The 288,358-nt window shown below is 45.6% G+C and overlaps 4 protein-coding genes and 1 long non-coding RNA gene across 18 annotated transcripts in view; 3 read left to right on the top strand and 2 right to left on the bottom strand.

Annotated features, from left to right (window-relative positions):
- skor2 (SKI family transcriptional corepressor 2) overlaps positions 1–64,178 on the top strand; it is a 218,348-nt gene extending 154,170 nt beyond the window's left edge. For 7 of the 10 annotated variants that reach the window (XM_073064047.1, XM_073064046.1, XM_073064053.1 and 4 more), the window contains 2 exons: positions 49,977–50,069; positions 63,307–64,178. In XM_073064047.1, coding sequence (XP_072920148.1) covers positions 49,977–50,039 — 63 coding nt within the window. In that variant the 3' untranslated portion in view covers positions 50,040–50,069; positions 63,307–64,178. Of the gene's footprint in view, positions 1–49,976; positions 50,070–53,637; positions 53,695–57,980; positions 58,021–63,306 lie in introns of all 10 variants that reach the window. The other 3 variants (XR_012101195.1, XR_012101196.1, XM_073064051.1) reach the window with 3 other exon arrangements.
- Positions 64,179–94,808: 30,630 nt separating this feature from the next.
- On the top strand, positions 94,809–102,161 carry ier3ip1 (immediate early response 3 interacting protein 1). The gene is made up of 3 exons (XM_073064044.1): positions 94,809–94,967; positions 99,319–99,420; positions 101,838–102,161. The coding sequence occupies exons 1-3, from the start codon at positions 94,877–94,879 to the stop codon at positions 101,891–101,893; spliced, it is 249 nt and encodes an 82-aa protein (XP_072920145.1). The 5' UTR covers positions 94,809–94,876; the 3' UTR covers positions 101,894–102,161.
- Positions 102,162–117,945: 15,784 nt separating this feature from the next.
- On the top strand, positions 117,946–149,296 carry hdhd2 (haloacid dehalogenase-like hydrolase domain containing 2). 2 transcript variants are annotated; one of them, XM_073064042.1, is made up of 7 exons: positions 117,946–118,160; positions 127,828–127,951; positions 129,501–129,709; positions 133,083–133,167; positions 136,780–136,996; positions 143,969–144,032; positions 148,953–149,296. In XM_073064042.1, exons 2-7 carry the CDS (start codon positions 127,851–127,853, stop codon positions 149,054–149,056), a joined length of 780 nt encoding a protein of 259 aa, XP_072920143.1. In that variant the 5' UTR covers positions 117,946–118,160; positions 127,828–127,850; the 3' UTR covers positions 149,057–149,296. The 2 variants fall into 2 exon arrangements, with proteins under 2 accessions (XP_072920143.1, XP_072920142.1); XM_073064041.1 differs by having other exon boundaries at positions 117,947–118,160; positions 127,831–127,951.
- On the bottom strand, positions 140,985–143,071 carry LOC140737594 (uncharacterized). Its single transcript, XR_012101194.1, has 2 exons — positions 141,906–143,071; positions 140,985–141,752 (listed from the first exon to the last, which is right to left on the bottom strand). It is a non-coding gene; the product is annotated as an uncharacterized lncRNA (long non-coding RNA).
- Positions 149,297–153,449: 4,153 nt separating the features above from the next.
- katnal2 (katanin p60 subunit A-like 2) lies at positions 153,450–269,671 on the bottom strand. Of its 4 annotated transcripts, none has more exons than XM_073064034.1 (16): positions 269,517–269,671; positions 262,975–263,045; positions 241,456–241,622; positions 234,051–234,093; positions 229,159–229,261; positions 216,165–216,251; positions 215,946–216,044; positions 215,031–215,108; positions 212,967–213,065; positions 212,823–212,886; positions 196,847–196,965; positions 196,248–196,339; positions 187,538–187,648; positions 175,256–175,418; positions 164,329–164,431; positions 153,450–154,001 (listed from the first exon to the last, which is right to left on the bottom strand). In XM_073064034.1, the coding sequence occupies exons 1-16, from the start codon at positions 269,571–269,573 to the stop codon at positions 153,862–153,864; spliced, it is 1,596 nt and encodes a 531-aa protein (XP_072920135.1). In that variant the 5' UTR covers positions 269,574–269,671; the 3' UTR covers positions 153,450–153,861. The 4 variants fall into 4 exon arrangements, with proteins under 4 accessions (XP_072920135.1, XP_072920136.1, XP_072920137.1 ...); XM_073064035.1 differs by having other exon boundaries at positions 196,847–196,896; XM_073064036.1 differs by lacking the exons at positions 241,456–241,622; positions 262,975–263,045; positions 269,517–269,671 and adding an exon at positions 236,128–236,330.
- Positions 269,672–288,358: the final 18,687 nt, after the last annotated feature.

Here is a 288,358-nt window from a genome sequence, read left to right as displayed (position 1 = left end):
CCACAACCTACAGACTCACTCACTCACCCTCACTCACTCACTCAACACTGAGCTGATCCCACAACCTACAGACGCATTCAATCACCGTCACTCACTCGACACTGAGCTGATCCCCACAACCTACAGATTCACTCACTCACCCTCACTCACTCAACACTGAGCTGATCCCACAACCTACTGACTCACTCACTCACCCTCACTCACTCAACACTGAGCTGATCCCACAACCTACAGACGCACTCACTCACCCTCACTCACTTGACACTGTGCTGATCTCACAACCTACACAAACACTCACTCCCCCTCACTCACTCAACACTGAGCTGATCCCACAACCTACAGACTCACTCACTCACTCACTCAACAATGAGCTGATCCCGCAACCTACACACTCACTCACTCACTCACCCTCACTCACTCATCACTGAGCTGATCACACAACCTACACACTCACTCACTCACTCACCCTCACTCACTCACCCTCACTCACTCAACACTGAGCTGATCATACAACCTACACACTCACTCACTCACCCTCACTCACTCAACACTGACCTGATCCCACAACCTACAGACTCACTCACTCACCCTCACTCACTGAACAATGAGCTGATCCCACAACCTACACACTCACTCACTCACCCTCACTCACTCAACACTGACCTGATCCCACAACCTGCAGACTCACTCAATCACCCTCACTCACTCGACACTGACCTGATCCCACAACCTACAGACTCACTCACTGACCCTCACTCTCTCAACACTGAGCTGATCCCACAACCTACAGACTCACTCACTCACCCTCACTCACTCAACACTGAGCTGATCCCACAACCTACAGACTCACTCACTCACCCTCACTCACTCAACACTGAGCTGATCCCACAACCTACAGACTCACTCACTCACCCTCACTCACTCAACACTGACCTGATCCCACAACCAACAGACTCACTCAATCACCCTCACTCACTCAACACTGACCTGATCCCACAACCTACAGACTCACTCAATCACCCTCACTCACTCGACACTGACCTGATCCCACAACCTACAGACTCACTCACTCACCCTCACTCACTCAACACTGAGCTGATCCCAGAACCTACAGACGCACTCACTCACCCTCACTCACTTGACACTGTGCTGATCCCACAACCTACACAAACACTCACTCCCCCTCACTCACTCAACACTGAGCTGATCCCACAACCTACTGACTCACTCACTCACCCTCACTCACTCAACACTGACCTGATCCCACAACCTACAGACTGACTCACTCACTCACCCTCACTCACTCAACACTGACCTGATCCCACAACCTACAGACTCAGTCACTCACCCTCACTCACTCGACACTGACCTGATCCCACAACCTACAGACTCACTCACTCACCCTCACTCACTCAACACTGAGCTGATCCCACAACCTACAGCCTCACTCACCCTCACTCAATCAATACTGAGCGGATTCCACAACCTACAGACTCACTCACTGACCCTCACTCACTCAACACTGAGCTGATCCCACAACCTACAGACTCACTCACTCGCTCAACACTGAGCTGATCACACAACCTACACACTCACTCACCCTCACTCACTCAACCCTGAGCTGATCACACAACCTACACACTCACTCACTCACTCACTCACTCACTCACTCACCCTCAATCACTCAACACTGAGCTGATCACACAACCTACACACTCACTCACTCACTCACTCACCCTCAATCACTCAACACTGAGCTGATCACACAACCTACACACTCACTCACTCTCTCACCTTCACTCACTCAACACTGAGCTGATCACACAACCTACACACTCACTCACTCACTCACTCACCCTCACTCACTCAACACTGACCTGATCACACAACCTACACACTCACTCACTCACTCACTGACTCAACACTGACCTGATCCCACAACCTGCAGACTCACTCAATCACCGTCACTCACTCGACACTGACCTGATGCCACAACCTACAGACTCACTCAATCACCCTCACTCACTCGACACTGACCTGATCCCACAACCTACAGACTCACTCACTCACCCTCACTCACTCAACACTGACCTGATCCCACAACCTAAAGACTCACTCACTCACCCTCACTCACTCAACACTGACCTGATCCCACAACCTACACACTCACTCACTCACTCACCCTCACTCACTCAACACTGAGCTGATCCCACAACCTACAGACTCACTCACTCACCCTCACTCACTCACTCAACACTGAGCTGATCCCACAACCTACAGACGCATTCAATCACCGTCACTCACTCGACACTGACCTGACCCCACAACCTACAGATTCACTCACTCACCCTCACTCACTCAACACTGAGCTGATCCCACAACCTACAGATTCACTCACTCACCCTCACTCACTCAACACTGAGCTGATCCCACAACCTACAGACTCACTCACTCACCCTCACTCACTCAACACTGAGCTGATCCCACAACCTACACAAACACTCACTCCCCCTCACTCACTCAACACTGAGCTGATCCCACAACCTACAGACGCACTCACTCACCCTCACTCACTTGACACTGTGCTGATCTCACAACCTACACAAACACTCACTCCCCCTCACTCACTCAACACTGAGCTGATCCCACAACCTACAGACTCACTCACTCACTCACTCAACAATGAGCTGATCCCTCAACCTACACACTCACTCACTCACTCACCCTCACTCACTCATCACTGAGCTGATCACACAACCTACACACTCACTCACTCACTCACCCTCACTCACTCAACACTGAGCTGATCATACAACCTACACACTCACTCACTCACCCTCACTCACTCAACACTGACCTGATCCCACAACCTACAGACTCACTCACTCACCCTCACTCACTGAACAATGAGCTGATCCCACAACCTACACACTCACTCACTCACCCTCACTCACTCAACACTGACCTGATCCCACAACCTGCAGACTCACTCAATCACCCTCACTCACTCGACACTGACCTGATCCCACAACCTACAGACTCACTCACTGACCCTCACTCTCTCAACACTGAGCTGATCCCACAACCTACAGACTCACTTACTCACCCTCACTCACTCAACAATGAGCTGATCCCACAACCTACAGACTCACTCACTCACCCTCACTCACTCAACACTGAGCTGATCCCACAACCTACAGACTCACTCACTCACCCTCACTCACTCAACACTGACCTGATCCCACAACCAACAGACTCACTCAATCACCCTCACTCACTCGACACTGACCTGATCCCACAACCTACAGACTCACTCACTCACCCTCACTCACTCAACACTGACCTGATCCCACAACCTACAGACTCACTCAATCACCCTCACTCACTCGACACTGACCTGATCCCACAACCTACAGACTCACTCACTCACCCTCACTCACTCAACACTGAGCTGATCCCACAACCTACAGACGCACTCACTCACCCTCACTCACTTGACACTGTGCTGATCCCACAACCTACACAAACACTCACTCCCCCTCACTCACTCAACACTGAGCTGATCCCACAACCTACTGACTCACTCACTCACCCTCACTCACTCAACACTGACCTGATCCCACAACCTACTGACTGACTCACTCACTCACCCTCACTCACTCAACACTGACCTGATCCCACAACCTACAGACTCAGTCACTCACCCTCACTCACTCGACACTGACCTGATCCCACAACCTACAGACTCACTCACTCACCCTCACTCACTCAACACTGAGCTGATCCCACAACCTACAGCCTCACTCACCCTCACTCAATCAACACTGAGCCGATTCCACAACCTACAGACTCACTCACTGACCCTCACTCACTCAACACTGAGCTGATCCCACAACCTACAGACTCACTCACTCGCTCAACACTGAGCTGATCACACAACCTACACACTCACTCACCCTCACTCACTCAACCCTGAGCTGATCACACAACCTACACACTCACTCACTCACTCACTCACTCACTCACTCACTCACCCTCAATCACTCAACACTGAGCTGATCACACAACCTACACACTCACTCACTCACTCACTCACCCTCAATCACTCAACACTGAGCTGATCACACAACCTACACACTCACTCACTCTCTCACCTTCACTCACTCAACACTGAGCTGATCACACAACCTACACACTCACTCACTCACTCACTCACCCTCACTCACTCAACACTGACCTGATCACACAACCTACACACTCACTCACTCACTCACTGACTCAACACTGACCTGATCCCACAACCTGCAGACTCACTCAATCACCGTCACTCACTCGACACTGACCTGATCCCACAACCTACAGACTCACTCACTCACCCTCACTCACTCAACACTGACCTGATCCCACAACCTACAGACTCACTCACTCACTCAACACTGAGCTGATCCCACAACCTACAGACTCACTTACTCACTCAACACTGAGCTGATCCCACAACCTACACACTCACTCACTAACCCTCACTCACTCGACACTGACCTGATCCCACAACCTACAGACGCATTCACTCACCCTCACTCACCCGACACTGAGCTGATCCCCACAACCTACAGATTCACTCACTCACCCTCACTCACTCAACACTGAGCTGATCCCACAACCTACACAAACACTCACTCCCCCTCACTCACTCAACACTGAGCTGATAACACAACCTACACACTCACTCACTCACTCACCCTCACTGACTCAACAATGAGCTGGTCCCACAAACTACACACTCACTGACTCACCCTCACTCACTCAACACTGACCTGATCCCACAACCTGCAGACTCACTCACTCACTCAACACTGAGCTGATCCCACAACCTACAGACTCACTCACTCACCCTCACTCACTCAACACTGACCTGATCCCACAACCTGCAGACTCACTCACTCACTCAACACTGAGCTGATCCCACAACCTACAGACTCACTCACTCACTCAACACTGAGCTGATCCCACAACCTACACACCCACTCACTCACTGACCCTCACTCACTCAACACTGAACTGATCACACAACCTACACACCCACTCACTCACTCACCCTCACTCACTCAACACTGAACTGATCACACAACCTACACACCCACTCACTCACTGACCCTCACTCACTCAACACTGAACTGATCACACAACCTACACACCCACTCACTCACTCACCCTCACTCACTCAACACTGACCTGATCCCACAACCTACAGACTCACTCACTCACTCAACACTGAGCTGATCCCACAACCTACAGACTCACTCACTCACCCTCACTCACTCGACACTGACCTGACCCCACAACCTACAGACTCACTCACTCACCCTAACTCACTCAACACTGAGCTGATCCCACAACCTACAGACGCACTCACTCACCCTCACTCACTCAACACTGAGCTGATCCCACAACCTACAGACTCACTCACTCACCCTCACTCACTCAACACTGACCTGATCCCACAATCTGCAGACTCACTCACTCACCCTCACTCACTTGACACTGACCTGATCCCACAACCTACAGACTGACTCACTCACTCACCCTCACTCACTCAACACTGACCTGATCCCACAATCTGCAGACTCACTCAATCACCCTCACTCACTCGACACTGACCAGATCCCACAACCTACAGACTCACTCACTCACCCTCACTCACTCAACACTGAGCTGATCCCACAATCTGCAGACTCACTCACTCACCCTCACTCACTCAACACTGAGCTGATCCCACAACCTACACACTCACTCACTCACCCTCACTCACTCAACACTGAACTGATCCCACAACCTACAGACTCACTCACTCACCCTCACTCACTCAACACTGAGCTGATCCCACAACCAACAGACTCACTCACTCACCATCAATCACTCACTCAACACTGACCTGATCCCACAACCTACACACTCACTCACTCACTCACCCTCACTCACTCAACACTGAGCTGATCCCACAACCTACAGACGCACTCACTCACCATCACTCATTCAACACTGAGCTGAACCCACAACCTATAGACTGACTCACTCACCCTCACTCACTCAACACTGAGCTGATCCCACAACCTACAGACTCACTCACTCACCCTCACTCACTCACTCAACACTGAGCTGATCCCACAACCTACAGACGCATTCAATCACCGTCACTCACTCGACACTGAGCTGATCCCCACAACCTACAGATTCACTCACTCACCCTCACTCACTCAACACTGAGCTGATCCCACAACCTACAGACTCACTCACTCACCCTCACTCACTCAACACTGAGCTGATCCCACAACCTACAGACGCACTCACTCACCCTCACTCACTTGACACTGTGCTGATCTCACAACCTACACAAACACTCACTCCCCCTCACTCACTCAACACTGAGCTGATCCCACAACCTACAGACTCACTCACTCACTCACTCAACAATGAGCTGATCCCGCAACCTACACACTCACTCACTCACTCACCCTCACTCACTCATCACTGAGCTGATCACACAACCTACACACTCACTCACTCACTCACCCTCACTCACTCAACACTGAGCTGATCATACAACCTACACACTCACTCACTCACCCTCACTCACTCAACACTGACCTGATCCCACAACCTACAGACTCACTCACTCACCCTCACTCACTGAACAATGAGCTGATCCCACAACCTACACACTCACTCACTCACCCTCACTCACTCAACACTGACCTGATCCCACAACCTGCAGACTCACTCAATCACCCTCACTCACTCGACACTGACCTGATCCCACAACCTACAGACTCACTCACTGACCCTCACTCTCTCAACACTGAGCTGATCCCACAACCTACAGACTCACTCACTCACCCTCACTCACTCAACACTGAGCTGATCCCACAACCTACAGACTCACTCACTCACCCTCACTCACTCAACACTGAGCTGATCCCACAACCTACAGACTCACTCACTCACCCTCACTCACTCAACACTGACCTGATCCCACAACCAACAGACTCACTCAATCACCCTCACTCACTCAACACTGACCTGATCCCACAACCTACAGACTCACTCAATCACCCTCACTCACTCGACACTGACCTGATCCCACAACCTACAGACTCACTCACTCACCCTCACTCACTCAACACTGAGCTGATCCCAGAACCTACAGACGCACTCACTCACCCTCACTCACTTGACACTGTGCTGATCCCACAACCTACACAAACACTCACTCCCCCTCACTCACTCAACACTGAGCTGATCCCACAACCTACTGACTCACTCACTCACCCTCACTCACTCAACACTGACCTGATCCCACAACCTACAGACTGACTCACTCACTCACCCTCACTCACTCAACACTGACCTGATCCCACAACCTACAGACTCAGTCACTCACCCTCACTCACTCGACACTGACCTGATCCCACAACCTACAGACTCACTCACTCACCCTCACTCACTCAACACTGAGCTGATCCCACAACCTACAGCCTCACTCACCCTCACTCAATCAATACTGAGCGGATTCCACAACCTACAGACTCACTCACTGACCCTCACTCACTCAACACTGAGCTGATCCCACAACCTACAGACTCACTCACTCGCTCAACACTGAGCTGATCACACAACCTACACACTCACTCACCCTCACTCACTCAACCCTGAGCTGATCACACAACCTACACACTCACTCACTCACTCACTCACTCACTCACTCACCCTCAATCACTCAACACTGAGCTGATCACACAACCTACACACTCACTCACTCACTCACTCACCCTCAATCACTCAACACTGAGCTGATCACACAACCTACACACTCACTCACTCTCTCACCTTCACTCACTCAACACTGAGCTGATCACACAACCTACACACTCACTCACTCACTCACTCACCCTCACTCACTCAACACTGACCTGATCACACAACCTACACACTCACTCACTCACTCACTGACTCAACACTGACCTGATCCCACAACCTGCAGACTCACTCAATCACCGTCACTCACTCGACACTGACCTGATGCCACAACCTACAGACTCACTCAATCACCCTCACTCACTCGACACTGACCTGATCCCACAACCTACAGACTCACTCACTCACCCTCACTCACTCAACACTGACCTGATCCCACAACCTAAAGACTCACTCACTCACCCTCACTCACTCAACACTGACCTGATCCCACAACCTACACACTCACTCACTCACTCACCCTCACTCACTCAACACTGAGCTGATCCCACAACCTACAGACTCACTCACTCACCCTCACTCACTCACTCAACACTGAGCTGATCCCACAACCTACAGACGCATTCAATCACCGTCACTCACTCGACACTGACCTGACCCCACAACCTACAGATTCACTCACTCACCCTCACTCACTCAACACTGAGCTGATCCCACAACCTACAGATTCACTCACTCACCCTCACTCACTCAACACTGAGCTGATCCCACAACCTACAGACTCACTCACTCACCCTCACTCACTCAACACTGAGCTGATCCCACAACCTACACAAACACTCACTCCCCCTCACTCACTCAACACTGAGCTGATCCCACAACCTACAGACGCACTCACTCACCCTCACTCACTTGACACTGTGCTGATCTCACAACCTACACAAACACTCACTCCCCCTCACTCACTCAACACTGAGCTGATCCCACAACCTACAGACTCACTCACTCACTCACTCAACAATGAGCTGATCCCTCAACCTACACACTCACTCACTCACTCACCCTCACTCACTCATCACTGAGCTGATCACACAACCTACACACTCACTCACTCACTCACCCTCACTCACTCAACACTGAGCTGATCATACAACCTACACACTCACTCACTCACCCTCACTCACTCAACACTGACCTGATCCCACAACCTACAGACTCACTCACTCACCCTCACTCACTGAACAATGAGCTGATCCCACAACCTACACACTCACTCACTCACCCTCACTCACTCAACACTGACCTGATCCCACAACCTGCAGACTCACTCAATCACCCTCACTCACTCGACACTGACCTGATCCCACAACCTACAGACTCACTCACTGACCCTCACTCTCTCAACACTGAGCTGATCCCACAACCTACAGACTCACTTACTCACCCTCACTCACTCAACAATGAGCTGATCCCACAACCTACAGACTCACTCACTCACCCTCACTCACTCAACACTGAGCTGATCCCACAACCTACAGACTCACTCACTCACCCTCACTCACTCAACACTGACCTGATCCCACAACCAACAGACTCACTCAATCACCCTCACTCACTCGACACTGACCTGATCCCACAACCTACAGACTCACTCACTCACCCTCACTCACTCAACACTGACCTGATCCCACAACCTACAGACTCACTCAATCACCCTCACTCACTCGACACTGACCTGATCCCACAACCTACAGACTCACTCACTCACCCTCACTCACTCAACACTGAGCTGATCCCACAACCTACAGACGCACTCACTCACCCTCACTCACTTGACACTGTGCTGATCCCACAACCTACACAAACACTCACTCCCCCTCACTCACTCAACACTGAGCTGATCCCACAACCTACTGACTCACTCACTCACCCTCACTCACTCAACACTGACCTGATCCCACAACCTACTGACTGACTCACTCACTCACCCTCACTCACTCAACACTGACCTGATCCCACAACCTACAGACTCAGTCACTCACCCTCACTCACTCGACACTGACCTGATCCCACAACCTACAGACTCACTCACTCACCCTCACTCACTCAACACTGAGCTGATCCCACAACCTACAGCCTCACTCACCCTCACTCAATCAACACTGAGCCGATTCCACAACCTACAGACTCACTCACTGACCCTCACTCACTCAACACTGAGCTGATCCCACAACCTACAGACTCACTCACTCGCTCAACACTGAGCTGATCACACAACCTACACACTCACTCACCCTCACTCACTCAACCCTGAGCTGATCACACAACCTACACACTCACTCACTCACTCACTCACTCACTCACTCACTCACCCTCAATCACTCAACACTGAGCTGATCACACAACCTACACACTCACTCACTCACTCACTCACCCTCAATCACTCAACACTGAGCTGATCACACAACCTACACACTCACTCACTCTCTCACCTTCACTCACTCAACACTGAGCTGATCACACAACCTACACACTCACTCACTCACTCACTCACCCTCACTCACTCAACACTGACCTGATCACACAACCTACACACTCACTCACTCACTCACTGACTCAACACTGACCTGATCCCACAACCTGCAGACTCACTCAATCACCGTCACTCACTCGACACTGACCTGATCCCACAACCTACAGACTCACTCACTCACCCTCACTCACTCAACACTGACCTGATCCCACAACCTACAGACTCACTCACTCACTCAACACTGAGCTGATCCCACAACCTACAGACTCACTTACTCACTCAACACTGAGCTGATCCCACAACCTACACACTCACTCACTAACCCTCACTCACTCGACACTGACCTGATCCCACAACCTACAGACGCATTCACTCACCCTCACTCACCCGACACTGAGCTGATCCCCACAACCTACAGATTCACTCACTCACCCTCACTCACTCAACACTGAGCTGATCCCACAACCTACACAAACACTCACTCCCCCTCACTCACTCAACACTGAGCTGATCACACAACCTACACACTCACTCACTCACTCACCCTCACTGACTCAACAATGAGCTGGTCCCACAAACTACACACTCACTGACTCACCCTCACTCACTCAACACTGACCTGATCCCACAACCTGCAGACTCACTCACTCAACACTGAGCTGATCCCACAACCTACAGACTCACTCACTCACCCTCACTCACTCAACACTGACCTGATCCCACAACCTGCAGACTCACTCACTCACTCAACACTGAGCTGATCCCACAACCTACAGACTCACTCACTCACTCAACACTGAGCTGATCCCACAACCTACACACCCACTCACTCACTGACCCTCACTCACTCAACACTGAACTGATCACACAACCTACACACCCACTCACTCACTCACCCTCACTCACTCAACACTGAACTGATCACACAACCTACACACCCACTCACTCACTGACCCTCACTCACTCAACACTGAACTGATCACACAACCTACACACCCACTCACTCACTCACCCTCACTCACTCAACACTGACCTGATCCCACAACCTACAGACTCACTCACTCACTCAACACTGAGCTGATCCCACAACCTACAGACTCACTCACTCACCCTCACTCACTCGACACTGACCTGACCCCACAACCTACAGACTCACTCACTCACCCTAACTCACTCAACACTGAGCTGATCCCACAACCTACAGACGCACTCACTCACCCTCACTCACTCAACACTGAGCTGATCCCACAACCTACAGACTCACTCACTCACCCTCACTCACTCAACACTGACCTGATCCCACAATCTGCAGACTCACTCACTCACCCTCACTCACTTGACACTGACCTGATCCCACAACCTACAGACTGACTCACTCACTCACCCTCACTCACTCAACACTGACCTGATCCCACAATCTGCAGACTCACTCAATCACCCTCACTCACTCGACACTGACCAGATCCCACAACCTACAGACTCACTCACTCACCCTCACTCACTCAACACTGAGCTGATCCCACAATCTGCAGACTCACTCACTCACCCTCACTCACTCAACACTGAGCTGATCCCACAATCTGCAGACTCACTCACTCACCCTCACTCACTCAACACTGAGCTGATCCCACAATCTGCAGACTCACTCACTCACCCTCACTCACTCAACACTGAGCTGATCCCACAATCTGCAGACTCACTCACTCACCCTCACTCACTCAACACTGAGCTGATCCCACAACCTACACACTCACTCACTCACCCTCACTCACTCAACACTGAACTGATCCCACAATCTGCAGACTCACTCACTCACCCTCACTCACTCAACACTGAGCTGATCCCACAATCTGCAGACTCACTCACTCACCCTCACTCACTCAACACTGAGCTGATCCCACAATCTGCAGACTCACTCACTCACCCTCACTCACTCAACACTGAGCTGATCCCACAATCTGCAGACTCACTCACTCACCCTCACTCACTCAACACTGAGCTGATCCCACAACCTACAGACTCACTCACTCACCCTCACTCACTCAACACTGAGCTGATCCCACAATCTGCAGACTCACTCACTCACCCTCACTCACTCAACACTGAGCTGATCCCACAATCTGCAGACTCACTCACTCACCCTCACTCACTCAACACTGAGCTGATCCCACAACCTACACACTCACTCACTCACCCTCACTCACTCAACACTGAACTGATCCCACAACCTACAGACTCACTCACTCACCCTCACTCACTCAACACTGAGCTGATCCCACAACCAACAGACTCACTCACTCACCATCACTCACTCACTCAACACTGAGCTGATCCCACAACCTACAGACTCACTCACTCACCCTCACTCACTCAACACTGAGCTGATCCCACAACCTACAGACGCACTCACTCACCCTCACTCACTTGACACTGTGCTGATCCCACAACCTACACAAACACTCACTCCCCCTCACTCACTCAACACTGATCTGATCCCACAACCTACTGACTCACTCACTCACCCTCACTCACTCAACACTGACCTGATCCCACAACCTACAGACTGACTCACTCACTCACCCTCACTCACTCAACACTGACCTGATCCCACAACCTACAGACTCAGTCACGCACCCTCACTCACTCGACACTGACCTGATCCCACAACCTACAGACTCACTCACTGACCCTCACTCACTCAACACTGAGCTGATCCCACAACCTACAGACTCACTCACTCGCTCAACACTGAGCTGATCACACAACCTACACACTCACTCACCCTCACTCACTCAACCCTGAGCTGATCACACAACCTACACACTCACTCACTCACTCACTCACTCACTCACTCACCCTCAATCACTCAACACTGAGCTGATCACACAACCTGCACACTCACTCACTCACTCACTCACCCTCCATCACTCAACACTGAGCTGATCACACAACCTACACACTCACTCACTCTCTCACCTTCACTCACTCAACACTGAGCTGATCACACAACCTACACACTCACTCACTCACTCACTCACTCAGCCTCACTCACTAAACACTGACCTGATCACACAACCTACACACTCACTCACTCACTCACTCACTGACTCAACACTGACCTGATCCCACAACCTGCAGACTCACTCAATCACCGTCACTCACTCGACACTGACCTGATCCCACAACCTACAGACTCACTCACTCACCCTCACTCACTCAACACTGACCTGATCCCACAACCTACAGACTCACTCACTCACTCAACACTGAGCTGATCCCACAACCTACAGACTCACTTACTCACTCAACACTGAGCTGATCCCACAACCTACACTCTCACTCACTAACCCTCACTCACTCAACACTGAGCTTATCCCACAACCTACAGACGCATTCACTCACCCTCACTCACCCGACACTGAGCTGATCCCCACAACCTACAGATTCACTCACTCACCCTCACTCACTCAACACTGAGCTGATCCCACAACCTACACAAACACTCACTCCCCCTCACTCACTCAACACTGAGCTGATCACACAACCTACACACTCACTCACTCACTCACTCACTCACCCTCACTGACTCAACAATGAGCTGATCCCACAAACTACACACTCACTGACTCACCCTCACTCACTCAACACTGACCTGATCCCACAACCTGCAGACTCACTCAATCACCCTCACTCACTCGACACTGAGCTGATCCCACAACCTACTGACTCACTCAATCACCCTCACTCACTCGACACTGACCTGATCCCACAACCTACAGACTCACTCAATCACCCTCACTCACTCAACACTGAGCTGATCCCACAACCTACAGACTCACTCACTCACCCTCACTCACTCAACACTGAGCTGATCACACAACCTACACACCCACTCACTCACTGACCCTCACTCACTCAACACTGAACTGATCACACAACCTACACACCCACTCACTCACTCACCCTCACTCACTCAACACTGACCTGATTCCACAACCTACAGACTCACTCACTCACTCAACACTGAGCTGATCCCACAACCTACAGACTCACTCACTCACCCTCACTCACTCGACACTGACCTGACACCACAACCTACAGACTCACTCACTCACCCTCACTCACTCAACACTGAGCTGATCCCACAACCTACAGACGCACTCACTCACCCTCACTCACTTGACACTGACCTGATCCCACAACCTACAGACTGACTCACTCACTCACCCTCACTCACTCAACACTGACCTGATCCCACAATCTGCAGACTCACTCAATCACCCTCACTCACTCGACACTGACCAGATCCCACAACCTACAGACTCACTCACTCACCCTCACTCACTCAACACTGAGCTGATCCCACAATCTGCAGACTAACTCAATCACCCTCACTCACTCAACACTGAGCTGATCCCACAACCTACACACTCACTCACTCACCCTCACTCACTCAACACTGAACTGATCCCACAACCTACAGACTCACTCACTCAACACTGAGCTGATCCCACAACCAACACACTCACTCAATCACCCTCACTCACTCAACACTGAGCTGATCCCACAACCTACAGACTCACTCACTCACCCTCACTCACTCAACACTGAGCTGATCCCACAACCAACAGACTCACTCACTCACCCTCACTCACTCAACACTGACCTGACCCCACAACCTACAGACTCACTCACTCACCCTCACTCACTCAACACTGAGCTGATCCCACAACCTACAGACTCACTCACTCACTCAACACTGAGCTGATCCCACAACCTACAGACTCATTCACTCACCCTCACTCACTCAACACTGAGCTGATCCCACAACCTACAGCCTCACTCACCCTCACTCAATCAACACTGAGCGGATTCCACAACATACAGACTCACTCACTGACCCTCACTCACTCAACACTGAGCTGATCCCACAACCTACAGACTCACTCACTCACTCTCACTCACTCAACACTGAGCTGATCACACAACCTACACACTCACTCACTCACCCTCACTCACTCAACAATGAGCTGATCCCACAACCTACACACTCACTCACCCTCACTCACTCAACACTGAGCTGATCACACAACCTACAGACTCACTCACTCACTCACTCACTCACTCAACACTGACCTGATCCCACAACCTACACACTCACTCACTCACTCAACACTGACCTGATCCCACAACCTACAGACTCACTCAATCACCCTCACTCACTCGACACTGACCTTATCCCACAACCTACAGACTCACTCACTCACCCTCACTCACTCAACACTGACCTGATCCCACAACCTACAGACTCACTCACTCACTCAACACTGAGCTGATCCCACAACCTACAGACTCACTCACTCACTCAACACTGAGCTGATCCCACAACCTACACACTCACTCACTCACCCTCACTCACTCAACACTGAGCTTATCCCACAACCTACAGACGCATTCACTCACCCTCACTCACCCGACACTGATCTGATCCCCACAACCTACAGATTCACTCACTCACCCTCACTCACTCAACACTGAGCTGATCCCACAACCTACACAAACACTCACTCCCACTCACTCACTCAACACTGAGCTGATCACACAACCTACACACTCACTCACTCACTCACTCACCCTCACTGACTCAACAATGAGCTGATCCCACAACCTGCAGACTCACTCAATCACCCTCACTCACTCGACACTGACCTGATCCCACAACCTACAGACTCACTCACTCACCCTCACTCACTCAACACTGAGCTGATCCCACAACCTACAGACTCACTCACTCACCCTCACTCACTCAACACTGAGCTGATCCCACAACCTACAGAATCACTCACTCACCCTCACTCACTCAACACTGAGCTGATCACACAACCTACACACACACTCACTCACTCACCCTCACTCACTAAACACTGACCTGATCCCACAACCTACAGACTCACTCACTCACTCAACACTGAGCTGATCCCACAACCTACAGACTCACTCACTCACCCTCACTCACTCGACACTGACCTGACCCCACAACCTACAGACGCACTCACTCACCCTCACTCACTCAACACTGAGCTGATCACACAACCTACACACCCACTCACTCACTCACCCTCACTCACTCAACACTGACCTGATCCCACAACCTACAGACGCACTCACTCACCCTCACTCACTTGACACTGACCTGATCCCACAACCTACAGACTGACTCACTCACTCACCCTCACTCACTCAACACTGACCTGATCCCACAACCTACAGACTCACTCACTCACCCTCACTCACTCAACACTGAGCTGATCACACAACCTACACACCCACTCACTCACTCACCCTCACTCACTCAACACTGAGCTGATCACACAACCTACACACGCACTCACTCACTCACCCTCACTCACTCAACACTGACCTGATCTCACAACCTACAGACTCACTCACTCACTCAACACTGAGCTGATCCCACAACCTACAGTCACACTCACTCACCCTCACTCACTCGACACTGACCTGACCCCACAACCTACAGACTCACTCACTCACCCTCACTCACTCAACACTGAGCTGATCCCACAACCTACAGACGCACTCACTCACCCTCACTCACTTGACACTGACCTGATCCCACAACCTACAGACTCACTCACTCACCCTCACTCACTCAACACTGACCTGATCCCACAACCTACAGACTCACTCACTCACTCAACACTGAGCTGATCCCACAACCTACAGACTCACTTACTCACTCAACACTGAGCTGATCCCACAACCTACAGATTCACTCACTCACCCTCACTCACTCAACACTGAGCTGATCCCACAACCTACACAAACACTCATTCCCCCTCACTCACTCAACACTGAGCTGATCACACAACCTACACACTCACTCACTCACTCACTCACCCTCACTGACTCAACAATGAGCTGATCCCACAAACTACACACTCACTGACTCACCCTCACTCACTCAACACTGACCTGATCCCACAACCTGCAGACTCACTCAATCACCCTCACTCACTCGACACTGACCTGATCCCACAACCTACAGACTCACTCAATCACCCTCACTCACTCGACACTGACCTGATCCCACAACCTACAGACTCACTCACTCACTCACCCTCACTCACTCAACACTGAGCTGATCCCACAACCTGCAGACTCACTCACTCACCCTCACTCACTCAACACTGAGCTGATCCCACAACCTACAGGCTCACTCACTCACCCTCACTCACTCAACACTGAGCTGATCCCACAACCTACAGACTCACTCACTCACCCTCACTCACTCAACACTGAGCTGATCACAGAACCTACACACCCACTCACTCACTCACCATCACTCACTCAACACTGACCTGATCCCACAACCTACAGACTCACTCTCTCACTCAACACTGAGCTGATCCCACAACCTACAGACTCACTCACTCACTCAACACTGAGCTGATCCCACAATCTACACACCCACTCACTCACTGACCCTCACTCACTCAACACTGAACTGATCACACAACCTACACACCCACTCACTCACTCACCATCACTCACTCAACACTGACCTGATCCCACAACCTACAGACTCACTCACTCACTCAACACTGAGCTGATCCCACAACCTACAGACTCACTCACTCACCCTCACTCACTCGACACTGACCTGACCCCACAACCTACAGACTCACTCACTCACCCTCACTCACTCAACACTGACCTGATCCCACAACCTGCAGACTCACTCAATCACCCTCACTCACTCAACACTGACCTGATCCCACAACCTGCAGACTCACTCAATCACCCTCACTCACTCGACACTGACCTGACCCCACAACCTACAGACTCACTCACTCACTCAACACTGAGCTGATCCCACAACCTACAGACTCACTCACTCACCCTCACTCACTCGACACTGACCTGACCCCACAACCTACAGACTCACTCACTCACCCTCACTCACTCAACACTGAGCTGATCCCACAACCTACAGACTCACTCACTCACCCTCACTCACTCGACACTGACCTGACCCCACAACCTACAGACTCACTCACTCACCCTCACTCACTCAACACTGAGCTGATCCCACAACCTACAGACGCACTCACTCACCCTCACTCACTTGACACTGACCTGATCCCACAACCTACAGACTGACTCACTCACTCACCCTCACTCACTCAACACTGACCTGATCCCACAATCTGCAGACTCACTCAATCACCCTCACTCACTCGACACTGACCAGATCCCACAACCTACAGACTCACTCACTCACCCTCACTCACTCAACACTGAGCTGATCCCACAATCTGCAGACTCACTCACTCACCCTCACTCACTCAACACTGAGCTGATCCCACAACCTACACACTCACTCACTCAACACTGAGCTGATCCCACAATCTGCAGACTCACTCACTCACCCTCACTCACTCAACACTGAGCTGATCCCACAACCTACAGACTCACTCACTCACCCTCACTCACTCAACACTGAGCTGATCCCACAACCAACAGACTCACTCACTCACCCTCACTCACTCAACACTGAGCTGATCCCACAACCTACACACTCACTCACTCACTCAACACTGAGATGATCCCACAACCTACAGACTCATTCACTCACCCTCACTCACTCAACACTGAGCTGATCCCACAACCTACAGCCTCACTCACCCTCACTCAATCAACACTGTGCGGATTCCACAACCTACAGACTCACTCACTGACCCTCACTCACTCAACACTGAGCTGATCCCACAACCTACAGACTCACTCACTCACTCTCACTCACTCAACACTGAGCTGATCACACAACCTACACACTCACTCACTCACCCTCACTCACTCAACAATGAGCTGATCCCACAACCTACACACTCACACACCCTCACTCACTCAACACTGAGCTGATCACACAACCTACAGACTCACTCACTCACTCACTCACTCACTCACCCTCAATCACTCAACACTGAGCTGATCACACAACCTACACACTCACTCATTCACTCACCTTCACTCACTCAACACTGAGCTGATCACACAACCTACACACTCACTCACTCACTCACCCTCACTCACTCAACACTGACCTGATCCCACAACCTACACACTCACTCACTCACTCACTCACTCAACACTGACCTGATCCCACAACCTACAGACTCACTCAATCACACTCACTCACTCGACACTGACCTGATCCCACAACCTACAGACTCACTCACTCACCCTCACTCACTCAACACTGACCTGATCCCACAACCTACAGACTCACTCACTCACTCAACACTGAGCTGATCCCACAACCTACACACTCACTCACTCACCCTCACTCACTCAACACTGAGCTTATCCCACAACCTACAGACGCATTCACTCACCCTCACTCACCCGACACTGATCTGATCCCCACAACCTACAGATTCACTCACTCACCCTCACTCACTCAACACTGACCTGATCCCACAACCTACAGACTGACTCACTCACTCACCCTCACTCACTCAACACTGACCTGATCCCACAACCTACAGACTCACTCACTCACCCTCACTCACTCAACACTGAGCTGATCACACAACCTACACACCCACTCACTCACTCACCCTCACTCACTCAACACTGAGCTGATCACACAACCTACACACCCACTCACTCACTCACCCTCACTCACTCAACACTGACCTGATCTCACAACCTACAGACTCACTCACTCACTCAACACTGAGCTGATCCCACAACCTACAGACACACTCACTCACCCTCACTCACTCGACACTGACCTGATCCCACAACCTACAGACTCACTCACTCACCCTCACTCACTCAACACTGAGCTGATCCCACAACCTACAGACGCACTCACTCACCCTCACTCACTTGACACTGACCTGATCCCACAACCTACAGACTCACTCACTCACCCTCACTCACTCAACACTGACCTGATCCCACAACCTACAGACTCACTCACTCACTCAACACTGAGCTGATCCCACAACCTACAGACTCACTTACTCACTCAACACTGAGCTGATCCCACAACCTACACACTCACTCACTAACCCTCACTCACTCAACACTGAGCTTATCCCACAACCTACAGACGCATTCACTCACCCTCACTCACCCGACACTGAGCTGATCCCCACAACCTACAGATTCACTCACTCACCCTCACTCACTCAACACTGAGCTGATCCCACAACCTACACAAACACTCACTCCCCCTCACTCACTCAACACTGAGCTGATCACACAACCTACACACTCACTCACTCACTCACTCACCCTCACTGACTCAACAATGAGCTGATCCCACAAACTACACACTCACTGACTCACCCTCACTCACTCAACACTGACCTGATCCCACAACCTACAGACTCACTCAATCACCCTCACTCACTCGACACTGACCTGATCCCACAACCTACAGACTCACTCACTCACCCTCACTCACTCAACACTGAGTTGATCCCACAACCTACAGACTCACTCACTCACCCTCACTCACTCACTCAACACTGAGCTGATCTCACAACCTACAGACTCACTCACTCACCCTCACTCACTCAACACTGAGCTGATCCCACAACCTACAGACTCACTCACTCACTCAACACTGAGCTGATCCCACAACCTACAGACTCACTCACTCACTCACTCAACACTGAGCTGATCCCACAACCTACAGACTCACTCACTCACCCTCACTCACTCGACACTGACCTGATCCCACAACCTACAGACTCACTCACTCACCCTCACTCACTCAACACTGAGCTGATCCCACAACCTACAGACTCACTCACTCACCCTCACTCACACAACACTGAGCTGATCACACAACCTACACACCCACTCACTCACTGACCCTCACTCACTCAACACTGAACTGATCACACAACCTACACACCCACTCACTCACTCACCCTCACTCACTCAACACTGACCTGATCCCACAACCTACAGACTCACTCACTCACTCAACACTGAGCTGATCCCACAACCTACAGACTCACTCACTCACCCTCACTCACTCGACACTGACCTGACCCCACAACCTACAGACTCACTCACTCACCCTCACTCACTCAACACTGAGCTGATCCCACAACCTACAGACGCACTCACTCACCCTCACTCACTTGACACTGACCTGATCCCACAACCTACAGACTGACTCACTCACTCACCCTCACTCACTCAACACTGACCTGATCCCACAATCTGCAGAATCACTCAATCACCCTCACTCACTCGACACTGACCAGATCCCACAACCTACAGACTCACTCACTCACCCTCACTCACTCAACACTGAGCTGATCCCACAACCAACACACTCACTCACTCACCCTCACTCACTCAACACTGAGCTGATCCCACAACCTACAGACTCACTCACTCACCCTCACTCACTCAACACTGAGCTGATCCCACAACCAACAGACTCACTCACTCACCCTCACTCACTCAACACTGACCTGACCCCACAACCTACAGACTCACTCACTCACCCTCACTCACTCAACACTGAGCTGATCCCACAACCTACAGACTCACTCACTCACTCAACACTGAGATGATCACACAACCTACACACTCACTCACCCTCACTCACTCAACACTGAGCTGATCCCACAACCTACAGCCTCACTCACCCTCACTCAATCAACACTGAGCGGATTCCACAACCTACAGACTCACTCACTCTCACTCACTCAACACTGAGCTGATCACACAACCTACACACTCACTCACTCACCCTCACTCACTCAACAATGAGCTGATCCCACAACCTACACACTCACTCACCCTCACTCACTCAACACTGAGCTGATCACACAAGCTACAGACTCACTCACTCACTCTCTCACTCACTCACCCTCAATCACTCAACACTGAGCTGATCACACAACCTACACACTCACTCATTCACTCACCTTCACTCACTCAACACTGAGCTGATCACACAACCTACACACTCACTCACTCACTCACCCTCACTCACTCAACACTGACCTGATCCCACAACCTACACACTCACTCACTCACTCACTCACTCAACACTGACCTATTCCCACAACCTACAGACTCAATCAATCACCCTCACTCACTCGACACTGACCTGATCCCACAACCTACAGACTCACTCACTCACCCTCACTCACTCAACACTGACCTGATCCCACAACCTACAGACTCACTCACTCACTCAACACTGAGCTGATCCCACAACCTACAGACTCACTCAACACTGAGCTGATCCCACAACCTACACACTCACTCACTCACCCTCACTCACTCAACACTGAGCTTATCCCACAACCTACAGACGCATTCACTCACCCTCACTCACCCGACACTGATCTGATCCCCACAACCTACAGATTCACTCACTCACCCTCACTCACTCAACACTGAGCTGATCCCACAACCTACACAAACACTCACTCCCCCTCACTCACTCAACACTGAGCTGATCACACAACCTACACACTCACTCACTCACTCACTCACCCTCACTGACTCAACAATGAGCTGATCCCACAACCTGAAGACTCACTCAATCACCCTCACTCACTCGACACTGACCTGATCCCACAACCTACAGACTCACTCACTCACCCTCACTCACTCAACACTGAGCTGATCCCACAACCTAGACTCACTCACTCACCCTCACTCACTCAACACTGAGCTGATCCCACAACCTACAGAATCACTCACTCACCCTCACTCACTCAACACTGAGCTGATCACACAACCTACACACCCACTAACTCACTCACCCTCACTCACTCAACACTGACCTGATCCCACAACCTACAGACTCATTCACTCACTCAACACTGAGCTGATCCCACAACCTACAGACTCACTCACTCACCCTCACTCACTCGACACTGACCTGACCCCACAACCTACAGACTCACTCACTCACCCTCACTCACTCAACACTGAGCTGATCACACAACCTACACACCCACTCACTCACTCACCCTCACTCACTCAACACTGACCTGATCCCACAACCTACAGACGCACTCACTCACCCTCACTCACTTGACACTGACCTGATCCCACAACCTACAGACTGACTCACTCACTCACCCTCACTCACTCAACACTGACCTGATCCCACAACCTACAGACTCACTCACTCACCCTCACTCACTCAACACTGAGCTGATCACACAACCTACACACCCACTCACTCACTCACCCTCACTCACTCAACACTGAGCTGATCACACAACCTACACACCCACTCACTCACTCACCCTCACTCACTCAACACTGACCTGATCTCACAACCTACAGACTCACTCACTCACTCAACACTGAGCTGATCCCACAACCTACAGACTCACTCACTCACCCTCACTCACTCGACACTGACCTGACCCCACAAACTACAGTCTCACTCACTCACCCTCACTCAGTCAACACTGAGCTGATCCCACAACCTACAGACGCACTCACTCACCCTCACTCACTTGACACTGACCTGATCCCACAACCTACAGACTGACTCACTCACTCACCCTCACTCACTCAACACTGACCTGATCCCACAATCTGCAGACTCACTCAATCACCCTCACTCACTCGACACTGACCAGATCCCACAACCTACAGACTCACTCACTCACCCTCACTCACTCAACACTGAGCTGATCCCACAATCTGCAGACTCACTCAATCACCCTCACTCACTCAACACTGAGCTGATCCCACAACCTACAGACTCACTCACTCACCCTCACTCACTCAACACTGAGCTGATCCCACAACCTACAGACTCACTCACTCACCCTCACTCACTCAACACTGAGCTGATCCCACAACCTACACACTCACTCACTCACTCACCCTCACTCACTCAACACTGAACTGATCCCACAACTACAGACTCACTCACTCAACACTGAGCTGATCCCACAACCAACACACTCACTCACTCACCCTCACTCACTCAACACTGAGCTGATCCCACAACCTACAGACTCACTCACTCACCCTCACTCACTCAACACTGAGCTGATCCCACAACCAACAGACTCACTCACTCACCCTCACTCACTCAACACTGACCTGACCCCACAACCTACAGACTCACTCACTCACCCTCACTCACTCAAGACTGAGCTGATCCCACAACCTACAGACTCACTCACTCACTCAACACTGAGCTGATCCCACAACCTACAGACTCACTCACTCACCCTCACTCACTCAACACTGAGCTGATCCCACAACCTACAGCCTCACTCACCCTCACTCAATCAACACTGAGCGGATTCCACAACCTACAGACTCACTCACTGACCCTCACTCACTCAACACTGAGCTAATCCCACAACCTACAGACTCACTCACTCACTCTCACTCACTCAACACTGAGCTGATCACACAACCTACACACTCACTCACTCACCCTCACTCACTCAACACTGAGCTGATCCCACAACCTACAGACTCACTCACTCACTCAACACTGAGATGATCACACAACCTACACACTCACTCACCCTCACTCACTCAACACTGAGCTGATCCCACAACCTACAGCCTCACTCACCCTCACTCAATCAACACTGAGCGGATTCCACAACCTACAGACTCACTCACTCTCACTCACTCAACACTGAGCTGATCACACAACCTACACACTCACTCACTCACCCTCACTCACTCAACAATGAGCTGATCCCACAACCTACACACTCACTCACCCTCACTCACTCAACACTGAGCTGATCACACAAGCTACAGACTCACTCACTCACTCTCTCACTCACTCACCCTCAATCACTCAACACTGAGCTGATCACACAACCTACACACTCACTCATTCACTCACCTTCACTCACTCAACACTGAGCTGATCACACAACCTACACACTCACTCACTCACTCACCCTCACTCACTCAACACTGACCTGATCCCACAACCTACACACTCACTCACTCACTCACTCACTCAACACTGACCTGATCCCACAACCTACAGACTCAATCAATCACCCTCACTCACTCGACACTGACCTGATCCCACAACCTACAGACTCACTCACTCACCCTCACTCACTCAACACTGACCTGATCCCACAACCTACAGACTCACTCACTCACTCAACACTGAGCTGATCCCACAACCTACAGACTCACTCAACACTGAGCTGATCCCACAACCTACACACTCACTCACTCACCCTCACTCACTCAACACTGAGCTTATCCCACAACCTACAGACGCATTCACTCACCCTCACTCACCCGACACTGATCTGATCCCCACAACCTACAGATTCACTCACTCACCCTCACTCACTCAACACTGAGCTGATCCCACAACCTACACAAACACTCACTCCCCCTCACTCACTCAACACTGAGCTGATCACACAACCTACACACTCACTCACTCACTCACTCACCCTCACTGACTCAACAATGAGCTGATCCCACAACCTGATGACTCACTCAATCACCCTCACTCACTCGACACTGACCTGATCCCACAACCTACAGACTCACTCACTCACCCTCACTCACTCAACACTGAGCTGATCCCACAACCTAGACTCACTCACTCACCCTCACTCACTCAACACTGAGCTGATCCCACAACCTACAGAATCACTCACTCACCCTCACTCACTCAACACTGAGCTGATCACACAACCTACACACCCACTAACTCACTCACCCTCACTCACTCAACACTGACCTGATCCCACAACCTACAGACTCACTCACTCACTCAACACTGAGCTGATCCCACAACCTACAGACTCACTCACTCACCCTCACTCACTCGACACTGACCTGACCCCACAACCTACAGACTCACTCACTCACCCTCACTCACTCAACACTGAGCTGATCACACAACCTACACACCCACTCACTCACTCACCCTCACTCACTCAACACTGACCTGATCCCACAACCTACAGACGCACTCACTCACCCTCACTCACTTGACACTGACCTGATCCCACAACCTACAGACTGACTCACTCACTCACCCTCACTCACTCAACACTGACCTGATCCCACAACCTACAGACTCACTCACTCACCCTCACTCACTCAACACTGAGCTGATCACACAACCTACACACCCACTCACTCACTCACCCTCACTCACTCAACACTGAGCTGATCACACAACCTACACACCCACTCACTCACTCACCCTCACTCACTCAACACTGACCTGATCTCACAACCTACAGACTCACTCACTCACTCAACACTGAGCTGATCCCACAACCTACAGACTCACTCACTCACCCTCACTCACTCGACACAGACCTGACCCCACAAACTACAGTCTCACTCACTCACCCTCACTCACTCAACACTGAGCTGATCCCACAACCTACAGACGCACTCACTCACCCTCACTCACTTGACACTGACCTGATCCCACAACCTACAGACTGACTCACTCACTCACCCTCACTCACTCAACACTGACCTGATCCCACAATCTGCAGACTCACTCAATCACCCTCACTCACTCGACACTGACCAGATCCCACAACCTACAGACTCACTCACTCACCCTCACTCACTCAACACTGAGCTGATCCCACAATCTGCAGACTCACTCAATCACCCTCACTCACTCAACACTGAGCTGATCCCACAACCTACAGACTCACTCACTCACCCTCACTCACTCAACACTGAGCTGATCCCACAACCTACAGACTCACTCACTCACCCTCACTCACTCAACACTGAGCTGATCCCACAACCTACACACTCACTCACTCACTCACCCTCACTCACTCAACACTGAACTGATCCCACAACTACAGACTCACTCACTCAACACTGAGCTGATCCCACAACCAACACACTCACTCACTCACCCTCACTCACTCAACACTGAGCTGATCCCACAACCTACAGACTCACTCACTCACCCTCACTCACTCAACACTGAGCTGATCCCACAACCAACAGACTCACTCACTCACCCTCACTCACTCAACACTGACCTGACCCCACAACCTACAGACTCACTCACTCACCCTCACTCACTCAAGACTGAGCTGATCCCACAACCTACAGACTCACTCACTCACTCAACACTGAGCTGATCCCACAACCTACAGACTCACTCACTCACCCTCACTCACTCAACACTGAGCTGATCCCACAACCTACAGCCTCACTCACCCTCACTCAATCAACACTGAGCGGATTCCACAACCTACAGACTCACTCACTGACCCTCACTCACTCAACACTGAGCTAATCCCACAACCTACAGACTCACTCACTCACTCTCACTCACTCAACACTGAGCTGATCACACAACCTACACACTCACTCACTCACCCTCACTCACTCAACAATGAGTTGATCCCACAACCTACACACTCACTCACCCTCACTCACTCAACACTGAGCTGATCACACAACCTACACACTCACTCACTCACTCACTCACTCACCCTCAATCACTCAACACTGAGCTGATCACACAACCTACACACTCACTCACTCACCCTCAATCACTCAACACTGAGCTGATCACACAACCTACACACTCACTCACTCACTCACGCTCACTCACTCAACACTGACCTGATCCCACAATCTACACACTCACTCACTCACTCAACACTGACCTGATCCCACAACCTACAGACTCACTCACCCACCCTCACTCACTCAACACTGAGCTGATCCCACAACCTACAGACTCACTCACTCACTCAACACTGAGCTGATCCCACAACCTACAGACTCACTCACTCACTCAACACTGAGCTGATCCCACAACCTACACACTCACTCACTCACCCTCACTCACTCAACACTGAGCTTATCCCACAACCTACAGACGCATTCACTCACCCTCACTCACCCGACACTGATCTGATCCCCACAACCTACAGATTCACTCACTCACCCTCACTCACTCAACACTGAGCTGATCCCACAACCTACACAAACACTCACTCCCCCTCACTCACTCAACACTGAGCTGATCACACAACCTACACACTCACTCACTCACTCACTCACCCTCACTGACTCAACAATGAGCTGATCCCACAACCTGCAGACTCACTCAATCACCCTCACTCACTCGACACTGACCTGATCCCACAACCTACAGACTCACTCACTCACCCTCACTCACTCAACACTGAGCCGATCCCACAACCTACAGACTCACTCACTCACCCTCACTCACTCAACACTGAGCTGATCCCACAACCTACAGAATCACTCACTCACCCTCATTCACTCAACACTGAGCTGATCACACAACCTACACACCCACTCACTCACTCACCCTCACTCACTCAACACTGACCTGATCCCACAACCTACAGACTCACTCACTCACTCAACACTGAGCTGATCCCACAACCTACAGACTCACTCACTCACCCTCACTCACTCGACACTGACCTGACCCCACAACCTATAGACTCACTCACTCACCCTCACTCACTCAACACTGAGCTGATCCCACAACCTACAGACGCACTCACTCACCCTCACTCACTTGACACTGACCTGATCCCACAACCTACAGACTGACTCACTCACTCACCCTCACTCACTCAACACTGACCTGATCCCACAATCTGCAGACTCACTCAATCACCCTCACTCACTCGACACTGACCAGATCCCACAACCTACAGACTCACTCACTCACCCTCACTCACTCAACACTGAGCTGATCCCACAATCTGCAGACTCACTCAATCACCCTCACTCACTCAACACTGAGCTGATCCCACAACCTACAGACTCACTCACTCACCCTCACTCACTCAACACTGAGCTGATCCCACAACCTACACACTCACTCACTCACTCACCCTCACTCACTCAACACTGAACTGATCCCACAACCTACAGACTCACTCACTCAACACTGAGCTGATCCCACAACCAACACACTCACTCACTCACCCTCACTCACTCAACACTGACCTGATCCCAGAACCTACAGACTCACTCACTCACCCTCACTCACTCAACACTGAGCTGATCCCACAACCAACAGACTCACTCACTCACCCTCACTCACTCAACACTGACCTGACCCCACAACCTACAGACTCACTCACTCACCCTCACTCACTCAACACTGAGCTGATCCCACAACCTACAGACTCACTCACTCACTCAACACTGAGCTGATCCCACAACCTACAGACTCACTCACTCACCCTCACTCACTCAACACTGAGCTGATCCCACAACCTACTGCCTCACTCACCCTCACTCAATCAACACTGAGCGGATTCCACAACCTACAGACTCACTCACTGACCCTCACTCACTCAACACTGAGCTGATCCCACAACCTACAGATTCACTCACTCACTCTCACTCACTCAACACTGAGCTGATCACACAACCTACACACTCACTCACTCACCCTCACTCACTCAACAATGAGTTGATCCCACAACCTACACACTCACTCACCCTCACTCACTCAACACTGAGCTGATCACACAACCTACACACTCACTCACTCACTCACTCACTCACTCACTCACTCACCCTCAATTACTCAACACTGAGCTGATCACACAACCTACACACTCACTCACTCACTCACTCACCCTCAATCACTCAACACTGAGCTGATCACACAACCTACACACTCACTCACTCACTCACGCTCACTCACTCAACACTGACCTGATCCCACAATCTACACACTCACTCACTCACTCACTCACTCAACACTGACCTGATCCCACAACCTACAGACTCACTCAATCACCCTCACTCACTCGACACTGACCTGATCCCACAACCTACAGACTCACTCACCCACCCTCACTCACTCAACACTGACCTGATCCCACAACCTACAGACTCACTCACTCACTCAACACTGAGCTGATCCCACAACCTACAGACTCACTCACTCACTCAACACTGAGCTGATCCCACAACCTACACACTCACTCACTCACCCTCACTCACTCAACACTGAGCTTATCCCACAACCTACAGACGCATTCACTCACCCTCACTCACCCGACACTGATCTGTTCCCCACAACCTACAGATTCACTCACTCACCCTCACTCACTCAACACTGAGCTGATCCCACAACCTACACAAACACTCACTCCCCCTCACTCACTCAACACTGAGCTGATCACACAACCTACACACTCACTCACTCACTCACTCACCCTCACTGACTCAACAATGAGCTGATCCCACAACCTACACACTCACTCACTCACCCTCACTCACTCAACACTGACCTGATCCCACAACCTGCAGACTCACTCAATCACCCTCACTCACTCGACACTGACCTGATCCCACAACCTACAGACTCACTCACTCACCCTCACTCACTCAACACTGAGCTGATCCCACAACCTACACACTCACTCACTCACTCACCCTCACTCACTCAACACTGACCTGATCCCACAACCTACAGGCTCACTCACTCACCCTCACTCACTCAACACTGAGCTGATCCCACAACCTACAGACTCACTCACTCACCCTCACTCACTCATCACTGAGCTGATCCCACAACCTACACACTCACTCACTCACCCTCACTCACTCAACACTGAGCTGATCCCACAACCTACACACTCACTCACTCACCCTCACTCACTCAACACTGAGCTGATCCCACAACCTACAGACTCACTCACCCTCACTCACTCAACACTGAGCTGATCCCACAACCTACACACTCATTCACTCACCCTCACTCACTCAACACTGAGCTGATCCCACAACCTACAGCCTCACTCACCCTCACTCAATCAACACTGAGCGGATTCCACAACCTACAGACTCATTCACTGACCCTCACTCACTCAACAATGAGCTGATCCCACAACCTACACACTCACTCACCCTCACTCACTCAACACTGAGCTGATCACACAACCTACACACTCACTCACTCACTCACTCACTCACCCTCAATCACTCAACACTGAGCTGATCACACAACCTACACACTCACTCACTCACTCACTCACCCTCAATCACTCAACACTGAGCTGATCACACAACCTACAGACTCACTCACTCACCCTCACTCACTCAAATATCTGATCCCACAACCTACAGACTCACTCACTCACTCACACTCACTCACTCAACACTGAGCTGATCCCACAACCTACAGACTCACTCACTCACCCTCACTCACTCGACACTGACCTGACCCCACAACCTACAGACTCACTCACTCACCCTCACTCACTCAACACTGAGCTGATCACACAACCTACAGACTCACTCACTCACCCTCACTCACTCAACACTGAGCTGATCCCACAACCTACAGACTCACTCACTCACCCTCACTCACTCAACACTGACCTGATCCCACAACCTACAGACTCACTCACTCACCCTCACTCACTCAACACTGACCTGATCCCACAACCTACAGACGCACTCACTCACCCTCACTCACTTCACACTGACCTGATCCCACAACCTACAGACTGACTCACTCACTCACCCTCACTCACTCAACACTGACCTGATCCCACAATCTGCAGACTCACTCAATCACCCTCACTCACTCGACACTGACCAGATCCCACAACCTACAGACTCACTCACTCACCCTCACTCACTAAACACTGAGCTGATCACACAAACTACACACTCACTCACTCACCCTCACTCACTCAACACTGAGCTGATCCCACAACCTACACACTCACTCACTCACCCTCACTCACTCAACACTGAACTGATCCCACAACCTACAGACTCACTCACTCAACACTGAGCTGATCCCACAACCAACACACTCACTCACTCACCCTCACTCACTCAACACTGAGCTGATCCCACAACCTACAGACTCACTCACTCACCCTCACTCACTCAACACTGACCTGACCCCACAACCTACAGACTCACTCACTCACCCTCACTCACTCAACACTGAGCTGATCCCACAACCAACACACTCACTCAATCTCCCTCACTCACTCAACACTGAGCTGATCCCACAACCTACAGACGCACTCACTCACCCTCACTCACTTGACACTGACCTGATCCCACAACCTACAGACGCACTCACTCACCCTCACTCACTCGACACTGAGCTGATCCCACAACCTACAGACTCACTCACTCACCCTCACTCACTCAACACTGACCTGATCCCACAATCTGCAGACTCACTCAATCACCCTCACTCACTCGACACTGACCAGATCCCACAACCTACAGACTCACTCACTCACCCTCACTCACTCAACACTGAGCTGATCCCACAATCTGCAGACTCACTCAATCACCCTCACTCACTCAACACTGAGCTGATCCCACAACCTACAGACTCACTCACTCACCCTCACTCACTCAACACTGAGCTGATCCCACAACCTACACACTCACTCACTCACTCACCCTCACTCACTCAACACTGAACTGATCCCACAACCTACAGACTCACTCACTCAACACTGAGCTGATCCCACAACCAACACACTCACTCACTCACCCTCACTCACTCAACACTGAGCTGATCCCACAACCTACAGACTCACTCACTCACCCTCACTCACTCAACACTGAGCTGATCCCACAACCTACAGACTCACTCACTCACTCAACACTGAGCTGATCCCACAACCTACAGACTCACTCACTCACCCTCACTCACTCAACACTGAGCTGATCCCACAACCTACAGCCTCACTCACCCTCACTCAATCAACATTGAGCGGATTCCACAACCTACAGACTCACTCACTGACCCTCACTCACTCAACACTGAGCTGATCCCACAACCTACAGACTCACTCACTCACTCTCACTCACTCAACACTGAGCTGATCACACAACCTACACACTCACTCACTCACCCTCACTCACTCAACAATGAGTTGATCCCACAACCTACACACTCACTCACCCTCACTCACTCAACACTGAGCTGATCACACAACCTACACACTCACTCACTCACTCACTCACTCACTCACCCTCAATCACTCAACACTGAGCTGATCACACAACCTACACACTCACTCACTCACCCTCAATCACTCAACACTGAGCTGATCACACAACCTACACACTCACTCACTCACTCACGCTCACTCACTCAACACTGACCTGATCCCACAATCTACACACTCACTCACTCAACACTGACCTGATCCCACAACCTACAGACTCACTCAATCACCCTCACTCACTCGACACTGACCTGATCCCACAACCTACAGACTCACTCACCCACCCTCACTCACTCAACACTGAGCTGATCCCACAACCTACAGACTCACTCACTCACTCAACACTGAGCTGATCCCACAACCTACAGACTCACTCACTCACTCAACACTGAGCTGATCCCACAACCTACACACTCACTCACTCACCCTCACTCACTCAACACTGAGCTTATCCCACAACCTACAGACGCATTCACTCACCCTCACTCACCCGACACTGATCTGATCCCCACAACCTACAGATTCACTCACTCACCCTCACTCACTCAACACTGAGCTGATCCCACAACCTACACAAACACTCACTCCCCCTCACTCACTCAACACTGAGCTGATCACACAACCTACACACTCACTCACTCACTCACTCACCCTCACTGACTCAACAATGAGCTGATCCCATAACCTGCAGACTCACTCAATCACCCTCACTCACTCGACACTGACCTGATCCCACAACCTACAGACTCACTCACTCACCCTCACTCACTCAACACTGAGCTGATCCCACAACCTACAGACTCACTCACTCACCCTCACTCACTCAACACTGAGCTGATCCCACAACCTACAGAATCACTCACTCACCCTCACTCACTCAACACTGAGCTGATCACACAACCTACACACCCACTCACTCACTCACCCTCACTCACTCAACACTGACCTGATCCCACAACCTACAGACTCACTCACTCACTCAACACTGAGCTGATCCCACAACCTACAGACTCACTCACTCACCCTCACTCACTCAACACTGAGCTGATCCCACAACCTACAGACTCACTCACTCACCCTCACTCACTCAACACTGACCTGATCCCACAACCTACACACTCACTCACTCACTCACCCTCACTCACTCAACACTGACCTGATCCCACAACCTACACACTCACTCACTCACTCACCCTCACTCACTCAACACTGACCTGATCCCACAACCTACAGACTCACTCACTCACCCTCACTCACTCGACACTGACCTGACCCCACAACCTACAGACTCACTCACTCACCCTCACTCACTCAACACTGAGCTGATCACACAACCTACACACCCACTCACTCACTCACCCTCACTCACTCAACACTGACCTGATCCCACAACCTACAGACGCACTCACTCACCCTCACTCACTTGACACTGAGCTGATCACACAACCTACACACCCACTCACTCACTCACCCTCACTCACTCAACACTGAGCTGATCACACAACCTACACACCCACTCACTCACTCACCTTCACTCACTCAACACTGACCTGATCTCACAACCTACAGACTCACTCACTCACTCAACACTGAGCTGATCCCACAACCTACAGACTCACTCACTCACCCTCACTCACTCGACACTGACCTGACCCCACAACCTATAGACTCACTCACTCACCCTCACTCACTCAACACTGAGCTGATCCCACAACCTACAGACGCACTCACTCACCCTCACTCACTTGACACTGACCTGATCCCACAACCTACAGACTGACTCACTCACTCACCCTCACTCACTCAACACTGACCTGATCCCACAATCTGCAGACTCACTCAATCACCCTCACTCACTCGACACTGACCAGATCCCACAACCTACAGACTCACTCACTCACCCTCACTCACTCAACACTGAGCTGATCCCACAATCTGCAGACTCACTCAATCACCCTCACTCACTCAACACTGAGCTGATCCCACAACCTACAGACTCACTCACTCACCCTCACTCACTCAACACTGAGCTGATCCCACAACCTACACACTCACTCACACACTCACCCTCACTCACTCGACACTGAACTGATCCCACAACCTACAGACTCACTCACTCAACACTGAGCTGATCCCACAACCAACACACTCACTCACTCACCCTCACTCACTCAACACTGAGCTGATCCCACAACCTACAGACTCACTCACTCACCCTCACTCACTCAACACTGAGCTGATCCCACAACCAACAGACTCACTCACTCAACACTGACCTGACCCCACAACCTACAGACTCACTCACTCACCCTCACTCACTCAACACTGAGCTGATCCCACAACCTACAGACTCACTCACTCACTCAACACTGAGCTGATCCCACAACCTATAGACTCACTCACTCACCCTCACTCACTCAACACTGAGCTGATCCCACAACCTACAGACGCACTCACTCACCCTCACTCACTTGACACTGACCTGATCCCACAACCTACAGACTGACTCACTCACTCACCCTCACTCACTCAACACTGACCTGATCCCACAATCTGCAGACTCACTCAATCACCCTCACTCACTCGACACTGACCAGATCCCACAACCTACAGACTCACTCACTCACCCTCACTCACTCAACACTGAGCTGATCCCACAATCTGCAGACTCACTCAATCACCCTCACTCACTCAACACTGAGCTGATCCCACAACCTACAGACTCACTCACTCACCCTCACTCACTCAACACTGAGCTGATCCCACAACCTACACACTCACTCACACACTCACCCTCACTCACTCGACACTGAACTGATCCCACAACCTACAGACTCACTCACTCAACACTGAGCTGATCCCACAACCTACAGACTCACTCACTCACCCTCACTCACTCAACACTGAGCTGATCCCACAACCTACAGACTCACTCACTCACCCTCACTCACTCAACACTGAGCTGATCCCACAACCAACAGACTCACTCACTCAACACTGACCTGACCCCACAACCTACAGACTCACTCACTCACCCTCACTCACTCAACACTGAGCTGATCCCACAACCTACAGACTCACTCACTCACTCAACACTGAGCTGATCCCACAACCTACAGACTCACTCACTCACCCTCACTCACTCAACACTGAGCTGATCCCACAACCTACTGCCTCACTCACCCTCACTCAATCAACACTGAGCGGATTCCACAACCTACAGACTCACTCACTGACCCTCACTCACTCAACACTGAGCTGATCCCACAACCTACAGACTCACTCACTCACTCTCACTCACTCAACACTGAGCTGATCACACAACCTACACACTCACTCACTCACCCTCACTCACTCAACAATGAGTTGATCCCACAACCTACACACTCACTCACCCTCACTCACTCAACACTGAGCTGATCACACAACCTACACACTCACTCACTCACTCACTCACTCACTCACTCACCCTCAATCACTCAACACTGAGCTGATCACACAACCTACACACTCACTCACTCACTCACTCACCCTCAATCACTCAACACTGAGCTGATCACACAACCTGCACACTCACTCACTCACTCACGCTCACTCACTCAACACTGACCTGATCCCACAATCTACACACTCACTCACTCACTCACTCACTCAACACTGACCTGATCCCACAACCTACAGACTCACTCAATCACCCTCACTCACTCGACACTGACCTGATCCCACAACCTACAGACTCACTCACCCACCCTCACTCACTCAACACTGACCTGATCCCACAACCTACAGACTCACTCACTCACTCAACACTGAGCTGATCCCACAACCTACAGACTCACTCACTCACTCAACACTGAGCTGATCCCACAACCTACACACTCACTCACTCACCCTCACTCACTCAACACTGAGCTTATCCCACAACCTACAGACGCATTCACTCACCCTCACTCACCCGACACTGATCTCATCCCCACAACCTACAGATTCACTCACTCACCCTCACTCACTCAACACTGAGCTGATCACACAACCTACACAAACACTCACTCCCCCTCACTCACTCAACACTGAGCTGATCACACAACCTACACACTCACTCACTCACTCACTCACCCTCACTGACTCAACAATGAGCTGATCCCACAACCTACACACTCACTCACTCACCCTCACTCACTCAACACTGACCTGATCCCACAACCTGCAGACTCACTCAATCACCCTCACTCACTCGACACTGAGCTGATCCCACAACCTACACACTCAACCTCACTCACTCAACACTGAGCTGATCCCACAACCTACAGGCTCACTCACTCACCCTCACTCACTCAACACTGAGCTGATCCCACAACCTACAGACTCACTCACTCACCCTCACTCACTCAACACTGAGCTGATCCCACAACCTACAGACTCACTCACTCACCCTCACTCACTCAACAATGAGCTGATCCCACAACCTACAGACTCACTCACTCACCCTCACTCACTCAACACTGAGCTGATCCCACAACCTACAGACTCACTCACTCACCCTCACTCACTCAACACTGAGCTGATCCCACAACCTACAGACTCACTCACTCACCCTCACTCACTCAACACTGAGCTGATCCCACAACCTACAGACTCACTCACTCACCCTCACTCACTCAACACTGAGCTGATCCCACAACCTACAGACTCACTCACTCACCCTCACTCACTCAACACTGAGCTGATCCCACAACCTACAGACTCACTCACTCACCCTCACTCACTCAACACTGAGCTGACCCCACAACCTACAGACTCACTCACTCACCCTCACTCACTCAACACTGAGCTGATCCCACAACCTACAGACTCACTCACTCACCCTCACTCACTCAACACTGAGCTGATCCCACAACCTACAGACTCACTCACTCACCCTCACTCACTCAACACTGAGCTGATCACACAACCTACACACCCACTCACTCACTCACCCTCACTCACTCAACACTGACCTGATCCCACAACCTACAGACTCACTCACTCACTCAACACTGAGCTGATCCCACAACCTACACACTCACTCACTAACCCTCACTCACTCGACACTGACCTGATCCCACAACCTACAGACTCACTCACTCACCCTCACTCACTCGACACTGACCTGACCCCACAACCTACAGACTCACTCACTCACCCTCACTCACTCAACACTGAGCTGATCACACAACCTACACACCCACTCACTCACTCACCCTCACTCACTCAACACTGAGCTGATCCCACAACCTACAGACTCACTCACTCACCCTCACTCACTCGACACTGACCTGACCCCACAACCTACAGACTCACTCACTCACCCTCACTCACTCAACACTGAGCTGATCACACAACCTACACACCCACTCACTCACTCACCCTCACTCACTCAACACTGAGCTGATCACACAACCTACACACTCACTCACTCACTCACCCTCACTCACTCAACACTGACCTGATCCCACAACCTACAGACGCACTCACTCACCCTCACTCACTCGACACTGACCTGACCCCACAACCTATAGACTCACTCACTCACCCTCACTCACTCAACACTGAGCTGATCCCACAACCTACAGACTCACTCACTCACCCTCACTCACTCAACACTGAGCTGATCCCACAACCTACAGACTCACTCACTCACCCTCACTCACTCAACACTGAGCTGATCCCACAACCTACAGACTCACTCACTCACCCTCACTCACTCAACACTGAGCTGATCCCACAACCTACAGACTCACTCACTCACCCTCACTCACTCAACACTGAGCTGATCACACAACCTACACACCCACTCACTCACTCACCCTCACTCACTCAACACTGACCTGATCCCACAACCTACAGACTCACTCACTCACTCAACACTGAGCTGATCCCACAACCTACAGACTCACTCACTGACCCTCACTCACTCAACACTGAGCTGATCCCACAACCTACAGACTCACTCACTCACCCTCACTCACTCGACACTGACCTGACCCCACAACCTATAGACTCACTCACTCACCCTCACTCACTCAACACTGAGCTGATCCCACAACCTACAGACGCACTCACTCACCCTCACTCACTTGACACTGACCTGATCCCACAACCTACAGACTGACTCACTCACTCACCCTCACTCACTCAACACTGACCTGATCCCACAATCTGCAGACTCACTCAATCACCCTCACTCACTCGACACTGACCAGATCCCACAACCTACAGACTCACTCACTCACCCTCACTCACTCAACACTGAGCTGATCCCACAATCTGCAGACTCACTCAATCACCCTCACTCACTCAACACTGAGCTGATCCCACAACCTACAGACTCACTCACTCACCCTCACTCACTCAACACTGAGCTGATCCCACAACCTACACACTCACTCACACACTCACCCTCACTCACTCGACACTGAACTGATCCCACAACCTACAGACTCACTCACTCAACACTGAGCTGATCCCACAACCTACAGACTCACTCACTCACCCTCACTCACTCAACACTGAGCTGATCCCACAACCTACAGACTCACTCACTCACCCTCACTCACTCAACACTGAGCTGATCCCACAACCAACAGACTCACTCACTCAACACTGACCTGACCCCACAACCTACAGACTCACTCACTCACCCTCACTCACTCAACACTGAGCTGATCCCACAACCTACAGACTCACTCACTCACTCAACACTGAGCTGATCCCACAACCTACAGACTCACTCACTCACCCTCACTCACTCAACACTGAGCTGATCCCACAACCTACTGCCTCACTCACCCTCACTCAATCAACACTGAGCGGATTCCACAACCTACAGACTCACTCACTGACCCTCACTCACTCAACACTGAGCTGATCCCACAACCTACAGACTCACTCACTCACTCTCACTCACTCAACACTGAGCTGATCACACAACCTACACACTCACTCACTCACCCTCACTCACTCAACAATGAGTTGATCCCACAACCTACACACTCACTCACCCTCACTCACTCAACACTGAGCTGATCACACAACCTACACACTCACTCACTCACTCACTCACTCACTCACTCACCCTCAATCACTCAACACTGAGCTGATCACACAACCTACACACTCACTCACTCACTCACTCACCCTCAATCACTCAACACTGAGCTGATCACACAACCTGCACACTCACTCACTCACTCACGCTCACTCACTCAACACTGACCTGATCCCACAATCTACACACTCACTCACTCACTCACTCACTCAACACTGACCTGATCCCACAACCTACAGACTCACTCAATCACCCTCACTCACTCGACACTGACCTGATCCCACAACCTACAGACTCACTCACCCACCCTCACTCACTCAACACTGACCTGATCCCACAACCTACAGACTCACTCACTCACTCAACACTGAGCTGATCCCACAACCTACAGACTCACTCACTCACTCAACACTGAGCTGATCCCACAACCTACACACTCACTCACTCACCCTCACTCACTCAACACTGAGCTTATCCCACAACCTACAGACGCATTCACTCACCCTCACTCACCCGACACTGATCTCATCCCCACAACCTACAGATTCACTCACTCACCCTCACTCACTCAACACTGAGCTGATCACACAACCTACACAAACACTCACTCCCCCTCACTCACTCAACACTGAGCTGATCACACAACCTACACACTCACTCACTCACTCACTCACCCTCACTGACTCAACAATGAGCTGATCCCACAACCTACACACTCACTCACTCACCCTCACTCACTCAACACTGACCTGATCCCACAACCTGCAGACTCACTCAATCACCCTCACTCACTCGACACTGAGCTGATCCCACAACCTACACACTCAACCTCACTCACTCAACACTGAGCTGATCCCACAACCTACAGGCTCACTCACTCACCCTCACTCACTCAACACTGAGCTGATCCCACAACCTACAGACTCACTCACTCACCCTCACTCACTCAACACTGAGCTGATCCCACAACCTACAGACTCACTCACTCACCCTCACTCACTCAACAATGAGCTGATCCCACAACCTACAGACTCACTCACTCACCCTCACTCACTCAACACTGAGCTGATCCCACAACCTACAGACTCACTCACTCACCCTCACTCACTCAACACTGAGCTGATCCCACAACCTACAGACTCACTCACTCACCCTCACTCACTCAACACTGAGCTGATCCCACAACCTACAGACTCACTCACTCACCCTCACTCACTCAACACTGAGCTGATCCCACAACCTACAGACTCACTCACTCACCCTCACTCACTCAACACTGAGCTGATCCCACAACCTACAGACTCACTCACTCACCCTCACTCACTCAACACTGAGCTGATCCCACAACCTACAGACTCACTCACTCACCCTCACTCACTCAACACTGAGCTGATCCCACAACCTACAGACTCACTCACTCACCCTCACTCACTCAACACTGAGCTGATCCCACAACCTACAGACTCACTCACTCACCCTCACTCACTCAACACTGAGCTGATCACACAACCTACACACCCACTCACTCACTCACCCTCACTCACTCAACACTGACCTGATCCCACAACCTACAGACTCACTCACTCACTCAACACTGAGCTGATCCCACAACCTACACACTCACTCACTAACCCTCACTCACTCGACACTGACCTGATCCCACAACCTACAGACTCACTCACTCACCCTCACTCACTCGACACTGACCTGACCCCACAACCTACAGACTCACTCACTCACCCTCACTCACTCAACACTGAGCTGATCACACAACCTACACACCCACTCACTCACTCACCCTCACTCACTCAACACTGAGCTGATCCCACAACCTACAGACTCACTCACTCACCCTCACTCACTCGACACTGACCTGACCCCACAACCTACAGACTCACTCACTCACCCTCACTCACTCAACACTGAGCTGATCACACAACCTACACACCCACTCACTCACTCACCCTCACTCACTCAACACTGAGCTGATCACACAACCTACACACTCACTCACTCACTCACCCTCACTCACTCAACACTGACCTGATCCCACAACCTACAGACGCACTCACTCACCCTCACTCACTTGACACTGACCTGATCCCACAACCTACAGACTGACTCACTCACTCACCCTCACTCACTCGACACTGACCAGATCCCACAACCTACAGACTCACTCACTCACCCTCACTCACTCAACACTGAGCTGATCCCACAATCTGCAGACTCACTCAATCACCCTCACTCACTCAACACTGAGCTGATCCCACAACCTACAGACTCACTCACTCACCCTCACTCACTCACTCAACACTGAGCTGATCCCACAAACTACAGACTCACTCACTCACCCTCACTCACTCAACACTGAGCTGATCCCACAACCTACACACTCACTCACTCACCCTCACTCACTCAACACTGAACTGATCCCACAACCTACAGACTCACTCACTCAACACTGAGCTGATCCCACAACCAACACACTCACTCACTCACCCTCACTCACTCAACACTGACCTGACCCCACATCCTACAGACTCACTCACTCACCCTCACTCACTCAACACTGAGCTGATCCCACAACCAACACACTCACTCAATCACCCTCACTCACTCAACACTGAGCTGATCCCACAACCTACAGACGCACTCACTCACCCTCACTCACTTGACACTGACCTGATCCCACAACCTACAGACGCATTCACTCACCCTCACTCACTCAACACTGAGCTGATCCCACAACCTACAGACTCACTCACTCACCCTCACTCACTTGACACTGACCTGATCCCACAACCTACAGACTCACTCACTCACCCTCACTCACTCAACACTGACCTGATCCCACAATCTGCAGACTCACTCAATCACCCTCACTCACTCGACACTGACCAGATCCCACAACCTACAGACTCACTCACTCACCCTCACTCACTCAACACTGAGCTGATCCCACAATCTGCAGACTCACTCAATCACCCTCACTCACTCAACACTGAGCTGATCCCACAACCTACAGACTCACTCACTCACCCTCACTCACTCAACACTGAGCTGATCCCACAACCTACAGACTCACTCACTCACCCTCACTCACTCAACACTGAGCTGATCCCACAACCTACACACTCACTCACTCACCCTCACTCACTCAACACTGAACTGATCCCACAACCTACAGACTCACTCACTCACCCTCACTCACTCAACACTGAGCTGATCCCACAACCTACAGACTCACTCACTCACCCTCACTCACTCAACACTGAGCTGATCCCACAACCTACAGACTCACTCACTCACCCTCACTCACTCAACACTGAACTGATCCCACAACCTACAGACTCACTCACTCAACACTGAGCTGATCCCACAACCAACACACTCACTCACTCACCCTCACTCACTCAACACTGAGCTGATCCCACAACCTACAGACTCACTCACTCACTCAACACTGAGCTGATCCCACAACCTACAGACTCACTCACTCACTCAACACTGAGCTGATCCCACAACCTACAGACTCACTCACTCACCCTCACTCACTCACTCAACACTGAGCTGATCCCACAACCTACAGACTCACTCTCAAGGACTCGACAGCTGATGCTCTCATTGTTGTTTATTATTTACTCGTTCTCCTTATTTTCCACATTTGTTTGTCACTTTAAATTCAACTTCAAGTTTATTGACGTCTGCCTGTACAAAACCAAACGAGGTACTTACCAGCTGCTGGATAAAATATGAACAGAAACCCCACTTTTTTTAATCTGGCCACCTGCCCACCTGCCAGATTTTATTTGCTGGGGAGAGGTGACAGGATATCATTGTATTAGTTGTGTGTATCCCTTCGACCATCTGACTCTCCACCCAGAGCAACAAACACCAGATGCTGGAGGAACTCAGCAGGTCAGGCATCATCCGTGGAGCGATACAAAGCGTCAGTGTTTCGGGCTGAGACCCTTCATCAGGACTGGAGAGGAAGATGCCAGATTAAGAAGGTCGGGGAAGCGGAAGGAGGACAAGCTGGCAGGTGATAGGTGAAACCAGGTGGGTGGGGGAAAGGTTTGAATCTGGGGGGGGTCATAGGTAGGAAAGCTAAAGGGCTGGCGAGGAAGGAATCTGATTGGAGAGGAGAGTGAACCATGGGAGAAAGGGAAGGAGGAGGGACACCGGGGCAGCTGAGGAAAAAGAAGAGGTAAGTGGCCAGAGTGGGGAGATGTTTCTGATTCCTGAGCCATCCAGCTTAACTCTACTTACTCCCCCACAAATCTGACCACTTTACGCTGCAATGGACGTTCTGATTGTGTTCTTCCTTGTAAAAACGTGGATTTTTATGTGTAATTCATTATTTTTCTATGAACATTGTGTACTTGACATTATTAATTTATTTTTTATTTGTACAATTTATCTTCTGTACATTGGTTGTTTGTTAGTCTTTGTATAAGTGTAGTTTTTCATAAATTCTGTTGTATTTCAGAATCAGAATCAGGTTTAGTATCACTGGCATACTGCATGTCATGAAATTTGTTTTGTGGCAGCAGTACATTGCAATACATAATAGAAAATCTGTGGATTACAATAAGATATAGATATATAAGGTGGTAATGGGGACATATATGTACTTTGACAATAAATATACTTTGAGATGTGCCAGTGACATTGCTGCAAAGAGGGTTTTCATTACACCAGTGCACACATGTATTTCTGCATCTGATAATAAACTTGACCTTGACTTTGGCAATGAGGTATTACCAGCTGCTGGACAATTCATATGAGATTCATCTGTTTTTCACTTCAAAATCACAAACCCTACTGACCCGGTAACCACCTGCAATACAGCAGTGACAATTCCTCAGAATGACTTCATCACTGGGGAACCAAATTAGGCACAACCATCGTAACTTGTTTACATAGAACTCTGCCACACAGCCCAGGTCTAAGATTAATCTAACCCTTCCCTCCCACAGAGCCCTCTATTTTTCTGTCATCCACATGCCAAGTTCAAAGTAAATTTAGTATCAAAGTACATTTATGTTACTACGTGCCCCAAGATTCATTTTCTTGTGGGCATTCACAGTAAATCCAAGAACCATAATAAAGTCAATGAGAGACTGCACCCAGCTGGACAGATTAACAACCAGTGTGCAAAAGACAACAAACTATGCAAATACAAACAAAATAAAAAAGAAACAATAATAATAAATAAAAAAGCAATAAATATTGAGAACATGAAATGATGAGCCCTTGAAAGTGAATCCATAAGTTGTGGGAACAGTTCAGTGCTGGGGCGAGAGATTATCCTTCGTGCTTCATGAGTCTGATGATTGAGGGGTAATAACTGTTCCTGAACAGTTTCTTAAATGTCCCAATCTATCTACTTTTTCCACCCCTGGCGGTGTGTTCCATGCATGCACCACTCTGTATAAAGAAAAGTTACTTCTGACATCCCCCCTACTTTCCTCCGATCATATCGTGTTAGCCTTTCCACCCTGGGGAAAAAGGTCTCTTGCCGTCTGCTCAATATATCCCTCTTATCATCTTGTACACCTCTATCAATTCACCTTTTATTCTCCTTCACTTCAAAGAGAAAAGCCTAGCTCGCTCAACCGATCCTGGTAAGACATGCTCTCTAATCCAGGACCCTGACCACATTCACCACTACCCCAGATAAAGGTTAGCTTTATCTGTCACATGTACATTGAAACACACAGTGATATGCACAGTGACCAGCACAGTCCGAGGATGGCCTGGGGGCAGCTTGCCATGTTTCTGGTGCCAACAGAGCCCTTCCACAACTCACTCAGCCCAACCCATACATCTCTGGAGTGTGGGAGGAAACCGGAGCACCCGGAGGAAACCCACCTGATCACGGAGAGAACATACAAACTCCTCATAGACAGTGGCGGGAATTGAACCCCAATCAGTACTAACTGTTACGCTAACATGCTGTCCACAATACATCCCAAACATAAAACACTTCCCTAGTCACACCTGCACACTTGCCTCCGAATGACACCCAATGCCCCTTTGCAAATATTATGCAACACAAGCCACACTCCATCACAATCTCCCAGCTCTATGGACCCACGTTCCATTCAGCTCTCGAGTGATGTCTGGGTGGAGTTTGCACGTGGCTTTCCCCCAGGTAATCCGGTTTCTTCCTGCATCCCAACAGAAGCCTGCAGGTTGACTGGCTGCTGTCAATGATCAGTTAGTATAGACAAGTGGCAGAATGATGAAAGGGGAATGGATGGACTTGTGAGAAGTTCCAGCATACAGGAACGTAGAAAGAGTAGGAATCGGTCTGATGGGAACAGGTACAGACATGATGGACTGAATGGCCTCTCCCGTTTAGCTGTGCACTGTAGTAGTGAATGATCCTGTCTCATTACAATACATCAGAAACAAAAAAGAAAATCCAGTGAGTGGATTTAACAAGATGTTTTCGCTCACGGAACAGCTACTCGCTGGATGTTTTTTTGATTTTGGCACCATTCTTTGTAAACTCCAGAGTCTGTTGTGCGTAAAAATCCCAGGAGATCAGCAGTTTCTGAGATACTCAAACCACCCTGGGCGGCACCTAATTAATTAGCTTGTTTATTTCAGCTTTTTTCTTAAAGATGTGCCGGGTGCGCTCAGCTAACACTGCACCCCTATCGATAGGATGCAGAAATGGGCTGGGAAGTGGCAGATGGACTTCAACCCAGATAAGTGTGAAGCCGTTCATTTTGGTAGGTCCAATTTGAAGACAGAATATAATATAAATGGCAGTGTGGAGGATCTGAGAGATCTTGGGGTTCATGTCCATAGGACAGTCAAAGCTGCTGCGCAGGTTGACTGTGTTGTTAAGAAGGCGTATGGTGTGTTGGCATTCATCAATCGTGGGATTGAGTTCAAGAGCCATAAAGTAATGTTACAGATATGTAGGACCCTGGTCAGACCCCACTGTGTTCAGTTCTGGTCACCTCACTACAGGAAGGATGTGGATACTATAGAGAGAGTGCAGAGGAGATTTACAAGGATGTTGCCTGGATTGGGGAGCATGCCTTATGAGAATAGGTTGAGTGAACTTGGCCTTTTCTCCTTGGAGTGACTGAGGATGAGAGGTGACCTGATAGAGGTGTATAAGATGATGAGAGGCATTGATGGTGTGGATAGCCAGAGGCTTTTCCCCAGGGCTGAAATGGCTAATATGAGGGGGCATAGTTTTAAGGTGCTTGGAAATAGGTACAAGGGGGATGTCAGAGGTAGGTTTTTCACACAGAGTGGTGGGTGGTGGAAATGGATACAATAGGGTCTTTTAAGAGCCTCTTAGATAGGTACATGGAGCTTAGAAAAATAGAGGGCTATGTGGTAGGGAAATTCTAGGCAGTCTCTAGAGTAGGTCACATGGTCAGCACAACATTGTGGGCCGAAGGGCCTGTGATGTGCTGTAGATTTCTATGTTCTATGTTCTATGTAAACGCTCTTCATATGACAAACTATACAATCCTGGAATCATTTTTGTGAACCTCCTTTGAACCCTCTCCAGTTTCAGCACATCCTTTGTCAGATAAGGAGCACAAACCTGCTCACAATACTCCACGTGAGGCCTCATTAGTGCTTTATAAAGTTTCAACATTACACCCTTGATTTTGTATTCTAGTCCTCTTGAAATGAATGCTAACATCACATTTGCCTTTCTTACCACAGAATCAACCTACAAACTAACCTTCAGGGAATCCTGCACAAGGACTCCCAAGTCCCTTTGTGTCTCAGGTTTTTGTATTTTTTCTCCATTTAGAAAATTGTCAACCCTATGACTTCTTCTACCAAAGTGCATGACCATACACTTACCGACACTGTATTCATCTGCCATTTCTTTGCCCATTCTCCTAATCTGTCTAAGTCCTTCTGTAACCTCTCTACTTCTTCAAAACTACCTGTGCCTCCAGCTACCTTCATATCGTCTGCAAACTTGGCAACAAAGGCATCAATTCTGCCATCCAAATCATTGAATTATAATGTAAAAAGGATTGGTCCCAGTACAGACCCTATGATACACCACTAATCACTAGCAGCCAACCAGAAAAGGCTCCCTTTATTCCCACTCTTTGCCTCCTGCCAATCAGACACTGCTTTATCCATGCTAGAATCTTTCCTGTAATACCATGGGCTAGTAGCTTCTAAAGCAGCCTCATGTGTGACACCTTGTCAAAGGCCTTCTGAAAATCCAAGTGCACAACATCAACTGATTTTCCTTTGTCTATCCTGCTAGTTACTTCTTCAAAGAATTTCAACAGATTTGTCAGGCAAGATTTTCCCTTGAGGAAATCATGCTGATTATGGCTTATTTTACCATGTGCCTCCAAGTACCTGAGACCTCATCCTAACTAATCGACTCTGACATCTTCCCAGCCACTGAGATTTGCAATTTTCCTGTATTCCAGAACCATTCCAGAATCTAGTGGTTCTTGAAAGATCATTACTAATGCCTCCACAATCTCTTCAGCCACCTCTTTCAGAACCCTGGCGTGTACACCATCTGGTCCAGGTGACTTATCTACCTTCAGACCTTTCAGTTTCCCAGGAAACTTCTCTCTAGTTACGGTAACTTCACACCTTTCATGACCCCGATACCTGGAACTTCCACGTACAGCTAATTAATTCCACAGTGATGTCCCCCATTTCTACCTCTCCAGCATTGTTTTCCAGTGGTCCAATATCCACTCTCATCTCTCTTTTACACTTCATATATCTGAAGAAACATTTGGTATCCTTTTTAATATTATTGGCTAGCTCCTGCTGAAGGGTCTTGGTCCAAAATGTCAACTGTACTCTTTTCCATAGATGCTGCCTGGCCTGCTGAGTTCCCAGCATTTTGTGTGTGTTGGTCTGGATTTCCAGCATCTGCAGACTTTCTCTTGTTTGTTTTCTCTGTATGTCCTATCACCCGTTTAGCTACCCGAATGATCTGGTGTTCACCCGTTTCCAGCTCCAGCTCCTTAATGCAGTTTATCAGAAGCTACTTTTGGATCCACTTCTCGCTGCTGTAGTCGTCAGGGACACTAGAGGTCTCTCTGCCTACCCACATCTCACAAGAGGAGCATTGCACTATCCTGCCTGGAAACTTGAGCTTCTCTTTCCTTTATTTTCTTCGAGTGAAGCCTCTCCTCACTGATACCTCAAAGAGCTAAAGCCTTAAGATCACCACTCCATGTCCACTCTGACGATGGCTGTTGCTCCTTCCCCTACCTTGTTCTTACTAATCAGTCCCGGACACCGATTGGCCGCTGGTCAAAGCTCTTTTACGCTGCCACGAACTGCTCCTGCCTTTTATCCTCTGGGATGTGGGGCTGAGGAGGGAGAATAAAGGATCAGCCATGATTAAATGACAGAGCAGACTTGATGGGTCAAATGGCCTAATTCTACTCCTATGTCTGTTGGTCTTATTGACATCGTTCCAGTAGATAGGTGACATGAACTGCACACAATGCTCCAAATTAGCCCACAATTCGTTCTAAGTGTCACCAATGTCCTCATTTTATGTCTAACTCGTCCCCTCTCTTTCCCCATCTTCCAGATTCCCTATGCAGCAACTCTGATGAGGAAGGAAAGGCTCAGCACACAGATGAATAAAAGTTAAACGATCCAATGAGCTGCAGAGAAGTTTCAGGTCAGTATAGAATGAGAGGATGAGGTTTTACTGAGAATTGTTGCCATGCAGTTATCTTTAACTCTCAGGGGGATTGGGGCATTGGCAGCACTCAGCAAACTATCAACTCAATTCCCAAAGTGACAGATCCCTCAGCCACAATGAATACATTCAGATGCCTCAGACCCAATGATTTCTTCAATACGCATTTTTCCCATTTTAAAGAGAATCTTTAAAGCAATTAGAATTATTTGTTACATATACATTGAAACAAACAGTGAAACTTGTTGTTTTGTGTCAACAACCAATACAGTCCAAGGACAGCCTGCAAGCTCACCATTCTTCTGCAATGGCATGTCCACAATTTCTAAACCCTAGTCCATATGTCTTTGGAATGTGGAAGGAAAGTGGAGCACCAGGAGGAAATTCACGCTGACACAGGGAAAATGTACAAACTCTTACAGACAGAATTGAACCCAAGTTGCTGGCACTGTAACGCGTTGGGCAAACTGCTACGCTAGCATGCCAAGGCGATCCGCTTTCTTTGTGAGTAGAGTCAGTTGGCACTGAGGTAGAGATGTTGTCATTGACGTGTAGTGTGGTGGGTCACCAGTGGGAGAGGATCCGGTGTCAGGGATGGGTCAGTATCACCATTGACCAAGAGTGGATCTCAAGGGTGGCAGAACAGAAACTAATCACACCCATACTGATGCTAAAAGGCAGAATCAGAGTCAGCTTTATGATCAATGACATGAAATTCATTGTTTTGCAGTAGTTGTTCCGTGCAAAGACATAAAAATAAGTTCAAGTTTAATTGTCATTCAATCACACATGATATATATAGAGAGAGCCCAAGTCCCTGAGTGTTTTGGTGTGTAGATTAATTATACATGGGATATTGGTCTGATATAGCTGGTCTTCCACTGAGCAAACACTGGAGAGCAGTACCGAGCAAACACTGGAGGGCAGTACCGAGCAAACACTGGAGGGCAGTACTGAGCAAACACTGGAGAGCAGTACCGAGCAAACACTGGAGGGCAGTACCGAGCAAACACTGGAGAGCAGTACTGAGCAAACACCGGAGAGCAGTACCGAGCAAACACCGGAGGGCAGTACCGAGCAAACACTGGAGAGCAGTACCGAGCAAACACTGGAGAGCAGTACCAACAGGAGGGGCCAACTCCCAAACCTGTACGGACGCCCAGCTCTCCTGGGAAGCTACAACAGGTGACACCATAACATGAGAGTCTGGTCCAAGCAAATTATTATAAATTACAAAAATAAATAAATAATGCAAACAAAAAGTTGAATAGTGAGGTTCATCGATTGCATGGACCATTCAGAAATCTGATGGTGGAGAGGAAGAAGCTGTTCCTGAAATACTGAAACACGAGGAAATCTGCAGATGCTGGAAATTCAAGCAACACACACAAACTGCTGGTGGAACACAGCAGGCCAGGCAGCATCTATAGGAAGAAGTATAGTCAACGTTTTGGGCCGAGACCCTTCATCAGGACCCTTCATCCTGACAAAGGGTCTCAGCCTGAAACGTCAACTGTACTTCTTCCTATAGGTGCTGCCTGGCCTGCTGTGTTCCACCTGAAATACTGAGTCAGGGTATTCCCCAATGGTCATAAAGAGAAGGCGTATCCCAGATGGTGAGGGTCCGTAGTGATGAATGCAATCTTTTCAAGCCTCAACCTCTTGAAGATACAATGCAAGAGAAAAAAAAACTCTATAATCTACTTAATTTGCATAATTTGTTTATTTGGAATAATCAGGTTGTATTCATGGGTTCATGAAATCTTTAGAAATCTGATGGCGGAGGGGAAGAAGCTGTTCCTCAATCACTGAGTGTGTGTCCTCAGGCTCCCGTACTCATCCCCGATGGCAGTAATCAGCATAGGCCATATCCCAGACGATGACAGTCCTTAATGAAAGATACTAAAGAGGTCCTTTATAATTTGTTCTTCCATAAACTTAATATCATGCAGATCCCTTCCTGGGTTTCACACCATGGCCCATCACACATCACCTCATTTATTTAAACACTTGAAATTGTTTCCCAGCTGCCGTTGTGTAACTTGAATGCTTAACCAGTGTGTCTGTGCTCCAGTCCAACAGTGCCAGCAAACTCCAGAGTTTCTTCAGCCCTTGCTGCATCATGCTCTGTTTGAATTCTCATCCCCACACCACCAAGAAGCTAATCTTTGCAACACTGTCCATAACCAGAAGGCCATAAGATATAGGAACAGAATTAGGCAATTTGGCCCAAAGAGTCTGCTTCGCACGAGAACTCTCAAGTCTCTTTGTGTCTCCGAGTTTTGAATTTTTGCCCTGTTTAGAAAGTGGTCTACACCTTTATTCCTTCTACAGAAGTGCATGACCATACACTTCCTGACACTGCATTCCATCAGCCACTTCTTTGCCCATTTTTCTAATCCATCTCAGTCCTTCGGCAGATTTATCCCACTCTTTGATCCTGCCAGTCAACTACGGCTTTCTCCATGCTGGAACCTCTCCTGTAACCCCATGGGTTCTTATCTAGTTAAGCAGCCTCATGTAGGGCCTTCTGCATGTATTCCTTAAAAATGCATTAGGGTTAGGGTTAAACCTGACTGTGGTTCTGAAAGTGTTAAAGCCTGTGTTTTGGACTCTGATCACCCAGAAACTAAATTTGCCTCTGTTCCTCTTCCACCTGATTAAGCACTTGCTCAGTAACTTCAAGTTATTTATAGGTTAGCTGCTTCGGTTACATGTACATACATTGAAAGATTGAAACATAGAATGAAATGTGTCATTTGTGTCAATGACCAACAATCCAAAGTTGTGCTGGGACAGCCTGCAAGTGTTGCCAGCATGGTATGCACACAACTTACTAACCCTAACCCATACGTCTTTGGAATGTGGAAGACCATAAGATATAGGTGTAGAATTAGGCCATTTGGCCCATTGAGGCTGCTCCACCATTCCATCATGGCTGATTTATTATCCTTCTCAACCCCATTCTCCTGCCTTCTCCCTGTAACCATTGATACTCTGGTTAATCAAGAACCTATCAAGTTCTACTTTAAATATGTTTAATGATTTGGTCTCCGCAGCCATGTATGGCAATGAATTCCATAGATTCACTACCCTCAGGCTAATGAAATTCCTCTTCATTTCTATTCTAAACGGATGTCCCTCTATTCTGTGATTGTGCCCTCAGGCCCTAGATTCCTCCACTATTGGTAATATCCTATCCATATCCACTCCACCTCGGCCTTTCAATAGGAGTGCACAGAGCACCTGGAAGAAACCCGTGGAGAACGTATGGACTCCTTATAGACAGTGGCAGGAACAGAAGCCTGACTGCTGGCACTGTAAAACATCACTCCAGACACTATGCAACTCTGCCATACATTTAGTGTTCCAGAGGTGCTATATACAGTGGCATGAAAAAGTTTGGGCACCCCTGGTCAAAATTTCTGTTACTGTGAATAGCTAAGCGAGAAAAAGATAACCTGATTTCCAAAAGGCATAAAGTTAAAGATGACACATTTCTTTAACATTTTAAGCAAGATTACTTTTTTATTTCCATCTTTTACAGTTTCAAAATAACAAAAAAGGAAAAGGGCCCGAAGCAAAAGTTTGAACACCCTGCATGGTCAGTACTTAGTCTCAGCTTGTAAACGCTTTCTGTCGCCAGCTAAGAGTCCTTCAATTCTTGTTTGGGGGATTTTCACCCATTCTTCCTTGCAAAAGACTTCTAGTTCTGTGAGATTCTTGGGCCATCTTGCATGCGCTGCTCTTTTGAGGTCTATCCACAGATTTTCGATAATGTTTAGGTCGGGGGACTGTGAGGGCCATGGCAAAACCTTCAGCTTGTGCCTCTTGAGGTAGTCCATTGTGGATTTTGAGGTGTGTTTAGGATCATTATCCTGTTGTAGAAGCCATCCTCTTTTCATCTTCAGCTTTTTTACAGATAGTGTGATGTTTGCTTCCAGAATTTGCTGGTATTTAATTGAATTCATTCTTCCCTCTACCAGTGAAATGTTCCCTGTGCCACTGGCTGCAACACAAGCCCAAAGCATGATCGATCCACTCCCGTGATTAACAGTTGGAGAGGTGTTCCTTTCATGAAATTCTGCACCCTTTTTCCTCCAAACATACCTTTGCTCATTGCAGCCAATAAGTTCTATTTTAACTTCATCAGTCCACAGGAGTAGTTTCCAAAATGCATCAGGCTTGTTTAGATGGTCCTTTGCAAACTTCTGACGCTGAATTTTGTGGTGAGGACGCAGGAAATGTTTTGTTCTGATGACTCTTCCATAAAGGTAATATTTGTGCAGGTGTTGCTGCACAGTGGAACAGTGCACCACCACTGTTAAATCTTCATGAAGGTCTTTTGCAGTCAAAAGGGGGTTTTGATTTGCCTTTCTAGCAATCCTATGAGCAGTTCTCTCAGAAAGTTTTCTTGGTCTTCCTGACCTCAACTTGACTTCCACCATTCTTGTTAACTGCCATTTCTTAATTACATTACCAACTGAGGAAATAGCTACCTGAAAACGCTTTGCTATCTTCTTATAGCCTTCTCCTGCTTTGTGGGCATCATTTATTTTAATTTTCAGAGTGCTAGGCAGCTGTTTAGAGGAGCCCATGGCTGCTGATTGTTGGGACAAGATTTGAAGAGTCAGGGTATTAATAAAGCTTTGAAATTTGCATCACCTGGCCTCTCTTAACTATGAGTGTGAACAAGCCATAGCCCTGACAAGCTAATTGTCTGAGACCTTGGTAGAAGTTATCTGAGAGCTCAAATCTCTTGGGGTCCCCAAACCTTTGCATGGTGCTCCTTTCCTTTTTTTCACTCTAAAGTTGTACAAAACAAAAATAATACACTAATCTTGCTTAAAATGTTGAAAAGAATGTTTCATCTTTAACTTTATGACTTTTGGAGATCAGTTCATCTTCTACTCACTTAACTATTCACAGTAACAGAAATTTTGACCGGGGTGCCCAAACTTCTGCATGCCACTGCATTAATGCAAGTCACTGTCTATGGTAAAAGAGACTACATGAGACACTTGTCCACTTGTTAGGCATTGGAGCCCCCTAGAAATAATCCCTTAAAATGAGAGAATCGAGGGCCAGGTTACAACCCCTTTACTTCCCCACTTACACTTTGTCCTCAGTTAGATACATCTAGTGAGCCAGGTCTGGGCACTATTAACATCATGTCCATGAATTTACCAAATCCTTCCTGGTATTTTGTGATGAGAGAGATTAACATCCAGGTTGAACTGTAGATTACGCATGAAGGGTGCTCACTTTCTGAGTCTACACATTTCAGAAAGCAGAAACCCCATCTCACAGATCAGTTTCTATCCCTCCCTCCATGGGCTGAACTAATACTGATAGCCAACATAAGGAAGATATGAACTAGAATTAGTAGGCAATGTAAAAGAATGTGTATTAGAATTGGTAGACAATGTAAAGGAGTTATGTGCCAGAATAGGTATCCAGTGTAAAGGTGGTGTGTACTAGAATAGGCAGTCAGCTTAAAGAAGACGTGTACCAGAATTGATAATCAACATAAAGGAGATACATACTAGAACTGGCAGAAAACATAAATGAGGTGCATTCCAGAATTGGTTGCCAATGTAAAGAAAATGTGTACTAGAAATGGTGGCTGCCATAAAGATGCATACTTGAATAGACAGCCAATGTAAAGGAGATGTGTACTAGAATTGATAGTGAATGTAACAGAGGTGTGTTCTAGAATTGGTAACCAACGTTATGGCAGTGTTTTCTAGAATTGGTAGCCAACATAGTGGAATATGTATTAGGCAATGTAAGGAGATACAGTCTAGAATTCATATCCAACATAATGGAGATCTGTACTAGAATTGGTGGGCAACATTAAAAATGCATACGAGAATTTGTAGTCAATGTATCAGAGATGCATGCTGGAACTGACAGCCAACATAAAGGCGATATGCACTAGAATTAGAAGCCAGCATAAAGAAAATGTGTACTGGAATTCATAGCCAATGTAATGGAGATGACTGATAGAATTGGTAGCCAATGTAAAGAGATGAATACTTGAATGGCTAACCAACGTAAAAAAGATGTGTGCTAGAATTGGTAGGCTGTAACAGATACGCATACTTGAATTTTTAACGAATGTTACGGAGATGCATAATAGAATTGGTCGCTAATGTAAAGACCATAATATCTAGGAGCAGAATTAGGCCATTTGGCCCATTGAGTCTGCTTCACCATTCCATCATGGCTGATTTATTATCCCTCTCAATCCAATTCTCCTCCATTTACCCTGTAACTTTTGACACCCTGACTAATTAAGAAGCTATCAACCTCTGCTGTAAATATACTCAATAACATGGCCTCCACATCTATCTGTGGCAAAGAATTCCACGGATTCACCACCCACTGGTGAAAGAATATTTTTCTTCATATCTCTTCTAAATGGACATTCCTCAGTTCTGAGGTTTGCTCTCTGGTACTGGACTCCCCCACTATAGGGACCATCCTCTCAACATCCACTCTATCCGGACCTTTCAATATTTGATAGGTTTCAATGAGATCACCCTCATTCTTCTAAACTCCAACAAGTACAGGTCCAGCATCCTCAAATGCTCCTGGTATATTAACCCTTTTATTCCCAGAATCATTCTTAATTAACTTCCTCTGGACTGTCTCCAATGCCAGCACATACTTCTTAGATAAGGGGCCCAAAACTGCTCACAATACAACGGAGGCCTCACCAGTACTTTATAAAGCCTTAATGTTAAATCCTCGTTTTTATATTCTATTCCTCTTGCAATGAACACTAACATTGCATTTACCTTCCCTACCAGTGACTCAGCCTGCAAGTTAACCTTTAGGAAACCTGTACAAGGAACCCCGAGTCCCACTGCTCCTCTGAGTTTTTGAATTTTCTCACCATTTACAAAATAGTCTATGCTTTAACTTCTTCTGCCAAAGTGGCACAACTATACATTCAATACTATATATTATTCCATCTGCCACCTTTTTGCCCACTCGTCCAAACTGTCATACTCCATCTGCAGACTCCCACTTTCCTCAACACTAACTGCCCTTCCACCTATCTTTATATCATCTGCAAACCCGGCCAGAAAACCAACAATTCCTTCATCCAAATCATTGTCATATAACGTAAAAAGAATCAGTACCAACACCGACCCATGCGACACACCACTAGTCAACGGCAGCCAACCAGAAAAGGCCCTCTCTATTCCCACTCTTTGCCTCCTGCCAATCAGCTGATCTTTTATCCATTCTATACCTTTCCTGTAATACCATGGATTCCTGTCTTGTTGAGCAGTCTCGTGTGTTGCACCTTGTCAAAGACCTGCAGAAAGATCAATAAACAGCATCCACTAACTCTCTTTTGTCTATCCTGCCTGTTAATTCCTCAAAGAATTCCAACAGATTTGTCAGGCAAGATTTTTCTGTTAGAAAACCATGCTTACTTTGGTCTATTCTATCAAGTATTCCAAAACCTCATACTTAATAATAGACTCCAATATCTTCCCAACCACTGAATTCAGGCTAACTAGGTGTTAAGGATCCAGCCTGAACACTGGGTCAAAGGGGCTCTGCTGATAGCTCTGGACCACGACAGCCCTTAAATTCTACCTTCTTTCACCTGGCCATGGGGGCTTTAAACCAGCCCCTTCCCTAATTGGACTCTTGCCAATTACCCACTTATCTCCTCAATAGCACCCACCTGTTTCTGTACTCACTCATTACCCGGTCCATTTAAACCCTGCCTCGACTCACACTCTCTGCCTGTTTGTCCCAGTCCTGAATTGAGTCGTTCCAACCTGCTATAGTGACTACTGCCAATGAAAATTGTTGTATTCTGTGTTTCCGGATTCTACCTGTTTGGAACCTGATTCTTGCCTGAAGCACCTGTAATCGTCTACCCTCGCTGGACAGCCTTTCCCGGGTAAGACCTCCGCCTGCCATTCTGGCTTCGTGCCTGCCTCCTGGTGTTGAAAGACTGTTACCCCTGCGGCTGCTAATAAAATCCTGGTAAAAGAACATTCATTGGTCTGCACTTGAGTCCTACCGCAACCAGCCCCTCCTGACACTGGGGTATAATGTCCTGTATTTTACCTCCCTCCCTTCATATAGAATTTCCAATTTCCCAGTCCGTAAGACTATAAGACATAGGAACAGAATTAGGCCATTCAGCCCATTGAGTCTGCTCCACCATTTCATCATGGCTGATCCTAGATTCCACTCAACCCCACACACCAGCCTTCTCACCATAGCCGTTGATGCCCCGACCAATCAGGAAACGATCAACTTCTGCCTTAAGTATACTCACAGACATGGCCTCTACTGCATCCACAGATGTACTACTCTCTGGCTAAGAAAAACCCACACTTTCTAAAGGGTTGGCCCTCAATTTTGATGCTGTGCCCTCTAATTCTGATAACCCCACCATAGGAAACATCCTCTCCACATCCTCCCTATCCAGTCCTTTCAACATTTGGTAAGTTTCAATGAGATCCCCCACATTCTTCTAAATTCCAGAAAGTACAGGCCCAAGGCTGTCAGTCACTCCTCAAGTTAACCTCTTCATTCCCAGAATCATCTTCGTGAACCTCCTCTGGACTCTCTCCAATGACAACACATCCTTTCTGAGATATGGGGCCCAAAACTGTTGACAGTACTCCAAGTGCAGCCTGACTAGTGTCTTATAAAGGCTCAGCATTATCTCCTTGCTTGTATATTCTATTCCCCTTGAAATAAATACCAACATTGCATTCGCCTTTACCACAGACTCAAGCTGTAAATTAACAATCTGGGAGTCTTGCATGAGGATTCCAAAGTCCCTCTGCACTTCTGATGTTTGAACCTTCTCCCTTTTTAGATAATAATCTGCACTATTGTTCCTTTTACCAAAATGCATTTTCATACATTTCCCAACACTGTATTCCATCTGCCACTTTTTTGCCCATTCTTCCAATTTCTCTGAGTCCTGCTGCAATTGCATTGCGTCCTCAGGACTGCCTACCCCTCCACCTATTTTCGTATCATCCACAAACTTTGCCACAAAGCCGTCAATTCCATTATCCAAATCATTAACAAACAATGTGAAAAGTAGCGGTCTCAATATTTACCCCTGAGGAATACCACTTGTTACCGGCAGCCAGCCAGAAAAAGCCCCTTTTATTCCCACTCATTTCCTCCTGCCTGTCAGCCATTCCGCTATCCATGCCAGTATCTTTCCTGTAATGCCATAGGATTTTATCTTGTTAAGCAGCCTCATGTGTGGCACCTTATCAAATGCCTTCTGAAAATCCAAGTAAATGACATTCACTGCCTCTCCTTTGTCCATTCTGTTTGTTACTTCATCAAAGAAATATAACCAATTTGTCAGACAAGATTTCCCTTTACAGAAACCATGCTGACTTTGACATTTTATCATTAGTCTCCAAGTACCTGAAACCTCATCCTTAGTAATAGACTCCAACACTTTCCCAAGCACTGAGGTTAGGCAAATTGGTCTATAATTTCCTTTCTTTTACCATCCTCCCTCAGTGAGACATTTGCAATTTTCCAGTCAAGAATCAAGTGATTCTTGAAAGATCATGACCAATGCATCCGTTATCTCTTCAGCAACCTCTCTCAGGACTCTGGGATGTAGTCCATCTGGTCCAGGTGACTTATCCAACTTCAGACCTTTCAGTTTACCTAGCACTTCTTCCTTTGTAATAGTAATGGCACTCACTCCTGCTCCCTGACATTCACTGACCTCTGGCACACTGCTAGTGTAAAGAAGATGTTTACTAAAAATTGTAACCAATGCATTCTAGAGTTGGTAGCCTGTGTAAAGGAGATTTTTACTGGAATTGGTAGCAGTATAAAGCAAATGTTTACTAGAATTGGTAGCCAGTGTAAAGGAGATGTTTACTAAAAATTGTAACCAATGTAAAGAAGATGCATTCTAGAGTTGGCAACCTGTGTAAAGGAGATGTATACTAGAATTGGTAGCCAACATTGTTGAAGTGTACTAGAGCTGCTAAGGAGGTGCATACAAGAAGCCACGCTTCTGTCCTCCTGCTCCCTCCTACCATATCCTACATTGGTAGGTGACACAGTAGGATTTGCACCGGAGAGTGGCGCTGTCTTTCAGCTCCAGTGACCTTGCTTCAATCCTGATCTTTGCTATTACCTGAGTGGAATTTCCTTGTGTTCAAATAGATTTTTCTGCAGCTGCTCTAGTGCCCCCCCACCCCACATCCCACATTTGAAGGAGGTGTACAAGATGATAAGAAGCATTGATAGAAATAAATCTAATTCTGAGTCATTAGAGGGAGTTTATGGAAGCTTTATAGAGGGTGCAGACAAGAATTACTGGGATCCTGACTGGATTGGAGAGCATGTCTTGTGAGGATAGGTTGAGTGAGCTAAGGCTTTTCTCTTTGTAGCGAAGGAGGATGAGAGGTGATTTGATAGAGAGGTACAAGATGATAAGAGGCAAAGATCGAGTGGACAGATTTTTTTTCCCAGGGTGGACATGGCTAATACAACAGAGGATAATTTTGAGGTGATGGAAGGAAAGTCTAGTGGGTGATGTCAGACATAGGTTTGTTTTACACATGGAGTGGAGGGTACATGGAACGTGCTGCCCAGGGTGGTGGTAGAGGCAGATACATTAGGGGCATTTAAGAGACTCTTGGATAGGTATATGGGTGATTGAAAAATGGAGGGTGCTGTGGAAGGGAAGGGTTAGATTAATCTTAGAGTAGGTTAGAAGTTTGGCGCAACATTATGGGCTGAAGGGCCTGTACTGTGCTGTAGTGATCTGAGTTCTATGTCCTATCCCAAAGATCTGCTGGTTGGTTAATTGGGTCCTGTAAATTGCCCCATTTGTGTAGATGTGTCAAAAGCATCAAAATGGTCTTGATGGGCATGTGAGAGAGAATGAATTGTAGGATTATATGGAAACAAGAAATGAATGGAATTGCTCTGCTATGAGCTAGAATAGATCCATTGGGCCGAATACCCTGGCAGTAAATCTCATCTACCTTCCTGGAGACAGCTGGGAAGTATATTGGTTTGAACTGCCATGGACTTTAGGAATTATTGACAGAGATTTGTGAAAGCTAATGTTAAGCACACAGTTTGTTTATATTTGGGCTCGGCAGTGTGACCTCATCATTCTCATGCTGAATTCAGGCTCTCTGTGACCTTTCACACCTTTCATATCTGTGAACTTTCAACACAATCTCTCACCCTTGAAGAACCTCAACGTTCAAAGTTTGCAGTAAATTTATGATCAAAATACATACATGTCACCATATTCAACCCTGAGATTCATTTGCTGGCAGGCATTGACAGTAAATACAAAGAAACACCATGCAGTATATGAAAGACCACATCAACTTGGGTGTTCAGCCAGAGTGCAAAAAACAACAAACTGTGCAAATACAAAAATGAAAATAGTAACAATAAATAAATAAGCAATGAATATCGAGAACATGAGTCCATTGATTGTGGGAACAGTTCGGTGTTGGGGTGAGTGATGTTAACCACTCTGGTTCAGGGGTAATACCTGTTCCTGAACCTTGTGGTAAGTGAGAGCATAGCCTGGGTGACGGAGGTCCTTGATGATTGATGTTGCTTTCCTGTGACGGCACTCTATGTACCAGAGTGCTATTCAGTGGTGGAAAGGGTTTTAACCATGACCATGATGGACCGGGCTGCATCTACTACAAAATCAAAACAATTCATACCATAAATTTTTCTGAAGTCTAGTAATTACTGTTGTGTAGGAAAATGTCATCATCAGTCTGTAACATCAATGAAACATCTATTAGTTATTCTGTGTAAATAACAGAGCAGAACTCAATAGCTACTGGAAGTTGTCTGATCCATTATAAATCAGTGTTCTCCTATTCGATGCTTACTGTTTGTTTTGCTTTCACAGTAGCATATGACAGAACTATTAATTGAATTGGTATTCAGAACTGCCCTACACATCTCCGGCACCAACCTACTCACCATCACGGATACATATACAGAAAGGTGCTGGAAAAGGGCCAGTAACATGATGAAGGATCCCACTCGCCCTGCTCATGGACTGTTTGTCCCACTCGCATTGGGAGAAAGCTACATAGCATCCACACCAGGACCACTAGAATCAAAAGCAGTAACTTTCTCCAAGCAGTAACCCATCCCTCCACACCTCCAACCACCACTACTGTATCATTTCCTGTCAGAGTCACCTTATGTACAGACACTCCTGGGCCTAGTGTCACTTTATGGACATACAATCAATCTGTGTGTACAAGCTATCTTATCTATTTATATTTATTGTGTTTTTATTAATACAAGAAATTCTGCATATTCTGGAAATCAAGAGCAACACACACAAAATACTGGAGGAAATCAGTAGAACCGGCAGCATTTATAGAAATGAATAAATAGTTGATGTTTTGGGCCAGACTGTTCATCAGGACTGGAAAGGAAGGGGGAAGGCATCAGAATATAAAGGTGTGGGAAGGGGAAGAAGAACAGCTAGAAGCAGGTGGTGGGAAAGGAAGAGGCGGGAGACAAAGAAAGCTGATAGAAGAGAAGAGAGGATCTTGGGAAAAATGGGAGGAGGGCACCCGGGGGAGGTGATAGGCATGTGAGGAGAAGAGGTAAGAGGCTCTTGTTATTTATTATTATTATATAATTAATTAATATTAGATCTAGGAACAGAATTAGGCCATACAACCCATTGAGTATGCTCCTCATTCTGTTATGTCTGATTATCCCTCTCAACCCCCATTCTCTTGTCTTCTCCCTGCAACCTTTAACACCCGGACTAATGAAGAACCCATCACCCTCTCCTTTATGTCTACCCAATGACTTGGCCTCCACAGCCGTCTGTGGCAATGAATTCCACAGGTTCATCACCATCTGGCTAAAGAAATGTTTCCTCATCTCTTCTAAATGGACATCCCTCTATTCTAAGGTTGTGTCCTCTAGTCCTAGACTCCCCCACTACAGGAAGCATTCCCTCCACATCCATTCTATCCAGACCTTTCAATGAGATCCTCCCTTATTCTTCTAAACTCCAGTGAGTACAAGCCCAGAGTCATCAAACCACTCCCCATATGTTAACCCTTTCATATTAACCCACTATCGTGTTCTTTATCTTATTGTGGGTTTTTTTGTGCTGAGTCGGATCTGGAGTAACAATTATTTTATTCTCCTTTACGCTTGTGTACAGGAAATGACATCAAACAACCTTGAATCTTGACTCTTGAATGGTGTAAGCTATAGCCACTGGGCAACGTTGCAGGTGCAAACACTCAACATCAGAACAACAACCTGACAAAGCACTGGAAATGAGACTTAATCTGCATTTTCAAACTCAATGAAAGATACTCAACCAATGATTCCAAATAGTTCAAAGTCTATTAGTAGCAAGGAGAACCGTTGTAACTGGTTTCACGTCAATGGTGCTTACATTTAGATATTTTTCTCATGTAAAGAAAGAAGGTGAGCCCATTTTAAGAAGATTGTCAAGTCTGTTTTAAGGGTACTAGCAGTGGTTACTGACAACAATACACAGAAGACTGTTGGCATCTCTCTAAGGAAGATTGTTAAACTATTGATAAGAGATTATTGACCTACTTGAGGAGATGGTAAACTCATTGAAGAGTCTGTGAACCTAATGGATGAATAATGTACCACTTATACGTGCATGTGTGCACGAATAAGTACCAGGAAGACAGGAGTGCAGCCTGATTCATTGTACAATCCTCCGGGAAAAATCCTGTAAACTGAATTCTTGTTTTGTGTATCAGAACTGAATTGGGCCCAAGAAGGAAGCAAGCAACTGAAAGACTGAAAAGCTGTTTGATACATCATAAATCCATAAAATATAGGAAAAAAATTAGGCCATATGGCCCATCGAGTCAGCTCCACAATTCGAAAAAATAGGAAAATAACATCTCAAATCCAATTCTTTTGCTTTTGCCTGTTTAATTTATTAATGGTTAAATAAGAGTATCCTCTATCACTTGAGATATTTTGGCTCTAAATATTGGGTGTATTTAATATTACTGTTATTATTAAAATGTATTTAAATCCTCACTGTGCAACTGCCTAATTAATTTGGAATGTAAATAAAACCTATGGAAATACCAGTCACTGTAGTGAAGGCAGTGCATTGTCTTGGGATGTAGAAGTGAAATACATCGGTAATTCCGTTTCTGTGAGAACAATGTACCTGCTGTAGGTTGTAAATATAAATGAGAAAAGTCACCATCCTACACACAACCCTTAGAAAATGGGATGATTGTATAGATTCTTCAGTTTGTATCTTTCTAATGGTGTTTGTGTATGAGAAGCAGATTATCTATTTATTATCAATCAGCTTTCATTTATCCATTTATCCATTTTAATTATTCTGATATTGCTTGTGCTCCTGAATCCTTTAGAAACAATTTTAAAGTTTTCTTACATGTTTTTAAAGTTCTTAATGGCCTGGGATCGGAGTATTGTACATCACAGAACCGTTTTTGTCTTTTTAATCCTGCTCGAGCTCTCAGGTCTCCCGCTTGTCTCCTAAACTTAAACAATCTCCCTCCAAATATACAAACAAGCTGGATGAACTCAGCAGGTCAGGCAGCATCCGTTGAAATGAGCAGTTAACGTTTTGGACGAAGGGTCTCGGCCTGAAACGTTGACTGCTCGTTTCAACGGATGCTGCCCGTCCTGCTGAGTTCATCCAGCTTGTTTGTACGTGTTGATTTGACCACAGCATCTGCAGTATACTTTGTGTTTACTCCCTCCAAAGATAACTGATGGAGAGCTCAATACCTAAAACTGTAAGGGATGCAGACTCAGTTGACACTTTTCCGCACCAGCTTCTTGCTTTAAACTAACATCTTGTCTTTTATGTTTATTTTTTAATTTTATTTTCACATTTGTACTTTTATCCCACTTTGAACTACATCACCTGTATGAAAGTGATCAGTAAGTTATTAAAGGAGTATGTACAGTAGTTATTTCTTGCTACAGTATTTGATAGTTTTGATCTACATCTCTGCTTGACCTTTCCAATTGTATTTTGGTTATTCTTTTAAGTTTATTCAGTTCCTTTCCTGTTTAGTGTCATAGAGACATGGAGCACAACAGCACAGAAACAGGCCTTTTGGCCCATCTAATCCATGCCAAACTATTAATCTGCCAAATTCCATGGACCTGCACCAGATCAAAGCCCTCCCGTCTGCATTCAAAATACATTATCGGTTTGGTATACTTTTCCAAATAATGTGTACATCTTTCACCTTGCACATACTTTTAACATTCATTAATCACCATGCCCACCTCATTATTTTTTTGATTCAGATTTATTTATCATGTGTACATCGAAAAATGGTGAAATGCGTCATTTGCTTTAACAGCCAACATATGCTGGGAGCCACACATTCTGACGCCAACAAATTACGCCCAGAATTTTAATGAAGATATACTGTACTTACCATGAACTCTGATCTCTGCTTTAAAAATTAATTTTTAAAATTTTATTTAGAGATACACTGCTGTACCTAGCCTATGAGTTGTGCTGCCAGCAACCCAGCAATTTATTCCTAATCTAACCACAGAACAATTTACAATGGTCAATTAACATACTAATCTGGACAGCCACAGGGAGGACATACGAACTCCTAACAGGTGACGTTAGAATTGAACTCACAACTCTGACAGCACAAGCTGTAATAGTGTCCCTAAACAGCTACCCTCCCATATAGCGCCCAGCGGTTATTATTAATTCAAATGTATTCATCTTTGCTCTAGTTCCATATTTTTCTCACTTTTATCTTCTGAAGTTCAAGCTTTTGTTTCCTTACTTATTTTCACCCTGGTTATTACTTTTCTCATGACAATATTTATATCTTTTTCAATCTCACAATTGATAGTTGTGATTACTGCTTCCTTGTTGTCTGTGGTCAGCTGTCTCGGATCTGCTCTGGTTTGTAACCTACTGGAGTTTCTTGATGACTTAGACTCAGTAAATTATGGAAGATCATAGGCCATGAAATATAGGAGCAGAATGAGGCCATCGGCCCATTAAGTCTGCTCTAGCATTCGATTATGGCTGAACGTGCATAGAGTGCCAGCATGGAACAGCACAGCACAGAAACAGGCCCGTCAGCCCATATTCACTGTGCTGTGCAAATACTCTGCCTAGTCTCATCAGCCCATACCAGGACATTGCCCTCCATAGCCCCCTCAACCATGTACCCATCCTAATTTCTCTTAAATGTTACACTCAAACTCACATCTACCACTTCCTCTGGCAGTTCATTCCACACTCACACCACAGTTTCCCTGATGTTCCCCTTCAATATTTCACCTTTCATCCTTTAATCCATGGCCTCTTAGACCCACCCAATGTCAGTGGGAAAGTCTGCTTGCATTTTACCCTATCTAAACCCCTATTAATCATGTATACCTCTATCAAAACTCTCCTCAACCTTCTACATTCAAGGGAATAAAGTCCTAACCTATTCACCCTTTCCCTGTAACTCAGGTCCTCCAGACCTGGCAACATCCTTGTAAATTTTCTCTGTACTCTTTCAATCTTATTGATATCTTTCCTGTAGGAAAGTGACCACAAATTAGGCTTCACCATTGTCTTACAACATAACATCCCAACTCCTGTCCTCCATACTTTGATTTATGAAGGCCAATGTGCCAGAGATCTTCTTGATGACCCTAATTACACGTGAAGCCATTTTTAAGGAATGATGGATCTGAATTCTCAGATCTTTCTATTCTGCCACATTTCTCAGTGCCCTACTGCTCATTCTGTAAGACCTACCCTGGTTGGTGCTACCAAAGTGCAAAACTTCACACTCTGCATTAAATTCCACATCATTTTTCAGCCCATTTTTCCAGCTGATGCAGATCCTGCTGCAAGCTCTGATACCCTTCCTCACTGTCCACTACACCCCCAATCTTAGTGTTATCCGCAAATTTGCTGATCCAATTAATCACATTATAAGACCATAAGACATCAGAGTAGAATTAGGCTATTTGGCCCATTGAATCTGCTCCGCCATTCAATCACGGCTGATCCATTCTCCCCTCCTCACCCCCACTCCCTAACCTTCTCCCCATAAACTTTGATACCATGGCCAATCAAAAACCCAATGAATTGGGCTCCACAGCTGCCTGTGGTAACAAATTCCACAAATTCCCCACCCTCTGGCTAAAGAAACTTCTCTGCATCTCTGTTTTAAATGGAGGTCCCTCTATACTGAGGCTGTGCCCTCTTGTCCTAGACTCCCACACGATGAGAAACATCCTTTTGACATTTACTCTATCTAGGCCTTTCAACATTCAAAAGATTTCAATGAGATCCTCCCTCATCCTTCTAAATTCCAGCAGGTACTGACCCATAGTCATTAAACATTCCTCGTATGATAACCCTTTCATTCCTGGAATCATCCTTGTGAACCTCCTCTGGACCCTCTTCAAGTCAGCACATCTTTTCCTAGACAAGGAGCCCAAAACTGTTCACGATACTCGAAGTGAGGCCTCACCAGTGCCTTATAAAGCCTCACATCCCTGCCCTCATATTCTAGACCTCATGAGATGAATGCTAAATTACATTTGCCTTCCTCACCACTAACTTGATCTGCAAGTTAACCTTCAGGGTGTTCTGCACAAAGTCTCCCAAGTCCCTCTGCATCTCAGGTTCCTGGATTATCTCCCTTTTTAGAAAATAGTCTGCACATTTATTTCTTCTACCAAAGTGCATGACCATGCATTTTCCAACATTGTATTTTGTTTGCCATTTTCTTGCCCATTCTCCTAATCTGTCTAAGTCCTTCTGCAGCTTCCTGTTTCCTTAACACTACCTGCCCCTCCACCAAAATTTGTATCATCTGCAAATTTGGAAACAAAGCCATCTATTCCATTATCTGAATCATTTATATCCAGCATAAAAAGAAGCAATCCCAACATCGACCCCTGCGGAACACCATTAGTCACTAGCAGCCAATCAGGAAAGGATCCTTTTATTCCCACTCGTTACCTCTACCAATCAGTCAATACTCTAACCAAGCTAGTAACTTTCCTATAATACTATTGGCTCTTAACTTGGTAAGCAGACTCATGTGTGGCACCTTGTCAAAGACCTTCTGAAAATCCAAATATACAACATCCATTGCACTCACTTTGGAAACCTTGCTGACTTTGACCTGTTTTATCACGAACCTCCAAATACTCCAAACCCCCATCCTGAATAGTGGTCTCCAGTACCTTCCAAACTACTGAGGTCAGGCTAACCAGTCTATAATTTTCTTTCTGCTGCCTCCCTCCTTTCCTAAAGAGTGAAATGCCATTTGCAATTTTCGAGTCCTCCGGAACCATGCTAGAGTCTAATGATTTTTGAAGGATCATTACTAATACATCCAACAACCTCTACCGCTACCTCTTATGTAACTTTAGGTCTTTCAGCTTTTTGAGCACTTCCCCCTTTGTAATAGTAACTACACCCACTTCTCTTCTGCACCTCAGACCCATGTTCAGTGCCTGTAAACTGGTCTCTGTGACATTCCCCTGGGAGGTCATCACCCACAACAGTATCAAAATGGTATACCTATTGAGGGGACTGGCCACAGAGGTGCTCTGTACTAACTGCCTAGTCACCATCCCATTGTCATCCAGATCATTGATATAGGTGACAAACAACAGTGGACCCAGCACTGATCCCTACTGCACACCACTAGTCACAGGCCTCCAGTCAGACAGGCACTCCCTGGCTTCTCCCATAAAGCCAATCTCTAATCCAATTTTGTCTCTTGCAATCCTTTTGTTCTTTAATATATCAGACCATAAGATATAGGAGCAGAAGTAGGCCATTCGGCCCATCGAGTCTGCTCTGCCATTCAATCATCAGCTGATCCAATTCTTCCAGTCATCCCCACTCCCCTGCTTTCACCCCATACCCTTTGATGCCCTGGCTAATCAAGGACCTATCTATCTCTGCCTTAAATGCGCCCAATGACTTGGCCTCCACAGCGGCTTATGGCAACAAATTCCACAGATTTACCACCCTCTGACTAAAGTAATTTCTCCACAACTCAGTTCTAAAAGGACGTCCTTCAATCCTGAAGTCATGCCCTCTTGTCCTAGACTCCCCTACCATGGGAAATAACTTTGCCATATCTAATCTGTTCAGGCCTTTTAACATTCAGAATGTTTCTATGAGATCCTCCCTCATTTTCCTGAACTCCAGGGAATACAGTTCAAGAGCTGCCACACGTTCCTCATATGGTAACCCTTTCATTCCTGGAATCATTCATGAATTTTTTCTGAACCCTCCAATATCAGTATATCCTTTCTAAAATAACTGCACACAATACTCCAAGTGTGGTCTCACAAGTGTCTTATAGAGTCTCAGCATCACATCCCTGCTCTTGTATTCTATTCCACTAGAAATGAATGTCAATATTGCATTCGCCTTCTTCATAACTGACACAACCTGGAAGTTAACCTTTAAGGCATCTTGCACAAGAACTTCCAAGTTCCTTTGCATCTCAGAACTTTGAATTCTCTCCCCATCTAAATAATAATCTGCCCGTTTATTTCTTCCACCAAAGTGCATGACCGTACACTTTCCAACATTGTATTTCATTTGCCACTTCTTTGCCCATTCCCCTAAACTATCTAAGTCTCTCTGCAGGCTCTCTGTTTCCTCAACACTACCCGCTCCTCCACCTATCTTTGTATCATCAGCAAATTTAGCAACAAATCCATTAATATCATAGTCAAAATCATTGACATACATTGTGAAAAGCAGCTGTCCCAACACCGACCCATAGAACCATAGAACACTACAGCACAGTACAGGCCCTTCCACCCTCCATGTTGTGCCGACCCATATAATCCTCAAAAAAAAAGTACTAAACCCACACTACCCCATAACCCTCCATTTTCCTATCATCCATGTGCCTGTCCAAGAGGCTCTTAAATACCCCTAATGTTTTAGCCTCCACCACCATCCCTGGCAAGTCATTCCAGGCACTCACAACCCTCTGTGTAAAAAAACTTACCCATGATGTTTCCCCTAAACTTCCCTCCCTTAATTTTGTACATATGCCCTCTGGTGTTTGCTATTGGTGCCCTGGGAAACAGGTACTGACTATCCACCCTATCTATGCCTCTTATAATCTTGTAGAGCTCGATCAAGTCCCCTCTCATTCTTCTACACTCCAAAGAGAAAAGCCCCAGCTCTGCTAACCTTGCTTCATGTGACTTGTTCTCCAATCCAGGCAACATCCTGGTAAATCTCCTCTGCACTCTCTCCATAGCTTCCACATCCTTCCTATAATGAGGTGACCAGAACTGAACACAGTACTCTAAGTGCGGTCTCACCAGAGATTTGTAGAGTTGCAACATGACCTCTCTACTCTTGAACCCAATCCCCCTGTTAATGAAGCCTAGCAACCCATAGGCCTTCTTAACCACCCTATCAACCTGAGCAGCGACCTTGAGGGATGTATGGACTTGAACCCCAAGGTCCCTTTGTTCATCCACACTCTTAAGTAACTGACCATTAATCCTGTACTCAGTCTTCTGGTTTGTCCTTCCAAAATGCATCACCTCACACTTATCCGGATTGAACTCCATCTGCCATTTTTCTGCCCAACTCTGCAGCCTGTCTATATCCTCTTGTAACCTTCGACAACCTACAGCTCCATCCACAACTTCTCCAATCTTCATGTCATCTGCAAACTTACTCACCCATCCTTCCACCTCTACATCCAGGTTATTTATAAAAACACAAATAGCAGGGGTCCCAGGACAGATCCCTGAGGCACTCCACTAGTCACCGATCTCCAGGAAGAATACTTTACTTCCACAACTACCCTCTGCTTTCTTTCTTTAAGCCATTTTTCTATCTAAACAGCCAAGGTTCCAATTATCCCATGCCTCATGACTTTCTGGATGAGTCTCTCGTGAGGGACCTTGTCAAATGCCTTGCTAAAGTCCATGTAGACCACATCCACTGCCCTAACCTCATCAATTTCTTTTGTTACCTCTTCAAAAAACTCAATCAGGCTCGTGAGGCACAATCTTCCCTTCTCAAAGCCATGTTGACTATCCATGAGTAGACTGTACTTCTCCAAATGCTCGTAGACCCTATCCTTAAGAATCCTTTCCAGTAGTTTGCAGACCACCGACATAAGACTCACTGGTCTATAGTTCCCAGGTTTCTCCCTATTACCTTTTTTAAACAAGGGAACTACATTTGCCATTCTCCAGTCCTCCGGCACTTCCCCTGCAGCCAAAGAGGATTCAAAGATCATAGCTAATGCTCCAGTGATCTCTTCTCTCAATTCCCACAACAACCTGGGGTGTATCATATCCGGCCCTGGGGATTTGTCAATCTTGATGTTTTTAAGAAGATCCAGCACTTTTTCTTCTGTAATCTCCACGTTGTCCAGTACACAGGCCCGCTCTACTTCAACCTCACCCTGATCAAGGTCCTTTTCACTTGTGAATACCGACCCCTGTGGAACTCCACTGGTAACCAGCAACCAGCCAGAATAGGATCCCTTTATTCCCACTCTCTGTTTTCTACCAACCAGCCAATGCTCCACCCACGCTAGTAATTCCCTGTGTCATGGTCCAGTCCATGAAGTCTGCATTCCAGTTCACAGTCCAGTCCATCAATCCTTATTCTGGGTTTTTCTGTTTACCCTGGTTCCATTGGGTGCCTTAATTGAGGCACCTAATTCTCGTTTTGGCCTGGCTCCATAAATAGTTGCAGGATTCAGCTTCAGGCTGTGGGACTGTTCCCTTCCTGCCTGCCCAGAAAGTCCTGTGTACTGCCCAAGCCAAGCTCTGTATTTCCAGTCTCCCAAGACCTTGTCATGGCTTCGTGTTCTCATCCTGTCCATGTGTCTTGTCCTCTCCTGTAGCTATGCCATGACCTGTAGCCATGTCTTGTCCTAACCTAGACCTGGGTTCCAGTTCCGAGTCAAGACCCAGGTTCCTAGTTCCAACCAAGACCTAGGTTCTGGGTCCTTGTCCAGGCTCTGTTCCAGACTACTGTTCCCTGTCCAAGTCTGAGCTTCGTGTCCTCACCCAGCCCGGTGCTGGAGATTCCTCGTCCTCTGCTGGATTGTCCCCATCTGACTCCTTGGCAGTTTACCTTGGCAAGTATTCTCAGCAGTTATCCCGACCCTGCGCTCCAAAGAAGAGTCCCAGCCCGGTACCCAAGAGCCTAACTAAGCCGAGTCCAAGAGCCACGCCTGCCCCTGGAGTTCCCTTGTCCTGTCCAAGTGCCACGTCCAAGAACCTTGTCCTGTCCAAGTGCCTCGTCCAAGAACCTTGTCCTGTCCAAGTGCCTCGTCCAAGAACCTTGTCCTGTCCAAGTGCCACGTCCAAGAACCTTGTCCTGTCCAAGTGCCTCGTCCAAGAACCTTGTCCTGTCCAAGTGCCTCGTCCCATGCAGGAGTTCCACATCCAGTCCTGTAGCCACGTCTCGTCCTCTCCTAGATCCGGGGTCCAAGTCCGAGTCAAGACCCAGGTTCTGGGTCCCTGTCCAGTCTCCGGCTTGGAGTCCTAGACCAGGCCCGGTGTCCTTGTCTCGTCTAGGGCCTGTGTCCATGTCCAGCGTCATTTCTTCCTGACTCCCCTTGCTTTCCTGACCCACCTAGTCCTGTTCCTCAGTACTTCGGTGTCTGTGTCTTGCATTTGGGTCTGCTCCCAACACCCCCTATGACACCCTGTAATTCCATCTTATTTTGCTAAGCAGCCTCACGAGTGGCACCTCGTCAAAGGCCTTCTGAAAATCCAAGTACACCACGTCTGCTGCAACTTTGTCTTCATCACCAATCCTTTAGCAGAAACAGAGTTATAGGGTCATAAGACCATAGACCACAAGACCATAAGGTACTGGAGCAGGATTAAGCCATTGCATCTGAAATTCAGAATCAGAATCTGAGCCATTGCATCAGAAATTTCTCCTGATATGCGCTCTAAAAGGTTGCCCCTCTATTCTGAGGCTGTGCCAGCATAGGAAAGATCCTTTCCACACCCACTCTATCAAGGCCTTTCACCATTCAATAGGTTTCAGTGAGGTTCCCCCTCATTCTTCGTGATTGTGTTTTGGAAACTGTTGGAGCCTGTGGTGTACAGTTCAGAATTCAGTCATGGGTTTTGTCTAATGCTGTGCTGTCCGGAGAGCTGCCTCATCGAGAAGGCCAGTTAATGGGTTCTGAAGAGGACTGAGAACATGAGACTGCGCGCCATCGTGAACGGCTCCATTTCGAAGCATCAAAGTGGATGCAGAGAGGTCAGTGAGCACCTTCAACAGAGGCCATGGGGTGACAACAGCCAGTAGCTGGGTCAGCGGCGTTCCAACCCAGCACTGCGGTCAATCCTCACAGAAGGACTGAGTTCGTGCAGCCAGCCTCCTCAATTGTCAAAGGGGGGATGTTTTCGATATTCTGAGTTTGCTGTGATTATTGGACTGTGCTTTATATTGGTCTCCTTCAGTTTTTCAGTGTTTTCTTACTTGTGGCCAATTTGCAGATGTGCAAAATGCTAGTGTTTGTGCGAGGGAGGGGTTGGGGGTTTGGGGTCTGATTTTCTTGTAGCTCTTTTTCTGGGTGAGCGATCTGTAAGTTTTTGTGTGAGGGAGGGGTTTGGGGGTCTTGATGCTATTGTCAATGTTCTTTTCTGCAGGTGAGGAGGTCAGGGATTTGATGTCACTGTTTGTTTTTCTGCAGGGAGGGTGTTGGGGGTTTGATGTGATGGTCGCTTTATTTCTGAGGGGCAGTGGATCGGGAATTTGATGTTATTGCCCCTGCTTCTCTTCTCTCTGCGAGGGTAGGGGAATTTTTGTTTCTTTTTCTTTTTTGTGCTGGGGGTGGAGAGTTGATGTTTTTTTCTACCATATCCATGGTATTTCATGGCTTTCTAGAGAAAATGAATCCCAGCGATGCATACTTTGACAATATGAACACTTGAACCTTTGATTGGCCATGAGAAGGTAGGAGAATCAGGCTGAAGGGATAATACTTGTTTTAGAAACAGAATCAGGTTTATTTTCACCAGCATAGGATGTGAAATTTATTAATCTAGCAGCAGCAGTTCAATGTAATACATAATCTATCAAAGAGAAAATAATAATAATAAATAAACAAGTAAATCAATTACATATATCGAATAGATTTTAAAGTGCAAAAACAAAAATACTGTATATTAAAAAAAAGTGAGACAGTGTCCAAAGCTTCAATGTCAATTTAGGAATCAGATGGCAGAGGAGAAGAAGCTGTTCCTGAATCACTGAGTGTGTGCCTTCAGGCTTCTGTACCTCCTACCTGATGGTAACAGTGAGAAAAGGGCATGCCCCGGGTGCTGGAGGTCCTTAATAATGGACGCTGCCTTTCTGAGACACTGCTCCCTAAAGATGTCCTGGGTACTTTGTAGGTTAGTATGCAAGATGGAACTGACTAGATTTACAACCTACTGTAGCTCTCCACGGTACAACTATAGAAGTTTTTGAGTGTATTTGTTGATATGCCAAATCTCTTCAAGCTCCTAATAAAGTATAACGGGTGTCTTGCCTTCTTTATGACTGCATCAACATGTTGGGACCAGGTTAGATCCTCAGAGATCTTGACACCCAGGAACTTCAAGCTGCTCACTCTCTCCACATCTGATCCCTCTGTGAAGATTGGTATGTGTTCCTTCATCTTACCCTTCTTTTCTGAAGTCCACAATCAGCTCTTTCATCTTACTGATGTTGAGTGCCAGGTTGTTGCTGCGGCACCACTCCACTAGTTGGTGTATCTCACTGTGGTGAACTACATTTACCTGTCTGGACATGCCCCCCCCCCCCCCGCTGACTGCTCCTGTGGCTCCTCCCACGGACCCCTATATAAAGGCAATTGGAGGCACTGCTCCTCCCTCAGTCTCCAGGATGTTGTGTGATGGTCTCTTGCTGCTGACAGTGCTTTCTTCCAGCTAATAAAAGCCTATGTCTCGCCTCACGTCTCTGAGAGTTATTGATGGTGCATCACTCACTCCTGTACACCCTCTCGTCACCACCTGAGATTCTACCAACAATGGTTGTATCATCAGCAAATTTATAGATGGTGTTTGAGCTGTGCCTAGCCACACAGTCATGTGTATATAGAGAGTAGAGCAGTGGGCTAAGAACACACCCCTGAGGTGCGCCAGTGTTGATCATCAGCGAGGAGGATATGTTATCACCAATCCTCAGATTGTGGTCTTCCGGTTGGGAAGTCGAGGATCCAATTGCAGAGGGAGGTACAGAGGCCCAGGTTCTGTAACTTATCAGTCAGGATTGTGGGAATGATGGTATTAGATGTTGAGCTATAGTCGATGAACAGCATCCTGACGTAGGTGTTTGTATTGTCCAGGTGGTCTAAAGGGGTGTGGAGAGCCATTGAGATTATGTCTGCCATTGACCTATTGTGACGATAGGCAAATTGCAGTGGGTCCAGGTCCTTGCTGAGACAGGAGTTCAGTCTAGTCATGACCAACCTCTCAAAGCATTTCATCACTGTCGATGTGAGTGCTACCAGGCGATAGTCATTAAGGCAGCCCACATTATTTTTCTTAAGTACTGATATGATTGTTGCCTTTTTGAAGCAAGTGGAAATTTCTGCCCGTAACAGTGAGAGGTTGAAAATGTCCTTGAATACTCCTACTAGTTGGTTGGCATAGGTTTTCAGAGCCTTACCAGGTACTCCATTGGGACCTTCTGCCTTGTGAGGGTTCACTCTCTTTAAAGACAGCCTAACATCGGCCCCTGAGATGGACATCACAGGGTCATCAGGTGCAGCAGGGATCTTCACAACTGTATAGTGTTGTCCATTTCAAAGTGAGCATAGAAGGCGCTGAGTTCATCTGGTAGTGAAGCATCACTGCCATTCTTGCTATTGGGTTTCGCTTTGTAGGAAGTAATGTCTTGCAAACCCTGCTGAAGTTGCTGTGCATAAAAACACAGATTGCTGGCAGAACTCAGCAGGCCAGACAGCATCTATGGGAGGAGGTAGTGACAACGTTTCGGGCCGAAACCTTTCATCAGGAGCTTTGCATGGGAGGTTGGTCAAGACATTTCAGTACCTTGACGTTCAAGATGAAATAGTAGATTGGATTAAATATTGGCTTTGTGGGAGAAGCCAGAGACTGCTGGTAGACAGTTACCTATCTCACCTGAGGCCTGCGCTAGTATCTTTTCTGTAATATTAAATTCATCCACCATTTCTTCTTTCCCCTCATTACTACCTCTCCAGCGTCACTTTTCAGCAGTCCAATATCCACTCTCATCTTTCTTTTACTCTTTATATATCTGAAAAAACTTTTGTGTCCTCACTTATACTGGCTAACTTTTATATTTTGTCTTTTCCCTCTTTATGGTTTATTAGTTGCCTTCTGTTGGTCTTTAAAAGCTTTTCAATCCTTTAACTTCCAACTAATTTTTGTTATATTATACGCCCTCTCTTTTGCCTTTATGCTTTCTTTGATTTTGCTTGTCGGTCACAGTTGCCCCATTCTTCCTTTAGAATATTTCTTTGTCTTTGCGATGTATCTTTCCTGCACCTTCCAAATTTCCCTCCAAAACATCAGCCGTTGTCTGCCGTCATCCCTGCTAGTGTCCCCTGCCAACCAACTTTCACCAGTACTTTCCTCATTGTCAAGTCGGAGTTCTTGTTCTTTTTTGAACATGTGCAGCTTCTGCAATTGAAAGAGATGAATGCGCCTACCCAAAGGTTTTTAACCGGATTCCACTCAATGACCAAACAACTTTTCCTTTTTTATTTTTTGCAAGTGCAGAAGTTTGATAGTTCCGTTGGTTATTAGTCAATAGTCATAAGTCATAAATAATCAGTCATAAGGTTAAGTCATTAGTCATAAGCCATTAGGTTTAGGTGAAAAACTGGCTGCCTCTCGGACTTTATAGACGAATTCAGACCTGCACCTCCATTTCTCTAATGGACCGTTATGGCCTCCGAACTTTATGGTTTCAAACCGGGCGAACTCTCTCGAAGGTTCTCTTAAGCCTCATGCCATTTTCAAGAAGTGCCTGCACGCAATGATCCCCATGGCGGAGTTAACCCAGCAGTGCTCTTTGCCATGAAACAAGTTATTTAAAGTTTGGCATCTTACCACAGTTTTCCACGCTGCTCCCAGACCACCTCTGTGACGCTGCGGGGTCCGCCTCTGTGACGCTGCTCCCGGTCCGCCTCTGTGACGCCGCTCCCGGACCACCTCTGTGACGCTGCGGGATCTGCCTCTGTGACGCTGCTCCCGGACCGCCTCTGTGACGCTGCGGGATCTGCCTCTGTGACGCTGCTCCCGGACCGCCACTGTGACGCTGCGGGGTCCGCCTCTGTGACGCTGCTCCCGGACCGCCTCTGTGACGCTGCTCCCAGACCGCCTCTGTGACGCTGCTCCCGGACCGCCTCTGTGACGCTGCGGGGTCCGCCCAAAGGTTTCAGGCAGAAGCAGTCCTCAGGCAGTAGGTTCCATCCGGTCTATCAGTGAATTCTTGCTCTTACTTTTAAATTTTATTTTCTTTTGCCTCTAGGTCCCAATACTTTCTAAAACCTCAAGTTTGTCTTGATACTCATACCTCTGTGATTCCCTTTACTCCACTGTAATACAGATACTGCTACATCTGATTTTAGCTTCTCCTTTGGACTGGTACGTGGATGGGAGGGCTATAGAGGGCTGTGGTCCAGGTGCAGGTCGATGGGGCTAGGCAGATTAATAGTTTACCATGGATAAGAGGGGCTGAAAGGCCTGTTTCTGTGTTGTAGTGTTCTATAACTCAATGACTCATCTGTTTGCTGAGTATGCCCACAGGAAAATGAATCTCAGGGTTGAATATGCTGACATCTATGTACTTTGATAATAAAATTTACTTTGAACTTTTTGAACATTCCTCAGACCAGCACTGTGTGATTTTCTGTACTTGATTATTGCATTTCAGTGTGTTTGTATACTGGGAGAAGGAGCAGAGTCGGTGGTCTGCTTTACAAAGGCTGGGTGGAGGGTGGCTTTGTAGGTCAAGTTGAAATCGCCAGCAATGATGAAGAAGGCCTCAGAGTATTATGGCAGACCATCTGGTCTCCTTAGATTCAATCTGGTATCAGGACCCCACCAGCTGGGCCATGTCCTCCTCTCTATGGTGCCATCAGGCAGAAGGTACCTCAACAACGGCTTCTTCCCCATTGCCATTGGGTTCCCAAGCTGACCTGAAGAACTCTAGCACTAACATGTCCCGCTGAAGGGTCTCAGCTAGAAATGTCGACTGTACTCTTTTCCAACGGTGCTGATGGGACCGGAACTCCAGAGTCAGCAGTCATTGGATAAAACATCAGCTCCTAGTGATTAGTGAGAGGGTTGGTAGGGGAATGGAAGCGTCGGTACAGTCTGGGGAAAATATCTTCAGGTGTTACCTCTGTGAGAAGATGTGTTTTGCCTGATTTTCCTTTGAGGCCACACCCTGGTGCTTTTCCCCTCCATCCCCAGCTCCCGTGCTAAGGAATCTGTGAGCACATTCCAGAACACAACTTTTTGACACCCAAAGACAATGCAGAAGGAGGAACAAACAGACCCATCACTCTCCACAAAACCCAAGGGGACAACTGGGTGGGTGGAGAACACTGCACCACCTGAAGAATGAAGAGGAGCTTACAAGGGAACAGCAAGCAAAGGACCAGCTTACAAAGGAGCTGATCTTCACCCTGGGCTTTCTCCACATACTGCCATTGACCAACCAAGTAGCCCAGAGGAGGTGGAGCCTATCTAGGAAGAGGCTTAAAGTGTCCTGGACAGACATGATCAAAGAGAGCGTGCCCCATGAACACCACACAGCTGGGATTCCGGAATCTGATGGGCACTCCATCTTGAAACATCCAGAGCATCAGTCAGAAGCTGGAAAATGGAGGTCCTCGTCCTGACCATTCAGGTCTTGTTGGGGTCTGGCTACGGCATTCCAGAATATCCCTCACTTTGTCGTGGGAGCTGGAATCTGGTCCCTCACGGGGGCTGCCCACTTCACCCTGAGGTCCATTTAGACAGTGTCCATCAGAGTGTTGACTATTTTGGAATGAAGAGGAATGAGTCTAGCATGGATAAAGCAGTGGCTGATTGGCAGGAGGAAAAGAATGGGAACAAAGGGAGCCTTTTCCGAATGGCTGCCGGTGACTAGTGGTGTTCCACAGGGTCTGTGATGGGATCAATTCTGTTTACATTATATGTCAATGATTTGAATAATAGAATCGATGGCTATGTTGCAAAGTTTGCAGATGATATGAAGATAGGTGGAGGGGCAGGTAGTTTTGAGGAAGTAGAGAGGCTACAGAAGGATTTAGACAGATTAGGAGAATGGGCAAAGAAATGGCAGATGGAATACGATGTTGGGAAGAGTTTTGTCATGCACTTTGTAGAAGAAATGAAAGGGTTGACTATTTTCTATGTCGAGAGAAAATACAAAGAACTGAGGTGCAAAGGGACAAATAGCTGATAGATCTAACATGAATGTAAGGGTGGACAAGCCAATGTTTGGGTACAAATGCAGACACAGCAAAGAATTAAATTGTACCACAGAGGCAAAAATCAAAAGGGCAAAGAATGCAGGGCTGAAGGTGCTGCATTTAAATGCGCGAAGCATTCGGAATAATGTGGACGAACTCGTGGCGCAATTAGAGATTGGTCAGTATGATTAGATTAGATTCAACTTTGTTGTCATTGTGCCGAGTACAGATACAAAGCCAGTGAAATGCAATTAGCATCTAACCAGAAGTGCAAAATAGTGTAATTTACAAAATAACTGTGAACAAAAAGCAAGTGCTACAGCATACAAATATAAAATTACTGAGACAGTCCAATACGGGTGCAATACCGCTTAGCGCTGTGATGTGAGGTTCATCAGGGTCACAGCCTCAGGGAAGAAGCTCTTCAAGTGCCTGCTGGTGTGGGAGCAGAGGCTCCTGTAGTGCCTACCGGGTTGGAGGAGAGTAAAAAATCCATGGTTAAGGCGAGATACATCCTTGATTATGCTTTTCGCCCTGCCCAGGCAGCGTTTATGGTAGATGTTCTCAATGATGTTGTGGGCATCACTGAGTCGTGGCTGAATGAGGGCCACAGTTGGGAGCATATCATCAAAGGATATACTTGGTATCAAAAGGACAGGCAGGAAGACATAGGCAGTGGTGTGACTCTGTTGGTAAGGGATGGAATTACATCCTTAGAAAGAGGTGACAAAGGGTCAGAGAATGTTGAATCTTTGTGGGTGGAGTTAAGAAATTGCAAAGGGAAAAAAAACATTGAGAATCATATATAGGCCTCCAAATAGTAGCCAAGATATGGGGTTGAGATTGTAAAGAGAGTTGAAAATAGGAGATATGATGTGGTGGTCATTACAGAGTCTTGGATGGCTCAGGGACAGGATTGGTTACTTCAAGTGCGGGGCTTTAGATGTTTCAGAAAGGACAGGGAGGGAGGCAAAAGAGGTGGGGGTGTGGCACTGTTGGTCAGAGATAGTGCCATGGCTGCAGAAAAGGTGGATGCCATAGAGGGATTGTCTACAGAGTCTCTGTGGGTGGAGATTAGGAACAGGAAGGGGTCAATAACTTTACTGGGTGTTTTTTATAGGCCGCCCAATAGTAACAGGGATATCGGGGAGCAGTTAGGGAAACAGATCCTGGAAAGGTGTAATAATAACAGAGTTTTTGTGATGGGAGATTTTAATTTCCCAAATATTGATTGGCATCTCTGTAGAGCGAAAGGTTTAGATGGGGTGGAGTTTGTTAGGTGTGTTCAGGAAGGTTTCTTGACACAATATGTAGATAAGCCTACAAGGGGAGAGGTTGTACTTGATTTGGTATTAGGAAATGAATCTGGTCAGGTGTCAGATCTCTCAGTGGGGGAGCACGTTGGAGACAGTGATCATAATTCTGTCTCCTTTACAATAGCATTGGAGAGAGATAGAAACAGACAAGTTAGAAAAGCGTTTAATTGGAGTAAGGGGAATTATGAGGCTATCAGGCAGGAACTTGGAAGCTTAAATTGGGAATAGATGTTCTCAGGGAAAAGTATGGAAGAAATGTGCCAAATGTTCAGGGGATATTTGTGTGGAGTTCTGCATAGGTACATTCCAATGAGACAGGGAAGTTATGGTAGGGTACAGGATCCATGGTGTACAAAGGCTATAATAAATCTAGTCAAGAAGAAAAGAAAAGCTTACAAAAGGTTCAGAGAGCTAGGTAATGTTAGAGATCTAGAAGGTTATAAGGCTAACAGGAAGGAGTTTATGAAGGAAATTAGGAGAGCCAGAAAGGGCTACGAGAAGGCATTGGCAGGCAGGATTAAGGAAAACCTCAAGGCATTCTACAAGTATGTGAAGAGCAAGAGGATAAGACATGAAAAAATAGAACCTATCAAGTGTGACAGTGGGAAAGTGTGTATGGAACCGGAGGAAATAGCAGAGGTACTTGATGAATACTTTACTTCAATATTCACTATGGAAAAGGATCTTGGTGATTGTAGTGATGACTTGCAGCAGACTGAACAGCTTGAACATGTAGTTATTAAAAAAGAGGATGTGCTAGAGCTTTTGGAAAGCATCAAGTTGGGTAATTCTCCGGACTGGATGAGATGTACCCCAGGCTACTGTGGGAAGCGAGGGAGGAGATTACTAAGCCTCTAGCAATGGGGATCTTGCATTAGCAATGGGGAAAGGAGAGGTTCCAGAGGATTGGAGGGTTGCAGATGTTGTTCTTTTATTCAAGAAAGGGAGTAGAGAAAGCCCAGGAAATCATAGACCAGTGAGTCTTACTTCAGTGGTTGATAAGTTGATGAAGAAGATCCTGAAAGGCAGGATTTATGAACATTTGGAGAGGTATAATATAATTAGGAATAGTCAGCATGGCTTTGTCAAGGGCAGGTCATACCTTAAGAGCCTGATTGAATTTTTTGAGGATGTGACTAAACACATGATGAAGGAATCTTCTCAGTGGATTGTCACCTTGTCGTGGAGGAGAAGCTTGTGAGGTCCTGAGATCCCGAGAGCGATGCCGTCTGGAGCTATGCTCCTGGTAGGGTCACCCATGGCAGTAATGTCGAGCACGAGGTCCCTGACAAAAAACAATCCAAGCAAGACCTCAAAGGTGGAACAGGTGGACGAAGTTACTTTGATCTCAATGGCTGTGAAGGCGGATGAAGGCTGCAACAAATCCATCAGCTCCAATTGTCGTGGTTTCCATGCAATTGGAATCAGTTGGTTAATTTGTGAAATATCGTGTGCTTCTTGGAGTGCAACATTAAGTACACATTAAACAAATACATGCACAGGCATCTTCACTCTGTGGGCCATATCTTCAAGTCTTTTGACGATTGGGGGAGGGCGACGGGAGCAGGCAATGTGATGGTTGGAAGCTCCAAGTCAAGAAACGGCACGAAAATGGTGAATACTTAATTCAGTCGCTCAACTTTTGGACAGAAGCATGAAAATTGTTCGGCAGCAGTATTTATGTCTGCGCAGCCCTATTTAGGATCCACTCTGCTCACCCTGAAGTGGGAGGGAGCTAGAAAAGGTGCCCCAAAAATAGTCTGCTTCACCCCATCCTGTGTGGAAAGCTGTGTCCAGAGGGATCACCATCATGTTGTCGAAAAACTTCAAGAAGTGAAACTATGAAATTTGGAACCTGGAATATACAAACTCTGATGGATAACCCAAACTCAGACTGACCAGAGAGGAGAACTGCCTTTGTTGCCCAGGAACTCCAAAAATACAACTTTGACATTGTTGCTCTGAATGAGACGCACAGAGCTGAAGAAGGGCAACTAAAGGAAGAGCAAGGTCAACACACCTTTTTCTGGAAAGGACTTGATATTGAACAACCGAGGATCCATGGAGTACGTTTTGCTATCCAAAACAGCCTACTTTGGAAGCTGACAAAGCAACCACTGGGAATCAACGAACGCCTCATGACTCTACAAATCCAGCTTGTCAAGAAACAACCTGCCACCATCATCAGCGCCAATGCTCAAACTCTAGACACTGAAGATGAAGTGAAGATGAATTTCTACACCCAACTTAATGATGTCCTTTCCTCTGTTCCCAACAAAGACAAAATCATTCTCTTGGGAGACTTCAATGCCAGAGTATGGAAAGATCATAGGCTCTGGACTGGAATAATTAGCAAGAAATGAGTTGGCAAGGTCAACGCCAATGGAACACTCCTCCTCACCAAATGTGCTGAACACAACCTGGTGATTACAAACACCCTATTTCGCCAGAAAAACAGGCACAAAGTCTCCTGGCAGCATCCATGCTCCGAACACTGGCACCTCATCGACATCATCATCGTACGATCTTGGGACCAACAAGATGTACTGATAACAAGAACTGTTACTGGTGCCGACGAGTGCTGGACAGACTATCGGCTCATTTCATCCACCATGAGAATGAAGATTTGGCCCAAAAGGAAACACCAAAATCAGAACACTTAAGAAATTCAATGTTGACATCCTTCAAGACATCAACCATGTACAGAAGTTCCAGCAAAATCTTCAAGAACAACTGCCTCAACAAATCCCACCATCTGTAGAAGAACACTGGAATCAATTGAAGAACATTATCATCTCCTCCTGCAAAGAAACAATTGGGTTCAAGACGAGAAAACATCAGGATTGGTTCGATGATAACGACAAACTACTCCAACAACTCATCGACGAAAAGAGAAAAGCTTTCATCACCTTACAAAATGACCAACAATTGGCTACCAAAAGGAAATGCTGTCAGGAATCCAAGGCTGCAGTCCAGAAGTGCACCCGAATCCTGAAAAACCAATGGTGGAGGAAGAAAGCTCAGCAAATCCAACAACTGGCAGATGCCAATAACACTCGAGACTTATTCAACACAACTAAAGCTATTTTTGGCCCATCCACTCATGGTCAAGCCCATCTCAAAAGCAAAGATGGTTCAACCATCTTGAAGAGCAATGCTGACATCAATTCTAGATGGAGGGAGCACTTTGAAGATCTTCTAAATCAGACCGTCTCATTTGACAGGAATGTGATCAACAACATTCCAAAACAGCCCGTTAACAAGTCCCTGAGCAAAATACCAACACTTGAAGTCAAGGACGCCATCAAAACCTTGAAAAACAACAAGGCCACTGGACTCGATGGAATACCAGCCGAGGTCTACAAAATTGGAGGTAACCTGCTTCATTATTAACTGCATCAACTTCTCATCAAGACCTGGATAAATGAAGACATGCCAGCAGACTTTAGAGACTCAGCAATCGTTACCATCTACAAAAGGAAAGGCGATCGATCCGAATGCGGAAACCATCGTGGAATTTCCCTGTTAGCAACAGCAGGAAAGATCCTTACCCGCATCATGAACAACCGGCTCAAGCCTTTAGCCGAGAAGATCCTTCCGGAGACACAAGCCAGTTTTAGACCATCACGTGGAGCAATCAACATGATCATCACAATGCGACAACTACAGGAAAAATGTCGTGAACAACTTCAACCTTTGTACATGGCATTCATCTACCTCACCAAAGCCTTTGACTCGGTATCAAGGGAACTCCTATGGGATATCCTATCCACCTGTGGATGCCCTGAAAAGTACATTCGAGTCCTAAGACTCCTCCACGATGGCATGCTTGCCACAGTCACGGTCAGCAATAGTAACTGTGAGCCTTTTCAAGTTAGATCAGGAGTAAAACAGGGATGCATGATATCACTTACTTGGATTTCTAGAAGGTATTTGATAAGGTGCCACATGAGGCTGCTTAACAAGATAAAATCCTGTGGTGTTACAGGAAAGATACTGGCATGACTAGAGGAATGGCTGACAGGCAGGAGGCAGCTAGTGAGAATTAAAGGTGCCTTTTATTATTGGCTGCCGGTGAAAGTGGTGTTCCTCAGGATCAGTATTGGGACCGCTACTCTTCACATTGTTTGTCAGTGATTTGGATAATGGAATTGATGGCTTTGTGGCAAAGTTTGTGGATGATACAAAGACAGGTGGAGGGGTAGGTAGTGCTGAGGAAGCAATGCGATTGTAGCAGGACTTAGAAAAGTTGGAAGAATGGGCAAAGAAGTGTCAGATGGAATACAGTGTTGGGAAATGTACGATAATGCATTTTGGTAAAAAGACCAATTATTTAAATGGAGAGACTGTTCAAACATCAGAGGGCAGAGAGACTTAGGAGTCCTTGTGCAAAACTCCCAGAAGGTTTAAAAACCTCCTAATTTACAGGTTAAGTCTTTGGTAAAGAAAGCAAATGCAATGTTGGCATTTATTTCTAGGGAAATAGAATATAAAAACAAGGAGATAACGTTGCCGGTTTATAAGACACTGGTCAAAACGCACTTGGAATATTGTCACAGCTTTGGGCCCCATATCTCAGAAAGGATGTGTTGTCACTGGAGAGAGTCCAGAGGAGGTTCATGAAGATGATTTTGTGAGTGAAGAGGTTAACATATGAGGATTGTTTGTCAGCCTTGGTCCTGTACTCACTGGAATTTAGAAGAATGCGGGGGAGGGGATCTCATTGAAACCTACCAAGTATTGAAAGGATTAGATAGGGTAGATGTGGAGAGGATGTTTCCTATGGTGGGGGTATCTAGAACTAGAGGGCACAGCCTCAAAATTGAGGGAGAACCCTTTAGAACAGATGTAAGGAGGAATATTTTTAGCCAGAGAATAGTGAATGTGTAGAAAGCTCTGCCACAGACTGCGGTGGAGGCTGGGGTCTGTGGGTATATTTAAGGTAAAAATTGATAGTTTCCTGATCGGTCAGGGCAGCCAAGGTTATTGCGAGTAGGCGGGTGTATTCCTGGATTCTGATATAGAACCATAGAACATTACAACACAGAAACAGGCCTTTTGGCCCTTGGCTGTGCCAAACCATTTTTCTGCCTAGTCCCACTGATCTGCACCCGGCCCATATCCCTCCAAACCCCTCTCATCCATGTACCTGTCCAAGTTTTTCTTAAATGTTAAAAGTGAGCCCACATTTACCACTTCATCTGGCAGTTCATTCCACACTCCCACCACTCTCTGTGTGAAGAAGCCCCCCCCCAATGTTCCCTTTAAACTTTTTCCCCTTCACCTTTAACCCATGTCCTCTGGTTTTTTCTCCCCTAGCCTCAGTGGATAATATATATCGATTACAATATACTGAAATCACAGATGAAGTATAATTACCCCATATCCATATAGATTAAATTTAAACATAAAATTAAAAAGAAATAATTATTAACTCTACCCTGTAATTAACAGTACCCTGTAATTATTAACATACCCTGTAATCATTAATGGTCTGTCTGTCTGTCTAGGTACCACATCCTATGTAGACGTTGGTGACCATGGTTTTCCATACAGATCTATCTCTTGTTCTTTGGATGACTTCCATTTCCTCGATGTGTAGCCCCCTGGCTTGGCTTTTGATGTACATAAGACGAGGTCTTCCTCTCGGTTTGCTCCCCTCTATCTTTCCAGAGAGTATGAGTTTTTCTAGTTCATCTTTCCGCATGATATGTCCTAGGAATCTGAGTTGTCTGTTCTCTCATTGTTGGTATGAGTGATCAAACTGCTTGGGCTCTTCTGAGAACTTCTTCATTTGATGTGTGTGTGTAGTCCATGATATTTTTAACATTCTCCTGTAGAACCAAAATTCAGCTGCTTCTACTCTCTTTTCCATTGCTGGGGAAATGGTCCAGCATTCACTTCCATAAGTCAGGACAGAATAAATGTAGCACTGCAGTATTCTGTTTTTAGTGTACATGCTCATCTTTCTGTCCGTTAATATGGTCTTCATTTTCTGGAAAGCTTCTTTCGTCATTGCTATTCTGTATTTGATATACCTGCCATCACTTGTTATTTGGCTGCCAAGATACCCAAATTTGTTGACTTGTTTGATATTTGTATTTCCAATCTTGATCACACATTGTTGGATGGTTGTCTTTCTGGAGATAACCATGCTGTCTGTCGTCTTGGTGCTGATTGAAAGGCCTCTGTAATTATTAACAGTATTCTGTAATCATTAATGGTACCCTGTAATCATTAACGGTACCCTGTAATTATGAATAGTACTCTAAGTATTAATGGTACCCTGTAATTATTAATGGTATTCTGTAATCATTAACAGTACCCTGTAATTATTAACAGTACCCTGTAATTATTAATGGTATTTTGTAATCATTAACAGTACCCTGTAATTATTAACAGTACCCTGTAATTATTAATGGTATTCTGTAATCATTAACAGTACCCTGTAATTATTAACAGTACCCTGTAATTATTAATGGTATTCTGTAATCATTAACAGTACCCTGTAATTATTAACAGTACCCTGTAATTATTAATGGTATTTTGTAATCATTAACAGTACCCTGTAATTATTAACAGTACCCTGTAATTATTAATGGTATTCTGTAATCATTAACAGTACCCTGTAATTATTAACAGTATCCTGTAATTATTAATGGTATTCTGTAATCATTAACAGTACCCTGTAATTATTAACAGTGCTCTGTAATCATTAACAGTACCCTGTAATTATTAACAGTACCCTGTAATCATTAACAGTACCCTGTAATTATTAACGGTATTCTGTAATCATTGATGATACCCTGTAATCATTAACAGTACCCTGTAATTATTAACGGTATTCTGTAATCATTGATGATACCCTGTAATCATTAACAGTACCCTGTAATTTCTGGGGCAATAAAGGTATTATACTGGGAGAACTGCAGATTTTTAGAAGAAACCTGCAGAATGTCAGTAAAGGCGACCTATCCAGAGAGGACCAGTAACAGTGCAGCTTGTTACTGCACTGAAATCTTGTCCAGCTAAACTCACATCTGCTATATCTGTGAACAGCAGGATAAAAGATGTGAAGACAAGTGTGAGCAAGAACACCTCTTTCTGAATCTATCTATTGAATAAGTCATTAATAACTTCTGTATGATCATTCAACAATGGTAGCCAACATCGAAACATACAAGGACTGCTGGGAGCATCATCAAGGTCTCTCTTCCACCCATTAGAGATATTTATCGGGAGTGTAGCATATACAGGGCTCTCAGCATTGTCAATGATTTGTCCATCTAGACTCTTCAGAGTGAACAGGAGGTGGGATACGAACGAATCATCAGGAGCTCTCCTCACCCATCAGAGATATTTATCAGGGTCACTGCATACACAGGATCTTCAGAATTGTTAATGATCCCTCCCATCCATCCAACAATCTCCTTGACCCCCTACCATCAGGCAGGATGTACTGTAGCATTAGGACAGGGACTGTTAGGTTAGGAAGCAGCTTCTTCCCCCAGGCTATAAGACTACTGAACTCTCTGCGAACAGCCAGGTCTCAGCATGTATGAAGCTCAGTAGTGTTATACAGTTTACTTTTTAAATCATGTCGTAAATGTGCCTTATTATTTGTTAATTTTATTTGTGGTAACATTACTTTACGTGTTGAGAACCTTGGTCCAGAGGAACATTGTTTGTTTGGCAGTATACATGTGTACGGTTGAATGATAAGTTGAACTTGAAATCCTGATAGTTAACATTGGGCTCAGAAACTGAAGTTCCTCTTGTGATTCATCACCACAAAGAGTGGTGCATCTTAAAACCCTGGCACTCTACTAAATTGCACCTGGAAATACACCAAGCACTCATTAAACCAAGAACTCAAATGTACAGGTCATTAGCTCTCCAATGGAGCATAGCAGTGTTGGATATCATCAACACAAGAGATTCTGTCAACGCTGGAAATCCAGAGCAACACACACAAAATGCAGGAGGAACTCAGCAGGCCAGGCAGCATCTATGCAAATGAATAAATATTCATGTTTTGGGCTGAGTCCCTTTATTGGGACTGGAAAGGAAGGGGAAAGAATTCAAATGCGACCAGGAACCTATTCTTGCTGACTTAACACTTCGCTACAGGTTTTGTATATTGTTAGAGGATGCTACACCAAAGAGGAATTCTTCCCCCTTGCTTATCTTCTTTTTGTTCTACTTATTGAATTTAATTTATATACAATACTTTGTATTGTAATATATAGTTTTTTGATATTATGTATAGCAATGTACTGCTGCTGCAAAGTAACACATTTCACAACAAATATCAGTGATATTAAACCTGATTCTGATTCCAGTCCTGATGAAGAGTCTCCTCCAGCATTTTGCTTGTTGTTAGTGGTATGGAAGCATTTGAGACAGTGAGTCACTCAAGGGTAGCAAGTAGATTGATAGGATCAACGTTATTTACCAAACACATTTACATGTACTAGAAATTTGCAGTTGTGTGTTGCCACAAAAACAACATCCAACAATTAAAAAGAACAAAGAAATTATATAAAACATAAAGCAACACAAAAAATGCTGGTGGAATGCTGGTGACATTGTTCAGACAATCTCTTCAGTTCAGTCAAGTACGCTGAAATGGACTCCCCTTCCTTTTAAGTAATAAATATCGAGAACATGAGATGATGAGTCCTTGAAAGTGAGTCCATAGGTTGTGGGAACAGTTCAGTGTTAGGGTGAATGAAGTTGAGTTAAGTTATTCCCTCTGATTCAGAAGCCTGATGACTAAGGGGTATTAACTGTTCCTGAACCTGATGGTGAGAGTCCTGAGGCTTCTGTATCTCCTTCCTGATGGCAGCAGTGAGAAGAGAGCATGTCCTGGACAGTGGGTTCCCTGATGATGGATGCTGCTTTCCTGCGACAGTGTTCCTTGTAGATGTGTTCAATGTTGGGGGGGGGGGGGTGCTTTACCTGTGATGGATTTGGCTGTACCCACTACTTTTTAGTACATTTATAAACCTAGATCTACTGACTTATCATCTTTTTTAAACTGCTTTTGCAATTGTTTGCCACTCTGCGTCCCCTTTTTGCCTTTTCCTGGTTGACTGATAGTTCATGGCATCTTTAAGAAAAGCAGAGACATAAATTATAAAGATTAACTTTATTTGTCACATGTACATCGAAGCATATAGTGAAATGTGTTATTTTTGACATTGGAAATGACAGCCCGCAAGTGTTGCTATGTTTCCGGTGTCAGCAGAGCATACAAACAACTTACTGACTCTAACCAGTACATCTTTAGAATGTAGGAGAATGTACTAACACCTCACAGACAGCAGCAGGAATTCAAACCCTGATCAGCGTAAAGCAATTGTGCTCACCACTACACTAGCATTGCGTCACGTCCATACTGCCCAAAGGGTAAAGAGTGAGTCAGCAAATGCACTGAGTACTTACACCATTTCTGGCAGGAAAGACAGAACATGAGTGCTCAAGAATAAACAGGTTCACAGCTATCAGTTCGTCACCACCTCAGTCCCTCTTTCACTTTTCAGATTCAGTTTATTGTCATTTATAACCACAAATACAATGCAGTTAAAAATGAGACAATGTTCTCTGGAATGATATCACAAAAAAGCACAAAACAGTCCACACAAGAAAAACCACATTACGTTTGGTAATCCCCAATCCAGAGTCCGGAGAGGCCACTGCGCATCGACACCACGCCACCGTCTCAGCACGTTCCCCGGAAAGCAACTACAAACCCATCAGACAAAACTAAAGCTACAAGACCTACACAAAACCATATAGTTACATATAGTTACAGTTAACATATAGTTTCAACAGTGCAGACAATACCATAATTGCTAAAAGACTAACTGACAAAGACCACATAATTATAACACATAGTTTCAACAGTGCAAAGCAATACCGTAATCTGATAAAGAGCAGTCCATGGCACGGTTTAAAAGAAAGTCCCAAAGTCCCGACAGCCCATCATCTCACGCAGAGGGTAGAAGGAAGAAAAACTCTTCCTGCCATGAACCTCCAACGCCGCAGCTTGCCGATACAGCACTTTGGGAGCTCCAACCACAGCCAACTCTGAGTCCATCCGAAAACTTCGAGCCGCCGACCAGCCCTCTGACACCAAGCACCATCTCTGCCGAGCGCTTCGACCCCGGCACCGGCTGCCAAGCAACAGGCAAAGCCGAGGATTCGGGGCCTTCCTCCCGGAGATTTTTCCGATCGCACAGTAGCAGCGGCAGCAAAACAGGCATGTCAGAAGTTTCACCAGATGTTCCTCCGTGCTTCTCACGTCCGTCTCCATCAAATCAGGATTGTACACTGCTCCCTACATGACAGATTACAGATATTCATTCCAAAGTGGCCGCTGCGCGCTGCGTCGCGCCACCATCTTGAAGTGCTTAGTGTTTCTCTCTGGTGTGAGTCCCGCACATGCTGACACCTCCCAGTCTTCACCCAACTAACAAGAGTCACCTGCCACTCATCTCTATCTCATCACCTGCAGCCCATTTAAACCCAATTCTCATCAAACCACAGATGGACTCAAACAGATGTTTTGAGCTTTCAGTTACCTGTTGTGTTTGGTATCTGTTCTCTCTTGTTTTTTAGCCTCTTGTGGCCTGTTATTTTCCAGCCTATTATTAAAGTTATTGCTCACTGCGTAATTGTCTGCGCTACACTGCTTTGGATCAAGTCTCCCCTACATTTCCTGACATCTGCGGTCTCCTGCATCCTTATAACGTCACAAGCATGTGGAACAATATCTCATTCTCCATCTGGACAGGTTGAACCTCAAGCAGTCAATTTCAAACTCTAAACTTTAGGTAACATACTTTACTTTGTCATACTTTTGGCTGAGTTTTGTTTGGTACAGTCAAGCCTGCAGGTATGTTCCACAGCCTTACTCATAGCTACACAACACAACTAAAGAGATTTAATGTGCTGTCACCTGATGTATTAAACTCATCTTGCCTCACCCTATTCTATTCCCTTTGTTTCATTCAACTCATAGAAGATAGAACATTACAGTGCAGTACAGGCCCTTCAACCAACTCTAAGATCAACTCAACCCTCAACTTTTCTATCATCCATGTCTCATAAATGTCCCTAATGTATCTACCTCTACCACCACCTCTGGCAGGGTGTTCCATGCACCCACCATTCTCTGTGTTAAAAATCTACGTCTGACATCCCCAAACTTTCCTTCGATAAAGTTATGCCCCTTTGTATTATCCATTTCCATGGGGAAATGTCTCTGGCTGTCCACTCGATCTATGCTTATCATCTCAAACAACTCTATCAAGACAAAAAGAGTTGATAAAATCACAAAAAGCAGAAGTCCCAGAACAGATCCCTGTGGAACACCACTGGTCACAGATCTCTAGGCAGAATACACTCCATCTACAGCTAGCCTCAGCTTTCTGTGGGCAAATTAATTCCGAATCCATGCAGCCAAGTTTCCCTGCATCCGATTCCTCCTAACTTTCTGAGTAACCCCACCCTGCTCATGGACTTTTGGTCCCACTCCCATCAGGGAGGAGGCTACGTAGCATCCACACCAGGACCACCAGACTCAAAAACAGTTACATCCCCAAGCGGTAAGGCTGCTCCACCCACTGACCCACCACTACTTTATCATTTCCTGTATCTATGTATATGCTATCTTATATATTTATATTTACTGTGTTTTTAATTATTACTATGTTCTTTATTGTGTATTTTTGTGCTGTATTGGATCCAGAGTAACAATTATTTTGTTCTCCTTTACACTTGTGTACTGGAAATGACATTAAACAATCTTGGAAAATTTTATGAAGATACCTTTCTCACTTTCTCTGCCTTCTAAAGCTAACCTCTTTTCATCTTTTCTCACTTTCCTTAAGTAATCTGAATCTGAAATGTTAACTGTCTACAAATGTTGTTTGACCAGTGAAATGATTGCAGCAACTTTTAATTTCAAATACCCAGCATCTACACTGACTGTACTGTTGATTTTTATGACTTCAATGAGATGTCTAAACAGAGCCCATTGCTGTTTTAAAAGTCCTCCCTGATCCGAACTGGACTATGTTATAATGTAGCACCTTATACAAATTCAGAAGAAGCACATTAGAAAGGAGGGCTCCATGGTACCATAGAGGTTAGCACGATGCTATTACAACTCAAGGTGTTGGAGTTTGAAGTTCAATTCCAATGTCAACTGTGCGTCCTCCTTGTGGAATGCATGGGATTCCTCCGGGTGCTTCGGTTTCCTCCCACAGTCCAAAGACTATTAACTGGTTAATAGGTTAATTGGTCTGTAAATTGCCCCGCGATTAGGCTAGTGATAAATCAGGAATGGTGCAGCTCAAAGGGCTGAACAGCCTGTTCTGGTCTGCATCTCTAAATAAAATAAAATCCATGACATCGAAAGTGAATAGGCAGAGAACAGGAGGTGATTCACTGGCAAAAGTGATAATAACAAGTCAAATAGCATGCTTCTGCCTGAGTTAGTTATTTCTCTCCACACCTGGCAGCAACTTTCCTGTTACTTTAGCATTTTTGTCTGTTTTTTTTAAACAGAGGTCAAGCTAGCTCAATGCTCAAACCAGCACAGATGGAACGTGTGCAAGGAACCAGCCAGATTCGAACTCAGGACCATTTGCCTTGAAGGCCAGTGCTGACGCTTCTGGCAATGCTTCTGTCAGAGGAATTTAAGGAATGGCAGCAGAAGGGCAGATGGTCCCACAGTCAGCTCCACTATTCTAAAAGGTCATGACTAATCAGAGATTAGCCTTATCTGTCACTTGTACATCAAACCATACAGTGTAATGTATCATTTGGTCAAACAGTCCGAGGACAGTCTGTGCTGGAGTGGGGGCAACCTGCAAGCATTGACATGCTTCCGGTGCCAACATAGCATGTCCATGACTTACTAAACCTTAACCGAGATCAACATCTGACAGACTCTTGGACAGGTACATGAAGCTTTGAAAAACAGAGGGCTATGTAGTGGGGAAATTCTAGGCAACTTCTAGTACACAGTCAACACATTGTGGGCCGAAGGGCCTGTAATGTGCTGTAGATTGCTGTTCTATGTTCTACATTCCAACCTGTTCCCCATCACTCTTTAACCTGCAGATTCTTGTGATTCTGACCTTAAATCTGTTCAGTGATTTCACAGGGGCATAGCAGCCAATGTAAAGCTAATACAAGGTCTGAGACGAGGGTTCAGTTCCACTGCTCTCTGTCAGGAGTTCGCACACTTTCCCCTGACTGTGTAGGTTTCCTCCAGGTGCTCTGGTTTCCTCCCACATACCACTGCGTAGACGTACAGGTTAGCAGATGGATGTGGGCCGGTAGGACCTTTTACCGAGCTGTGTCTCTAATTAATAAATTAACTGGACGGAGAGAGAAGCTTCACGACCTTCTGCTGACATTGCTTGACGCCTCTTTCCTAGATAGATGGCTCCTTTTACTCGAACTATGTCCTCCAGTTCAGTGAGGAGAGGCGCCCCAACATCTATTTTCTAAAGCTCCTGCAGAATCTTGTTTCCGCAAATTGATCTCACAGGCCCTTCGGTCCAACTTGTCCATGCTGTTTTCCAGCGAGCTAGTCCCATCTGCCCGTGTTTCCCCGTAACCCTCTAAACCTCTCCCAGCCACGTATTCATTTTTCTAGGTGGCCGATAAACGTTGTAAATGTCCTGCTTAGAGTCATAGAAAAATCCGGCACAGAAGGCACAGCTCTGGGCACCGACTCCCCGGTGTTTTGGGCTCACAGCTCCCGGCTCCGGCTCCCCGGAGGTCTGTGGTCCGGGCTCCCCGGCGACCGGCGACCGGGGCCCAGCGCAGGCTGTCGGTCGCGTTTTGAATTTGGCGTTGCTGGGCCGCCCGTGCTGCGTGGCGGCTGCGCGCTGCCGTCGGCCGGTGCTGGGCGATGGCGTTGACTCTATACTCGCTGGTTCAGGCCGCTCTGCTCTGTGTGAACGCCGTGGCCGTGCTGCATGAGGAGCGATTCCTCAGCAAGGGTGAGGGAGCGAAGGAAGGGAAATAGAGCGGGGAGGTGAGGGGAAAAGGGAAGGAAAGAGAACCAAGCAGCGGGTGTGAGAAGGTGTGAGTTTGGGGATGATTGAGAGGGTGAAGATGAGAGACGGAAAAGGGGGTGTGGGGTTGGGAGAGTGAGTTGTCTGAGGGAGGGGTGAGGAAGGGAATGGGGTGTGGGGTTGGGAGAGTGGGTGGTCTGAGGGAGGGGTGAGGAAGGGAATGGGGTGTGGGGTTGGGAGAGTGAGTTGTCTGAGGGAGGGGTGAGGAAGGGAATGGGGTGTGGGGTTGGGAGAGTGGGTGGTCTGAGGGAGGGGTGAGGAAGGGAATGGGGTGTGGGGTTGGGAGAGTGAGTGGTCTGAGGGAGGAGTGAGGAAGGGAATGGGGTGTGGGGTTGGGAGAGTGGGTGGTCTGAGGGAGGGGTGAGGATGGGGTCGGGGTGTGGGGATGGGAGAGTGGGTGGTCTGAGGGAGGGGTGAGGATGGGGACGAGGTGTGGGGATGGGAGAGTGGGTGGTCTGAGGGAGGTGTGAGGAAGGGAATGGGGTGTGGGGATGGGAGAGTGGGTGGTCTGAGGGAGGGGTGAGGATGGGGACGGGGTGTGGGGTTGGGAGAGTGGGTGGTCTGAGGGAGGGGTGAGGATGGGGACGGGGTGTGGGGTTGGGAGAGTGGGTGGTCTGAGGGAGGGGTGAGGAAGGGAATGGGGTGTGGGGATGGGAGAGTGGGTGGTCTGAGGGAGGGGTGAGGAAGGGAATGGGGTGTGGGGATGGGAGAGTGAGTGGTCTGAGGGAGGGGTGAGGATGGGAGAGTGGGTGGTCTGAGGGAGGGGTGAGGATGGGGACGGGGTGTGGGAATGGGAGAGTGGGTGGTCTGAGGGAGGGGTGAGGATGGGGATGGGGTGTGGGGTTGGGAGAGTGAGTGGTCTGAGGGAGGGGTGAGGATGGGGACGGGGTGTGGGGATGGGAGAGTGAGTGGTCTGAAGGAAGGGGTGAGGATGGGGACGGGGTGTGGGGTTGGGAGAGTGGGTGGTCTGAGGGAGGGGTGAGGAAGGGAATGGGGTGTGGGGATGGGAGAGTGGGTGGTCTGAGGGAGGGGTGAGGATGGGGACGGGGTGTGGGGATGGGAGAGTGGGTGGTCTGAGGAAGGGGTGAGGAAGGGAATGGGGTGTGGGGATGGGAGAGTGGGTGGTCTGAGGGAGGGGTGAGGATGGGGACGGGGTGTGGGGATGGGAGAGTGGGTGGTCTGAAGGAAGGGGTGAGGATGGGGACGGGGTGTGGGGTTGGGAGAGTGGGTGGTCTGAGGGAGGGGTGAGGATGGGGACGGGGTGTGGGGTTGGGAGAGTGGGTGGTCTGAGGGAGGGGTGAGGATGGGGACGGGGTGTGGGGTTGGGAGAGTGGGTGGTCTGAGGGAGGGGTGAGGATGGGGACGGGGTGTGGGGTTGGGAGAGTGGGTGGTCTGAGGGAGGGGTGAGGATGGGGACGGGGTGTGGGGTTGGGAGAGTGGGTGGTCTGAGGGAGGGGTGAGGATGGGGATGGGGTGTGGGGATGAGGGAGGGGATGGGATATGGGGATGAGGTGTGGAGATGAGGGAGGGGGTGGGTATGAGGAAAAGCTAGGATACTGGATGCATCGAGGGATCTGGGAATACTGGTCCATAATTCCTTGAAAGTGGATGGGATTGTGGAGAAAAGCTTTTGGCACATTGGCCTTCATAAATCCATGTATTGAGTACAGGAGATGGGATGTTATGTTGAAGTTGTATAAGATGTTGGTGAGGCCTAATTTGGAGTATTGAGTGCAGTTCTGGTCACCTACCTAAAGGAAAAGTGTCAATAAGATTGAAAGAGTGCAGAGAAAATTTACAAGGATGTTGCCAGGACTTGAGGCCGTGAGTTACAGGGAAAGGCTGAATAGGTTAGAACTTTATTCCCTCGAGTGAAGGAGAATGAGGAGAGATTTGATAGAGGTGTACAAATTATGAGTTCATTCATTATGTGCCATGTTGCATGATGTTGGCAATCAAGGTGTTTCTGTGACCATAGTTTTCTTGACTATGTGCTTATCCAAATCATTAATGTAAATTAAAACCAGCAGTAGCCTCAAAACTGATCCCTGCAGAACCCCACTTTTAACATTTTCTAGGTGTGAAAATAATCCTCTCACCATAACTCATTGTTTTTGAGCCAATTTGCACTCCTTACCCTGAATCCCTACCTCCTGTAATTTGATTGTTAACCTCTCGTGGGGTACCTTGTCAAAACCCTTCTGAAAGTCCAAGTACCGCTCTGTTGTTATCATAAATTTTAGTTGCCTCTTCTTAGAACTCAGCATATTAGTAAAACACAGTTTCCACTTGCTGAACCTCTGCTGGCTTTCTGCTATTATGCCTTCACTGACTTTTGAAAGGTGTTTGTACCTGTCATCACAGCCCTGGATACATGTCTGGCCCAGGAGATTTTTTTAATTTTCAGCTGAAGTAGGACCTCACTTTCTAAGATCTCCAAGTCACTTAAAACAACCTTGTTTAGTTCTATGCTCTCTGGCATATTGCTAACGTCTACACAGGTGAATACTTCAGCAAAATATGAGTTAATAGTATCTGCTATGTCCTGTGTGTAATTTATTACCCCACTGTTATTCCTAATACACTTAACTTCCTCCTTGACTTTTCTTTTACTTCTAAAGTATTGGAAAAACTCTGTTGGGGTCAACCTTAGCATTATCAGCAATATCCTTTTCAACCTGCCTTTTGGCAATCTGAATTTCCCTCTTGACTATAGCTCTCATATTTTCATATGCCTATGGTTAATATTATTATTTTTTCTGTGTTCATTTTATAGTTGTCTTTCCTTAAATAATTGTGAATGTAAATCTTCATTCATCCATGCAATTGATCCATTGTTTTTATTGCTTCTCCCGACTTTGGGTAAGAACATTTCCTGCACTGTGTGTATTGCCCCTTTAAGTCGACCCCATTGTTCCTCAGCAGTCTCAGCGTTTATATCTGCACCAGCTGCTCATACAACCATCTGCTCCTATGGCTTGATGCGACCCTGACTGGGGCTAAGCAGGTGCTACCCCTTCCCCAAGGGTGACCTGCAGGCTAGTGGGGGGAAGAGCACCCTATGTTTATGTCCTTTGGTAGGGACGTATCTCCACCCCATCACCCAATATAGAAGAGTATGCATAGGGTAAATGCAAGCAGGCTTTTTCCACTGAGGTTGTGTTAGGTGAGACTACAACTAGAGGTCAAGGTTTAAGAGTGAAAAGTGAAATGTTCTTCACTCCAAGGGTGGTGAGAGTGTGAAATAAGCTGCCAGTGCAAGTGGTAAATATGGGTTTGATTACAACATTTAGGAGAAGTTTGGATAAGTACATGGTTGGAAGTGTTGTGGAGGGTTATGATTCAGGTGCAGCTAGATGTCTCTAGATAGATTAATAGTTCAGCATGGACTAAATAGGCCGAAGGGCCTTTTTCTATGCTTTAGTGTTCTATCATTCTAAGGGATACCTCCTTAGCATTTCTATATTACGTCAGAGCCTGCAGAAATGTATAAAAAGTTAACCAAATGTAATAAAGATTTTAATAAAGACCCGACGTAGATTGGGAGACCGCGTTGCCAAGCACATACCCTCCACCTGCCAAAACAAGTGGAATCTCCCAGTGGCCACCCATTTTAATTCCACTTCCAATTCCAATATGTCTGTCCATGGCCTCTTCCACTGTCATGATAAGGCCACACTTGGGTTGGAAGAACAACACTTTATATTTCATTTGGGTAACCTCCAACACCCCTCCTTCACCATTTCCCCTCCCCTTTCCCTCTCTCATGTTATCTCCTTTCCTGCCTATTGCCTCCCTCTGGTGCTTCCCTACCCCCCCCCCCTTTCTTTCTTCCATGGCCTTGTGTCTCTTTCACTAATCAACATCCCAGCTCTTTGCCTCATCCTTCCCCCTTCAGGTTTCACCTATTGCCTAGCGTTTCCCTCTCCCCTCCCCCCCCCCCCCCCCCCACCTTTCACATATACTCATCTTTTATTTTCCAATTCTGCCAAAGGGTTTCGCCCCGAAACGTCAACTGTACTCTTTTCCGTAGATGCTGCCTGGCCTGCTGAGTTCGTCCAGCATTTTGTGTGTGTTGTGTGGATTTCCAGCAAATGCAGATTTTCTCTTGTTTGTAATAAAGACTGACTGAAGTAAAGAGAAAACTCCATGTCATGATCTTTGAGAAGATGATTCCCAGTCCTTAATTATGTTTGTGTGATAAACTACTAAGCAAATGATCTGCATATTTAGATACGTGCTGACAACTAAACTTCAGTTGACAATGTCTTTGTAGTTGGCTGGGGAGCCGAGCAGAGTGTGGGTGGTTTTGGAGAAGAACCAGGAATTAAGTCACAGCTGGTAAATCTGATCCGATCTGTACGCATGGTGATGAGATGTAAGTTATACAGCACTCTGCTCACTTTTTATTCCACTAAGAATATTGAAATATATTTTGCTCTTATACTAATCACAGGATGCATTTTATTATCTTGTACAAATCATTTTAAAAACAATAGGGACTTTAGAGAATGGTGTTTTTTCCAATCAGCAGTACTCTTTGCATTGCCTTTTCTCTCTGGTTCTTTCCCACCCCTCTGAAAACACGCACATTCTCACCAAGAACTCGACTGTATTTTGCAACCAACACATTTTTTTGTATTTTAACCCAGTGCAGCTAAATCCAAACCTATTTCTCTGCTTGATGTGTACGGTACTGTGCAAATGTCTTAGGCACCCTAGCTGTTTACACGGTTTCAGATGGTATGGACCCCTCAGAGCCCTGATCCCAACATCATCAGGGCTGTCTGGGATCACCTGGAGAGACAGAAGCAAGCCAGACAGCCAAAGTCTGCAGAAATACTGTGGCAAGTTCTCCAAGATGTTTGTAACAACCAGACGGCCGACTTTCTTATAAAACTGCACAACAGTGTACTTTCAATGTACTTGTAAATGCAGCTGGTAGTCACACCAAATACTAATTTGATTTAGTATTTTTACTGTTTACTGCTTTTTATAGTAAAATTTTTGATACTTAGAAACTTTTCATTTCATTATTTTTGAAAGCAGCTTTGCTTTACAAAATTATTTTATATGTGCCTAAGACTTCGGAATAGTATGTCTAACAGAACTCATAAAAATGGAACAGGAGTTCATTCTGTCACTTTTTTTTGGATAAACCAAGGGTTTCAAGTCCATTTCAGTAGTACCTCCATCCTCTGAAGTCAGCTAATCTATTACCAGCTGTAAAACCTTTCTTGATGCATTTTCATACTCTGCTTTTATCAGCCTATATTACAGCATCACGATAGTGTATGGCTTAGCGCGACACTATTGCAGCTCAGGACACTGGAGTTTAGTTCTGGTGTCCTCTGTAGGGAGTCTCGTAACGTTGTCCCCATGGAATGTGTGTGTTTCCTCCACAGTACAGGGACGTACTAGGCAGGTAATTGGTCATTGAAAATTGTCCTGTGATTAGGGTACATTAAATTGGCATTGCTGAGAGGTGTGCCTCAAACAGGTGGAAGAGCCTATTCTGATGTGTATCTGATGTATATAAACCATCAGGTAATTGAATCATCATAAGACATAGGAGCAGAATTCGGCCCTTCAGCCTATCTGCTCCACAACTCCATCATGGCTGATTTATTTTCCTTCTCAAACCCATTTCCCTGCCTTCTCCCCAAAGCATTTGATCATTTTACTAATATAGAACCTGTCAACCTCTTTTAAATATATAAATCCAATGACTTGGCCTCCACAGCCATCTGGGGAATGAATTCCACAGATTCACCACCCTCTAGCTAATGAAATTCCTCCTCATCTCTGTTCTAAAGGCACGTCCCATTCTAAGACTGTGCGCTCTGGTCCTAGACCATTATTGGAAACAGCCACTCCATGTCTACTCAATCTAGACCTTTCAATATCCAATAGGTTTCAATGAGATCCCCCCCCCCCCCCCCGATTCTTCTAAACCATAACAAAGTCAGTTGCATAGCCATCAAAAACTCCTCATGTTAACCCTTTCATTTCCAGGATCATTCTAGTGAGCTTCCTCTGGACCCTCCAATGCCCGCACATCCTTCACTAGATAAAGGGCTCAAAACCATTCACAATATTCCAGATGCGGTCTGTTGTATGTCGCTAACAAACACCAGTCGGGGTTTGATTCCCTCTGCTGTCTTAGGAGATTGTACATTCTCCCCTTGACCATGTGGGTATCCTCCAGTGCTCCAGTTCTCTCCCACGTTTCTAAGGTGTACGAGCTCGGGTTAGTTGGTTGTGAGTATGCAACATGGGTGCCAGAAACATGGCAACACTTGTGGTCTTCACTGACTTGATTTCATGCAAGTGACATATTTCACTGTACCTTTTGATTACACGTGACAAATAAAGTTATCTAATCATTGCGTTTGCTTCCTTACTACCACCTCAACCTGCAAATTAACCTTAGGGTTAACAAGGACTCCCAGATCCCTTTCCCAGAGGGCACTGCCTCAGAATAGAAAGACATCGCTTTAGAAGGGAAATGAGGATGGCAAATCCATGGTATTCATTGCCTGGAGAGCAAGTCTGGGTGATTTAAGGTGGAGGTTGATGGGTTCTTGGTTAGTCAGAGTTATGAAAGGTTATGGGGAGGAGGCAGGAGAATGGAGTTGAGAAGGATATTTTAATCAGCCATGTTAGAAACTCTAATTTCTGAATTTTCTCCCCTTTAGAAAATAGTATACGGTATAAGCTTTTATTCCTTCTACCAAAGTGCATTCTATTATCAGTCATTCACTGATCTTTCTCTTGCACATTTTTCTTCCCTAGTGCCATTAATAGTGGTGAATTCCATAACAATTGTACTGTTGCTACTATTCGGGTGAAGATTGAAAATGGTGTCAACACTTCAGTGATGAGATGAAGCCAAGTTTTCCACAAGAGTGGAAAATTGCAACATGTTCTGCTTAACTCCATAATCTCAAAGGTCTCATAGAATATATGGAAAGAAACTCATTGCATTACTTCCCATGTTGATTTGTACACATCAGAAACAAAAATAAAGATATCAATGGCCAAAATAACTTGTCAATACCCTGCTATGGACTGTTACAAATTGTCTGTAATTAAAGACGTTGGCAATTTGTCTTTGAATTTCCGTATTGTTGCTTTTTCTGTACTACATAAATTGTTTCATGGTTGGGATCAGCTGGTTGAATATATGAGGAAGTCGAGTTCAAATCTAATTGTCATTCAACTATACACATGAATATATCCAACTGAAACAGCGTTCGTCTGGGGCTAATGTGTAAAATGCAGTCACACACAGCACAGGGAATTTGTACGTTAGCAGTAAAATATATTCACAGAAAAATCTAGTCCTAGTCCCTGAGTGTTATGGCCTACATTGATGGTGCATGTGACGTTGGATACCATGTGAGCTGAAGTCAGGCAAAGCTGGTGCCTGTGTTACAGTGTGTTCAAATGCTGGTTTATTTTCCTTGGTACCAGGTACATATGTTATGTATTGCCTGTATGATACCCACTAAACAGCAGCTAGAATGCTTAAGATGAGGAAAATTCTATCAATATTTTCGTGCAATCAACAGTAAAACTCTGCTATATATATTCTCAAGCCCAGCTGTGAAAGGAGGAGGGTTAGGCATTGGGCTAGCAACCCCGTCCCGTAAAAACCCAGAGCTACAGCAACACCAAAGACCTCTCCCTGGGGGAGGAAGAATCTTCACACAGAAGACGTGTGGTGAAAGTGAAAGCCACAGGGCGGCAAGCTGCTGTTGGCGACCTTTGCTCCAGGAAAGGTGATGGGCTGAAGAAGTAAACAGAAAAGCACCAACAACGATGCACGAAATGTTAGTGCATTGTGCTCAGGAAGGGATAAAATAACAGTGCTAACGTTTTGCAATACTGTAGTTCAACTAAGCTAAAAATGTTTGGATGATGATTTTCATTTGTACTCATTATCTGAGGCTTCTTGCTTAAGTGTTCAACATTACACTACCTCAGCACTACCTACCCCTCCACCTATCTTCGTATCATCTGCAAACTTTGCCACAAAGCCATCAATCCATTATCTCAATCACTGACAAACAGTGTGAAAAGTAGCAGTCTCAATACTGACCCTGAGGAACACCACTAGTCACCGGCAGCTAATCTGAAAAGGTCCCCTTTATTCCCACCTGTCAGCCATTCCTCATTCCACGTCAGTATCTTTCCTGTAACGCCACAGGATTTTATCTTGTTAAGCAGTATCATGTGTCAAATGCCTTCTGAAAATGCAGGTAACTGACATCCACTGCCTCTCACTTGTCCACCCAGCTTGTTACAGCCTCGAAGAATTCTAATAGATTTGTCAGGCAAGATTTCCCTTCACAGAAAGCATGTTGACTTTGACTTATTTTATTATTAGTTGCCAAGTACCTTGAAATCTCATCATTAATAATAGACTCCAACACTTTCCCAAACACTGAGGTTGGGCTCACTGGCCTATAATTTCCTTTCTTTTGCCTTCCTCCCTTCTTAAATAGATGCAGGGTGGATTTCAATGTTTAGGGACTTTGGATAGGTATGGCAGTGGAAGGGATATAGAGGGCTATGTCTAGGCTCATCTCGATGGGGATTAATGGTCTGGCACAGTCTAGATGGGCCAAAAGGCCTGTTTCTGTACTGCAGTGTTCTATGGTTCTAATGGTCTGGCACAGTCTAGATGGGCCAAAAGGCCTGTTTCTGTGCTGCAGTGTTCTATGACTGTAGGCCAGGGGTTCCCAACCTGACCACTTGCTTAAAGGTATTGGTCCATGGCATTAAAAAAAGTTTGGGAAGCCCTGCTCTAGGCTTACATCTGTTTTTGGAAAAAATACAGGAATCCATTATTAAGGAGTGCATCAACTGGATACATACACTCAGTGGCCACTTTATTAGGTACAACTGCTCTTAATGCAAATTTCTAATCATCCAATCACGTGGCTGCAGCTCAATGCATAAAATCATGTTGACGTGGTCAAAAAGTTCAGCTGTTGTTCAGACCAAACATCAGAATGAGGAAGAAATCTAAGTGACCAACTGCATAATGATTGTTGGTGCCAGACAGGGTGGTTTGAGTATCTCAGAAACTGCTGATCTCCTGGGACTTTCATGCACAAGAGTCTCTGGAGCTTAAAGAGGATAGTTTGAAGAACAAGAAAACATCCAATGAGCAGTAGTTCTGTGGGTGAAAACACCTTGTTAATGAGAGATCAGAGGAAAATGTCCAGACTGGTTCCAGCTGACAGGAAGATGACAGTAATTGAAATAAACACATATTACAACAGGAGGACATCTCTGAACACTCAACATGTCAAACCTTGGAGTGGATGGTCTACAGCAGCAGAAGTGGCTTCTTTATTAGGTGCAGGAGATTCTTAATAAAGTCGCCACAGAGTGTATGCTGGAGACTGAGCAGAAAAGGTTGATCCCAGGGATAAAGAGGTTGTCGTAAGAAGAATAGTTGGGTTTACACTCATCTACTTTAGAAGTCTGAAGGATCATTTTATTGAAATAAGATTATGAGAATTACAGCCCCACCACCTGAGTGAGGCCACCTCTGGCTACCATCAGGCAGGAGGGCCCATACCACCAAGTTCAAGAATAGTTACTTCCCTTCAACCATTTGGTTCTTGAACCAATTGGCATATTTTTGCACTACTTAATTAATATTTGTATATATATTGTAATTGGTAGTTTTTTTATCACTGTGTATTGCAATGTACTGCTGTCGCAAAACAACATATTTTTGACATACATTGGTAATATTAAGCCTAACTACTATGACAACTTCACACTGATTTCTTTGTTCTAATTGTGTTCTTTCTTGTAAAAATATTGTGTAACTGCTGTTTTTCTTGTGATGATACGTGCCTGTGGTGCTGCTACAAGTTTTTCATTACACCTGCCACACATAGACATTTGCATATGACCATAAACTTTATGTTTATGATGGCACCAGCCAGCATACAACGCTCCCTCTGTCGACATCTTCCACATAGCTCACAAAAATATCTTTTTACTTCTTTTACACCTGTTCTTCATCTTAAATGTGTTCCTGGGACTGTTGGAACCTGTGATTTACAGTTTGGAGATTGTTTGAGTGATCCAGCGCTTTGCTGTCTCTGAGGAGATTCCAGGAAGAGAGTGCATACTCGGACGGCCTCAGTGCAAAGAAACTTCGAGTTGGGACATGAGCCGATGTTCTGATCATTGCCAGAGAAGGGATTGTGAACTGTGGCTCGCTGTGGCAGGCAGCAAGGCTCCTCTGCCTCATGTGGTGTCCCTCTCTTTCGATGAATGTCGGTGATACCATGGGATGGTATCGTGGTTCTGTGTTTGTGGACTGTGTGGACTTTTTCAGATTTATACTTTTTATATTCTGTGTTGTTTTATCACCCATTCCTTTTCTGTTTTGTTGTGTGAGGGGAAGATGTTTGTGTGTTGATCTTCTGCTAGGTTCTGTTAGATTTTTTATGTGGGAGGGGTTGTTTTTTGGGATTAATGACCCTGTTCTATTTTGTATTGGAGGGGGTTTGGGGGTTGATGATCGTCATGCTGTTCTTTTTTGTACGGGGGGGGGGGTTGTTGGGGATTTGATGTTTCTCTCTGAATGACTTTCATGTTCTTTCTTTGTTTCGTGGCTATCTGGAGAAGACAAACTTAAGAGTTGTATACGGATACAGACTTTGATAATAAATGAACCTTTTGAATATATGTATACAACCAAATGAAACAATATTCTTCCAGGCCATGGTGCACCCACAAAATAAATATCAGACACAGCACATAAAACAAAAATATTATCTAAATAAGTTAATAAAATATCATTCAAAATGCATGTGGTGCACAGCACAAGTAAACAATAAACAGCTCGCTGTCCGAGTGATGAGAGCTCAGTGGAGGCAGGGTATTCATTAGTCTCTCAGCCTAAGGGAAGGAGCTGTTCCCCAGTCTGTCAGTCCTAGTCCCGATGCTCCTGTACCTCCTTCCTGACGGTAGTGGGTCAGAGAGATTGTGGGGTGGGTTGTAGGGATCTTCAACGATGCTTCATGCTCTTTACCATAATCACCTCAGAGACTATAATGTCCAGTTAGGACATATTCTGGTGTTAGAGTATATAGCAAATAGTAACTTCAACAACCAATCTTTAGACCTGAATGTGGATTACAGATTCAATTTTAAATGTCCCTCTGGACAATAACTTCCTGAAGCTGTGGACACTGGTTGATTGCAAAGCAGACAATGCTGTGAAGAAGGTGTGAAAATTAAAATTCAAAGGAAGCATTGTAAATGCATTGTAACTGTAGAATTTTCATTTGATCTTTAGCATATAAAATGTCTTGTAGTATTGGGTTGTACAGGCCTCTTCCTCCGAGAGTCTCATTTTGTTGAATGAAACACTTGTGTATCCACTAGCTTCAGTATCTCTCCAGTGACATTACAACAACCCCAAAAGTCTTTTTGGAAGCAGAGTTACTAAATATATTTAAGTCAGAGAATAACAAACATTTGACTTAAAAGGGAGTTGAAGAGCAGGAGTGTCATGTTGAGGACAAATCTGGTTCAGCTATGATCTTATAAGTTTACAGAGCAGGCTTGAGAGTGATTAACCCATTCCTGATCCCGTTTCTTCTTAGCAAAGTTAATAGATTGGTGTTTGAAAGTAATATTCCAATTTTAAAAGGGAAGTAATATTTCAGTTTCTGAATTGTTGAGAATGCCATTTAAATATAGTAATTTTATTTTGTATAATTATTTTGTCTGCACTGTCCTGCTACCACAAGACAACAAATTTCACCTCATGCAAAAGAGATAATAAACCTGATTTTGATTTGCTGAAATGAGAACTGTATAAGGAACTCATTGTGTCCTGTCAAGATATGCAAACATGAGATGAGACAATGGCATAAAGATCAAATTGATAAAGATACATTACCTGAGGTAGGATTGTGAAATGGGACACTGGGCTATTTTATAATGCAGGAATAAGCCTTGCAAAAATGTTTCAATGTTTACTGTGATACAGATTAGCCAAGAACTGATTTTGGGGAAAAGGCTGCTGAGACTTGTTTAAACTTAGGAATGTATAATTGGGAAAACTTCACACTCAAGGTTCTAAGCTTTCAGTGTCCCCAGCATTGAGCACATCTACACAGAACGCTGTCAGGGGAAAGCAGCATCCATCATCAGGCACCCCAACACCCAGGACATGCTCTCTTCTCGCTGCTGACATCAGGGAGGAGGAACAAGAGCCCCAGGACCCACACCACCAGGTTCAGGGATAGTTATTTCCCCTCAGCCATCAGGCTTTTGAAACGGAGGGGATAACTTCCCTCACCCCAACACAACTGTTCCCACAACCTTTGGGCTCACTTTGAAGGGCTCTACATCTCATGTTCTTGATATACATTGCTTATTTATTTACTATTATGTGTTCCTTTCTTCTTGCACTTGCAGTTTGTTGTCTCTTGCACGCTAGTTGTTTGTCTTATCTTTAATGATTCTATTGTGCTTCTTGTATTTACTGTGAATGCCCGCAAGAAAAAGAGTCTCAGGGTTGTATATGGTAATATCTATGTACTTTGAACTTTAATGAGTCACAAAGCATGCATATCAATCACAGTTTATAAAATATAGTCCAGTGGCTGAGTTACTGGACTCGTAGTCCAGAGGTTCAGTCAATAAGGTCAAAGTCAAATGTAAATTTATTATCAAAGTGCATATTTGTCACCATATAGTACCCTATAATGCAGGAAAGCAGCATCCAGGCACCCCACCATCCCAGCCACAGCCATGCTCCCTTCTCGCAGGGACCACACCAAGACTTTGCCAGGGATGACGTGTTTAGGATAGGTTGGGTTTTCACATGTCCCCATCAAGAAACAGTGGACAATTTTTGCAAATTTATGATCCATCCATTTGGATATTCTCTTTACAAAAGTGCATTAAAGTAGAACAAGAGAAGACAAAAGAGAGCAGAATACAGATACAAAATTCCCTATTGTGGTGTCACAGGTAGATAGGGTCGTAAAGAGAGCTTTTGGTACATTGGCCTTTATAAATCAAAGTATTGAGTGTACGAATTGGAACATTATGGTGAGGTTGTATAAGGCATTGGTGAGGCTGAATTTGGAGTATTGTGTGCAGTTTTGGTCACCGAATTACAGGAAGTATATTAATAAGGTTAAAAGAGTGCAGAGAAGGTTTACAAGGATGTTGCCAGGACTTGAGAAACTGAGTTACAGAGAAAGGTTGAATAGATTAGGACTTTATTCCCTGGAACGTAGAAGGATGAGGGGAGATTTGATAGAGGTGTATAAAATTATAATGGGTATAGATGGAGTGATTGCAAGCAGGCTTTTTCCACTGAGGCCAGGGGAGAAAAAAACCAGAGAACATGGGTTAAGGGTGAGGGGGGATAGTTTAAAGGGAACATTATGGGGGGCTTCTTCACACAGAGAGTAGTGGGAGTGTGGAATGAGCTGCCAGTTGAAGTGGTAAATGTGGGCTCACTTTTAACATTTAAGAAAAACTTGGACAGGTACATGGATGAGAGGGGTATGGAGGGATATGGTCCAGGTGCAGGTCAGTGGGACTAAGCAGAAAAATGGTTCAGCACAGCCAAGAAGGGCCAAAAGGCCTGTTTCTGTGCTGTAATGTTCTATGGTTCTATGTAATAGAGTGTCACAGTTACTGGGAAAGGGCAGCACAGGGAGACAGTAGAGCATTACAGAGCACCAAGCGGACACTTGATGAAATCACGAGTTGGCTTATGATTGAGCACCGAACCTCAATCCTTGGCACCCAAAACATGATTGCCAATTAGCAGGTCTGTCCAGAATATTTAAAGGAGCCATGTCTTTTGTCCATACTCTGGGGGATTAGAACCTCTAAACCTTGGAAGCTGGTGTGGATGGGTACATGTCATAACAGGACCCCCTCCCCTGTGGCTGACTCCTGACGGCCCTGGCTGCTGAGAGAAACGATGATTGTAGCTGTGGATGAGAGCTGGATTCAAGATGTCTTTTTCAGGCACCCAGCACCTCTGCTCCGGTCCGAATCCTTACCATCCATGAGATATTGCCGAACACTTCCAATAGTACTGAGTCCAAAGATCTCCTCACTGTGAAAACCTGCTCCACATCAACAAACCTGGATGGCAATGGGACTAATAGGCTGGTGTTTACAGGTTTTAACTTGGAAACATGGAAAGTGTGATTGATCTTGAGGGTCTTGGGGAGCTGCAAGGTGTAGACCACGGGGTTTACTTTCCTGAGAATCCTGAAGGCTCCAATGAACTTGGGCGCCAATTTCTTGGACTCCACTCAGAGAGGCAAGTCCTGAGTCAGACCTGTCCAGGCTGTAAAACTGGTCCCTGTCTTTCCTTGTGGTTAGGTTTTGTTTCAGCCTTCTAGGTAGAAGCTAACAATATCTTTCTTGCCCTGGTCCATCTCTCCTTGCAGCGTCAGACAAGATCTTCAGCCACAACCTCGTCCTCTTCCTCAGCAAAAGTAGCAGTGAATACCCAAATTGGCATTTGAAAGGGGACACCCCAAGTGCTGAATGGTCGCTCCACTCGTCCAGCCTTTCAGAGGCCAGGCATCACAGGGTACATTCCATATCGTGGTACAGCCGCTCTGTCTGGCCATTGGACTACAGGTGAAACCCAGAGAAGAGACTTGCTGTTGCTCCAATCAGTTTGCAAAGCACCCTCCAGAAACGTGATGCAAGTTGTGGACCGTGATCCGACACAATATCCACCAGAAAACCGTGAGTCCAGAAGACCTGTGGCAGGACAAACTCGGCATCTCCGACCACAGATGGAAGTCTGTCCAAGGCAATAAATTTGCAGGCCAGAAAACGATCCACAATTACCATGATAATGTACCCTTCCTACCCTTTGAAGGAGGAAGACCTGGGATAACGTCTATGGAGACGTGCGCCCATGGTCTGTCCAGAACAGGTAGGGGGTGGAAAAGCCCTTGAGGTCGGGTACGGGGCTCCTTGTTCTGGGCGCATGCCTCACATGCCTGCACATACTGCCAAAATTCTTCCGTCATTCCAGGCCACCAATACCTCCTCTTAATGAACTCGAGGGTCATGGCAATCCCTGTGTGAGCAGCGAGTCTGAATGAATGTCCCCATTGCAGTATCTGAGACCGGGCAGAACCTGAGACAAACAGTTGACTCAGAGGACAGTTCTTGCGTTTGGGCCTGCAAGCAAGAGTGCCGATTCCTGCTTGGGGCAAAACGGTGGTAGGCTGCTCCTCTCATTCTGGTTTGTCAAACTGACGAGACAAGGCATCTGGCTTGTGGTTCTGTGACCCCAGTGATAGATCAGGATGAAATCAAAGCAGTTAAAGGATGAAGAGTACCTAGCCTGCCTGGAATTTGGCCTCTTGAATAAAAGCCAGGTTGTTGTGATCTGTCCATGCAATAAAAGGGTTCTTGGCCCCCAGTGACACCATTTTTCTAAAGCTAACTTAACTGTAAGAAGCTCCTGATTCCCAATGTCATAGTTTGCCTCTGCGGGTGATGGCCATCTGGAAGAGAATGCAGACAGGGGCAGTTTATTGTCTGAAGGTGTCTGTTGGGACAACACTACACCCACTCCAACAACCGAGGCTTCCATTGGGGAGGAAGTACAGGAGTCCGGAGACACACAGATTCAGAAACAGCTTCCTCCCCTCCCTCAGATTTTTCAATGGACCATGAACCTATCAACAAAATATTGCTCTGTTTTTACATTATTTATTTATATTTATATATTTGTTATTGTAACTTCTACTAATTTGTTTATTTATTACACTGTACTGCTGCCACAAAACGACAAATCTAATGAAATTTTCTGTGACAATAAACCTGATTCAGATGATTTCATGCTGGAGGACCATTCAATAGTCCTACAAGAGTGTAATGGGAGCTGTCCTTGGCCTGGCTGCTCCATGCTTTCAACCTTTTGTATATTCTGCCCAATGGGAGAAGGGAGAACATCAAGGCTGGTTTCTGACCCCAATACAATAAAATACAGGAGCAGAATTAGGCCATTTGGCCTATTGAGTCTCTTCCACCATTTTACCATGGCTGATCCAATTTTCTTCTCAGCCCCAATCTCCTGCCTTCTCCCCATATCCCTTCATGCCCTGACCAATCAGGAATCTATCAACCTCTGGCTTAAATATACATAAAGACTTGGCCTCCATGGCTGCCTGTCGTAAAGAATTCCACAGATTCACCACCTCTGTGAAAGAAGTTCCTTCTCATCTCCGTTCTAAAAGGACACCCCTCTATTCTGAGGCTGGGTCCTCTGGTCTTAGACTCTCCCACTGTAGGAAACATACTCTCTACATCCACTCTATCATAAAGATCTTTCACCATTCAATATGTTTCAATGAAGTCACCCCTCATTCTTCTGAATTCCAGAAGAATACAGGCCCAGAGCCATCAGAGATCTTCATATGACAAACCATTCAAACCTGGAATCATTTTCATGAACCTCCTTTGAACCCTCTCCAGTTTCAGCATATCCTTTTAAGATAAGAGGACCAAAGCTGCTCACAATATTCCAATTGGGGCCTCACCAGTGCTTTATAAGGTCTCAACATTACATCCTTGCTTTTATATTCTAGTCCTCTTGAAATGAATAGTAACATTGCATTTGCCTTCCTCACCACAGACTCAACCTGCATATTAGGATTACCTTTAAGGTATCCTGCACAAGGACTCCCAAGTCCCTTTGCTCTCTGTCTTTTTTCTGGACACCAGACCTAACTTGTCCCCTCCACTACCACTTGTCCTGACTATAAATAATTTCTTATTTGGCTCAGCCCACTTCCTTGAAACAAAAGGTGCAGCCATGAGCACTCACATGGATCCCAGCTATGCCTGCCTGTCTGTCGGCTATGTGGAACAATCTATATTCCAAGTCTACATTGGTGACCATCCCGCACTTTTCCTACGCTACATTGACGACTGCATAGGTGCTGCTTCCTGCACCCGTGCTGAACTCGTCGATTTCATCCAATTCGCCTCCAACTTCCACCCTGCCCTCAAATGTACCTACCGGTAATCCACTTCCGACACCTCCCACCCCTTTTTCAATCTCACTGTCTCTGTCTCTGGAGACACCTTATCTACTGATGTCTATTATAAATGCACAGACTCTCACAGCTACCTGGACTATACCTCTTCCAGCCTGTTACTTGTAAATATGCCATCCCCTTCTCTCAATTCCTCCGTCTCCACTGCATCTGCTCTCACGATGAGGCTCTTCATTCAGAACGAAGGAGATGTCTTCCTTTTTCAAAGTGGGTTTCCTTCCTCCACCATCAACACTGCCCTCTCTTCCATTTCATGTACATAAGAGCATAAACATAAGAATATCAGAAATCGGAGCAGGAGTAGGTCTTCTGACCCATCGAGCCTGCTCCGCCATTCAATAACATCATGGCTGATCTGGCCATGGACTCATCTCCACCTACCTGCCTTTTCCCCATAACCCTTTAATTCCCCAACTATGCAAAGATCTATCCAAACTTGTCTTAATTATATTTATTGAGGCAGTGTCCATGGCTTCATTGGACGGAGAATTCCACAGATTCACCACTCTCTGGGAAAAGTAGTTCCTCTTCATCTCCATCCTAAATCTACTCCCCCAAATCTTGAGGCTATGATCCCTCTATGTCTGCTCTTACCCCTTTGTCACGCCACCCTACCAGTGATAGGGTTCCTCTTGTCCTCACCTACCACCCCACCAGCCTCCACGTCCAGCAAATAATTCTCTGAAACTTCCACCATCGCCAATGGATCCCACCACCAAGCACATCTTTCCCTCTGCCCAACTTTCTGCTTTCAACAGGGATTACTCCCTACGCAACTCCCTTGTCCATTTGTCCCTCCCCACTGATCTTGCTCCTGACACTTAACCTTGTAAGTGGAACAAGTGCATCTGCATCTACATCTCCTCCCTCACTACCATTCAGGGCCCCAAAAGTCCTTCCAGGTGAGGCAACACTTCATCTGTGAGTCTGTTGAGGTCATATACTATGTCCGGTGATCCTGGTGCAGCCTCTTGTATATCGGTGAGCCCCAATGTCGTTTTGGAGACCGCTTTGCTGGAGACCTACACTCTGTCCACCAGAGAAAGTGGGATCTCCCAGCGGCCACACATTTGAATTCCACTTCCCATTCCAATATGTCTATCTGTGGCCTCTTCCATTGTCATGATGAGGCCACACTTAGTTTGGAGAACCAACACCTTATATTTTGTTTGGGTAGCCTCCAGTCTGATGGCATGAACACTGATTTCTCAAACTTCCTCTCTCTGCTTCACCATTTCCCATCCCCTTTTTCTTTCTCTCACCTTTTCTCCTTACTCGCCTACCGCCTCCCTCTGGCGCTCCTCCCCATTTTTTCTTTCTTCCAGCGCCTTCGGTCTCTTTCACCAATCATCTTCCTAGCTCTTTACTTCACCCCTTCCCCCTCCAGGTTACACCTGTCACCTGGTGTTTCTCTCTCCCCTCCCCCACCTTTTAAATCTACTCCTTGGCTTTTTCGCTCCAGTCCTGCCGAAAGGTTTCGACCTGAAATGTCAACTGTGCTTTTCTTCCATAGATGCTGCCTGACCTGCTGAGTTCTTCCAGCATTTTGTGTGTGTTGCTCAGATCTCCAGCATCTGCAGATTTTCTTTTGTTTGTATTTCTCACCATTTAGAAAATAGTCAACCCTTTCATTTCTTCTATCAAAGTGCATGACCACACACTTCCTGACACTGTATTCCACCTGCCATTTCTCTTCCCATTCTCCTAATCTAAGTTCTTCTGTAGCCTCTCTACTTCCTCAAAACTATCTCCAGCTATCTTCATATCGTCTGCAAACATTGCAACAAAGCCATCAATGCCATCATCAAAATCATTGACATGTAATGTAAAAAGAATTGGTCCCAACACACACCTCTGCAGAACACCTTTATCACTGGCAGCCAATCAGAAAAGGCTCTCTTTATTCCCACCCTTTGCCGCCTGCCAATCAGCTACTGCTTTATGCATGCTAGAATCTTTTCTGTAATACCATGGGCTCGTAGCTTGTTAAACAGCCTCGTGTGTGGCACCTTTGTCAAAGATCTGAAATTCAATAGGTTTCAATGAGAATCCACTCATTCTTTTAAACTCCAGCAAGCACAGGCCCAGAGCCAAAAATCGTTTCTCATGTATTAACCCTTTCTTCTGGAATCATCCCTGTGAACCTCCTCTGGACCCTCTCAAGAAGACAGATCTGTACAGCCAAGGGATAGATGAAGTTTGGAATTGGGCGTGTGACAGAGACAGGTACTCTCACATATAACACCCACATTACTGGAGCAGGGGGAGACTGCAACGTTGTGCCTTCCATGCACGAGTCACAAAACAGTATTTTTTTCTTCTGTACCTCAAATCTTTAGGTGACTTGTATTCCGAACAGCCATAATGGGGGGGGGGGGGTCAAGGTTCAAAGTAAATTCATTATCAAAATATTTATTTGTTACCATATTCGAACCTGAGATTCATTTTCTTGCAGGGAAAAAATAACAAGAGGATTTTATGAAAAATTATTCATAAATGAAGAGAAAACTAAAGAGAAAACTGGAAAACAAACCAATGTGCAAAAGAAGACAAATTGCAAATAAAAATAACACTGAGAACATGAGTCATAGTCTTTGTAAGAGAGTCTGTCGTTTGTGGAATCAGTTCAGTGTTGAGGTGAGGGAAGTTAATCCATGCTGGTTCAGAAGCCTAATGGTTGGGCGGTCCTGGACCAGATGAACTGCACCCTAGGGTTCTGAAAGAGGTAGCATTAGAGATTGTGATGGCATTAATAATGAACTTTCAAACATCATTGGACTCTGGCATGGTGCCAGAAGACTGGAAAATTGCAAATGTCAATCCACTCTCTAAGAAAGGAGGGTGACAGCAGAAAGGAAATTCTAGACCAGTTAGCCTGACCTCAGTGGTTGGGAAGGTGTTGGAGTCAATTGTTAAGGATGACGTGATGGAGTACTTGGTGAAAGTTGACAAGATAGGACAAAGTCACCATAGCTTCCCTAAGGGAAAATCCTGCCTGATGAACCTGTTGGAATTCTTTGAGGAGATTACAAGTAGGATAGATAAAGGGGATGCAGTGGATGTTGTATATTTAGACTTTCAAAAGCCCTTGACAAAGTGCCACACATGAGGCTGATTACCAAGTTAAGAGCCTATGGTATTACTGGGAAGTTACTAACATGGTTAGAGCATTAGTTGATTGGTAGGAGGCAGAGAGTGGAAATAAAATGATCCTTTTCTGGTTGGCTGCCAGTAACTAGTGGTGTTATGCAATGGTTGGTGTTGGTACCACTTCTTTTTCTGCTGTATATAAATGATTTTGATGATGGAATAGATGGCTTTATTGCCATGTTTGCAGATGATATGAAGATTGGTGGAGGGGCAAGTATTGTTGAGGAAACAGGTAGACTGCAGAAGGACTTAGATAGAAAGTTCTTGCTGAAAGTGGCAAATGAAATACAACGTTGAAAAATGCATGGTCATGTACTTTGGTAGTGGAACTAAATGGCTTGATTCTATTTTCTAAACAGGGAGAAAATGTAAAAATCTAAGAGGCAAAGGGACTTGGGAGTCCTTGTGCAGAACACCCCAAAAGTTAACTTGGAGGTAGATTCTATGGTGAGGAAGGCAAATGCAATGTTAGCATTTATTTTGAGGTCTAGTATACAAGAGCAGGGATGTGATGCTGAGGCTTTATAAAGCATTGGTGAGGCCTCACCTTGTGTATTGTGAACAGTTTTGGGCTCCTCATCTAAGAAAAGATGTGCTGGAATTGGAGAGGATTCAGAGGAGGTTCACAAGGATGATTCCGGAAATGAAAGGGTTATCATTAGAGGACCATTTGATAGCTCTGGGTCTGTACTTGCTGGAATTCAGAAGGATGGGGTGGGTCTCTGTGGTAAACTATGTATACCTGTCTGGACACGCCCCTCTGCTGACCCACAGATCCCTGTATAAAGGCGATTGGGGCACTGCTCCTCCCTCAGTCTCTGAGATGTCGTGCTCCCTTTTTGCTGCTACTGAAAGCCTATTGTTCACTTCCAGTCTCCGAGAGTTATTGATGGTGCATTAGTTTCATTGAAACCTTCTGAATGTTTGAAGGCCTAGATGTGGAAAGGATGTTTCTCATGGAGGGGGAGTCCAGGACAAGAGGGCACAGCCTCATGAATAGAGGGGTGTTCACTTAAAACAGATGCAGAGCAATTTCTTTAGCCAGAGGTGGTGAATAGACCTCAGTATGTGCGGTTGGGAGACTGTAGGTCTGACACGGTGGTCAGCAGCACAGGGGCGCCGCAGGGAACCGTACTCTCTCTGGTCCTGTTCACCCTGTACACATCAGACTTCCAATATAACTTGGAGTCCTGCCATGTGCAGAAGTTTGCTGATGACACGGCCATAGTGGGGTGTGTCAGGAATGGACAGGAGGAGGAGTATAGGAAACTGATACAGGACTTTGTGATATGGTGCAACTCAAACTACCTGCGTCTCAATATCACCAAGACCAAGGAGATGGTGGTGGACTTTAGGAGATCTAGGCCTCATATGGAGCCAGTGATCATTAATGGAGAATGTGTGGAGCAGGTTAAGACCTACAAGTATCTGGGAGTACAGTTAGACGAGAAGCTAGACTGGACTGCCAACACAGATGCCTTGTGCAGGAAGGCACAGAGTCGACTGTACTTCCTAAGAAGGTTGGCGTCATTCAATGTCTGTAGTGAGATGCTGAAGATGTTCTATAGGTCAGTTGTGGAGAGCGCCCTCTTCTTTGTGGTGGCGTGTTGGGGAGGAAGCATTAAGAAGAGGGACGCCTCACGTCTTAATAAGCTGGTAAGGAAGGCGGGCTCTGTCGTGGGCAAAGTACTGGAGGGTTTAACATCGGTAGCTGAGCGAAGGGCGCTGAGTAGGCTACGGTCAATTATGGATAACTCTGAACCTCCTCTACATAGCACCATCCAGAGACAGAGGAGCAGTTTCAGCGACAGGTTACTATCGATGCAATGCTCCTCAGACAGGATGAAGAGGTCAATACTCCCCAATGCCATTAGGCTTTACAATTCTACCGCCAGGACTTAAGAACTTTTTAAAAGCTATTATTAATGCTTTTTGAGATAGTGATTTAGATGCATATCATATTTTTTACTGAGTTAAGTATTGTATGTAATTAGTTTTGCTACAACAAGTGTATGGGACATTGGAAAAAAAGTTGAATTTCCCCATGGGGATGAATAAAGTATCTATCTATCTATCTAATGTGTTACTGCAGGCAGCTGTGGAGGCCAGGTCGTTGGGTGTATTTAAGGCAGAGATTGATAGGTTCTTGATTGGCTACGAGGAGTGGGGCTGAGGTGGGAAAAACGCTCAGCCATGATTAAGTGGTGGAGCGGGCCGAATGGCCGGATTCTGTTCCTATGTGCTGAGTCCAGCACCGATCCCCTGACATGGTAACACTGAAGACTCTAAAGTTGCTGACTCTGTCCAGCTCTGATCCCCGTGTGAGGACTAGCTCTGGATCTGCTGTTCCTTCCTCACTTTTATTTCTACGCGTCCATGTCATGCCGGAGGTGCTTTGCCCGGAAACGCTGGGGCGAACGCGTGGCTGTTAAAATGGTCTACATCTCTAACAAGGGCTATCGGACCGCGAAACTTAATGATATACAATAAATCTATGTAGATAGATCAGGTGACTTTTTTAGCGTTGCATCGCATCCGGAGTAACACCTATTTCGTTCCCCGATCTGCACAGGCGCCCAGCGGCCGGAGGGAGTCCTCCTGCGCCGCCTTGGAGGACCGCTGCCTCAAGCGCCGAGTTCTTGACTTCTCCGCAATACTCCTCGGTTACGACGTCTCCTCGACCGTGGACGGACAGAGGAACTAAGGGACGGGGGGAGCTGTGAGGGACGGCCGTGGCAGAACACCGCCCATCCGAGCTTCAAAAGGAAGCAGCGCCGCTGCAAGAGAGAAGAACGACCGCGTCGACGGGGAAACCAACCCTTCTTTGCTGGTTGCCTGGTAACGGGTGCAGTCACTTGAGGTGAGTGACGTTGGTGGTGACCGAGGAATTGTGGGAAGGACGCGCGGAGGTCACGTGCATACGTTCGGCCCGTCGCTGTGGTGTTGGCCCATGTTTCTATTCACATTTATCCCACCTGCTGGGACGCTCTATCACTTAACGTTTGCCGGACCGCCTTTCGGGATTCCTACCCCGTCTCTGGATCTCAGAATCAGGTTTAATACCACTGCCAAATGTCCTTAAATTTGTTGTTTTGCTTCAGCAGTTCATTTCAATAAATATTATAAATTACAGCAAAAATACTGCGGTAGTGTTTATAACTTCATTGTCAGTTCACAAATCTGATGGTGGAAGGGAAGAAGCTGGATGCCGCGTTTTGAAGCTGTCCTGGATGTTGGGGAGGCGAGTGCCCATGATGGAGCTGGCTGAGTTTACAACTTTCTCACTATCTATTTCTCATTGTCTACCTGCAGTGCACTGTCTCATACTAAAGGTTTCAAAGGTACCACACAGTAGGCTTATTCAGAAAGCCAGAAGGCATGGGATCCAGGGAAGTTTGGCCAGGTGGATTCAGAATTGGTTTGCCTGCAGAAAGCAAAGGGTCATGGTGGAGAGAGTACATTCGGATTGGAGGGTTGTGACTAGTGGTGTCCCACAAGGATCTGTTCTGGGACCTCTACTTTTTGTGATTTTTATTAACAACCTGGATGTGGGGGTAGAAGGGTGGGTCGGCAAGTTTGCAGACAACACAAAAGTTGGTGGTGGTGTGGATAGTGTAGAGGATTGCTGAGGATTGCAGAGAGACATTGATAGGATGCAGAAGTGGGCTGAGAAGTGGCAGATGGAGTTCAACCCGGAGAAGTGTGAGGTGGTACACTTTGGAAGGACAAACTCCAAGGCAGAGTACTAAGTAAATGGCAGGATACTTGATAGTGTGGAGGAGCAGAGGGATCTGGGGGTACATGTCCACAGATCCCTGAAAGTTGCCTCACAGGTAGATAGGGTGGGTAAGAAAGCTTATGGGGTGTTAGCTTTCATAAGTCGAGGGGTAGAGTTTAAGAGTCGCGGGGTAATGATGCAGCTCTAAAAAACTGGTTAGGCCACACTTGGAGTACTGTGTCTAGTTCTGGTCGCCTCACTATAGGAAGGATGCGGAAGCATTGGAAAGGGTACAGAGGAGACTTACCAGGATGCTGCCTGGTTTAGAGAGTATGGATTATGATCAGAGATTAAGGGAGCTAGGGCTTTACTCTTTGGAGAAAAGGAGGATGAGAGGAGACATGATAGAGGTGTACAAGATATTAAGAGGAATAGATAGAGTGGGCAGACAGCGCCTCTTCCCCAGGGCACCACTGCTCAATACAAGAGGACATGGTTTTAAGGTAAGGGGTGGAAAGTTCAAGGGGGATATTAGAGAAAGGTTTTTTTACTCAGAAAGTGGTTGGTGCGTGGAATGCACTGCCTGAGTCAGTGGTGGAGGCAGATACACTAGTGAAATTTAAGAGACTACTAGACAGGTATATGGAGGAACTTAAGGTGGAGGTTTATATGGGAGGCAGGGTTTAAGGGTCGGCACAACATTGTGGGCCGAAGGGCCTTACTGTGCTGTATTGTTCTATGTTCTAAAGGTACATTTAATGGTCAGAGATATGTATACAATATACATCCTGAAATTCTTTTTCTTTGCAACCATCCACGAAAACAGAGGACTGCCCCAAAGAATGAATAACAGTTAAATGTTAGAACCCCAAAGCCCCTCAGCTCCCTTAGCTCCCTTCCCTCCCACATGTAAACAGCAGCAAAGAAATTATCCTCCTCCCCCACCAGAAAAAAATGCATTGGCACCCACCACCAAGCACCCAAGCGTGGTCAAAGCAACAGCAAAGACACAGACTTGCAGTACTGGCAGTCCCCAGGTTACGTACGAGATACATTCCTGAGTCCATCTTTAAGTTGGATTTGTACGTAAGTCAGAACAGGTATATCTGGTATTATTTAGCGTCAGTTAGTCAACCATTCTATGCACATAAAACACTTAAATGTTTGAGTTTCAATAATTAAACCACTGCTTTGCTTAGTAATAATTGTAGCTTTCATTGGGGCAAGACCTTTCACATGCTCCACTATTCTCACTTTATCTGTTATCTTTTTAAATTATTCCGATCGTTGACTGACTATAGCCTAATACTTTTCCAATGACCGATGGCGTTTCACCTCTTTCCAATTGCTTTATTATTTCCACTTTATTTTCAATCGCGATCGTTTTCCATCAACGGAACAGAAAACTGCAGATTTTATGTTCTCTCGCTGAGCAGCAGTGAACCATCTGATTGGCCTATCAGAATTCTCTTTAGTAACTAGTTGACTTGATCAGCATTTCTGATCTGGCTATTGTTCACGATCGCACTTAATAAAAAAAAATACAGCAGCAGCCGCAGGCGGCAGGTCCTCTGCTCCCCTGGATCCTAAAATCCACCCGCACTCAGACAGGTTAAATGGGACAAGTGGGGTTGTGCTGACTGGAATGGGGGGGGGAGGGGAGTCAGGGTGAATCTTGCTAAGAAATATTTAAGCCAAATACAAAGTTACACACTCAACACAGTGTTAACGGCAATGACTTAAAACGGCGGACTCTCTTGACACACTGATCTCCGGCAGGGACACCGGTCTTCAATGTGCCCATCTCCGCAGCCACGAGATCCTGGACCTCCGAAGGTGAGCCAACCTCTTAGGCCGCATCCTTGGCATGTCGAGAGCGGGTCCCATTCCTGCAAAGAACCAAAGTCAGTGTGTAACTCCAGGTCAGGGTCTTCAAAAGAACCCTGAAAAGGAAAGATAGAGATATATAAAGATGGAAATAGAGCTGTTCCCAAAGATACAAGCAAAGGTGTTGCCGTTTAGCGCCATCTTAACTAAGCTCCACCCTCTTCACATTTCCCCCATGATCTTTAACAATTTTTCTGCATTCTGTCTGGATGAATAGTGGCTTGGTACAAGAAAGACTGCCAAGAAACTGCAGAGAGTTGTGGCACATCAGAGAAACCAGCCCCCTCAGCATGGACTCTGTCTACACTTCTCACTGCCTCAGTAAAGAACATCATACATTATCAAAGTAAGCTGCAGCCATGGAATCCATTTGGTACTGAGGTGAGTGAAGCTGGCCTCAGAGCCTGATGGCTGGCAGGCACGGCTGCAGAACATCGAACAGTACAGTACAGGCCCTCATCATCGATCCCACATCTTCCAGCTTACCATTGCCACCATAACTTTGCCAAGATCATTTTACTATCTTAGTGCCAGAACATAGGAAATAGGAGCAGGAGTAGGCCATCTGGCCCATCGAGCCTGCTCCGCCATTCAGTAAGATCATTGGCTCATCTCCACCTACCTGCCTTTTCTCCATAACCCTTAATTCCTCTGCTATGTAAAAATCTTCTCAACCTTGTCTTAAATATATTTACTGAGGTAGCTTCCACTGCTTCATTGGGAAGAGAATTCCACAGATTCACCATCCTCTGGAAAAAGCAGTTCCTGCTCATCTCTGTCCTAAATCTACTCTCCCAAATCCTGAGGCTATGTCCCCTAGTTCTCGTCTAACAGTCCCAGGCGACTCAATTTCTCCTCATAGTCTAACCCCCCTCATCTCTGGAATCAACCTGGTGAACCTCCTCTGCACTGCCTCCAAAGCCAGTATATCCTTCCTCGAGTAAGGAGACCAGAACTGCACACAGTACTCCAGGTGTGGCCTCACTAGTACCCTGTACAGTTACAACATAACCTCCCTGCTCTTAAATTCAATCCCTCTAGCAATGAAGGCCAACATCCCATTTGCCTTCTTCATAGCTTGCTGCACATGCAAACCAATTTTTTGTGATTCATGCAGAAACACTCCCAAGTCCCTCTGCATGGTAGCATTTTGCAATTATTTACCATTTGAATAATAATCTGCTCTTTGGAGAGAAGGAGGATGAGAGGAGACATGATAGAGGTGTACAAGATATTAAGAGGAATAGATGGAGTACATTTCGCATTTCCCCCTCCCCCCACTACTTTCAAATCTCTTAGTATCGCTCCTTTCAGTTAGTCCTGACAAAGGGTCTCGGCCCGAAACATCGACAGTGCTTCTCCTTATAGATGCTGCCTGGCCTGCTGTGTTCCACCAGCATTTTGTGTGTGTTGTAATAATCTGCTCTTCCATTTTTCCTTCCGAAGGATGACTACGCATTTACCAACATTGTACTCCATCCGCCAGACCCTTCCCCACTCACTGTACATTGTGAACAGTTGTAGGCCCAGCACCGACCCCTGCAACACACCACTCACCACTGATTGCCAACCAAAGAAACACCCATGTATCCCAACTCTCTGCTTTCTATTAGTTAACCATTTTTCTATTTATGCTAATACATCACCCCCAACTTATGGACATGTCTTTTATGTGGCACCTTATCAAACACCTTCTGGAAATCCAAGTAAATAATGTCCATCTGTTTCCCTCTATCCACTGTGCTCGTTATATCCTCAAAGAACTCCAGTAAGTTTGTCAAACAGGACCTGCCTTTGCTGAATCCACGCTGTGTCTGCCTGATGGATCCGTTTCTTTCCAGCTGCCTCAATATTTCTTCTTTAGTGATAGCGTCAAGCATTTTCCCAACTACAGATATTAAACTAACTGGCCTATAGTTACCTGCCTTTTGCCTACATCCTTTTTTGACAGTGTGATTTGAACAAGTATGATTGTAGTGTCTCCAAAATAGTGCAAACTATGATTCCCATGAACAGTGCAATTAGAGTCGCAACTTGAGCTTTTTCTGAGCCTGTAGATTATTACCACATGCCTTGGAGATCTTGGGCAAGGATGTAATGCTGAGGCTTTATGAGGCATTGGTTAGATCAGAATAAGAGTATTGTGCCACTTATCTAAGAAAAGATGTGCTGGCAGAGGAGGTTCACAGGAATGAAAGGGTTAACACATGAGGAGTGTTTGATGGCTGTGGACCTGTACTCACTGTAAGAGTGCTTCCAATAGAGGGGCATTTATTTAAAACAGAGATGAGAAGGAAATTCTTTGGACAGAAGGTGGTGAATCTGTGGAAATCATTACCCTCGACAGCTGAGAAGGCCAAGTCATTGGGTATAGTTAAAGCAGAGCTTGATAGTTTCATGGTTAGTCAGGGCATGAAAGGTTACAGGGAGAAGGCAGGAGAATGGGGTTCAGAGGGTTAATAAATCAGACATGATGGAATGGCAGAGCAGACTCGATGGGCCAAATGGCATAATTCTGCTCCTATGTCATGGTCTTCATGAATTGGTGTCTCTGACATATTGCTGAGGTCAGACTGCAGCAATCTTCTTTGTGACCTTCGAATCTACCTCGATTTAATGGCTTAATAACAAGTAGTAGAAGTGCTTAATAAAGTTTTGCCATTTTCATTCTCACACCAGCAACTGTTTTACTCACCGAAGTGATTCGGTGCCACTGATCCCATACTCAATGTTGGATCTCCCAGAGAGCGGCTCCGGGATCTTTCAATGCGGTGTTGAGAAAGAGTGCCTAACTTGCCGCACAAGTTGGTAGGGTTGCTAAGGAGATGTACGGTGTGTTGGCTATCATTTGTCAGAGGGTTGAGTTCAAGAGCTGTGAGGTAATGTTGCAGATCTATAAAACTGGTTAGACCACACTTGGAACATCGTGTCCAGTTCTGGTCACCTCATTATAGGAGGATGTGGAAGCTTTAGAGAGGGTGCGGAGGAGACTTACCAGGTTGCTGCCTGGATTAGAGAGCATATCTCATGAGGAAAGGTTGAATGAGATCGGACTTTTCTCTTTGGAGTGAAGGAGGATGAGAGGTGACTTGATAGAAGTGTATAAGATGATAAATGGCATAGATCGAGTGGACAGCCAGAGACAATTCTGAGGGTAGAAATAGCCAGTACCTGCTCGAAGATCAGTCTAACCCTTCCCTCTCAAATAGCCCTCTATCATCCAGGGCCCGTCTAATAATAGTCCCTAATGTATCTGCCTCTACCCGCCTCCCCAGACAGCACGTTCCACGGACTCACCACTCCCTCCCTGTGTAAAGTTTATCTCTAATAACTTTCCTCCAGTGACCTTCAGATTATGCCTCCTGGTATTAGCCATTTCTGCCCTGGAGAAAAATCTCTGGCTGTCCTCTCGATCTATGCCTCTTATCATCTTGAACACCTCTAGCAAGTCCATAAGACCTTAAGACGCAAGTTTTGTGCAGAAGTCTTAGGCACATATATATAGCTAGGGTGCCTAAAAGTTTGCACAGTACCGTAGTAATTTTATGTATTGCACTGTACTGCTGATTCTGCAAAAAAAAAAATTCATGATATATGTGAGTGATGATAAACCTGATTCTGATGTGGGTCTCTATTGTGGACTGAGAGTGGGAAGAGGGCAGGGAGAGGGGAATCATGGTTGGGAAAAGGGGAAGGAGTGGAAAGCACCAGAGAGACATTCTGTAATGATCAATAAACCAATTGTTTGGAATCAAATGACTTTGCCTGGTGTTTCAGGACTGGGACTCCAGCATTCCTTCTCTTCTACCTATCCCACAACTCTCCTGCAGGTGTTCCACTCTCACCATTCCCAACATCCTTTACTCCAACTTGCTCTCCGCTCCTCATTGACAAATACAGGACTGTGCAGAAGCCGTCAGTACCCTAGCTCATATATAAAACTTTTGCACAGTCCTTAGGAGTAGACTTGGCTTCCACATCCACCTGTGGCAACAAATTCCACAGATTTGCCATCCTCTCGCTAAGAAATTCTTCCTCATCTATGTTCTAAAACGATGCCCCTCCATTTTGAGGCTGTGTCCTCTGGACCTAGACTCTTCCACTATAGGAAATGTCCTTTCCACATTCACTCTGTCTAGGCCTTTCAGCATTCGATAGGTATCAGTGAGATTCTCCCTCATAGAACATAGAATAGTACAGCACAGTACAGGCCCTTCGACCCACAATGTTGGGCCGACCCTCAAACTCTGCCTCCCATATAACCCCCCACCTTAAATTCCTCCATATATCTGTCTAGTAGTCTCTTAAACTTCACTAGTGTATCTGCCTCCACCACTGACTCAGGCAGTGCATTCCACGCACCAAACACTCTCTGAGTGAAAAACCTTCCTCTAATATCCCCCTTGAACTTTCCACCCCTTACCTTAAAACCATGTCCTCTTGTACTGAGCAGTGGTGCCCTGGGGAAGAGGCGCTGGCTGTCCACTCTGTCTATTCCTCTTAATATCTTGTACACCTCTATCATGTCTCCTCTCATCCTCCTTCTCTCCAAAGAGTAAAGCCCTAGCTCCCTTAATCTCTGATCATAATCCATACTCTCTAAACCAGGCAGCATCCTGGTAGATCTCCTCTGTACCCTTTCCAATGCTTCCACATCCTTCCTATAGTGAGGCGACCAGAACTAGACACAGTACTCCAAGTGTGGCCTAACCAGAGTTTTATAGAGCTGTATCATTACATCGCAACTCTTAAACTCTATCCCTCGACTTATGAAAGCTAACACTCCATAAGCTTTCTTAACTACCCTATCTACCTGTGAGGCAACTTTCAGGGATCTGTGGACATGTACCCCCAGATCCCTCTGCTCCTCCACACTATCAAGTGTCCTGCCATTTACTTTGTACTCTGCCTTGGAGTTTGTCCTTCCAAAGTGTACCACCTCACACTTCTCCGGGTTGAACTCCATCTGCCACTTCTCAGCCCACTTCTGCATCCTATCAATGTCTCTGCAATCTTCGACAATCCTCTACACTATCCACAACATCACCAACCTTTGTGTCGTCTGCAAACTTGCCAACCCACCCTTCTACCCCCACATCCAGGTCATTAATAAAGATCACAAAAAGTAGAGGTCCCAGAACAGATCCTTGTGGGACACCACTAGTCACAACCCTCCAATCTGAATGTACTCCCTCCACCATGACCCTCTGCCTTCTGCAGGCAAACCAATTCTGAATCCACCTGGCCAAACTTCCCTGGATCCCATGCCTTCTGACTTTCTGAATAAGCCTACCATGTAGAACCTTGTCAAATGCCTTATTAAAATCCATGTAGATCACATCCACTGCACTACCCTCATCTATATGCCTGGTCACCTCCTCAAAGAACTCTATCAGGTTTGTTAGACACAATCTGCCCTTCACAAAGCCATGCTGACTGTCCCTGATCAGACCATGATTCTCTAAATGCCCATAGATCCTATCTTTAAGAATCTTTTCCAACAGCTTTCCCACCACAGACGTAAGGCTCACTGGTCTATAATTACTCGGACTATCCCTACTACCTTTTTTGAACAAGGGGGCAACATTCGCCTCCCTCCAATCCTCCGGTACCATTCCCGTGGACAACGAGGACATAAAGATCCTAGCCAGATCTTCCCTCGCCTCGTGGAGCAGCCTGGGGAATATTCAGTCAGGCCCCGGGGACTTATCCGTCCTAATGTGTTCTAAGAACTCCAACATTTCCTCTTCCTTAATACTCCAGAACATCAACCTCACTTGTATTGTCCTCACCGTCATCAAGTGCGAAAATCTTATTCTTGCCCTCACTGGTGTGTGGCACAGGCAGCAATCCAGGGATTACCACCCCAGAGGTCCTGCTTTTCAGCTTTCTACCTCGCTCCCTAAATTCTCTCTTCAGGATCTCCTCCCTTTTCCTACCTATATAATTGATGCCAATATGTACCTAGACTTCAGATTGCTCCACAGAGTCTCATCTCTATTGCTCTAACTATGGAATCCCCTATAAGTACTGCATTCCTTTTCTCCCCCTTCCCTTCTGAGCCTCAGCACCTGCGACCTGCTGCTCGCCCCTATTAAGTTGTCTGTCCCCCCACCGTCCCCAACAGTCTCCAAAGCCGTTTCCTTATTATTGAAGCATATGGTGAAGTGGTACTCTGCACTGGCTGCTCATTTCCTTTCTCCTGACAGTCACCCAGGTACCTGCCTCCTGCAACCTCCGTGTAACTCCCATCTATCACCTCCTCAGTTTTCCTTATGAGCTGAAGGTCATCGAGCTGCAGCTCGGAACACCTGGATCAGATGTTATCTGGGAGGCTGGAGCCCCCGGAATTGCCACATCTCACACACGGCTCCCAGAGCTATCCTCATTGAACTGCCAGTGCCCTAACAGACGAACAATAAGAAATTTACCAAACACTTCGCATAAGCTGGTCCATTCCAGCAATGGCCACTCCACTGGACCTTTCCTTAATTTTATTTGCCTTTGCTAATGAATCGTGATTTGATCGGACTGCTGGAAAATGCTGAAGGCCCTTGAATACTAGTTTTTAAATCTCTCTCCCTGACCTCTCTAAAGATCACCCCTCACCCTCCTTAAAGCCCTAGTTCACTCAACCTATCCTCATAAGACATGTTCTCTAAACCAGGTAGTGTCCTGGTAAATCTCCTCAGCACCCTCTCTAAAGCATCCTGCCTTGGCGACCAGAACTGAACACGATATTCCAAGTGTGTTACGAGAGGATCTCCACACAAGATGGTGATCAGACACCCTGTAACATATTAATTGTCTGCGCAGATGGGGCTCGTCAGCTGATTGACGGTGACAATGCAGACGGCAAGTACGCAACATCCATTGGCGACTATAACCTTAGTAATTCTGGTTTTGCTTGTTTTCCTGCCAGTAGGTTCCTGCTGCTGTTGGAGAATGGCAACTCGACGAGTAATAAAGGCTGTTCTAATCGACCTCAGTGGAACCCTGCACGTGGAAGACACAGCTATATCTGGTGCCCAGGAGGCACTGCAGAAGTAAGAAAATCCAAATTTATTGATCCCCATAAACTCTTTATAAATGGTACATGATTTTCCAATACCTCAAAGTAAATGTATTATTAAAGTACTGGTAGGTATGTCACTACATACAATCCTCAGTTTCATTTTCTTGTAGGCATACTCAATAAATACAAGTAAGTAAATAAGCAGGTTTAATATCACTGGCACTAGTACAATGAAGTACATATATGATAATATAATAAAAATACATCAATTACAGTAAGTATATATATGTATTAAATTAAAAATAGTGCACAAAAACAGAAATAATAAAAATGAGGTAGTGTCCAAGGGTTTAATGCCCCTTTAGGAATCGGATGGCGGAGAGGAAGAAGCTGTTCCTGAATCGCTGAGTGTGTGCCTTCAGGCTTCTGTACCGCCTACCTGATGGTAACAGTGAGAAAAGGGCATGTCCTGGGTGCTGGAGGTCCTTAATAATAGACCATGAGATGAAGAGTCATTGAAAGTGAATCCATAGGTTGTGGGAATGGTTAATTGTTGGAGTGAGTGAGGTGAAGTGAAGTTATCCCACCAGATCAAAATCCAGGTGGTTGAGGGATAATATCTGTTCCTAAAGCTGGTGGTATGAATCCTGAGGCTCCTGTACCTTTTTTCCTGATGGCAGCGGTGAGAGGAGAGCAAGGCCTGGCTGTTTCCTTTAAACAATGATCCGTATAGATATGCTCAATGGTGGGGAGAACTTTACCTGTGACCAACTGGGCCGTATCAATTCAAGGCCATTGGTGTTCCCATACCAGGCTGTGATGCAACCAGTCAATATACTCTCCACCACCCATCTGTAGGGGTTTGTCAAAGTTTTAGATAACATACCAAATCTTCGCAAGCATCCATGCTTTCTTCATAACGAGACTATCTAACCTGTTCACAATCCATTTAGGATTCTGAATGCCTCTTCACTCTGCATTCAGGCATTTTTATACCTAAAGCCTCTGAGGACTGACTGTCAGTTATGTTGAATATTAAAAGATTAGTTTAATTTGTCATGTGTACATTGAAACACAGTGAAATGCGTTGGTCATTGACACAAACAACACAGTCCGAGGAATTGCCGGGGGCAGCCCACAAGTGTCACCCTGCTTCCAGCATCAACACGGTATGCCCCAGCTCACTCACCAGAACCGGTACGTCTCTGGACTATGGGAGGGAACCAGAGGAACCCAACCAGTCATGGGGCAAACGTCCAAATTTCCTTGCAGACGGTGGCAGGAATTGAACCCAGCTCACTGGTGCTCTAAGTGTGACATGAACTTTTACCCTACTGTGCACTCATTTTAAAAATCAAAAAACCACATTTCTAATAGTTATAGAAATACCAGGTGTTTGTTCAAATTTCAGTTTGTGTCTGGGTTGAAATAAGGAAACTTCCAATGTTTTACAGTATGCATGGGTGTATGAAGATGATTGGACGCGCACACCTACTAATTCTGTGTTTAATATAGAACTGTTCTGATGCAATTAGCTGGGAAAGGCGCTAATGTGCTTTTTGGAAATTCTGTATGCTTAGGTTGCGCCATGCTCCTGTAGAGGTGAAGTTTGTCACTAACACCACCAAGGAATGTAAACGAGCTCTGTTTGAACGACTGCAGAAACTCTGCTTCCCCATCCAAGAGAATGAGATCTTCACATCTTTGACTGCGGCCAGGAACCTTGTAGAGCAGAAACAGGTCAGACCTTTACTATTGGTGGATGACAGCGCACTTGAAGACTTTGAAGGTAGGCTGATTCTTGAAAGGGCCATATAATGAGACAAACACCATTCATCCTAAGACACAGGAGCAGAATTAGGCTATTCAGCCCATCAAATCTGCTCCACCATTCCATCATGGCTGATTAATTACACTTCTCAACCCATTCTCCTGTTTTCTCCTCGTAACATTTGATGCCCTTGTTACTCAAGAACATATCAACCTCCACTTTAAATATATTCAATGACTTGGCCTCCACTCCCTCTGTTCCATTAAATTCCACAGATTCACCACCCTCTAGGTAAAGAAATTCCTCCTCATCTCTGTTCTAAATGGACATCCTTCTGTTCTGCTGTGGCCTCTGTTCCTAGACTCCCCCACTACAGGAAACATCCCCTCCACATCCACTCTATCTGTGCCCTCTGTTCCTAGACTCCCCCACTACAGGAAACATCCTCTCCACATCCACTCTATCTGTGTCCTCTGGTCTGAGACTCCCCCACTATAGGAAACATCCTCTCCACATCCACTCTATCTGTGTCCTCTGGTCCTAGACTCCCCCACTATAGGAAACATCCCCTCCACATCCACTCTATCTGTGTCCTCTGGTCCTAGACTCTCCACTATATGAAACATCCTCTCCACATCCACTCTATCTGTGTCCTCTGGTCCGAGACTCCTCCACTATAGGAAACATCCTCTCCACATCCACTCTATCTGTGTCCTCTGGTCCTAGGCTCCCCCACTATAGGAAACATCCCCTCCACATCCACTCTATCTGTGTCCTCTGGTCCTAGACTCCCCTACTACAGGAAACATCCTCTCCACATCCACTCTATCTGTGCCCTCTGATCCTAGATTCCCACACTATAGGAAACATCTACTCTATCAAAGCCTTTAAATATTCGATAGCTTTCAATGGGATTTCCCCCCTCATTAGTCTAAACTCCAATGAGTTCAGTCTCCAATGAGATCCAATGCTGTTGAGTGCTAGGTTGTTCCTGTGGCACCACTCCACTAGTTGGCAGATCTCACTCCTGTACACCCTCTCATCATCACCTGAGATTCTACCAACAATGGTTGTATCGTCAGCAAATGGTATTTGAGCTATACCTAGACACACAGTCGTGTACCGTATATTTTGGAGTATAAGCCGAACCCCCATTTTCAAGGTTAAAAAGTGACTTTTTCATGTTACCTTTGTATAAGCCGACCTCTTTTGTAGAGGGTTTTGATTTAACCAGAAAAGATCACAAGATCTCACATGCCGGTACTCAGCTTTGCCAGATCCGGACCCTGGAAATTCTGTGAACCAGTACCTGCTAAGAAAACAGGCCTACACATTGTAGAGTGCTATAGGCGAATTCTTAATAAATAAATCAGGGAGAGAAATTTTGGATTAGGTTTCCAATGGAAAAGAATCCTCTGAAATGTAACCCCGGTGAAACCATTTAATACCCATCGCAATCTCGTTAAAACATAACACGGGGTGGCGGGATCAGTACGTGTACTCAGTATTGAGTTTGCGACCGCCACGTACAAAAGATTAAAACAAATGCAATATGATGCTGGCTTCAAGCTGAAGGTTGTTGATTTTGCTAAAGGAACGAATAATTCTGCAGCTGCTAAGAAGTTTAGTGTAAACGTGAGAGAGTGAGAGAGTGGAGAAAGGCAGAGGACACGCTGAGGGAAATGCCAAAGACGAAATGTGTAAACCACAGGAAAACATGCCAGTGGCCAGAACTGGAAGAAAAAGTTTTAGAGTGGGTGAATCACCAGCGATCGTCAGGATGCTTTGTTACCAGAGAAATGATTCGAGTTCAAGTGTTGAAATGGGATGAAAAACACCGTGAGGTCAGTGAAAATTTCAAAGCTACACGAAGTTGGTGCACCCGATTTATGAATAGACGTGATCTTGTGTTGAGACAAAAAACAAAGATTGCTCAGAAAATTCCCGTGGGGTGTTGTTTACGTTCAAGAACGCTGCTGGATGGACAAAGCGGGTTGCTTGAAGTGGGTTAAAGAGGTGTGGCATCGACATCCTGAAGGTTTCAGGAAGGAAAAGTCGCTACTTGTCTGGGACATGTTCAAAGTGTACTTGTCAGGTGAGACAAAAGCAGCACTGAAAGCTGAAAATACGGACATTGCAGTCATCCCCGGTGGTTTGATGTCCGTGCTCCAGCCACGAGATGTGAATTTAAACAAACCATTCAAAGAATTCATGCGTCGACAGTGGAACCAATTTGACTCAAAAATAGCCAATAAATACGACCTGTCTTCCGTGTATTTGTTTTTCCAAAGTTGGCACCCTCTGTATAAGCCGACCCCCTAATTTTAGGACCAAAATTTAGGGCCAAATTCTTGGCTTATACACTGGAATTTACGGTATACAGAGAGTAGAGCAGTGGGCTAAGCACACACTCCTGAGGTGCGCCAGTGTTGATCATCAGCGAGGAGGAGATGTTATCACCAATCCTCAGATTGTGGTCTTCCGGTTAGGAAGTCGAGGATCCAATTGCAGAGGGAGTTACAGAGGCCCAGGTTCTGTAACTTCTCAATCAGGATTGTGGGAATGATGATATTAAATGCTGAGCTATAGTCGATGAACAGCATCCTGACAGAGGTGTTTGTATTGTCCAGGTGGTTGAAGGCTCTGTGAAGAGCCATTGAGATTGTGTCTGCCGTTGACCTATTGTGACGATAGGCAAATTGCAATGGGTCCAGGTCCTTGCTGAGGCAGGAGTTCAGTCTAATCATGACCAACCTCTCAAAGCATTTCATCACTGTCGATGTGAGTGCTACCTAATGATAGTCATTAAGGCAGCCCACATTATTCTTCTTAGGCACTAGTATATTTGTTGCCTTTTTGAAGTAACTGGGAACTTCTGCCCGTAGCAGTGAGAGGTTGAAAATGTCCCTGAATACTCCCACTAGTTGGTTGGCACAGATTTTCAGAGCCTTACCAGGTATTCCATCAGGACCTTCCGCCATACACATGAAGCAGCGTTCCTCTGGGGACAAAGTACAAAACACAGTACCAACACTCACACATAGCACATATAATTATGATAGCAGAAAGACAGTCAGAGAAAAACATTTTGAAAAGTAATAATATAACCCACGGCCTGTAGATTGAAGGTGTGTGTTTACTGTCCTGGAGCCATGTTTTGTAAGAGTGATTCCTCATGTTGCGCAAGTGCAGCTTTAGAAGAATGCGATCAGGCTTGTCTCCCATGGAGCAAACAGTTAGAGTGTCCAGCCCCAACCCAGCACACGGCCACGTTTAGTCCTTCAGTGTTACATCTGCCGTGTTACAGCGTTTTAGTGATATCCGCCGGCATCTGCAGTTTCTGCTCCAGTCTGTAGACATCGGTAGTTTAATCGGGATTGTTTTCTTGCAGGAGTAGACACAAGTGATCCGAATGGTGTGGTTATTGGATTAGCTCCTCAACACTTTAACTACAACACAATGAACAAGGCCTTCAGGTAAAGGTTTGTTAATGATGAAAGAAAATAGTCCACAAATCAGAATCAGGTTTAGTATCACTGCCACATGTCTGCTTTGCAGCAGCTGTACATTGCAATACATAACCATTTTAAATGTTCCAATAGCAAATGAATAGAAAACGTTAAGTAAGTAATGTGAAAGGACAAGAAAAAAAATTGTTCCTGGGTTCATCGTCCATTCAGAAATCTGACGGTGGAGGGGAAGAAGCTGTTCCTGAAACATTGAGTGTGTGTACCTCCTCCCTGATGGTAGCAATGAGAAGAGGCAAGTCCTTTTTGTGGTATTACATTTTGAAGTTGTCCTCGATGCTGGGGAGACCAGTGCCCGTGACGGAGCTGGCTGAGTTTACAACTTCCTGCAGCTTTTTCCAGTCGTAGCGTTGAGGAACTAGGGAGGCTCAGAAGAACTTAAACAGGTTAGGGGAATGGGTAAGGAGTAGCAATGGAGTACAGTGTCGGGAATGTATGGACATGCACTTTGGCATAGACTGTTTTCTAAATGAGGAGAAAATTCAAAAGTCCAAGGTGCAAATGGATTTGGGAGCTCCCGTGCAGGATTCCCTGAAGGTTAATTTGCAGGTTGAGTCAGTGGTGAGGAATGGAAATTCAATGTCATTTTCAGAGGACTAGACTATAAAAGCAAGGTTGTAATGCTGAGCCTTTATAAGGATTTGGTTAGCCCACACTTGGAATATTGTGAGCAGTTTTGGCCCCTTATCTAAGAAAAGATATGCTGGCATTGGAGAGGGTCCAGCGGAGGTTCATGAGAATGAAGGGGTTAATGTATGAGGAGTGTTTGATGGCTTTGTGTCTATACTCTCTAGAGTTTAGAAGAACGAGAGGGGATCACATTGAAACACCTCACACGTTGAAAGGTCTAGATAGAATGGATGTGGAGAGGATGTTTCCTTTTGTGGGGGAGTTCAGGACCGGGGCACAACCTCAGAATAAAGGGACGTCCATTTGGAACAGAGGTAAGGAAGAATTTCTTAATCCAGAGGTTGGTGAATTTATGGAATTCATTGCCACAGACGGCTGTGGAAACCAAGTCATTGGGTATATTTAAAGTGGAGGTTCTAGGGCATCAAGCTTACAAGGAGAAGTCTGGAGAATGGGACTGAGAGAGATGATAAATCAGCCATAATGGAATGTGGACCAGGCTCGATGGGCTGAATGGTCTAATTCTGCTCCTATATCTTATGGTTTTAGGGAGTAAATAGTGATTCTCTACTGTAAATCCTAATTTAATTTACAGTGAGATGCAAAATGAATTTCAGCCGCTTCACGGACCAACTCAGACCTGGTGGAGTGGAATCTAAAGCTCCAAATCTCCTTAAAGATGCCTTTTCCTTCGAAAGGTTACATTTGAACAGCTCCTGAGTGATGTTACTCATCCTGTGATCATTTGCTGTATCAATGTGAAATCGATTCTGTGTTGTATTTGGGGCAGTTCTGTGGACTAATTGTGTTGGGAATTGTTAAACTCATTTTTTTGTGGTAAGTTTGTGAAAGTCCAACTTTATTCAGATTAGATAAAAGATTGGCTTTATTAATGACCAGAAAGAGCAGAGAATAAGGAATTTGTGGTTGTCTTATACAAACAACTGATCTCTGACTGAAAAAATAACAATATTCCAATCATATACAATGCAACTCAAACAAAATGCTGGAGGAACTCAGCGGGCCGGGCAGTGTCGATGGAAAAGAGCGCAGTCGACGTTTCAAGCTGAGACCCTTCATCGGGACGGAGAGGGAGCGGGGAAGATGCCCGAGTAAAAAGGTAGGGGGAAGAGAGAGAGAGGCTTCCTGGAAGGTGATGGGTGAAGCCAGAGAGGTGGAAAAGGTAAAAGCCTGGAGAAGGAAGAATCGAATAGCAGAGGTGAGTGGACCAGAGGAGAAAGCAAAGGAGGAGGGGACCCCCGCGGGGGAAGTACTAGGCAGCTGAGAAGTGGAAGGTCAGAGTGGGGAGTGGGATGAGGGTGGGTGGAATTTGTTTACCAGAAGGAGAAACCTATATTCATGCCATCAGGTAGGAGGGAACTCAGTCAGAAAATGAGGTGTTGCTCCTCCACCCGGGTGCCCTGTAACACACAACTGATGAATCCAAAAGAACAGCAGAGACTGACACACTTTGGCACCAGCGGCATCGCAGGAGTTGATGATCAGCATTGAACTCAACATCGGACTACTTTAGGGATACCAGTTCCCGATTTTGCCTCAGGCTATTTGAGATCAGAGTTTTCCTTCTGGATGAGCTGCCAACCACAGCTGATGAGTCCCATCTGCCCAAAGCAACTTTTTTTAAGGCACCAGTAACCTACCTTTGCCCCTTCTCCTGTCAGTAGAAATGGTTCCTCTGGGTTCAGTAGTTAAACCACACATGAAGGCCAGGAGATGGACTTGGTTGTCAGAGGCTATTTGAGACCGACGTCACTGGGAGCATTTAATAGGTAGTGGGAGCTTATCCCCACCACCTCCCCTACTGTGACAACTTGAGGAGCCTGCTATACTATAATTACTGGAAAATTCACTGAATAATTACACATATAGAGGTCATTATATGAAAATATAAAGAAGCAGAGGAGAGATAAACTACAAGAAAAGTAACAATTCTACATCCTGATCTAACACTGTCTTCTCAGCTCCAAAGAAAGTAGATATTTAACTTGCCCTTTTTGATAGTTAGCTTTCTGTTCTGTGATCAGTATTGCTTGTTGTATTCTGGCACAGTGTCAGAGACAAGGGTGCAAAGTAGGTAGTATTACCGGTGGGTACGGCCAGTTATGAATTATCTGGAAGAGCTTTTCCCACCAATCATATCAGATATTGTATCTGGTCAATGCATCTGTGATGGCAAGATAATTATTACATTTTTTTCTTCCCATAAGAGGTGATATTTATAGATTTAAAATGTTCAGGATCATTGGGTCACTATTCTCTGCAATAGGTTGGGGTGGAAAATTCACTCTCCACACAAAGCCACTGCAAAAATATTGATCAAAATAAAATATAGTGAACTACTTGACAGTTCCAGTCATCAAGTAGTTCAAAAGTTTTGGAACTTATTTCAGCGCCAGGGTAGTGACGCAGTGGACATCAGGGAGGAGGCTATGTAGCATCCACTCCAGGACCACCAGATTCAAAAACAGTTACTTCCCCCAAGCAGTGAGGCTGATCAACACCTCCACCCACTGATCCACTCCTCCACACCCCCAGCCACCAGTACTTTATCATTTCCTGTCAGAGTCCCCTATGTACAGACACTCCTGTGCCTAGCAGCACTCTATGGAAATAGAATCAATCAATGTTTACAGACTATCTGTTGTATTTATGCAGTATTTATTGTGCTTTTTACCTGATTGTACTTTTTGGTGTTCAGATTGGAATAACCATTTTTTGTCCTCCTTTACACTTGTGTACTGGAAATAACATTAAACAATCTTGAATCTTGAAAAGACAAGACAACAAGAACAGAAAGGACACAATACCAGATCGTTTATCCATATGTGTGGCAGCAGGAGTTGAGGGACAAACAATTTTTCTTTGTTGATCACGTAGTTCTGTTTTGTTCTGACTCCTGCTTTTCTGTAGGTTACTTTTAGATGACGCCCCTCTGATTGCCATACACAAGGCCAGATACTACAAGAAGACAGATGGATTATCACTTGGACCTGGAGCCTTCATCACCGGGCTGGAGTATGCAGCAGACGTCACAGCCACAGTTGTAGGAAAACCAGAGAAACAGTTCTTCCTTGAAGCCCTCCGAAGCATTGGGTGTGAACCAGAGGAGGCTGTAATGATTGGTGATGTATGTTTGATCTTGTCCAACTCCACCCTACCTCAGTTCTGCTACTGAAACAAATCCCCATTCAAGCCATAACACCATAAGAACACTGGGGCAGAATGAAGCCATTCGGCCCATTGTGTCTCCTCCACCATTCCAACATGGCTGATTTATTATACCTCTCAACCCCATTCTCCTGCCTTCTCCCCGTAACCTAATCAAGAATCTATCAACTTCCTATCAAAAGCGGGCTTCGGAGAGGTAAGTGTGTAGCTGGACTTCGGTTTTGGTTTCTCCTTGCATTTTTTTGAGGAATAAAGAACATGTCTGTAGGGTTAGTATTTTCCTCTAGGTGTCGGATGTGGGAATCTTCCAGTCTCCCAGATGGCCACATCTGCGCCAGGTGCACCAAGATGCAGCTTCTGAGAGGCCGTGTTAGGGATCTGGAGCTGAGGCTTGATGACCTACAGCTTATTCGGGACAGTGAGCAGGAGATAGAGAGGAGCTACAGGGAGTTAGTCACCCTGAGGATGCAGGAGTTAGATAAGTGAGTGACTGTCAGGAAAGGGAAAGGAAGAGCTCAGATAGTAGAGAGCACCCCTGTGGCCATCCCATCCCCCTCAGTAATCATTTTGGATGCGGTTGAGGGAGGTGACCTGACAGAGGATGACCATGGTGAGCGGGTCTCTGGAACTGAGCCTGGTTCCATGGTGTAGAAGGGAAAGAGGAAGATGAGGAACTTGGTAGTCATAGGGGATTCCATAGTGAGGGGAACAGACAGGAGGTTCTGTCAGCCTGTTAGAGAGGCCCACATGGTGTGTTGCCTCCCAGGTGCCAGGGTACGGGATGTCTCGGATTGGGTGCAGAGAATTCTGAAGGGAGATGGTGAACAGCAGAAGTCTCGGTACACGTTGGTACCAATGACATAGGTAGAAAAAGGGAGGAGGTCCTGAAGAGAGAATTCAGGGTGTTGGGTAAGAAGATGAAAAGCAGGACATCCAGGGTAGTAATGTCAGGATTGATGCCTGTGCCATGTGCTAACAAGCACAAGAATAGCATGAACAGGCTTGTTAATGTGTGGCTGAGAGAATGATGTAGCGGGCAGGGCTTGGGGTTCCTGGATCATTGGGGCCTTTTCTGGGGGAGGTACAACCTATATAAAAAGGACGGGTTACACCTGAACCCAAAGGGGTCCAATGTCCTAGCAGGCAGGTTTAATAGAGCTGTTCGGGAGGGTTTAAATTAATTTGGCAGGCAAATGGGAACTGGAGTGATAGGGCTGAGGAAGAAGAAAACAGAAATAAATCAAAGATGGCATGCAACAGAGAAAGAAATGACAGGCAGGATATGAGGCATAATCACAGCCAGTGGGATGAGTTACAGGGCAATAGAGGCGTGGTGCAGTTAAAACAGAAAGTAACAAATACTAGACTGAAAGTATTATATTTGAATGCACACAGCATAAGAAATAAAATGGACGATCTTGAAATTCAGCTACAGATTTGCAAGTATGACGTTGTAGCCATCTCTGAAACTTGGCTAAAGGATGGCTGCCATTGGGAGCTGAAAATCCAAGGATATACAGTGTGCAGAAAGATAGGTTAGTAGGCAGAGGGGGTGCTGCGGCTCTGTGTATACGAAATAATATTAAATCATTGGAAAGAGATGACATAGGATTGGAAGGTGGAGAGTCTCTATGGGTTGAGTTACAGACAGACAGACATACTTTATTGATCCCGAGGGAAATTGGGTTTCGTTACAGCTGCACCAACCAAGAATAGTGAAGAAATATAGCAATATAAAACCATAAATAATTAAATTATAAGTTAATCATGCCAAGTGGAAATAAGTCCAGGTCCAGCCTATTGGCTCAGGGTGTCTGACACTCCGAGGGCGGAGTTGTAAAGTTTGATGGCCACAGGTAGGAATGACTTCCTATGACACTCAGTGTTACAGAAATGGTAAGGGTAAAAGGACCCTAACTGCAGTTGTATACAGGCCTCCAAACAGGATGTAGATTACAAATGAAGCAGATAGAAAAGTTGTGTCAGAAAGGCAATGTTATGATAATCGTTGGGGATTTTAACATGGAACTGGATTGGGAAAACCAGACCAGTACTGGACCTCGAGAGAGAATTTTGTAGAATGTCTAAGGGATGGCTTTTTAGAACAGCTTAGAGACATAGAAAACCTACAGCACAATACAGGTCCAATACAGGAATAGACAGAGTGGACAGCCAGCGCCTCTTCCCCAGGGCACCACTGCTCAGTACAAGAGGACACGGCTTTAAGGTAAGGGGAGGGAAGTTCAAGGGGGATATTAGAGGAAGGTTTTTCACTCAGAGAATGGTTGGTGCGTGGAATGCACTGCCTGAGTCAGTGGTGGAGACAGATACACTAGTGAAGTTTAAGAGACTACTAGACAGGTATATGGAGGAATTTAAGGTGGGGGGTTACATGGGAGGCAGGGTTTGAAGGTCGGCACAACATTGTGGGCCGAAGGGCCTGTAATGTGCTGTACTATTCTATGTTCTATATTCTATTAACATTGCATTTGCCTTCCTCACCACTGACTCAGTCTGCAAATTAACCTTCAGGGAATCCTGCACAAGGACTCCCAAGTCCCTTTGTGCCTCAATTTTTTGTATTTTCTCTCCATTTAGAAAACAGTCAGTCCTATGACTTCTTCTACCAAAGTGCATGACCATACACTTCCTGACACTATTCCATCTGCCATTTCTTTGCCCATTCTCCTAATCTGTCGAAGTTCTTCTGTAGCTTCTCTACTTCCTCAAAACTACCTGCCCCTCCACCCATCTTCATATAACCTGCAAACTTTGCAACAAACCCATCAATTCCGTCATCCAAATCATTGACATATAATGTAAAAAGAATCAGTCCCAACACAAACCCCTGTGGAACACCACTAGTCGCTGGCTGCCAACCAGAAAAAGATCCCTTTATTCCCACTCGCTGCCTCCTGCCGATCAGCCACTGCTTTATCCGTGCTAGGATCTTTCCTTTAATGCCATGGCTTGTAGCTTGTGAAGCAGCCTCATGTCTGGCTCAAAGGCAAGTGTACAACATCTACTGATTCTCCTTTGTCTATCCTGCTTATTTCTTCAAAGAATTCTAACACATTTGTCAGGCAAAATTTTCCCTTGAGGAAACCATGCTGACTTCAGCCTATTTTATCTCCAAATGCCTTGAGACCTCATCCTTCATATTGACTCCAACATCTTCCCAACTCCTGAGGTCAGACTAACTGGCCTATAGTTTCCATTCTTCTGCCTCTCTCCCTTCTTGAAAAGTGGAGTGACATTTGCAATGTTCTAGTCTACTGGAACCATTTCAGAATCTAGTGATTCTTGAAAGATCATTACTAATGGCTCCACAATCTCTTCAGCCACTTATTTTCTACCTATCACCTCCCAGCTTCTCACTTATTTCACCTCCTCCCCCACCCACCTGACCACCTCTCACCTTCTCCTTCACCTCCCCCCCAAATTTCCTATTCTGACATCTTCCCCCCCTCCTTTCCAGTCCTGACCAAGGGTCTCTGCCTGAAACAGTGACTATTTATTCATTTCCATAGTTGCCTCCTGACCTGCTGAGTTCTTCCAGCATTTTCTGGATTTCCAGGACCAAACTATAAGCACTAGATATATTTTCCTTTATTCTTCCTGGATGAGTTAGGAGTTTACAGAGGACACAAAGCTTGGTGGAGGTGGAGATGGACAGTGTAGAAGGAGTCTGCGATGGGACATTGGCAGGAATCGGAGCTGGGCTGCGATGTCCCAGAGAAGGGTGAAGGCAGAGTACAGGATTACTGACAGGTTCTTAGCAGCATTGATGTACAGAGGGGTCGTGGGTCCATGTCCACGATCCCACCAAGTTGCAGTGCCTTGATAGGATGGTTCAGAAGGTGTAGGGTGTGTGTTGGTCTTCAGTAGTGTTGGGCTTGAAATTCTGCCCTGTGTTCGTTTAGGAAGAGAGACAACTTACACCGGAATATTACAAAACGTGGCTTTATTGCAGAATTCGTAACTGGCACAGCGAATCCACGGAGTCGCTGGAGAAGGCGTTCTGTTTTCCCCTTACAATCTGCTCTTATTTATACCCCTTTTCCCCCCAGCACAACCCCCGCTACATATTAGGTAATATCGGGCACTTGTGTCCATCTTATTGGCCCGCAGCCACATGCTCACGAGTTACCTGTTTCTTTTGTTTACTGAATCGCGTGACACTAATAGTATCGGTGTAGCGGGGTCCCCAGTTTCGCTCCCCCTCCCTCGCATTCCAGCCTCCTAACATTATGTGTGTTACGTGAGCCACTCCTGACCTGTAATGGCAGTCCCGAATTAACCCCAACACTCCCTCCCTTGGCCTCCCAGAGGCCACATCCCCACATCCCTTACAATCTTTTCCGCGGCTGCCGGGATCAGGCAGAGAGGTGAGCGTCCCCCGGCACTCTTTGGCGTGTCCTCCCTATTTGCTTATCCTGATTTGTCCGACCTAGGGTCACAAAATATGGGTAGGGGTTCCCTAAACATCCGCAATTTTTACAAGTAGCATGCAACATTTCAGAAAACTTATTCAATAACAAATTCACAATCCCCCCCTTGCCATGGTCCATTTCAGTCCGTGTCCTCCCATAGCGCGTCCGCTTTCCGGGAGGGCCGTGTCCTCCCCTTCCACCGGGAACAAGGGTGCCTGGTACGCCGGTGGAGGTCCATTCTTTCCAGTCAAGGCTCGATCTATAGTCCGGATGACTAGGGTCCTAATACAGGGTATGCAACAACCACACGTGATAAAGATAGCAATTTAAATAGACAGTCCTAGAGCCGACTGTCCCAGAAACGCTCCCCACTTGCCAGAGGTCTTATTTAGCCAGTAGAAAATGATGCCAGTTATTGTCCCCCTCCCTTCTTACCTTTTAATGCCCTGTTGGAGACCTCGGTGACAGGGTATGGACCATGCCACCGTTTTCCGTTCCAGGTGAGCTTCCCCGGGCCTCGGAGGAACACTTCCACTCCTACCTTGATGGTGTCCGACCCCTGCGGCTGCTCACTGTTAGTTTATTGAACTCGCACAGTTATCAATTTTACCATATTTCTAAAAACTCTCATATACTGTTACTCAACACACAAATGTCTGAGTTTTCGGTAACTCGAAATTGAAGTGCTCCATGGCTCCCTAGTACACAGAGAGGATCAAATGTGGGACGGTCGCCTTTCAAAACCTGACCTTCGCGTGGGAGATTTCTCCTCTTAACAACCAGTCTAAGGTAGGCGCCGTCAGTATCCCCGTGCACTAAGGTGTACCGCGGAACACTTTCTCTTCTCCTCCTCACTCCTGAGACTTTTATGCCCATCGTGGGCGGCGGGTACCCTCACTCAGAAGACTTTTCCACGGGCGGAGAATTTTCCTAAAAACAGATAAGAGTTAGTACTTACCAGTCACGATTCTGCACCGGGAATGATCTCTCCCAGGGTAATTTGGGGTTGGTGAGGGTCCGTCAGCAGACAAGATCTAACTCAGTGATTTAACTACCTAGTGGAAGTCTTTGATATAACAGGCACTTCCTGACCTTAGTCGAGCTTGCGGCCGCAAGTTGTCTGCTGTCGGACCCGCCAGCCTGTGTTGTCTCTCCCTCCCCACGTCGGGGTCACCAAATGTTGGGCTTGAAATTCTGCCCTGTGTTCGTTTAGGAAGAGAGACAACTTACACCGGAATATTACAAAACGTGGCTTTATTGCAGAATTCGTAACTGGCACAGCGAATCCACGGAGTCGCTGGAGAAGGCGTTCTGTTTTCCCCTTACAATCTGCTCTTATTTATACCCCTTTTCCCCCCAGCACAACCCCCGCTACATATTAGGTAATATCGGGCACTTGTGTCCATCTTATTGGCCCGCAGCCACATGCTCACGAGTTACCTGTTTCTTTTGTTTACTGAATCGCGTGACACTAATAGTATCGGTGTAGCGGGGTCCCCAGTTTCGCTCCCCCTCCCTCGCATTCCAGCCTCCTAACATTATGTGTGTTACGTGAGCCACTCCTGACCTGTAATGGCAGTCCCGAATTAACCCCAACAGTAGTCAGGAGTTTGGTTCAAGGATACAAGTAATGTTCTGGTTAGACCACATGGAGTATTATTTTCAGTTCTGGACACCTCATTAAAGGAAGGAGTGAACTCGAGCTTTTCTCTTTGGAACAGAGGAGAATGAGAGGTGATGATAGAGGTGTGCAAGATGATAAGAGGCATTGGTCAAATGGATGGCCAGAGACTTTTTCCCAGGGCAGAAATGGCTGATACAAGGGGGGTATAACTTTTAAGGTAAGAACTACAAGAAGATGAGTCTCAGGGCTGTATGTGCTCTGATAATAAATTTACTTTGAACTTTGAACCTTAATCTTTAATTGAACGAAAGTATGGGGGGGGATGTCAGAGGTGAGTTTTTTTCACACAGAGAGTGGGGAGTGCGTGGATTACACTGCCCATGGTGGTGGTGGAGGCAGATACATTAGAGACATGTAAGAAACTCTTAGATAGACCCATGGATGATAGAGAAATGGAGAGTTCTGGAGGAGGGGAGGGTTAGAATGATCTTGGAATGGGTTGAAAGGTTGCACAACATTATGTGCTGTTGTGTTCTACAGATATGTTCTATGATGGTACAATGTGCTTGTGTGACAGCCATAGCAAAGTACTTCACACTCAGTCGTGGGGAGAATGGACCAACTCCTTACAGACAGTGCAGAACTGAACCTGGGCCACTGGCACTGTAAAACGTTCCGTTAAATTACACTGCCGTGTCACCAACAGTTGTTCTGTTTTCTGTAGTTTGGAGTTACCCGAGTTTCTTCATGACTTTGTTTTTTGAAACTTTTTATTTTATTTTCTATTGTTTGATATTTCTTCTGTCACATTACCCCAGCTGTGTACTTTATACAAAAGGAAGAAACTCTGCAGGATAATTCTTTATGTTTGCAGGACGTTCGGGATGATGTTGGTGGAGCACAGAATGCTGGGATGTTGGGTATTTTGGTAAAAACTGGTAAGTTTATTTCTGAATATGTGGTTATTTCTCAGTAGATAAAGGTGATCAAGGACTCCTGTTACTCTCTTCCTGTGACTTCTGTGCATTTTACCATGATAGGTATTTAGAGGAGACAGGTTTTCACCGCAGTCTTAGAACTCTACAGAACAGGAACGAGGCTATCACCCCTTCTAATCTAGGCCAAACTATTATTTTGCCTAGTTGCATTGACCAGTGCCCGGACTATCATCTTCCCATCTATGTATCTATCTAAATTTCTTTTAAATGTTGAAATCAATCCCGCATCCACACTCCACCATCCTATGAGTGAAGAAATTCCTCTTAAATATTTCACCTTTCTCCCTTAACCTATGACCTCTAGTTGTGGTCTCACCCATGCTCAGTGGAGACAGCCTGCTTGCATTTCCCCTATCTACGCCCCTCATAATTTTGTATATCTCTATCAAATCTCCCCTCATTTTTCTATGCTCTAGGGAATAAAGTCCTATCCTATTCAATCTTTCCCTGTAACTCAGGTTCTTGTAAATTTTCTCTGCACTCCTTCAATCTTATTTACACCTTTCCTGTAGGTGGGTGACCAAACTGCACACATTACTCCAAATTAGGCCTCAGCAATGTCTTACTCAGTTTCAGCATAACATCCCAACTCCTGTACATAGTATTTTGTTTTATGAAGACCATCAGAATCAGGTTTATTATCACCAGCATGTGTCGTGAAGTTTGCTAACTTAGCAGCAGCAGTACAAAACGTTATATGATAATGTAGAAAAAAGAATAACTAAATCAATTATTATAAGTGTGTATATATAGAGAATAGATTCAAAATAGTGAAAAACAGAAATAATATATATTTAAAAAGGAGTAGTGTCCAAGGGTTCAATGTCCATTTAGGAATCGGATAGCAGAGGGGAAGAAGCTGTTCCTGAATTGCTGAGTGTGTGCCTTCAGGCTTCTGTACCTCCTTCCTGATGGTAACAGTGAGAAGAGGACATGCCCTAGGAGATGGGGGTCCTTTACTTTACTTTATTGTCAGCAAACAATTGATACTAGAGCGTACAATCATCACAGTGATAGTTGTTTCTGCGCTTTGTGCTCCCTGAAGTACAATGACAGGTGCCGCCTTTCTGAGACACTGCTTCTTGAAGATGTCTTGGATGCTATGGAGGCCAGTACCCAAGATGGAGCTCTCTAATTTTACAACTTTCTGTAGCTTCTTTCAGTCCTGTGCAGTAGCCCCTCCATACCAGACAGTGATGCAGCCTGTCAGAATGCTCTCCACGGTACATCTGTAGAAGTTTTCAAGAGTTTTAAGTGACAAACCAAATCACTTCAAACTCCTAATGAAGTATAGCTGCTGTCTTGCCTTCTTTATAGCTGCATCAATACGTTGAGACCAGGTTAGGTCCTCAGAGATCTTGACTGCCAGGAACTTGAAATTTCTCATTCTCTCTACTTCTGATCCCTCTGAGGATTGGTTTGTGTTCCCTCTTCCCACCCTTCCTCTTTGGTCTTACTGGCATTGAGTGCAAGGTTGTTGCTACATCACCACTCAACTAGCTGGTATATCTCGCTCCTGTAGGCTCCCTCATTTCCATCTGAGATTCTGCCAGCAATGGTTGTATCATCAGCAAATTTATAGATGGTATTTGAGCTATGCCTAGCCACACAGTTATGGTATAGGGAGAGTAGAGCAGTGGGTGAAGCACACACCCCTGAGGTGTGCCAGTGTTGATCGTCAGCGAGGAGGAGATATTATCACCAATCCGCACAGACTGTGGTCTTCCAGCGTCCAAGACAGAAATCACAGGATCATCAGATGCAGCAGAGATCTTCACAGCTGTAGTATTATTCTCCCTTCCAAAGTGGGCCTGGAAGGTGTTGAGCTCATCTGGTAGTGAAGCATCACTGTCATACTCATCCAGGTTTGAAGGTGAATCCCTGAATACAGTCCAGTCCACTGATTCAAAGCAGTCCTGTAGGTGCTCCTGTGCTTCCCTTGTCCACACCTTCTTGGTCCTCACTACTGGTGCTGCAGTCTTCAGTCTCTGCCTGTACTCAGGGAGTAGAAGTACAGCCAGGTGATCAGACTTCCTGAAGTGCGGGAGTGGAATAGCACGGTAGGCATTCTTGATGGCGGACGGACTCAAAGGGCTGGAAGGACCAGTTCAGTGCTGTATTGCTAAATAAATAATTTTTACAACTTGGGGTGGTTTAACTCAGCTGTATTGTAGAGTCAGAAGCTTGTGTCTGACTTTAACTCTCTGAGTAGAACATGGGACATCTCAGGCCCTTCAGCCCACAATGTTATACCGACCGTTTAACTACTCTCAGATCAGTCTAACTCTATAACCAGGGTTTTATCAACCTGCAACAACACACATGGCTCTGTACGACAAGTAAAATGTCTGGAGAAGAAATGGAGGAAAAAGCTTTAATTTTAAACTTCTCGTCCTTTTCCTGCTGCGACTCTCAGAGATCACTATCAGACTCTCTCTCCGTGATCACTGTCACTCTCTCCGAGATCACTATCAGACTCTCTCTCCGAGATCACTATCAGACTCTCTCTCCGAGATCACTGTCAGACTCTCTCTCCGAGATCACTGTCAGTCTCTCTTCCCGAGATCGCCGTCACTCTCTCCGAGATCACTATCAGACTCTCTCTCCAAGATCACTGTCACTCTCTCCGAGATCACTATCAGACTCTCTCCGAGATCGCCGTCACTCTCTCCGAGATCACTATCAGTCTCTCTCCGAGATCACTATCAGTCTCTCTCTCCGAGATCACTATCAGTCTCTCTGTCCGAGATCACTATCAGACTCTCTCTTCGAGATCACTGTCACTCTCTCCGAGATCACTATCAGCCTCTCTCCCCAAGATCACTATCAGACTCTCTCTCCGAGATCACTATCAGACTCTCTCTCTGAGATCGCCGTCACTCTCTCCGAGATCACTATCAGTCTCTCTCTCCGAGATCACCGTCATTCTCTCCGAGATCACTATCAGACTCTCTCTCCGAGATCGCCGTCACTCTCTCCGAGATCACTATCAGACTCTCTCCCCGTGATCACCGTCACTCTCTCCGAGATCACTATCAGACTCTCTCTCCGAGATCGCCGTCACATCTCCGAGATCACTATCACACTCTCTCTCTGAGATCGCCGTCACTCTCTCCGAGATCACTATCAGACTCTCTCTCCGAGATCACTATCAGACTCTCTCTCCGTGATCACTATCAGACTCTCTCCCCGTGATCGCCGTCACTCTCTCCGAGATCACTATCAGACTCTCTCTCTGAGATCGCCGTCACATCTCCGAGATCACTATCAGACTCTCTCTCCGAGATCGCCGTCACTCTCTCCGAGATCACTATCAGACTCTCTCTCTGTGATCCCTGTCACTCACTCCGAGATAACTATCAGACTCTCTCCCCGTGATCGCCGTCACTCTCTCCGAGATAACTATCAGACTCTCTCCCCGTGATCGCCGTCACTCTCTCCGAGATCACTATCAGACTCTCTCCCCGTGATCACTGTCACTCTCTTTATGTCGCTCTTCCCCCACCCCCGTGGCCTCTCTCTCTCTCTCTATCTCTCTCTCTCTCCCTCTCTCTCCCTCCCTCCTTCCCTGTTTGCACCTGAATTGCATTGTTCCATCCTGGAAAAAAAGTAGAATTTCTCCATCACCAACCATTTTCATTACAATCCCATTGGTGTTCTGACAGGCCAGCCCACGGCCTCTTCCCCTGCCATGATGAGGTCACTCTCAGACTGGAGGAGCAACACCTCATACTCTGTCTGGGCACCTCCAACCAGATAGCATGAACATCAATTTCTCCAACTTCTGCCGATTTTTTTTTCTCCCCCCCCCCCCCCTTCTATTCCACACTCTTGCCTCTCACCTCTGCTCCTTCCCTTTCTCCCATAGTCAACTCTCCTCTCTTACCAGAATCTTTCCTCTCCAGCCCTTTACCTTTTCCACCTAACATCTCCCAGCTTCTCACTTCATCCCTGTTCCCCACCCAGCGGGCTCGAGCTTTCACCTCCTAGCTTGAACTGCTTCCCACAGCTTGGCGAGGGCTAGGTGAGGGGGAAGATAGGTAGGTGGCAGATGGGGGGGGGGGGAGCGTTGGTGGATTTGGTGAAGAGTTGAAGAGGGAATCTGCGAGAGGAGAGTTGACATGGGAGAAAGGGAAAGAGGAGGCGCACTGGGAGGAGGTGATGAGTAGGTGAGAGGGGAGCCAAAATGGATAATAGGAAAAGACATTGGGGGGGGGGGGGGGGAGAAATTACTGCAAATTACAGAAATTAATGTTCATGTTCTCAGGTTGGAGGCTACCGAGACTGAGAATAAGGTGTTCCAGTTTCGGAACACCTCATATTCTGAATATTTGTATCCGTCAACTAACTCACAAAAGCATGTGATCTGTTTATTACCCGGTTGTTTGAGGTTCTTACTGCAGACAAATTGGCTACTGCCTTCTTTATGTTAGAACAGTAACTAATTAATTAGCTGTCAGATATGTGAGTGTTGTGAGGTTGTAATATGTAATTTATATGTAGAGCTTGTAAATGAATATTTCTCTTTCGATACATTTGCTCTTAAATTTCTGTTTCTGTTATCAGGGTCTCAATGCTGCAGGGTTTCTTGTCATTGCCTCTGTCTCCAGTCTGCAGGTTTTCGAAACCCAAGGGTGGCAATAGCCAAACTCATTGTCCCTCTTCTCTCCTGTGTGCCGTGCTGCCCTGCTGTCTGGACCTACTCTGTTTGTAAAGAGAAGCAGCTTGACATTTCTTAATAATTAATAATTTAAAGCATTGGCAGCTATTAAAAGAAATCTTATTGTTCAGTAGCGTGTCTGTGTTGCAAGACTAGTCTTTGGCAATCGCCTGACACTTCTTGTTTAATTTTTTCTTAAGGCAAATATCGATGCGGGGATGAATGCAAAATAACTCCTGCTCCTTATCTGACGTGTGATGCTTTCCCCCAAGCTGTTGACCACATACTCCACAATATGCTGTAAAAAGATTAGCGGCACATCAGCCTATCGCTGTTATAGCACCAGCGACCCAGGTTCCATTCTGCTGCTGCAGGTTCTCTCTGCGACTGTGCGTTTCCTCCAGGTGCTCTGGTTTCCAAAGACGTACCGGTTAGCGGGCTAATCAGTCAGGTGTAATTGGGTGACGCAGGCTTGTTGGGCCAGAAAACCTGTTACCATGTTGTATCTTGAAATAAAATAAATAAAGATGACTGGTATCTATCAGAGGGCAGAGGAGAAGCTGTGTATGTTTTCTGTCCTTCTGTAGGCTGCTGACAGTGGGATCAGGTTCAAATAACCCTCACAACTATCGGAAGTGGGCCTGGGTCACTCCGAAGTCCAGGCAGTCACGAAAGGAAGGGGACAAAAGGCAGAACACGAGGGGAGTGGGGAAAGCTGGCAGTGATGGGTGAGGGGGAAGTTTGGGTGGGGGAAATGAAGATAGAAGCCGGGAGGGAAAGGTAAAGGGCTGGAGAAGGAATCTGATAGGAGAGAGTGGACCATGGGAGACAGGGAAGGAGGAGGGGATCCAGGGGAGATGATAGGCAGGTGAGGAGGAAATGAGAAAGGGTGAGAGGGGAGCCAGAATAGTGAGTGGGAAAGAAAGAAGGAGGAGGGGGAGAAGGAAGAAATTACCACTAGTTGAAGAAATCAAATGTTCATGCCATGAGGTTGCAGGCTACCCAGACAGAATATGAGGTGTTTCTCTCCAAGCTGGGAGTACCCTCATTGTGCCAGTTGAGGAGGCTATAGACTGCCATGTTGGAATGGGTCTAGGAGGTCAGATTGCATGGGGCACCAGAGTCAGGTCATTATAAATGGTCCTGTGATTAAGATAGGGTTAAATTGGTGGGATACTGGGCAACGTGGGTCAGTGGCTGGAAGAGCCTGTCTTTGCTGTATCTCCGAATAAATGAACAAATGAATGGGTAGGTGGCCTGGATAAACAGTTAAAGTTTTGTTTAAAGATGAAGCTTGGCTTGATTTAGGTCTTAGTAACATCATAAATGATGTACAAATCAAAGGGGATAAAAGTGAAAATGAGTGGATAGAATTCGAGTTATTTTGTTATTGAATACATTTGCTGTTTCATTCAATGTTTCTCACAAAGATAATCCCCAAAGCCTCTGTGTGCATCGGAACTGATGACCAGTCTGGGACCAATTTTACTGGTGTCTCCCTGGTATCACCCAGAACTTGATGACCGGGGACTGCTCCTACTTGAACAAGTTTGGAAGTGAAATCGGATGCACAGCAACTCTGGCAGGGTCTGCAAGACATTACTTCCTACAAAGTGAAACCCAATAGCACGAATGGCAGTGATGCTTCACTACCAGATGAACTCAACGCTTTCTATGCCCGCTTTGGAAAGGAGAACACAACTACAGCTATGAAGATACCTGATGTTAGGCTGTCTTTAAAGAGAGTGAACCCTCGCAAGTTGGAAGGTCCTGATGGAGTACCTGGTAAGGCTCTGAAAACCTTAGACTAGTGGGTCACCTATTCTGGATTGAGTGTTGAGCAATGAACTGGAATTGATCACAGAGCTTCAGCTAAAAAAAAAATGCTTAGGGGCCAAGTGATCATAATATGATCAAATTCACCCTGAAATCTGAGGAGAAGATAAATGGGGGACACCTTCCTCTCCCTTGCCAGGGAGAGAGAGAACCTTTGGTTTGTCGAGTGTCGGATGAAATGCGAGGCATTTGGGGTAACTTTGGTCTGTGTCTTTGCTATTGCTTAGCACACGGTTGGGCTCAGTGACGTTACGATGTGCTCCTTTTTGCTGGTGGGGGGAGGGGGATCGTTGCTTACGCGCGGGAGGGGGGAGCTGGGGGGACTTTGGGGTTCTCACGTTTAACTGTCGTTCATTCTTTGGGGTACTTCCCTGTTTTCATGGATGTTTGTGAAGAAAAAGCATTTCAGGATCTATATTGTATACATTTCTCTGACATTAAATTCAACCTTTGAATCTTTAAAGTCAGATGTATCAGTGTTATAGTGGAGTAAGGGGAATCACAGAGGCCTGAGAGAGGAGTTGGCCAGAGCTGATTGGAAAAGAACACTGGCAGGGATGATGGCAGAGCAGCAACGGCTGGAATTTCTGGAAGTCAATCGGAAGGCACTGGATCTAAACATCTCAAAGAGGGAGAAATTTTCTAAAGGAAAGATGACACAACCATGGCTAACAAGAGAAGTCAAAGCCAACATAAAAGCCAAAGAGAGGACATAAAATAGAGGAAAAATTCGTAGGATGTTAGAGTTTTTAAATATCAACAGAAAGCAACTAAAAAGTCATTAAGAAGGTAAAGGTGGAATACGAAAGTAAGCCAGCTAATAATATTAAAGAGGATACTAAAAGTTTTTTCAGATATATAAAATGTAAAAGAGAGGCGAGTAAATATTGAACCACTATTAAATGATACAAAAGAGGTAATAATGGGGGATGAGGAAATGGTGGACGAACTAAATAAGTACTTTGCCTCGGGCTTCACTGTGGAAGACGCTAGCAGGTATGGTGAAAGTTCCAGGTGGTCAGTGTGTGAAGTTACCATTACTAGGGAGAAAGTTATTGGGAAACTAAACGGTCTGAAGGTAGACATACCACCGGGACCATATCGTGTACAGCCCAGAGTTCTGAAAGGTGGCTGAAGAGAATGTGGAAGGATTAATAATTTTTTTTTGAAGAATTACTAGATTCTGGAATGGTTCCAGAAGCCTGGAAAATTGCAAATGTCATTCCACTCTTCACAAAGGGAGAGAGGCAAAAGAAAGAAAATTATAGACCAGTTAGTCTGACCTCAGTGGTAGGGAAGACGTTGGAGTTGATTGTTAAGGATGTAGTTTTGGGGTACTTGGAAGCACATGATAGAATAGGCCATAGTCAGCTTGGTTTCCTCAAGGGAAAATCTTGTCTGTGAAATCTGTTGGGATTTTTGAAGAAATAATAAGTAGGCTAGACAAAGGAGAATTGGTTGATGTGTACTTGGATTTTCCAAAGGCCTCTGACAAGGTGCCACACATGAGGCTGCTTAATAAGCTACAAGCCCATGGTATTACGAGAAATATTCTAGCATGGATAAAGCAGTGACTGATTGGCAGGAGGCAAAGAGTGGGAATAAAGGGAGTCTTTTCTGGATGGTTCCTGGTGACTACTGGTGTTCCACAGGGGTCTGTGTTGGGAGCGATTCTTTTTATGTTACAATTCAATATTTGGATGATGGAATTGATGGCTTTGTTGCAAAGTTTGCAGGCAATATGAGGATAGGTGGAGGCACAGGTAGTTTTGAGGAAGTAGAGAAGTTACCGAAGGACTTGGACAGATTAGGAGAGTGGACAAAGAAATGGCAGATGGAATACAATATCGAGAAATGTATGGTCGTGCACTTTGGTAAAAAAAATTAAAGCGTTGACTTATTTTCTAAATGGAGAGAAAATACAAAAATCTGAGGCACAAAGGGACTTGCAAGTCTTTGTACAGGATTCCCTGAAGATTAATTTGCAGGTTGAATCTCTGATGAGGAAGGCAAATGCAATGTTAGCATTCATTTCAAGAGGACTAGAATATAAAAGCAAGGATGTAATGTTGAGACTTTATAAAGCTCTGGTGAGGCCTCATTTGGAGCAGTTTTAGGCTCCATTTTAGAAAGGATGTTCTGAAATTGGAGAGGTTTCAAAGAAGGTTCATAAAATGATTCCAGGATTGAATTGAAGTGTGTTTGGTGGCTGTGGGCCTGTATTCACTAGAATTCAGAAAAATGAGGGATGACCTCATTGAAATCTATCGAATGGTGAAAGGAATTGATAGAGTGGATGTGGAGAAGATGTTTCCTATGGTGGGAGAGTCTAAGGCCAGAGGACACAGTCTCAGAATAGAGGCACATTCCTTTAGAATGGAGATGAGGAGTAATTTTTTTAGCCAGCATGGAGAATCTGTGGAATTCATTGTCATGGGCAGCTGTGGGGCGAAGTCTTTATGTATTTAAGGTAGAGGCTGATAGATTCCTGATTGGTCAGGGCATGAAGGGATACAGGGAGAAAGCAAGAGATTGCAGCTGAGGGGGAAAATGGATCAACCATGCAAAAGTGGGAGCAGACTTGAAGGGCCAAATGGCCTAATTCTGCTCTTATAATAGTGGTGTGCAGAAGAGCATCCGTGAACACACAACACTCTAACCTTGAAGTGGATGGGCTACTGCAGCAGATGACCACAAAGCTACACCCAATGGCCACCTTTCTGGGACATGATGTACCTAATAAAGTGGCCTCTGAGTGTATAAGAGTAATTTACAGTGACAGCCATTAAAGCAAATAGCATCTCCAACCTCGTACAACACAACAAAGCAGCAAAGGGCTGTATATGGATCAAAGAATCAAACCACAGATAAATCCACAATTTATTAGTTTTCCTCAAATTTGCTGCTGGTGGTCTGCTAGCTTCTCTCAGTTCACAACTTCCTCAAACAAATATTTCTCTCTGTCTGCTGTATGTATCCTTGCAGTTTGTAATATTCTTCACAGTGGAGATGGTGTCAACTCTCTGAGCTCAACAGGTAGGTATATTGTTCTTGGTGACTCTAATATAACTGCAGATCTCAGTGTTAGTCCTCGTCGATTGAGAACATCCACTGGCTTTCCAGCACGGCAGAAATTACAAACATTTAATGTTTAGATGCCAGGATGCTTTTGAAAGGCAGCAATTTCACACGGAACATGCAAAAGTTGTCCACAGCAAATCCACTGAGAGGGAGAGTGGACAAGCATAGGTAACAGCTCCAGTATCCATCAGTTCACACTGACTCATATTCATGTTGCCAGGCAGTGTACTTCTGACCGAGACTCTTTGCAGACGGTTTTGTGTGAATGATCACATCAAGCACATCATTTGTAGAGATAGTTTCCAGATGAAAAGTGGGCAGACTGCTTTTTCCTTGAAATAAAAGAAATGCCAATTTTTATAATCTGTTGTTGGAATTACAATAGCATAGCACACATAAACTACAACTGTCATTTCCACTCACTGAAGGTAGATCTTAAATACAGTGAAAAGTAGACACAAGAGATTCTGCAGATGCTGGAAATCCAGAGTAACACACAAAATGTACAGCACTTATTGATCGGGGCACGACTGTGCAAGCGCATGGACGTCAGCCAGGTAGAACAGTGAGAAGAGTTTAAAGGGAGATACCTTATAGAGCAGGTGGCAGAGTAGAGGGATACAGAGTAGAAAGCCTTTGGCTCAACGGGGCTTCAGCGATAACGGGTTGAGGCAAGATAGAATACAGACAGGAAGAATTTGTGCAAGGCCGGTGTTCTGTACTGGGTGTCAGATGTGGGAGGTCCTGGAGTCTCCCGGCCTCCCAGACGGCCACATCTGTACCCGGTGTGTCGAGCTGCAGCTCCTTAGGGACCGGGTTAGGAAACTGGAGATGCAGCTCGATGACCTTCGTCTGGTCAGGGAAAGTGAGGAGGTGATAGAAAGGAGTTATAGGCAGGTGGTCGCACCAGGGCCACAGAAGACAGGCAAGTGGGTAACAGTCAGGAGAGGGAAGGGGAAGAGTCAGGTACTAGAGGGTACTCCTATGGCTGTACCCCTTGACAATAAGTACTCCTGTTTGAGTACTGTTGGGGGAGACAGCCTAACTGGGGAAAGCAACAGTGGCTGTGCCTCTGGCACAGAGTCTGGCCCTGTGGCTCAAAAGGGTAAGGAAAGGAAGAGGAAGGCAGTAGTGATAGGGGACTCTATAGTTAGGGGGTCAGACAGGTGATTCAGTGGACACAGGAAAAAAACTCGGATAGCAGTTTGCCTACCAGGTGCCAGGGTCTGGGATGTTTTTGATCGCGTCCACAACATCCTGAGGTGGGAAGGTGAACAGCCAGAGGTCATGGTACATATTGGTACCAATGACATAGGTAGGAAAAGAGAGGAGGTCCTGAAAACAGACTACAGGGAGTTAGGAAGGAAGTTGAGAAGCAGGACCACAAAGGTAGTAATCTCGGGATTACTGCCTGTGCCACACGACAGTGAGAGTAGGAATAGAATGAGGTGGAGGATAAATGTGTGGCTGAGGGATTGGAGCAGGGGGCAGGGATTCAGATTTCTGGATCATTGGGACCTCTTTTGGGGCAGGTGTGACCTGTACAAAAAGAAACAGTTGTACTTGAATCCCAGTGGGATCAATACCCTGGTGGGGAGGTTTGCTAAGGCTATTGGGGAGAGTTTAAACTGGAATTGCTAGGGGGGTGGGAACCGAACTGAAGGGACTGGGGAAGAGGCGGTTGACTCACAAATAGAGAAAGCTTATAGACAGTGCATGAGGGAAGATAGGCAGGTGATAGAGAAGGGACGCACTCAGACTATGGTTTGAAATATGTCTATTTTAATGCAAGGAGTATTGTGAACAAAGCGGATGAGCTTAGAGCATCGATCAGTACTTGGAGATATGCTGTGGTGGCCATTACAGAGACTTGGATGGTGCAGGGGCATGAATGGTTACTTTGAGTGTCAAGCTTTAGAAGTTTCAGAAAGGACAGGGAGGGAGGCAAAAGAGGTGGGGGTGTGGTACTGTTGATCAGAGATAGTGTCACGGCTGCAGAAAAGGTGGATGCCATGGAGGGATTGTCTACGGAGTCTCTGTGGGTGCAAGTTAGGAACAGGAAGGGGTCAATAACTCTACTGGGTGTTTTTTTTTATAGGCCACCCTATAGCAACAGGAACATCGAGGAGCAGATAGGGAGACAGTTTCTGGAAAGGTGTAATAATTACAGTTTGTTGTGGTGGGAGATTTTAATTTACCAAATATCGATGGGTATGTCCCTAGAGCGAGGTGTTTAGATGGGGTGTTGGGTGTGTTCAAGAAGGTTTCTTGACACAATATGTAGATAAGCCTACAAGAGGAGAGACTGTACTTGATCTGGTATTGGGAAATGAACCTGGTCAAGTGTCAGATCTCTCAGTGGGAGAGCATTTTGAAAATAGTGATCACAATTCCATCTCCTTTACCATAGCATTGGAGAGGGATAGGAACAGACAAGTTAGGAAAGCGTTTAATTGGAGTAAGGGGAAATATGAGGCTATCAGGCAAGAATTTGGAAGCATAAATTGGGAACAGATGTTCTCAGGGAAATGTACGGAAGAAATTTAGCAAATGTTCGGGGTAATATTTGCAGGAGTTCTGCATAGGTACATTCCAATGAGACAGGGAAAGGATGGTAGGGTACAGGAACCGTGGTGTACAAAGGCTGTTGTAAATCTAGTCAGGAAGAAAAGAAGAGCTTATGAAAGGTTCAAAAAAACTAGGTAATGATAGGAATCTAGACGATTATAAGGCTAGCAGGAAGGAGCTTAAGAATGAAATAGGGAGAGCCAGAAGGGGCCATGAGAAGGCCTTGGTGGACAGGATTAAGGAAATCTCCAAGGCATTCTACAAGTATGTGAAGAGAAAGAGGATAAGACGTGAGAGAATAGGACCTATCGAGTGTGACAGTGGAAAAGTGGGTATGGAACCGGAGGAGATAGCAGAGGTACTTAATGAATACTTTTCTTCAGTATTCTCTACGGAAAAGGACCCTTGGTGATTGTAGGGATGACTTACAGCGGACTGTAGAGCTTGAGCAGGTAGATATTAAGAAATAGGATGTGCTGGAGCTTTTGGAAAGCATCAAGTTGGATAAGTCACTGGGATCAGACGAGATGTATCCCAGGCTACTGTTGGAGGCGAGGGAGGAGATTGTTGAGCCTCTGGTGATGATCTTTGCATCAATGGGGATGGGAGAGGTTCCTGAGGATTGGAGGGTTGCGGATGTTGTTCCCTTATTCAAGAAAGGGAGTAAAGATAGCTCAGGAAATTATAGACCAGTGAGGCTTACTTCAGTGGTTGGTAAGTTGATGGAGACGATCCTGAGAGCAGCATTTATGAACATTTGGAGAGGCAGAATATGATTAGGAATAGACAGCATGGCTTTGTCAAAGGCAGGTCGTGCCTTACGAGCCTGATTGAATTTTTTGAAGATGTGAGTAAACACATTGATGTAGTGTATATGGATTTCAGCAAGACATTTGATAAGGTACACCCATGCAAGGCTTATTGAGAAAGTAAGGAGGCATGGGATCCAAGGGGACATTGCTTTGTGGATCCAGAACTGGCTTGCCCACAGAAGGCAAAGAGTGGTTGTAGTCGGGTCATATTCTACATGCATGACCAGTGGTGTGCCTCAGGGATCTGTTCTGGAACCCCTTCTCTTCGTGATTTTTATAAATGAGCTGGATGAGGAAGTGGAGGGATGGGTTAGTAAGTTTGCTGATGACACAAAGGTTGGGGATGCTGTGAATGGTGCGGAGGGCTGTTAGAGGGTACAGCGGGACATCGATAGGATGCAAAACTGGGCTGAGAAGTGGCAACCCAGATAAGTGTGAGGTGGTTCATTTTGGTAGGTCAAATGTGATGACAGAATATAGTGTTAATGGTAAGACTCTTGGCAGTGTGGAGGATCAGAGGGATCTTGGGGTCTGAGTCCATAGGACACTCAAAGCTGCTGTGCAGGTTGACTCTGTGGTTAAGAAAGCATATGGTGTATTGGCCTTCATCAATCATGGGATTGAGTATAGGAGCCAAGAGGTAATGTTGCAGCTATATAGGACCCTGGTCAGACCCCACTTGGAGTACTGTGCTCAGTTCATGTCACCTCACTACAGAAAAGATGTGGAAGCCATAGAAAGGGTGCAGAGGAGATTTACAAGGATGTTGCCTGGATTGGGGAGCATGCCTTATGAGAATAGGTTGAGAGAACTCGGCCTTTTTTCCTTGGAGTGACGGAGGATGAGAGGTGACCTGATAGAGGTGTATAAGATGATGAGAGGCATTGATCGTATGGATGGTCAGAGGCTTTTTCCCAAGACTGAAATGGCTAGCATAGGAGGGCAGTTTTAAGGTGCTTGGAAGCAGGTACAGAGGAAATCTCAGGGGTGTTTTTTTTTATGCAGAGAGTGCTGAGTGCGTGGAATGGGCTGCCGGCGAAGGTGGTGGAGGCGGATATCATAGGGTCTTTAAGAGTGATAAGTACATGGAGCTCAGAAAAATAGAGGGCTATGGGTAAACCCTAAGTAATTTCTAAGGTAAGGAAATGTTCGGCATAGCTTTGTGGGCCAAAGGGCCTGTATTGTGCTGTATGTTTTCTGTTTCTAAAATGCTGGAGGCACTCAGCAGACCAGGCAGCATCTATGGAAATGAATAAACAGTTGATATTTCTATATTGAAGAAGGGCCTCAGCCCAAAACATTGAATGTTATATCCTCCAGCATTTTGTGTGTGTTGATATGGTAATAAGTCTTGTATTTACTTACAGCATCAGGATCCAGTGAAAATCAGAGCACATTATGAGCTGCAGGTTCAAAGTTCAAAGTAAATTGATATCACCATATACAACCCTGAGGTTCATTTTCTTGCAGGCATGCTCAATAAATCCAATAACTGTCACAGAATCACTGAAAGTCTGCACTAACTGGGTGGACAACCAATGTGCAAAATACAAATTGGAAATACAAAAGGAAATTTAAAAAAATAATAAAAAAGCAAACAATAAATATTGAGATCATGAAATGAAGAGTCTTTGAAAAATGAGTCCATCAGTTGTGGGAGCAGTTCAGTGATGGGGTGAGTGAAGTTATACCCTCTGGTTCAGGACCCTGATGGTTGAGGGGTAATAACTGTTCCCGAACCTGGTGGTGTGGGTCCGGTACCTCTTTCCTGATGGCAGCAGCGAGAGAAGAGCATGTCCTGGGAGGTGGGGGTCCCTAATGATGGATACTGCTTTCTTGCAACAGTGCTCCATGTAAATACTTAGTGATGGAAAGGGCTTTATCTCTGATAGGCAGGGTCATGGCACTACGTTTTGTAGGATTTTGAAGACCCGCCCATCTTACTGCAATGGCAATCAGCAAATATAGAACAGTACTGCACAGTCAGGCCCTTCAGTCCTTCAGCCAATGATATAACCCACTATAAGATCACTCTCACCTACATAGCCCTCTTATAACCATATAACAATTACAGCACGGAAACAGGCCATCTCGGCCCTTCTAGTCTGTGCCGAACGCTTACTCTCACCAAGTCCTACTGGCCCGCCCTCAGCCCATAAACCTCCATTCCTTTCCTGTCCATATACCTAGCCAATTTTACTTTAAATGACAATACCGAACCTGCCTCTACCACTTCTACTGAAAGCTCGTTCCACACAGCTAAAGAAATTCGCCCTCGTGTTACCCTTAAACTTTTGCCCCCTAACTCTCAACTCATGTCCTCTGGCTTGAATCTCCCCTACTCTCAATGGAAAAAGTCTATCCACGTCAACTCTATCTATCCCCCTCATAATTTTAAATACCTCTATCAAGTCCCCCCTCAATCTTCTACGCTCCAAAGAATAAAGACCTAACTTATTCAACCTTTCCCTGTAACTTAGGTGCTGAAACCCAAGTAACATTCTAGTAAATCTTCTTTGTACTCTCTCTATTATGTTGACATCTTTTCTATAATTTGGTGACCAGAACTGTACAGAATACTCCAAATTCGGCCTTACCAATGCCTTGTGCAATTTTAACATTACATCCCAACTCCTATACCCAATGCTCTGATTTATAAAGGCCAGCATACCAAAAGCTTTCTTCACCACCCTATCCACATGAGATTCCACCTTCAGGGAACTATGCACCATTATTCCTAGATCACTCTGTTCTACTGCATTCTTCAATGTCCTACCATTTACTCTTGTTTCCTATCATTCATATGTCTATCTAAGAGTCTGGTAAATGTCCCTGATGTATCTGCCTTTACCACGACCCCAGGCTGCGCGTTCCATGCACCCACCACTCTTTGTAAAAAAAAATCTTCTCTGACATCCTCCTACACAAAATGCTGGAGCAACTCAGCAGTCAGACAGCATCTATGAAAAAGTGTAAACGGTCGACAACAGTAGTGGAGGCCATCATGGACTGACATATTGGAATGGGAAGTAGGATTAAAATGGGTGGCCACTGGGGGATCCTGCTTTTTCTGGCAGGCAGAGTGTAGGTGCTCGGTGAAGTGGTCTCCCAAACTTCATCGAGTCTCACCGATGTACAGGAGGCCACACCGGGAGCACTAGACACAGTAGATGACCCCAACAGACTCACAGGTTAAGTGTCACCTCACCTGGAAGATACTGTTTGGGGCCCTGAATGGTAGTGCGGGAGGAGGTGTAGGGGCAGATTTGGCACTTGTTCTGATGGCAAGGATAAGTGCCAGGAGGAAGATCAGTGGGGAGGGACGAATGACCCAATACACCTCCACCCCCACCAGGAAGGCCTCGAAGCTCTCCGTTTCTTTCTGGACCCAGACCCAACCAGTTCCCCTCCACCACCACTCTCCTCTGTCTAGCGTCACATCCTCTCTCTAAATAATTCCTCCTTTGGCTCCTCCCACTTCCTTCAAACAAAAGGGGTAGCCATGGACACTTGCATGGGTCCCAGTTATACCTGCCTGTTTGTCGGCTACATGGAATACTGCATGTAACAAGCCTACACTGGTGACCGTCCCGCACTTTCCCCACACTACATTGACGACTGCATTGGTGCTGCTTCCTGCACCCGTGCTGAACTCGTGGACTTCATCCAATTCACCTCCAACCTCCACCCTGCCCTCAAATTTACTTGGTGCATTTCTGACACCTCCCTCCCCTTTCTCGATCTCTCTGTCTCCATCTCTGGAGACAGCTTATCCCCTTCCCACTCTCTTACTTGTATAAATGCCACCCCCTTCTCTCAATTCCTCCGTCTCTGCCGCATCTGCTCTCAGGATGAAGCTTTACATTCTTTAACAAAGGAAATGTCTTCCTTTTTCAAAGAAAGGGGCTTCCCTTCCTCCACCATTAACACTGCCTTCAACCACATTTCTTCCATTTCACACGTTTGCTCTCACCCCATCCTCCTGCCACCCTACCAGGGATAAGGTTCCTCTTGTCCTCACCTACTGCCCCACCAACTTCCATGTCTAACACATAATTCTCCGTAACTTCCGCCATCTCCAACAGGATCCCACCACCAAGCACATCTTACCCTCTCTTCAATTTTCTGCTTTCTGCAGGGATCGTTCCCTACACGACTCCCTTGTCCATTCGTCCCTCCCAGCACTTATCCTTGCAAGCAGAACATGTGCCACACCTGCCCCTACACCTTTTCCTCACTAGCATTCAGGGCCCCAGACAGTCCTTCCAGGAGAGGCAACACTTCACCTGTGAGTCAGTTGAGGTCATATACTGTGTCCGAGGTTTCGTGTGGCCTCCTGTACGTCAGTGAGACCCAGCGTAGATTGGGAGACCACCAGAAGAAGTGGGATCTCCCAGTGGCCACCCATTTTAATTCAACTTCTCATTCTGACATGTCAATCCATGGCCTCCTCTACTGTCACGATGAGACCACACTCAGGTTGGAGGAACAACTTGTATTCTGTCTGGGTACCTCCAACCTGATGGCATGGACATCGATTTGTCAAACTTCCAGAAATGGCCCCACCCTCTCCTTCACCATTCCCCATCCCCTTTTCCTTCTCTCACTTTATCTCCTTGCCTGCCCTCACCTCCCTCTGGTGCTCCTCCCCTTTCCTTTCTTCCATGGCCTTCTGTCCTCTCCTATCAGACTCCCCCTTCTCCAGCCCAGTATCTCTTTCATCAGTCAACTCCCCAACTCTTTACTTCATCCCTCCCCTCCTGGTTTCACCTATCACCTTGTGTTTCTCTCTCCCCTCCCCCATCTTTTAAATCTACTCTTTATCTTTTTTCTCCAGTCTTGACGAATATCATCTATACTTTAATCCCATAGATGCTGCCTGGCCTGCTGAGTTCCTCCAGCAATTTTGTGTATGTTGTTTGAAAATGAAAGGTGATAGAGGTCTAGGCAGTGAAGAGAGGTAGAAACAGATAGTTGGTGCTGCTACAGGCCAGCTCTTTTTACACTACAGAGATTAGAAAAATTCAATTCAAATTTGCAGATAAAAGTCATCCCATCAGAAAACCCCTATTCAAATAACACAGCACTGGAGAAGCTTCGAGAGCTTTCCAGAATCGTACAGATGTAACCACTAGGGGGCACACTAAACAACTGCATATACACACTGACAGACAGACATACTTTATTGATCACGAGGGAAATTGGGTAAAAATAAAATATTGAAGAACAGGTTAAGTTCGTTGGCCCTGTCCACACTGCCTTCAGCTCCTCTGTTGCTGGTTTGCTGGAACCCAGTGATGGTCCTCATCCCACTCCAGACCTCTCTCATGTTGTTCTGCTGGAGTTTCCACTCAAGCTTCCTCCAATACCTGTCTTTAGCCTCCCCGATCTTGGCTTTCAGGTCCCTCTGTATTGTCCTCAGCTCCTCCCTATTTCCATCTCTAAACGCCGTCCTTTTAGCGTTCAGGATGTCCTAAATGTCCTTTGTTACCCATGGCTTCCTGACGAAGGGTCTCGGCCCGAAACGTCGACAGCGCTTCTCCCTATAGATGCTGCCTAGCCTGCTGTGTTCTACCAGCATTTTGTGTGTGTTGTTGTTCGAATTTCCAGCATCTGCAGATTTCCTCATGTTTGCATATACACACTGACCACTAGGGGAGACACTAAACAACTGCATATACACACTGTTGTTAACCATTAGGAAGCATACTAAATGGCTGCATATACACACTGTGACCACAAGGGGACACAATGACGGCTGCATATACTATTCCATTCTCAGCCTCCCTGTTTCAGTTCCTTCCCACCTGCATCTGTGACACGTCTCATGCCCTCAATATCTGCAGTAACCTTAAATTCGCTGGCCCTGACTGCCTCATCTTCACCATGGATATTCAGTCCCTATGCACTTCTATCCTCTATCAAGAAGGCCCCAAAGTTTTCTGCTTCCCTCTTGACAAAAGAACCTAACAACCCCCCCCATCCACCGCCACCCTCTTCCAGCTGGCAGAACTGGCCCTCATCCCGAACAATTTTTCCATTAGCTCTTCCCCTTTTCTTCAAACCTGAGGGTAGTCATGGCCACTCCCATGCCTGCTCTTCGTTGACTGTATAGAACAGTCCATATTTGAAGCCTCCCCCCGGTGATACTCCCCAACTCTTCCTCTGCTACATTGATGACTGCATTGGTGCTGCTTCATGCTAAACTTGTCAATTTTATCAACTTTACCTCTAACTTCCACCCTGCCCTTAAAGTCACTTGGTCCAACTCTGACACCTCTTTACTCTTCCTCCATCTCTGGAGATAACTATCAACTGACATCTTTTATAAACCTACTGATTCCCATGGTTATTTCAACTATACCTCTTCCCACCCGTCTCCTGTAAAAACACAGTTGCTTTTTCTCACCTTTGTCTCGGCCACATGTTCCCAGGATGTGACCTTCTGTTCCAGGACATTGTAGAAAAGCAGGGTTTCCCCCTCCTCCACTGATGCTGCCCTCACCTGCATCTTCTCCTGTACATCTGTGCTCAGCCCACTGCTTTAATAGTGATAGAGTTCCTGTTGTCCTTATCTACCACCCCATCAGCTTCCACATCATCTCCGCAACGTCTGCCATCTCCAAAGTGATCCTATCCCCCTCACTCTCTGCTTTCAGCAGGGATCGCTCCCTCTGCTTTTCCCTTGTCCATTCATTCCCCCCTCCCACAAATCTCTCTCCCTGCAAGTGGCCAAAGTGCTACACCTGCCCATACACCTCGTCCCTCACCTCATTCAGGCACCAGGCAGCCTCCTCCGCCCCATTGGCCAAACATTTTAATTCACATTCTCATTCTGACATGTCAGTTCATGGGGTCCAACATGAGGTCATCCTCAGGGTGGAGGAGCAACCCCAAGTGAATTTAAGGACAGAGTGGAAGTTGGAGGCAAAGTTGATGAAATTGATGAGCCCAGCATAGGTGCGGGAAGCAGCACCAATGCAGTCATCAAAGTAGCAGAGGAAGTGTTGAGGAATTTCCAGGGAAAGCTTAGAACATGGTCTATTCTACATAGCCAACAAATAGGCAATTGAACAGTCAGATTGAACATGGGTTCAATGTCCACTCAGAAATGTGACGGCCGAGGGGCAGAAGAGTTTAACAATACAAGCTAACGATAATGCTTAGATCATCGTAGCTACGTGGAAACCACAGCAATGAACCGCAAGCACATAGCTAGAATACTATCTGAATCACTGTCTTGATTGGTGCATGCAGCTGAATTTTTACTTCAACCTACCTGTTTGATGATTTTCTAATGCGTCAAAGATTTTCCTAACAGGTCGCATCGCTGCCTCTTTGCAAACCAACTTGAGATCAGAACCAGAGTAGCCTTCAGTCTCCTGTTGGAGGAAAGAGTGAGCTGTTATTTATTTGTTTTTTATTAAGATACAGCACAGAACAAGCCTTTTCAGCCCTTCCTGCCACTCAGAAACCGACCAATTGAACCCTAGCCTAATCACAAAACAATGTACAATGACCAATTAACCTACCTGCTTGTTATTGGAATGTGGAAGGAAACCAGAACACCCGGAGAAATCCCACGCATTCCATGGGGAGGACATATGGACTCCTTACAGAGGACACCGGAATTGATCTCCAAGCACCAATCGGCCAAGGTGTAATAACACTAGCCATTATGCCACCACGGCACCCACGTATAATACTTATAGTTTTTCATAAATTCTATTGCATTTCTTTTTTCTCCTGTAAATACCTACAAGAAAGTGAATCTCAGGGTGGATATGGTGACATATATGTACTTTGATAATAATTTTGGAGTTCTGCATAGGTATGTTCCATTGAGGCAGGGAAAGGATGGTAGGGTTAAAGAACCATGTAGAAAATCCAGTTAAGAAAAGAAAAGCTTATGAAAGGTTCAAGAAACTAGGTGCTGTTAGAGCTCCAGAAAATTACAAGGTTGCCAGGAAAGAGCATAAGAATGGAATTAGGAGAGCCAGAAGGGGCCATGAGAAGGCCTTGGTGAGCAAGATTAAGGAAAACCACAAGACATTCTACAAGTATGTGAAGAGCAAGAGGATGAGCCATGTGAGAACAGGACCAATCAGGTGTGATAGTGGAAACATATGCATGTAGTTGGAGGAGGTATTTAATGAACACTTTGCTTCAGTATACACCAGGGAAAAAGACCTTGGCAATTGTGGGGATGACTTTTAGCAGATTAAAACTCTTGAGCATAAAGGGATTAAGAAAGAGGATGTGCTGGAGCTTTTGAAAAGCGTAAAGTTGGATAAGTCGCCGGAACCGGATGAGATATACCCCAGGCTACTGTGGGAAGCGAGGGAGGAGCCTCTGGCGATGATGATTGCATCATCAATAATAACGGGAGAAGTACCAGAGGATTGGAATGTTGCAAATGTTATTCCCTTGTTCAAGAAAGGGAGTAGAGATAACCCAGGAAATTATAGACCAGTGAGTCTGGCTTCAGTGGTAGGCAAGTTGTTGGAGAAGATCCTGAGAGGCAGGATTTATGAGCATTGGGAGATACATAATTTGATTAAGGATAGTCAGCATGGCTTTGTCAAGGGCAGGTCGTGCCTTACGAATCTTATTGAATTCTTTGAGGATGTAACAAAACACATTGATGAAGATAGAGCAGTGGATGTAGTGTATATGGTTTTCAGTAAGGCATTTGATAAGGTTCCCCATGCGAGGCTCTTTCAGAAAGTGAGGAGGCATGAGATCCAAGGAGACCTTGCTTTGTGGGTCATGAACTGGCTTGCCCACAGAAGGCAAGGGGTGGTTGTAGATGGTTTGTATTCTGCATGGAGGTCGGTGACCAGTGGTGTTCCACAGGGATCTGTTCTGGGACCCCTCCTTTTTGTGATTTTCATAAATGATCTGGATGGTAGAAGGGTGGGTTAGTAAATTTGCTGATGACACAAAGGTTGGGGGTGTTGTGGATAGTGTGGAGGACTTTCAGAGGTTACAGCAGGACATTGATAGGATGCAGAACTGGACTAAGTGGCAGATGGACTTCAGCCCAGACAAGTGTGAAATGGTTCATTTTGAAGACAGAATATAATATTAATAGTAAGATCTTGAGGTCCATGTTGATAGGACACTCAAAGCTGCTGCGCAGGTTGACAGTGTTGTTAAGAAGGCATTTGATGTGTTGGCCTTCATCAACTGTAGATGAGTTCAAGAGCCGCAAGGTAATGTTACAGCTATAGAAGACCTTGGACAGACCCCACTTGGAGTACTGTGTTCAGTTCTGGTCACTTCACTACAGAGAAGATGTGTATACTATAGAGAGAGTGCACAGGAAATTTACAAGGATGTTCCCTAGATTGGAGGGTGTACCTTATTAGAATAAGTTGAGTGAACTTGGCCTTTTCCCCTTGGAGCAACGGAGGATGAGAGATGACCTGATAGAGGTGTATAAGATGCTGATAAGTATTGATCATGTGGATAACCAGAGGCTTTATTCCCAGGGCTGAAATGGCTGACACGAGGGAGCATAGTTTTAAGGTGCTTGGAATAGGTACAGAGTGGATGTCAGGGATAAGTTTTTCACGCAGAGATTGGTGGGTGTGTGGAATGCACTACTAGCAAAAGTAGTTGGCCTGCTGTGTTCCACCAGCATTTTGTGTGTGTTGCTTGAATTTCCAGCATCTGCAGATTTCCTTGTGTTTGCGGACTAGCAACAGTGGTAGAGGGGGATACAATAGGGTCTTTTAAGAGACTCTTAGATAGGTACATGGAGCTTAGAAAAATAGAGGGCTATGCAGTAGGGAAATTCTATGCAGTTTCTAGAGTAGGTTACACGGTCGGCACAACATTGTGGGCCGAAGGGCCTGTAATGTGCTGTAGATTTCTATGTTCTATGTCCTGAAGTTAATGTTCAAGGTAAATTTATTATCAAAGCATGTATACTATATACAACCACAAACAAGACAAAATCTGCGGACGCTGAAAATCCAAGCAACACGCACAAAATGCTAGAGGAACTCAGCAGGCCAGGCAGCGTCTATGAAAGAGTCCTGCTGAAGGGTCTCGGCCCGAAATGTCGACTGTACTCTTTTCTCTGTTGCTGCCTGGCCTGCTGCGTTCCTCCAGCACTTTGTGTGTGTTGTTCTCCATGTACAACCGAGATTCATTTTCATGCAGGCAGACACAGGTAAATAAAGAAATACAATGGAATCTATTAAAAACATAAAACTAAGACCAAAACAAACCCAATGTGTAGAAAAGAGGACAAATTGAGGAAATTCTACAAGAAAAAAGTAAGTAAACAGTACTGCAAACAGGAACTGCAGAGACCCCAAAAGTGAGTCCAGAGGCCCTGGAGTGAGTTCGGTGCTCAGCAGAGTCCAGGAGTCCAATGGCAACAGGGAAATATCTGGTCCCAAACGAGGCAGCATGGGACTCGAGGCTCCTGCTCCTCTCACCCGATGGTAGTAACAAAGACAGAGAGAGGTACAGTCAAAAGCAGGCAAATGGCAGGCTTACATGGGGGAGGGATCATGGCAGACATTGGTACAACACCTCTTCATCTTTCAGTCCCAACACACTGTAGTACAGACTCGACCCAACAAGTCCCATCCCATCCCCTTACAGTCTCTATCACCCTCAGTCTCCCCATCCCATCCCGTTACAGTCTCTATCACCCTCAGTCTCCCCATCCCATCCCGTTACAGTCTCTATCACCCTCAGTCTCCCCATCCCATCCCGTTACAATCTCTATCACCCTCAGTCTCCCCATCCCATCCCGTTACAGTCTCTATCACCCTCAGTCTCCCCACCCCATTACAGTCTCTATCACCCTCAGTCTCCCCACCCCATTACAGTATCTATCACCCTCAGTCTCCCCACCCCATTACAGTCTCTATCACCCTCAGTCTCCCCACCCCATTACAGTCTCTATCACCCTCTCTCCCCATCCCATTACAGTCTCTATCACCCTCAGTCTCCCCATCCCATCCCGTTACAGTCTCTATCACCCTCAGTCTCCCCACCCCATTACAGTCTCTATCACCCTCAGTCTCCCCACCCCATTACAGTCTCTATCACCCTCTCTCCCCATCCCATTACAGTCTCTATCACCCTCAGTCTCCCCATCCCATCCCGTTACAGTCTCTATCACCCTCAGTCTCCCCACCCCATTACAGTCTCTATCACCCTCAGTCTCCCCATCCCATTACAGTCTCTATCACCCTCAGTCTCCCCACCCCATTACAGTCTCTATCACCCTCAGTCTCCCCACCCCATTACAGTCTCTATCACCCTCTCTCCCCATCCCATTACAGTCTCTATCACCCCATTACAGTCTCTATCACCCTGTCTCTCCCCATCCCATCCCGTTACAGTAACTATCACCCTCAGTCTCCCCACCCCATTACAGTCTCTATCACCCTGTCTCTCCCCATCCCATCCCGTTACAGTATCTATCACCCTCAGTCTCCCCACCCCATTACAGTCTCTATCACCCTCTCTCCCCATCCCATTACAGTCTCTATCACCCTCTCTCCCCATCCCATTACAGTCTCTATCACCCTGTCTCTCCCCATCCCATCCCATTACAGTATCTATCACCCTCAGTCTCCCCACCCCATTACAGTCTCTATCACCCTGTCTCTCCCCATCCCATCCCGTTACAGTCTCTATCACCCTCAGTCTCCCCATCCCATTACAGTCTCTATCACCCTCTCTCCCCATCCCATTACAGTCTCTATCACCCTGTCTCTCCCCATCCCATCCCGTTACAGTATCTATCACCCTCAGTCTCCCCACCCCATTACAGTCTCTATCACCCACAGTCTCCCCACCCCATTACAGTCTCTATCACCCTGTCTCTCCCCATCCCATCCCATTACAGTATCTATCACCCTGTCTCTCCCCATCCCATCCCATTACAGTCTCTATCACCCTCAGTCTCCCCATCCCATTACAGTCTCTATCACCCTGTCTCTCCCCACCCCATTACAGTCTCTTATCACCCTCAGTCTCCCCATCCCATCCCGTTACAGTCTCTATCACCCTCAGTCTCCCCACCCCATTACAGTCTCTATCACCCTGTCTCTCCCCATCCCATCCCGTTACAGTATCTATCACCCTCAGTCTCCCCACCCCATTACAGTCTCTATCACCCTCTCTCCCCATCCCATTACAGTCTCTATCACCCTCTCTCCCCATCCCATTACAGTCTCTATCACCCTGTCTCTCCCCATCCCATCCCATTACAGTATCTATCACCCTCAGTCTCCCCACCCCATTACAGTCTCTATCACCCTGTCTCTCCCCATCCCATCCCGTTACAGTCTCTATCACCCTCAGTCTCCCCATCCCATTACAGTCTCTATCACCCTCTCTCCCCATCCCATTACAGTCTCTATCACCCTGTCTCTCCCCATCCCATCCCGTTACAGTATCTATCACCCTCAGTCTCCCCACCCCATTACAGTCTCTATCACCCTCAGTCTCCCCACCCCATTACAGTCTCTATCACCCTGTCTCTCCCCATCCCATCCCGTCACAGTCTCTATCACCCTATCTCTCCCCATCCCATCCCATTACAGTATCTATCACCCTGTCTCTCCCCATCCCATCCCATTACAGTCTCTATCACCCTCAGTCTCCCCATCCCATTACAGTCTCTATCACCCTGTCTCTCCCCACCCCATTACAGTCTCTTATCACCCTCAGTCTCCCCATCCCATCCCGTTACAGTCTCTATCACCCTGTCTCTCCCCATCCCATCCCATTACAGTCTCTATCACCCTGTCTCCCCACCCCATTACAGTCTCTATCACCCTGTCTCTCCCCATTCCATCAGTCTCTATCACCCTCAGTCTCCCCACCCCATTACAGTCTCTATCACCCTGTCCCTCTCCATCCCATCCCACTACAGTCTCTATCACCCTCAGTCTCCCCATCCCATCCCATTACAGTCTCTATCACCCTGTCTCTCCCCATCCCATTACAGTCTCTATCACCCTGTCTCCCCATCCCATCCTGTTACAGTCTCTATCACCCTCAGTCTCCGCACCCCATTACAGTCTCTATCACCCTGTCCCTCCCCATCCCATCACAGTCTCTATTACCATGTCTCCCCATCCCATTACAGTCTCTATCACCCTGTCCCTCCCCATCCCATCACAGTCTCTATTACCATGTCTCCCCATCCCATCACAGTCCCTATCACCCTCAGTCTCCCCATCCCATCCCATTACAGTCTCTATCCCCCTCAGTCTCCCCACCCCATCCCGTTAGTCTCTATCACCCTCAGTCTCCCCATCCCATCCTGTTACAGTCTCTATCCCCCTGTCTCCCCATCCCCCTCAGTCTCCCCATCCCATCCCGTTACAATCTGTCACATTCTCTCCCTGTCCTTCCCCATCTCTGCCATCACACTCTTTTACAGTCTCTGTCACCCTCAGCCTCCCCATCCCACCCATTCCACTGTTAAAGTTACCAACCTTCGTCCCCCCATCCCACACCATAAAACCATGAGACATTGGAGCAGAACTAGGCCATCTGGCACATCGAGTCTGCTCTGACATTCAATCACGGCTGATCCTTTTTTTCTGCTCCTCAACCCCAGTTCCTGGCCTTCTCCACATAACCTTTGATGCCATGTCCAATCAAGAACCTATCAATCTCTGCCTGAAATACATTCAATGACCTGGCCTCCACAGCTGCACATGGCAACAAATCCCACAAATTCACCACCCTTTGGCTAAAGAAATTTCTCCATATCTCTTTTGAAAGGGTGCCCCTCTATCTTGGGGCTGTGCCCTCTTGTCCTAGGCTTCCCCACTATGGGAAACATCCTTTTCTCATCTACTCTAGGCCTTTCAACATTTGAAAAGTTTCAATGAAATCAGCCCTCATCCTTCTGAACTCCAGTGAGTACAGATCCAGAGCCATCAAATGTTCCTCATTTGATAACCCTTTCATTCCTGGAATCATCCTTGTGAACCTCCTCTGGACCCTCTCCAATTTCTACGATTTCTACCATATCTGCCTACACCACCATTGCCAGCAGCCCATTCCATGCACTCACCACTCTCTGCGTTAAAAACTTACCCCTGACATCTCTTCTGTACCTACTCCCCAGCACGTGAAACCTGTGTCCTCTTGTGGCAACCATTTCAGCCCCGGGAAAAAGCCTCTGACTATCCACACAATCAATGCCTCTCAACATCTTATACACCTCTGTCAGGTCACCTCTCATCCTCCGTCGTTCCAAGGAAAAAAGGCCGAGTTCTCTCAACCTATTCTCATAAGGCATGCTCCCCAATCCAGGCAACATCCTTGTAGATCCTTGTAAATCTTCTCTGCACTATTTCTATGGTTTCCACATCTTTCCTGTAGTGAGGCGACCAGAACTGAGCACAGTACTCCAAGTGGGGTCTGACCAGGGTCCTATGTAGCTCCAACATTACTTCTCGGCTCCTAAATTCAATTCCACGATTGATGAAAGCCAATACACCGTATGCCTTCTTAACCACAGAGTCAACCTGCACAGCTGCTTTGAGTGTCCTATGGACTCAGACTCCAAGATCCCTCTGATCCTCCACACTGCCCAGAGCCTTACCATTAATACTATATTCTGCCATCATATTTGACCTACCAAAATGAGCCACTTCACACTTATCTAGGTTGAACTCCATCTGCCACTTCTCAGCCCAGTTTTACATCCTATCAATGTCCCGCTGTAACCTCTAACAGCCCTCCACACTATCCACAACACCTCCAACCTTTATGTCATCAGCAAACTTACTAACCCATCCCTCCACTTCCTCATCCAGCTCATTTATAAAAATCACGAAGAGTAGGGGTCCCAGAACAGATCCCTGAGGCACACCACTGGTCACTAATCTCCATGCAAAAAATGACCTGTCTACAACCACTCTTTGCCTTCTGTGGGCAAGCCAGTTCTGGATCCACAAAACAATGTCCCCTTGGATCCCATGCCTGCTTACTTTCTCAATGAACCTTGCATGGGGTACCTCACCAAATGCCTTGCTGAAATCCATATACACTACATCTACTGCTCTTCCTTCATCAATGTGTTTAGTCACATCCTCAAAAAATTCAATTAGGCTCGTAAGGCACAACCTGCCCTTGACAAAGCCATGCAGACTATTCCTAATCATATTATACCTCTCCAAATGTTCATAAATCCTGCCTCTCAGGATCTTCTCCATCAACTTACCAACCACTGAAGTAAGACTCACTGGTCTATAATTTCCTGGGATATCGCTCCCTTTCTTGAATAAAGGAACAACATCCGCAACCCTCCAATCCTCTGGAATCTCTCCCGTCCCCATTGATGATGCAAAGATCATCACCAGAGACTCAGCAATCTCCTCCCACGCCTCCCACAGTAGCCTGGGGCACATCTCATCCAGTCCCGGCGACTTATCCAACTTGATGCTTTTTAAAAGCTCCAGCACATCCTCTTTCTTAATATCTACAAGCTCAAGCTTTTCAGTCTGCTGCAAGTCATCACTACAATCACCAAGATCCTTTTCATAGTGAATACTGAAGTAAAGTATTCATTAAGTACCTCTACTATTTCCTCCTGTTCCATACAAATTTCCCACTGTCACACTTGATAGGTCCTATTCTTTCACGTCTTATCCTCTTGCTCTTCACATACTTGTAGAATGCCTTGGGGTTTTCCTTAATCCTGCCTGCCAAGGCCTTCTCATGGCCCCTTCTGGCTCTCCTAATTTACTTCTTAAGCTCCTTCCTGTTAGCCTTATAATCTTCTAGATCTCTACCATTACCTAGCTCTCTGAACCTTTTGTAAGCTTTTCTTTTCTTCTTGACTAGATTTATTACAGCCTTTGTACACCATGATTCCTGTACCCTACCATAACTTTCCTGTGTCATTGGAACGTACCTATGTAGAATTCCACACAAATATCACCTGAACATTTGCCACATTTCTTCCATATTTTTCCCTGAGAACATCTGTTCCCAATTTAAGCTTCCAAGTTCCTGCCTGATAGCCTCATAATTCCCCTTACCCCAATTAAACACTTTTCTAACTTGTCTGTTTCCATCTCTCTCCAATGCTATTGTAAAGGAGATAGAATTATGATAACTATCTCCAAAATGCTCTCCCACTGAGAGATCTGACACATGACCAGGTTCATTTCCGAATATCAGATCAAGTACAGTCTCTCCTGTTGTAGGCTTATCTACATATTGTGTCAAGAAACCTTCCTGAACACACCTAACAAACTCCACCCTATTTGAAACCCTTGCTCCAGGGAGATGCCAATCGATATTTGGGAAATTAAAATCTCCCACGACAACTCTGTTAATATTACACCTTTCCAAGATCTGTTTCCCTATCTGCTCCTCGATATCCCTGTTACTATTGGGTGGCCTACAAAAAACACCCAGTAGAGTTACTGACCTCTTCCTGTTTCTAACCTCCACCCACAGAGACTCCGTAGACAATCCCTCCATGGCGTCCACCTTTTCTGCAGCCATGACACTATCTCTGATCAACAATGCCACGCCCCCAGCTCTTTTGCCTCCCTCCCTGTCCTTTCTGAAACATCTAAAACCTGGCACTTGAAGTAACCATTCCTGTCCCTGAGCCATCCAAGTCTCTGTAAAGGCCACCACATCATATCTCCAAGTACTGATCCATGCCCTAAGCTCATCTGCTTTGTTCACAATACTCCTTGCGTTAAAATAGACACATCTCAAGCCTTTGGTCTGAGCACATCCCTTCTCTATCACCTGCCTATCCTCCCTCACACACTGTCTCCAAGCTTTCTCTATTTGTGAGCCAACCACCTCTACCCCAGTCTCTTCAGTTCAGTTCCCACCCCTCAACAATTCTCGTTTAAACTCTCCCCGGTAGCCTTAGCAAACCTCCCCACCAGGATATCGGTTTCCCTGGGATTCAAGTGCAACCTGTCCTTTTTGTACAGGTCACACCTGCCCCAAAACAGCTCCCAATGATCCAGAAATCTGAATCCCTGCCCCCTGCTCCAATCCCTCAGCCACCCATTTATCCTCCACCTCATTCCATTCCTATACTCACTGTCATGTAGCACAGGCAGTAATCCCGAGATTACTACCTTTGCGGTCCTGCTTCTCAACTTCCTTCCTAACTCCCTGTAGTCTTCTTTCAGGACCTCTTCCCTTTTCCTACCTATGTCGTTGGTACCAATATGTACCATGACCTCTGGCTGTTCTCCCTCCCACTTCAGGATATCATGCACACGATCTGAAACATCCCAGACCCTAGCACCTGGGAGACAAACTACCATCCGAGTTTCTTTCCTGCATCCACAGAATCACCTGTCTGACCCCCTGACTATAGAGTCCCCTATCTCTACTGCCATCCTCTTCCTTTCCCTACCCTTCTGAGCCACAGGGCCAGACTCTGTGTCAGAGGCACGGCCACTGTTGCTTCCCCCAGGTAGGCTGTCCCCCCAACAGTACTCAAACAGGAGTACAGCCATAGGGGTACTCTCTCATACCTGACTCCTCCCTTTCCCTCTCCTGACTGTTACCCACTTATCTGTCTCCCGTGGCCCCGGTGTGACCACCTGCCTATAACTCCTTTCTATCACCTCCTCGCCTGACCAGACAAAGGTCATCGAGCTGCATCTCCAGTTCCCTAACCCGGTCCCTTAGGAGCTGCAGTTCGACATACCAGGTGCAGATATGTGTCCATCAACTTATTGTTGAGGGGGCTGCCACAGAGGTGCTCTCTACTGTCTGACGTTCTCCCTTCCCTCTCCTGACAGTCACTCGTTTATCTGTTTCCTGTTGTCTTGGGGTGATGACCTCCCTATAGCTCCTGTCTGTCACCACTTCACTTTTCCTAACAAGCCGAAGGTCATCGAGCTGCACCTCCAGTTCTCTAGTGAGCCGGTGCAGATGAGGCCATCAGGGAGGCTGGTAGTCTCCCAGAAATCCCACATCTGACACCCAGAGCAGAACACTGGCTCTGCAGACATATCCCCTATTCTCTCAAAAGTTAATTCAGAAAATAAGAATTCTACGATGACACTCCACTAGCCAGTACCCCTCTTTTATAAAGACTGGGTTTTTAAAGCTATTCACCAAACCTGCGTGGGAACATTCTGTTGCATCTGCGCAGTAATTCAATCGAGTCATGTCATGGTGCTAGTACACACAGTCCATTATGTCGGTGGAATACTCACTTGTCCCAGTAAGCTATAGTCCAGTTGTGTTCGAAGCTCTACACCCCCACTGATACTCAGAGGGGGCAGCCAGTGCAGGATCATTGCCTGTCGTGCCTCTTTGGATGGAAGATCTACCAAAATTCGTTTCTCCAATCGCCGTAACATTGCATGATCCAACTCCCTGCCAACAGCAGCTATGTGTCAGTGGACAGTTTGTAGAAAAGGCATCTATCATGTTCTACCTTGTACTTCTTCCCCTTCCTCCACCTTCCTTTCCAGTCCTAATACAGGGTCTCAGCCTGATATGTCGACTATTTATTCCTCTACGTGGATGCTGCCTGACCTACTAAGTTCCTCCAACATTTTGTGTATGTGTGTTGCTCAGGATTTCCAGTATCTGCAGAATTTCTTGTGTTTTTGATAATCCAGGCTTGTTCAAGAGCGTTATGAAGACTTATAGAGAGGTTGTTACACCCAAGGTGCAGGATACAGGAAGGGGAACACGGTTAAGGAGCCAGTGCAGAGTTCCCCTGTGGCCATCTCATCAACGACAGATACATCACTTTGGATACTGTCAAGTGAAATGACCTAACAGAGGAAAGTCACATCGGTCGGGTCTCTGTGACTCAGATGGGAAGAGGGAAGAAGAGGCATGCTGCGGTAACGGGATTTGTTAGTTTGGGGAACAGAAAGGAGGTTCTATGGCAGAAACAAGATTCCTGGATGGTATGTTGCCTCCCAGATGCCAGAGGCTGGGACATCTCGAATCGAGTACTCCGCATTCTCAAGTGGGAAGGTGAACAGCCAGAGGTCATGGTCCACATAGGTACCAATAACACAGACAGAATGAGTGACGAGGGAGTTCAGGGAGTTAGGTGCCAAGTTAAAGAGCAGGACCTTAAAGACTGTGATCTCAGGATTGCTCCTGTGTCACGTGCTAGTGAGGCCAGAACTATTATACAGATTATACAGTTTAACGTGTTCTAAGGAGTTGGTGTAGGAGGGTTCTTGGATCATAGGGCTCTCTTCCAGGGAAGATGGGACATGTACAAAGGGACGGTTTGCACCTGAATAGGAAGGGGACTAATATCCTAATGGGAAGGTTTGTTAATGTTGCACAGTGGTGTTTAAACAGGAGTTGCAGGGGAATGGGAACCAGAGTGCCAGAACAGTTAGTGGAGAGGTTGTGGAGACAGATGTTGGTAAGACCTCAGACAAAATCAGGAATCAAAAGGTTGAGCATGGAGCTTTGTATATTTCAATGCAAGAAGTATCATAGGGAAGGCAGATGAGCTCAGGGCATGGATCAACACCTGGAATTGTGATGTTGTAGCCATTAGTGAGACTTGTTTGCAGGAGGGGCAGGACTTACAGCTCAGTGTTCTGTTGTTTTAAACATGACAGAGTGAGAGGGATTAGATGGGGAGGGGTGGTGTTACTAGACAGCAACAATGTCACAGCAGTGCTCAGTCAGGACAGACTGGAGAACTAACTTGTCTAGTGAGACGTTATGGGTGGAACTGAAGAATAGGAAATGTATAACAACATCAATGGGGCTACATTACAGACCACCCAACAGTCCGAGGGATTTAGAGGAACAAACTAATAGAGAGATTGTAAACTCTTGCAAGAAACATAAGGTTGTAATTTTAACTTTACACATATTGACTGGATATCCCATACAGTAAAAGGATTAGATGGGATAGAGTTTGTCAAACGTGTTCAGGAAAGCTTCCTTCATCAGTACGTAGAAGTCCCAATGAGAGAGTGTACAATTCTGAATCTGATTTAGGAATGACACAGGGAGGGTGACAGATGCTTGTGTAGGGGAATACTTGAAACTAATGGCATTGTGGTCACTAGACGCAAAGGAAATATGCCAAAAGGTAGGTTTGGTCCACAGGTTGATATTCTAAATTGGAGTAAGACCAATTTTGACAGTTTCAGAATTGATCTGGCAAGTGTGGACTGGGGCAGGCTTTTTATTCCAAGTAAGTGGGAGGCCTTCAAAAGTGAGATTTTGAGAATACAAAGATTGTACGTCAGAATAAAAGGTAAAAATAACAAGTGTAGGAAACTTCAGTTTTCAAGAGATATTGAGGCCCTGGTTAAGAGAACAAAGGAGGTGCACCACGCCTTGATCAATACAACTTTCAGAGGACCTTAGAAGCAGAATTGTAGAGACGCATGAAGCTGGAAAAGGCTACAAAAGCATTGAATGTTCATCAGGCCACAGTAAGAGAAACTGTCTACAAATGGACAAAATTCAGTACTGTTGCTGTTCTCCCTGGGAGAGGGTGCCCTGCAAAGATCACAGCAAGAGCACAACGTGCAATGCTGAAGGAGGTATAAAACAACCCAAGGGTTACAGCAAAAGACTGCAGAAAACTCTTCAACTTGCTGAAGTCTCTGTTTATGTGGCCACTATAAGAAAAATCCTGAACAAGAATGATGTTCATAGAAAAACCAGTCCCTTGGCCCCATCATCTTATTTTTACTATGGATGTCCAGTCCCTATACACCTTCATCCCCCACCAGGAAGGCCTCAAAGCTCTTTGTTTCTTTCTGGACACCAGACCCAACCAGTTCACCTCCTCTGCTTAGCAGGACTTGTACTCACTAAATAATTTACCTTTTGGCTCCTTCCACTTCCTTCAAACAAAAGGGGTAGCCATGGGCACTCGTACGGGTCCCAGTTATGCCTGCCTGTTTGTCAGCTTTGTGGAATGGTCTATGTTCCAAACCTACACTGGTGTCTGTCTCGCACTTTTCCTATGGTACATCGACATCTGTATTGCTGCTGCTTCCTGCACCCATGCTTAACTCGTCGAATTCATCTACTTTGCTTCCAACTTTCACCCTGCCCTCAAATTCACCTGGTCCATTTCCCTCCCCTTTCTCGAACTCTGTCTCCATCTCTGGAGACAGCTTATCTACTAATGTCTATTACAAACCCACTGACTCTCCCAGCTACCTGGACTATACCTCATTCCACCCTGTTATTTGTAAAAACACCATCCCTCTCTTTCAATTCCTCCTTCTTCAAAGAAAGGGGGCTTCCCTTCCTTAACCATCAATGCTGCCCTCAACTTTGTCTTTCATTTCATGCATGGCTGCTCTCACCCCATCCTCCTGCTAACCTACAAGGGATAGGGTTCCTCTTGTCCTCACCCATCACCCCACCAGCCTCCGCGTGCAGCACATAATTCTCTACAACTGCCGTCATCTTTTACTGGATCCCACCACTGAGCACATCTCTCCCTCTCCCCACTTTCTGCTTTCCACAGGGATCGCTCCCTATGTGACTCCCTTGTCCATTTGACCCTTCCCACTGATCTCCCTCCTGGCACTTATCCTTACAAGTGGAACAAGTGCTACACCTGCACCTACACCTCTTAAGTCACTACCATTCAGGGCCCCAAACAGTCCTTCCAGATGAAGCGACTCTTCACCTGTGAGTCTGAAACGGGTTCTAATGTGTCCGGTGCTCCTCCTGTTGTCTCCTGTATATCGGTGAGACCCGATGTAGATTGGGAGACCGCTTCACTGAGCACCTGCGCTCAGGGATCTCCCAGTGGCCACCCATTTTAATTCCACTTCCCATTCCAATTTCTTCCACTGTCGCGATGAAGCCACACTTAGGTTGGAGCACAACACCTTATATTCCATCTGGGTAGCCTCCAACCTGATGGCATGAACATCGATTTCTCAAACTCCTGGTAATGGCCCCACCCTCTCCTTCACCATTCCCTGTCCCCTTTTCCTTCTCTCACATTATCTCCTTGCCCGCCCATCACAACCCTCTGGTGCTCCTCCCTACTTTTCTTTCTTCCATGGCCCTCTGTCCTCTTCTATCAGAGTCAGTGTTCTCCAGCCCTGTATCTCTTTCACCAATCTACTTCCCAGCTCTTTACTTCATCCCTCCCCCTCCAGATTTCACCTATCATCTTGTGTTTCTCTCTCTCATCCCCCACCTTTTAAATCTACCCCTCAGCTTTTTTTTTCTCCAGTCCTACTGAAAGGTCTCAGCCTAAAATGTCAACTGTACTCTTTTCCATAGATGCCTCCTGCCCTGCTGAGTTCCTCCAGCATTGTGTGTGTGTTGCTCATATATCATCTTTTCCCTTCTTATAGCTTTTTTAGTTGTCCTTTGTGGGATTTTAAAAGCTTCCCAATCATCAAATTCCCACTCACTTTTGCAACCTTATACTAAGCTGGGTGGCAGTGTGACATGTGATGAGGATGTTAGGAGAATTCAGGGTGACTTGGATAGGCTGGGTGAGTGGGCAGATACTTGGCAGATGGCGTTTAATGTGAATAAGTGTGAGGTTATCCACTTTGAGAGTAAGAACAGGAAGGCAGATTATTATCTGAACGGTGTAGAGTTAGGTAAGGGAGAAATACAAAGAGATCTAGGAGTCCTTGTTCATCAGTCACTAAAGGTGAATGAGCAAGTGCAGCAGGCAGTGAAGAAGGCTAATGGAATGTTGGCCTTTATTACAAAGGGAATTGAGTACAAGAGCAAGGAAATCCTCTTGCATTTGCACAGAGCCCTGGTGAGACCACACCTGGAGTATTGTGTACAGTTTTGGTCTCCAGGGTTAAGGAAGGACATCCTGGCTGTAGAGGAAATGCAGCGTAGATTCACGAGGTTAATTCCTGGGATATCTGGACTGTCTTACGCAGAGAGGTTAGAGAGACTGGGCTTGTACACGCTGGAATTGAGATTGAGAGGGGATCTGATTGAAACATATAAAATTATTAAGGGATTGGACAAGCTAGAGGCAGGAAATATGTTCCAGATGCTGGGAGAGTCCAGTACCAGAGGGCATGGTTTGAGAATAAGGGGTAGGTCATTTAGGACAGAGTTAAGGAAAAACTTCTTCTCCCAGAGAGTTGTGGGGGTCTGGAATGCACTGCCTCGGAAGGTAGTGGAGGCCAATTCTCTGGATGCTTTCAAGAAGGAGCTAGATAGGTATCTTATGGATAGGGGAATCAAGGGATATGGGGACAAGGTAGGAACGGGGTATTGATAGTAGTTGATCAGCCATGATCTCAAAATGGCGGTGCAGGCTTGAAGGGCCGAATGGTCTACTTCTGCACCTATTGTCTATTGTCTATCCTTTCCTTGGCTTTTATGCGGTCCTTAACTTCCTTTGTCAGCCACGGTTGCCTCCCTCTGCCATTTGAGAACTTCCTCTGTGGAACATATCTATCATGTGCCTTTTGAACTCTTCCCAGAAACTTCAGCCGTCTCTGTTCTGCCGTCATCCCCACCAGTCTCCTCCTCCAATCCACTTGGGCAAACTCTTCTCTCATGCCTCTGTAATTCCCTTTATCCCATTGTGATACTGAGATATGTGACTTACGCCTCTCAATCTCAAATTGCTGTATGATTTCAATCAAATTATGGTCATTGATTCCTTTCCATTAAGCTCCCTAATAAGATCTGGGTTATTACACAACACCCAACCTAAAATAGCCTTTGCCCGAGTAGGCTCAAACACAAGCTGCTCTAAAAAGCCACCTTGTAGGTATTCAACAAATTCCCTCTCTTGTGATCTGACACCAACCTGATTTTCTGAATGCTTCTGCATATTGAAGTCCCCATTACAATTGTGACATTGCCCTTATTACATTCCCTTTCCTGCTCCCTTTGCAATCTCAATCTCACATCCTGGGTGTTTTTTGGAGGCCTGTATATGATTTTTATCCTTGCAGTTTCTTAACTCCACTCACAAAGATTCAACATTGTCTGACCCTATGTCACTTCTTTCTAAAGATGTAATTCCTTCTCTTACCAAGAGAGCCACACCACCACCTATGCCTTCCCACTCGTCTTTTCGATACAAAGATATCCTTTGATGTTAAGCTCCTGACTATGATCTTCTTTCAGCCATGACTCAGTGATGCTCATAATGTCATACCGACCAATCTCTAGTTGCGTCATGAGTTCGTCCACCTTATTCCGAATGCTATGTACATTTAAATACCTTCAGTCCTGCATTCTTCGCCCTTTTGAATTTTGCCTCTGTGGTACAATTTAACTCTTTGCTCTATCAGCATTTATACCCAATCATTGGCTTGTCCACCCTAACATTCATATTATATATTACATCATCTACTTGTAAACCTGCTGGCTCATCCTTAGCTCTGTCATACTGCTTCCCATCCCCCTACCATATTAGTTTAACAGATCTAGTAAATCTGCCTGCAAAAATATTGGTCTCTCTCAGATTTAAGTGCAGCCCATCCCTTTTGTACAGGTCCCATCTGCCCTAGAAGAGGTCTCAATTATCCAGAAATCTGAATCCCTGCCCCGCTCCAATTCTTCAGCCATGCATTTATCTACCACCTCATTCTATTCCTATCCTCACTGTTGTATGGCACAGGCAACCATCCCAAGATTACTATCTTTGAGATCCTGCTTCTCAGCTTCATTCCTAACTCCCTGTATTGTCAGGACCTTCACCCTTTTTCTACCTGTGTCGTTGGTACCAATGTGTACCACAACTTCTGGCTGCTCACCCTCCCTTTTCAGGATATTGTGGATGCATTGCAGACCCTGGCTCCTGAGGGTCTGAGGCAAACTACCATCTATATTGCCTTTCTGCATCCACTGAATTGTCTATCTCATCCCCTGACTATAGGTCACCCCTCATTCTTCTGAATTCCAGTGAATACAGACCCAGAGCAAGCAAGCCTGTATTATTTTTCTTCAGCGGTTTGATCGAGGCACAACTGCGCAAGTGCATGCATTCAGCCAGTTAGAACAGCGAGAAGAGTTTAAAGAGAAGACAGCTTTATAGTGCAGACACCAGAGGAGTGGGTGACGGAGTAGAGGGAGACAGAGTAGGAGGGCTTTGGCGATAATGGATCGAGGTGAGGTAGGTTGCCAATGTAGAATACAGACAGGAAGCATGTGTGTGAGGCCGGTGTTCTGTTTTGGCTGTCAGGTGTGGGAGGTCCTGGAGTCTCCCAGCCTCCCAGACGGCCACATCTGTACCTGGTGTGTCGAGCTGCAGCTCCTTAGGGACCGGGTTAGGAAACTGGAGATGCAGCTCGATGACCTTCATCTGGTCAAGGAAGCTGAGGAAGTGATAGAGAGGAGCTCTAGGTAAGTAGTCACACTGGGGCTTCGGGAGACCGATAAGTGGGTAACAGTCAGGAGAGGGAAGTGCAGGAGTCAGATACTAGAGAGTACCCCTGTGGCTGTCCCCCTTAACAATAAGTACTCCTGTTTGAGTACTGTGGGTAGTTGCCCCCCCGAACTACCTGGGGGAAGCGGCAGTGGCCGTGCCTCTGGCACAGATTCTGGCCATGTGGCTCAGAAGGGTAAGGAAAGGAAGAGGAAGGCAGTAGTGTATAGGGGACTCTATAGTTAGGGGGTCAGACAGGTGATTCTGTGGACGCAGAAAAGAAACTCAGATGGTAGTTTGCATCCCAGGTGCCAGGGTCCAGGATGTTTCAGATCGTGTCCAAAATATCCTGAAGTGGGAAGGAGAACAGCCAGAGGTCATATAACCATATAACAATTACAGCATGGAAACAGGCCATCTCAGCCCTTCTAGTCCGTGCCGAATGCTTACTCTCACCTAGTCCCATTGTCCCGTACTCAGCCCATAACCCTCCATTCCTTTCCTGTCCATATACCTATCCAATTTTACTTTAAATGACAATACCGAACCTGCCTCTACCACTTCTACTGGAAGCTCGTTCCACACAGCTAAAGAAATTCCCCCTCGTGTTACCCTTAAACTTTTGCCCCCAACTCTCAACTCATGTCCTCTTGTTTGAATCTCCCCTACTCTCAATGGAAAAAGCCTATCCACGTCAACTCTATCTAACCCTTCATAATTTTAAATACCTCTATCAAGTCCCCCCTCAACCTTCTACGCTCCAAAGAATAAAGACCTAACTGTTGTGGTATATATTGGCACCAAAGACATAGGTAGAAAAAAGGGAGGTCCTGAAAACAGACTACAGGGATTAGGAAGGAAGTTGAGAAGCAGGACCTCAAAGGCAGTAATCTCGGGATTACTGCCTGTGCCACGTGACAGTGAGTATAGGAATAGAATGAGGTGGAGGATAAATACGTACCTCAGGGATTGGAGCAGGGGGCAGGGATTCAGATTTCTGGATCATTGGGAGCTGTTTTGGGGCAGTGTGACCTGTACAAAAAGGTCGGGTTGCACTTGAATCTGAGGGGGACCAATATCCTGGCAGGGAGGTTTGCTAAGGCTACTAGGGAGAGTTTAAACTAGAATTGCTGGTGGGTGGGAACCGAAAGGAAGAGATGGAGGAAGGGGCGGTTGGCTCATTAATAGAGAAAGCTTGTAGACAGTGTGAGAGGGAGGATAGGCAGATAGAGAAGGGAGGTGCTCAGTCTGATGATCTATTTTAAAACAAGGAGCATCGTGAACAAAGTTGATGAGATTAGAGCATGGATCAGTTCTTGGAGCTGTGATGTTGTGGCCATTACAGAGATTTGGATGGTTCAGGGACAAGACTGGCTACTTAGAGTGCCAGGCTTTAAATGTTTCAGGAAGGACAGGGAGGGAGGCAAAAGAGGTGGGGGCATGGCACTGCTGATCAGAGATAGTGTCACGACTGCAGAAAAGGAGGAATTCATGGAGGGATTGTTTACTGAGTCTCCCTGAGTGGAAGTCAGGAAAAGGAAGGGATCAATAACTCTACTGGGTGTTTATTATAGACCACACAATAGTAACAGGGACTTTGAGGAGCAGATAGGGAGACAGATTCTGGAAAGGTGTAATAATAACAGGGTTGTCGAGGTGGGAGATTTTAATTTCCCAAATATTGATTAGCATTTCCCTAGAACAAGGGGTTTAGATGGGGTGGAGTTTGTTAGGTGTGTTCAGGAAGGTTTCTTGACACAATATGTAGATAAGCCTACAAGAGGAGAGGCTGTACTTGATCTGGTATTGGGAAATGAACCTGGTCAAATGTCAGATCTCTTAGTGGGAGAGCATTTTGGAGATAGTGATCACAATTCTATCTCCATTGGAGAAGGACAGGAACAGACAAGTTAGGAAAGCGTTGAATTGGAGTAAGGGGAAATATGAGGCTATCAGGCAGGAACTTGGAAGCATAAACTGGGAACAAATGTTCACAGGGAAATGTGCAGCAGAAATGTGGCAAATGTTCAGGGGATATTTGTGTGAAGTTCTGCATAGGTACATTCCAATGAGACAGGGAAAGGATGGTAGGGTACAGGAACCGTGGTGTACAAAGGTTGTGGTAAATCTAGTCAAGAAGAAAAGCTTATGAAAGGTTCAAAAAACTAGGTAATGATAGAGATCTAGAAGACTAGCAGGAAGGAGCTTAAAAATGAAATTAGGAGAGCCAGAAGGAGCCATGAGAAGGCCTTGGCGGCCAAGGCAGTCTACAAGTATGTGAAGAGCAAGAGGATAAGACGTAAGAGAATAGGACCAATCAAGTGTGTATGGAACTGGAGTAGATAGCAGAGGTACTTAATAAATACTTTACTTCAGTGATCTCTACAGAAAAGGACTTTGGCGACTGTAGGGATGACTTACAGTGGACTGAAAAGCTTGAGCATATAGGTATTAAGAAAGAGGATGTGCTGGAGCTTTTGGAAAGCATCAAGTTGGATAAGTTACCTGGACTGGATGAGATGTACCCCAGGCTACTATGGGAAGTGAGGGAGGAGCTGGTTGAGGGTCTGACGATGATCTTTGCATCATCAATAGGGATGGGAAAGGTTCCGGAGGATTGGAGAGTTGCGGATGTTGTTCTCTTATTCAAGAAAGGGAGTAGAGATAGCCCAGGAAATTACAGACCAGTGAGTCTTAATTCAGTGGTTGGCAAGTTGATGGAGAAGATCCTGAGAGGCAGGATTTATGAACATCTGGAGAGGCATAATATGATTAGGAATTGTTAGCATGGCTTTGTCAAAGGCAGGTCATGCCTTACGAGCCTGACTGAATTTTTTGAGGATGTGACTGAACATATTGATTAAGGTAGAGCAGTAGATGTAGTGTATATGGATTTCTGCAAGGCATTTAATAAGGTACCCCATGCAAGGCTTATTGAGAAAGTAAGGAGGCATGGGATCCAAGGGGACATTGCTTCGTGGATTCAGATTTGGCTTGCCCACAGAAGGCAAAGAATGGTTGTAGTCGGGTCATATTCTACATGCATGACCAGTGGTGTGCCTCAGGGATCTGTTCTGGAACCCCTTCTCTTTGTGATTTTTATAAATGATCTGGATGAGGAAGTGGAGGGGTGGGTTAATAAGTTTGCTGATGACACAAAGGTTGGGGATGCTGTGGATAGTGTGGAGGGCTGTCAGAGGTTACAGCGGGACATCGATAGGATGCAAAGCTGGTCTGAGAAGTGGCAGATGGAGTTCAATCCAGATAAGTGTGAGGTGGTCCATTTTGGTAGGTCAAATATGTTGGCAGAATATAGTATTAATGGTAAGACTCTTGGCAGTGTGGAGGATCAGAGGGATCTTGGGGTCCGAGTCCATAGGACACTCCAAGCTGTTGCGCAGGTTGACTCTGTGGTTAAGAAGGCATCTAGTATATTGGCCTTCACCAACCGTGGGATTGGGTTTAGGAGCCGAGAGGTAATGTTACAGCTATTATAGGACCCTGGTCAGACCCCACTTGGAGTACGGTGCTCAGTTCTGGTCGCCTCACTACAGGAAGGATGCGGAAACCATAGAAAGGGTGCAGAAGAGATTTACAAGGATGTTGCCTGAATTCCCTAATCCTTATATATTAAGGAATTCCCTAAATCTATGCCTTATGGGAATAGGTTGAATAAACTCGGCCTTTTCTCCTTGGAGCGGCAGAGGACGAGAGGTGACCAGATAGAGGTTTATAAGATGATGAGAGGCATTGATGGTGTGGATAGTCAGAGGCTTTTTCTCAGGGCTGAAATGGCTAGCAAGAGAGGGCACAATATTCAGGTGCTTGGAAGAAGGTAGAGAGGAGATGTCAGGAGTAATATTTTTTATGCAGAGAGTGGTGAGTGCGTGGAATGGGCTGCCGTCAACAGTGGTGGAAGTGGATACAATAGGGTCTTTTAACAGACTTCTGGACAGGTACATGGAGCTTAGAAAAATAGAGGGCTATGAGTAACCCTAGGTAATTTCTAAAGTAAGTACATGTTCAGCACAGCATTGTGGGCTGAAGGGCCTGTATTGTGCTGTAGGTTTTCTATGTTTCTGTGTTTCTACGTCTAAGCCATTCAACCTTGGAATCAATTTCATGAGTCATCGTGTAAGTTATAAATGCAGAAAACCAGGTAATTGCAAAGGGTTCACAAACTTTTATTTTGCAACTGTATGGTAAGAGTAAAAGAACTACAACTAGAGGTCATGGATTAAGGCTGAAAGGTGAAAAGTTTAAGGGGAACATGAGGGTCATGCAAGTGTGGAATTCGCTGCCAGCATGAATGGTGAATGTGAGCTCAATTTCAATGTTTAAGAGAAACATTAGGTACATGGATAGCAGGGGTATGGAGGGCTATGGTCCCAGTACAGGTCGATGGGAAAAAGCAGTTTAAATGGTTTTGGCACGCACAAGATGGGATGAATAGCCTGTTTATGTGCTGTACCTGTCTATGACTATACAATAAAATGTTCTCTTGACCTCACAATCTACCTCAATATGATCTTGCACCTTATTGTCTACCTGCACTGCACTTTCTCTTGAGCTGTTACACTTCATTCTGCATTCTGTTATTATTTTCCCCAGTACTACCTCAATGAACTGATGCTAAGAAATGATCTGCATGGATAGCATCACTGTACCTCAGTACCTGTGACAGTAATAAATTAATTTACCTGTAAAACACAGACTTTCATACAACAGATCAAGGATGATTATAAATACTACAAACTTGCCTTCACTGACTACATTTCCCATGGGCCCATGGTAGCATAGCAGTTAGTGCAATGCTATTACAGTTCAGAGATGAATTCCAATATCATCTATAAGGAGTCTGTATCTCTTTGCGAGGGTTTACTCTGGGTCCTAGGATTTCCTCACAAAGTCCAATGACCTACCAGTTGGTAGGTTAATTGTCCATTGTAAATTGTCCTTTGATTTGGCTAGGGTTAAATCGGAGGTTGCTGGGAAGCACGGCTCCAAGGACCAGAAGGGCCTATTCTGCACTGCATCTTGATCAATCAATAAATAGATTACTGAGTAATAGCTCGTAAATAAAAGAATAGAAATAAACCTAGAATGGTTCAAACCCAGAGAACCAGTCAGTGCAGGGATAAACTGTAAGTGTATTTCTCACCAAGGCATGTTAGAAGCTGCCAAAACAAAGACAAGATCATCGGAACGAGCCAAGCCGTCCATCTGCACCAGGAGTTCTGTCTTCATCCGTCGGCTTCCTTCATGTTCTCCTCTGTAAAAGAAATAGACAGAAATGGTTTCCCCAGTGACCCTTATTGTTTCCTGGTTAATGTATTTTATACATTTTTCTCCTCCCAATTTCTTCTGAATAATACTGGCTAAAGACACAATTGCGTTCAGTTCTGGTTGTCTCATTATAGGAAAGATGTGGAAGCTCTAGAGAGCTGCAGAGGAGATTTAGCAGAATGCTTCCTGGATTAGACAGCATGTCTTATGAGGCTGAGTAAGGTAGGGTTTTTCTTTTTGGAGCAAAGGAAGATGACAGGTAACTTAATAAAGGTGTACAAAATGCCACAAGGCATAGATCAGGTGGATAACCAGAGACTTTTTTCCAGGATGGACATGGCCATTACAAGGGGTCATAACTTTAAAGTGTTTGGAATGAAGTACAGGGGAGCGTCAGAGGTAAGTGGTGAATGCGTAGAACGCCTTCCCATGGGTGTTGGTAGAGGCAGATACATTTCAGACATTTTAGAAACTCTTAAATAAGCACATAGATGATAGAAAAATGGAGGGCTCTGAGGGGAGGAAGGGTAGGATTAATCTTAGAGTAGGTACATCATCATGGGCCTGTACTGTACTATCCTATGTTCTTCTGACGTATTAAAACTCCAACCTTCTTTCATCCCAAGGCCACAGGAATGGCACAAAGCCTTATAAACCACAGTACGTAGCATACTGATGGACAGAGGAAACATACCAGAAGTACTGCCGGGAGCAGGAGGGGAGAGGTTTAAACTGGTGCACTAGAGTTCCAGGAGGATGGGATCCAAGAGTGCCAGAGAAATTAGTGGAGAGGTTGTGGAGATGGATGTTGTTAAACCTCAAAGTCAGGATTCAAAGGATTGAGCATGGCGGAACTTATGCCCTGAGCTGCGTATATTTCAATGTAAGAAGTATTATAGGAAAGGCAGCCGAGTTCAGGGCATGGACCAGCACTTGAAATTATGATATTGTAGCCATTAACGAGCCTTGGTTACAGGATGGACAGGACTGACAGCTCAGTATTTGGGGGTTCTGTTGGTTTAGACGAGGCACAGCAGAAGGGATTAAAGGGAGAGGGTTGACATTACTAGTCAGGGAAAATATCACAGCAGCGTTCAGTCAGGACAGACTGAAGATCTCATCTAGTAAGCTCAGTGAGGAACTGAGTAATAAGAAAGGTATGACCACATTAATGGGGCTATTTTACAGACCACCCAGAAGTCCTAGGGATTTAGAGAAACAAATTTGTAGAGAGATTGCAGACTGTTTCAAGAAACATATTTCAGTATGTCAGTATATCAGTGGAATAAAGAAAATAGATAGATAGATAGATACTTTATTCATCCCCATGGGGAAATTCAACTTTTTTTCCAATGTCACATACACTTGTTGTAGCAAAACTAATTACATACAATACTTAACTCAGTAAAAAATATGATATGCATCTAAATCACTATCTCAAAAAGCATTAATAATAGCTTTTAAAAAGTTCTTAAGTCCTGGCGGTAGAATTGTAAAGCCTAATGGCATTGGGGAGTATTGACCTCTTCATCCTGTCTGAGGAGCATTGCATCGATAGTAACCTGTCGCTGAAACTGCTTCTCTGTCTCTGGATGGTGCTATGTAGAGGATGTTCAGAGTTATCCATAATTGACCGTAGCCTACTCAGCGCCCTTCGCTCAGCTACCGATGTTAAACTCTCCAGTACTTTGCCCACGACAGAGCCCACCTTCCTTACCAGCTTATTAAGACGTGAGGCGTCCCTCTTCTTAATGCTTCCTCCCCAACACGCCACCACAAAGAAGAGGGCGCTCTCCACAACTGACCTATAGAACATCTTCAGCATCTCACTACAGACATTGAATGACGCCAACCTTCTTAGGAAGTACAGTCGACTCTGTGCCTTCCTGCACAAGGCATCTGTGTTGGCAGTCCAGTCTAGCTTCTCGTCTAACTGTACTCCCAGATACTTGTAGGTCTTAATCTGCTCCACACATTCTCCATTAATGATCACTGGCTCCATATGAGGCCTAGATCTCCTAAAGTCCACCACCATCTCCTTGGTCTTGGTGATATTGAGACGCAGGTAGTTTGAGTTGCACCATATCACAAAGTCCTATATCAGTTTCCTATACTCCTCCTCCTGTCCATTCCTGACACACCCCACTATGGCCGTGTCATCAGCGAACTTCTGCACATGGCAGGACTCCGAGTTATATTGGAAGTCTGATGTGTACAGGGTGAACAGGACCGGAGAAAGTACGGTTCCCTGCAGCGCCCCTGTGCTGCTGACCACCGTGTCAGACCTACAGTCTCCCAACTGCACATACTGAGGTCTATCTGTCAAAATTACAATGGCATGAGAGGGGAACTGGCTGGAGTTGACTGGAAAGGGACATTTGCAGGAAAGACAGCAGAGCAGCAACAGCTGGAGTTCCTGTGAAAAATAAGAGAAGAGCAAGACAGATATATTCCAAATAAGAAGAAATTTTCGAATGGAATAAGGACACTACCGTGGCTGACAAGTGAAGTCAGAGCCAAAGTAAAAGCAAATGAGAGGGCATACAAGGAAGCCAAGCTAGTGGGAAGATAGAGGATTGGGAAGCTTTTAAAAACTTGCAGAAGGAAACTAAGAAGGTCATGAGGAAGGAAAAGATGAATTATGAAAGGAAGCTGGTGACTAATATTAAAGAAGATACTAAAAGATATTTTAAGTATATAAAGGTTAAAAGAGAGTCAAAATGACACGGGAGATATTGTAATGAGAGATGCAGAGATGGTAGAGGAACTGAATGCGTATTTTGCATCAGTCTTCAAAGTGGAAGACGTCTGCAGTATACTGGACGTTCAGGAGTGTCAGGGAAGTGAAGTTTGTGCAGTGAAAATTACGTCTGAGTGGGTGCTCAGGAAGCTTAATGGTCTGAGGGTGGATAAATCTCCCGGACCTGATGGAATGCACCCTCGGGTTCTGAAGGAAGTAGCTGGAGAGATTGTGGAGGCATTGACGATGATCTTTCAAGAATCAATAGATTCTGGCATTGAACCGGATGACTGGTAAACTGCAAATGTTACTCCGCTATTTAAGAAGGGTGGGAGGCAGCAGAAAGGAAACTATAGACCTGTTAAGGATGAGATTACAGAGTACCTAGAGGCACATGACAAGATAGGCCAAAGCCAGCATGGTTTCCTGAAAGGTAAATCCTGCCTGACAAACCTACTGCAATTCTTTGAGGAAATTACAAGCAGGGTAAACAAAGGAGATGCAGTAGACGTGGAGTTTCAGTAGGCCTTTGACAAGGTGCCGCACATGAGGCTGCTTAGCAAGTTAAGAGCCCATGGAATTACAGGGAAGTTACTAGCATGGGTGGAGCATTGGCTGGTCAGCAGAAAACAGAGAGTGGGAATAAAGGGATCCTATTCTGGCTGGCTGCCAGTTACCAGTGGAGTTTCACAGGGGTCGGTGTTGGGACTGCTGCTTTTTACGATATATGTCAATGATTTGGACTATGGGATTAATGGATTTGTGGCTAAATTTGCCGATGATACAAAGATAGGTGGAGGAGCGAGTAGTGTTGAGGAAACAGAGCCTGCAGAGAGACTTAGATAGTTTAGGGGAATGGGCAAAGAAGTGGCAAATGAAAAACAATATTGGAAAGTATACGGTCATGCACTTTGGTGTAAGAAATAAATGGGCAGACTATTATTTAGATGGGGAGAGAATTCAAAATGAAGTGATGCAAACAGATTTGGGAGTCCTTGTGCAGGATACCCTTAAGGTTAACCTCCAGGTTGAGTCGGTTGTGAAGAAGGTGAATATAATGTTAGCATTCATTTCTAGAGGCATAGAATATAAGAGCAGGGATGTGATATTGAGGCTCTGTAAGGCACTCGCTAGACCACACTTGGAGTATTGTGTGCAGTCTTGGGCTCCTTATTTTAGAAAGGATATACTGACATTGGAGAGGGTTCAGAAAAGATTCACAAGAATGATTTCAAGTTACCATATGAGGAACATCCAGCAGCTCTTGGGCTGTATTCCCTGGAGTTCAGGAGAATGAGGGGGGATCTCACAGAAACATTCCGAATGTTAAAAGGCCTGAAGGGACAGTTTACACCTGAACTGGAGCGGTACTAACATTCTTGCAGGGAAGTTTGCTAGTGCTTCTTGGGGGGGGTTTAAACTAAATTTGCAGGGGGCGGGGATCCAGAATGTGAGAGAGGATAGCGAGAGGAAGAATAAAGGACAGGTGGGGACTACACGGTTCCGGAATATTAAGTGTGTAGTAGAGGAAGGTGGGGCGGAACAAGTGATAAGGAGGACTCGTGTACAGAGGGATGGTCTGACGGAACATGGAGTTAAATGTGTTGAAAGAATAAGTAAATTTAGGAAGGACAACAAAATTCTAGGGGCATATAGCCCGATGGGAGTTCGGGGAGCTGGGTTAAGCACAATAGGCAGCGATTCAAACAGAGAGAGGAGAAATGGGCTAAAAATTCTATATTTGAATGCACTAAGTGTCAGGAATAAGGCGGATGAGCTTGAAGCCCAGGTGCGAATGGGTAACTATGATGTTGTTGGGATAACGGAGACATGGCTGCAGGGAGATCAGACCTGGGAAATGAATGTACAAGGGTATACGTGCTATCGTAGGGACAGAAATGTGGGCAGAGGGGGTGGGGTGGCCCTGTTGGTGAGGAATGAGATTCAGTCCTTTGCAAGGGGGGACATAGGGTCAGGAGAAGTAGAGTCTGTGTGGATAGAACTGAGGAACAGTAAGGGCAAAAGGACCCAAATGGGTGTTGTCTACAGGCCACCAAACAGTAGCATGGATATTGGGTGCATGTTGAATAGGGAGTTAACATTGGCATGTGGCAAAGGTAATGTCGCAGTAGTTATGGGGGATTTCAACATGCAGGTGAACTGGGAGAATCAGGTTGGTGCTGGACCACAGGATAGGGAGTTTGTAGAGTGCCTACTGGATGCATTCTTGGAACAGCTTGTACGAGAGCCGACCAGGGACAAGACTATTCTGGATTTAGTGTTATGTAATGAACAGGATTTGATAAGCGATCTCGCAGTAAAGGAGCCATTAGGAGGTAGTGATCACAATATGATAAGCTTTTATCTGCAATTTGAGAAGGATAAGGGCAGCTCGGAGGTGTCAGTGTTGCAGATGAACAGGGGAAACTATGGAGCCATGAGGGAGGAGCTGGCCAAAGTTGACTGGACGGATAGCCTAGCAGAAAGGATAGTGGAACAGCAATGGCAGGTATTCTTGGGAATAATGCACAAGGTGCAAAATCAGTTCATCCCCCAGAGAAGGAAGGATTCAAAGGGGGGAAAGGGGCCACAGTGGTTGACAAAGGAAGTCAGAGATTGCATAGCATTAAAAAAAAGGAAGTATGACAGAGCTAAGGTGAGTGGGAGGACAGATGATTGGGAAGTGTTTAAGGAACAACAGAACTTAACTAAAAAGACAATACGGGGAGAAAAAATGAGGTACGAACGCAAGCTAGCCAGGAATATAAAGGAAGATAGCAAGAGCTTTTTTAGGTATGTGAAGAGAAAGAAGATAGTTAAGAACAACGTTGGGCCCTTGAAGAATGAATTGGGTGAAATTGTTATGGGAAACAGAGAAGTGGCAGAAGAATTTAATGAGTACTTTAGATCTGTTTTCACTAAGGAAGACACAAGCAATCTCCCAGATATATGGATGGGCCAAGGTCATAGGGTAACAGAGGAAATTAAACAGATTGACATTCGGAAGGAAACGGTGATGAGAAGACTGATGGGACTGAAGGCACCTATTGTCTATTGTCTATTGAACAGATTAGATATGGCAAAGTTATTTCCCATGGTAGGGGATACTAGGACAAGAGGGCATGACTTCAGGATTGAACGGCGTCTTTTTAGAACAGAGATGCAGAGAAATTACTTTAGTCAGAGGGTGGTAAATCTGGAATTTGTTGCCATGAACAGCTGTGGAGGCCAAGTCATTGGGTGTACTTAAGGCAGAGATAGATAGATTCTTGATTAGCCAGGACATCAAAGGGTATGGGGAGAAGGCAGGGGAGTGGGGATAACTGGAAGAATTTAATCAGCCCATGATTGAATGGAGCAGACTTGAAGGGGCTGAATGGCCTACTTCTGCTCCTATATGTTTAGTCTTATATGTAACACACACAAAATGCTGGAGGAACTCAGCAGGCCAGGCAGCATCTATGGAAAAAAGTAGCCAACGTTTTGGGCTGAAACCCTTCGGTAGGACTGAAGGGTTTTGTATTTTTTCCCTGGCCTGCTGAGTTCCTCCAGCATTTTGTGTGTGTTGCTCGGATTTCCAGCATCTGCAGATTTTCTTTTGTTTGTGGCAAGAAATATAAGGTTGTTATAGGAGGTGATTTTAACTTTCCCCAAATTGACCGGAAATCTCATTATGTAAATAGACTAGATGGGATAGAGTTTGTCAAATGTGTTCAGGGAAAGTTTCCTTAATTAGTATGTAAAATTCTAATGAGACAGTGTGCGATACTAGATTTGTTGTCGGGGAATGAGACAAGGCAGGTGGCAGAGGTTTGTGTCAGTAAACACTTTGCATCTAGTGGTCACAATGCCATTAGTTTCAAAGTAAATATGAAAAAAATAGGTCTGGTTCATGGGTTGAAATTCTAAATTGGAGAAAGGACAATTTTGGTGCTATCAGAAAGGATCTAGCAAGTGTGGATTGGGGCAGGCTGTTTTCTGGCAAAGGTATAATTGGTAAGTGGGAGGCCTTCAAAAGTGAAATTTTGAAGTTTCAGAGCTTGTATTATGCCTTGAAACATAAAGATAACAGAAGTAGGGAACTTTGGTTTTCAAGAGATATTGGGGTCCTAGTAAAGAAAAGAAAGGAGGTGCATTGCAGTTATAGGCAGGTAGGAACAAATGAGGTGTTAATGGAGTGTAAGAAATGCAAGAGAATACTTAAGAAAGAAGTCAGGAGGGCTAAAAGAAAACATGAGGTTGCCATAACAGGCAATGTGAAGGAGAATCTCAAGGGATTCTACAGATATGTTAAGAGCAAAAGGATTACCAGTGACAAAATTGGTCCTCTGGAGGATCAGAATGGTAATCCACGCAAGGAGCAAAAAGAGATGGGGAAGATCTTAAATGCATTTGTTGTATCTGTATTTAGTCAGGAAACAGACAGACATTGGCTTTGTGGTAGAAACCTGAGTGTGGTAGCAGATGGTTTCCTCTCTGACTGGAGTGCCGCAGAGATCAATGCTGGGTCCATTGTTGTTTGTCATTTACTGTATATCAGTGATCTAGATAATAATGCGGTTAACTGGATCTGCAAATTTGTGGATGACATCAAGATTGGAGGTGTAGTGGAAAGTGAGGATGGATATCATGGCTTACAGAGGAATCTGGACCAGCTGGAAAAATGGACTGAAAAATAGCAGATGGAATTTAATGCAGGCAAGTGCAAAGTGTTACAGTTCAGTAGGACCAACCAGGGTAGATCTCACACAGTGAATTGGGAAGGCGCTGAGGAGTGCAGTAAAACAAAGGTACCTGGGAATTTCGGCCCATATAATTCATTGAAAGTGGTGTCACAGGGTTGTAAAGAAAGTTTCTGGCACACTAGTCTTCACAAATCAAAGTACCGAGGAGAGGACATGGGATGTTATTTTGAAGTTGTATAACATATTGATGAGGCCTAATTTGCTGTATTGTGTGCAAATTTGAACACCGACCTGGAGTACAGAGAAATTTTATGAGGATGTTGCTGGGTCTGGAGGACCTGAGTTATAAGGAAGGATTGAATAGATTAGGACTTTATTCCTTGCAACATTAAAGATTGAGAGATTTGATGGAGGTATACAAAGTTATGAGGGTATAGGTAGGGTAAATACAATCAGACTTCTTCCACTGAGGTTGGGTGAGACGACAACTGGAGGTCATGGGTTCGGGGTGATAGGTGAAAATTTTAAGGGGAATATGAGGGGAAACTTCTTCACTCAGAGAGTCATGAGAGTGTGGAATGAGCTGCCAGTGCAAGTGGTGCAAGTTAGCTCTATTTCAAAGTTTAAGAGAAGTTCATATAGGTGTATGGATAGTAGGGATACAGAGGGCTATAGGCCTGGTGCAGATCGATGGGAGTAGGCAGGTTAAATTATTTTGGCATGGACTAGATAGGCTGAAGGTCCGTTTCAGTGCTGTGTTTTTCTATGACTCTATAAGGAAAGTTTCCGAGACCCTCCAGTACCAGTCTGCAGTTGTTTTAGTAAAGCATTGGTGAAACATGCAAAAGTGGAGGTTGATAGGTTCTTGATTAGTCAGGAAATCATTGGTTACAGGGAGAAGTCAGGAGAATAGTGTTGAGAGGGATAATAAATCAGCCATGATGGAATGGTGGAGCAGATTTGATGGGCCAAATAGAAAATTCTGATCCTGCAACTTATGGTCTTGAATGTGAGGTGATCCAATGTGGGAGAACTAATCAAGGTATGAATGATAGGAGCCCAGGGAATTCTGAGGATCAGGGTAGACATCAGTGTACTATACAAGTTTCTCCGATAAGTATCCTGGGAAGTAAAACAGGGAAGTGATGCACAGCACTGACCCTGGAACACTGCCACGTTGACTCATCACTGACTCCAGCTCATCCAGGAAGATGGTGGAAGGAGCATGAAATCGAGCAAGTTCAAACAGCACCTGGCAAACACAAGAAGGATAACACCTATAAACAACTATTCTCAAACAAGAAAAGTGCTATCCAAAGTAAGATCACATCCACTGAGGAAAATTGGGAGCGGGGGGGAGGGGGGTAGAGAGGCAGAGAGGCAAACATTATTTAAACAGTTTGCAAATGGGTGGCGCAGTTTCTATACATTTGATGAAGTATCCAAACATTCTAACTGGTTGCATCACAATCGGACAGAGAGGGGCCACTGCACAGGATGGGGAAAAGCTACTGAGTTCCTCCAACCTTCTGCGTATGCTGCTCTCAATGGACCCTTTGGAGTGGAAGAGACTCACTGTTTACCAATATTTCCTTTTCCCATTGACAAAAGTAAGCTAAATATGGACTGGAGTCTTGGCAGTATGCATCAGTGTCAATATCACACATTCCAATAACTATGTTCCCAGTTAAAAGGCTTAAGACAAAATGGTTGTGGCAGAAAAACAATGAATTCGTTCAATAGAATCAATGCTTCCTACCCGGACAAGTTTCTCAGAGTCACCTCTCCATTTGCTGACAATGGTAGAAGCTGAAATGTTGAAGAACGTTGTGTTACATTCAGTGGCCACAGCCTTTGCCAGCAAAGTTTTTCCGGTACCTTATTAAAATACAATAATTAATATGACACAAAATGGCCCTGTAAGAAAAGAATTTATTTGCACAGTCATTGAAAAAAATACTTCTGAAATAACAATTTCTGCAATGTTATAGGCAACAGTGAAAACATAAAGTAATCATAATATGATAGGATAAGTGAGTGGACAGACAGCATTTTACTCTCAGTTGAAACATTTAACAACATACAGGTGCATTTACGGTGGGTGAAGGGCCAGGTTCAAAGGAGATGTAAGGGGCAAGTTTTTATTTGTACAAAGAGAGTGCTTGGTGCCTGGAAAAGACTGCCCAGTGTGATGGCAGAAGAAAATACAATAGAGTCAGAGCACGACTGCACAGAAAATGGAGTCTTGGACCAGAGGGCATAGCATCAGAATACAGAAATGTCCATTAGAACAGAGATGATTAGCAATTTCTTTAGCCAAAGGGTGGTGAATCTGTGGAATTCATTGCCACAGATGACTGTGGTGACCAAGTCATTGGGTTTATCTAAACCAGAGGTTGATAGGTTCTTGATTAGTCAGAGTGTCAAAGGATATGGGGAGAAGGCAGGAGAATGGGGGTTGAGAGGGATGATCAAATGGCAAAACTTGATGAATTGAATGGCCTAGTTCTGCTCTTACATCTTATGGTCATCTGGAAACAAGCCTTTCAGCCCATCTAGTTCATGTCAGCCAAGTTCTACCTACCTGCATCTGTACCATAGCATTCCATACCCCTCTCTCTAAGTATCAAACTTCAATCAAACCCACATCCATCACTCCCGCTGGCAGCTTGATCAACACACTCTCACCACCCTCTGAGTGAAAAAATTCTTAAGACCATTAGACTATAAGACATACAGTACCTATAAAAAGCAACACGTACAACAAGCTGAAGGAACTCAGCAGGTTGGGCAGCATCCACGGAAACAAGCAATCAATGTTTTGGGCCTTTCAATGTTGACGAGTCCTGATGAAGGGTCTCGGCCCGAAATGTTGACTGCTTGTTTCCACGGATGCTGCCCGACCTGCTGAGTTCCTCCAGCTTGTTGTACGTGTTGCTTTGATCCCAGCATCTGCAGTGTACTTTGTGTTTACCTATAAAAAGTATTCACCCTTTTTGGAAGTTTTCATGTTTTATTGTTTTACAGCATTGAATTACAGTGGATTTAATTTGGCTTTTTTGACACTGATCAACAGAAAATGATACGTGTCAAAGTGAAAACAGATCTCTACGAAATGATCTAAACTAATTACAAATATAAAACATGTACCATATAGCCCATATTATAATAAGGGACTACTTTATGTTGTAGTGACACATTGTTGCATGCGCTATTAGGCATGTATGGATCTGTAAATATGTGTGCTAAAGTTCGGACTCTACCAGTAAAGAACCGTGGAAACTTAGTTCCCATCTCCAATGTTGTTATTAATAATATAGTTGTGTAAACAGGCCACATACACAACAAATTGGCAATGAGAATTATGAACCTACATCTTATTGGAACACCGTATTTCATTAATAATGAGATTCAGTAGAGAAGAGAGAGAAGGGAGATGAAAAGGAGCAACACACACATCTAGATGGAGCGCACTCATGGCGCTAGCAAAAAGGACACATGAGTCACGTGGAACGTGCTGTGACTACAAGGAGCTAGCTAAAAAGAGCTAGGGAAAACTGAGCTAAATTAACATAACATAGATGACAATCATTGGAACCATTACAGCATTTGATAGTGGCATTGAAAACTGGGCAACTTACATTGAAAGAGTGGAGTTATATTGTGATGCTGACGGGGTTAATGATGAAAAGAAAGCCAGCGTCTTACTGAGGCTATGTCCACACTACACCGGATAAATCCATAACCGAAGCTTTTTCTCTTCGTTTTTACCCTCCATCCACACTAAAACGGCGTTTTCGTCCCCCGAAACCGGAGCTTTTCAGAAACACTTTCCAGGGTGGGTATTTATGAAAACACTGCTCAGGCAGATCAGTGTGGACAGGGTAACCGGAAAAATCTGAAAATGCTATCGGACGGCAGCACGCTATTTCATTGTTTTCTTGAACGCAACCTAACAATTTCAGAACAGATGGTAACAAGACTGAAGCCAGAAGAGTTAGAAATGTACTCACCAAATACTTTGACCAAATACTTACTGAATAAATAAGTACACTCACTTTGCTCTGTTTTCTGTCCTTGCTCGTATGAAGGTGGTTTACCTATTTATGCAAGTACTTCTCTGACAATAGATGTGTAACAGCCTAATGTAACATTGTATGGAAATACAAGGTAACACTGATGCAGACATGTTTTATACATTTAATAAGGTCCTTTATTAATGCAACAGAGTTAGTCAGTTTTTCAATGTTTGTCATCAGCCGGGTCAATCTGTCTGTGAACTCCCTGTCGGTTGCCTCCATACGCTCCAGTATTCGTTTTTTTTTAAAGTTCTGCGTGAGAGCCAACAGCTGTCCGTCATTTTAAGTTTCTCTAGTCTGTAACTACACAAACACGCACTTTTACGGCGAGATTCGACACCAAACATGTCGCTTGTTTTCAGTAGATGTGTCCTGCACATGCCCAGTAGGAGGAGATTCGCCGAAATCTCTGTTTCAATGTGGATAGAGATATTTTCAAAAATGCATAGTGTGGATGCCTATCGTTTTTATGCGAAACCAGCGTTTTCAAAATTATCCTGTTTAGTGTGGATGTAGCCTCAGTATTATGGGAGCAAAAACATACGGGCTGCTATGGAGCAAACACGAGGAAATCTGCAGATGCTGTAAATTCAAACAACACACAAAATGCTGGTGGAACACAGCAGGCCAGGCAGCATCTATAAGGAGAAGCACTGTCAATGTTTCAGGCCGAGACCCTTCGTCAGGACTAACTGAAAGGAAAGATAGTAAGAGATTGATGCGGGCTGCTATGGAGCTTGTTAACCCCTGAAAAGCCAGCTGACAAAACATTCAAGCAAATAGTAGACACTCTTCAACAGCATTTAAACCTCAAACCACTGGTCATTGCTGAAAGATTTAAATTTCACAATCAGAGCAAAAATGAAAGCATTTCTGAATATTGTGCTGAATTGCGCGAATTATCAGAACATTGTCAATTTGGAGCTGGTCTATCGGACGCATTGAGGGACAGATTAGTGTGTGGCATGCACTGTGAAAACACAGAAGAACCTCCTGTGTGAAAAAGACCTTACATTAGAGAAGGCGCTGAACATTGCAATATCATTGGAAATAGCAGCACAGGATGCTTCAGAGATACAACAAAAATCTCTGGAATATGCTACAAATAAAATATCACTGAACAGAAATGAAGGAAAGAAATGTTACCGTTGCGGGAACATGTCACATGACCATGAGGACTGTTGGTTTGAAGACAAAGAATGCAGAAACTGTGGCAAACAGGGCCACATTGGCAGAGTATGCAAAGCTAGTAAACAGCAGAAAGGGGACAAAATACAGAGAAACAAGAAACCCCTGAAAGGAAAATACAACAATGTACACAAAATGAAAGAAAGCAGCTCTGGTGAAAATGACTTAGACAAAAGTGAATTGTCTTGTCTGCAACTTCACAGCGTGAAAGAGACAGATGATCGAAGAGTAATATGGATCACTCCACAAGTGGCAGGTGTGAGACTGAAAATGGAGTTGGACACAGGCTCAGCTTTAACAGTGATCTCTGTACACGACTATAAATGACAGTTTTCTCACAAAGCTCTGAAACGAACTAAACTACTGCTAAAGACTTCCACAGGACAGAAAGTGTGTCCCAAAGGTAAAATTAAAGTGACAGTGACCTACTGAGACAAAACACAGCAGCTGAACCTCTATGTACTGAAAATAGAGGACCACTGTTGCTGGGACGTGAATGGCTCAGGAAAATCCAGTTGGATTGGCACACCATCAAGGCACTAGTTGTGTCAGCAAAGGAGGACAGCAAGGCCACATCTGAGAGACTGTCACAAATACTTGCTGACTGAGGAAGTGTTCATGAAAGGATTAGGAACACTTAAGGGCATGAAGGCAAAGATTGACATTGAGGAAAATGCATGTCCAAAATTTCACAAAGCCTGACCAGTGCCGTATGCAATCCGTCCTACAGTGGAGGCTGAGCTAAGAAATCCTAAGCAGACTGGGCTCCTGTCAAAGGTGGACCGGAGTGAATGGGCCATGCCTATTGTTCCAGTGATGATGGAAACCTCCAGCACAAAACCAGTAAAACCAAGCAAGGTGCGCATATGTGGAGACTTTAAAGTGACTGTTAACCCAGTTCTCCGCACGGTACAGTATCCCCTACCCCGTATTGAGGACATCTTTGCTTCCCTGTCAGGAAGGGAACATTTCACAAAAATCGATTTGGCCCAGGCTTATCTCCAAATGGAAATCAATGATGCATCCAAGAAATACCTGACAATAAATACACACAAAGGACTTTACCAGTACAAGTTGATGTTTGGGATAGCATCAGCTCCTGCAATCTGGTAAAGGGCGATGGACCAGGTCCTGCAGGGGATTCCAGGGACTCAGTGTTACCTGGATGACATCATTGTCACTGGCAAAGATGACAACGAACATCTTTCTAACCTTGAACAAGTGCTCACCAGGTTACGAGAATATGGGCTCAGAGCTAATCGACAGAAATGTGAGTTTTTCAAAAAGGAAATCTCATACTGTGGGCATGTGATCAACACGGATGGCTTACACATGTCTCAAGATAAGATAGGAGCAGTGCTTAAGGCACCACCACCTGAAAATGTGTCTCAGCTGAGAGCATATCTTGGACTACAGAACTGTTACCACAAGTTCTTGTCTAACCTATCCACTGTCCTACACCCACTAAATGCACTATTACAGACAGGGACACAATGAAAGTGGACTGAGAGCTGTGAGAAAGCGTTTCAAGAAACTAAAAGACTCATAACTTTGGAAAGGGTGCTCATGCACTTTGACCCCTCCTTACCAATCCGACTGGCTTGTGATGCCTCACCCCCTGAGATAGGAGCTGTGTTATTGCACAGTTTCCAGATGGCTCAGAAAGACCAATAGCCTTTGCCTCAAGAACGCTAACTTCAGCTGAACACAACTACGCACAGATTGACAGAGAGGCCCTAAGCCTCGTGTGGGGAGTCAAGAAATTCAGTCACTACCTGTACGGTCAAAAGTTTACCCTGTCGACTGATCATCAGCCTCTCGAGTCAATCTTCAACCCAGGTAAAGGCATTCCAGTGATGACAGCACAAAGGCTGCAGCGATGGTCTCTTTTCTTAGGAGGTCACATGTATGACGTTGAACACAAGGGGACCAAACAACATGGCAATGCAGATGGTTTGTCATGTTTACCACTGCCGACTTCAGAGATAACTACACAAATGGATTCAGCAGAGGTCTTTCATACAACAATAGTTGAACAATTACCAGTGACAAACAGCTTCGTTGAAAGAGAAACACGCAATGACCCTATGTTGTCAAAAGTGTATGACATCACAGTAAAGGGATGGCCAGCACATGGTAACACACTGTTTCCAGCCTTCTCAGCAAGGAAGGAGCAGTTGTCAGTGTGTCGGGGAACATTAATGTATGGTTCACGAGTTGTGATTCCTCCCAAGCTACGCACCAGAGTACTGGAGGAACTGCATAAGGGGCACCGTGAAGATGAAAAGTCTTGCCCGTGCCTATGTGTGGTGGCCGGGAATTGATAAACAGATTGAGGACTTGACCAGGAACTGCTCTGGATGTCAAAAGATCCAGAACACACCACCACAAGCCCCTCTCCATCCATGGAAATGGCCCTCATCACCATGGCAACAAGTGCACCTTGACTTTGCTGGAGCATTCATGGACTCTATCTTTTTAATTGCCTTTGAAGCACATTCCAAATGGTCAGAGGTCATCAAAATGAAGACAGCCACTTCAGAAAAGACCATTACAGTGCTGAGGGCCATATTTGCCAGGAATGGCATACCAGAACAAATCTGCACAGACAATGGATGACAATTTGTCTCTGAAGAATTCCAAAGTTTTGTGAAGAACAATGGAATCAAGCACTTTACATCTGCCCCTTACCATCTATCCACAAATGGTTTGGCAGAAAGACTTGTACAGATATTCAAGAAAGCCATCAAGGCAAGGGACAGCTAAAATCAACCACTACAACACAAGATAGACAACTTCCTCCTTGCCTAAAATAATGCAGTACATGCAACCGGTAATCAGACTCCAGCAATGATGTTTCTGAACAAGAACCTGAGGTCCTACATGGATCTTCTCAAACCAGATGTACAGCAGTAGGTGGAGAACAGACAGTTCAAACACTTGAATGCCAAATCAACACGGCGCTTCAGTGTGGGACAGTTAGCTCTTGCACATGATTACTGGACTGAAAAGTGGCAGCTGGGTACAATTTCCGCCATAGACGGGCCACTGATGTGTACAGTGGAGATGGGAGACAATGTATGGAGACGTCATGTGGATCAAATCCTGGAAGCTCAGGTGAAAAACACAACAACACTTTGCCTGGCTTCCCCTGACACAGAAGCAAACACTCCTGATGTGACTACATCAGCCTCATCTACAGATAAGCTTTGCCTGGACTCACCTGACATAGAAGCAAACACTCCTGATGTGACCACATCAGCATCATCTACAGATAAGCCCGTCATCAGTGCTGATAACCCACCTGATGTACCTGTGGAGACTCATTCCCCAAAGCAAACGTTTCAGGTCAGACATTACCTGGAGAGGCAGAGAAGACCTCCCCAGAGACTTGAGTTATAAATGGGTCTTAGACAAAAAGTAAAAAGTAGAAAGAGTGGGAGCAGTTTTGCAAAGAAGAATGGAGAAAAATTGTAGTGTCCAGATGAGTAAAGGTGATAGAAACCTATTACCACAGACTCAAGGCTATAATTTGTGCCAAAGTTACAACCACTAAATACTGACTTGAAGGGGGTGAATACCTATGCAATTACTTGGTGTTTTAAATTTGTAATTCATTTAGATTACTTTGTAGAGATCTGTTTTCACTTGGACACAAAAAGTATTTTCCTGTTGATCAGTGTCAAAAAAGCCAAATAAAATCCACTGTGATTTAGTGTTGTAAAACAATAAAACATGAAAACTTCTGGGGGGAGGTTGAATACATTTTATGGGATCTCATTCAACCTCATACACCTGCCCTCTCACCATATCCTTTGATGCCTTGACCAATCAGCAATCTATCAACTTCTACTTTAAATATACCCACGGACTAGGCCTTAACCGCAGTGTGTGGCAGAGCATTGCACAGATTCACCACTCTGTGGCTAAAATAAAATCCTCCTGTTTTAAAAGGTTGCCCCTCAATTTTGAAGCTGTGCCCTCCAGTTCTGTATACCCCCACCAGAGCCAAACATCCTCACCACATCCATCTTATCTGGTCATACAAACATAGAAAATCTACAGCACAATACAGTCCCTTCGGCCCACAAAGCTGTGCCAAACATGTCCTTACCTTAGAAATTACCTAGGGTTACCTGTAGCCCTCAAATTTTCTAAGCTCCATGCACCTTTCCAAAAGTCTCTTAAAAGACCCTATTGTATCCACTTCCATCACCGTTACCAACAGCCCATTCCATGCACTCACCACTCTCTGCATAAAAAAACTTACCCCTGACATCTCCTCTGTACCTACTTCTAAGCACATTAAAACTGTGCCCTCTTGTGTTATCCATTTTAGCCCTGGGAAAAAGCCTGTGACTATCCACACGATCAATGCCTCTCATCATCTTGTACACCTCTATCAGGTCACCTCTCATCCTCCGTCACTCAACCTATTCTCAAAAGGAATGCTCCCCAATCCAGGCAACATCCTTGTAAATCTCCTCTGCACCCTTTCTATGGTTTCAACATCCTTCCTGTAGTGAGGTGACCAGAACTGAGCACAGTACTCCAAGTGGGGACTGAGCATGGTCCTATATAGCTGCAACATTACCTCTCACTTCTAAACTGAATCCCACGGTTGATGAAGGCCAATGCACTGTATGCCTTCTTAACCACAGAGTCAACCTGCATAGCAGCTTTGACTGTCCTATGGACTTAGACCCCAAGGTCTCTCTGATCTTCCACACAGCCAAGAGTCTTTCCATTAATACTATATTCTACCATCATATTTGACCTACCAAAATCAACTATCTCACACTTATCTGTGTTGAACTCCATCTGCCACTTCTCAGCCCAGTTTTGCATCCTATCAATGTCCCGCTGTAACCTCTGACAGCCCTCCACACTATCCACAACACCCCCAACCTTTGTGTAATCAGCAAACATACTAACCCATCCCTCCACTTCTTCATCCAGGTCATTTATAAAAATCATGAAGAGTAGGGTCCCAGAACAGATCCCTGAGGCACACTACTGGTGACAGACCTCAATGCAGAATATGACCCGTCTATAACCACTCTTTGCCTTCTGTGGGCAAGCCAGTTCTGGATCCACAAAGCAATGTCCCCTTGGTTCCCATGCCTCCTTACTTTCTCAATAAGCCTTGCATGGGGTACCTTATCAACTGCCTTGCTGAAATCCATATATGCTATATCTACTGCTCTACCTTCATCAATGTGTTTAGTCACATCCTCATAAAATTCAATCAGGCTCGTAAGACATAGCCTGCCTTTGAGAAAGCCATGCCAAATGTTCATAAATCGTGTCTCTCAGGATCTTCTTCATCAGCTTACCAACCACTGAAGTAAGACTCACAGGTCTATAATTTCCTGGGCTATCCCTACTCCTTTTCTTGAATAAGGGAACAACATCTGCAACTCTCCAATCCTCCAAAACTTCTTCCATCCCCAATGATGCAAAGATCATCGCCAGAGGCTCAGTAATCTCCTCACTCGCCTCCCACAGTAGCCTGGGGTACATCTCATCCGGTCCCAGTAACTTATCCAACTTGATGCTTTCCAAAAGCTCCAGCAGATCCTCTTTCTTAATATCTACATGCTCAAGCTATTCAGTCCGTGGTAAGTCATCCGTACAATCACCAAGATCCTTTTCATAGTGAATACTGAAGCAAAGTACTCATTAAGTACCTCTGCTATTTCCTCCAGTTCCTAGCTCTTCTCCTTGACTAGATTTACAACAATCTTTGTACACCACAATTCCTGTACCCTACCATCTTTTCCCTGTCTCATTGGAACATACCTATGCAGAACTCCTGCAAATATTCTGAATTTCTTGATTTAATGTTATGTAATGAACAGGATTTGATAAGCGATCTCGCAGTAAAGGAGCCATTAGGAGGTAGTGATCACAATATGATAAGTTTTTATCTGCAATTTGAGAAGGATAAGGGCAGCTCGGAGGTGTCAGTGTTGCAGATGAACAGGGGAAACTATGGAGCCATGAGGGAGGAGCTGGCCAAAGTTGACTGGACGGATAGCCTAGCAGAAAAGACAGTGGAACAGCATTGGCAGGTATTCTTGGGAATAATGCACAAGGTGCACAATCAGTTCATCCCCCAGAGAAGGAAGGATTCAAAGGGGGAAAAGGGGCCACAGTGGTTGACAAAGGAAGTCAGAGATTGCATAGCATTAAAAAAAAAAGGAAATATGACAGAGCTAAGGTGAGTGGGAGGACAGATGATTGGGAAGTGTTTAAGGAACAACAGAACTTAACTAAAAAGACAATACGGGGAGAAAAAATGAGGTACGAACGCAAGCTAGCCAGGAATATAAAGGAAGATAGCAAAAGCTTTCTTAGGTATGTGAAGAGAAAGGAGATAGTTAAGAACAATGTTGGGCCCTTGAAGAATGAATTGGGCACCTATTGTAAAAAAAAATCCCCTGAACATTTGCCATATTTCTTCCGTACATTTCCCCAAGAACATCTGTTCCCAATTTATGCTTCCAAGTTCCTGCCTGATAGCCTCATATTTCCCCTTACTCCAATTAAACGCTTTCCTAACTTGTCTGATCTTATCCCTCTCCAATATGGTAAAGGAGATAGAATTGTGATCACTATTTCCAACATGCTCTCCCACTGAGAGATCTGACACCAGACCAAGTTAATTTCCCAATACCAAATCAAGTACAGCCTCTCCTCTTGTAGGCTTCCCTACATATTGTGTCAGGAAACCTTCCTGAACACACCTAACAAACTCCACCCCATCTAAACCCCTCGCTCTACGGACAGGCCAATCAATACTTGGGAAATTAAAATCTCCCACCACAACAACCCTGTTATTATTGCTCCTTTCCAGAATCTGTCTCCCTATCTGCTCCTCGATGTCCCTGTTATTATTGGGAGGTCTATAAAAAAACCATCCAGTAGAGTTATTGACCCCTTCCTGTTCCTAACTTCCACTCACAGAGACTCTGTAGACAATGCCTCCATGTCTTCCTCCTTTTCTACAGCCATGACACTATCTCTGATCAACAGTGCCACGCCCCCTCCTCTTTTGCCTCCCTCCCCGTCCTTTCTGAAACATCTAAAGCCTGGCACTCAAAGTAACCATTCCTGCCCCTGACCCATCCAAGTCTCTGTAATGGCCACCACATCATAGCTCCAAGTACTGATCCACGCTCTAAGCTCATCCGCTTTGTTCATAATACTCCTTGCATTGAAATAGACACAGCTCAAACCATCGCTCTGAGTGCATCCCTTCTCTATCACCTGCCTATCCTCCCTCTCACACTGTCTCCAAGCTTTCTCTATTTGTGAGCCAACCGCCTCTTCTTCCATCTCTTCAGCTTGGTTCCCACCCCCCAGCAATCCTAGTTTAAACTCTCCCTAATAGCCTTAGCAAACCTCCCCGCCAGGATATTGGTCCCCCTGAGATTCAACATTCGGTAGGTTTAAATGAGATCCCCCTACATTCTTCTAAATTCCAGTGTGTACAAGCTCTAAAGCTGCCAAACACTCTTCATATGTTAACCCCTTCATTCCTGGAATCATCCTCGTGAACCTTCTCTGGACTCTCTCCAATGACAATACATCTTTTCTGAGAAATGGGGCCCAAAACTGTTGACAATACTCCAATTGCGACCTAACTAGTGTCTTCTCAAGGCCCAGCATTAGCTCCTAAATCCTCATGCTCCTCTGATGTTTGAATTTTCTCGCCATTTAGATAATAGTCTGAATTACAGTTCCTTTTACCAAAACACATTCTCATACATTTCCCAACACTGTATTCCATCTGCCACTTTTTTACCCATTCTTCCAATTTGTCTAGGTCCTTCTGCAATCACACTGCTTCCTCAGCACTACCTACCCCTCCAACTGTATTCAAATCAGCTGCAAACTTTGCCACAAAGCCATCAATTCCATTATCCAAATCATTGACAAACAATGTGAAAAGTAGTGGTCCCAATACTGACCCCAGAGGAAACCCAATAGTCACTGGCAGCCAACCAGAAAAGGCTCCTTTTATTTCCACTCACTGCCTTCTGCCTGTCGGCCATTCCTCTATCCCTGCTGGAATCTTTCCTGTAACACCAAAGGATTTTAACTTGTTAAGCAGCCTCATGTGAGGCACCCTATCAAATACCTTCTGAAAATCCAAGTAAATGATATCCACTGCCTCTCCTTTGTTCACCCTGCTTGTTACTTCCTCGAAGATTTCTAACAGAGTCATCAGCTAAGACTTCCCTTCACAGAAACCATGCTGACTGACTTATTTTATCATTAGTTTTTAAATACCCCAAAATCTCATCCTTAATAATGAAGTCCAACATTTTCCCAAACACTGAGGTTAGGCTAACTGGCCTATAATTTCCTTTCTTTTGCCTTCCTCCCTTCTTGAAGAGTGGAGTGACATTTACAATTCTCCAGTCCTCTGGGACCAATCCAGAATCAAGTGATTCTTGAAAGATCATGAGCAATGTATCTGTTACCTCTTCAGCAACCTCTTTCAGGACTCTGGGATGTCGTCCATCTAGCCGATGACTTACCAACCTTAAGACCTTTGAGTTTGCCTAGCACTTTCTCCTGTTTCCTAACACTCATGACCTCTGGCATACAGCTAGTGTCTTCCACAGTAAAGACTGATGCAAAGTTCTTACTAAGTTCATCTGCCATTTCTTTGTCCCCATTACTACCTCATTTTCCAGTGGTCCAATATCAACTCTCACCTCCCTTTTACTCTTTATATAACTGAAAAAACTTTTAGTATCTTGCTTTATATTATCAGCTAGTTTGCCCTTGTTTCCCTTCTTATCAGTTTTTTGGTTGCCTTTTGTTGGATTTTTAAAACTTCCCAAGCATCCAACCTCCCACTCACTTTTGCTTTACACTTTTGCCCTTTCCTTGGCTTTTATGCAGTCCTTAACTTCCCTTATCAGCCACAGTTGCCTACCCCTGCCATTTGAGAACAACTTCTTCTGTAGGACATATCTATCCTACACCTTGTGAACTATTTCCAGAAACTTCAGCCATCTCCGCTCTGCCGTCATCCCCACCAGTCTCCTCCTCCAATCCACCTAGGCAAGCTCCTCTCTCATGCCTCTTTATTCCATGTGATACTGAGATATGTGACTTGCTCCTCTCCCTCTCAAATTGCTGTATGATTTCAATCAAATTATGATCACTGTCTCCTGAGGGTTCCTTTCCATTAAGCTCCCTAATAAAATTTGGGTTATTACACAACACCCAATCTAAGATGGCCTTTGCCCGAGCAGGCTCAAGTACAAGCTGCTCCAAAAAGCTACCTCAAAGGTATTCAACAAATTCCCTCTCTTGCAATCTGACACCAACCTGATTTTCTGAATGCTTCTGCATATTGAAGTCCCGCATTACAATTATGTCATTACCCTTATTACATGCCCTTTCCAGCTCCCTTTGCAATCGCAACCTAAAATCTTGGCTACTATTTGGAGGCCTACCTATGATTCCCATGAATGGTTCTTCTCCACGTTCCCCTTAAATACTTCACCTTTCATCCTAAAGTTACGACTTGTATATGTTCAGGAGGCTCTAGAAAAGCACAAGAATGTGCACGAAATGGAAAGATATGGACATTGTGTAAGCAGAAAGGAATAGTTTAGTTGGCATTTGATTATTAATAACACCTATACCTCTGCCACATTGTTTTACAGTATTGTGCAAAATTCTTACGCACACATAAAAAAAATTCTGTCAAGTAAAGATGCTTTCAAAAATAATGAAAAGTTTATAAATTTACTATATAGAACCGTAAACAGTAAAAATCTAAATCAAGCCAATATTTGCTTTAAAACTGAATTAATTGGCTGGTAGAATGTTCCAAGCATCTTGGAGAAGTTGCCAGAGTTCTTTTACAGACTTCCGCTGTAAAATTATCCAGTGTAACATTTGATACCAGATTCCTCACTGAATCAGTGACTTAATAGGAAAGTAACAGAGACAAAATGCTGGAGGAACTCAACAAGTCAGGCAGCATCTATGGAGGAGCATAAACGGTTGACGTTTCAGGCCGAAACCCTACATCAGGACTTGGCCTGGAAGATCAACTGTCTTTTTCCCTCCATAGATACTGCCTGTCTTGCTGAGTTCTTCCACCATTGTGTGTATGTTGCTCTGGATTTTCAGCATCTACAGAATCTCTTTGTTTATTCTACAGATGCACAGGATCACTGCATGGTACAGAAACCGCTCTGTAGCGGATAGGAAGGCTCTGCAAAGAGAAGTCAAAATTGCCCAATGCATCACCGGCACAAGCCTATCCACTATCAATGACATATATACAGAAAGGTGCTGGAAAAGGGTCAGTAACATTAGGAAAGATCCCACCCATGCTGCTCATGGACTGTATGTCCCACTTCCATCGGAGAAGAGACTACTTAACATCCACAGCAAGTCCACCAGACTTAAAAACATTTACTTTCCTCAAGCAGTGAGGCTGATCAACACCTCTACCCACTAACCCACCCCTCTACTCTCCCAGTCACCACTACTTTATCATTTCCTGTCAGAGTCACCTGAAGTACAGACTCCCCTGTGCCTAGCGTCACATTGTGGACATGCAATCAATCTACGTATGTATATAAGCTATCTTATTTACATTTATTATGTTTTTTCTTATTGTGTTCTTTATCTTATTGTGTTTTTGTGCTACATCAGATCCAATTATTTCTTTCTCTTGAACACTTGCCTACTGGAAATGATATTAAGCAACTTTGAACTTGAACAGGTGAAATGTACAACTGTGTAGCTCAATTCCACATGAAACAGAACACATAAGCTCCATTCCTCTTTGGTGCTGATTTAGTTAAAGACAGTTTCAGTACAGCTAAAGGTGTTCTCACTACTCTCAGCACTCCAGAATGGCATGTGGGAAACAGAAACAGTCAGCATTTCCATTCACGGGTGACAGTATGTATTTGTAGATGACAGTTGAGTGCACACAATGGCATCACCCACTGTGGATAAATGGCCTGTCAACACTTACCCCCCAGGCACACAGACACAACTGGAAGCCTGCCAAACTCACCGCTCCATACTTCAACGACGATGAAGGAATCAAAAACATAAAATCATAGATTCTGAAGATTAACAAAGGTCTGGTAAACTGGGTATGGACAGTGAATTCCAGTTAATTGGGACACACAGGGACTAATACATTTTGGCCCAATTAGCCAAAGTTCCATAAAAATAGTTAGAAATGTTTATGAAAGACAAACTAACATTTAACTGAGTCCAAGGTTTCAAAGGTACATTTAATGTCACAGAAATATATACAATATACATCCTGAAATTCTTTTTCTTCGCAACCATCTACAGTGCCCCCAAAGAATGAATGACAGTTAAATGTTAGAACCCCAAAGATCCCCAGCTCCCTCCTCCCACATGTAAGCAGCAGCAAAGCAATGATCCCCCCCACCAGCAAATTATGCACTTAAATGAAATACAGAACAAATTAGAGCATGAACAATACTGCTACTGTACTAAAACACTGTAGTTCCTAATAGTCATTGATGGAGGAATTTATCCAGTGTACGTAGCTGTGTTCTTTTGATTGATGGTAAATGAAGAAAATCAGCACAGCACAGAAGGGCCGACTGTATAATTCTGCTCCCATGTCTTATTGTCTTATTTGTTTATAGATTTTTATTTAGAAATACAGTGCTGAACAGGCCCTTTCGGCCCAATGAGCCACGCTGACCAGCAACCCACCTACTTAACCTTAGTCTAATCACAGGACAATTTACAATGACCAATTAACTGACTAACCGGCACATCTTCAGAATGTGAGAGGAAACGGGAGCACCCGGAGAAAACCCATGCACCCACGGGAAGGAACATACAAACTTCCTTACAGAGGTTGCTGGAATTGAACTCTGAACTGCAAAGCACTGAGCTGTTATAGTGTTGTGTCAGCTGGTACACTACTGTGTTGCCCTTATGGTATTATACCATTAGCCAACCGCAAAGGGCAAGCCACACCGTTCGTATGATAATCCCAACCATCCAAAACTTGCACTCTTCTAATCTGAACTCCACTAAAGCAGCAGTTAACAAGATGGATGGAGGAACTACATCAAGTACCCCCATCACAATTCTTCCAGATCAGACACTGGCTTCATCAGCCACTTCAAGATTCAGGATACAAGATTGTTTAATGTCATTTACTGTACACAGTGTAAAGGAGAACAAAATAATTGTTACTCTGGATCCGATGCAGCACAAAAAAACCCACAAAATTTTTTTAAAAACAATAATAATTAAAAAACACAATAAACATAAATACATAAGATAGCTTATTTACATAAATTGATAGATTATACACATAATCGATTGATTGATTCTAAAGTGAAGTTGGTTGCAAATACAAGGAGACTGGAAACAGACCAATAAACAGCTTGTTTCTCAATGACAGGGCATAAAATCCCTTACCTGGTGGTCCGTAAAGTAACAGTCCTTTCCATGGGGACAGAATCCCAGTGAAGAGCTGAGGATACTGGGTGATAAGAAGTTTGGGAGTAAGCATCATTTGAATAAGACAAACAGAGGTCAAACTTTAAGTTTAAAATAACTTGCCTTAATAGGGTACACAACAGCCTCTTTAACGAGTCGCTTGGCTGGCTCCAACCCAATTATGTCATCCCATCTCACATTTGGATTATGAAGATAAATATCCTTAAGTAAATTTTAAAAAATCCAGTTCTTACAAAACTCTTCTTGAAATTGAAAATCATGTCTAAAATTTATCGTAATAAGGATAATAAGGACCTATCTATAAAACACTTCCAGTGTAAAGTTTTAACACAGCAATAGAAAACCCTGGTAATATCTAAAAGAGTGTTGTCATCAGATGCACCTTTTGTGTCCATTAGCAGAACGAGAGGAGAATCTCAGTAAAATCTATTGAATATTGAAAGGCCTAGATAGAGTGGATGTGGAGAGGACATTTCCTATAGTGGGGAAGTCTAGGACCAGAGGGCATAACCTCAGAATAGAGGGGCATCCATTTAGAACAGACAGGGGAAGCAATTTCTTTAGTCAGATGGTGGTGAATCTGTGGAATTCATTGCCACAGTCAGCTGGAGGCCAAGAGGATATACTTAAAACTTGAAGGTTGAGGGGTGCTCGATTAGTAAAAGCATCAAAGGTTATGGGGAGAAGGCAAGAGAATGGGGTTGAGAGGGATAATAATTCAGCCATGATGGGAAGTTAGAGCAGACTCGATGAGCCAAATGGCCTAATTCTGCTCCTGTGTCATATGGTTTTATGGGTTTGTATCATGATCTGATTCAGTTTAACTTTGCAGGTTCAACTTTTACATTCCCATCAGGGTACATTTAATGCTTACACATTATGCTTACCCATCTATAACATAATTAAAGTGCCTCTCCAAAAACAGATTGACTTACAGTACATTCTATTGCACATCCTAGTTATTCAAAACTACACCATGCACAGTTTGAAATAAAGATGTACAAAAAAAATAGGTGAGGATCACTATCACTATCACCTATCACCCCACCAGCCTCCGGATCCAGCATATTATCCTCCGCAACTTCCGCCACCTTCAACAGGACCCCACCACCAAGCACATCTTTCCCTCTCTACCCCTCTCTTCTTTTCGCAGGGATCGTTCCCTCTGCGACTACCCGGTCCACACGTCCCTCCCCACAGATCTCCCACCTGGCACTTATCCCTGCAAGCGTAAGTGCTACACCTGACCCCACACCTCATCTCTTACCACCATTCAGGGCCCCAAACAGTCCTTCCAGGTGAGGCAACACTTCACTTAAGAGTCTGTTGGGGTAATCTATTGCATCCGGTGCTCCCGGTGTGGTCTCCTCTACATCGGCGAGACCCGATGCAGATTGGGGGACCGCTTCGTCGAGCACCTACGCTCCGTCCGCCACAACAGACAGGATCTCCCGGTTGCCACTCACTTCAACTCTCCCTCTCATTCCCATTCGGATATGTCCATACATAGAAACATAGAAAATAGGTGCAGGAGTAGGCCATTCGGCCCTTCGAACCTGCACCGCCATTCAGTATGATCATGGCTGATCATCCAACTCAGAACCCTGTACCTGCTTTCTCTCCATACCCCCTGATCCCTTTAGCCATACATGGCCTCCTCTACTGCCATGATGAGGCCAAACTTCAGTTGGAGGAACAACATCTCATATACCGTCTGGGTAGTCTCCAGCCCCTTGGTATGAACATCGAATTCTCCAACTTCCAGTAACTCCCTCCCTCTCCCTTCGCCATCCCACCTCTACTCTGTCTCCTCTTCTAGCTGCCTATCACCTCTCATGACTCTGCCTTCTTCTAGTACCCATAGTGCTTTCCCCTTAGATTCCTTCTTCACCTCTCCGGCCTATCCCCTCCCTGCTTCCCCTCTCCTACCCCTTGATCTTTCCTCTGATTGGTTTTCCACCCTCTCCCCACCTTCTTTATAGGGCCCCAGCCCCCTCCTTCTTTAGTCCTGATGAAGGGTTTCGACCTGAAACGTCGACTGCTTCTTTCAACGGATGCTGCCCGACCTGCTGAGTTCATCCAGCTTTTTTGTACGTCTTGATTTGACCACAGCATCTGCAGTGCACTTTGTGTTTGCAGTTTGAAATATGTATTTCCATGGCTTACCCTGCTAACAACAACAGCAAGATCTCTCATTTCACCAGATGCTCCAATGAAGGCACCCAAAGGCTTTATTAATCTCTCCTACAACATAAGATAAAGGTTCAGGAAGAAACACATGAGTAGTTTTGGACCACTTCAAGAAGATAACATGTATAAAAGTCAAGCATCAATTAAGATAGAAGAGCATTCAAATGCCTACTTGCACTTGTATTTATGGAAATATTTTTAAATAATGAGCACATTTGGAGTATTGTGTTGAGTTCTAGTCACCTCATTATAGGAAGGATGTGGAAGCTGTAGAGAGAGTGCAGAGGAGATTTACCAGGATGCTGCCTGAATTTATGGAGCAGGTCTTATAAAGATAGATAGAGCGAGCTAGGGCTTTTCTCTTTGGAGTGAAGGAAGATGAAAGGTAATGATAGAAGTATACAAGGTGATAAGAGGCATACAGTAGATAGAATGGATAGCCAGACACAGTTTCCCAGGGCATAAATGGCTAATATGAAGAGCATAATTTTAAAGTGATTGTAGAAAAGCATAGAGAGGATGTCAGAGGTAACTTTTTTTTAAAAGAGTGATGGGTACATGGAAAGCTCTGTCAGAGTCAGATACGTGATGGGCATTTAAGGACCAGGCACATGAATGAAAGAGAAATGGAGGGCTATGTGGGAAGGTGAAAGGGTCAGCACAACATTGTGGACCGAAGGGCCTGTACTGTGCTGTACTATTCCATGTTCTATACTCTAAGTATTTAAGAGTTGATATTCATTAGTGCCATGGCACATAATGATTAATTATTATTTGATCAATTCAAAAAGTGCGTAAATTTCAAAGATCTTTCCTCAGACATTCCCTCAGATGAAAGGTTCCTCTGACTATCAAGTTCATTACTGTTACCCAATCCATTTTATGACTCACCGATGGGTCCTGGTTGTAATTCAGACTGTTTACTGCTATTTCATTGGATGAATCTTTAATGGCATCTTGAATTATGCCACGTAAGTCAATGATCTGACCCTGAAAACAATTTTTTTTAAAAGGGAGATATTAAAAATCAAGAGGACATGCCCAATTACTGTTGTTCGGAATTTTTCACCAGACGTTCATGTGTCTATAAATGACCAATGCCAAACTTACCCGACGGGGATGAAGTCCATCTCCAACTTTAATGGTAGACACATTCAAACCAAACTCTGAAGTTTCAGGAGTAGATGGTCCATTCTCCTGTATTAGTGACCATAACAATTCTATTATTATTGTTAAGTTATCAGATTTATTTACTTATTGCTTATTTATTGAGATACTGCGCGGAACAGATCCTTTCGACCCTTCGAGCTGTTCTGCCCAGCAATCCCCAACTTAACTCTAGCCTAATCACTGGATAATTTACAATGACCAATTAGCCTACTAACCAGTACATCTTTTGATTATGGGATGAAACTGGAGCACTTGAAGAAAACCTATGTATTCCACAGGGAGGACGTAAAGATTCCTTACAGATGACATCAGATTGGTCTCCAAACTCCAACGCCCTGAGCTGTAATCGCATGCTGCTAACCACTACAGTACCGTGGCACCATATGGTCAACTCAACAATGCTGCTGCTAAAAATTGTGTGAGTTGGGGAGCACTTTTGTCAAAGATCACTACATTTGCGATAAATGTCAAGGCATCAGCATCATGTCAGGGAGTTACGAGGGTAGCACAGAATATGAGACATTAGGGCAGGGTTTAATGGTAGGGGTCCGTGGACCCCAGATTGAGATCCACTGCATTAGGGAAAGAGAGAGTTATCCACATCATTTGCTTCAGGAGTCAATCAGAATCAGGCTTATTATCACTGGCATGTGAAGTGAAATTTGTTAACTTAGCAGCAGCAGTTCAATGTAATACCTAATAAGGAAGAAAAAATACACATAATAATAATAAATAAACAAGTAAAACAATTACAGTATACATATACTGTATTGTATACATATCAAACCCACAAAGTTTAACAGAGACCTGGAATCCTTCATTAAAAGACATGATAGCAAATAAGCAATGTTTGAAGAAGTGCAGATATTACAAAAGTGAAGGATTCCAGCCTGGCATAAAAACAATAAGGGAACAATGGCTCACAAAAGGAAGTTAGCATCAGATTCTCTGATGAGTCGTGTAAATTTACCACCCTGAGGATTGGGAGCAGTTCAATTTGATTAACAAACAAAAACAGAGCATTGGTATTGGTTTATTACTGACACATGTACAGTACTAAGATACAGTGAAAAGCTTGTCTTGCACACTGTTCATACAAATCAAAGCAATACACAATAACAATGCAGAATAAAGTGCAAAGCTACTGAAAGAGTGCAGTGCAGAAAAACGATAAAGTGCAAGATCATAACAAGGTAGATTGTGAGGTTGAGTAGGAGGGTAAACTTGCAGGGAATATAACAGTTAACTTTAGTAGCTTCCATTGGAACATAAAAGGTCAAACTAGAAACATAGAAAACCTACAGCACAATACAGGCCCTTTGGCCCACAATACCATGCTGAGCATGTACTTACATTAGAGATTACCTAGGGTTACCCATAGCCCTCTATTTTTCTAAGCTCCATGTACCTATCCAGGAGTCTCTTAAAAGACCCTATGATATCCACATTCACCACCATTGCCAGCAACCCATTCCATGCACTCACCACTCTCTGCGTAAAAAACTTACCCCTGACATCTCCTTTTTATCTACTTCTAAGCACCTTAAAACTGTGCCTTCTTGTGTTAGCCATTTCAGCCCTGGGAAAAAGCCTCTGACTATTCACACCATCAATGCCTCTCATTATCTTATACACCTCTATCAGGCCACCTCTCATCCTCCGTCACTCCAAGAAAAAAAGGCTGAGTTCACTCAACCTATTCTCATAAGGCATGCTCCCCAATCCAGGCAACATCCTTGTAAATCTCCTCTGCACCTCTATGGTTTCCACGTCCTTCCTATAGTGAGGTAACCAGAACTGAGCACAATACTCCAAATGGGGTCTGACCAGGGTCCTATATAGCTGAAACATTACCTCTCGGCTCCTAAACTCAATCCCACGGTTGATGAAGGCCAACTTTGAGTGTCCTATGGACTCGGACCCCAAGATCCCTCTGATCCTCCACACTGCCAAGAGTCTTGCCATTAATACCATTTTCTGCCATCATATTTGACCTACCAAAATGGGTTGAACTCCATCTGCCACTTCTCAGCCCAGTTTTGCATCCTATCAATGTCCCACTGTAATCTCAGACAGCCTTCCACACTATCCACAACACCCCCAACCTTTGTGTAATCAGCAAATTTACTAACCCATCCTTCCACTTCCTCATATAACCATATAACAATTACAGCACGGAAACTGGCAATCTCGGCCCTTCTAGTCCGTGCTGAACGCTTACTCTCACCTAATCCCACCTACCTGCACTCAGCCCATAACCCTCCATTCCTTTCCTGTCCATATACCTATCCAATTTTGCCTTAAATGACAAAATTGAACCTGCCTCTACCACTTCTACTGGAAGCTCGTTCCACACAGCTACCACTCTCTGAGTAAAGAAGTTCCCCCTCGTGTCATTCAGGTCATTTATAAAAATCATGAAGAGAAGGAGTCCCAGAACAGATCCCTGTGTCACACCACTGGTCACCGACCTCCATGCAGAGTATGACCCATCTACAACCACTCTTTGCCTTCTGTGGGCAAGCCAATTCTGGATCCACAAAGCAATGTCCCCTTGGATCCCATGTCTCCTTACTTTTTCAATAAGCCTTGCATGGGGTACCTTATCAAATGCCTTGCTGAAATTCATTTGCACTACAAATGTAATTCTCCTGCAGCAAGAAACAGGAGGATTCAGAATGGGAACAGGGAACTAGCACAACAATTAAACAAATATAGAACGTTGCTTCTGTGTGTAGGGAAGAGGGTATCAGTAACTTCCCATAGTGAATGGTGTTGAATTCTGATGTTTTTAATCCAAGGGCCTTTTAGAAGTCAGGAAAGAGGCACAAAATTTGTTGATTTGCGAAAATTTTAACTAAGAGTTGATAGAACAGAGTAAAGTTAAATAGACGGTTATAGTGGTGCACTAGTAAAGAGAAAACTAAGATTAAAGAAACTAAGAAGATCAAGGTGGCATTGCTTTGTTTAACTATTTTATACCCATAGATATAATGAAAATGCCAAACAAAGCTATAGATAAGAATTAACCAATTAGAAAGCGCTTATTCAAAACTGCAGTACCAGGTTAACCAATGAGAAAACACTTATCCAAGTAGTTCAGCACAAAGAAACCTCCAGAGCTTTCCAGAATTATGCTTTGTATAGCAACTAGAGGCAAATTTGAACATTGACTTCTCTAACTTCCGTTAATGCCCCTCCTCCCCTTCTTACCCCATCCCTGACATATTTAGTTGTTTGCCTGTTCTCCATCTCCCTCTGGTGCTCCCCCCTCCCCCTTTCTTTCTCCCTAGGCCTCCCGTCCCATGATCCTTTCCCTTCTCCAGCTCTGTATCACTTTCGCCAATCACCTTTCCAGCTCTTAGCTTCATCTCACCCCCTCCGGTCTTCTCCTATCATTTCGCATTTCCCCTCCCCCCACTACTTTCAAATCTCTTACTATCTTTCCTTTCGGTTAGTCCTGATGATGGGTCTCGGCCCGAAACGTCGACAGCGCTTCTCCCTATAGATGCTGCCTGGCCTGCTGTGTTCTACCAGCATTTTGTGTGTGTTGTTGTTAGAGGCAAATTAAACTGCTTTGTGCATATAAGAGCCACTTAAAATACAAGCATTTAAATAATTGTTAAACTACAAAGAAAATAATTAAACAGTAAAATCCAACATCAGCAACCAAAAATCAAATAAACTAAAGAAGTTATTATTAGAAACAAATTAGTGCTAGAGAAATTAATTGCACTGAAAGACAATAAATATTCAGAAGTTTATAACTTTCATCCCGGAGTATGTTGTCTCATTTGGCAATATACATGTGTACAGTTGAATGAAAACTGATCTTGAACTTGAATGCAAAGCTACATACGCTAGATCAGACAACTAAAATCTAAATCTATGTAGAATCAATAGAAATTTCTGCATTTGATTACTAGTACACACTGAAAATCAGGGTCCTTGTATAAATCCCTTGGGAACACTCTCTTACATTCCACCAATTGGGAAAAACATGGCTTTATCTTTTCCAACTCCCATTGCTCACATAACTCACATGCATTAGCATATACCTTCATCTTCCATTACATAATGAATCAATATTGTGGCATCTTAAACATATCGGTACATCAGCCTGCCTCATAAAACCTTAAGACAACGGAGCAGAATCAGCTTGAGTCCATCATGGCTGATTTATTATCCTTTCAGCCCCATTCTCCTGCCTTCTCCCCATAACCTTTGATGCACTGACTATCAAGCTCTGCTTTAAATATACCCAATGACCTGGCTCCACAGCCATCTATGGCAATGAATTCCACAGATTCACTGCCCTCTAGCTAAAGAAATTCCTCATCTCTTTTCTGAATTAGGTGCCTTTATTTTGAGGCTGTGCCCCCTAGTCCTAGACTCCCCCGCTAAAGGAAACATCCTCTCCAGATCCACTCTATAGAGGCCTTTCAATATTCAATAAGTTTCAATGGGATTTCCCGTCATTCTTCTAAACTCCAGAGAGTACAAGCCCAGAGCTATCCTATTAATTCCTACCCAATTACTTTGCAGTTAAGTAACTGCCAGTTTAGTAAATTCAACTTTAATGCCCCAGAAACAATTTGTTACTGGTAACCCTGTGAGATGAAGAGTAACTTTGAGAGAGCAATTATGAAAAGGCAGTAATTTGACAGCCGCAGAGTACCGTAATGTTTATCCAGCACTTGAGATAAGGGCTAAATGAGAAAATGCTAAACAGGAATTGAAAGTTAGCGGAGAAAATTTACAAGGATGTTGCCAGGACTTGAGGACCTGAGTTATAGAGAAAGGTTGAATAGGTTAGGACTTTATTCCCTAGAGAGTAGGAGAATCAGGGGAGATTTGATACTGAATACAACATTATGAAGGGTATAGATAGGGTAAATGTAAGCAGGCTTTCTCCACTGAGTTTTGGTGAGACTACAACTAGAAGTCATAGGTTAAGGGTGGAAAGTGAAATGTTTAAGGGGAACATAAGGGGAAACTACTTCACTCAGAGGGTGATGAGAGTGTGGACAAGCTGCCAGTGCAAGAGGTGGATATGGTTTTGAGCTAAAAGAAGTTTGGATAGGTACGTGGATGGGAGGGTTACGGAGGGCTATGGTCCAGGTGCAGATCAATTGGACGAAGCTCGGCATGGACTAGATGGGCCAAAGGGCCTATTTCTGTGCTGTAGTGTTCTATCAAAGCATAATGAGGGAAGTTTCAAAGCTGCAGAAATGTGTTTTTTGAGAAGAATGATGAAAATATCACGGAAGGACAGAATAACAAATGAGGAAATGTTGTGAAAAGCCAGAATAAGAAGAGAGCTGATATCATCAATCAGGAAATAGCAGCTGGAATTTCTGGGACATCTGCTGAGGAAAGAGAAGTTCAAACATCTTGCAGAGATGGAAAAAATTAATGGAAGGAAAAGTTGCAGTTGACAGCACATGACATTTATGAGTTACATCAAGGGATGGACAGGCAACAGCTTTGAAGAGCTTATTAGAACTTCTCAGATTAAAGACAGATGGAAGATCATGATCACCCATGTCATAGCACACAGCACATAATGATGCTGATGACTCTATAATTGCTTAAGTAAGACCATGGATCACAATAACATTTAAAATAACATTTATAAATCATTGTTTATGCTACAGAAACAAACCATTAAATTTTAACGAGTTTATTATGAAGGAGTAGCACAATTTAACCTCATTCACACATTCTTGTACATACTGCCACCCAGAGGCTTTATAATGCACTCATGTTCTGACACAGAAACCAGGTCCAGCTTTCAACTTTTGCCCAAATTAGTGCAAGTTGAGTGTGGTGACCACAATGAATGCCCTCTTACCATTTAAGTTCCCTGGTCCCCACTGCCTTATTTTCACCATGGATGTCCAGTCCCTATATATCTCCATCCCCCACCCGGACGGTCTTGAAGCTCTTCGCTTCTTTTTGGATTCCAGACCTAACCGATCCCCCTCTACCACCACTCTCCTCCGTCTAGCGGAATTAGTTCTTACTCTCAATAATTTCTCCTTTGGCTCCTCCCACTTCCTCCAACCCAAGGGTGTAGCCATGGGCACCCGTATGGGTCCCAGTTATGCCTACCTTTTTGTTGGCTTTGTGGAACAGTCCATGTTCCAAGTCTATACGGGTATCCGTCCCCCCCTTTTCCTTCACTACATCGACGACTGCATTGGTGCTGCCTCCTGCACACATGCTGAGCTCGTTGACTTCATTAACTTTGCCTCCAACTTTCACCCTGCCTTCAAATTTACCTGGGCCAACTCCCCTTTCTTGATCTTTCTGTCTCCATCTCTGGAGACTGCTTATCTACTGATATCTACTATAAGCCTACAGACTCTCACAGCTACCTGAACTATTCCTCTTCCCACCCAGTCTCTTGCAAAAATGCTATCCCCTTCTCACAATTCCTCCGTCTCCGCCGCATCTGCTCTCAAGATGAGGCTTTTCATTCCAGGATGAAGGAGATGTCTTCCTTTTTTAAACAAAGGGGCTTCCCTTCTTCCACCATCAACTCTGCTCTCAAACGCATCTCTCCCATTTCCCGCACGTCTGCCCTCACCCCATCAGCCCGCCACCCCACTCGGGATAGGGTTCCCCTTGTCCTCACCTACCACCCCACCAGCCTCCAGGTCCAACGTATAATTCTCCATAACTTCCGCCACCTCCAACGAGATCCCACTACCAAGCACATCTTCCCCTCCCCCCTTTCTGCTTTCCGCAGGGATTGCTCCCTACGCGACTCCCTTGTCCACTCGTTCCCCCCCATCCCTTCCCACCGATCTCCCTCCTGGCACTTATCCTTGTAAGCGGAACAAGTGCTACACCTGCCCTTACACTTCCTCCCTCACCACCATTCAGGGTCCCAGACAGTCCTTCCAGGTGAGGCGACACTTCACCTGCGAGTCGGCTGGTGTGGTATCCTGCGTCTGGTGCTCCCGGTGTGGCCTTTTATATATTGGTGAGACCCGACGCAGACTGGGAGACCATTTCGCTGAACACCTACGCTCGGTCCGCCAGAGAAAGCAGGATCTCCCAGTGGCCACACATTTTAATTCCACGTCCCATTCCCATTCTGATATGTCTATCCATGGCCTCCTCTACTGTCAAAATGAATCCAAACTCAGGTTGGAGGAACAACACCTTATATACCGGCTGGGTAGCCTCCAACCTGATGGCATGAACATTGACTTCTCTAACTTCCGTTAATGCCCCTCCTCCCCTTCTTACCCCATCCCTGACATATTTAGTTGTTTGCCTGTTCTCCATCTCCCTCTGGTGCTTCCCCCCACCGCCCTTTCTCCCGAGGCCTCCCGTCGCATGATCCTTTCCCTTCTCCAGCTCTGTATCACTTTCGCCAATCACCTTTCCAGATCTTAGCTTCATTCCACCCCCTCCGGTCTTCTCCCATCATTTTGCATTTCCCCCTCCCCCCACTACTTTCAAATCTCTTGCTATCTTTCCTTTCAGTTAGTCCTGACAAAGGGTCTCGGCCCGAAACATTGACAGTGCTTCTCTTTATAGATGCTGCCTGGCCTGCTGTGTTCCACCAGCATTTTGTGTGTGTTGTTTGAATTTCCAGCATCTGCAGATTTCCTCGTGATGAACTTATGAAGTATTTTGCATCAGTCTTTACAGTGGAAGACACTCGTAAGGTGCCAGAAATTCGAGAGTGTCAAGGGGCAAAAGTGATGTCGTTCCTATTACTAAGATCAAATTTCAAAGTTCAAAGTAAATCTATCATTAAGTACATATGTCTTCATATACAACCCTGAGATTCATTTTCCTGCAGGTATAAATAATAAATCCACGGAACACAATGGAATCAATGAAAGATCACATCCATCATGAAGGACAAATAACCAAAGTGCCAAAGACAACAAACTATATAAAAGAAAATAAATAAATGAATATCAAGAGCATGAAATGAAGAGTCCTTGAAAGTGAGTCCATAGGTTGTGGGAACTGTTCAGTAATGGAGCAAGTGAAGTTGCACCATCTGGTTCAGGAGTCTCATGGTTGAGTGGTTAAGAAGATATGAAGGTAGATAAGTCACTTGGTCCAGATGGACTACACCTCAGGGTTCTGCAAGAAGGTAGCTGAACTGGAATGGTTCTGGAGGACTGGATAATTGCAAATGTCACTCCGTTCTTTAAGAAAGGAGGGAGGCAGAAGAAAAGAAATTAAAGGTCAGTTAACCTGACTTCAGTGGTTGGTAATATGTTGGAGTCCATTATTAAGGAAAAGGTTTCGGAGTACTTGTAATAGGTGCATGATAAAGTAGGCCAAAGTCAGTATTGTTTCCTTAAGGGGAAATGTTGCCTGAAACATCCGTTGGAATTCTTTGAGAAAATAACGGGCATGATAGACAGCGGATGCTGATTACTTGGACTTTCAGAAGACCTTTGACAAGGTGCTGCACGTGAGACTGCTTAACAAGATGATACCCATAGAAGTTTGGCTGACTTCCAGGAGGCCAAGTCAGAATCACAGAGTACTATTCTGGTTCCCTGCTGGTAATTAGTGGTGCTCTGCAAGGGTCGGCATTGGGTCCACTTCTTCTCACAGGGCAGGTAATGTTGAGGAAGCAGGGAGTCTGCAGAAGGACTTGGACAGATTGGCAGAATGGGCAAACAAATAGCAGTTGGAATACAGTGTTGGGAAGTGTATGGTCATGGTAAAAGAAATAAAGGTGTACACTATTTTCTAAATGGAGAGAAAATTCAGAAATCAGAGACTTGGGAATCCTTGTGCAGGATTCCCTAAAAGTTAACTTACAGGTTGAGGTGGTGATAAGGAAGGCAAATGCAATGTTAGCATTCATTTAGAGAGAATGAGAATATAGGAGCAAAGATGTGACGCTGAGGCTTTATAAGCATTGGTCAGACCATACTTGGAGTGCTGTGAGTGGTTTTGGGCCCCTTATCTAAGAAATGATATGCTGACAATGGAGAGGGTCCAGAGGAGGCCCACAAAAACGGTTCTGGAAATGAAAGGGTTAACAAATGAGCAGCAGTTGATAGCTCTGGATCTGTACATACTGGAGTTTAGAAGAATGTGGGGATTGAAGTCTATCGAATATTGAAAGACCTAGATAGTGTGGATATGGGGGAGTCTAGGATCAGAGCGCACAACTTCAGAATAGAGGGATGTCCAGTTAGAACAGATGAGGAGGAATTTCTTTAGACAGAGGTGAATCTGTGGAATTCATTGCCACAGATGGCTGTGGAGGCCAAGTTGTTGAGTAAATTTAAAGCAGAGGTTTACAGGTTCTTGGTTAGTCAGGGTGTCAAAGGTTACAGAAAGAAGGAAGAAGAATGGGGTTGAGAGGGATAATAAATCAGCAATGATAGAGTGGCAGAGTAGACTCGATAGGCCGAGTGGCCTAATTCTGCGCCTTTGTCTTATGGTCTTTTGGTATTAGTCATTTCCATCTTGGGAAAATGTCTCTGACTACTCACTCGATCAAAACCTCTCATCATCTTGTACACCTCTATCAAGTTATATCTCATCTTCCTTTACTCAAAAAAGAAAAGACCTAGCTCACTTAACCTATCTTCATGACATGCTCTCTAATCAAGGCAGCATGCTGGTAAATCCCATCTGCACTCCCTCAAAAGCTTCCACATACGATGTGAACAACTTCAAAGACTAATGCTAAACTCAGTGCATTTTGAAGAAGCTGCATTTGGAATGTTGTTTTCTGACTCAGATGGTAATTGAAACTGTAAGGGAATTTCTTCTTTTGTGGGTTTTTTTTGTTACTGCGTATGTTAATCAAAATGGCCTCTTTTTCAAAATGGCTCTAGTTAGTCCTGACGAAGGGTCTCGGCTCGAAACGTCGACAGTGCTTCTCCTTATAGATGCTGCCTGGCCTGCTGTGTTCCACCAGCATTTTGTGTGTGTTGTTTGAATTTCCAGCATCTGCAGATTTCCTCGTGTTTGCTCTTTGTTTTGTTACAAGTAGGAATGCTTCTTTGTTATGATAAGTGCTTTTCTTTTGTTTGGGTTAAAATTACTGATAACGAGAATTGTATTCATTTGTTAACCAATCAGGATTGATGTTATTCTCTCTTCTGAGTCTGTAAACTATTGTTGGCGGGCTTTTGGGGAGTCAGCACGAGGGGGTGAGAGAGAAAGAGGACGCGATGCTGTAAGCTGGGTGACAGAACGGACCCCGAGTGGGGGTCCGAGGCCAGGAGGTTCGGCGAGGAGAGGAGATGAAGACAGATGTGCCGGGGGTGCTTGGTTGGTCACTTTGGGTGGTCCTGAGCAGCGAGTCGAGGAGGTCTGAGGGGATCGAATGGTGGCCAGATGACTTCGTTAATTCAGCTCCAACGGTTGTGCACAAAGTGGTTTGGACTTTGATAAGTTTTGGCGCCTTTATTTTTTTTCCTTCATATATACTGTATCATTATTAATCACTTAGTTTTAGTGATCTCTATAAAGTGTAATCATTTAATTGCATATGGTGTACTGTCTGTTATTTGGCGTGGTGGGGACATCACACAGCATCCACACAAGCTTATTATCCAGTTTGGCGGGGCCAAAGGCTACTCCCCCTAGACGGAAGTGAGCTGAGTGAGCCTGAGGTTAGCCAGGGGCTACCCTCTTTAAATTATGCATGCTGCGGGGACGGAGAGACTGGAGAGAGTGATCGGGAACCATTTGGAAGACTTGCAAGTTGGGGAAGATGAAGAAAGTTGTCTGACTATGGGCAACAGCAAACTGAGAGCCCGGAGAGGGGAGTTTGCGGAGGTAAAGCAATTGCGGACAGATCTCGGAAGAGGGAACCTGAAGAGACCATCGACAGTCTAGATGAAGTTGAAAACCTGAAAGTTGACCTGGAAGAAGTCATGAGGAAGAAAAAGCTGGAGATAAGTGCAGTGAATACTGAACTGGAGGCTGACCAATCTTTAACTGCTGCTTTTCAGGTCGGAGTGGAAGAAGCTGGTGGAGTAACTGCGTCTCAGATTGAGATGGCCGGGAAGCGTGAGTCAGAACTGTTGAAACTGTGACGGGGGTTGGAGGAGCCAGAGAAGAAGCTGATCTCTCGATTGCAGGAGGCTGAAGAGACTACAGGAGCAGTGCAGGCCATGTGCTTCCGTTTGGAGATCAAACAGCAGCTACCAATCACAGAAATGAGGAAGAATACGGATTCAAAGGATGATGTGCTGGATGTGTGGTACATGCTGCCTTTTGCTAACTTCCCCTCGATTGAGGAAGAGACCTTTGGCCTTTCTCCCACTGAGTCAGGTGTAGTGGGGAGGGTTAGCTGTGGGCAGCAGAGGGCTCAGAGTTGCAGTGGGGGCATGAGTGAGAGGTTGAGAGAGGAGTTGGCAAGCGGACCCGAGGTATCCCCAGTTGTGTCTGAACCTGGAGGGTTTAAGTGAGGGGGTACAGAGGTCTCAGAGGGTTAGGGATCTCCCAGATAAGTTGACCTATGTAGCGCCTGAGGAACAGGGCATGAGGTTTACTGTGTGGGGAGCAATGTCACTGTGCCTGGGTTAGGGTGTGTGTTGGCAGGAAGGGTGGCGAGTTATTTAGTCATCATGAGGACATGACTAAATTTGGTGGGGGGACAGTGTAAGGGGTTTCTTCTTTTGTGGGGGTTTTTGTATAAGGGGGTTCTTTTGTTACTGTGTATGTTAATCAAAATGGCTTCTTTGTTTTGTTAAAAGTAGGAATGATTCTTTGTTATAAGTGCTTTTCTCGCAGTTTTGTTTGGGTTAAAATTACTGATAACGAGAATTGTATTCATTTGTTAACCAATCGGGATTAATGTTATTCTCTCTTCTGAGTCTGTAAACTATTGTTGGCGGGCTTTTGGGGAGTCGGCGCGCGGGGGTGAGAGAGAGAGAGGACGCGATGCTGTAAATTGGGCGACAGAACGGACCCCAAGCGGGGGTCCAAGGCCAGGAAGTTCGGCGAGGAGAGGAGACGAAGACAGACGTGCTGGGGGTGCTTGGTTGATCACTTCAGGTGGTCCTGAGCTGCGAGTTGAGGAGGTCTGAGGGGATTGAATGGTGGCCAGAAGACTTCGTTAATTGAGCTCCAATGGTTGTGCACGAAATGGTTTGGACTTTGATAAGTTTTGGTGCCTTTATTTTCTTTTCCTTCATATATACTGTATCATTATTAATCACTTAGTTTTAGTAATCTCTATAAAATGTAATCATTTAATCGCATATGGTGTACTGTCTGTTATTTAGCGTGGTGGGGATATCACACAGCATCCACACAAGCTGATTATCCAGTTTGGCGGGGCTGAAGGCTGCTCCTCCTAGACGGAAGTGAGCTGAGCGAGCATGAGGCTTACCAGGGGCTACAAAACTGATGCAGAAGATCACCGTGCTCCCAAGTGACTGAAATATCTGGATTTTACAGATTATGATATCTTGAAGTTCAAAGTAAATATATTAATAATGTTTATATATGTCATCATAAATAACCCCGAGATTAATTTTCTTGTGGGTATTGACAGGAAATACAAAGGAACACCATAGAATTTTAAAAATCACACCCAAAAGACCAATGTGCAAAAAGCAACAAACTGCAAATACAAAAAGAGGAAAAAAGAAATATAATGTTAATAAATAAATAAATAGATAGATAGATAGATAGATAGATAAATACATACATACATACATACATACATAAATATTGAGAATATGAGATGAAGAGTCCATAGGTTGTGGGAACAGTTCAATGATCGGACGAGTGAAGTTGAGTGAAGCCTTCAGCCAAAACTCAAATACAGTATATTGCACTATCAGTTACTTCCTCAATAATGTACATTGCAATATGTATTTCTAATTAAAAGACATAAATATCTGATCTAAAAACATTACCTTAACTTTTATTGATCACTGTTCTGTTAATTACAACAATGCCAAATTCTGACCTGTTTCTGAGGTTTCAGCTCTGTCTTTTTCATTCCGATTTTGGAATGTGGTCGCTGTGGTGTGGAGATTTTAGGGAGCACCTTAGAATTACAGTTTACTGTCCTTGAAATTGAGAAAAAATGAGTCAGAATATATCATTTAGTAAATCTTACATAACAAACAAATATGAATTGACAGGTGAAAAAAAGCTATATTTAAATATCATTGTCTGCCTAATTATCTCAATGTGCTGGAAGACAAAAAAGTTTTGGGAAGACCAATGGGAGTCTTTCACCGAGGTGGTGATCTGCCAGCAGCACTTGATGTTTGTCTGTGTGTATGTCCCTGGGAACGGCCCGTAGGTCAGAGTCCTGTGTCACGCACACATAGGCTCTTGCATCTTTCTCAACATCATATTTGCAAACCCACAGTCCACAAAGAGGTGAGAAATCATCTTGGCCCCTACAGTTGTCACACAGGTAGCACACAGTAGAAGTTTCCATTATATTTATTTATTTGGAGATAACAGCACAGAACAGGCCCTTCTGGCCCCTTGAGCTGTGCCACCAGCATCTCACCAACTTAACCCTAGTATAATCACTGGACAATTTACAATGACCAATTAACCTACTAACCGATACATCTTTAGACTATGAGAAGGAACCAAAGCACGTGTAGGAAACCTACACATTCACAGGGAGGACATACAAATTCCTTACAGATGACAAAGGGAATTGAACTCCAAACTCTGGAACACCCTGAGCTGTAATAGCATAGTGCTAACCACTTCACTGCCATGGCGCCATTGGCAAATTCTTAGAATGAAATGCTAGCTTGCATGCAGTATATGCATGTGAATTGTGCTGCTGTTGCCACATTTCTGAGTCCCTCAATCTTCGGGTAACCAGTGGAGAAGAAATCGAAGGGGTGCGACTCCTTCCTCCCTGTGGATTTAGGTCCCATCTGGTCCCTCCTTTGCTTCCTTTCTCCTCTACTTCTGCTTCTCTTCTGCCTCCACCTCTTCGTATAATTTTACTAAACTGGCTTCAGTTGTTTCTACCTGCACACTTGCTATTTCGATTGCCTCGAGTTCCTCTACTGCCTTCTTTACTCTGATGTCTGCCCACTCATTTCCTTTCTGCTCCTTACTCTCCCCTTTCTGGTGAGCTTTGCTTTAATTACCGCCACTGTTCTGATATTAGGTGTCCGTGTTGAATACCTGCCCCTGTTGAGGTTACAAATCCTCGTTGTGCCCATGCCGTCAGATAGTCTTGCACCACCCTGAAAGCATATCGCCTGTCTGTATATATATATTTATTCATCTGCCTTTACTGTAGTGCAGTGCCTCTATCAGGGCCGCCAGTTCTGCCACTTGAGTTGAGCAACTCCCTGGCAGTGCAAGACCCAATCAATGACAGCTCGAACTTGTTTAGTGTGCTTTGTGCTCCTCTATGCCACCAGTTTTCCTTCCCTCTGCTGTTCACTCGGTGCTGCCCTCAAGTGGAAGAACAAACTTGGCTCTCTGGGACTCAGCTATATATTTTCTCTTTGTGACAATGTTTTTCTGCAATCGTAACAATATGCGTTATTTGTACTTCGTGCTATTGGTAGTTGTTTTGCACCTTGATCCCCAAGCTGTTTCGCTTGGCAGTATTCATGATTGGTTGAATGATGATTAAATTTAAACTTGAAACTCTTATTTTGGAAATCTCTTTATTACTCCTGTCAGCTGCAGCTCCTTTAGCTCAATTAAAACCAATGTGAGCATTTCCAGAAACTTCCCTGCCTTACACAAAACCCACACACATTATGAACATCCAACCAGCTTTGACATACGTGGTGCAAGTCACTAAAGACACCCTCCCCACCCCCAACCCTGTAACCACTGTTAAAATAAGATATAAACAGAAACTGAACTGAAATAAAGCTGCTCTTTTTAACTTCTCCGATATGACACCACAACAACATAAGGAAATAGGAGCAGGAGTCATTTTGGAGTATTTTCCTCCAATCATCTGAAAGCGGAGGAGGATGAGAAGTGACGGTACAGGTGTATAACGTGATAAGAGGCATAGATTGAGTGGACAGCCAGAGACTTTTCCCAGGACAGAAATGGTTAAGATGAGAGGACATCCAGTTGAAAAGATTAGAGAAAAGTACAGGGGGATGTCAGAGATGCGTTTTTTATATACACATGGAGTGGAGGGTGCCTGGAACGTGCTGCCAGGAGCAGTGGTAGAGGCAGATACATTAGAGGCTTTTAAGAGACTCATAGATATACACATGGCTGAAAGGAAAATGGAGGTCTATGCAGGAGGGAAGGGTTAGAAGATCAGCCTGATATCATGAGCCAAAGGGCCTGTACTCTGTTGTACTGTTCTATGTTCTACATTGCTATAGCAACCTGGAGTGTATCCTGTCCATCTTTAATAATTACTACTCATCTCTAGTAGGTGTTAGTGTGTCACTTTCCTCAGCACTGTTGTTAGGTGAAGTGTTCATGAATTCCGTCTTACTGAGTTGGAATAGCGATGTTTGCATAAATAAGTACAGTGCATTCTGGTTAATTGGGCCATCAGTTAATTGGGATAACCGCTTATTTGGGACAACTCTTAAAGAACATAAACTAATCAAGAAAATAGCCAGACTCCCTTCATTTATTTGGGACACCATGCTGCTTAATTGGGACAGGAGACCGTTACCGAATGGTTTCTAACTTGCGACAGTCAAATATAGTTGTGTGGCTGTCACCATGCTTTGAGCGAACAATTTTTAAGTAGTGTCAGTTACGTGTGTTTGTGCTCAAAAAGCAGCGATTTTTGACACTTGTCAAGAAATAAGCAGTAAGAGAATTCAGAACAGTTTTGCTCACCACAGTTTCAATCTTTCAGTCTTGGAAATGCCAGAAACAGCTGAGAGTTAAAATAAAACTTCAACAAGTTAGAAACAATGTGAAGGTATTGAATGTTACAAAGTAAAGAAAGATTTAGAGGATGCAACCATCGATATCATTGCATGAAGACAGTCCATTATCTGCATTAGGTGTCTGCACTGATTTTGCTCATTACAGTCACTCAAAAGAACAAGGCAGCATACACTGGATGAATTCCTCCATCAATAAATATTAGGAACTAATACAGCTTTATAGTACTATAATAGTATTGAAAGTGTTATAAGTTGTTCTATATTTCATTTCAATACATAATTTGTTATTCAGTTTGTCTTCTTCATACTTTTTTTCTAAACAGAAACGCAGAAACATTGAAAACATACAGCACAATACAGCCCCTTCGGTCCACAAAGTTGTGCCAAACATGTCCCTACCTTAGAACTACCTAGGCTTTACCCATAGGCCTCTATTTTCCTAAGCTCCATGTACCCATCCAGGAGTCTCTTAGGAGACCCTATCGCTTCTGCCTCCACCGCCGCCAGCGGCAGCCCATTCCACGCACTCACCACTCTCTGTGTAAGAAGTTACCCCTTACAACTCCTCTGTACCTTCTTCCAAGCATCTTAAAACTATGCCCCCTCATGCTAGCCATTTCAGCCCTGGGAAAAGCCTCTATCTACACGATCAATGCCTCTTATTATCTTGTACACCTCTATCAAGTCACCTCTCATCATCCATCGCTCCAAGGAGAAAAGGCCGAGTTCACTCAACCTACTCTCATAAGGCATGCTCTCCAATCCAGGCAACATCCTTGTAAATCTCCTCTGCACCCTTTCTATGGTTTCCACATCCTTCCTATAGCAAGGTGACAACAATTGAGCACAGTACTCCAATTGGGTTCTGACCAGGGTCCTATATAGCTGCAACATTACCTCTCAGCTCTTAAACTCAATCCCACAATTGATGAAGGCCAATGCACTATATGCCTTCTTAACCACCGTAGCAGCTTTGAGTGTCCCATGGACTCGAACCTCAAGATCCCTCTGATCCTCCACACTGCCAAGAGTCTTACCATTAATGCTATATTCTGCCATCATATTTGATCTACCAAAATGAACCACCTCATACTTATCTGGGTTGAACTCCATCTGCCACTTCTCAGCCCAGTTTTGCATCCTATCGATGTCCAGCTATAATCTCTGCAGCCCTCCACACTATCCACAACATCCCCAACCTTTGTTTCATCAGTACATTTACTACCCATCCAACCACTTCCTCATCCAGATCATATATAAAAATCACAAACAGAAGGGGTCCCAGAACTGATCCCTGAGGCACACCACTGGTGACTGACCTCCATGCAGAATATGACCCGTCTACAAACACTCTTTGCCTTCTGTGAGCAAGTCAATTCTGAATCCACAAAGCAATGTTCCCCTGGATCCCATGCTTCCTTACTTTCTCAATAAGCCTTGCATGGGTACCTTATCAAATGCCCTGCAGAAATCCATATACACTGCATCTACTGCTCTACCTTCATCAATATGTTCAGTCACATCCTCAAAGAATTTGATCAGGCTCGTAAGGCACGATCTGTCTTTGACAAAACCATGCTGACAATTCCTAATCATATTATGCCTCTCCAAATGTTCATAAATCCTGACTCTCAAGATCTTCTCCACCAACTTCCAAGCAAAATTTCCATGAAATTTTGGCTAATTGGGGCAACTGCTTAATTGGGCTAAAATTTACTAGTCCTGATGTGTCCCAATTAACTGGAATCCACTGTACACATCAAAATGCCATATCACATAATGGGAACATGCCTGTTTGTGATCATTCCACATGTCCGTTATTCTTGCCTCTCCAGTGGTAGAGGTGGCAGTTTTGGGAGGTCCTGTAGAAATATCCATCCTACTACACACAAAAGAGCTACATGGCAACAATTTCTCAAAAAGGCAGACTTTGTCATGACATTCCACACAAAGCTTCTTGATGCTATCTTGTGTTTTTTTAAATTACCTTTTTAGTTTTCCTCCACTTCGCGGCTGTAATTTTGCATTTTCTATAAAAGCAAATAAATGAAGTAAGCCGATACCATAAATTATTCCATTAGTCTATTTTCACCTTAGCTTTGTATGTTTCATGCAAACAGTGACTCTGTTACCTCTGCATATAAAAATGACAGAAATGTCTTTCCTCCTCTGGCTAGCTTTATGCCAAAGTTACAGTGGCCCAGGTCAATGCTTCCAAAGCCACTTTATAGAACAAAGAAACTGGAAAGTTACCATGTCTGAGCAACACACACACACATACACACACACATACACACACAATGCTGGAGAAACTCAGTAGGGGTCAGGCAGCATCTATGGAAATAAATAAACTGTCGATGTTTAAGAAAGGTTCCATATTAAATGAAACAAATTCCATCTGTCTGCACATGCTCTGTATCTCTTTATTCCATGCTATCCATGTCTCTGTGTAAGAGTCTCCTAAATCGCTTCGACCTTTCCCCTGGCAGCACAATCCAAGTTAACGACCACTCTCCATGAAAATAAAATTTACCTTGCAAAACTCTTTCAAACTATTCCCTTCTCACATTAAACCTACATCTACAATTATTTGACATTTCCACCCCGAGTATTGGTACGTCCATTAGACATAGCAGCAAAGTTGAGCCATTCAGCCCATCCAGTCTGGTCTGCCATTCCATCATGGCTGATTTATTATCTATCTCAACCCCATTCTCCATAACCTTTGACATCCTGACCTATTCAAGCCATTGAATTCAAGTCAGGAAGTTATGTTGCAGCTTTATAAACCTCTAGTTAAGCTACATCCTAAGAATTGCATACTGTTCTGGATACCCCTTTATTGGAAGGTTGTCGAGGCTTTGGACAGGATGCCGAAGAAGTTTACTAGGATGTTGCCGGGATCAGAAGGAAAGTGATATAATGAGGTTGGACAAACTTGAGGTGTTTTCTCTCGAGTGATGAAGGCTGAAGGCAGATCTAATAGAGGTTTATAAGATTACGAGAGGCATTGATAGAGTAGACAGACAATATCTTTTTCCCTGGGTTGAAATGTCTAATATCATTTAAGGTGAGAGGGGATACCTTCAAATGAGATATGAGGGGCAAGTTTTTTTTTTCCAAACAGAAAGTGGAAGGCACCTGGAATACCCAGGGGTGCTGGTAGAGGCAGATACGGCAGACTCTTTTAAGACACATTTAGATAGGCACATGAACATAAGGAAAATGTTGAGATAGGAACACTGTGTAGGCAGAAGGAATTAGTTTAGTTTAATTGCTAATTTATTTAGTTTGGCACAGTTAGGCCATTGGGCCTGTTCGAAGAGTTATAGAGTCATACAACAATACAGCACAGACCAGGCCCTTTGTCCCATCTAATCCCTGCTGACCATTACCTGCCCAGTACCTGCACCCGAAACATAGCCCTCCACACCCCTTCCATCCATATGCAAACTTTTCTTAAATGTTGAAATTGAACCCACTTCCACTAGCAATTCATCCACACTCCCCACCCTGAGTGAAGTCCCCCCTCATGTTTCCCTCGAACGTTTTACCTTTCACCCTTAGCCTATGACCTCTAGTTTTAGTTTCAGCCAACTTCAGTGAAAAAAGCCTGCTTGCATTTAACCTATCTATACCCCTCATAATTTTGCATACCTCTATCAAATCTCCTTTCAATCTTCTACTGTACATTCTAGGGAATAAAGTCCTAAGCTTTTCAATCTTTCCTTACAATTAAGGTTCTCAAGTCCCAGCAACATTCTTGTAAATTTTCTCTGCACTTTTTCAACCTTGTTTGCATCTTTCCTGTAGGTAGGTGACCAAAACTGCTCACAATACTCCAAATTAGGCCTCACCAACATCTTATACAACTTCAACATAACTCCTGTACGCAGTACATTGATTTATGAAGGCCAAGGTATCTACCTGTTATGCCGCCTTCAACGAATTACAGATCTGTATTCCCAAGTCCCTTTGTTCTACCACACTCCTTAGTGCCCTCCCACTCACTGTGTAAGACCTACTCTGGTTTGTCCTCCCACTGCGCCACACCTCATACATACCTGCATTAAATTCCATTGCCATTTTTCAGCCCATTTCACCAGCAGGTTCAGACCCCGCAGCACGTTCTGATAGTCTTTCTTGCTGTCCACTACACCCCCAATCTTTGTGTCATCTGCAAGTTTGCTGATCCAGTTAACCACATTATCATCCAGATCATTGATATAGATGACAAACAACAAAGGACCCAGCACCAATCCTTGTGTAACACCAGTGGTCACAGGCCTCCAGTCAGAGAGGCAAACATCTACTACCACTCACTGGCTTCTCACACAAAGCCGGTCTAATCCAATCTACCACTTCATTTTGAATGCAAAGCAACTGAACCTTCTTGACCAACCTCTCAAGCGGGACCTTGTCAGATGCCTTACTAAAGTCCATGCAAACAATATCCACTATGTTTTGTACCTTGGCCCCAGAGGAATGCTGTTTCATTTGGCTGTATTCATGGGCATTCATGTATGGTTGAATGACAATTGCATTTGAACGATCGAACTTTCCTGATACATAGAACATAAAAATCTACAGCACTTTAAGGCCCTTTGGCCCACAATGTTGTGCCAACCATGTAACCTACTCTAGAAACTGCCTAGAATTTCCCTACTGCATATCCCTCTACATTTCTAGGCTCCATATACCTATCTAAGAGTCTCTTAAAAGATCCTATTGTATCCGCCGTCACCGGCAGTGCATTCCACGCACTCACCACTCGCTGTGTACAAAACTTACCTCTGACATCCCCTCTGTATCTACTTCCAAGCACCTTAAAACTGCCCTCTCATGTTGGCCATTTCAGCCCTGGGAAAAAGCCTCTGGCTATCTAAACGATCAATGCCTCTCATCATTTCATATACCTTTCTTGAAAAAACTCTCTTAAGATTGATTGGACATGACTTACTTACCACATATGAGGCCATGTTGATTATTCCTAGTTAGTCCCTGTCTGTGCAAATATTTATATATCTGGTCCCACCTTCCAATGACTTTCCCATTACTGATATTAGGCTCACCAGCCTATAATATCCTAGCATATTGTTACAGCATTTCCTAAACAGCAGAACAACATTAGCTATACTCCAATCCTCTGGCGCCTTATTTGACGCTAAGGATGATTTAAATATCTCTGCTCAGGCCCCTGCAATTTCTGCACTAGCCTCCCACAGGGTGTGAGGGAACACACTGTCAGGCCCTTGGGATTTATCCACCCTAATTTGTCTCCAGACAGCGAACACCTCCTCCTCTGTATTCTGTATAGGGTCCATGACCACACTGCTGCTTTGCCTCACATCTGTAGATTCTGTATCCATCCCCAGAGTAAACACAGATGCAAAAAATCCATTTAAGATCTTCCTCATCTCTTTTGGCTCCATGCATAGACAACCACTCTGACCTTCCAAAGGTCCAATTTTGTCCCTTGCAATACTTTTACTTTCAATATATCCATTAAGGACCTTAGGATTCTCCTTCACCTTGTCTGCTAGAGCAAGCTCATGCATTCTTTTAGCCCTCCTGATTTCAAGTGTTCGCTTGCATTTCTTATTCTTTCAAGCACCTCATTTGTTCCTACCTGCCTACACCTCCTTTCTTAACCAGGGCCACAATAGCTCTTAAAATCAACATTTCCTAAACCTGTTATCCTTACCATTTATTCTGATAAGAATGTGCAAACTCAGTACTCTCAAAATTTCACTTTTGAAGGGGTCCCACATACCAAACGCGCCATTGTCAGAAAACAGCCTGCCCCAATCCACACTTGCCAGATCCTTTTAGATATCATCAAAATTGGCCTTTCTTCAATTTAGAATCTCAACCTGAGGTCCAGACCTATCCTTTTCCATAATTACCTTGAAACTAATGGCATTATGATCATTAGATGCAAAGTGTTCCCCTATATAAACTTCTCTCACCTGACCTGTCTCATTCTCTAATAGGAAATTTAGCATCATACTCTCTCTATATACCGATTAAGGAAACTTTCCTGAGCACAGTTGACAATCTCTATACCATCTAGCCCTTTTACAGTATGGGAGCTTCAATCAATATGTGGCAAGTTAAAAATCACCTATTATCTCAACCTTATGCTTTCTATGCTATACTGTTCTATATTGCAGGAAGATGCAAAGAATTATCAGTTACTTTTTCCAATGAGATCACTAGTTTGCTTCAAAATTCATCTTACTGGAAACAGAGATATCTGTAATATGAAACTGTTCATATCTCCTTTTACCCCCTTTCACCTTAAATGCATGCCCTCTGGTATTACACATACCAACTCTGGGAAAAAGATACTGTCTGTTTACTCTATCTATGCCTCTCATAATGTTATAAACTTCTATCAGATCTCCCCTCTCCCTCCGCTGCTCTGGAGAAAACAACCCAAGTTTATCCAACCTCTCATTATAACACATGCCCTCTAATCCAGGCAGCTTCCTGGTAAACCTCCTCTGCACTGTCTCCAAAGCCTCAACATTCCTTCTATAATGGGCCAACTAGAGTTTTATAAACTCTAAAGGTTTAGGAATCCTATTTGCTGACATCTGCATGAATAGTGAAAAAAGGCACAAACAAAGGTAAAAACAAGAAATTTGGCAGATGTGGAAATCCAGAGCAACACACACAAAATACTGGGAAAACTCAGGAGGTCAGGCAGCACCTATGGAAATTTAAAAAGTAGCCAATATTTTGGGCTGAAAATGCCAGAATATAAAAGTGGGGCAAGGGGAAGGAGGCCAAGGTAGAAGGTGATAGGTGAAGCCAAGTGGGTGGGAACGGTAACATTTTTGTTTTTTTCTTTTCCCCTCCACCTTCCTCCTTCTGTTTCTTTACTCTGGCCTCTCATGTCTTCTGCTCACCTATATATCACCTCCTCCTGGCCCCCCTCCTCTTTCTCTTTCTCCCATGGTCCATTATCCTCTCGTATCAGATTTTTCTTTTTAGAGCCCTTTACCTTTTCCACCTATCACCTCCTAGCTTCTTAGTTCATCCCCTTTCCCTCAGCCACTCACCTCGTCTCACCTATCACTTACCAGTTTGTACTTTGTACCCAACTATTGCCACAATGAGTCCACTCTCAGGTTCAGGAGCAACACCTCATATTCTGTCTGGTTAGCTTCCAATCTGATAGTATGAACATTGATTTCTCCAAATTCCAGTAATTTCTCACATCTCCTCTTCTCTCTTTTTCTATTCCCCATTTCGGCTCCCTCTCTCCCCTTCTCTTCTCCTCACCTGCCCATCACCTCCCTCTGGTAACCCTCCTGCTTCCCTTTCTCCCATGGTCCACTTTCCTCCCCTGTCAGATTCCTTCCTCTTCAGCCCGTTACCTCTTCCACCTATCACCTCCCAGCTTTTGCTGGAGTCGGGGGTGGTGAAGGTTGATGCTTTTTCTACTGCTTGTGCGTGGGAGGGGATAGAAGGGGCTTTGGGGTTCTAACGTTTTCTGTCATTCATACTTAGGGATTTTTCCTTCTGTTTCATGGATGTCAGCGAAGAGAAAGAATTTCAGGTTGTACACTGTATACATTCTCTGATATTAAATTGAACCACTAAACATATACATCACTAGATACAACCCTGAAATTCATTTTCTTGCACGCATACTCAATAAATCCAATAACCATAACTCCATCAATGAAAGACAGCATACTCAGGAAGGACAATTAGTGTGCAAACAACAACAAACTGTACAAATAAAAAAGAAAGGAAAAAATAAATAATAATCATAATAATAATTAATAAATAAGCAATAAATGTTGAGAACATGAGATGAAGAATCCTTGAAATGAGTCCATACTTTGTGGGAACAGTTTAGTGATGGAGCAAGTGAAGTTGAGAGAAGTTATCCCCTCTGATTCAAGAGCCTGATGGTTGGAAGGTCATTACTGTTCCTGAACCTGGTAATGTGAGTCCTGAGGCTCCTGCACCTTCTTCCTAATAAACAATAGACAGTAGGTGCAGGAGTAAGCCATTCGGCCCATCTAGCCAGCACCACCATTCACTGTGATCATGGCTGATCATACACAATCAGTACCCCGTTCCTGCCCTCTTCCCATATCCCTTGACCCCGCTATCTATAAGAGCTCTATCTAACTCTCTCTTGAATGCATCCAGAGGCTTGGCCTCCACTGCCTTCTGGGGCAGAGCATTCCACATATCCACCACTCTCTGGGTGAAAAAGTTTTTCCGCATCTCTGTTCTAAATAGCCTACCCCTTATTCTTAAACTGTGGCCTCTAGTTCTGGACTCACCCATCAGCGGGAACATGCTTCCTGCCTCCAGTGTGTCCAATCCCTTAATAATCTTATATGTTTCAATCAGATCCCCTCTCATCCTTCTAAATTCCAGTGTATACAAGCCCAGTCGCTCCAATCTTTCAACATATGACAGTCCTGCCATTCTGGGAATTAACCATGTGAACCTATGCTTTACTCCCTCAATAGCAAGAATGTCCTTCCTCAAAGTTGGAGACCAAAACTGCACACAATACTCCAGGTGGGGTCTCACCAGGGCCCTGTACAGCTGCAGAAGGACCTCTTTACTCCTATACTCAATTCCTCTTGTTATAAAAGCCAGCATGCCATTAGCTTTCTTCACTGCCTGCTGTACCTGCATGCTTGCTTTCATTGACTGATGTACAAGAACACCTAGATCTCGTTGTACTTCCCCTTTTCCTAACTTGACTCCATTTAGATAGTAATCTGCCTTCCTGTTCTTGCCACCAAAGTGGATAACCTCACATTTATCCACATTAAACTGCATCTGCCATACATTTGCCCACTCACCCAACCTGTCCAAGTCACCCTGCATTCTCATAACATCCTCCTGACATTTCACACTGCCACCCAGCTTTGTGTCATCAGCAAATTTGCTAATGTTACTTTTAATCCCTTCATCTAAATCATTAATGTATATTGTAAACAGCTGCGGTCCCAGCACCGAACCTTGCGGTACCCCACTGGTCACAGCCTGCCATTCCGAAAGGGACCCGTTAATCACTACTCTTTGTTTCCTGTCAGCCAGCCAATTTTCAACCCATGTCAGTACTCTGCCCCCAATACCATGTGCCCTAATTTTGCCCACTAATCTCCTATGTGATAGCAATGAAACGAGAGCATGACCTGGGTGATGGGGGTCCTTGAAGATTGCCACTGCTTTCCTGCAACAACGATCTGAATAGGTATGATCAATGGTTTAGTGGGCTCTACCGGTGATGGACTGCTGAGTTTGTAAAACAGCAAACTTCCTGAATTTTCCCTTCTCACAGCAAAATACAGAATATTGACTATTGCAATAAGTTGTTAATATTTTGGCAAAATCCATGCTTTACTTACCATCATCAGGTAACTTTTTCGTTAACTTTGGATACCGCTGAAACTTGACATAATAGTAACTTTCATACTCCATTAAAATCGTTTGCAGATCAATATTATCACAAACTTCAAATCGTCGCAGACCAAGATTGGTTTCTTGTTCCAGAGAATTTGCTGTATCTATGTAACTATTAATTTAGAGAGAGGGGAAATTTTTCATTTTGTCTTAACTGTACAATTCAAACATAGATAAAACATAGCAAAAACACTACTCAACTCCCAAACTGGATCCCAGATAAGCCAGAGGACCCACCAACAGACAACCCCTTAGGAGAACATCATACTTGACTCAAGTGATCACACTGCTCCCAATGAAATGTTGAAATTGAAACCGTATCCATCGTTTCCACTAGCAATTCATTTCACACCCACATTGCCCTATGATAGAAGGTGGTCCCCTCTCAGGTTACCCTTAAATCATCACAGTTAGGCCATTCGGCCAATCGAGTCTGCTCCGCCATTTCATAATGACTGATCCAATTTCCCTCTCAACCCCATTCTCTTGCCTTCTACCTGTGACCTTTCATGCCCTGACTAATCAAGTACCTACCAATCTTTGCCTTAAATACACCTAATCTCCAGAGCCATCTATGCAATATTCCACAGATTTACTTCCCGCCATCTATAGAAATTCCTCCTCATCTGTTCTAAATGGATGTCCCTCTATTCTGAAGCTCTGCCTTCTGGACCTAGACTCCCCCACTGCAAGAAACATCCTCTCCACATCCACTCTGTTGAGGCCTTTCAACATTTGATAGATTTCAATGAGATCCCCCCTCATTCTTCTAAACTTCAACAAGTACAGGCCCAGGGCCATCAAAAGCTCTTCATGTTAACCCTTTCTTTGCTGGAATCGTTCTGGTGAACCTCCTCTGGACCCTCTCCAATGCCAGCACATAATTTCTTAGATACGAGACCCAAATCTGCTCACAATATTCCAAATGCAGTCTGACCAATGCCTTATAAAGCCTTGGCATCACATCCTTGTTTTTATATTCTAGTTTGCTTGAAATGAATGCTAACATTGTATTTGCCTTCCTAACCACCAACTCAACCTGCAAGTTAACCTATATGGAATCCTGCATGAGGACTCCCTAGTCCCTTTGCATCTCTGATTTTTTAAATTTTCTCCTGTTTAGAAAATAGTCTATGCCTTTATTCCTTCCAACATACACTCTCCTTCACAGAATCTGCCACTTCTTTGCCCATTCTCCCAATCTGTCCAAGTCTCACTGCAGACACCCTGCTTCCTCAACACTAACTGCCCCTCCACTGATCTTGGCCACAAAGCTGACAATTCCATCATCCAAATCATTGACGTAAAACGGGACAAGAAGGGGCCCCAGCAGTGACCCCTGTGGAAAACCACTAATCACCGGGAGCCAACCAGAAAAAGCCCCCTTTATCCCCACTCTTTAGTCTCTTGCCAATCAGCCAAAATTCTATCCATGCCAGTATCTTTCCTGTAATACCATGGGTACTTTATCTTGTTAAGCAGCCTCATGTGCGGCATCTTATCAAAGGCCTTTTGAAAATCCAAATAAATAATGAAAAAGGATCTATAAAAATGGTTGCCTCCCATTTCTGTATATTCTAATAGGATGGAAACCGGATGGTACCCTCAGACATGGTGTCTATTGGAGACCCACTCACATGGACTTGTACCTCAACAATAACAGTCACCATCACACCTCCCCATGTAGAGTGTTCTTTCTGCTTTGATTAATCATGCGGAAACTATTTTGAACAAGGAGAGACGCCCTGAGGAAAAAAGACAATTATGCACAACATTCCTACAGACTGGCTACAAGGTGAAGGAAATCAATTGGGCCCATTAAAGGGCTGACAGAGAAACCAAGAAGCCTAACAATGAGGAGGAACCCATCGCTACCCCTGCCTTCCCAACATTTCCACAGTTTCTGGAAGGATAGCCAAGATCCTGAAGAAATACCGGATTAATACCATTCTCAAACCCACATTGTAAACCAGCGAGTTGTTTTTTACGTCTCCCCTCTCGCTGTGAAATGGAGACATCTCATTTTCCTTTATTAGGAAGGGAGAGAGAGCCTGTGGTATGTCGAATACCTGGTGAATGAGTAGTCTTTGGGGTACTGCAAGTCTGTGTCTTTATTGATGCTTTGCTGCACGCTTGGGTGCTTGGTGGAGGGTGCCAATGCTTTTTTTTGCTGGTCGGGAAGGGAAAAGTCATTGTTTCGCTGATGTTTACACGTAGGAGGGGAGCTTTGGGGTTCTAACATTTAACTATCATTCATTCTTTGGGGTACACCTCTGTTTTCATGGATAGTTGCGAAGAAAAAGAATTTCGGGATGCATATTGTATACATTTCTCTGACATTAAATGTACCTTTGAAACTTTTAAAATAGACACTTAAAGTCACAGCTTCTGCGGGTCAAAGCTGACCTGGCACTCCGGTCGGCTGGCACTTACAGGATTCCCTGTGAATGCAGAGCAGCTTATATTGGCCAGACGGGATGCACGATGGAAGCTCACATCAAAGAGCACAGGAGATGCATCTGTTTGGGTTACCCAGAGAAATCGGCAGTACAAGAACACTGCATTTGCAATGGCCATAGGATTGATTTTGACGGCACAAAACTACTGTGCTATGCCAATGGCTTTTGGGACTGCCTGGTAAAACTAGGTGAATTAAAACTAGAGGAAAAGAATTTTAAAATAAGGTGAAGGTCTTATTCCATGTAAGAACTGGAATTCAATTCTAAACAGGACGGGAGAGTGGAAACCTAACTGGATGAGGACTAACCAAGCAGGAGGGATGGACTATGGGGGTATAAATACCATGAGACCCAACATGCCCAGGCATCATCCCTGAATAAGATGAAAGAATTTGTCATTGGAACATCAGTTATAATCGATACCAACACCTGCCCCTAAATCTGAGAAGAGTTTATTCAACATTCACTGATTCGAGCAATTCTTGAAAGATCATTACCTCTTTCAGAATCCTGGGGTGTACACCATCAGGTCCAGGTGACTTAAACCTATTAACCTATTAACCTTTTAACCTATGATCACCCTTATTTAACTTATTTTTACCTACACCAGAAGATTCTTGTTACTTTCTTGGACTTATCTAAGAGTGTACTGTGAATTTTGAAGAAATGAGTACAGAAATGGCTTTAAGATCTAAAGGGCGAGACCCTGGGAAAGATTCTAATGGCAATGGAAAGAAAAAAAGGACTGATCCTAAGCGTACTGAATTGACTTATGATACGTTATTGGAGCTCTTAAACGAAAAATTTGAAGAACAACGACAAACTTTCAAAGAAGATTTAAAGGCTTTCCAGGATTCTCTGGATAAGATTGGTCATGAAGTTAAACAGCATCAAACTTTAATCGCAACTCTGCAAGAGGATGCTTGGAAGTGAGACTTGAAAATCGAGAATCTGGAGCAGAAATTATCTTTAGCGATTAAACAGTTGGAAATACTTAAAGCCAGGAGTGTCGATTTTGAAAATCAATCTAGAAGACAGAACTTACGCATACTTGGTCTCCGGGAAGGTATCAAACAAGGAGACCCCTCAAAGTATTTCGCTCAACTTTTAAAGGATGCGTTCCCTTCTGTTTTCCCAGATAGTCCTCCGTTACTTGATCGTGCCCATAGAATTATGCTCCGATCACCAAGTTCTTCATCTAAACCACCTGTTGTAATTGTTCGATTTCACTATGTGCATGTTAAAGAGCACCTTATTCGTTTGGCTCATCGTTTAGGGATAGTTAAATTGCGAGAATTTCAATTCCGGCTTGTGGAGGATTTTAGCCCAGAAGTGATGAAGGCACGGCTCACTTTTAAACCTTTGATGTTTGAATGTTACGAGAAAAACCTAAAACCAGCGCTTTTATACCCTGCGAAACTTAGAATCTCGCCTTCGAATGCACCACGACGTGTTTTTCTCTCCACATCTGATGCTCGAAGCTTTCTGGATGAGAATTATCCTACTGCTTCGGTTTCACGTCTCTAATAAATGTTTGGTTTTGATTGTTACAAGATAATTTTTTGTTTCCAAAACCAGATTTTGTTTCTGGTTATTGGTGTAGGTTTATTTTACATTTTATATTCCTATTAAAGCTTTTCTTTATCGACATACTAATCTTTTAAATTTACTTACTTTAACCATTGTATTTTATTTTTTGGTCATTATTATTAATTCTCTGAAGGTGAATTTTTTTAACATTTTGATATATATCTTTTTTCATTTTTTGTGTAACTAAGATGGCGGTTTCTTTTTTAAACTACTTCTTGCTTTTTTTTTGATTTCGCCATTTTTGTTGGTCTTCTTCTTCCTATAATGCCCAATTTATAAGTTACCAGTGATCATATTCTTTTTGTTTTCTTTTTACTAGCAATTATATTAAGGAGTCTGTTTTAGCATAGTGTTATTTACTTTTTAGGATTTTGGGTGGATTTTTTTTTCTCCTTTATATATTTGGAGTCGCCTTCTAGAGACATGGGGGTAGATTTAGTGTCACGCTTCTTTTTCCTGGCCTCCTTTAAGCTCAGGAGGATCTCTTTTTCATGGGTGGTGGGTGGAGGGTTTCTTTCTAATTCTATTGGTCTTTTTATTAGTTTATCTAGTTTTTTCATTTGGGCTGATTTCAAACTACTAAAATGTCCGATGTGTCGTCATTTCCGGTTCCTCCACTTATTTTTGTTCCTCTTCCAAGTGCATGAGTTCATACTTTGGTTAACTCTTTATATACCAAAGGGTTGATTTTAGAAATATGGCTCAGACCATTCATTTTGTCTCTTGGAATACTAATGGCTTAAACCATCCGATTAAATGGAAAAAGATTTTTAAAGTTTTCCAAAGATTGAAAGCGCATATTATTTTTGCACAAGAAACTCATGTGAGGAAAGAGGACAATCAACGTTTTTTTAGGTTTTGGAGGGGTCAACAGTACCATTCAAATTCGAATGCCAAAGTAAAAGGAGTTTCAATTTTTATTGACTCCTCTATTACATTTGTTCAACGCGATATTATTTCGGATCCGAATGGTAGATTTTTGTTAATTACTGGGTTACTTTTTAATAAGAAGGTTGCTATGGTTAATGTTTACGCTCCAAACGTGAATTATCCTGACTTCTTTAAGTCTTTATTTACTTCTCTACCTAATCTAAATGAATATATGTTAATAATGGGTGGTGACTTCAATTGTTGCTTAAATCCTTTGCTGGATAGATCTATATCCATTCAGACTTTACCAAATAAGTCGGCCACTTATATCAATTCTTTTTTGACTGATACTGGAATTTTTGATATTTGGAGATTGAGTTTTCATTTTTCTCACATGTCTATCATTCTTACTCGAGAACTGACTACTTTTTCATTGACTCTCGTTTTATTCCATCTGTAATTGGTTGTAATTATGATGTTATAGCCATCTCTGATCATGCTCCAATGAAACTTTCTATTAAATTAATGGACACAGCTCCTAGTACTAAGAAATGGCGATTTGATTCTACCTTACTATGTACAATGTCCTGTGTATGTTACTAAAAAGGGCTTCTTTGGTTTGTTACGAGTAGGAATGTTTCTTTGTCTGTTAAATGTTTCTCTCGCCGTTGTTTCGCTTTAGAATGGCTGATATGGTAATTGCATTCATTTGTTAATCAATGGGGAATGTTATTGTGTTTTGTGAGACTGGGAACTTGGGGGAGGGGTTGCGCGGGCTTGGGGGTGAAGGGGAGTCGGGAGGGAGACGCCGAGGAAGGAGGACGTGCGCTCGGAAGACCACCGGGGAGTCCGAGGTGGAAGACGAAGAAGTCGGGAGGGGAAGACCACCGAGGAGTCGAATGGTTTGCTGGTTGAGCTCCAACGAGTGCACTAAACTGACTGAACTTTGATAAGTTGGCACCTTTTGTTTTTTTCTTGTATATATATATATATATTGTATTGCCTAATACTCTTTTAATTTTAGTAAACTCTTTAAAGTGTATTTCATACTGGTATTTGTTGTGGGTTTGATACTGTTGGCGGGCGCGAGGCATAAACGCGATTCTCACAGTACCTGCGTGTACGGGAGGTGGGTTGGTGTGTGGCTGGATCTCCTTTTCCCCTAGACATATACCAGCCTGTTGGGTAAGTGTTACATTTGTGGGGTGCTCGCCCGGGATTGGATTGTCAGGGGGCTGTGGAATCGCGCAGGCAGCAGAGCGCAGATGGACAGGGATAAGATTGTTCGCTGGTGCGAATTTGAAGGTGTACGAGTACAGTACGCATGCGTAGTGAGCAGAGTGGATTTTCGAGTTTCGGGAGACGCGGTAGTGCGGGGGTTAAGTTTGGTGAAGGGTATGGGGCAGGTAGAATTGGTAGCTAGACGGTGTGGTAAAGAGATGGAGTCTAGCTGGGTGTTGGTTAGTACGAGTGCTGACGTCAGGACGTTGGAACTGCCGGCGACGGTCAGTGTACCGGGGGAGGAGGGGCTGTGGGGGCTCCACCCCTTCTCCGAGGATGAGGCGGAGGAGACATCGGAGGAGGAGCTAGAGCTAGAGGAAAACCCCAGAGAGGTGGCAGGCACTAGCAAAGGGAGGAAGGAGGAGGGAGTCGTGACTAGGCCCCGCCCCCCAGGTAGTGGGGAAGCCTCAGAGCTGGCAGCCGCACTTAACTCCCTGGTGGGAGTGGCCGAGAGGCCACGGCTGAAGCTGGGGGTGTTCTCCGGAGCCAAGCCTACTCCGGACGGGGAGGTGGACTATGAGACCTGGATCGAGCATACGTCCTTGATGTTAGAGGAGTGGCCAGGCTCGGAGGAGGAAAAGAGGCAGCGATTGGTGGGAAGTTTGAGGGGTTTAGCAGCCAAAACAGTCCGGGAGTTGAAAGCTGAAAAGTCTGGGGCCTCAGTGGAGGAATGTATAGAAGTTTTGGAGGGAGCATTTGGGTTGTCAGGGGAACCCTGGCTGCTTTTAGCAGAGTTCCAATGCCTGGAACAATGGAGAGGGGAAAAGCTCTCCGAGTACATATTTAGGATGGAGGGGATGCTCTCGGGGCTGCGGCGCCGGGGGATACCGAAGGCGCCTGACGTGGCTAGCGTGAGGATGAGTCAGTTATTCAGTGGCTCTCTGGAGGAGGACAAGGTGGTGTGGACTATCCGGCAGGCTTATAGGAAAGGCCCTCCTCCATCGTTCGGGCCACTGATTAGAGAGGTGCGGGAGGAAGAGAGAGCGTTGGGGCGAAAAAGGGGCGCGGGCCTACGGGAGCGATCCTCAGCGATACAGGAAGTGGTGGCTGGGTGGAGGAATGACAACCCACCGGGGGGTAGAGAACCCCCTCTGGAGGGGAGGGACAGGGGAGGTACCCACTCTCAGGGGCGACCAGTGCCATGGGTTGGGAGTGGGAGTCGTCCTGGGAGAGGAGGGGCGGCAGGCAGCGTGTGCTTTAACTGTGGGAAAGAGGGGCATTTCAGGCGGGACTGTGGGCGGCCGAGGGTGTGCTATAGCTGTGGAGAGGAGGGACACTTTAGGTGGGATTGTGAGAGACAAGGAGTTCCGCGGAGGACAAACCCCCCTGCAACTAAGAAGGGGGAGGTGTCGGGAAACTTAGGAGAGGCTCAGTGAGGGAACGGACTGGAGCCTCTGGAGGAACACGTTCCCAGAGATCAGCCAGGGGACCACTGGGTGCCCACGCCTCTATTCCAGATGGGCTGGTAGGACCCAGTGCCAGTGTGAGTCTATGGATAGAGGGAGTTTACGCAAAAGCCGTTCTGGATACGGGATCGCAGGTGACCTTATTGTACCGGTCTTTCTACAACCAATATCTAAAGCATTTGCCCGTAACCCCATTTGACGCCCTGCAGATTTGGGGGTGAAGTGGGTGAATTACCCGGGAAGTCCCATCTAAAGTATGTGTCCGACATGAAGAGGGAGTTACAGCGGGCATACGAGTTGGCCGAGGCAGCGGCTACCAAACAAAATCAGAGGAATAAGATGCGGTATGATCGAAAGGTGAAGTTTGTTCAATTATTGCCGGGCGACCGGGTCCTTTTACGGAATTTGGGACTCCCTGGTAAGCACAAGTTGGCAGATCGATGGGCGGCCAGCCCCTATGTAATAGAGAGCCAGATGCTGAACCTGTCAGTTTACCGGGTGAAACCTGAGGATGGGAAAGGGCCTATCGAGGTACTCCATCGGAATCACCTGCTGCCGCTGGGTCAAGCGGTGCAGGTGGATACGGAGCCAGAGTGGGAGGTTACGCCTAGTACAAGGACTCTGCAAGGACGCGGAGAAAGGGAAGAGCCCGCTGCTGAAGAGCGGGGACGGGTCCCTCGCCCGGAAATGGCTACTGATTCGGAAGAGGATGACTCAGATGAGTGGCCCCTGTTCCCATTCGCTGGTGCTCCAGTACCAGGAGAGGAGGCTCCTGGCCCTTCCCATACTGAATTGGGTGAGAGGAGGGAAGGTCTTGAGGGTCAGATGGAGAGGCAGCCAACATTGGTGGGAGAGAGGGTGGAGCCTGAGCGTGAGCCGGAGAGATCTCAGGTGAGGGAGGACCCCCGTGAGGAAGGGGGTGAGGGTCTGTCAGGAAGACCTGGGGTGTCCGAGACAGTGGGTTCGCAGGTGGAGAGGGAGCCCAGTGGGGCAGAAGGGATATGGAGATCCCAGAGGATTAGGCGCCCCCCGGAGCGGTTGACATATGTGGTACCAGGAGAACCGAGTGTGATTTCTACTGCTCTGGGTAGTTATGTCACTGCTTTCTGCACCTGGGTTGGGTTTTGTGTGTTGCAAGAAGCTTTGGGGAACTCTAGTAATGCCATGAGGGCATGACATTTGCTGGTGGGGAGAGAATGTACAATGTCCTGTGTATGTTACTAAAAAGGGCTTCTTTGGTTTGTTACGAGTAGGAATGTTTCTTTGTCTGTTAAATGTTTCTCTCGCTGTTGTTTCGCTTTAGAATGGCTGATATGGTAATTGTATTCATTTGTTAATCAATGGGGAATGTTATTGTGTTTTGTGAGGCTGGGAACTTAGGGGAGGGGTTGCGCGGGCTTGGGGGTGAAGGGGAGTCGGGAGGGAGACGCCGAGGAAGGAGGACGTGCACTCGGAAGACCATCGGGGAGTCCGAGGTGGAAAATGAGGAAGTCGGGAGGGGAAGACCACCGAGGAGTCGAATGGTTCGCTGGTTGAGTTCCAACGAGTGCACTAAACTGACTGAACTTTGATAAGTTGGCGCCTTTTGTTTTTTTCTTGTATGTATATATATATATATATAGTACTGCCTAATACTCTTTTAATTTTAGTAAACTCTTTAAAGTGTATTTTATACCGGTATTTGTTATGGGTTTGATACTGTTGGCGGGCGCGAGGCACAAACGCGATTCTCACAGCACCTGCGTGTACGGGAGGTGGGTTGGTGTGTGGTTGGATCTCCTTTTCCCCTAGACATATACCAGCCTGTTGGGTAAGTGTTACAACTACAAGATCCGGATTTCATTAAATTCATAAAGGAACAGATTGATTTCTTCTTTTCAACTAATTCCACGGATGAAATCTCCTGCGGAACACTTTAGGACACTTTTAAAGCATATATACGTGGACAGATTATCTCCTATTCTGTTTGTTTGAGAAAATGTATTAAGAAGAAAACTCTTTTATTGGTTGATGAGATTAAAGAAATTGACAACAAGTATTCGATTGCTCCTAGTAAGGAGCTTTACAAACAAAGGGTTGAGCTTCAAATAGAACACAGTTTGTTAATTACATCTTCAATTGAAAATCAATTAATGAAAACCAGAAGTGATTTTTATATACATAGTGATAAATCAGGTAAACTGTTAGCTAACCAATTGAAGAATGCTTTGGTTAAACATCAAATTATTAAGATTCACCAACAGAATGGTGAACTGACAATTAATCATGATGAGATAAATAAATCTTTTCAAGATTTTTATACCTCCCTGTATCATTCTGAATTTCCTCATGATCATAATACCATGCATGATTTTTTAGGGAAATTGAATTTTCCAAAATTATCATCTGAAGAACTTTTAATATTAGAAACTCCTATTACGGATGCAGAAATTAAAGGTGTTATTTCCTCTATGAATTCTGGGAAAGCACCAGGTCCAGATGGGTATACAGTGGAATTTTCAAAGTTTTTTTCCTCTACTCTTTCTCCTTGGTTATGCAGGGTTTTTGAAGAAGCAATTAGACTAGGTAAACTACCACAATCTTTTTATAGAGCTTCCATTTCTTTAATTTTGAAAAAAGATAAAGACCCTACTGACTGTGCATGCTATAGACCAATATCTCTATTGAATGTAGATTCCAAGATCTTTTCTAAGTTATTGGTGACCAGGCTGAAGAAGGTATTACCTCAAATTATCTCGGAGGATCAAACTGGTTTTATTAAAAATCATTATTCTTTTTTCAATATTAGGAGATTATTGAATATTGCCTATACTCCTTCACGCAGTACCTCAGAATGTGTCATTTCATTAGATGCGGAGAAAGCATTTGATAGAGTTGAATGACCATATTTATTTACTGTGCTTGAGAAGTTTAATTTTAGTCCGACATCTATATCCTGGATTAAATTGATATATCATACTCCAGTAGCCTCGGTTTTTACTAATAATCAAAGATCTCCCTTTTTTCGTTTATTTCAGGGTACCAGGCAAGGCTGTCCTCTTAGTCCATTATTATTTGATATTGCTCTGGAACCTTTGGCAATTGCTATTAGAGAATCACCTAACATTTTTGGCATTACTCGAGGGATAGATATACATAAGTTATCATTATACGCAGATGATCTGTTATTATACATTTCTGATCCTGAGAAATCCATTCCTGCGGTTATATCATTATTGGCTCAGTTTAGTAATTTTTCCGGGTATAAATTGAATCTTAATAAGAGTGAATTGTTCCTCTTAAATAGACAGGTTCCAATTTATGGAAATTTATCTTTTAAATTAGTTAATGACTTCTTTATATACTTGGGGATTAAAATTACAAAAAATCATAAGTTATTCAAGGTTAATTTTTTACCCTTAATTGATCAGATTAAATGTTTGTTCACTAAATGGTCACCATTGTCTTTATCTCTGATAGGTCGGATTAATGCTATTAAGATGATTATTTTAACCAAGTTCTTACATATATTTCAAGCGGTACCAATTTTTATTCCAAAATCCTTTTTTGACAATGTTGATTCAAAAATTTCCTCATATATATGGCAGAATAAAAATCCTAGATTGGGTAAAAGATATTTACAGAAGTCAAAGAAGGAAGGTGGATTGGCATTGCCTAATTTTAGATTTTATTATTGGGCAATTAATATTCGATATTTGAATTGTTGGTTAAGGGATCTGGATTTATCTCCTAGCCCTCATTAGATAAATCTGGAAACTAAATCTGTACAAGGATTTTCTTTGGGTTCTATTTTTGGGACCTCTCTTCCCTTTGCTCTTTCTAAATTGCATAAATGAATTGACAATCCGATAGTTAAGTACACTTTACGTACATGGTTTCAATTTCGGAAATTTCTTGGGTTGAATCAGTTTGTTTTAGCAATTCCTATTGTATCCAATTTCTTTTTTCATCCCTCTATTATGGACCAAGCTTATTCAGCTTGGAAGGCTAAAGGTATACTACGATTTTCTGATTTATTTTTGGATAATTCTTTTATGTCTTTTGAACAATTATCTAATAAATATAATTTGCCGAGATCTCATTTTTTTTTTTAGATATTTACAGATTAGGAATTTTTTAAACACTGTACTTCCTACCTTTCCAAATCTTGTTTCTTCGGGTATTTTGGAGAAATTGTTAGAACTAAATCCTTTTCAGAAAGGTGTAATATCAAATGTTTACAATATAATTATGAAAATACATTCAGAGGCCTTTTATAAAATAAAAAATGATTGGGAAAGAGAACTTAACCTTACTATCCCTATTGAGAATTGGGATAAAATTCTTCAATTAGTTAATTTATCCTCTATATGTGCTAAACATTCATTGATACAGTTTAAAGTTGTGCACAGGGCTCATATGTCCAAGGATAAATTGGCTCGTTTTTATTTCCATATAAATCCTACATGTGACAGATGTCATTCTGAGATAGCTCCTTTAACTCATATGTTTTGGTCATGTCCGCTTTTGAAAAAATATTGGAAAGACATTTTCGATATTATTTCCACGGTATTGAACATTGATTTACAACCTCATCCTATTACTGTAATCTTTGGTTTACCAATGATAGAGTCAATTCATTTATCTTCTTCTGCTTGTCGGATGATTGCATTCCTTACATTAATGGCGAGAAGATCTATTTTGTTGAATTGGAAAGAAATTAATCTCCCTACCATATTTCATTGGTTTTCTCAAACTATGTTATGTCTAAATTTGGAAAAAATTAGAAGGGTCATATATGACCCTTCTATTAAATTTGAAAAGACTTGGAGGTCATTTATTCAATATTTTCACATGATATAATTCGACCCTGTTCCAATCCTATTTGTTTTTCCGGTTTTGATTATATGTATGTTGAGAGGATCGGAGTTGGGGACACTGATGATTCTTTGTCTTTTTATAGATACTATAAACAGCCCTTTTTTTCCTTCCCTTTTTTCCTTTTTTTCTCTTTATTAGTTAGTGGTTAGTTTGTTAGATTAGTTTTTCTTAGGGCAATCATTTTTTTTCTCTTTTTCTCTTTTTTTTCTCAACATGATATACCTAGTTTTTTTTGGTTTTTTGTTTATATGATAGTTGTATCATTCATGATTTGGGAAGACTTAACTATATTGTACTTATTGCTTGTGTATCCTTTTATGTTCATTTTAATTCTGTAATCCCAATAACTCTGTATTAATCTTATCATGTTGATATTAATAAAAAGATGGAAAAAGATAGATTTTCAGAAGGCCTTTGACAAGGTGCCACACATGAGGCTGCTTACCAAGCTGAGAGTCCATGGCATTACAGGAATGTCACTGGTATGGTTAGAGCATTGGCTGATTGGTGGGAGGCAGCGAGTGGGAATATAAGGATCATCTTCTGGTTAGCTGCCAGTGACTAGTGGTGTTCCACAGGGGTCAGTGTTGGGACCACTTCTTTTTATGCTGAATATCAATGACTTAGATGATGGAATATATGGCTTTGTTGCAAGTTTGCAGATGATATGAAGACTGGTGGAGGGGCAGGTAGTGTTGAGGAAACAGGTAGGCTGCAGAAGGACTTTTGACAGAATAGCAGAATGGGCAAGAAAGTAGCAAATGAAATATAAAATGCATGGTCATGCACTGTGGCAGTAGAAATAAATGTGCAAACTATTTTCTAATCAGGGAGAAAACCCAGGAATCTGAGATGCAGAGGGACTTGGGAATCCTTGTACAGAACACCCTGGAGGTTAACTTGCAGGTTGAGTCGGCGGAGAGGAAGACAAATGCAATGTTAGCATTCATTTCAAGAGGTCTAGAATACAAGAGCAAAGATGTGATGCTGAGACTTTATAAGTTACTGGTGAGGCCTCACCTTGAGTATTGTGAACAGGTTTGGGCTCCTCATCTGAGAAAAGATGTGTTGGAATTGGAGAGGGTCCAGAGGAGGTTCACAAGGATGATTCCGGGAATTAAAGGATTAGCATACAAGGAACATTTGATGGCTCTATGTCTGTACTCACTGGAATTCAGAAGGATGAGGGCGGATCTCACTGAAACCTTTTGAATGTTGAAAGGCCTCGACAGAGTAGATGTGGAAAGGATGTTTACAATGGTGGGAGAGTCTAGGACAAGGGGGCACAGCCTCAGGACAGAGGGACATCCATTTAAAACAGAGATGCAGAGAAATTTCTTTAGCCAGAGGGTGGTGAAATTGTGGAAGTTACTGCCACAGGCAGCTACTGATGCCAGGCCGCTGGGTGTACTTGAGGCTGAACTTGATCGGTTCTTGACTGGACATGGCATCAAAGGTTATGGGAAGAAGGCTGAGCAGTAGGGCGGAGGAACAGAAAAAAGGATCAGCCGTGATGGAATGACAGAGCAGGCTCGATGAGCCAAATGGCTTAATACTGCTCCTATGTCTTCTGGTCTTATTGCCACTGAGCGAGAGGTTGATGCTATTACACCACTCAGCTAAATTTTCAATCTCCCTCCTGTATACTGATTCATCACCACCTTTGAAACAACCCACAACAGTGGTGTCATCAGCTAACTTGTATATGGTGTATAAATATTCATAGTATTTGTATTACAAAAAAAGAATTTAAACTGCTGCACAGTTTTCAGACCACGTAAAAAATTTCCTGTTCAAAGGAATGGTCCATGTGCTGCAAAATAATTAGAGGAAACGTTGGTAATAAAATCTTTAAAAGAGTTTTATCAGATCCAATGGCAATTTATAAAGACAGAGGTTGATGAGTTGGTATTTGAGAGGACACTAGATCATAAAACTAGTATGATTGTCAACTCTCATGCATGGCTCTTTTGGACAGTGGCCAACGAGTAGGTGACTAGGGGACATAGACGTCAACTTAAACTACTAAAATAATAAAAAAAGAAGCACAGGCAGTATATTAAGTCTCAAAATTTAATAAGATCACAAGCCATATGTGAACACACATCTCCTTTATATATCTTTAGTCAATAAAAAAACTTTGGCAAAATTTTATGGAGTAATGATGTAGAAGTAACTATTGTTCATCATCATTGCCCAACAAACAGACATCATCTGGCTTTCCACATACGAACGAAAGGGACAGCGATGTCCGGCCTTCAACATGGGTACGGGAGTGATAACAGGGACCCGAGTGACAGCGGGGACCGGCTCTCCACACGGGGACCCGAGCGACAGCGGCAACCGGAGTGACAACGGGGCCTGGCTCCCCACACGGGGACCCGAGCGACAACGGGGCCTGGCTCTCCACACGGGGACCCGAGCGACAACGGGGCCTGGCTCTCCACACGGGGACCAGAGTGACAACGGGGCCTGGTTCCCCACACGGGGACCCGAGCGACAACGGCACCCGGTTCTCCACACGGGGACCAAAGTGACAACAGCACCCGGCTCTCCACACGGGGACCAAAGTGACAACAGCACCAGGCTCTCCACACGGGGACCAAAGTGACAACAGCACCCGGCTCTCCACACGGGGACCAAAGTGACAACAGCACCCGGCTCTCCACACGGGGACCGGAGTGACAACGGCGACCGGCTCTCCACACAGGGACAGGAGCGATGGCGGGGACCGGCTCTCCACATGGGGATCAGAGTGACAACGGGGACCGGAGTGACAACGGCGACTGGCTCTCCACACGGGGACCCGAGCGACAGCGGCGACCGGCTCTCCACACGGGGACCGGAGTGACAACGGCGACCGGCTCTCCACACGGGGACCGGAGTGACAACGGCGACCGGAGTGACAGCGGCGACCGGCTCTCCACACGGGGACCCGAGTGACAGCGGCGACCGGCTCTCCACACGGGGACCCGAGTGACAGCGGCGACCGGAGTGACAGCGGCGACCGGCTCTCCACACGGGGACCGGAGTGACAACGGCGCCCGGCTCTCCACACGGGGACCGGAGTGACAGCGGCGCCCGGCTCTCCACACGGGGACCGGAGTGACAGCGGCGCCCGGCTCTCCACACGGGGACCGGAGTGACAGCGGCGCCCGGCTCTCCACACGGGGACCGGAGTGACAGCGGCGACCGGCTCTCCACACGGGGACCCGAGTGACAGCGGCGACCGGCTCTCCACACGGGGACCCGAGTGACAGCGGCGACCGGCTCTCCACACGGGGACCCGAGTGACAGCGGCGACCGGCTCTCCACACGGGGACCCGAGTGACAGCGGCGACCGGCTCTCCACACGGGGACCCGAGTGACAGCGGCGACCGGCTCTCCACACGGGGACCCGAGTGACAGCGGCGACCGGCTCTCCACACGGGGACCCGAGTGACAGCGGCGCCCGGCTCTCCACACGGGGACCCGAGTGACAGCGGCGCCCGGCTCTCCACACGGGGACCAGAGTGACAACGGCGACCGGCTCTCCACACGGGGACCAGAGTGACAACGGCGCCCGGCTCTCCACACGGGGACCAGAGTGACAACGGCGACCGGCTCTCCATACGGGGACCAGAGTGACAACGGCGCCCGGCTCTCCATACGGGGACCAGAGTGACACTGCGCCCGGCTCTCCATACGGGGACCAGAGTGACAACCGCGCCCGGCTCTCCATACGGGGACCAGAGTGTCAACGGGGACCGGAGTGACAACGGCGACCGGCTCTCCACATGGGGATCGGAGTGACAACGGGGACCGGCTCTCCACACGGGGACCGGCTCTCCACACAGGGACCTGAGCGACAGCAGGGACTGGCTCTCCACACGGGGACCCGAGCGACAGCGGGGATCGGCTCTCCACACGGGGACCCGAGCGACAGCGGGGACCGGCTCTCCACACGGGGACCCGAGCGACAGCGGGGACCGGAGTGACAACGACGACCGGCTCTCCATACGGGGACCAGAGTGACAACGGCGCCCGGCTCTCCATACGGGGACCAGAGTGACAACGGCGACCGGCTCTCCATACGGGGACCAGAGTGACAACGGCGCCCGGCTCTCCATACGGGGACCAGAGTGACACTGCGCCCGGCTCTCCATACGGGGACCAGAGTGACAACCGCGCCCGGCTCTCCACACAGGGACCTGAGCGACAGCGGGGACTGGCTCTCCACACGGGGACCCGAGCGACAGCGGGGACCGGCTCTCCACACGGGGACCCGAGCGACAGCGGGGACCGGCTCTCCACACGGGGACCGGAGTGACAACGACGACCGGCTCTCCATACGGGGACCAGAGTGACAACGGCGACCGGCTCTCCATACGGGGACCAGAGTGACACTGCGCCCGGCTCTCCATACGGGGACCAGAGTGACACTGCGCCCGGCTCTCCATACGGGGACCAGAGTGACAACCGCGCCCGGCTCTCCACACGGGGACCTGAGCGACAGCGGGGACTGGCTCTCCACACGGGGACCCGAGCGACAGCGGGGACCGGCTCTCCACACGGGGACCCGAGCGACAGCGGGGACCGGCTCTCCACACGGGGACCGGAGTGACAGCGGGGACCGGAGTGACAACGACGACCGGCTCTCCACACGGGGACCAGAGTGACAACGGCGCCCGGCTCTCCACACGGGGACCAGAGTGACAACGGCGCCCGGCTCTCCACACGGGGACCAGAGTGACACTGCGCCCGGCTCTCCATACGGGGACCAGAGTGACAACCGCGCCCGGCTCTCCATACGGGGACCAGAGTGTCAACGGGGACCGGAGTGACAATGGCGACCGGCTCTCCACACGGGGACCGGAGTGACAACGGCGACCGGCTCTCCACATGGGGATCGGAGTGACAACGGGGACCGGCTCTCCACACGGGGACCGGCTCTCCACACAGGGACCGGCTCTCCACACAGGGACCTGAGCGACAGCAGGGACTGGCTCTCCACACGGGGACCCGAGCGACAGCGGGGACCGGCTCTCCACACGGGGACCCGAGCGACAGCGGGGACCGGCTCTCCACACGGGGACCCGAGCGACAACGGCGCCCGGCTCTCCACACAGGGACCGGAGTGACAACGGGGACCAGAGTGACAACGGCGCCCGGCTCTCCATACGGGGACTGGAGTGACAACGGCGCCCGGCTCTCCACACGGGGACCGGAGTGACAACGGCGCCCGGCTCTCCACACGGGGACCGGAGTGACAACGGCGCCCGGCTCTCCATACGGGGACCAAAGTGACAACGGCGCCCGGATCTCCATACGGGGACCAGAGTGACAATGGGGACCGGCTCTCCGCACGGGGACCAGAGTGACAGCAGCGACCGGCTCTCCACACGGGGACTGGACTGACAACGGGGACCGGCTCTCCACACGGGGACCGGAGCGACAGCGGCGACCGGCTCTCCACGTGAGAACAAAAGTGACAACAATGTCTGGATCTCAACATGGGAATGAAACTGACAACAATGTCTGAATTTCCTCTTCTATGTGCAAGTATGAGACTTCGGCATTTGCTTCAGAGTCAGAATCAGGTTTATTATCCAGCATGTGTCATGAAATTTGTTAACTTAGCAGCAGCCGGTCAATGCAATACATAATATAGACGATAAAAATCAAAATAAAATAATAATAAATTACGGTATACGTATACTGAACAGATTAAAAATTGTGCAAAAACAGAAATAATATATTTAAAATGTGAGGTAATCTTCAAGGGTTTAAAGTCCATGGCAGAAGGCAAGAAGCTGTTCCTGAATCGCTGAGTGTGTGCCTTCAGGCTTCTGTACCTCCTACCTGATGGTAACAGTGAGAAAAGGGCATGCCCTGGGTGCTGGGGGTCCTTAATAATGGACACTGCCTTTCTGAGACACTGCTCCCTGAAGACATCCTGGGTACTTTGCAGGCTAGTAACCAAGATGGAGCCGACTACATTGACAACTCTCTGCAGCTACTTTCAGTCCTGTGCAGTAGCCCTTCCATACCAGACAGTGATGCAACCTGTCAGAATGCTCTCCACAGTGCATCTATAGAAGTTTTCAAGTCTATTTGTTGACATACCAAATCATTTGGAGTTTGAAGAGAAGTATAGTCGCTGTCTTGCCTTCTTTATAGCTGCATTGGTATGTTAGGACCTCAGAGATCTTGACACCCAGGAACTTGAAGCTGCTCACTCTCTCCAGTTCTGATCCCTCTATGAGGATTGGTATGGGTTCCTTCATCTTACCCTTCCTGAAGTCCACAATCAGCTCTTTCATCTTACTGACGTTGAGTGCAAGGATGTTGCTCTCAACCAGCTGCACTTTAACACTTACTCTGAAATAGACCTAGTATAGCTTTCCAGTTCTCATACTATGAGCTTAATAAAAAATTGTGAGCCATGCCTGAGGAAGATCTTCCTCTTCCTTTGAATTTAATAAAAGGGAGCAGCTGTGAGAAATTCAGGCAATGGCTTGTATACAAGATGATAATAGGCATAGATCATAGGTGTCAAACACAAGGCCCGCGGGCCATATCCGGCCCGGCGTACAATTATATCCAGCCCGCGAGATCATTTTAGATAGATCTATTATTTTAATTATTAATGGCCCGGCGATATGAAGCGCTGATAACACACAAACTACAGATCCCATAATGCAGCGCAACAGCTGCTGATAGGCTACCCGGGAACATTCCCGCATCAAGCGTCTGTTGCTGTATACAACGCTATTCTGAAGTCAAAGCTAACCCCTAACAATGGCGAAGAGAAAAGTTGATTCTGAAAAAAAGAGTCTTTCAAAACCGATGGGTTGCTGAGTATAGTTTGTGAGATAGCCACTGATTTAAGAACACAGTTGATTGAAAGAAGCAACCCATTTATTGCATACTCGCTTGCTGTGGATGAAAGTGTTGATATGACGGACACTGCACAGCTGGCTATCTTCATCCGAGGAGTGGACTCCAATTTGTGCATTACAGAGGAAATATTGAACATTAAATCAATGCATGGGACAACAACAGGAAAAGACATTTTTGAAAATGTATGTCAAAGTGTAACCGACATGAAATTGCCCTGGGACAAACTTATTGGACTTACAACAGATGGAGCACCGGCGATGTGGGAAAAAAGTGGACTAGTGGGAAGGATGCGGATAAAGATGCAGGAGGAGAACTGTACTGGTGAGTTAACAACATATCACTGCATCATACACCAAGAAACGCTGTGTGGTAAAGTCCTAAAGATGGAACATGTAATGAGCACTGTAACACAAGCCGTAAACTTTATCCGAGCTAAAGGTTTAAATCACCGGCAATTTCAGTCTTTTATGCGGGAAATAGATTCAGAGTTTGCCGACATTCCTTATCATACAGAGGTGCGTTGGCTGAGTCGGGAAAAAGTTCTCAATAGAGTTTTTAAGCTCAACAAGGAAATCTGTCAGTTCATGGACAGTAAAGGAAAAGACTCCACAGTTTTGCGGGATAAAAAGTGGAAATGTGAGTTGGCGTTTCTGGCTGACATAACAACACATCACAGCGTCTTAAACCTTCAGCTCCAGGAACGTGACCGCATGATCACTGACATGTATGATGCAGTGAAGGCATTTCAAGTGAAGCTGCTCTTATGGGAGACACAAATGCACCAGTGCAACTTGCCTCATTTTCCCTGTTGCCAAGTAATGTTGAACCGGGTCGGCGCAATGATGTTCCCAAATGCGCACTTTGCTGATAAACTGAGCGCACTTCGCACTGAGTTCGCACGGCGCTTTGGTGACTTTGAAGCACAAAAAATTAATTTCGAGTTGCTTCGCAACCCATTTGCCGTCGTCGTGGAAACTGCACCTGTACAGATTTAGATGGAGCTGATAGAGCTGCAGTGTAATGGGACACTAAAGGCAAAGTACAACACTGCAGGGCCCGTACAGTTTATTCGCTCCATTCTTGAAGCAATGCCTCAGCTCCGTCTACATGCAGCTCGAACCTTGTGCATGTTTGGTAGCACATATCTGTGTGAGAAGCTTTTCTCAGTGATGAAGATTAACAAAACATCACACAGGAGTCGTCTCATTGATGAACACCTGCAGTCCATCCTGAGAATCTCCACAACACAGAACCTTGCACCAAACCTAAACGAACTTATTGCCAAGAAAAGATGCCAAGCATCCAGCTCTGACAAAACGGCATAAGAGCAAAGAAAACTGAGTGTTTTGATTTGTTGTTGTTTTAACTTTTGCTGAAAAGCACAAATTTTATTTATATTTTCAGGGTTTTTTTGCAGCATGCTCATATTTCTAACTTGTATAATACTGACAGGAGATATTTTTATGGAGAGCAAAATATTTAAGTTATTTAAAGTTTTAGTTTATTTTTTCTGGAATAATATTCCTGTCTGTTTTTATTCATATTTATGTTCAAAAAATGTTTAGTTTTAGTGTGTTCAATAAATGTTTATCCTGTTCGGCCCGCGACCTCAAGTGTGCTTTGAGTTTTGGCCCCATGTGCAATTGAGTTCGACACCTCTGGCATAGATCGTGTGGACAGCCAGGAACTATTTCCCAAAGCAAAAATGGCTAAGATGAGAGGGTATAATTTTAAGGTGATCAGGGGAAGTGTAGAGGGATATCAGAGGTAGTTTTTTTTAAAAATTATTACACAGCATAGGGGCATTTAAGAGACTCCTGCACAGACACATGGATGACAGAAAAACAGAGGACTTTGTACAAGGGAAGGATTTGATTGACCTTGGGAGTGGGTTATAAGGTTGGCACACCAATGCAAGCCAAATGACCTATACTGTGTTGTACTTAGCTATGTAATACAAAAAGACCTACTGATGGATATTCTACAACAAATTACTCTTGAATCTTCACATTAAAGATATCTAATGAGAAATGGAGTAAATTATTTTGATCAGAAAGTCTCCACTCAGTGGAGAGAATAGAGTGATAAAGTGGACACAAGCGATTACTACACTCACCCTTCTTCAGTTAGGTAGTGTAGAATTAAAATCAAGAGATTCTTTCGGCGTGCTTCTGTTCGAATCTCCTCCTGCAAAAGAGAGACACAGATATTAACAGCATCTGGGTAATAAAATATCAATGCTAGATATTCATAACACACCAAGAACATCAGTATTTATCATAAAATTACTTGAGTTCCGAAGTTTGTATTTTGCAGTTCAATACAGATACCATAAGACCCAAGAGCAGAATTACAGTACTCAGCCCATCGAGTATGCTCTGCCATTCCATCATGGTTTATTTATTTTCCCCTCTCAATCCCATTCTCTTGCCTCCTCCCCATAACCTTAGAGGTTTATATTTAAGCCTCTACTTTAACTACACTGAATGATTTGGCCACAGTGACAATGAATTCCACAGACTCACCACCCTCTAGCTAAAGATATTGTTCCTCATCTCTGTTCTAAATAGATGTCACTCTACTTTGAGGCTGTGTCCTCTGGTTCTAGACTCACCCACTTGAGATGTCTCAACAGTTTTCTTATCAGAACTTCAGCTTAATTTTCAGAAGTTAACCAGGAATTTACATTATGGGCACCTTGCTGATACCCTTTTCTCTCTGACAGCCAGAAAATCTAGTGCTTGCCTACCATTGTCTTTTTCTGGATGATAAACTTCTGTGATTCATTGACAATCAGTTCATACAGCCAAAATGTTTATTCCCACAAAGGTCTGGAAAACAATTTGCACAGTAACCACCTCATCTCTGGAGAGAAATGAAATTGGACCACCGAACCAAAAAAAATAAGGAAACCCATCAGAGAAACAAAGGAACATTCTTCATATAAAAATTTGACAAGACATTGCAAATTAAAAATAATAATGCATTCTTATTTACTTATTGAGATCAAGCCTCACCACCCAGCAACCCCCAATTAACCCCAGCCTAACCACAGAACAACTTTCAATGACCAATTAACCTACTAACTGGTACATCATTGGACTGTGGGAGGAAAGCAGAGCACACAGAGGAAGTTGAACAGGAAGAACGTACAGACTCCTTACTGATGACGAAGGAGTTGAACTCCAAACTCCAACACCCAAGCCGTAATCGTGTAACATGAACTGCTACGCTACTGTGGCACCCAATTAATCATAAAGTTAGAAAAGATCATTCAAACCCATGGCATTGTGGTGAAATCACCAACGTAGAATGGCTACAGCTTACCAATACGAACCCTAACCTGGGTTCTTTGGAATACGAGAGTAAACCAGAGAACCCGGAAGAAACTCGCAGGGTCAAAACTCCTTTTGGCCAGCAGGAGAATTGAACCCGAGTCACTGGTGCTGCAATAGCATTACACTAAACACAACACTCTGTGCCGGAATTTCAAAAAAGACTCAGAACAAAGAGCATACATTTATGTGTGTTAATCCATCACCGGCACCAGCCTACCCACAGTCAAAGACATATATACAAAAAGTGCCGGAAAAGAACCAGTAACATCATGAAGTATCCCATCCACCCTGCTCATGGACTATTTGTCCCACTCCCATCAGGGAGGAGTTAATGTAGGTCCACATCAGGACCACCACAGTCAAAAACAGTTCCTTCCCCATGCAGTGAGGCTGATCCACACCATCACCCACTAACCCACCCCTCCACACCCCCAACCACCACTATTTCATCATTTCCCGTCAGTCACCTTACGTACAGACACTCCTGTCCCTGGTGTCACTTTAAGGACAGACAATCAATGTATATAAGCTGTCTTATGTATTTATATAACCATATAACAATTTATTGCATTTTTATTATAATTGTGTTCTTTGTGCTGCAACAGATCTGAAGTAACAATTATTTTGTTCTCTTTTACACCTGTGTACTGGAAATTATATTACACAATCTTGAACCTTGTTAAGAAGTTCTAACGAGTTGAAGTTTGTGAGGAGAGGAAAGTTAACCTTCAGTGTAACAATCCACATAGGAAGTTCAGTTGGATCGTTAACAAACTGTCGTCATTACTTACCAATTCCCCCAAATGGCAGCTACAGACTTTTAACTTTGGCCAGTTCATTAATAAACAAAGCCATAAATGAAGGGAGATTTGACAGAGGTATACAAAATTATTAGGGGGTCAATAGGGTAAATAAAAGTAGGTTAAGGTCAACATCTGCCTTAAATATACACATGGACGGCCTCCACCGCAGTCAGTGGCAGAGTATTCCTCAGATTTACTGCTTTCTAGCTAAAAAAAAATTCCTCCTTACCCCCGTCTTAAAACATTGCCCCTCAATTTGGAGGCAGTGCCCTCTAGTTCTAGATACCCCTACCATAGAAAACATCCTTTCCACATCCAGCTTATCTAGTGCTTTCAACAGTTGGTAGGTTTCAATGAGATCCCTATGCATTCTTCTAAATTCCAGAGAGTACAGGCCCAAAGCTGCCAAACACTCCTCATAGGTTAACCCCTTCATTCCCAGAATCAGCCTCATGAACCTCCTCTGGACTCTCCCCAAAGACAACACATCTTTTCTGAGATAAAGGGGACCAAAACTGTTGACACTACTCCAAGTGTGGCCTGACTAGTCTCTTATAAAGGCTCAGCATTATCTCCTTGCTTTTATATTCTATTCCTCTTGAAATAAATGTCAACATTGCATTTGCCTTCTTTACCACAAACTCAAACAGTAAATTAACCTTCTGGGAGTTTTTCATAAGGACTCAATTCCCTCTGCACCTCTGAAGTTTGAACCTTCTCCCCACTTAGATAACAGTCCGCACTATTGTTCCTTTTAACCAAAATGCATTATCATACATTTCCCAACACTGTATTCCATCTGCCACTTTTTTGCCCATTCTTCCAATTTGTCCAAGTCCTGCTGCAATTGCATTGCTTCCTCAGCACTACCTACCCCTCCACCTATCTTCATATCATTCACAAACTTTGTCTCAAAGTCATCAATTCCATTCTCTAAATCATTGACAAACAATGTGAAAAGTAGCGGTCCCAATGCTGACCCGTGGAACACCACTATTCAAGTCAAGTTTATTGTAATTTCAACCATAGACTGCTGGTACAGTACACAGTAAAAATGAAACAACATTCCTCCAGGACCATGGTGCCACATGAAACAACACAAAACTACACTAGACTATGTGAGACAGCACAAGACTACACTAGACTACATAAAACAACATAAAATCTGCACTAGACTACAGAGCTGCACAGGACTACATAAAGTGCACAAAACAGTGCAGGGCAGTACAATAATTAATAGAACATAGAATATTACAGCACAGAAACAGGCCTTTTAATAAACAAGACAATAGGCACAGTAGAGGACAAATTACAATATAATAATAAATGATGTAAATATCAGTCTAGATTCTGAGTATTGCCAACCAGAAAAGGCCCCTTTTATTCCCACTCGCTGCCTCCTGCCGATCAGCCATTTTGCTGTCCATGCCAGTAACTTTCCTGTAATGCCATGGGATTTTATCTTGTTAAGCTGCCTTGTATGTGGCACCTTATCAAATGCCTTCTGAAAATCCAAGTAAATGACACCTACTGCCTCTCCTTTGTCCACACTGCTTGCTACTGCCTCGAAGAATTCCAATAGATTTGTCAGGCAAGATTTCCCTTCACAGAAACCATGCTGACTTTGACTTACTTTAGCATTAGTCTCCAAGTACCTCGAAACTTCATCCTTAATAATAGAGTCCAAAACTTTACCAACCATTGAGGTCAGGCTAACTGGCCTATAATTTCCTTTTTATTTGCCTTCCTCCCTTCTTGAAGAGTGGAGTGACATTTGCAATCTTCCAGTCCTCCGGGACCATGCCAGAATCAAGTGATTCTTGAAAGATCATGACCAATGAATCTGTTATCTCTTCAGCAACCTCTCCCAGGACTCTGGGATGTAGTCCATCTGGCTCAGGTGATTTATCCACCTTAAGACCTTTCTGTTTGCCTAGCACTTTTTCCTTTGTTATAGCAATGCCACCAACTCCCTGACACACACGGACATCTGGCACACTGCTAGTGTCTTCCACATTGAAGACAGATGCAAAGTACCCATTTAGTTCCTCTGCCATTTCTTTGTCCCCCATTAGTACCTCACCAGCATCATTTTCCAGTTGTCCAGTATCAACTCTCACCTCCCTTTTACTCTTTATGTAATCTAAACAGCTTTTGGTATCCTGCTTTATATTATGGGCTAGTCTGTCCTCATATTTCATCTTTTCCTTTCTTAAAGCTTTTTTAGTTGTCTGTATCCTCCCACTTTTGCAACCTTTTATTCTCTTCCCTTGGTTTTTATGAAGTCCTTAATTCCCCTTGTCGGCCACAGTCGCCTCCCCCGCCATTTGAGCACTTCTTCCTCTGTGGGACAGATCTATCCTGCGCCTTGTGAACTATTTTCAGAAACTTCAGACATTTCTGCTCCGCTGTTATCCCGCCGGTATCCCCCCCACCCCCCCCCCCCCCCCCCCCACCGATCCACCTGGGCAAATTCCTCTTTCATGCCTCTGTGATTCCCTTTATTCCATTGCGATATGGATACATGCAAGTTATGGTTTCCCATGAATGATTTCTCTCTTGTAGCAACATACTCTTACCCCAGGCCAACACCGACCCGCTTTTGTACACTCCTCAGTTCTGAATTTTTATGTGCAAATTTGTTGTCTGCCTTTTGAAAAATCCACATGGACAACATCTGTTACATTCCTATCAGCAATTATTAAAAGTCATCTTTTTCATTAAAAAGAAAACAATCAGACTTCTCCATCACAAACAAGAGAAAATCTACAGATGCTGGAAATCCAAGTTTTTACACACACACACACACACACACACACACACACACACACACACACACACACACACACACACACACACACACACACACACACACACACACACACACACACACACACACACACACACACACACACACACACACACACACACACACACACACACACACACACACACACACACGAGGCCAGGCTGTTCAGTAAATCTATGTTCTATGCTCTACTCTCCTTCATTACTTCTGCTTCTTCCAGCCTTTATTTATGTTCTGCTGACATGTTTTATAAAATGTCGCATCATTAACATTGAAAAGACTGGCCTGCGGTTGCCCAGTGAGTACTTGCACCCTTTTTCAACAAGGCGGTTCGTTTTTATCTTCCTCCAGCCTATAGCGTCACCCCGGTATCTGTGAAAGATTTACAGGTAATAACATGCCTTTATAAATCTTCCTCACAGGCAGACCAGGTGATCTTTGCATTTAAACACAGCTACCATTGTTTTCCAACTTAACCCCAACAATTGTCTCTACTGCCATGTTTCAAGTTTCCCAACACTGCCCCACCATCTCTGTACATATACCGTAACCTTGAGCTGGGAACAGGCATTGTATTTCAGAATTCCACCTGGTCCATATTATTTTTATTTCCATTTCAGTCTCAGCTTAGAGCCAATGATATTACAGAGAAGATACTAGCATGGATAGAAGATTGGCTGGCTGGCAGGAGGCAAAGAATGGGAATAAAAGGTGCCTGTCACTAGTGGTGTACCACAGGGGTCATTATTCAATTCTGAGGCTGTGCCCTCTGGTCCTATTGTCATTGTTACTGTCTGTTATGCCACTGACATTTCGGATTGCATGAAGGTCCTCCATCTCTGGTGGTGTTCAGGGCTTCCTCTCAGTTTTCACTACAGTCAATCATGCAAGTCCCAGATGGAGACTCAGGACTACAGTCTCACTCAGATGTAGAAGGATTTTTCATTGCTATGTTCTAACAATTTTGTTTTACCATTCAGGGTTGTTAGCCCGGAGCTGAACCCCCGAATCTGGAGGACTCCCCCACCATAGGAAACATCCTCTCCACATCCACTCTGTCCAGGCTTTTCAATATCCAAACAAAAGAAGATCGGCAGATGCTGGAAATCCAAAGCAACACACATAAAATGCTGGAGCAACTCATCTATGCAAAAGAGGAAACAGCAACGTTTCAGGCCAAGGCCCTTCATCAGGGCTGGAAAGGAAGAGGAGAATTTGGGCATTAAAAACTCTGGCTTGTTGGATTGACCTCCTCATCCGGTCAGTAGCAGATCCTCCCCACCTGGTGGGGGCGCTCCCGAGCCAGGCTTGGAGCCGTCTCCATGGAAACGGCCGATTTCCCCCAGGCCTACACCAGCAGCGAAAAGATGGTCAAAAATGATAATAACCAAACCTCTTACTCGGTACATGTATTTCTATTTAATTAAATAATATCTTAACTTATAAAGTTTAGAAATTCAATGTTAAGGAAAGCTCAATTGCGTTATTCACTGTTCCTTTAAAATGTTGTTGGTGTATAATGTTTTCATTAAATAGTAAAACCGAACCACTTCATTAACAATTCTCAAACAAGTAGCAAAAAGTTATCGCCAGTGGACAGTATCTGGTTAGTACAAATTCTATAGGATACGGAATGCCGGAGCGTATCGGATAATCAGTAACCGCTAAACTTTTAAATTCTCAATTGACTGTCGTCGCCATAACTTACCGCCTCTCTCGCTTGATTCGAGGTTTTTAATGTTTGATAGGAAAGCTCAAAAGACATGTCTTGTTCCTGATCTGTATTTCGTTCCTTTATACAGTATTTTCGTGTTAAAAATCCGGAGAGGAGGCAATCGAGCTGGAGATCAAATTTACCCTCAGCGGATGATTGACAGAGCTTCGAACCAATCACTATCTCAGAAAATAGCATTTGTCCGTCCGGTTGGTTGATAAGCGGCGGGGACTGAAAGTTCGCCGCATCGACTTTATATTGAATTGAATTGACTTTATTTCTTATATCCTTCACATACTTGAGGAGGACTATACTCATTTGTAATAAGTAGTATGTACAGTAAGATATGCAACAGAACAGACAATAGCTTAGAAATGCAATTGTATGAGTGTGATTTAATCAGTCTGATGTGGAAGATGCTGTCCCGGAGCCTGTTGGTCCTGGCATTAATTCTGCGGTACCGTTTCCTGGATGCTAGTAGCTGGAACAGTTTGTGGTTGAGGTGACTCGGGTCTCCAGTGATCCTTAGGGCCTTTTTTACACACCTGTCTCTGTAAATGTCCTGAATACTGTAGTGGGAAGTTCACATCCGCAGATGTGCTGGGCTGTCTGCACCACTCTCTGCAGTGCTACGACTGTGCCCCAACTCTGAGGGGCCGAAGGGTACAAAGTAGCCCCCTCCTTTTTGAGAATCGCAAGATCGCTATTAATTCAGGTCAGGAGACCCAGGAAATGAGAGAGAGACATTTGGAATGTGTCCTGGCCTCCGCGATACAAAGCCACGGATAACGGCCATTGTCTCTTGGAGACAGAATTGTGTATTGAGTACTGTACTATTCATTGAAGCCCTCAGGGAATGATCAGAGGGGGCTGGTTGAGGGATTGCATCATCCCAACCTGATTGACATCTGAGACCCCGTGAGTAAGGATAAAAGAGGGTCTGGGGAACAACCCCTTTAGACGCACCAGGAGAAACGCTAGAAATCCCGTGACAGCGTTTAATAGCGACAGCCGGTGGGGCCCGCCTGCGTCCTTTCCCGTTGCCTGGGATTGGCGGGACTGACCACGGAAGAACGGCTTAGCTAAAAGGAAAAGGACACCAACGACATTTTGAAGGATCGACATCATAAAAAGGAAACGCTGGCAAGTTCTAAAATCTCTCTCGTGACTCCAACCAAAGGTTGCAGCCTGCATGAACTTGAGTGACTTTTATATTTCCATCAGACAATACATTATCCCGTAGACAACGATAGAGCTATTTCTTAGTGATTATTATTATACCCGCGCTTTTAGATTTTGTATTGACGACGTATATTATCTGTATGTTTGCATTGATATTATTTTTGTGTATTTTTATCAATAAATACTGTTAAAAATAGTACCATCAGACTTCAACTGACCTATCTTTGCTGGTAAGTGACCCAGTTACGGGGTACGTAACAGCAGAGTCCTGCGATTGAGGGAAGTACAGTTCAGGGAGCATTCTGACAGGTTATACGACCTGGTGTGGAGATTCCAATGCACAGGATTGCAAGAGGTTGTAGCATAGAGGGTTGTAAACTCAGCCGGTTCCATCATGGACATCAGCCTCTCCACCATCAAGGACATCTTCAAAAGGTGGTGCCTCAAGGATACAGCATCCATCATTAAGGACCCTCACCATTTCAGAGATGCCCTCTTCTTAAAGTTCAAAGCAAATATATTATCAAAGTACATATATGTCACCACGTACAACCCTGAGATGAATTTTCTTGTGGGCATTCATAGTAAGTACAAAGAAACAAAGAAGCAAAATCATAATAATAAATGAGTAATAAAAACTGACAACATGAGATGAAGAGTCCTTGAAAGTCAGTCCATGGGTTGTGCAAACAGTTCAGTGCTGGGGTGAATGAAGGTATCCCCTCTGGTTCTAAGGGATGGCTTTTTAGAACAGCTTGTTGTTGAGTCCACTGGAGGATCAGCTGTACTGGATTGGGTGTTGTGCAATGATCTGGAGGTGATAAGAGAGCTTAAGGTTAAGGCACCCTTAGGGAACAGTGATCACAATGTGATCGAGTTCACTTTGAAATTTGAGAAGGAGAAATTAAAATCCAATGTGTTGGTATTTCAGTGGAATAAAGGAAATTACAATGGCATGAGAGGGGAACTGGGCAAGGTTGACTGGAAAGGGACACTGGCAGAAAGGACAGCAGAGCAGCAATGGCTGGAGTTTCTACGAAAAATGTGGGAAGTGCAAGACAGATATATTCCAAATAAGAAGAAATTTTCAAATGGAAGGACACTACCGTGGCTGACAAGTGAAGTCAGAGCCAAGGTAAAAGTAAAAGAGAGGGCATACAAGGAAGCAAAGCTAGTGGGAAGATAGAGGATTGGGAAGCTTTTAAAAACTTGCAGAAGGAAACGAAGAAGGTCATTAAGAAGGAAAAGATGAATTATGACAGGAAACTGGCGACTAATATCAAAGAAGATACTAAAAGCTTTTTTAAGTATATAGGTAATAGAGAGTCTAGCGTAGATATAGGACCAACACAAAGTGACACTGAACATATTGTAACGAGAGATGCAGAGATAGCAGAGGAACTGAATGCATATTTTGCATCAGTCTTCACAGTGGAAGAGGCCTGCAGTATACTGGGCATTCAAGAGTGTCAGGGAAGCGAAGTTTGTGTAGTGAAAATTACAACTGAGTAGGTGCTCAGGAAGCTTAATGGTTGGAGGGTGGATAAACCTCCTGGACCTGATGGAATGCACCCTTGGGTTCTGAAGCAAGTAGCTGAAGAGATTGTGGAGGCATTGACGATGATCTTTCAAGAATCGATAGATTCTGACTTTGTACTGGATAACTCGAAAATTGCAAATGTTACTCCACTCTTTAAGAAGGATGAAAGGCAGCAGAAGGGAAACAATAGACCTGTTAGCCTGACATCAGTGGTTGGGAAGTTGTTGGAATTAATTGTTAGGGATGAGATTACAGAGTACCTGGAGGCACTTGACAAGACAGGCCAAAGCCAGCATGGTTTCCTGAAAGGAAAATCCTGCCTGACAAACCTACTGCAATTTTTTGAGGAAATTACAAGTAGGGTAGACAAAGGAGATTCAGTAGATGTGGTGTACTTGGATTTTCAGAAGGCCTTTGGGACCGCTGCTTTTTACGATGTATGTCAATGATTTGGACTATGGTATTAATGGATTTGTGGCTAAATTTGCCAGTGATACAAAGATAAATGGAGGAGCGGGTAGTGTTGAGGAAACAGGGAGCCTGCAGAGATTTAGATAGTTTAAGGGAATGGCAAAGAAGTGGCAAATGAAATACGATGTTGGAAAGTGTATGGTCATGCACTTTGGCGGAAGAAATAAACGGGCAGACTATTATTTAGATGGAGAGAAAATTCAAAATGCAGAGATGCAAAGGGACTTGGGAGTTCTTGTGCAGGATACCCTAAAGGTTAACCTCCAGGTTGAGTCGGTGGTGAAGAAGCCGAATCCAAAGTTGGCATTCATTTCTAGAGGTATAAAATATAAGAGCAGGGATGTGCCTGCAGAAGGTAGAGGGTTGTGGTGGAGGGAGTACATTTAGATTGGAGGGTTGTGACTAGTGGTGTCCCACAAGGATCTGTTCTGGGACCTCTACTTTTCATTATTTTTATTAACGACCTGGATTGTGGAGGTAGAAGGGTGAGTTGGCAAGTTTGCAGATGACATAAAGGTTGCTGGTGTTGTAGATAGTGTAGAGGATTGTAGAAGATTGCAGAGAGACATTGATAGGATGCAGAAGTGGGCTGAGAAGTGACAGATGGAGTTCAACCCGGAGAAGAGTGAGGTGGTACACTTTGGAAGGACAAACTCCAAGGCAGAGTACAAAGTAAATGGCAGAATACTTGGTAGTGTGGAGGAGCAGAGGGATCTGGGGGTACATGTCCACAGATCCCTGAAAGTTGCCTCACAGGTAGATAGGGTTGTTAAGAAAGCTTTTGGGGTGTTAGCTTTCATAAATCGAGGGATAGAGTTTAAGAGACGCGATGTAATGATGCAGCTCTATAAAACTCTAGTTAGACCACACTTGGAGTACTGTGTCCAGTTCTGGTCACCTCACTATAGGAAGGATGTGGAAGCATTGGAAAGGGTACAGAGGAGATTTACCAGGATGCTCAAACAACACACACAAAATGCTGATGGAACACAGTAGGCCAGGCAGCATCTATAGGGAGAAGCACTGTCGACGTTTCGGGCCGAGACCCTTCGTCAGGACTAACTGAAAGGAAAGATAGTAAGAGATTTGAAAGTAGTGGGGGAAGGGGGAAATGCAAAATGATAGGAGAAGACCGGAGGAGGTGGGATGAATCTAAGAGCTGGAAAGGTGATTGGTGAAAGTGATACAGAGCTGGAGAAGGGAAAGGATCATGGGACGGGAGGCCTCAGGAGAAAGAAAGGGGGGGGGGGGAAGCACCAGAGGGAGATGGAGAACAGGCAAACAACTAAATATGTCAGGGATGGGGTAAGAAGGGGAGGAGGGGCATTAATGGAAGTTAGAGAAGTCAATCTTCATGCCATCAGGTTGGAGGCTACCGAGCCGGTATATAAAGTGTTGTTCCTCCAACCTGAGTTTGGATTCATTTTGACAGTAGAGGAGGCCATGGATAGACATATCAGAATGGGAATGGGACGTTGAATTAAAATGTGTGGCCACTGGGAGATCCTGCTTTCTCTGCGGACCAAGCATAGGTGTTCAGCGAAATGGTCTCCCAGTCTGTGTCGGGTCTCACCAATATATAAAAGGCCACACCGGGAGCACTGGACGCAGTATACCACACCAGCCGACTCACAGGTGAAGTGTCGCCTCACCTGTAAGGACTGTCTGGGGCCCTGAATAGTGGTGAGGGAAGAAGTGTAAGGGCAGGTGTAGAACTTGTTCCGCTTACAAGGATAAGTGCCAGGAGGGAGATCGGTGGGAAGGGATGGGGGGGGTCGAGTGGACAAGGGAGTCACGTAGGGAGCGATCCCTGCGGAAAGCAGAAAGGGAAGAGGGGAAGATGTGCTTGGTAGTGGGATTTCGTTGGAGGTGGCAGAAGTTATGGAGAATTATACGTTGGACCTGGAGGCTGGTGGGGTGGCGGGCGGTTGGGGTGAGGGCAGACGTGCAGGAAATGGGGGAGATGCTTTTGAGAGCAGAGTTGATGGTGGAAGAAGGGAAGCCCCTTTGTTTATAAAAGGAAGACATCTCCTTCGTCCTGGAATGAAAAGCCTCATCCTGAGAGCAGATGCGGTGGAGACGGAGGAATTGTAAGAAGGGGATAGCATTTTTGCAAGAGACAGGGTGGGAAGAGGAATAGTCCAGGTAGCTGTGAGAGTCTGTAGGCTTATAGTAGATATCAGTAGATAAACCGTCTCCAGAGATGGAGACAGAAAGATCAAGAAACCTGACATATTTAGTTGTTTGCCTGTTCTCCATCTCCCTCTGGTGCTTCCCCCCCCCCCCCCCCCACCTTCTTTCTCCCGAGGCCTCCCATCCCATGATCCGTTCCCGCAACTTATCAAGGCCACCCGCCCCTTTGAGCGACTGAGTGTTGACTTTAAGGGCCCCCCTCCCTCCACCAACTGCAATGTCTACTTTCTCAACATTATCGATGAGTACTCGCGGTTCCCCTTTGCCATCCCCTGCCCCGACACCACTGCCACGTCCGTCATAAAAGCCCTGCGCCAGCTCTTCACTCTGTTCGGATATCCCTGCTATATCCACAGTGATAGAGGGTCCTTGTTTATGAGTGACGAGCTGCGCCAGTACCTGCTGGCTAGGGGCATTGCTACTAGTAGGACCACGAGCTATAATCCCCGGGGAAATGGACAGGTGGAGAGGGAGAATGCCACAGTGCGGAAGGCCACACTTTTAGCCCTTAAGTCAAAAGGGTTGCCGGTCGCTCGATGGCAGGAGGTCCTCCCCGAGGCACTCCACTCTATCCACTCCCTGTTATGTACGTCCACCAATGCCACCCCTCACGAGCGCCTATTCTCTTTTCCCAGGAAGTCTGCCACTGGGACCACCCTACCGGCTTGGCTGACATCCCCAGGGCCAGTGCTGCTCCGGAAACACGTGAGGAGCAATAAATACTCCCCGCTGGTTGAGAGGGTTCACCTTCTACATGCGAACCACCAGTATGCTTACGTGGTCTTACCTGATGGGCAGGAGGACACGGTCTCCGTCTGCGACCTGGCGCCCGCAGGAGCAGCAGACCACTACCCCGAACACTCCACGGTAACTATGAACCCTGTACCCGAGGCGACACCGCGCACACCGAGCCCTACACAGACTCCTCACGACACTCCTATACCGGGTGCCTCGCATGCGCGTATACCAGGCGCCTCGCACACGCATGAGGGATCACTGACGCCTAGTGGGCTGACACCTCCAGTTAGGCCGGAACCAGCACAACCACCGTCTCCAGTGCAATCACCACCAGCACCGGTGCAATTACAGCCAGTGCTACGTAGATCGCAGCGACAGATTCGACCACCTGATAGACAACCTGTAAATATACTTGTAAGAAACTTCGCCCCATGGGGACTCTCTTTTAAAACAAAGGGGGGGTGAATGTGGTAAACTACATATACCTGTCTGGACACGCCCCCTCCCCCCCCCCGCTGACTGCTCCTGTGGCTCCTCCCACTGACCGTGGCTCCTCCCACAGACCCCGGTATAAAGGCGAATGGAGCCTGGGCCCTGCCCTCAGTCTCCAGGATGTAGTATGGTGATCTATTGCTGCTTGTTCTTTCTTCCAGCCAATAAAAGCCAATATCTCGCCTCACGTCTCGGAGAGTTATTGATGGTGCATCACACAGATCTAGCCTTCAGCAGACGACGTACCTCTTGGTTCATCCATGGCTTTTGGTTTGGGAATGTACAGTAAGTCTTGTGGGCACACACTCATCCACAAAGTTTTTAATGAAGTCGGTAACAACTGCAGCACACTCATCCAGGTTTGAAAGTGAATCCCTGAAAACGGTCCAGTCCACCAGTTCAAAGCAGTCCTGTAGGTGCTGCTGTGCTTCCCTTGTCCATACCTTCTTGGTCCTCATTACTGGTGCTGCAGTCTTCAGTCTCTGCCTGTACTCAGTGAGTAGACGTACAGCCAGGTGATCAGACTTCCTGAAGTGAGGGAGTGGAACAGCACGGTAGGCATTTTTGATGGTGGTGTAGCAATGGTCCAGTGTGTTGTTTCCACTGGTATTGCAAGTGACCTGTTGATGGTAATTGCTTAGTGTTTTCTTTTCAGACTGGCCTGGATGAAATCTCCCAGAACAATGGTTAGGGTGTGCTGTTTTGTGTATGTTGATCCCATTACTCATATTACAAAGCCTGCTTGACATTGGCCTGAGGTGGAATGTGAACTGCTATCAAAATGACCCCAGAGAACTCCTGTGGTAGGTAAAAAGGACGGCACTTTACTGCTAGATATTCCAGGTCTGGTGAGCAGAATTGGGACAGCTCTGATATATTTGTGCACCAAGAAGAGTTGATCATGGGGCATACTCCTCCACCTCTGCTTTTTAGAGACTCTATAGATCTATCTGACGGTAGATAGATAACCTAAAGTAAACCTGTCGAGCTGAATCGCTGTATCCGGTACGGAAGGGGTTAACCAGGATTCCGTAAAACAAAGGACACACGCAGTCCTAATGTCCCTCTGATTCAGCACCCTGGCTCTGAGATCATCGATTTTATTCACCAGAGACTGCACGTATGCCAGCAAGACAGTCGGTATTGGGAGTTTAAAACCCCGTTTCCTTAAATGCACTTGTATCCCTGACCTGCACCCACACTTCCTCCGTGGAATCCTACAAGGATGCATCCGTCCACAATCAGTATTGCTTCCATCAATTTTAAGCAGCGGTAGTTTGTTTAAATGTATGAAGACGTCTTTGTTGACTGTACTGACCTTGGAAGCAGTTGTGCTTTTTAGCTGTATCAGGCTGAAACGAGAATAATTAATTGTACCCACCGACATATGTGGTGTTGTTGCCACAATGGACAGAGGAGTGTTCTGTTCTCAGCCTGCATACTGTGATGAACCTTTCTGATGGATGGTCCTGGACCCTGGCATCATCCCCATCCCTGCCTCCAACTCACCAACACCTCGGTGAGAGAGTGGGCAGCCCAGTATCCACCGAGGGGAGGACTATCTCTTATACCCAACTCATTATCACCTTGGCAAGAGCGTGGGCAGTCCAGTATCCACTGAGGGGAGGACTATCCCCTATACCCAACTCAGCAATACCTCGGTGAGAGGGTGGGCAGTCCATTATCTACCAAGGGGAGGACTATCCCTTGTACCCAACTGATCACCACCTTGACAAGCGTGTGGGCAGCCCAGTGTCTGCCAAGGAGAGACTATTTTTAACTCCTGCCTGAGAAGCAACTTAGATCTGCTCAATTTACCTACCAGAGCAACAGGTTCACAGCAGATGCCATCTCATAGACTCTTCACTCAACCCTGGAACATCTGGACAGCAAAGATGCATATATCAGGATACTCTTTATCAACTACAGCTCAGCATTTAACACTAGTCTATAAGTTTCAAGACCTTGGCTTCAATATCTTTTTGTACATTTGGTTCCTCGATTTCCTCACTTACAGACCCCAGTCAGTTTTGGATTGGCAACAACGCCTCCTCCGTGATCTCTATCAGCACAGTTGTACCACAAGGCTGTGTGCTTAGCCCCCTGCCCAACTCACTTTACATTTATGATTGTGTGGCTAAGCACAGCTCCAATGCCATAGTCAAGTTTATTGATGACAGTACTGTCGTTGGTCGAATCAAAGGTGGTGACGAATCAGCATATAGGGGGAAATTGAAAATCTAGCTGAGTGGAATCATAACAACAACCTCTCATTCAGTGTCAGCAAAACCAAGCAGCTGATAAAAGTCTTCAGGAGACGGAAACAAGAAGTCCATCAGCCGGACCTTATTGAAGGATCAAAGATGGAGAAAGTTAGCAACTTTAAATTCTGAGGTGTTATTATTTCAGAGGACCTGTCCTGGACCCAGCATGTAAGTGCAAATTATAAAGAAAGCAGCACCTTGACTTGCTTAAGACTTTGGGAGATTCAGCATGATATCAAAAACTTTGACAAACTTCTCTAGATGTGTGATGGAAAGTATATTGACTGGCTGCATCACAGCCTGGTACAGAAACACCAATGCCCTTGAACAGAAAATCCTGCAAAAAAGTAGTGAATACAGCCCAGTTAATTACAAGTAAAGCTCTCTCAATTCTTGATATTTATTGCTTATTTATTTACTATTATTGTTTTAATTGTGTACAATGTCCTGTGTATGTTACTAAAAAGGGCTTCTTTGGTTTGTTACGAGTAGGAATGTTTCTTTGTCTATTAAATGTTTCTCTCACCGTTGTTTCGCTTTAGAATGGCTGATATGGTAATTGTATTCATTTGTTAATCAATGGGGAATGTTATTGTGTTTTGTGAGGCTGGGAACTTGGGGGAGGGGTTGCGCGGGCTTGGGGGTGAAGGGGAGTCGGGAGGGAGACGCCGAGGAAGGAGGACGTGCGCTCGGAAGACCACCGGGGAGTCCGAGGTGGAAGACGTGGAAGTCGGGGGGGCAAGCGACGAGGAGTCGAATGGTTCGATGGTTGAGCTCCAACGAGTGCACTAAACTGACTGAACTTTGATAAGTTGGCGCCTTTTGTTTTTTTTCTTGTGTGTATATATATATATATATATATATTGTATTGCCTAATGCTCTTTTAATTTTAGTAAACTCTTTAAAGTGTATTTCATACCGGTATTTGTTGTGGGTTTGATACTGTTGGCGGGCGCGAGGCATAAACGCGATTCTCACAGCACCTGCGTGTACAGGAGGCGGGGTTGGTGAGTGGCTGGATCTCCTTTTCCCCTAGACATATATCAGCCTGTTGGGTAAGTGTTACATTTGCATTTGCAGTTTGTTGTCTTCTGCACTCTGGTTGAATGCCCTGGTTGAGTGGCCTTTCATTGGTTCTGTTATTCTATTGATATGTTAAACATGCCCAGAAGAAAGGGAATCACAGGGTGGTACATGGTCATCCTCCCCTTGATGAACACAAGGCTACCCACCTCGATGAGAGTGCAGGCGGCCTGGTGTTCATCAAGGGGAGGACTACCTTTATACCTTCTTTAATTTCTCTTTTGGCGCTACTTGTTTTAATTTAACTATTTAATATACAAATATATACTTACTGTAATTCAGTTTATTTTCAATATTTACCATATATTGCATTGTACTGGCAGTAGCAGAATTAACAAATTTCACAACATACGCGGTAATATTAGACTGGATTTGGATTTTATTTTTGTTTTTTTCTCTCTCTCACTTTCTGTTGCTCTCTCTCACCCTCCCTCCCTCTCTCCCTTTCCGTCTCCTCCTCTCTCTTTCTGTTCCTCCCTCAATCCCTCCCAATCTCGATCCATCTCCACACTCTTCATCTTTCTCTCTCCTCCCCCACACTCACTCTCCATCTCTCTGTATCAACATAGAAACAGAGAAAACCTACAGCACAATACAGGCCTTTTGGCCCACAATGCTGAGCTAGATGTGCTGTGCTGAGCCGTCTCTATTTCCTGAAGAGACTGAGGTCCTTTAACATCTGCCGGACCATGCTGAGGATGTTCTACAAGGCTGTGGTGGCCAGTGCTATCATGTTTGCTGTTGTGTGCTGGGGCAGCAGGCTAAGGGTAGTAGACACCAACAGAATCAACAAACTCATTCGTAAGGCCAGTGATGTTGTGGGGATGGAACTGGACTCCCTGACGGTGGTGTCTCCCTGAGGATGCTGTCCAAGTTGCATGCCATCTTGGACAATGACACCCATCCACTCCATAATGTACTGGTTAGGCACAGGAGTACATTCAGCCAGAGACTCATTCCACCGAGATGTAACACTAAGCATCATAGGAAGTCATTCCTGCCTGTGGCCATCAAACTTTACAATTCCTCCCTCAGAGTGTCAGACACCCTGAGCCAATAGGCTGGTCCTGGACTTATTTCCACTTGGTATGATTAACTTATTATTATTTAATTATTTATGGTTTTATATTGCTATATTTCTTCACTATTCTTGGTTGGCGCGGCTGTATCTGATACACCATCAATAACTCTCAGAGATGTGAGGCGAGATAGGCTTTTATTAGCTGGAAGAGAGCAGTCAGCAGCAAGAGACCATCACACAACAACACAACATCCTGGAGACTGAGGGAGGAGCAGTGCCTCCAATCGCCTTTATACAGGGGTCAGTGGGAGGAGCCACAGGAGCAGTCAGCCGGGGGGGGGGGGGGGGTGTCCAGACAGGTATATGTAGTTCACCACATTCACCCCCCCCCCTTTGTTTTAAAAGAGAGTCCCCATGGGGCGAAGTTTCTTACAAGTATATTTACAGGTTAAGTCTATCAGGTGGTCGAATCTGTCGCTGCGATCTACATAGCACCGGCGGTGATTGCACCGGAAACGGTGGTTGTGCTGGCTCCGGCCTGACTTGAGGTGTCGGCCCATTAGGCGTCAGTGATCCCTCATGCGTGTGCAAGGCGCCTGGTATACGCGCGTGCGAGATGCCCGGTATAGGAGTGTCGTGAGGAGTCTGTGTAGGGCTCGGTGTGCATGGTGTCAGGTGGGTATACACCTCGGTGGGTACAGGGTTCATAGTCACCGTGGAGTGTTTGGGGTAGGGGTCTGGTGCTCCTGCGGGCGCCAGGTCGCAGACGGAGACCGTGTCCTCCCGCCCATCAGGTAAGACCACGTAGGTATACTGGAGGTTCGCATGTAGTAGATGAACCCTCTCGACCAGCGGGGAATATTTATTGCTCCTCGCATTTTTCCGGAGCAGCACTGGCCCTGGGGACATCAGCCAAACCGGTAGGGTGGTCCCAGTGGCAGACTTCCTGGGAAAAGAAAAGAGGCACTCATGAGGGGTGGCATTGGTGGACGTACATAACAGGGAGCGGATGGAGTGGAGTGCCTCGGGGAGGATCTCCTGCGAGAGACCGGCAACCCCTTTGACTTAAGGGCTAAAAGTGTGGCCTTCCACACTGTGGCATTCTCCCTCTCCACCTGTCCATTTCCCTGGGGATTATAGCTCGTGGTCCTACTAGTAGCAATTCCCCTAGCCAGCAGGTACTGGCGCAGCTCGTCACTCATAAAGGAGGACCCTCTATCACTGTGGATATAGCAGGGGTATCCGAACAGAGTGAAGAGCTGGCGCAGGGCTTTTATGACGGACGTGGCAGTGGTGTCAGGGCAGGGGATGGCAAAGGGGAACCGCGAGTACTCGTCGATAATGTTGAGAAAGTAGATATTGCGGTCGGTGGAGGGAAGGGGGCCCTTAAAGTCAACACTCTGTCGCTCAAAGGGGCAGGTGGCCTTGATAAGTTGCGCCTTTTCAGGACGGTAGAAGTGCGGTTTGCACTCAGCGCAGACTTGGCAGTCCCTGGCCATCGTCCTAATGTCCTCAAGGGAGTAAGGCAGATTCCGGGCTTTCACGAAATGGTAAAATCGGGTGACCCCCGGGTGGCAAAGATCTGCATGGAGGGCGTATAGCTGGTCGAGCTGCGCGCTGGCACACGCTCCCAGGGATAGGGCATCAGGGGCTCATTGAGCCTTCCAGGCCAGTACAGAATATCATAGTTGTAGGTGGAGAGTTCTATTCTCCACCGCAAAATTTTATCATTTTTGATTTTGCCCCGCTGTTGGTTGCTAAACATGAACGCAACTGAGCGCTGGTTGGTCAGCAAGGTGAACCTTTTGCTGGTGAGATAGTGCCTCCAGTGCCTAATAGCTTCCACTATGGCCCGGGCTTCTTTCTCCACCGCGGAGTGCCGAATTTCAGGGCCTTGAAGGGTACGAGAGAAGAATGTTACTGGCTTGCCTGCCTGATTGAGGGTAGCAGCCAGCGCGAAGTCGGAGGCGTCACTCTCTACTTGGAAGGGAATGGTCTCATCCACCGCATGCATCGTTGCTTTGGCAATGTCCCTTTTAATGCGGCTGAAGGCCGCGCGGGCCTCGGCTGAGAGGGGAAATGTGGTGGACTTGACCAGGGGGCGGGCCTTATCTGCGTAATGGGGGACCCATTGGGCGTAATAGGAAAAGAAGCCCAGGCACCGTCTGAGGGCTCTGAGGGTGGTGGGAAGAGGGAGTTCTAACAGGGGGTGCATACGGTCGGGATCAGGGCCAATGACCCCGTTCTCCACGACATACCCAAGGATAGCGAGTCGGGTGGTTCCAAACACACACTTGTCCCTGTTATAGGTAAGGTTCAGAGCTTTGGCCACTTGGAAAAATCGTTGGAGGTTGGTGTTGTGATCCAGCCAGTTGTGACCGCAGATGGTGATGTTATCCTGATATGGAAATGTGACCTTCAGCTGGCACTGGTCCACCATCCGGTCCATTTCCCTCTGGAAGACAGAGACACCATTCGTGACACCGAAGGGGACGCGCAAGAAGTGCTAGAGCCTGCCACCCGCCTCAAAGGCGGTGTAGGGGCGGTCCTCTGGGCAGAGGGGGAGCTGGTGATAAGCGGATTTCAGATCTATGGTCGAGTACACCTTGTACTGAGCTATCTGGTTGACCATAACCGCGATGCGGGGTAGGGGGTACGCGTCAAGTTGCGTGAACCTATTGATGGTCTGGCTATAGTCCACGACCATCCTATTTTTCTGCCCGGTCTGAACAACAACCACCTGGGCCCTCCAAGGACTTGTGCTTGGCTCAATGATCCCCTCCCTGAACAGCCGCTGCACCTCCGACTGAATGAAGGCCCTGTCCCCCGCGCTGTACCTCCTGCTTTTAGTTGCCACCGGTTTACAGTCGGGGGTCAGGTTGGCGAACAGCGGTGGGGGAGGGATCTTGAGGGTGGAGAGGCTGCAAGTGGTGTCAGTAGCGCAGCTGTCGGCATGGTGCTGGGTGGGATGTGCGGGTCGGTGTGTGTGTGTGGTCAGTAGCGGGGTATATGACGAAGTCCCTCAAAACTGAGGATTCCTGACAGTGATTGGTGGGAGGGGCCCATCATATGCCATATTCACACTTTTTAGGTGGCTCTGGAAGTCCAGCCCCAATAGTACAGGTGCACACAGTTGAGGCATGACCAGTAGCGCAAAGTCCCGATATTCTGTGCCCTGCACCACCAATGTCGCTACACAACCCCCCCCCGGATGTCTGTGGAATGCGACCCAGAAGCCATGGTGACCCTCTGGCTTACCGGCTGTGTCACGAGTCCGCAGCGTTGCACCATGTCCGGGTCAATAAAACTCTCAGTGCTGCCCGTATCAAACAGGCAGCTAGTCCTATGCCCCTCCACCAGGATGTCCATCATTGACCTTGCAAGCTGGTGTGGGGTGCTTTGGTTGAGGGTTACGGAGGCCAGAGTTGAACCGCCGTCTTGGTGCCCAGTAAGCACTGGTGGGTCGGGGGCGGGGCGAGGTGGCGCCGACAAAGATGGCCGCCCCCATGCCTCGCACGAGGCGGGCAGGCAAGATGGCGGCCCCCATGCCTCGCACGCAGCGCTGCCCGACCCCGCTCGTGGTTCCAACTTACAGACCTTGGCGAAATGGCCCTTCTTTCCGCAGCTGGAGCAGGTAGCTTCTCAGGCCGGGCAGCTTTTTTGGGGGTGCTTTTCGAGTCCGCAGAAGTAAAACTGCGCGGGCTTGTGACTGGCAGCAGCTGTGGTCGCTTCGCCGGAGGGTTGCGGGGAGTTCACGGACTCGCGAGTGGCAGCAGCTGAGGTCGATTGGCTGGGTGGCGGGGTCTGGGCATCCACAGTGCCGGCGGGAGATTGCACGGCTGGACAGTGTCAACGTTGTGCAGAGCAGCCTCCAGCGTGTCGGCCAGTTCAATCGCCGAGCATAAGGTAAGATCGGCGTTTTCCAGCGGCCGCTGGCGCACGTACACTGACCTGATCCCCATAACGAAGGCGTCTCGTACCAGGAGCTCCGCATGCTGTTCCGCCGTCAGTCCCCTGCAGTCGCAGGCCTGCACGAGTGTCTGTAGGGCTCGGACAAACTCAGCGCTCGACTCTCCGGCCCGCTGCCGCCGTGTCGCTAAGCGATGTCTTGCGTAAACGGTGTTCACCGGCCGCAGGTACTGTCTTTTGAGGGTGTCCAGTGCCACTTGGTAGGTCGGCAGGTCCCTGATAAGGGAGCATACCTTCGGACTGACCTTGGAAAGGAGGATTTTGTGCATGATAGCAGGCTCAGTCACGGGAATCTCTTCCAGGTACGATTGGAAGCATGCAAGCCAGAGTTCAAAGGCAATAGCTGCTTCTGGGGCTTGAGGATCAATGTCCATTTTTTCCGGACGTAAAATACTTTCCATGTTTTAAAATTCCAGCTAATAAAATTGATGCACCATCAATAACTCTCAGAGACGTGAGGCGAGATAGGCTTTTATTAGCTGGAAGAGAGAAGTCAGCAGCAAGAGACCATCACACAACATCCTGGAGACTGAGGGAGGAGCAGTGCCTCCAATCGCCTTTATACAGGGGTCTGTGGGAGGAGCCACAGGAGCAGTCAGCGGGGGGGGGGGGGGGGGGCGTGTCCAGACAGGTATATGTAGTTCACCACAGTAACGAAACCCAATTTCCCTCAGGATCAATAAAGTATGTCTGTCTGTAAGCATGTACTTACTTTAGAAATTACCTAGGGTTACCCATAGCCTTCTATTTTTCTAAGCTCCATGTACCTGTCCAGGAGTCTCTTAAAAGACCCTATCATATCCACCTCCATCACCCTCACCGGCAGCCCATTCCATTCCACCATCTAAGTAAAAAACTTACCCCTGACATCTCTTCTGTCTCTGACTATCCACATGATCAATGCCTCTCATCATCTCATACACCTCTTGCAGGTCACCCCTCATCCTCTGTCGCTCCAAGTAGAAAAGGTCGAGTTCACTCAACCTGTTCTCATAGTGCATCCTCCCCAATCCAGGAAACATCCTTGTAAATCTCCTCTGCATCCTTTCTATAGTTTCCACTTCCTTCCTGTAGTGAGGCGACCAGAACTGAGCACAGTACTCCAAGTGAGGTCAGACCAGGGTCCTAGAAAACTGTAACATTACCTCTTGATTCTTAAACTCAATCTTACATTTGATGAAGGCCAATGCCTCTTAACCACACAGTAAACCTGCACAGCAGCTTTGAGTGTCCTATGGACTTGGACCCCAAGATCCCTCTGATCCTCCACACTGCCAAGAGTCTTATCATTAATACTATATTCTGCCGTCATATTTGACCTACCAAAATGAACCACCTCACACTTATCTGGGTTGAACTCATTCTGCCACTTCTCAGCACAGTTTTGCATTCTATCAATGTCCCACTGTAACCTCTATTCCTATACTCACTGTCACGTGGCACAGGCAGTAATCCTGAGATTACTGACTTTGAGGTCCTGCTTCTCAACTTCTTTCCTAACTCCCTGTAGTCTGTTTTCAGGACCTCCTCCCTTTTCCTACCTATGTTGTTGGTACCAATATGTACCACGACCTCTGGCTGTTCTCCTTCCCACTTCAGGATATCGTGGACACGATCTGAAACATCCTGGACCTTGGCACCTGGGATGCAAACTACCATCCGCATTTCTTTCCTGCATCCACAGACTCACCTGTCTGACCCCCTACTTTAGACTCCCCTATCACGGCTGCCATCCTCTTCCTTTCCCTACCCTTCTGAGCCACAGGGTCAGACTCTGTGCCAGAGGCACGGCCACTGTTGCTTCCCCCAGGTACGCTGTCCCCCCCAACAGTACTCAAACAGGAGTACTTATTGTTAAGGGGGACAGCCACTGGGGTACTCTCTAGTACCTGACTCTTCCCCTTCCCTCTCCTGACTGCTACCCACTTCTCAGTCTCCTGTGGTCCCGGTGTGACTACCTGCCTATAACTCCTCTCTATCACCTCCTCACTCTCCCTGATCAGACGAAGGTCATCGAGCTGCGTCTCCAGTTCCCTAATGTGGTCCCTAAGGAGCTACAGCTCGACACACCCGGTACAGATATGGCCATCCGGGAGGCTGGGAGACTCCAGGACCTCTCACATCTGACACCGAGCACAGCAAACCAGCCTCACACACGTACTTTCTGTCTTTATTTTAAACAGATAACCTACCTGGCCTCTACCCTTTATCGCCAAAGCCAAAGCCCCGTTGAGCCATAGTCTCCCACTATATCACCCGCTCCTCTGACGCCCGCTCTATAAATCTGTCTTCCTTTTAAACTCTTCCCATTGTTCTCACTGGCCAACCTCCAAGTGCTTGCGCAGTCGTGCCCTGTTCAAACTGCTGAAGAAATAACCGTCACCTTCTCAACTCTGCTCGTTTTTAAACTCTTCCCGTTGTTCTCACTGGTATTTCCCAATACCAGATCAAATACCAAATACCTCTTGTAGGCTTATCTACATATTGTGTCAGGAAACCTTCCTGACACAATAACAAACTCCACCCCATCTAACCCACTTGCTCTAAGAAGATGCCAATCAATATTTGGGCAAATAAAATCTCCCACTACAATGACCCTGTTATTATTACACCTTTCCAGAATCTGGTCTCCTTATCTGCTCCTTGATGTCCCTGTTACTATTGGGTGGTCTATAAAAAACACCCAGTAGAGTTATTGACCCCTTCCTGTTTCTAACTTCCATCCACAGAGTAGACAATCCCTCCATGACTTCCTCCTTATTAAGAAGGCAAACAGAATGTTGGCCTTCATTGCTAGAGGGATTGAATTCAAGAGCAGGGAAGTCATGCTGCAACTATACAGGGTACTGGTGAGGTCGCACCTGGGGTACTGTGTGCAGTTCTCGTCTCCATACTTGAGGAAGGATATACTGGCTTTGGAGGCAATGCAGAGGAGGTTCACCAGGTTGATTCCAGAGATGAAGGGGTTAACTTATGAGGAGAGATTGAGTCGCCTGGGACTATACTCTCTGGAATTCAGAAGAATGAGAAGGGATATTGTAGAAGCATACAAAATTTTGAAAGGGATAGATAAGATAGAAGTAGGAAAGTTGTTTCTATTGGTAGGTGAGACCAGAACTAGGGGACATTGCCTCAAGATTCAGGGGAGAAGATTTAGGATGGAGAGGAGGAGAAACTGTTTGTCCCAGAGAGTGGTGAATCTGTGGAATTCTCTGCCCAGGGAAGCAGCTGAGGCTTCTTCACTAAATGTATTTAAGATAGGTTTTTACATAGTAAGGGAATTAAGGGCTATGGGGAAAAGGCAGGTAGATGGAGCTGAGTTTACGGACAGATCAGCCATGATCTTATTGAATGGTGGGGCAGACTCGATGGACCAGATGACCCACACCTGCTCCTATTTCTTATGTTCTTTTCTACAGCTGTGACACTCTCTCTGATCAGAAGTGCCACGTCCCCACCTTTTTTGCCTCCCTCCCTGTCCTTTCTGAAACATCTAAAGCCTGACACTCTAAGTTACCATTCCTGCTCTTGAGCCATCCAAGTCTCTGTAATGGCCACAACATCACAGCTCCAGTACTGATCTATGCTCTAAGTTCATCCGCTTTGTTCATGACGCTTCTTGCATTAAAATAGACACATCTCGGACCATCAGTCTGAGCGCATCCCTTCTCTATCAGCTGCCTATCCTCCCTCTCACACTGCCTACAAGCTTTCTCTATTTGTGAGCCAAACGCCCCTTCCTCCGTCTCTTCAGTTCAGTTCCCACCTCCCAGCAATTCTATTTAAACTCTCTCCAGTAGCTTTAGCAAACCTCCCCGCCAGGATATTGGTCCCCCGGGATTCAAGTGCAACCCGTCCTTTTTGAACAGGTCACGCCTGGCCC

The sequence above is a fragment of the Hemitrygon akajei genome, chromosome 13 (genome assembly GCF_048418815.1).
Source record: "Hemitrygon akajei chromosome 13, sHemAka1.3, whole genome shotgun sequence".
Lineage (NCBI taxonomy): Eukaryota > Metazoa > Chordata > Chondrichthyes > Myliobatiformes > Dasyatidae > Hemitrygon > Hemitrygon akajei.
The sequence above is the reverse complement of the archived record's forward strand: the minus strand, read 5'-3'. Positions and strand labels throughout refer to the sequence as shown.

Bases quoted from the DNA above. Each gene is read 5' to 3' on its own strand.
- ier3ip1 (XM_073064044.1), top strand. From the start codon at position 94,877: ATGGCGTTGACTCTATACTCGCTGGTTCAGGCCGCTCTGCTCTGTGTG. The intron at 94,968-99,318 runs GTGAGGGAGCGA...ATGTCTTTGTAG, and splicing joins GGAGCGATTCCTCAGCAAGG to TTGGCTGGGGAGCCGAGCAG. The intron at 99,421-101,837 runs GTAAGTTATACA...TTTCTTCCCTAG, and splicing joins TGTACGCATGGTGATGAGAT to TGCCATTAATAGTGGTGAAT.
- hdhd2 (XM_073064042.1), top strand. From the start codon at position 127,851: ATGGCAACTCGACGAGTAATAAAGGCTGTTCTAATCGACCTCAGTGGA. The intron at 133,168-136,779 runs GTAAAGGTTTGT...GCTTTTCTGTAG, and splicing joins ACAATGAACAAGGCCTTCAG to GTTACTTTTAGATGACGCCC. The intron at 136,997-143,968 runs GTATGTTTGATC...TTATGTTTGCAG, and splicing joins AGGCTGTAATGATTGGTGAT to GACGTTCGGGATGATGTTGG.
- katnal2 (XM_073064034.1), bottom strand. From the start codon at position 269,573: ATGTCTTTTGAGCTTTCCTATCAAACATTAAAAACCTCGAATCAAGCG. The intron at 216,252-229,158 runs GTCAGAATTTGG...TCACTAATACAG, and splicing joins AGCTGAAACCTCAGAAACAG to GAGAATGGACCATCTACTCC. The intron at 212,887-212,966 runs GCAAGTTATTTT...CTTATCACCCAG, and splicing joins CTGTTGTGTACCCTATTAAG to TATCCTCAGCTCTTCACTGG.